Raw genomic sequence first — 217081 nt, 5'->3', positions numbered from 1 at the left:
GGGTAATTACTATTTCATATATTGTCGCATCCAAATTCAGATCTCTTTTTTCTTCATCAATGAAATAATTTGAATTTTTTTTTTATTATTTTCTTGTCTTCTGTTAGTGTAATAATAATCCTTAAAACAATTTGAAAGAAAAAAATGATTTGAAACAATTTGAAAAAATGATTCAACACAAATCTGTAAGCAAGTCAGAACTATAGAGAGTATATAGGTCAAAGACCAACAATATTGAGACATAATTTTTATTTCATAAGACCCTAACCAGTCAAATAGTTGTACTGCTATCAACCGTTATAGAGAAAAAAAGACATTAAAATACCCCTAAAAAAAAAAGAAAAGAAGGAACTTTAGAGTTTGTAATTAGGGCGAGGCTTTGTTCCTGCCCTTGAACCGGCTCTCGGATTCCCCGCAGCTTCTTGTGCTTCCAACTTCTTGTGCTACAACATTCGGTCTTAGTGCTGTCTCGTCGTGTTTTTCTTCCTCTTTTTGTAATTTCTTCATGTCTTGTTTTCGGCTCCATGTTCAAGTTCTCGGCCGTCACGGACCGTGGTAGTCGCGCACGCGTTCCGCAGCGCGCAGGCACAAGCGCGCGGGTGTAGCCCCTCGCCTGATTTGCACTGGCACGGGTCATTTCAGGTTAGAGCCTGGCGCTGTGTCCCGTTAAGCTTGGCCCACGGAGAGCAACACTGGATCCAGCTGAGGTGGAATGCACGGCCAGTAGGACACCGACTCGTTTCTGGATACAAGCTTCGTGGTGCATATGCGGTACGTTTCGCTTTTTAAGGTGGAGGGGGGCTTTTTATGACTATTTAGCCAATGACAGCTTCTTTTGAAAGGGACATTTTAAATATATATACCAGCCACATGGACTGAATGTTGTTTTCTAGGCTAAATGCTTTCAGTAAGGTTAAACATCTTTATGTCTTGTGGAATTACATTCAAAATGTCTGAAATTTAACCCTATCTTGCTTGTACTAAAAAGTGCATATCTGTAAACGTATGTTTATTTTCTTATAAGCAGCCATTAATCTTCTGTGACAGTTCGGAGCAGAAATTCTTTTTTAACTGCACGTTATAGGAGGATTATTTCAACATTAATGTATGTTAACGCTGCTAAGATGGCAAGTTGTTATCCCTGTGTTATACCCAGAGTAAAGGGAGATTTTGTAAAAAAAATTGTACGTTTTTGCAAGCTTTATGTTGTTTTAAGGGCGCCGAATTATATTGTTGCTCGTAAAAATTCTTTATTTTAACCAAAGTTGTTTGTAAAACTCGCTACAAGTCTATTGAAGAAAGAGAGTTAAAAACATATGGATTTAACACGGAGTTCCATAGGGGAACGAACCGGATTAGCTTTTTTCCTTTATACTTGATAGAGTTGGGGGTTTGGGCCCGTAAACGTTCACTTTGTAAACCTGCTAGTTCATACTCTAACACTTCCAGCATATCCTCACTCACTTATAATCGTGTTGCAGTTAGATATTGTGTGTATTTCCGCGTTCAGCAGCAGCTTTCGCTTTTTGGCACTTGAACTTCGCTGGATCCCTCCATTAACATCTGGTGTGCAGGAATAAGCAAACCCCGCTCCCAGTGCATTAGTGACTTTAAAGGTTGACCATGACGCTGCAGTCACTGTGTCACTAGCTTTGCACCACATCACTGAGGTGTTTGAACTTGAGGAACGACCTGCCTCTCAAGCGTGACGTTTGTTTAACACCACTTTACGTCCAGTCGTTAATTACTTGTTGTGTGATGGGTTACGGTTACATGGGTTAGGTTAACATGTGGCCATGTGAGCACAAAGTGATGCATTCAGGTCGGTCAACATTTTTATTATTTTTTTTACAGTTTTTTATTTTACTAGGAAAGGCATACAGGCAAATGATCAAATAGTCAAAATAATTATGTTGAGTAGCTTTGGTGGTCACATTTTTTACTTCAGTTCATTGGTGGAACTTCCTTCATGAATCATTTCTCTATTAAAAGGATAGTTGGAACTTTTGGAAGGCAAACTTTATGAAGTTATTATCTATAATAATTCCCTTATCTGTATTGGAAAGGTGTAATGTCACTGGCGTTTGTAGAAAAGCAGTTGGAGGCTAACTGGTAGCCAGACAGACCTGAGTTTGGCCATTTAAAATTGTTCAAACTGAAAATGCTCATATTGTTGACACACAATGTTATACTATAAATATGTTCACTGACTACAATTTCACAGCTTTCATATTACTGTACTATATGGTTACATTAGTGGGGAAGTGGGGAGAAGTTGGAGAGGGTGGGTGTTTATGTCATTCTGCTTTATTGGCTGATCAAGAGCCTGCAGGAATAATATCCAAACAGCCATACGATATGGTCTTCTATTCTATTGGAGAGCTGACAGTCTGTTGCTACGTCCAGAAGTCTACCAAACGTTTTGGTGGACTTAGCGCCCCCAACTGTTGAGGAAAATGTGGAGAGCCTCGACCATCTTTACTAACACAGAGAAAACAGAAACAAATTTAACAAAAGGTATGTTTATTGTCTGCTAATAACTTTGTATCCTATGGATATAATAAGACTGACCGATATGGCTGAAAATAAAAATTTCATATCAATGGCTATCAATAATTATAGATTATTTTCTTGCTTTAAATATCCAAATACTGCCAAAGTGGTGACGTGACCTCTCCTGTTTTATACACAATTTTCTCTTAAGCTGTTGTACTCATTTTCTCCTTTCACTCCACCCTGTTCTTTTTTATTTTAAGTAGTTATGGGCCATGGTGGCGAAACTTGAAACTGCTCCCACATGATGAGTTAGTTGGGCGCCTAGCCCCGTTTCTTCTCCACCAGTGCAGCCTGGTGTCAGTGCTGCATAGACAGAGCGGCAGGCAGACTGCGCGTCCTTGAGTCCGGCTGCCCTGACTCTCAACATTATCAGCTTAGTGTTGCATACTGAACAGTTTGATGTGATTGCGGTTTCCTGCACGCCATTTTCCTATGCAAGTCAGTACATCACTGAGTATCTGTATGCGGTTCTGAAAATATACCTTTGCAGGGATGTGTCCAACAGACGTCTGCATTGAATCTGCTTCAAGTACACACAGACTGCCAAGGATTGATGAGTACATTGGAGGCAACATGAAACTGCTGCTGCGCATGCTAGCAATCAATGTTTGCTAGCTAGCCATTGATTGCATGAGTCCGATTATCTCACAAATCTTTCTTAGGCTAAGCTCACACTGCAGGCCTTGATGCTCATTTCCAGTTTTTTTGTGAAATCCAATTATTTTTTTGCATGGTTGTTCTCAAACAACATCCATGCCTGTGATCTCCCATGTAAACTGCAAACAAGCTAAAAGTTTCCTTCATGTGTAGAAGAGGACGCAGTAACGAAACGTGTAGCGAGCTGCCATGTGTTTGGGGATGTAAGCATGTTTTGCTATTTTAAAGTTGTTCAACTGGAGCCAGCACATTGACAACTTAATCCTCTTCATGGTTGCTGTTTTTCTTCCTGCTTCTGCGTATCAGGACGCAGAACAGAGACTTTTGTTGAGTATCAGTGACATAAAGGCCGGATGAGTGCAACCTAGCCATACTGACACAGGTCACATTTGAAAAGATCAGATAGGAATCGGACTTAGGAATACATATCCAAGTGATAGTGGAGTCACATTTGTAAAAATCCGATCTGTGTTGTTCACACTGTCATGAAAAGATCAGATACAGACAAGGGGAAAAATTAAGATTTGGGTCTCTTCAGGTTGCAGTGTGAACGTAACCTTAGAGGTTGAGTGGCTAGAGTCTTTCCTCTGCCTATATCCCCCAGAATGCCATGTGATTCTGGATCAAAGTCCAGTGACATTATCAACATTGTATCAGATGTATTTTCTATTGATATTGATCACGTGTTTATCGCAATAGCTATCATTATTGTTTTATCGCCCAGACCTACAGTACAGACCAAAAGTTTGGACACAACTGTGTGTCCAAACTTTTGGTCTGTACTGTATATAAACATGTTAAGTTTGGTAAAATTAGCCAACTATTACCTTCAACTGGTGTGTGGATTTCTTTATTTTTCTGAAAGCTTTTTCTAAAGGCTTGATTGGCCACAGTTTCTTTAATTTTGGGTGATCGACAATTGGTCAGTACTTACATGTGAAAATCATCTTATCCACAGATCTTTCTACCACCACAAGGCTCAAAGAGAAGTCTGGATTGTTCTATAGTCAGCCTACTGTTGCCAATTTTGCAGCTTTTTTGCTATATTTACCATAGGAAGGCCAAAATCAGTCATGTTTTTAAAATATTGGTGAAAACCAGAAAACTACAATCAGTGTACCCCTGATTTAATTTCACTTGGGAAGTATTTTGAGTTTGAATTTTCTTTTATTAATAGAAATAGCAGTAACTCCTGATGATACTTGCAGGAGAGCAAACTGCTGCCACAAAAACAAATTTGGCACATTTAACCCTACTGTGGTCTGGTTGCTCCCCTGGCACCTCAGAAGAATGCGAGGGGAAACACTGGTTTCCTTTCTTCAAATCAAGGTACCTTTGAAGTTGTGCTCATGACTGAACACAGGCAGATTGTACAATTATTTCTAGTTTAATCAAATTATGTTTTGACAAGATTTTTAATAGACTAATTTTTTTGCATAGATAATAATAAAAATTATGACTAAATGTAATCTTCATTCTGCCATGTTGAAGGTGGCTACTTACATGTTTTATACATTACAAACCTTTGCTTACATTTTATTTTGTAGTTTGAGATTAATGCAAGTTTATTTTGTTTTTTTATGAAATTAGTTGTAGTTAGTGATAGTGGATTTTCTTTTTCATTTTTAACATGCATTTATGTCTCAGAAACAAAGCATAATTAATTAAACATTTACAAGAAAAGTAATTTTGGCAGAAACTCCAAACATAACTTCAGAGCTTGTCATTCCAAGCATTAGTATGTTTGCTAATGCTTGGATTAATTACTAGAATGGTAAAATTACTAGTGTGGAACACAGAAAGGAGCACTTATTACATTTTCTCAGTTAGATTTATTTGAGTAACATTTTGGGGGGAAATTGTACTTTAGGTGCTGTCATTTTTACAGCATCATACTTTTCAATTTTACTTGGTTAATGTTACTTTGAAGAAATGCTCTTTTCACTTGTGCACAATTTCTGGTTATCCAACCCACCTCTAGTTACTTCACTGAATGAAGAACAAGCATGTTTCAACTGAAAATGCACTAGAAGACTTGCGTGTCTGTTTCTGGTTTGTAAACAAGCTCCTGCTATTTTCTATCTACTGACTCTGCTATGTTGTTTGGAGGTTAGGTGAACATACAGTAACATAGTAGATATTGTCACTGGAATTACTTGGTACGTTCTAACATGTATGTAATTAAACAGCACTTATGTATATATATCCGCTGTTTAATTACATACCAGTGAGTGATTAAATGCTTCTGCCATTTCATGGGCCCAACATTAGTCAAATACTTGAGGGGGGAGCTGAGTGAGGCATTTACTGGCACTCAGAAATCTAATACATACTCATTTAAACCATTGTTTTGCCAATGTTAACTTTTGCAACGTTATTTTTTGTGTTAGTTTTAATAAAATATTAAAAGCCCAGTCTATTAATTACTTTTCATATAATTAATTTGAAGAATGAAAAGAAAACCCATTTTGAGACGTTATCCTAATTTTTCATTTAACTGGTAAGTTAGGAGTTTTAGTCATTTAGGGTTAGTGAGTTTATTAGCATGTTAGTTTTAGTATGTGTAGTAGTCAGGTTTAATGTGCAATCTGTGCACCCTTAAAAATACCTCTCCCCCCAGACCCTTAGTAAAAAATTGACAAAGTCCCTAGGGTAGGGCTGGGCAATCCTGGTCCCGGAGGGCCGGTGTCCTCCGGCTCTTAGATGTCTCTCTGGTCCAACACACTTCATTGAAACAGCTGAATCACCTCCTAAGTGCAGTCAAGTTTTCTAGAGTCCTGCTAATGACTTCATTATTTGACTCAGTTGTGTTGAAGTAGAGATGCATCTAACACTTGCGGGACGCCGGCCCTCAAGACCTGGAGTTGTCCACCCCTGCCCTGGGGAAAACAGTAGATAGGATCTCAGTTCTTTTCAGGTTTAGTTTTTATTTATTTCTTATTAATTTATTATTTTTATTCTGGTGTTGCTAACATAAAACCTTTCAGAGAGTTCAAAAACCCGTTCAGAGTCTCAAACTGTAGAACTATTTGACCTTTGAAAATTGTCAATGAAGTTGAGTCCTTACTCTATGATTATTTTGAAACTACAGCTCAGACCAATGACAAGAAGCAAACACAGCTGTAACACACAGCACAAACACACAGGTACTGCTGCAGACTGAGCTATGGGACTTCTTCACACACAGCACTTTGTAGAAACAAAGTGCTATCTTTGCTTAATAGCTGAAGAAGTATACATATATCAGTCCTGCACTTGAGCAGGTATCAGTTTCCTAAACCCAACTAGGAGCAGATTTCTTATTCCAGGACTCTGTTTATAAACTGTTTCTGTAATGTTCACACAGTTGACAGCAAACCTGTCAAAACTACTAAATAGATTTAGTTTGCTACATCAACTAAAACCCAATGCATCCTCTTTAGATGTTTAATATTCTGCGAACATTGATGAAAAATAAGTTGGCTAATGGAAATGAAAATGTACCTCCTCTTTTTAAAGCACTGTAAAAATGGATAGAATGTCACGTTAGTTGTGTGAAATCAGAATTTTATAATGTGGTAGTAACAATGTGACAACCAACTCCAGTCTACACAGTAATATATGGATGACTCATAGCAGCAGAAAATCAGAGTCTCTATTACAGTGGGCACCCTGGGAGCTCCTGAAGGCAGCATCAGTTGTCAGCTGAGGGTATTTAAAGTCTGCTTTGTTGCTCGTGTTTGTAGTGGCTGGTCTGGACAGCCACTGACTCACAGAGCAGTAATTGTGTCTGCAGTCTCCAGCATATCCTTCTGTATTGCTGCAGCTGAGCGCTTTGTGGCACCGGAGCAAATAGCTGGAAAAAATGACATTTCAGTTGTTCCCCCTTAAGAGTCTCTCCCTCTGCCACTGCAGCTGCCAGTTTTACATGCAGCAGCAAGCCTCAGCTCCTTATAGGGGTAAAGCAAGGAGTTATGCCGTAATTATGAGTGTTCAATGAGAATGGCTTTGATGGAGCTAAAAGGATACGATGAAGGTAAAATATACATCACACTGCAATTCAAAAATGCTATGTTAATCCCAAGGGGAAATTAAATGACCTAATTGATCAACTGATTAATAAAAAGCTCTTGTTAAAGCTACATTTCCATATGCTGATTAATAACTTCCAATTTGGAAATAGGAGCTAGAGAGATTTTTATTATCATTTTATAAAATAAGCAATATCCACTTGTAAAATATTTGCTCTGTTACTGAGGTTCATTGTGCAAATATGACATAAAATGTCTTAAGCATAAACTATGTTTTCTTAAACCAGTGTTGCTCAAACATTTTCAGGCTGAGGACCATATTTAACAAACACTTGTGCACCACCTAACTCAAAATTGCAATAACACAACATCTTATTATATATAGCCTAAAATATTAGTCTCTTAACTCACTTGTTGTCTTCTTTGGTCATTCTAAAGAAAAAGCTGTTCTGTAAATGTGACTGGCCACAACAAAACCATCAACTCATCAACTTGTGGCGTTTTGAGTTATTTACAGGTACTGAAAGTATGGATTCCAGGCTTTCAGTTGATGTCAAGCAAATCTATGAAAATCAAAAAGAGACATTCTTTACTACAGCTGTTGTATATTAATAACATTTTAGGGCTATTTTTGATTTGGAAGTGCAAAAAGGGAAAAACAGACTCAAATTGCTTTGGCAGAATCATAAAGCCTCTTCTGTGCTGTTAAAGTAAAAAATATGCACGCATTGTTATTAATTATATTCATCCTTTACATAATAGATGAATACAATCTATTCATCTATTTATTTAAATCATTTTTAAATAAATAAAAATAACAATAGCTGTTGAAGTGTGAGCCGAGCATTATAAACATAAACAGCTCTCATGAACTGAAACTTGTTCACAGCATACAGTCGTTCAAAAGAATCAATTTGCTCATGAATAACACATCATAACTCTCAGCAGGTATGACATGACTTTCTCCAGTCATAAGTAATCCTATTGTTTTCTTATCTTTAGCCTTTCTTTTGAGTGACCCGGTTTTAGGCCACTTATTCATTTTCATTTTTATGTATGAATCACACTTTGAGCTTATGTCACAGCAAATAAATGGTTGTTTACATGCAGTATCTTGCGGACCAGTACAGGGTTCTCGTGGATCATCAGTGGTCCTGGAGCACAGGTTGAGGAAGACTCCCTCAGACATTTGGTATTTTTAAAACAAATACCAATACAAGTATATTTTGCCCAAGAAAATGGAGAATCAGTTCTTAGTAGTTCAATTATTAGGAATGTTTACTCTGTTTGCCTAACGATTTTGCTTGGTGGTTCCAATAACGCGAGACATATTTGCATGATGACATATTGTGCAAACTTCATCTTTTTATTTGGGCTCACAGCAGAATCGCTTTGAAGGCTAAATATATTACAGCCAGTTGCATCTTCTGCAACATGATCCTTAAATACAATAGAAGGATGAAATACCTCCAATATCCTCAAACAGTTGACCTCACACAGCATGTAACTGATGATTGAATATATACTGGAGGTTTATACCTTTTAAAGGGGAGTTTTCCTCTACACAGTTGCTGCATGCATGCTCCAGATAAATGATAGCTCAGTGTACAATACAAGCAAATGTTTGCTGTTGCGACATGGAGTCCAGGAGGAGTGGACAGTGCAAACCAATGACTCAATGGAGTCCTCTGGGTTCCATTATATCAGTGTTTCTCAACCTTTTTTGGGCCACTGCCTCCCTGTCCATTATCCAGGTCCCCATCATAGAATTTGTAGGCTACTTTGCACTTAATATTATTGTATTAATATTACTATCACTATTGTTGATGTTTTGATATTTATGGTTGTTTCTGTATATATCATCAAAAATAATTTCCCAGAGAACAAAAAAGCCACGGGAATAGAAATTATTTTTACAGGCATCTACGAAAAATGCAATGAACATTCAACTTAACATCGGTAGGCCGAACAGTAGCCAATCAGAGTGGAAAAAAATATTGTTGTTCTGTGCCACTTTCTGATGTTAGTTGCTAAATCTTGCACAAAATGACCAGATGAAAGTTTAATACAAGTTTAAACTTTGATCTATTTGCAAAACAACAGTGCTCTGCAACATTAAAGCCTGGGTAGAACTCCAACTATATCAATCATCTTCTCTTCAGTGTTTCTGTGAGTTTCTGGCGGTGCAGCTCTGTGCTGCCTTCAGGAGAATGGGACATCAGAGTATCATTCATAAAATTTCACCCACATGGCATTTACTGTGCAAACCAGAGCTTTCATGGGAAAAGTAAAAATTCCAGATCCTTAATGCCATACAAATATGGGACAGAAACATGGATTATATCTTTATATAGACCTGTCTATTGATTTATAGATTAATAGTTTTACGGGACAGAAATTACAAAGAACAAAGCTGGTTCTTAATCAAATCCTAATGAGTCAGACTGAAAGTGTCATGGAGTCACTGAACAACCTCGTGAGATTAACACTGACATAAAAACTAATATTGAAAAAATAAATATGTCAAAACTAATTAAAAACATAAATAAATGATAAGTTTCTTACTGTTATGGTCTGTAAAGCAATTTTCTTCTTAGTACTAGATGTTGTCTCAACAAACCCATGGCACTTCAACAATATTATTTTTCAATGTCTGTTGTTCTTGCCATAAAGTCCTCTGTATTAATTATTGCTCGAAAGGTCTTGCCATAAAAGTCTATTCCTCTGTATTTACTTTAGTTTCTTAGTTTATTCTTGCATTTTGTGCTTCATTCTTTTCCATTTAGTTTTCTTTGATTAGTATTATCAATTGATTAGTATTAGTTCATTGTTATGCTCTCTTTAGGACATAACAATGAACAATAACAAAGTAAAACGAAAAAGTTTTATTTTATCATTTGTTTCGACGCTCAGTCGCTCACCACCAATCATCTTCACTCATCACCTGCTGCGCCGCCGCCGACTAATCATCATGTGTTTCACCTGATTTGCCTCTCATAGTGATTTTTCATTGTTAACTGCCAGATTCTCTGATCCTGATTCACATCTAGTTAGTTCGTTGCTCCGTTCTACATCTTGGTCCTCCTGTTTCACAGTTTGGTGCGACGGGTTTGTTGTTCATTTATTTATTTATTTATTTATTTTACCTCCTACGGTGCAGAGCAGTCGGGAAGCGTATCGAATGGAGAAAACCAGATTAACGTAAACCTTTTAAAACAACGGGGAAAATCCCGGTATTCTGATGATTCAAATTCGAAAGTGCTGTGGTACTACCGTTTTATACCGTATCACTTTCAGCACCGATATTAAATGTATAATATAAATGCTCTTTATTGTGGAATCACCCATGGAGGGATTCCTTTAATTTAAATTGATTCATTTTTCTGAGGGATACACAGTGAGTGATTTTACTAATCACAAAAGAGCGATATTCTGTCATCTACAATTGAAGCGCTTTCAAACACAGACTTATACAGGTGTAAACTGATGCAATATGTATGATGATGCAATATGGCAATCTGAGTTAGTGACAAGGAGGCTGTAGTCTTGACAAACTGTTGCATGTGGTGTGATGTTTGGCTGCCAGCACATATTGTACTCTGCAGCTGTCACAAGCAACTGCTAACATGAACCAGCAACAACAGCATGGCATCATAACTTACTGAATGCTAAAAGTCTTGCTGTTGTGTTTCAGTTTGATATTCACCATGTCAGATTTGTGACAAAAGATGAGATCAAACTTGTTTTGCCAGGAAGCTGAGGTCGCTGTGAACTGGTAGAGTACAGAAACCTCCCATTTGGTCACTCTACAGTCACAGAGTTAAATGTTTTCAGATCAGATTCTACATTACAATCACCAAGTAGTTTATAATTGTGAAGTGAAAGCAAAATGGTATCTGGTATCACACTTTGAGCTCATGTCTCATGTGTCAAAATGCAGTTACCGCTGAAAATCTTTGGGATATCCGTCAGGTTTGCACATCTGCAGATTGAAATAGTCACAAAATAGAAGTTCAAAATCTCTGTGAACAACGATTTTAAAATCTTGACACAGAGTCCAGCTGGATTTAAGTCTGGACTTTGATTGGACCAATCTAACACATGAATATTCTTTGATGTAAAGTTTTCCATTGGGTTGTTCCACCTTCTGGAAGTCTAACAGATTTTCTTCCATAGTTATCCTTACTCTGTCAAACTGTTCGGTCGCAATGACCAAAACATTTTGACAGCTGTTCTACATAAAGTTAGAGATCATGCTAAAAGCTGTTTTACAAAGTTGCCAAATTACTTGCCCTTCGTCAGTGACATTAATAATGACAAGGTCTATCATCTGACCCCTTTTGTCTCCTTATTTTATGATGGTCAGCCATATATTATGCAACTCTAAATAATATACATTTCATTGTTGAAAATAACAGCAAAAGTGTGCAAACTTCCTCCTGCATGATTTATCTAATATAGGTTTTTACAGCAGGGTGTTTGTGTTCCTTATTGTCTGAGCCAAATGAATGAAAGGTGTTTAACTCCCTGGTTTTTTGTAAACCTATTATAGATGGTACAGTAGTCATGTTTCTATTACAAATGTCAAAAAAACACAATTTTGCAATTGTTTCCTTTACATGGTAAATGTAATTGAAATCACCCGGGAATAAGATTGTTCATGTGATAAGTTACTAAAAAACATGGCGGCGACAAATGGGACTTTCTTGTATTTTTCGTCATTAGTGGTTGATCACATGACTCGTGGTGCAAAGAAAGTGTTTCCATTTCTGTTTAGTGAAATACACTAATTTTGGTATTGCTGAAAAATCACCTTTTATTGAAAAAAGTTTTCAATAAAAAGGTTTTTCCAAATTGGTGTGTTTTTATTAGGCACATTAATTTTCATAATTACAAATTGCACAATTTTAAAGTCAATGGAAATGTGGTTGCTTGTACAACTACTACTTTGACATGAAATGCATAGATAGGCGGTATTAATTACCGTCTCAGCTGTGGTCTGTTCACAGCCCAAAGGAAAGTAATCAGTTATGGTCAAGATGGTCAAGCTGAAATCTGGTTGAATCTGGTAACCTACTGAGCTATCAACAAATAGAACAATGTTTACCTGATCGTAGCTAAGATATTATGCTGTAATCGATTTAAAAAAAAAAGCCAACATCCATTCTGCTGGCAGAGGGTAAATAACATGAGCTTGTTTTACAACTAAGCTGAATCAACTACAAACACTTATAATGGAGACCATTAGTCTGAAGTATGGCTCAGGCTAGGTTTACAGGGCCATGATCTAAATTACACACACTAAGAAGGAAAAGAATCAAGATATTTTTACTTTCCAAAGTCCAAACTATAGTCAAGATGTGCAAAAGCCAAAACTGCTGCAAATGTCAATAAACTGTTACAGCATTGAGTGAGAGTCGGCCTATATTCTGATTATAATTAGGCCTGTGGCGCTAAACAATAAATCAATTAATCACACAATAAATGAAAACTATCTACCTCATTTTAATTATCGGCTTTATTGTATTGTATTGCATTTTTCTCTTTCTGTTGATGACACTGAATGAACGAAGGCTCAATTCCGCTGCTCTCCACTGACCCTCCCTTCCTCATTTCCTTAGTTTAATGCCCAGCGCACACTACACCATCTTAGAGCTGTTGCCAATTGTCGGCCCATTTTCAAAACCTGAGAGATCACACATTAGCCGACAGAAATCCTAGGTATAACGGTTCGATCAGTTTGATCGTGTCGTGTGGTGTCCAACAATGAGCACAAAATAATGGCTACAAGTCCAGTTAACTAATTTTAAAACCAGGCATTAATCAATGCTTTACTACAATCTACCTGCAGTGCATGTGGCTCTAGTGTCAGTGTAATGTCCTGACTGAATGAAAATCATTTAAACCTATTTATGTCACGTTAACGAAGAACAGCTGAAAAGTTACCGGGTTTATCAACTGCAGTAGTAATTTCTATCAAACGCCTCCCCTCGTCATTTCTATATTCTTTGCACGAAATGTTACCTGTCACATTCAACAGGCTGGGTTAACGGTCCCAGTCGGAAACCCCCAATGTAGATCGGAGCGGCCATGACGATCTACGGTAACAGACCACACACTACAGGATGATCGGTTACAAAATCACAAGCGACAATCTTAGAATGATCAACGTTCTAAGATTGCCGTTCTAAGATTGTCGTTCTAAGATTGTCTGAAGGGAAAATCGGGGCAAAAAAATTGTGTAGTGTGAACTATTGCATCAGGTAGTTGAATGTGCCCATCTTCTCTATTTAAGTCTAATGATTACTGAAGGGCAATTTGGTATACAGACTTCTTAATCTGCACTCTTTTGGTTGAAGTATTTATTTCCACTTTGGCTTTATGTTATGATAGACTTTCATGGGTAGCATGGGTTCTAATGAAATGTCAAAGAGGTCTATTATTCCCTCATGTCAAGTTGATCAGGATGTCCAAAATTAAATTGGTTTGTGAATACACCATTATGTTTTCTAAGTAACATAATGGTGTTACTTAGAAACACCATTTCTAAGTAATGGTGTTACTTAACAAGTTAAACATGTTTAACTTGTTTCTCTACAGAAACAAGTTAAACATGTTTCTGTAGAGAATAAATCTTTATTAATAAGGTGCCTGGTGGGAACCTGATTCCCTCCCAGTATGCTTCATGCAAAAGCAACATTATCTTGGTATTGTCTGCATTAGTTGTATTTTTGACATTGCTGTAAACTTTAATTTTAGTTCGAACATGCTTTGCAGTCTGATTGGACTGCGTGTGTTTCTTTCTTTCCTCTACTATGTATTCATACAGCTGGAGATGTGAAGTCAGCCCACATGTGCTTACGAATAATGGGTCTTGGCTTCTTAAGCTCATTAAGGACAAAATAACACCATCATAAAAGTGTAAGCCTGCATGTGCCTTTAGATTTTTTGGACTTTGCGTGACCTAATCTCAAATTGGCAGTGTCTTTTTTTTCCTCTTTTCAGCAAAGGGATTATATAAAACATCTACGCTGGTTTGGTTTAAAAGTGCGGTATTTCCAGCTTTAAATAGCTGTGTTGTAGTTTAACCTTCCTCAAAGTGTACTAAAACCCGAAAAATAAAATGCTCACAGAACTCAAAGTCTCTTATCCATTTTAAGCAAGATAATATTAGCTTTGAAAGCTATGAAAACAGAATAGTTTGAAGATAGTAGCTTTGTTGAAATAATATAGGTATTCATTTGTTTATCTCTTATGGGAACAATCTGTATTAGTAACTGCAGTAAAAGTCAGACTTTTCAAACGGGTTAGAAGAGAAGTTGCATTAAAGTTAAACATATTAGAAACTGGTGAGTATGTGAGCATGTTATGCAGCTAATTAAAATCACTGATATTAACTAACTCCATATTAACTCAAAACACTCATATTAATGGTTTTATACAAAAAGATTCTAAATAATAGAATGACAAACATGGTGTCAAAGATTAACATGCAGATAATAATTTAAGCATATTAACAATTTTTTGACTTAAAATTGATCATCAATAACATCAGTTAGCCATTTATTTAAGGATATTCAATATTTTATATTTGGAAGTGTGATCAACATGGACTGAACTGCTTCGTTCACTTCCTCCACTGCCATTGCTAAAAGTGGAGGCAGATTAAAATTCTTAAACAGAGCAGAAAATCAACGCCATTGTTCACAACTTCTTCTGTTTACCTACATTGCACACAGAGCAAATTGAGTTCAATGGGAGAAACCCCATTCAGAGTATGAAGAGAGATGAGAATCTAGCAGAAATGAGTAGGAATGCAACAGCCAGATTGCCAAGCAACTGATTACTTTCTCTGTAATCTTGTTCTTACTAAATTCTGTGCTACTCCCCTTGATATTTCTGGGTCTTCTGAATACAATGTTTATCTGGAGCTCTTTCATATTTTTGCCCACTTAGATATTGGTGTTGACAATATAGTGGAACTGACGTGAAGGATGGAGTCTGAAGTAGCACCCATACTGCTGAATCATGGCAAAGAGGTGTTGCTGTGTCGTTGCCCACCCAACACCCCTGCAAGTTCAGTTTGCATATTTTTCATATGCAGGTGTAGGGCTTTTGCATGTGTGTGTATTATTTATTATTTACGTTAAAGGCCTTGACATTGATTGCATGGGCTGGTTGATGCAGTGGTAAATTTTCCAGGGTGACCCCTCACAGTACCGGCAAAACAAGACAGTACAACAAATATTAAGAGATGTTTGAATTACATATATAATTACATTACATATATAAAAGTCAACTAAATCTGTACTATAAAATTAGATCTAATGTTGCCAAACAAATAAAAATATGTATATGTAAAACAAAGTGTAAAGGAGTTTGTGAGGGACTGACTGTAGCTTCAGGAGGCCATCAGAAGGCCTGCATTTTTGCATTTAAGGGTATTTTGAGGTTTTCCAACATAATTTTGTTTTATGTAAAAATGTATTGCCTATATTTCTAATGTTACTTCCTTAGATTAGAAAAACAACTTTTTTTTCACTGAAGCAGAAACAGCACAATCCTTATCACCTGTAAAGGATGCTTTTGTTAGAAATCGTTCGACCATCATCATGACCTCACAGGGCAGAGGGCATCCTGTAAACTTTTCAGCTTCTGCTCCAAAGATGAGCTTTTAGGGGTTATATTTCTGTAATTTATATGGATGACAGAATCTCTACAGCATTCTGTTTGTCTCTTCCGCTGTTTTAACCCTCCACCACAGCCACCCATGTCTCAATAATGTCATGTGGCTGCAAACATCCAGCTGAAGATTGGCTTCAAGCAATTCCGCACAGACAGAGGGAAGACTCAACTCCATACGTCAGGATCATTTGTACTTCCTGTGTGTGCTCCTGCCTGCACTGCATGTGTGTTTTCTGCATGCCTCCACTGCTCTTCATTTCTTTTCAGACAGTTTCCTTATCCCATATTTTAAAACTGGGTCCCACAACTTAGGTTTTAAAATTTTTTATACTTAAAAATCATCCACAGTGCAGTACCTCTGCTAAACAAACGGTGTTGCTGTAGAGGGCATTATAATGCTGCACAGCAAAAGAAAAATTTACAGGAAGTGCATAAAAATGTGACATGTTTAAGCATACTTCAGCTTACTAATGGTTTGTGCAGCTTAGTAAAGCAGGACATTTGAATTGGCTGTTTAATTGAAAAGTTTTAATAACAGATGTTGAACTGGATAATTCAGCTATGTCATGAGAAGTGCCTTAGTTCATGAGGAACAGATTGACACTGAGGTTCAGTAGACCTCAGTGTGTGTTATAGAGGGAGCTGTGAGTGTATCAGCTTTGCTTCTAGAAACAGAGGACTTGTAAAAGTTCTACTTTGACTGTAGGTTCTCGAACTTTTTTCCACCAGAACCTCATTTTGTGGAATGTTTTGAACTTGGCTGGATGGCTCTTGTGTGCATTTTTCCGCTGGGGACCAAAACAAGGCTGTACATGTAGATGAGGTGTCCTGACACCAGTGATCAGTTGAGTGTTATTCTGTGATATTTTGTAGTAGATATGATTAAGAGTTAAATGCTCTTACTCCAGACTTTCTGGAATAATGTAACTGAATGAAAGAGAGCGGAAGCCGACTCCCAGGCTTGTCCCAGGAAGAGGTGTTGAAACACCAAGGCCTGAACACCATCACCTTTTCCCTTCCTGGAGAAGGAAGAAGCCTCCGCGGTTCCTGAAAAAGGCAGAGGGAGTGCAAATGAGGCGAGAAGAAAACCATCCAGGTTCCTAGAAAGTTGAAAGGATTCCTTCAGTGGAAATGGAGCACATTGTATCTGCTCAAAAAATTATTTTCATAGATGAATAAAGGAGGTAAATAAAATATAGGGGGGGAACATCACTGCAACAGGTTTCCTCCATCGCCACAACCACACCCCAGAACCAGATTCCTCTGGGTCTGATCTCACTCACTGACCTGGGCCTTTAAACATCAAAGTGTGAGACTTTTTTATTCACAAAGGCTTTATGTGCTTACGAGCACTGTGCCATTTTATTACATATTTGTAGCTTTTATTTATCCAAATAAATAAATAAATTCTTTATTTATACAGGAAAATGTCTTGAGACTCATCCTCTCATTGAATACAGAAACTTGTTACATTCATCACAAAAAATAACTTAAAGGCAGCAATGCAATCTACTTAAGACTTTTTAAAATTGATATGATACATTGGCAACAGAAGAGTCTCAGTATGCACTGAAGGAACACTAAATGTGATAAAGTCCTGAAATTAAAGGTGGTGGTATTGTTTTTTGTGTGAAATCTAACATGACAAGTATCATGGAACTAACTGGAGGTTGGATACCAGTGTAAAAGTCTGTGAGTGTGTAGAGAGGGCCATTTAACTAAGGAATATAAAGTGAGTATAATAGTGAGTGAAGGCTTTGCTTTAAATCTAAGCGCCCCATGTTAGACAGCGTTTAACAGATGTAATGTTCATTTATTCTCTTTGGGGGGTTTTTGTTTAGTTCTTTTCTATTATCTTTGTAAAGCAACCTGGCTGTTTTTCAAAGGACTAAATAAATCAATAAATGACTGGATGAATTATTCATACCACCGGAGGAGTTGGATTTCAAATGATTTCCCTTGTATCAAGAAGTTGTTTGGAAATGGGGAGGGCATCTCTCCAAAACAAATTCAACAATGTAAAAGGAATTGCAGTTTTAGGGGATGGGGGGACTTTTTTAAATAGTATGTTGAGAATGACTTACCCCCGGCCCTCAGTAATCACCAGAAAAATCTTTATTAACATTAATGCAATCATACCCTTCTTCTAATAGCTAATCAGCTTTTTGCATGCTTGTCATTAAAAATGTAATACTTGGTGATGAGCTTTAATTGTTCGAAGTTGGACCTGGTCTTTGCCATTACCCTCATCTGTAGTTCCCTCGACAGGTTCTCGGTCGATTCATGTCAGGACTCTGACTGAGTCAGCCCAAACATTCCTACCAGTCAGAAGAAACATGTTGGTAACATGAGGTGCTTTTAGTGATGGCTGCCCCTCAGATCATACTCTTGATGGTGTCATAACCTCTTTGTTAGCTTATTAGTGAGTCAGCAATGATTCATCTTTCAGCAATTAAAGAGGCTTTGTTCATAGCAAGAAGTCAAAGAAATAAAAACAAAAAGTTTTTGAATTTGTGAAATACAAACAGGACTTAGAGGTGTGTTTTATGAGTGGAATTCAAGCGCTCTTGGTGGCCCCCTGCTGGTTTGGAGATGTCCTTACATGTTGCTTAGTTTGCTTTGCCTTGGGCTAGCTCTGTGGATGTGTTTATGTACTTAGGTGCAAATAAAATTGTTCTCACAAATAACAGTTTTGACAGCTATTAGTGCATGTTGGTGCATGCAGTACCACACTGAGCGATTGAATGGTGAATTGTGGTGTCTTTTTTTTATCATGTTTTTTCATTAAGGTACTTTTTTTTGACATTGGAGGTGCCAAATATTTTTGTTGGAATAAAATTCTTTTTACTAGATTTGACAGTTTGTTTTGGTGAGGTTTTGGTAGGTGATGTAAGAACATGATGGGACGTTTTGTTAGCTTTTTAATTGGCTGTGTGCCTCAGCCTCTCGTGCCCGTCTTTGGTTGTGCCCTGCAGCACAGTTTGCTGCTGAGATCTGTCTGTATTTAGCGTCATTTAAAGACCCTTCATTCCTACACAGACTCCTAGTTCCTGCTACAGATTAATGCCCAGAGCTGAAAGGTGTTGTCCAGATGCCGGCTGACGGGTACTGACTGGTATTCAGACCAAAGGGTTTTGTGCCATAAAAAGTTGAATCTGTTTACACATGGTGAGAAAGTGTCAGTTTGCTGCTCTTACTCTTAAAATGTTAATATCTGTTTCCCATAGACCAGTGGTGTCGAAACGTTTTGTGATCAGGGCCAAAATCATCAACATGAAAGCACTTGGGGGGCATAAAAAGTGTTTTTTTTTTAAGTGGACATATAAATTTATTGTACCTTTTTAATTTTATCACTACATGTGCAAGAAACCAACAAAATAGACTTTTATACAACAGGGATTTGTAAATCTTAGATCTAAGACCGCTGTTAGAACAGAGGTTTTGTTCTTTAATTTATTTGTCTTAACTTTTATTTATTATTTTTAGTCAACTAGAATGGGAGTTGGGATACTGCTTTAGCCTGAACTGCTTAATAGCTCTAATTATCAAGCTTTGCAAGCAAATCTAGCAAGAATTTCACAATATTTTGGTGTAAAACTGATCACTGTATTTTAGTAGTGAACTTTTCACAAATCAAAACTAAATAAAACAGTCGTAACTTTGATTGCTACTTCTTGAAAAAGGTGGCTTAGTGTTAGTAATTTTACACCAACACAATCACAAAAAAAACATGGCAACATGCTGTGGGGAGTGATTTATAGAAATTTTACCTTGACACACTTCCCCTACCTAATATTGCTGGCAATCAAATTGAGCCTTTAAAGGAGACAGCACCTGATGCAGGGACAATGCAATTGTTGTGCATCTCTAAGCCGGTGGTAGGGCAAGTAAACCTAGTGGCCCGCCAGGCTTATAATACACTGGGGAAACCCTGGAGACAGTATTTCCTGACTGTCTTTTTAAAATGACTGTTAATAGAGGTGGCGGAGGGTAGGTTTGTCAAAATAAATTTAAAAGATTGACCTCAAGTTTTCCATTTTCTAGTTCAATCATGTGTTAATAGGGAAAAACAAGTGCGACAGAAGGAAGTCTCATGTCAAAATTCTCAACATTTTAAACAATCTGGTTGTGCTAACTAGGAGAGCACATATTTATTGGTCAAGTTAGTCACGGCTCCACAGGAAGTGATGTAGTGAAAACAGGGAGCCTCCATGTTGTAAAGTGGGTGATCATAATGTTATCAGCATTGTTGTACTTTCATTCCCTTGTCTTTAAAGTGGTCTGATCTGGAGGATCAACCTCCTCCGACCCCAGTGTTGATGGTGTTTAGATAAAACTTAGTCTAAACAGCCCAGAGCTAAACTCTGCTGAAAAAGAAAGCTCTCTGACATTTCTCAAGGAGGAACTCCTGCTGACTGAAAACACTGCAGCTGACCACAGAGGATACAGTGCAGCATACAGATTTAAAGTTCAGTGGGGAGAGCAAACTGTGCAGCCTTTTCCAGAACACACATATAAAAGTGAGTCAAGGAGAATTTGTGTTTTTCCAATAAAGGGTGCTGCTGCACAGACGGGTAATAATAGGCTGTGGCTCTGTGCTGCACCAGCTGACTTTCTGTTTTTCCTTATCGGTTATTTGTTGTCCAGCTGGATGTAACGTTCTAAAACTATGCCCTGATGTGCTTCCCTATTGGAGTAAAACCTGCACTGAACTCTTCTTTTCTCTGTAGACCTCAGGGAGCAAAGCAATGATATATTTCTGAAAGCTTTGCTCCCTGTACCCTGATGACTAGACATCGATATTCACTTTGCCTAAAGATATATTGCAAAATATAATAATGAGAATATAATGCAAAAGATTATAGATTTTTGCATTAATTAGCCTAAACCATGCCTAATCTTCCTTCTGTGAGCTCACCCTCATCAAACCTTTCACTGTTATGCTGGTTTGTTCACATGCACAGAAATGAAATGTTGGCAAGTGTTTGAAGGATTTGAAATTCTTCTTATGTTTTGCTTTATGACAGCCTAAATTTGACTTTTTGCAAATGTGTTCTAAAAATGACTGAGTATCTATTGGATATTACTCACTGATTCCCACTCATATTCCTATTCCTTCTACTTGTCTTGATGTTCTTGTTCCAGCTTGTCTTAAATTATATTTGACTTTAGTTTATACTAAGGGTGTAATGTGATCTTCTAGACCTTGCAGTATTAGAACCCAACAATACTTCCCCTAAAAACAAAGTTTATGCACAATTGCTCGTGAATTATGGCGCTCATGGTGGCAGAATGTTGGAGCAGCTCCGTTATATTTTGGTTTTGTTCTTTTGGTTGACTTTTGTTCATAATTCATTTAGCCGTATCAGTAGCTACATTACCACTGACCATTATTTGATATTTCAAAACTGAATTTACTTGAGGGAATCCATGGTTACTTGTGAGAAATATTTATTTTAGATATAAAACAGTACAGTAATAATACTATATGTTGTTTAGTTTCTATAAGTTATAATAGAATATTGTGACATGTTTTTCTTACATCAAGAGAAAAGTCTATTTTTTGGAGCACTCTGCCAGCATCATGATTTTCCAAAATACTTCATCTGGTTAAGATGAAGTAATCCTTCTCTCCACTAAAACAAGTCACACAGCAAAGCAGTAAGCCGCTAATGCTGCTAACTGTGAAAACCAATAACAGACATTGCATTTTGTCAAATGCCATTTTTCTATAATGTATTGTGGTGCTAAACTGCTCAATGATTTATAAACTAACAACAGTATTTTCAAGTCTATTGTTTGAGATCCAGGGAGCCAGGGGAATGACTTTAGAACTAGGTGATGTGCTCTAGCTTCCTGATTTTAGTCAGAATGCCAGCAGCAGCGTTCTGGATCAGATACAGCTGGAGGATTGATTTTTTTAGTCAGACCTGTGAACACATCATGGATGAGTTTCTCTAGATCTTGATTAGACAGTCCTTAAATCCAAAGTTGGCCTTCTGGAAATGTTGAAGAACATTTCCAGAAGGCCAACTTTGTAACTGTCTTTCTGTGTCTTTGAATGTTCAGGTCAGAGTTCATCACTACACCCAGATTTCAACCTGATCTCTAGTTTCTATCTGTAGAATTGAAGCTGAATGTTGACGTTATCGTTCCTCTTTAGGTCCAAAGATAATACCTTCAATTTTGTTTCAGCTGGAGAAAGTTGTGGCACATCCACACATTGCCCAGAGATGTTCCCATTGTCTTCATGTAATCTGTCTGGGAAATGAGGCAGTAATATAAAAGCCATCAAATACAGTATTAAAAAAAGTTTTCATACACTCTCTTTCAGCATCGTATAACAAATTTTAGGCCCCTAAGGGTTGCAAGTTTTTTTTCCCAAGGTTGAATGATTATATAATAAAAACTCCAAGAAAGTATTGGTTTCACAAGTTTGAACTTAATGGCAATTTTCTCTTATGCACACAGAAGTTAGATTCGATCATTGTACTACTGGAACCCTAACTCTTATCCATTTACATCAACAACAGTGTATGTAAATATCTGGTGTCAACTGTATACCAAAGCCTTAAAGATCCAGTTTCTAAGTTGAAAAAGGCTGCTCAAATTATAAGATTTCTCTATTGATCCACTAAAGCTGTTTAAAATGTGTCTCAAAGCGTAAGAGAGAAAGAGTGGAAAAGGCAAACCACAATGGAGCTGTTGGTGTAGGAGGCGATCCAACAGTTCACTGTACATCTATAAATCTAACTGACAGTTTTATTCTCTCTCAGATTTGCTCCAATAAGTGGGGAGACTATTGGTAACAATGTGTGGATCTACCAGAATGAACCTTTTAAAATTAGACACAGTGTTTTCATGAGGAACGAGATCCCAAGAAAAGAAACACAACGCAGTGTTATTCCTGAGACAGAGACTTCCGTGTTTCGGAACTGTTAGAAGCGTAAAAGTTTTTTATTACCATCCTAAAGGCTTCTTTATTTTACGATCAATATTTAGGATCAATATGTTGTAAAAATTCATATTTGTTGTTATGATTGGAGATACTCTCATTACTTAAAGTGAAAAGTTACTAAATGTGATTATTTCTTCCCATGAGCGAGGTTAGCATAAAAACTAGAACAGATTGAAACAGCTGGCACAGATCGCCTAAGGGCATTTTCAGAAAGGTTTTGTGTTTTTGTTGACGTTGAAACTCTTGTATGCAGGGTTCAGTCACTCCTTGACAACGAGGAAGGGGGGTTATCCGGTGGAGTGGAACCACCCTACAGATGAAGCTCATTTCACCCCCTTGTACAAGGGTTCTGATGATCCATGTGACTGAACTCTCAAGTAGAGTCATGTCTTATGACTGTACATGACAGAACGTTGACAGAATGGTGGCTGGAGAGCTGTTAAATAAAAAGAATATTCCATCGCTAAGTGAAAAACATTATAGAGATGAACTAAACCCAGACGGATGTTTTCAAGACTTTAGTTCTATTACTCATAGTGATTTTCTGCACCGGCAAATGAAAACATGACATTTAGGATTAGAATATGACATAAGGCTAATAAAAAGCATTTTTAATACAGGAATCTGTGCTAGTAGATTTAATGCTGTTTGAACAGTTGTTATTTTTAAAAGGTACTTTGCATGTGCCAAACAGGTTTTAGTGGGACACATACTTTTAATTTATTGAATATATTAATACAGGGATATTAACAACTTGAATTTTGGGAAAAGTGGCTGTCTCTTCCTCTTCCTTCCCTAAAACACAGCGTGTTCATAAAGTTGAACACAGTAGCGTGTTCATAAAGTTGTATTTTTTTAAAGTTCCATTTGTAATTCTTTCACCGAAATTGCCTCCAAAATGCTCTAAGGTAATTCAGAGGTTAACTTGGAAAGACACAGAAATGGATTTTTTCAAGATATTTCAAGAGTCATGTTTGTGCATGCATGGCTGGCTACACAATTCTCCAGTCTTTCAAATCCTCGCACAGTTCTTTTGCAGTCAGACTGGCACTTAGATTAGTTTTTTTTAGAGCAGTTCATATATATATATATATATATATATATATATATATATATATATATATATATATATATATATATATATATATATATATATATATATATATATATATATACATTGTTTGTGCCAGCCAAGGCTTCTATTTGTAGTTAATATTAATTCCTGAAAAATTCTCCTAAATTTCAGAATTTAGGATAAATTCAGGAATTTACTATTCAGAATGATAGTGAGTGATCATTCTTCACTCACTTAATTAGTGAGTGAAAGCCTGTTATGAAAACACTTTGACTATTCCCTCAAGGTAATTACAAAGACAAACAGCTAAGTGACTCTTCCAGAACTGTTGTTGCTCTTGGCACCAACTGTTCTCTGGCTTGCCTATTGGAATTAACAAGAGGATGTGAAAATAAAGCTGCATTTGTTCAAAAAACGGGAGTAGATCTGTTTGCACTATTCACCCCCAAACCTCCTCTCTCCCTGCTTCAACTTTGAATGGTGTAAACATGAGCCTGTTTTAGCCCCAAGAGACTCAACCAATGATAAGAGCTGAACCTATTTTATTTTGTTGTAAACACTTACACCAAAATAAAAACTCTTTTACTTAGTTGAACTATAAAAGTCAAGCTTGTAAACACTTATTTGTAAATACAGTGACTTCTGTCACAGCATTGTGAGCCAGAGTTGGAATAAAATTAGTTGATCAGACATTCTTATGTCGTTTCCATACAAAGATTCCCCTGCAGTGCGTCCGAGTCACAAGCCAGTATGAGATTTGATATGATAACCTTGAGGAAAAAAATACACACTATCATATTTACAGAGCAATTTAAAAGAAAACAAATCTGCTACATAATTCTATTTTTAACATTTTCAACAACTATTTATACCTACTTCTGCTAAAATAATCTAAGATGTTGACTCTTTAATAATGATATTATATTATTATCAGATAACAATAATATTGTTATATAATAATAAGAGTATTATTATTGCTATAATAATACTCTAAAACTCTGTTCTTACCTCATTGATTAGTCAGCAGAATCTAATGCTGCAACTTTAATCCCACCGTGCTGTGCTGAGCCAGAGAGGACAGGACCAGTTGTTACATCTCTGGAGTCTGAGGCAGAGTCTGCAAGGGGGACAACATACAAGTCTGACATATTTCAGAAATGCATCTGACAAAAGGAGAGATGCACCAATCCGATATTAATATCTGTTTCTGTCCTAATATGAAAAAAATTGGATCGGGTATTGGTGATAATACTAAATCATAAGGCAGATCTGTTTAGTTTAACTCTATGCTTTGTGCTCTGAGCCACAAAGCATAGAGTGCCACAATTATTTATTTTACATTATATTTAGAATTCCTAAAAGCACTTTCTGAACCATTTGAAAGAACGTTTGTTGCAGTTTATTTTTACATGTCACACCAAGGTAGTCAACCTTTCGGTTTCTGGTAACACTTTATTTGAAGGGGCGTGCTTAAGACTGACATGTCATTGTCATAAACATGATATACCACCTGTCATGAATATGGCTGTCAATGACTGTTTTCATAAAGTGCTATTCTGTAAATGACACTTTTAATGCAAAGTTGCACTAAACCTTGCATTAATAACCCATTAAAAGCTTTGCATAAAAAGTGTCATTATTTAACAAATAACTCTTTATGACAACAGTCATAAACATTTATGAAGATTACTTCATAAAGATTAATAAGTCTTATGTCATGTTTTTAATAGTGTCATGTCAGTCTTATGCATGTCCCTTCAAATAAAGTGTTACCCAATTTCTTTATTATTATACAGTGGCTGTTGTCCTACGAATTCCACCTACTGAACAAATTAAAGATGTTGTTTTTACAAATTCGACCAAGCTTGTGAAGCTATTGGTGGATTTCAGTGTTCTGTAATCCACCAATAGATGGTTGTTGTGCATAATTATCAAATCAGTTAGTGATTCAGTACATTTATGTCTGTGTTTAAAAAAGAAACATTTTAAGTCAATTCATCAGTTTTTTTCTACATCGGATCAGTATCAGCTGATACTAGGTCTCCGATATCTGTATCAGTATCACAAGTGAAAAATGTGAATGGGTGAATCCCTAGAAAAGAGATGAATAGATAGAAGTAATACTGATAATACACCACATTAAGCTTTGTGAGCATCTGCCTGTGTGTGTGGACAGGAACAGTAATGACCTCAGTCAGAATGTGGAGCCAAACACACAGCAGGTTTAAGAAAATCAGGGGTCAGAAGAAGAACATCATCGATGCTTGTTTTAAAACAATCCAATGAGGAGGATCATGCAAAGATTGCATTAAGATCCAAGGGGACTGAACACACAGACATGAAGATGTATTTTAAGCTCTTAACAGACTTGCTGCTTGTAGCTTGTCAGTGCTACTTTGAAAACAGTGTTATCTTAATGAGAGTTAGACAACATGGTAAGCCATTAGTTTTCAGAAAACCTAATATTTCCAAAAAGGTGATATTTTTATTATTTTTCCTTAAACTTTATCTAATTTGTGTATGTGAGTGAGACAAAATTTAATAAGCCTTCTTTCGGCTGAAGAAAATTATGAAAAAGAATTTCAAACCATCAGAACTGTGCAATGGAAGAAACTTTGATACCAGTAACAGGCTCATGCCGTCTTGGGTCCTTGTCAAACAGTCCTGGCATTAAATTAAACCACTGTATCATTCAGGTAAACGTTTTGCCAAACCGTTTACATGAATATGGATTAATACATTCAGTAGAAACCGACCACAACGGCTAACATCCACGTTTATCTCCATGCTGATGGGTACAACTAATATAAGTGGCACTCACAGAATGACGGCAATGCATCTAGGTATGTTATCATTCCAAGCTGGATTTGCTTTTTGATGTTTTAGATATTAACTACTGAAAAATCTTCAAATAGACAAAGTTCTCTGTGAATAATTTGGAATCAGAAAATTCTGCAAACACTCAACTGGGATCCACTCTATATCTGTTTTATCTTTATTTTATTTCATTCCAGCTGACCTGATGGTGCACTGTTCCCATTGCAGGTCAAGTAAAAATGAAAACAGATGGATATGATGTTGTTGTAAATTACTATCCATTCCCTTCTTAAAGCCACCCTCCAAAAAAGGACATTGTTAAAAACGTCTGCCCAGCATGTGGAACTACTCCATTCCCGGAGTCGTTTTCAGGTTAGCGACTGGCAACAGTAACCGCTGCTTCCAGGTTCACTTCATCCCAGGAGGTTCTCCCCAGTCACTGATGGGGTCTGGACCAGAGTAGGGCAGGGGTGGGTGGCGGGGTAGGGGTTGGGGGGGTGGGAGGGGCACATGGACTCTTGTGTCTGTCATAATTTGTCTAAACTGGGCGAATAGAAAATGTTTTGAGCTTGATGAGGGAACTCATGGCATCTCTGCTGATTCACTCCCTTCACTATTCACACTCCTCAACGCTGAAGCAACATGTCTTGCATTTTTTAAGAACTGTGTTTGGTGAGGAGCTTAAATACAAAAGCGCTAATGATCTCACCAGTCTAATAATACCCTGTTTTTACAGAAATGTAAAAGTCCTGTCAAATGTAAACTGTTCTGATGTCTTAATAGCCATAAATTAATGATGTGCTTTTCTTTTTCTCTCCTATGTGATGGGATATTTACCCACTGACACCTTCACAGGTAAGCGACATTTTGTTAATTTTGCTATTATTTCCTGATAAAAAAATTGTGCTTACATTCAAAGTTGTCACACATTGTACAATAAGAGTTTGTTGTCGTCCCTGAAGCCTCTGGTTGCTATGGCAACCTGGGTACCATCTGAACATGAATTATTTGTTTGCCATCCGACTTGATGTTTTGCTCTGGCTCAGTACAGTTCTAATAGACTTTGAGTGAAATTGACACAGAATTGGCATCAAATGTAACTGGCTTAAATGGAGATGAATTTAATTATCAGGAACTTGTTTAATTGGATTGCTTTGCATTGTTGGTGGATTAAATCAGTTCTCAATTGGATTCATTTGAGCTGCAATTAAATGGATTTGAATTAAACATGTTTATTTGTGTGTGTGTGATGTTGAATGACTGCACTTCGCTGAGCTTTGCAGACGTTGTAAACACACTCGTCCAAACGCTGTAAACCCGTTGTCCTGTCCAGATTTAGTGATTCTTCTAATGAAAGCTTTGTTTTTAAAGCATTTGTGTCATCAGGCTAGGCAGCAGGCTCTAGGTCTTCAGGTCTTGAAGTTCATAGTGCACACGATGCTGAAGGGCGGTGCACTCCACCCAGTCTGGGGTTGACCACTTCATGAAAAAAATTCTCTTCTGTTCTTTATTGGATCGTTTTGGAGTTGGTGGTAGCAGTGAGAAACTGCTGGATAAATTATGACTGTGGAACATTCAAAGCCCGGTACGTTTACTCATCTACGACAAGTGTGTCAGTAGACGTTGAGGGTCAGAAAGGAAATAATAACTTTTTCTCCTCACTTGCACATGTTAAGCTGTTTCCGCTGAATGAGCCACTAATGTGGGCTTCATGCTGGGAAGCTCACATTAGTGACACAAACAAGTCACCTCCAGACCTGGCTGTCATGGCTGTTAGGAGGAGGAAGGACTTTTCCACTTCTTCTCGAGAAGTGAAAATGGACGCCACTGGTTGAGGCTTTTTCAGCTGTAAAATGAATATTTTTATGAGAGTACACCTTGCTTAGAAATTCATTTTCCTTACAGAATGAACAAATGCATAACGGGATTTAGTTACTTGTGTTTAATAAGTAAAACAACAGTATTTTTCCTATTGTCACCAAGATATTAGTACCGTTATAATAATTTTATATCTAACACCTTATTTTCAATTGGATATTTTTTCATTCAGTAGTAAAGGCATTAACTCCCACTTAATTAAAGGTGCATTCACACCAGTCTACTTTTATTAAACTCCAGTTTGTTTCCCGACATTTGTTTGGGGAGGTGTGAGTGCAGAAATTAACTCTGGTCCGCCTTTGCAACTTGGTCTTTGCTCATGAACTGTGGTGCGGTTTGAATTTTTTTGCAAATGTCAAGCGGACCATAGACCGCTCCAAAAGCAGGAAGCGGACTACGGCCCATGGCATTCTGGGTAAATGAAACTAAAACAAACCTGTGAGTCTAGATTATATCAGGGGTCCTCACATCTAGACCTGAGGGCCAGTTTCCTGCAGCTTTTAGATGTGTCCCTGGTCCAACACATCTGAAGCAAAAGACATAATGACCCCATCAGTGCAGAGTCCTGTTAATAACCTCATTATTTGACTCAGGTGTGTTGAAGCAGAGACAGATATAAAAGCTGCAGGGAAATGTAGAAGGTAAACACAAAAACTGTCATGAACTTTGGTCTGTTTTGCATTTTCTTTTCAGTTCCTTCTTAACTTTAAGATTTCTTGTAGTACTACACTGTTTCTGTTTTTATGTTTTAGTTCAGCCTTTAGTTATGGTTCTCTGTATATTGTTGATTTATTTTGCGAACCTGTAGCTTCCGTGTTCTCTTGTTGGTGTTTTTTGGTCTGAATCTTGATCATTTCTTCTGTTGGATTGTTAATCTGGTTTGTTTACATTTCTGTTTCGTTGTTTCCCACGTTCTCTGCACCTTCAAGTAGACATTTATCCCATTTGCAATACGACTTAAAAAGGAGAAAGGAGAGAAACTCTGGCGTTGCAGTCATTGCTTTATTGTCAGGGATGAACAGTGATTTGTGGGACTCTGCACCACCTGAGCGAGAAAATGGGGTTCCTTACCTGATCACATATTTTGGTTCAAATTCAACACATATTATAAATTCTGCCAATGGAGTCTTCATAATGCTATATGTATAGTTATGGAAATGTGGAAGCTATATTTCAATTTAATAAATCCTGCCCTTGAGCTCTTGTTTTGCCTGTTAACTAATATTTGTATATCTACTTGTTTAAAACTAAATAAAAATAAGTTATTACAGATTTTGTTAGAAATTCTGAAGGACACTGAGAATGTTATTAATTTAACAAAATCTAAATACTTGATTGATCTTGTAGCTTCAGAGTTGAGTCATTTTAAGTCGAGTCACTTTACCTGTAGAGTCGTTTAGTGTCCCAGATAGACTAGAAAATCCTTTGACTAAATCTGGTTCTTTAGCCTCTTTTGAAATTTGTGAGGCTTCTCTAAGTTTTTCACAGAGAAAATGATCCTCCTTAGAGGCTCAAATTTGTTAAATTTAGTTCCTCATAGAATGTCACAGTGTGTACCTGCTCTGAATCATTTGAGGCAGTTTCACTTGCAGAACTGACTTCTGTAATTAAACACCTGCAGCCATCAAATTATTCTTTAAGCTGTCTTTCTACCTGTTTGATAAAAAATATTTATGTCACTTTTGGTCCTTTTATCTTAATGGTGATAAATGTCTCACTTCACTCATGTTGTGTCCCATCAATTCTCAGACAGGCTGTGGTTAAACGCCTTCTTAAAAAAAACAATCTAGATTCAAGTCTATAACATTTTATCTAAACTTTCTCTTTTTGAGGTTGTCAACATGTTAGCTTTTATTCAGCTCAAATCTTTTGTAATGTATTATAACAAAACTGAGAAACTTAAGTGTGGGTTTAAAGGTGCTCAAAGTACTAATACACCTTTGCTTTGAGCATACTGCTCCTCTTTTTAAAGGCTGACTCAGGCAATTTTGCTGTTTTATTACATTTAGATCTGAGCAATCCGTTTGGAATGGTTCAAATCAAATTTAGAAAACAGAACTTTCTTATTCCATTTTGACCACTGATGTTCTGGGGCAACCCATTCTGACTCCCTACTTGTCATAGATTGATGCTTTTGCAGGTTCCCTCAGTGTCACATGTTGACGCGTCGGGTCAGCCCTAAGCCTAACCATCACCTTTACCCTAACCCTAACCAGATCGTCGGTTTTGGACGTTTAGGGAGCTTTCTCGTCAATTATTAACGCATAGTGGTTTCCCGACGCATCAACATGTGATGCTGAGGAAACCTTCCCAAATCGTCAATTATTGATGCAAAGGGAACCTTCCCAAATCATCCCAACTCGTCAATATATGACGAGTCAGGAGTGAGAAAGTGTTGTCTGGGGCCAAACCTATAAAGTACAAAGTCCCCCAAGACTCAATTTTAGGTCCTATTTGTTTTATTTCGTATTTACTGCCTTTTGGTCATATTTTTAGGAAATTCATCATTTTGTTTAGTTGCTTTGTCGATGACGTCCATATTTATATGCTAAAAAATAATCCATACAGGTGTTAAATCAGACTCAATTTGAGAATAAAGGCTTTCTCTGTTGTTGCTTCTATTCATTGAAATAAGTTACCTTTCCACATTAGATCTGTCCACAGTCTGGATCATTTTAAATCGCTTCTTAAAACTTATTTCTATCCATTCGCATTTAATTAAGGCCTGACACTGTACCTTTTCTGTTGTGGTGTTTTAGTTTTATTTTCTTTATGTCAATTTATTGTATTGCATTGTTTGTCGTCTTTCTGCAGCACTATTGTGCAGTTTTAATCTGTCTTTAAAAGTTCTAGATAAACTTAACTTGACATTTTCTTTGAATTTGATGAAATCAAAGAAAACAAGTAATGTAATAATATATAGTTGTGGCATGAAAATCATAAATAAAAATGACCACCTCAGAGAGGATTAGTAGGACATTTTGGAGCCGATTTATTTGGAAGGTTATGCCACAAAGCCCTGTGTGTTCCTGAGGTTTTTTCACAAATCACTGCTTTTATAAGAACCTTGTAGATATTTTTTGTCATTTCTTGTAATTTTCACAAACTATTTTTTTTCTATTTTCTATTACTAGCTAAATTAAGGTGAGCTGAATCAGCAAATACAGTGTGCCTAAAGCTGTATGTGGGCTTACCCCACTAGCTGTGTGGCCTAATGTGATCGTGTTATTTCAGACCGAGTTTGTGGTTGGGTATGAGCAGCTTATGGACCTTCTGGCAGTCAGAGTGGTACTTGCTCTGTTTTTCTCCTTCAGGTGAAGCTGAGAAAGGCTCTTAGGATTAGATGGGATTAAATTATTCATGGTGATGTAGAGAAAGAAGCAGTAAAAAGAACTCCATTTTCGCTTCTCTGCCTCTGGCTGGGCTGCTATGTGGGAGGGTAAAGGTCAGCTGAGGGGGAAAAGGATTTTATTTTCTCTGAAAGAGTTGATGCCACACAGATGTAAAGGGTATTTACAGGAATACAGTGCTAAAGAGGCTGATAAAATATTTATGTGGATGCGTTTGGTCTTATAGCCTGTGTATATTATTTTTCTTACATTCATAATGCTAGAAGTCATATCAACAGCCTGATACACTGCAAACTAAAGCTTTCAAATCCATCAGCATGCTAGTTATTCTGAAAATAACTAGCATGTCATGAAGACAAACTCTGAGAGCATATTTTCACACCTTAGGAAGATGGAATTAGTCGAAACATGTTGCTGCTTTGGTGCTCCAGTGAGGAGTGGAGGCTTTTCTCAAAGCCCCGTTGTCTCTGACAAGTGGAGAAAACTTGTTTACACTGGGGCAACGTAGGCCTGACCTAATAGCAAATTTTGCTGGACAATAAATTGGCCCAGAAATTATTGTGATAAACAATAATATTGTCATTTTCAACCAATTTTCAGCTAATAGTAATAATAATGAGAGTACGCCCACGGAAAGATCAAACAAACTAATTTCCAAAGAACATTTAACGCTGGAACCAAAAACCATTTTAAACATCCAAAGCAACACTAAAAACTACTTTGTACTGGGTGTCACATGTTGGCAGCGTCTCTCAAAATAGCGGCTTTTCAATGATATTAAAGAGGAGCATATCTTTGACAATTGTTGTCCAAATGGAAATTATTGCACTCATTTAAATTTTCCTGTAGTTAATTGATTTATTGCTTATTGTGACAGGCTTAGTGCTGTGTATCCTCCTTACTATATTTCAAAGAGGATGTAGCGGTCAGCGTGACTTTAAAGCCAGCACAGCTACCGAACCATGGTTGTTGTGTCAAGTATCAACGTGCTCATCCTGTTGCTCAGTCAGCTCACAACATTCTAGTTTATCACACGTAAGAGTACAGGGAGACAATTGCTCCTCAAATTGATCAAACCCAAACCTAAGAAACAGAAACATCACCTTGGGCTCAAATGACATGAACAAATCAAAGTAATTTTCTGTTTACCATTTGCTCCTGCTGCCACCAATGAGGTACCCACTGTATTATTTCAGAATAATGTATATCTTGGTGGTTTGATGAGTATTTTAGATACAACGTAGATCTGAGATACAATTTAGAAAGCAGAGTTCAGCTATGTTTTTCTTACAAGCTCTACAAGAATTAGAAAAATGAACAGGTGTAAAAACTTGAAATTAGACTTTCTGATGATATTCTAATGCAATGAGATTAGGCCTGTCCTAATACCAAATTTTTCTGGGCAATTAATTGTCCCATAACTTATTGCGATAAACGATAATATTGTCATTTTGAGACCATGTCAGTGATGGGAGACAGAGCTGCTTGCGCGGTGAGGCGACATTTGCTTTGCCTTGTCCAGCAGAAATGTGCGCAGCAAGCAAAACGACATAAGAAAGTTGGATATTGTTCAACTTTTGTCGCTGTTGTTGCTATGGCGTCCTGTGTATTCAGTTCAGCTACAAGGGAGAAAAACTGACACGTTTGGCTCCCTGTGTGTTGAGGTGTTACCAAAGAAACGAGAGGGGAGGAATAACTCGAGACACCAGGGTGTCATCCTCTTTACATAAGAGAAAACAAGCGATTATTATCGCCCTCCTTTTATTATCGAGCTCATTGACTTATTGTTTATTGCAACAGGTCTAAGATACAGTTGTATTTTGAAATTATCCCATTTTTTATTGGTTCATGTTAAAAAATTAGTGCTTTTAAAAACCAAAAAAGACCTTTAGAAATCTAGATCCAAACCTTTGTAAAAGATTCCGAGATACTCTGGCTACTTGGACACACATGCTGAGTCATTAACACATGACTCAAGACTTTTCCACAGCGATTTTATCCAAAGTTGTTTTGATTTTCAATCCTGACTGCATATTTTTGTTGCTGCGGTTTCTACAGCATCAACCTTAATCCATCTTCTGTAAATCTCTGCTACAATTGATCGCATCCATCCTGTTTGCCCTGGAAGTTTCCTCAAAGTAAATGTAGAGATATGTCAAGTTTCCGTCAACATTTTCCGTCCATTCCTGATGACGTCACTAGTTTCCATCAGTCTCTGCCCACCCTCCCGTTATGTTCTGGTTATATGGCACCAGTCAATCCACCCTCTGCTGCCCAACACAAGTGGAGCAGAATGCAGTTGCAGACACACCCAGGCCCTCATAAAGGGTTCGGTTAGCTGTCTCCTGAGGTCTACATACTTTCTGGAAAGTACCATGTGAGTTTGAAGCTGTTGTAAATCTGAATGTTAAAAAAGAGGCTTAACTGCTGCCAGTGTTTTTGACACAACATTCTGAAGTGAATTTTTTTACTTTTTTAAAGATGGTTGAGACAATCTCGAGATCATTGAGTTTCAGCTTGCATTGCTCTGCTCCCAGCCAGTACTGAGTGGTTCCTAAAACAACCTCTGTGCGCCTCTTGCAGCACAGTCCTGGGACCAAATGTTTTCCACTGCACAGAATTCCACAGGAAATCATGCTCCTTTTTCGTGGAATTTTGTTATAAAACTTCATGGCTCCCTGAAGAAAAATTAGATTTTTTTTCCTGTAGGTTTTTTTTTTTTTTTTTTTGCCAAAACAATAAAACTGCTTTCTGTTCAACTCATCTTGTGACAAAAAGCAAAGGACACAGAAACTGAATGATGGAAAAGTGCTCAACTTATTATAGAAATATTTTTTAATAGCGCCCGTGTAGACCCATCGTTTTTTTATGTTTTGCTCTGCTTATTCTCCAGCTGGTTTCTCTGCTTACTGTCCAACAGAGCATAGAGAGCAAAATGAAAGCTTCTCTCTCATCCAGACTGCAGTTAAAGCAACATCATTAGTAAGTTTTGTTCTAAGCAGGATCACAGAAACTATTTGGTGCTTGTAAAATCAGCAGCTCTATAACCACAGAGCTTGTTTTATTGTTGTCTAATTGTGGAATGAGCATGAGCATGTAACAGTTACATTGCAGCTAGTGAGCTCTTAAAGGGCTATGGAGCCACCCTGACTTGCGGTCGGTGTGCCTTTACCTTTAAGGGGAGCGGCATGGAGAGCGCTGAGCGATGTGGTCGGTTATGTAAGGCTTGGCTGTGCTGCTCAGAGCTGCTTGGCCCTTGCTCTGTCCCACTGCCAGGCGCTGGAGGTTTCATCACCCTGCTGTTTCAAAAGGCCCTCTGGACTCTACATAGTGTTTAGCTCCACTCTGTAGTTTGCCCAATTTATTTTCTCCTTTCCTCTCTGCTTTCCTGCACCATCTGTCATCCTCACTGATAGACTGTCTCTCTCCCGTCCCTCCCTCCCTCCTCTTTAGCTGACTTGCTCCATCTAGTAAAATTATTATGGACTGAAAAATCCAAAGCCATATGTCCTGGTGATGTTTCAGGATTTGGGTTTTATGTTAACTTTGTCATTTGCCTACTTTATCAGAATCATGTTCATAAATAAGTGAAGAGTCTTGAAAGATACAAATTGAGGAGACCTGTTTAAAACCTCTTAAAGGGGCAGAATGTAAAATATTATAATGTTATTCCTTGATTAAAAGCATACCTGGAGTTTTGCTTTGATTCTTTAATTCATGTTTGGAATCCCTTAATCTCCATGGCAACCATTCAGCTATGCAAAAACACCTTGTTTTTGTCCTTGGGGTTGGCAACCAGGGTTGTCTGTATTCTGAAGAGCAGTGAGAAAGACATGGTGAGTTTGAGGTTGTCGGAAAGTGGAAATTCAGGAAGAATTAGACTGATCTTACTTGAGATGAAGATAGACTTCCGCCAGGGGTGTAATACGGTGGTTTCCGGGGTATGGTCTCTTTGTGGGTGTCCTTGAAGTGATCTGGGTTCCACTTGTGAGACCTTGACAGAGTGAGTTCTTTGCAGGTAGATGTAGAGGAATTATGGAATTTTAGTTTGGATAAAATTCACCAAGTTTACTGTTTGATAAAATACTGCAGTCCTGTCATGTACAGCTCTGTGTTTGACCTCTTCCAGATTGACCTGGTTTATCTGCTTGAATGTTTCAGATCAGTCCCTCTAGGATGTTTCAATGTCGTTTTGCAAATGGTGCAGCCTAAAATTACTGATTTTGTAGTCTTGTTTTCAAAAACCTGCTGTCAATGTGATTTTTTTTAAGCTTTATTTTTGTCATAACATATGGAGCTCATAAAGGGACATTGAAGGAAAAAGTAAAAAATAAACTTTCTCATGTTCACCAGATGCTTTATCAGGATTTTGACATAGTTAATATTTAATGTGCAAGTACCTTTTTGAAAAGAATATCTCATTATATACTAAATCATATCCTGAGGAGAAGTCACAATGCAACAAAAGAATCCCATGTTGGTCGTTCAAGTAAACATGAACTGTTAACACAGTAGGAGCAAATCCTACAGAATATCTGTGAAAGGGTTATCCCCCCCCAAAAAAACCTGCATATGTTATTGTTCAGTTTCACACACACTTTCATCTTGGTTTATAAGGTGTCATGAAACAGGAAATTAAATTTAGAAAGGGAAAGTGGATTGGTCAATATTCAGCCAAGTTGCAGTGATTGGTCGGAAAAGAAGGAAACACAGAAAACATTAAGGTGATTGGTCAGATTTGCGAAATAGTTGCAATGACTGGACTATTGCAAGTCTGAGCAAAGTTTGGGAATGGTGAGTGAATTTGCATTAATAGTTGAGACATCGCAACTTTCCGGAAAGACTGATAAAAACAAACACTAAAAACCAGACAAAGAAAATACGAAACAGCCCTCTCAAATATATTTCCATTTATTAAAAGACAAAAGCCTCCCAAAATGTCTGGACCTATGTGAGAAAAGTAATCAACCCCATGTTAAATTCTGAATTTTTAAAATATGACCACATTTTATGTGCTTCCTTTTCATTAGCCACACTATATAGAACCTACCTGAGAACGTGAAATAGGCTGAGAGAGTTTAACACATCATCTAAATAAATCCAAGAAACAAAGTATAGATATTTAATTTCAAAAACTATATGATGAATACAAAGAGCTGAGAGATTGGGCTTATTGATTTAAAATAATCTGAACATTGTAAAAGCAGCTGGTCTAAGTGCTGAACTGAACTTCCTATTATCCAAAGTTGGTTGAAGAGAAACATCAAACCCCTGCTGTACAGTGTGTGTGTGAGCAGGTGGGTGGAGGCAGAGAAAGCCCTCCAGGACTCTTAAAAGTGATTTCTCATGGTGATTTGAAGCTTTGGACTAAGGTCAAGGTTTCACCTGTCAAAGTTCTTCTGATTCTGTCAGCTTCCAGTTGGTGCATTTGGAAGGAAACTTGCTCATGTGTCGTGATGTGTGTTAATAATGCTTGTCCAGTTTTAAATGCACCATCTGCTGTGTAAGCTTTACACAACACATGCTCTGGGTGTCTGTTTCTACTGAATAAATGGCTACGATAGCATCTATATGCTGTGATTTAATGCTGTAAATACTTTAAGGGGACACTTTGCATTGTTTGATTGCAAATACATCTCTTTAGTTGAGTTGTTTTTCAATACATTACACGAAAATAAATAGACTGGCGACCCCTGATTTCTGAGCAATTGATAATAAAAGCTTTGGTATTTCAGTTGTGAAAGTATTAACACACCTTAAAAGTTTTTATTAAGATTTTGTATCATTGGAGGCACAAACTGCAGCATATCTTACTGAGATTATGTCATAGACCACATATGTCAGAGTCAAGGCCCGCGGGCCACATCCGGCCCGCGAGAAGATTTTCCACGGCCCCTGGGATGATCTTGATTTATTATTAGAACCGGCCCGCAGACCGCAGCAAGCCGGCACCCCGTCTGAAAAAAAAATCTTCCTTATTTGACGATCCTCACAACGCGCATTCGCACCCCCGTTCGATCTTCACAAAGCGCACGCACCCCCCCCCCCTTCGATCTTCACAAAGCACGCGACGCACTCTTTCTAAGTTTAAGAATCATCCTGAAACATGTTTATTTGGCCCTCCGTCCATTTGACTTTGACACCCCTGTCATAGACCAACACAAAGTACCGTATAATTGTTAAGAGGAAGGTTAGTGACAAATGGCTTTAAAATTGTTTAACAAAAAAGTGTGGTAGACTTTTTAGATTTACTTTCACACCCATAAGGCCTCTTCTCTTTCTAAGTGTATATGTACATCTCTTTGTAGACGTTTTGTTATTTTAAAGTGGGATGGCATGGTATAACAAACACATCATAGCAACTGTCAAACATGGCGTTGGATGAGTGATGATTAGGATTTCTGGTCTTGTAGTCTGGCAACCGTAGGACCAGCACTGCTACAGTCTATTTGTAGTCTATTTGCTCAATTATTCCAACTGCCACTAAGAATATATTAGAATAAATGGCTGCAATTGAAAGTCTAAGCATTAAGAAAGAGATGGATACATGCCATTGCAGTGTAAAATGGACAGAACTTGCATAGCACTTTTCCAGTCATTTTGACCACTCAAAGCGCTTTACACTAGAGTCACATTCACCCAGTCACACTTACAAACACATGCACATGCACATTTAAACACTGATACACAGATCGGTAGGCAATTTGGGTTAACCCCAAAGAGTCTTGCCCAGAAGCACAACAACATGTGGCAGGAGGAAGCTGGAATTGAACTTACAGCCTTCCAATCGCAAGACAACTACTCTACTATAGAGCTACAGTCGCCCACAGTGTCCATGCTACGGTACAGCATCTTCTGTTTACTGGCTCAGTATGCTATTTTATCTGTTTCCGTTATTAAAGAAACATGCTCCACCATTCCTGGGCCAACTTCTATTGTTGATCCATAGGACAATGACACAGTGTGGAACTAAACCACACTGACCAGTGCCATACTACTCAGTGAAAATGAGGCAGTAGCTTCTTTTTTAAATGCTGATGCTGTGAAATTCCATGATTTGTTCTTGCCTAAGTTGAAGAAAGAAATTCTGTTCTAAATTTAAACCTTTTAATCTAAAAGAGGATATGCTTTCTATCAAGAACCTTCAAAGGTCTGCCAAGCTTTAGTATTCCTCTTTCTAAGATCAAGAGGTTTGTTCTAAACTAACCACCAAAAGACTGGATGCAAGAACTCATTTTGGGGGAGTGAGACGAATCCTGAGGAAAACCCTCTACCCAAATATCTGTGCTTCCTGAAAGATGGACCACTTTCAAGCAGTGGAAGAAGGTGGAGTGTGGAACTGGAACCAGACATGCCAAGGAAGGGATTGAGTACATCAGGACTCAAGAAAAGTGCCACATTATGAAAGCATCTTAGTGAATGCTAGGATCTCAGCGGATAAAGCTTCAGTCAAGTCAAGAATGCTTTCATTGTGCAGCGAGGATGTTATAGAGCCTGTCAGTCACTACACATGAAACTTTGGGCAGAGACATAGAGGAAGCATTCTAATAACATGTTAGAACCTATTGGTTTCAACACATCTTCTTCCATTGTGGTTTAATGGTTTCAATCTGTGACCACATGTTGCTGTGGTATAGTCCTCGCCCTGTCTTTTTCACTTCCATGTTGTTGAGGTTTTTGAGCAGGTCATAAATTTAAAAGGATGCCTGTTCAGTCTCAGCTTTGACAACATTTTAAAACCTGGAATGCTTTGATCAAAATTTGGAATCATGACCACGACACAAACGAGAAAAAAAAGTTGTAATTATTCTAATACTCGATTAATGTAAGAAGGATAATATTTAATGATGTTTTTCTAATGATGGTAATGATGGTGGGGTTTAGAGGTAGATATCTCTACTTCTACCTTACATTCTGAAATGTGTCGGCAGCCACTCAGAATGCAGGTAAACACCATGAAGACCAAGCTCGTTTAAAAAGAGAAAATTCCACAGCATAGGGTTATGGATAAGTGTATACTTTTAATTACTGCATGCAATTAAAAGTATTTTGAGTTTAATAGATTTTAATCACTACTTCCTATTTTAAAGACACAACAAATCTATTCAAATCTCATAATATTCAGCATAGGGGTGAGCGATATTGCCAGAAATGATATCACTATATATCTTTTTAAACATGTCCATAATAATATCAGATGGTTTTCCACATTTTTATTCTTTTTTTATTTGGGGAAAGGTTTTTTTTTCCTACTTTTCATCATAAACAGTTATTACATTAAAAAATACTCATACATAAGTATATACAAAATCACACAATGTGTACTATTTTGGCTAACAAAAGGAGTTTGAAATCAGCTACCAGATGGAAATACAAATACTTATATACACATAGAACATTAGTTTTATAAGATGTTAAGTGTTTCCCACTCATGCTTTTTTTAAAATGTAAACATTATGTGGAAGATTAAGACTCTTGTTTTAATATAAATGGAAATCTCAACACCAAAATATCACCAATAAGAAGTGGGTAAAAAGTCTGCACACTTCCTGAAAGTGAGGAATAGTTTTCATTTTCATTTATTCTATCTGTCACTGACACTTCCACTGAAGTAAGGGCTAACTGTTAGTGTTTTGATTTTTAACTTTCATGTTCCGGCAACATCAACTCCAACTGCAACGACACCCTGTCCCTGTCCGCAGTGCCTTTTTCTTTGCTTTACTAACGATGACTGAAGTTTGTTTCATATTTTTCCTAAAGAAATATCTGATTCGTGATACGGAACCATAAGCACCTTCAACTTTAGCTTCCACTGATTCATTTAGAGTTAGCAGACGTGACCAGCTGTAGCTAACTAGCTTCTTCTCTTTGGTTCTGAGTTGTAGTAGCATAGTAAAAGCCTGCTCCTTGTAGTTCACTTTGCTTCATCCAGAGGGTTTGGGCTCTCAGATGTTGAGAAATGATTTCTATCTGGAGGCTTGGACTCTGTTGAGGTTGTAAATTCATTCATTCACAACTTCTCTTTTTGTTTACAGATTGGCCCTGTCAAAAATTGGCTGGAGACAATCCGAGTCAGGGAGAGAAAGCATACATATTTTACACAATTTTTTTTTGGACGAAATTGCAGAGGAAGACAATGGCCAGGCTAGAATAGTAGTGTTATCATTACGTCTCCAGTCAAGCAGGTCAGGAAGTATTTATCCTAATTTATATGTCTTGCTGTTCAGTTCAGACTGTAAACCAGCTAACCAGCTTCTTTGTTTTACAGTGGTTGGCAAACAGCTACAGGAAGCCTTTCTATATAGCTCCTCTTCAGCAGTAATGCTTTCAGCCATATTTCCTTTCATCTTTACAATTTCAGTATCGGTGATCGGATGATGTATTTACACCATCCACATAACAATAAAAATGTACTTTCCTGGGCAAGTTTTTTTTTAGCGGTATTATCGTGAATTATATGACATGGTCCAGACCTTGTACAAACTAGTTTATGCAGGTAACAAACAGATAGCCAATCAAAAAAGTTTTATATTCCATGTTATAGAACCAACACATCACTTCTCAAGGTCATTTTGATGTAAATAACCCCCTTCTAATGAATACTTGAATGCCATCGAAAGTTGGGTAACAAAATATTAAGTTAGATGTATCATGTATCAGTAACATGTCTAGGCCTGATTCATTAGTTTGTTTGTTTTTAAGTGATTCTATTGGGCCACATTCAAATCCAGTGTCTGATTTTTATTGGTTAATTTTCAGTAAATATTTGTCTATTATTACTTTTGTCAGTTTCCAGTAATTTCAGTGGCCATTGTGGGTTTGATAGATAAACAGACAAACAAACAGATCCTTATTAGAGTATATTTGGATTTCACACTATTAAATTTGGCAGTAATAGTAGCAGAATAAGTATTTGTAGAGGGGGTTTCAAGTATTCATGGTTTTCAGCTTTTTGCAGATGGTTGTGGTCCCTAACCCCCTAATACCGGCGTTCCACTCTATGTTTTCTAGCCTTCCTGCCAAAAGCTGCAAATAACTGTATATGTTAGAAGGGCATACCAATGTGTGTGTGTGTGTGAGTGTGTGTGTGTGTGGGCGTGGGTGTGTGCGTGCGTGTGTGTGTGTGTGTGTGTGCGTGTGTGTGTGTGTGTGTGTGTGTGGGAGAGTTAAGCCGCTGTAAATCAGGGTTGAACTGTCATTTTAAAAGAAAAGCCAAATGATGAGATATTCTATATGTTTTATTAGCAGTAAGCGTCGCCTTACTAAAACAGCCGAGAATGTGGATCCTTACCCGAGAGATTTCTGAAGGACTGCCAGCATTTCCAGTTCTAGCACGTTCCATGAGGATCCAGTTATCAGAAAGTTCTCTGTGCTTGTTTATCCTGATGTTGTCGCTACATTTCTGTGGTGAATCATATTGTCCACATGCAGATGTATTAGCAGCAATGTGAGCACTCGGTACAGTTCTACTTTCTTATAACAAGGGTATTTCTAACTATCACTGCAAATAAAACATCCCTCTGCCACATAGCAGTGATATCACCATAAAGAGCAGAAGGACAGCATAAGCTACAGTGAGCTACTGCTCTCTCACTGGTCATTTTGTCTTGGGTTTTGTTATTTTCCTCTAAAACTAGGCAGAATAAAAATGGAGCTAACTCGTGAATGTGACATCACAATATTTTTTTGGCTGTTGTCCCTCAAAGGCTGCCTCCATGAGCTGATGGAAGTGGCTCTTTGCTCTGGACCAGCACAGAGCTGATGCTAACACGGCATTGATTTGTGTTTGCCAGCGTTGGTAACACAAATCAATGTGTTACCAACACATCCAGAAGAACTGGTCCAGAAGAACTGGACCTGAAGAAGCACCGGTACAAGAATGTGACCAGGTGGAAAGTCTGTTAGAAGGCTTTGCTCCATTTGGTTTTGAAATCCTATCTGTCAGGGTGTCAAAGTACAATGGTGTGTTTTAATCTCATGTAGCAGATGATGTTGGAAGGTTTTGCCTCTTTCTTCACTATTTACTTCTTTCCATTTTAGGGAATCCAAATAAATTATATTTTCATGTGAAAATATAATTGGGATCTTTTATTCACTCTTCAGTTCCACTATCTGATTGTTTCCACTTATTCTTACAAGATAATTTAATTTGCATAGGTATTGAGAGAAATACCTATGCAAAGGTAATAGTTTTAATCCGTTCATTTTTAATCTGAGACCCTAGTCTTGAACTGGTAAAGGATGGTGCCTTCTTCGGGTCAGGGAAGAGTTCCCAACTCCGGATCAGCAGAAGATTATTATATTAATCAATCGATGGGTGATCCATTATCTGTATCCATTGTCTTATGGGGCCCAAATCCCGGGCCTCCTAAGGAGCAGTTGCCCCCCCATAGTATAGAATTTCTTAGGAAAATGGTCTATGCACTGCATCAAATACAAGGCCACACATACATCCACATCCACACACACTCATACCTAAGGGTGATTTCAAAAGGCCAATGAACCAAACAGTCATGTAAACTCCATGCAGAAAGACCTCAGACTACCAACTGCACAAAAATAACACTTTTTGTCTTGTTAAATACAGTATTTCTAAAAACCATCAGTACTTTATGTCGGTTTTGGAAATATATGTGCTATGAATCAACATAGCACATTTAATCTTAGTTCTTGCATTGGTTTCTGTCTGTTGCCACTGAAGGACAGTATTTAGTTCACCAACTTTCTTTTTTACCACATTTCACTTGGACTTTATCCTTGGTACATATGCAGATGTCTGGTATCATTTCGGCTGAACTTTGCTTGCTCTGTCAGTGAGATAGACGTCTGTATCTAAATTTAGCAAACTAAAGAAATAAGCTTTTTTTTAAAAAATCTTCAATCCCACCACTTAGCTGAGATCCTCTCCCATTTAGATTTTGGTATTTTCCCTGCACAGTTTTCGGAAAAATGGCTGCAGGCCCAAAACTCACAGGACTGATGACTTGCTAACACTGACACAGAATATGTTTTTCAGTCTATTTCTGTCCCGAGTTAAATGCTCAGGAGCTGTGCGGCTGTTTTTGCCCAATGTGAATTAAGCTGTGACCTCAGCTTGATACTTTTTAAAGTTGCCTGCCTGAGATTTATTTATTTATTTGTATATTATGTGGATTAGAGGCCTCTGTAAGTATAATCCAGAATTGCACCAGTTCACTGCACACTAATTGTAAAAACACTGATTTGTGTTTCAGAGCTACGGTGTAAATGCAAACATGGCATTTAATTGAGAAAAGGAAGTTCACTCAAGTCGTTTTTCATCAAATTGCTACTCAGTTACTTGGAATTTGTTGTTGAAAAGTCTCTCCAACTTGAGCTGGATTAATTCAGAAAATGCAACTTTTTGATAGTTGTGCTTTATTTTTGTGTTAGAAAGTACTTTGACTTAATACTGCATGCATCCAAGGGCAAATGCTTTACTTTTTCTTTTCTGGAGCCAATAATTTATCTCATCTGACTCATGAATAGACACTAGTCCCAGTGCTTCAATGAAAAGGAGCGCATTCACATAGAACATCAGAACAAGTCTCAATGTATCATTTTATCTTAAGCTATGCTGTTAGCACTATGCTAACAAAGGCAGGACTACCACTGTGTGTCAACCTATGACTATGGACATCCCCACAGCCAACTAACTTAATGGTTTTTGGGGGATAGAGAGTGTGAGTAAGGACAAGGACCCATTCAAGAAAATTGGTTTGAACTTGAAAAATGAGTACCGTAAGTTTAAGTTGTAGATATTTAGCTATTCTAAGTAAGGTTAAATTTGTATCAAGCAGTCCACACAAATAAAAAAATAAGTTAACACAAATAAGCTACATAAACCTAATTTTTTTTTTGTTAATTGTACTACTTAAGTTATTACTTCTTACTTAAAATGAAATGAGTATTTCTTTTTACTCACTAATGTTAGGCTTATGTTGTGTAAAGTTTTTTGAGGCAATGAGTTTGCATAATTTTTTAAGTAAGGTGAACTAATTAGATTTTACAGTGTAGAGGAGCCAATGGTGCCGGGTGGAAGTGAGCCTAGTGTAGAACAGCAAAACTGGCCAACAGCCACATCTTTATGGTTCAGCAACATGGGAAATCCACACGTGTTTTACACTCATCTGACATCACCATGTTTACAGGCTCCTATGTTTAAGTGTGTTCAGATGCTGGAGGTCCTGAAGAACAGCCCAGTGGGGGGCATTTTGGCTGTCTGTTCTGCCCTTTTTCATTCATATAATGTTCTATAGTTATGGGTTTCCCATAGCTAATTAGCTCCATGCAACCAAAGGCTGCAGCACCGTGATATCTGGGTTTCTGCCCACCGTCCTGGATTCAGACGTGTTCAACACTCTGTGGTAACTCTGATCTGTGGAGCCTGTTAGTATACATGATAAAGACTTCTGAGGATAAAAATGTTATTGCACTTACTTGTTCTTCACTTGTTTGCTTTTGTTTACATATTTCTTCCACTGCCTGGGATACTGCCTCACACACCTCCTCACTCTCTGCCTCACTCACATTCTGCCTCACATTCCAAATATTTTGTTCAATAGTCTTTTTGTGCCATGGTTCTTGAGGCCTGACAAGCTTTTTATGTCTGATCACCAATGCCTGCTGTGCTATAAAAACGGATTTGCGTTTTTACAGAATTGTCTATTTTTTTTCTCACTTAAATGTTACAGATTATCTATCTAAAGGGAACTGTCCAAACCAAGCCTTTGAATAACCCCCTGATCCTAATAACTGGTTGTCCCACCCTTGGAGGATACAGCTGCCATTAAGTGTTTCTGACAGTTGCTAATGAGACTTTTAGCAGTCCCTCCAGGAGGTTGTATTTTTTTAAAAATTGTTGCCTAATATTACTTCATTTTGTGGTCAAAGTTCCACATGTTTTTATGTTTTATTTTTGCCATGATGTGGTCTTACGGAAAAGTTGAAAAAGTTGCTCATAATTTTCCCAAGAAAGTCAGAATTTTAGCATAGTTAATGTTTAAGTGCAAATAATATTTTCCAAGCACCTTCTTGAAATATAACCTTAATGCAAATAAAACCATGTCCTGAGGAGAGGTCAAAGTGCAAAAGAAGAATCCATATTGTTAACATGAACTGTTTACACAAGAGAAGCAAGTCATACAGAGCATCTAAATGTTTTTTTGAAGGAAAAAAAGGTGACTGTTACTCTTTAGTATCACACATGATTCATATTGCAGGTTCGGCTTTCAAAAGACTTTGGAAACAGGAAGTTAAATTAGAAGGGGCAACAGGATTGGTCAATATTCAGCCGAGTTGCATTGTTTGGTCAGAAAAGAAGGAAGTATAGAAAACGTTAAGGTGATTGCTCAGATTGGTGATAAAGTTCCACTGAAAACTGCAAGTCTGTGCAAAATTTGCAAATGTTAAGGGAATTTGCATCAATAGTTACAATCACTGCTTCCTGGAGGGAATGTTTTATGTCACTGTTATGGAATTTAAACTCACTCTTCTTTGAAAAATTGTTTTAATTCAAACACATTAGAGAGCTTTTCTGCATGAAAGGTCACTTAATGTCATGCTACTCCATCTCTGATGAAGTAGTTAGAGATTTAATGGCCAGCAGAAGCCATTCAAAGGTCGACAGGCTGCTGGGCTGTAGATCATTGTATTGCTGCATAGCCCAAGTGAGATAGAGCTGCAGGTCACCAAATGATAGCTGGACAATGTCCTTCCAACTTTTTTTTTTTAGCTGCTGTAAATCCATCCTAAACAACCTGACTCTATAAAAAGTCATCTTTGACAGCTGCTTGTGTTAACAGGCAAAGAGTCCAGAGAGTGAAACTTACCTAGATGGGACTTCACAGGAGCAGGACATCTTAGCCAAGGACGGCACGTGAACAAACATATTTTTCAAGCTTGCACACTAAACTTGCAGTGTATCTATGGAAACACTGGATCTGGCTGCGTTTCAGTTATCAGTTTAACAGTTTTACAATTTTTGTAAAAAAAATCCCCAGTGTATTGAGGGCAGAATCAATATTTCCAGGCTGGTAGAAATAGTGGCTGTAATGTAGGTGTGATAACATGCTCTGCTGTAACACCAAAACTCAGCAAGCGACAAACCAGATGAGGAAGCAGAAGTTGAGGATTAGGTAGGCTCAAACTCAGATCCTTCAGATTCTAAATTATGCAAAATATTGTAATTAGCAACAAATTATTTTTTCCAGAGAAACATCATCACTTTTCCACCAGTATTTTCTCATTGCTATTTTCTTTTTCCTCCCTTCCTCACTGCTGTTCCTTAAAGTCCCTCCTGATGTCGTGAGTTGTCCTGTGTTACCCAGAATTCATTGGATGGATGCATACTTTCAGAGGAAGTGAGAATGATTCCTTCAGCTGCTGTTCCTAAAACATAAAAGAAGTGAAGGAGAGGGTTGGATGTTATTGAAAATGCACCGTTGACCTCATCCTGATATCAGAGAAGCAGACAGATGCTGCAGCTGTCAGGTGTGTGTTCATACCAGTTGTCACTTCAGGAGTCATAGAAAGGCCATGAGCAAGCCCAGTTTGGCTTGGATCAGACTCCATATTCTCCTAGGTGGAGGTGCTGGTTGTCGTGGACCTTGTGGTTTCCCAACCATTCACTTGTACCAATGGATATACACAGACTTAATGATGGAAACCTCACCAACCCACTCTTTTTATTATTATTTTTACATGTTTGTCCATTAATTACTATTACTTTATGCTGCATTGAATTTTTGATTTAGTAAGACAAGAATATTTGATGGATGGATGGATGGATGGATGGATGGATGGATGGATGGATGGATGGATGGATGGATGGATGGATGGATGGATGGATGGATGGATGGATGGATGGATGGATGGATGGATGAATGGATGGATGGATGGATGGATGGTAGAGTTGAATATCGCAATGATTAAATACAATTTTCTTTGAGGAGCACTGTTATATAAAATCTATATTTTTATCTTTACATCACTTTATAATGTTTTCTCATTGAAACACACCTGGAGTGTTTCATTGATGTTTTCATGCATGTTCCTGATATGTTAATCTCATGGCAACCATTCAATGCAAACTGTATGATCCATCCTGAGTCATAAACTTTGGTAAGTGTATAGTCGATATTTCAAAAGCTGTGTGATTTATTGCTTAAAGGGGCAGTATTAGTTGTTTTTCAGGCACATAGTGCCATTTTATAGCACAATCAAGTATCACAAGTAGCACTATAATATACCAAATATGTCTAAAGAGAAATCTGACTTGATCATTTAAAACCTTGAAATTGGGTCTCTGTCTCTTTAAAACCTCCTGCACTTTCTGAAATTCCCCCTTCAGGTGGGCGTCGCTTCTTTATTAAGCCTTTAACAGCGTTTTTAACCAGCATTTCACTGAGAAGTAATTCCTATAATGAGCTCAGCAGATGCACAGTTCCACCGAGTGTTGCTAATTGCTGCTGGCTAGTCTGAAGGAGCTCAGTGAGGGAATCCTGGAGGAGGACTACTTTGTGAGACAGAAGCTCAGAAACTACAGCTCTGAGAAGGAGCTGAGTCTCAAAGGTGGCGATCGGTTCACCCACACGTTTTGCACAACTGACTGGTTTCCACAGACTACAGGATTTCTCAAACATGCACGGAGAACGAAGAACTCCATGTTTTTGATGAGAGAATAACATTATAACATGTGGTAAAAATGTTTAGAAAGGCTCAGAATAGTTGAGTTGACTTAATTCTACCCCTTTAACTTTGACGAGGGCTGCTGGAAATAGCTACAGAGCTAAACTTAAACTGCCAGCCATCTGAAATAATCAAATTTTGGCTACTTGGAATTTTTTTCACAGAGGTTTTATTTGCCTTTTGAAAGTCTTTTGTTACTGGCTGTAATCTCATGCCAGATTTAAAGTAATCAAATATCTTTGTTGGGGTTTTTATATATAAAGGGGAATGTAGCAATCTAGGGAGCATAAAATCTGTTGACTGAACTTTCCAGATGGTTTTCATTTTACTAGTAGAGAAATGTTGTAACACTATCCAGAATATGAACTGTGGTAAAAAGAAGTGGTGGGATTGGAAGATAAGCACATCGTTCAGATCAGAAGGAAACATCAAGTGGGGTGTTCACAAACAGGGATTACAGGCACAAGGACGCTTTGCATCCATGACGTTTTCCCACACACCAGTTGAAACACAGAGAAGTGGTGGGTAGGAACTCTGCCCCAACCACACAAAGACATTTTCTAATCACTGCAGCTCAGCCAAGCTGCAGCTGTCTGCTTGTCTGTTTTACTTCGTCTTCAGGCCCAGACACAAAGTGTGAATGTCATTTTGAATTTATATTGGTCTATTCAGAGGTTTAGCTCACTGTTTGAGAGATGGGGAAGATGAGGAACCTGTGTCACTCTGTTAAATATAACTCAAATCACCATGGAAACTGAAAGTATCATGGGGTGTCTTGTTGTATTTTTCTATCTTAGTTTGTGTCCTTGGAGTGAGGCATTCAAGGAAAGAGTAGTAGCTGAGCAAACAGGCAAATTCCAGTTGTATCCATGCCTCAAATGTATGTAACATGTTTTTCAGGGAAAAGTTATAAAACTTTTTTTTTTTTTCAAATAGAAGTGGATTAATGTGCATAATACCAAAATACCTTACAGTAATGCTGGGCGGTGTATCGAGTATACTCGATGTATCACGATATATTCTATTTACGATAGTTAAAATGTCTATATCGCAACCATTGAGTATAAATTATCTTTCAAATAATAAACTTTCGCCTTCAAATTCACTGCGAGTATGCTTTATCCGACATCCTATGAATGCATCACTAGTCCCTCCCGCCTCCCAACCTGAAAATGTTCTACCAGTAGCAAACAACATGGGGACAGCGAGCCGTGAATGAGACCATAACTGAAGAGGAATCAGATGAACTAGTCTAGTTCCGAAGAGAAACAGCGCTGGATCAATAATTTGGCAGTGGTTTGGATTTTATATGGAGGATGTCAAACAAAATGAGGTCATTTGCAAAACATGTTATCAAACTATTGCCACAAAAGTTTGTACCACAAATTTATTTCTGATTAGGCGGCGAAGTCCGTTAAAGTGAAACCTGGAGACATAGGTATGATTCATTTAGTGCAAATAACTCAAAAATACTCATTCTTTTTTGTTTTTCTCTCACGCTCTGTCAGCTTTACGCTACATGTAGACTCGTTGCCATAGCAACTGACAACAACGCACCTTTATGTATCAGGATTCAGAACCAAAAACACGTAAACAGCCACTGCTATTAGCCAAGCTAACACAGCGGTGATTGATTAGATAATTTAAACACCTTCTTTACTGATGATCTGTCAGTTTGTGTGTAGGTCGCCTTTTTTATTTTTAAGCTGAACCAAAACACACCTTATTCCACAGCACATCTATATGTTAAGTTTGTCAAAGTCAAGCATAACTGACCTACTTACCGCTCACTTGCGATTTTTTTTCTTAGTTAAAACTTATTTCTTACCTTTTTATCTGGGGTCTCAAACTCCAGTCCTCGAGGGACGGTGTCCTGCAACTTTTAGATGTTCACCACACCTGAATAGAATAATAATTATTAGCAAGGTTCTGAAGAACTGATCTACACAAGAAGGAGGTAATTAAGCCATTTAATTCCAGTTTTTGTACATCTAAAAACTGCAGGACAGAGGACTGAAGTTTGATAACCCTGGTATAGACAGTTCATAGCAAAACACTGCATCCCTTTTTATATGAGCTGACATTTAAGTTAGCAAGGAAATGGGGGCGGGACCTTGTGTGGGTGACATTATGCTGCAAAAATATATCAGGATATTAGATTTTCCTCATATCCCCCAGCCCTACCTCACAGACAGAATACAGAGGGAAAATCTTTGTATTAGAGCAACTACTGCAGTTTATTGCAAGTGTTTCCCATCCATCCTGTACCGCGACTTAATTAAAATGAAACATACATAAATATTCTCTCTTCTGATTTTAAAAGACTCCAGTACTAACTTCTGCTTCTTTTCACTCATTTTTATCACTGTTCTTTTGACATACATTGGTTGTTAATAGGCATGAGTCAGTTACTGGTATCAAAGTTTCTAAAGATTTTGAGAAGTTTTTGTTTGAAAATATAAAAAAAAAAATCCCTCCATCGAACCAGTCCTGTCATTTAAAGTCCTTCTAATGAGAAGCTGGGGTCTGTTTCAGTTTGAGTTGTTCTAAACTGAGTAAGTCTGACTGGTTGTTAGCTTCTCCCACTCCAATAATTTACTTACATTTTCAACAAGCCTGTGATGTTCTGACTACTCTCTACTGATGGTGGTACCCCGGGTTACTTGACAGAATCCAACTTTAGGAACTCCAAACTCACCCTTTAAAGCTACAGGACATAACTTATAAAAGCAGTTGTTTACATATTTGTTGAAACTATCACCATGTTGTGACAGATGATCTGTGAAAATGTGGAGCTCCCCTACCTTCTCCTAGTGCTAACTAGAAACAGCCAATCAGAGTCAAGAGGAGGGACTTATTGCTGTAAGTCACCCTCTGTGTGGCAATGCTCATCCTTGCTCTCTGCTAAGCTGGCGCTAGCACAGCCTGTTGTGAATGCTCAGGTGAGTTAGCATGGAGACTAATGATGGTGGATAAACTGTTTTCCTTCTTACAGTAAATTGTTTCTCCACCATTAGTACATTGCACAGCCAGTACATGAGAGTGATTGAAAGCACTAAGCCCCTCCTCCTGGCTCTGATTGGTTGGTTTTGGTCAGAAGCGGTGAGTTTCTTCAGTAGCTCAGGGAGGAGTTGGAGGAGATCGATTCTGTCACAGCATGGTGACAGTTTTAAACAAACATGTGAAAAACATATAGATCTTTTTATAAAAGTTACATGCTGTACCTTTAAGTCCATGTAATTAAATAATAATAATAATAATAATAATAATAATAATAATAATAAGTAACTAATGTTTTAATATTTCTGTCAAATCTCAACTACAAACCCATTCCTAGTTGAGAAAGCTGTTTCTAGTTTGATGTTGACATGTTTCTAGATAACTGATCTAAAAGAGACAAGAAATTCCTTGTGGTCTTACCACAGTGTTTGCAGTATTTTCATTACCGCCAGATGACGAGCATCTGATCTGAAGTTAACATTAAAGTCTATTTTTGTCAGAACTGGTGTCTGATGGCATCCTGTCGTGCAGTACTGAACTGTCCTCACACTGACATACTGCAGAACCACTGACAATAACATTTAAGCACCAGTTTAGGCAGGAATAGTAGGATTATTCACAGTAGCTGTAATTCCATTACAAATGCATGCAAATTTTCACAATATTCTGCTAATGTTGAAGAAACACAATTTTGTAATTGTGGTGTTTCCATTAAATAAGAGATGAATTTAAAATTACATGCAATGGACGTACACAGTTACATCAGATATATTCATAATTCATCATGGTGCTATTGTTCATCATCTATAGCCAATCAGAGGAGACGTCGATGTCTTATTTGGGCGTTGGAGCAACAATCCTCATATAGTTGGGACTGGCTATGTTTTGGGGAAATTGTAGTTGATTTTATAGGATTCAACATTTTCAAATCACACACAACTTTTTATGAACTGTGATGCTGTGAGTGCTCTGTTGGAGATTGTCCAAAAAAAAGGCAAAAACAAACCATCATCCTAATACTTTCTATCGCCGTTTCCATCAGTCATAGAGTTCAGCTGTTGATCATGTGATTCGTGGGATGTGAAAAAAGTGTTTCTATTGCAGTTTGGTGAAATACATTTATTTCGATACTGCTGACAAACCACCTCATCCTAGTGCAAAATCTACAAATCACATGTGAATAAGCTTGTTGAGCTTATTCACATGTTTTTTGAAGTTGCCATGTTTCCATTAAACAAATGTATTTTGTCATTTCAATTTGCACAGTTTTAAATTTAATGGAAACATAGCTACAGTGGGTGTGTGTGTGGGTGTGCATGTTTTTGTGTGTTGGGGAGTTTAGTCTCATATCCTGTCAGAGGTATTTAGCTCCAGAACCCTCCCAGAGCTATGCTAACAGCTTTATTCAGGGACTTTGTTCTTGCTGCAGGACCTGTTGGTTTGCAGTGCTGGACTACAAATGTGATCCTGTTCATACAATGGTCTAACCGGGTTTTGTTTATGTGTGTGTTTTCATAGGTGTACCTCTCGGGGAGCTCAGCTGCTCCTCAGCTCAGCTCACATTCAGCCCTCAGCCCTTCCTCTGGTAAGATCTACGTTTATGTCAGTTCCACACAGCCAGAGCCCTGCACTCTGCAGAATGCCTTTACACAGTGTCTGTTTAAACTAGGCCTCCCTGCTGTGACCACTTAAACACTCAATCACATGTCCTTGTGTCTTCTGGAGTTACAACAATGAAAAGTGCAGCTAAGCTAATATTTTATGAGCTATCTTACTTGATAACATGGAATAGGAAAAAAATTCCCAAACTATAAAATAATTGTTTTGGGCTCTGTGTGGCTTCTTTAAAACATGAAGTAAAAATAAATAAATAAATGAAGTATACTTCATTTAAAGATAAATGAAGTATTTTTTCATTTAAAATCTTTTTAGTCGATCAGTTCCCGTACACTTAATTAGCAATGGATGACTTCCTGGTTTCCTGGGATTTCCATATGTGGTGACACAGAGGACAGGTTTTTTAACCACTGCCCACTAGGTTGAACTAGCACTCACATTAGCCTTGCTACCACTAAAACTGAGCAGAATGAAAACGAAGGTTAAAAATATCCAACTGTCAGCATCAGACAGCAAAGAGCCACATCTTATATGCCCACCACAGTTGGACTGAAGTCAAACTGTCGACGCACAGTCATGTGGTTTTCGGATATTCATTTTCGCAAAGCGGTAAGGTCATGGTGTGATTTACTGCAGCATAGTAAGCACAGACATCATAGTCTGCCACCAGTTGACTGCCACACAATTTTTGCTTATTGGATATTTTCTTCTTTCTAAATCTTAAATTCACATCAGAATATTTGCCTAAGCCTTAATGGCTCTCTGTAATCAGCAGGAAAATGGCCAGAGGAGCTTTTAGTAAACTGCTCACATGTTCCCAAACGGAACAGTACAGTTCAGCTTTGTTCTCTGAACTCTACTTTGACTGTCACATGATTACCCTTGAAGCCAAATGTTGCTAGGCTGTAACCGCTGACAGGGACACATCACTTAATGAGGACACACTCATCACTTGACAGAATCCCACTTTCCTTTTTTACTACTACCATGCAATACATTAACTAACAGAGCAAACTGTGTCATCAGTATCAGATGTGATTGTGTACTGATTGTTTAAAAATGCAAACATCTTCACATGAAGTCAACGCCTTGGATCAGATCAGAACTTCTTTAGTTGATGAACCTTCTGCATAAATTTGCTTTAAGGGCTTCAGAGCTGCATTTCCATTGACCATATTATGGCTCAATTTATTTATTTATTGTATATTTATTTATTTATTACAAACATGATAGTAGTAGAAAATAATATACATGAAGGAGTACAATAGACACATCTTTTGTACTACAATAATCTTAGCATGCTCAAAAAGGAGTAGGAAGAAGTAAGAATCTTATGAACTCCTAACCCATGAACTCATACAATAGTTTCAGATGGACCATCATTACGAAGTCAAAAACCAAATTGATAGTTAGAAAATAAATTTGCTTAATGGATACATACCAGTTTCAAAAGACTCATTTATTGGTAAGTTTTGGCGCTAGGAAGAGGTGATTTTCTAGCCATATCAGAATTGGTTTACTTTGCAAAACTGCGATGGAAACACTTTTTTCACATCGTGAGTCACCAGCCGGATGTTACAACTGGCGGAAAAGACAGGAAGTAAGAGGAGGGTGACGGACTGGCATGATTTTTAATGACTCATTGCATGAACAAACTTATAACTTATAATTGTGTTTCTTATTTACTGGAAACACTGTAATATTGAAATTGTGTTTTTTCACATTAGCATAATATTAAAGTTTTCTGCACATTTGTTACGGAATCGCAGCCTATGTCACCACAAATGCAGAGACCAGTTGACTGGTTGTGTTGTCCAACATGTGCGTTGGTTCTATGAAAGAACCCTTTAGCATCAACAGCAACTCATGGATCAACCGTCTTTTTGTTATACATTATGCAGCTCATGTAAGCAGGCTGCAGCACTGCGTGAATTATTGGTTATAATAATTGGGAGTGCTCAGCTCTAAGTCTCCAGGTCAGGCTCATGACTGTGCACAGTGGAACAGGAACACCTAAACAAGCCGTGTATCTGACATCCCCTCAGAGATTTGCATGTTTTTCCATCGTCCACAGAACTTGATGTAATATGATAAGTGCAGCGGGTACAGAGTGACTCGGTTAATTCTTCCATCAGCCTGAATTCTTTAATGAAAACACCATCTGCTGTTCTTATTCTGTGGTACCAGTTGCCATGATGATAGACCTGTGTCATGTTTCACCTGGTCTGGTGTAGCCTCAGAAATAAAGCACCAAGTGTAGCGGTCAGAGATGAAGACTGAGTCGCAAATATGATGAACTCTTTTCAAAGTTGAGTCCTGCACCTACAGTCTGTTCTATGTGAAGTTATGATGCGTTTTACTGACATTGTCACTTCGATGTTCTCCTGATACTGCTCAAGAATCACACTGCATCTTTATTTCACTCTGACAGTACTCGTTTTTCATATCAGTAATCTATTTCAGTCAACAATTAGCAGAAGAGTTTATCCAAACATAGATGTGAGACGCAACACTTTAGTTGTCCAAGTTGTTTTTGGAGAGTGATTGATCTCGCACTTAAAGTCTCACAGTGGGATGGAACGCCAGCCCCATCCCAGCAATAGCAACAATATAACCTCTTGAAGGAATTAAAGATAGTATTTGGAGTAAATCATGTGGTAGAAATACTCCATTATTATTATTAGTAGTAGTGATAGTACTAACAAGGGGTGGGAATCTATCACTATTTTATGTTTTGGTTACAACCTTTGGGGCCATGATTCCAAATCGATTTTTGATTCAAAGCGATCTGTAGTTCAGTCTGCTGTTGTCCAAAGGATCTAAATGATCTACTCCAGTCTTCTTCACAAGGCAGAAAAACAAACTGAGATATTAAGGAGTCCTTTTTGTATTTATTAACTTTTAAATATTCAGTCATGCTTCGATGGAATTGGTGTAAGTTGCAGTACTTTAGTGCCATATTGTGCAGCTGGTTAAGAACTGGAGCGCTTTCTTTCTTGGTAAAGCTGTAGCTCAGCTGTCAGTGAAAAACTAAGGGACTCCGGTTCTTCGACCGGTTGACATGTTGGTCACTGGACGTTCAGATTCGCAGACCACCGGGGGGGGGTCACCCCTCATGGTTCAGCATAAGTCATGCCTCTATATCATATGGGCACATCTTTCTTCTTGCCAGAGTTCCCAATCCCTCCCTGCATTCTCTATTTTGCTCTTATGAAACGGTCGAAGAGAGAGGGCCACTTATTGAAGTACGCATCCTGAATGAGGATTGTCTCCCTCACCTTACATGCACTGTGAATTTGGTTCTTATTCAGAAAGTGTGAACACTCCATGTTGTAAAATTGTACATATTTGAAGCAACATTTACGATACTGTCGTCTGTGATATGTATCTCCCACCTCTATGAGGAAAATGCAACATCAGCTCTACCGGGTCAGTTTCCTGTTTCCTGGTTTAAGTCAGCTGAGCTCACACACAGACAGCTTCCTTCATTATCTGTTTTAGTCTTCTGTTCCAGAACTGAGCAAAAGTTCTGAAACTGAAGAAGCTGCTGAGGTCATCAGCCAGTGGGGAGGTGAGGGACTGGGCTCTTCCAAGCTGTTGTTGGGTCATCTGCTGAGAAGCTGCTCAAAAGCTCCTCACCGTAGCTTCTCTTACCTCCACTCAGTGTTTTTTAGTTTTATTTTGAAAAGATCAGCCATTGTATTTGTTATATTCATAAAGGAATATTAAACTACAATTGTCTCCAACCAAGTCAGGTTATATGGGTTTAGTCAAGATGTGCCCATGAAGTTCGTTGTCTGTGCCAAACTAGTTTGTTCTGTGTGCTGCAGAGCTACACGGTATGTACTGTTCTCATTCTTCTCGTCATACAGGATGTGGGAACAGTTGTGGTTGGGAAATGATGTCCCCGTGTAGAGAAGGAAGTCCTCACTCACAGTCTGCTGCTCTGTCTTCAGCCAGCAGCGTTAAAGGTGCCCACAATTCAGTGCAACCGCTGCTGGGAATCCCAGAGACCCAGAGAACATTTCAAAGCTCTAAAAGCTCAGACAGGAACAGGAGCAGTTCATGCCTGCTGATCAAGGGTTTCTGCTACCACTCAGATTTGATGGTTGCCGATAAAAACTGTGGTATCTGAAATCTGATGACTTTGGTGACCTCTTGAGTCGACTCTGTGGTAGTGTTTCATCATATCAGCAGCGAAGAGCAGGTGTTGCTCAGCATCTCTCTAAATGTGTGGATCCCACAGTCCAGGATTGTGTGGTTTTTCTTGCTCTGTGCTGAATTTGACCGGGAGCGATGCATTTCTTCAGAAGCCAGGACGAGCTCAGGGTGGAGGGGCTCCATCTGTTCACACATTATCTGTTTCATATTGAACTGTCAGGACATAGTTACAGTTTTAACAAGTATGAAAAAAGATAGATTTGTAAAAGTTACATCCTGCAGCTTTAAGGAGGGAATACTTTCCTTCAGTCGGAACACACAGCTGACTGACGACTTACATCTGTGGAGAAAGATGTTACTTCACATTCTTTATGTTTGAGGAAAAATCCTCCTTTTTTGCACCTTATTCATGTAAACAGCAGGAATGATTCTCTAGGAACTCCCTCCAGATAAACAGAAATATACTTCCTATTGAATCCCAAATATGAACCTTGGTGAACCTAAGTGTCCAAGTTTTAGGTAGAGCTTGGATCTGGATTTGCCTGCAGATGGAGATCAGTGGAGTCAGGATGGGTTACTACAGCGACTAGTGGTACAGCTCTAACCCTCAGGGTTTTCCCATCAAGCAATTATAACTGTGATCTAATATCCATGTGCTAACCTGGAAATATTGGTATTAGTTGGTAGTTTTATAGGCATACACCATTTGCTGAGAATTTCACATCAATCAATTCTATAAACTGTTGTCCTGAAATCTTTTTCAGGACAACACACAGGAACAACCCGGATGGGAGGAACAGCAGAAATCCAACAGTGACGGAAAGAAAAGATGGGGCGTTCAAGTTATCAGAAAGTTTCTCCCAGGGAGTCTGAGAACCATTGGTTCTGGTTCAGCATTGAGATGTTCACTAAGGCCTTTGAAATCTGGAAAATAGAGGAGCGCTCCATTCTTATCTTAATTCTCCTAAGTTCCAGTAGGATGAAAATACAATGAGCCTCACATGAATGTAACTATTACTGCAAAATGTTTTCCAGGCACATATTACAAAATCAAGTTACTATGTTAACTTCTGTTGTTATAAAAATCCTCTAAATATAAAATTTGTCTTAAAATAAATTTTACCTCAATAGTTAACGCTTTGAAATTGGGCCTGTGTATCTTTAAGAAACTCCTGCTCTTTCCAAAACTCTGCCTTCAGGTGTCATCACAGCTCGGTGTCTGTATTAACCTTTTACAAACATTTTTACCATTGTTACATCAAATACCAGTGAAATATCAAATTTTATTTGTGGCTGTTTATTTTCAATGTGATATTAATACTGATAAGATATCAGCATGAACTATATTTACTTTTATACATACAAACAATGCTGGATTGAAATCCAGGAGCAGAATACTGGAATGGAGTGCTTCTATCCGCCTGCTTATATCAGAGATTTTAGAGGCAGGGTGATGTAATCCAATACTCATTTTTTGATATCAGACCGACTTCCAATGTCAATATCAGATCATACATCATAGGTCATTTTTAAAGATAGAAGACCCATTCACAGCTTGGTGGATGCATTATATCAGGTTTCCACTATGAGATCCACATGTCTTCAGTCTCTGTATGTGTGTTACAGCCTGTTTTTAGGTTTTTTCATGTTGATTCCTCTCTGACACTGTGGGCTCCTGTCTTTCTGTGTCCTCTATCTGATGTATAGATGCAGCAGCTTCCGGGCCTTTCCCAGCTGTTGTCTGGATGTTAAATGCTCTCTGGGGTAAAGCCAGTAAACCCCAGCACTCTTTCCCATCTAGCTTTTCCAGCCAGCTGTTTTTCTTTTGCAGCAAAACTCTGAAAGCATGTTCTATTTTTTCATTTCTGAGAGTAAATATTTAAGCAGGAATTAGGTTTAGCAGCAGAAAAAAAACAGAAAAATCACTTTAATAATTATCCATTTGTGTAGACGTTTCACCACCTTCACAGATACAACTACCGCTTTGTTCTTTTACTCTTCTGAAGTATAAAAACATGTTTTAACAGATTATCATAGCCCACATAAAATGTCAGCATTTCCAGCGGACAGTAGACATCTGATAAATCATAGGATGACTTTTAGAGATCACTTCAACAAGTAGCTTTGTCCTTTTGGACCATCCAGGAACATATGGAGTGTGACGATCAGTCATGTTTAACCTGCCTCAGTGAAGTCAGAACGCCTGCATGCATACAGAGTAGTTTTTTCAGTGCCAACAATTACTCAGTTTCAGTAGAAACAAACGCTTCTCTGCTTCTCGCTCAGTAAAGTGGCTTAATGTGCCGCTACTTAAAATGTAAATCTTACCATGACTATAAAAAGTATTAAACCTTTTTATTGTGTTTACAAATAATCAGAATCAATCAAATTTGGCTTTTTAACACAAAAAAATTGGAGAAAAAAAAACAAAAACATAAAAAAAACTTTGATACCAAAGAGAAAACAGATTTCTATGAAATAATGGCAATTAATGGAACTGGATGCTGCAGTTTTCCTCCATTCTTCCTGTTAAAGTCTTCCAGGTCTGTCAGGTCACTTGATTGTGCTATAAAATGGCACTATGTGCCTGTAAAACACATACCATCATTCTGCACCTTTAACAAAACATACAATAAGGTGTACTCAACCCTTCAGACTTAAGAGTATTACATTTGTAACTTTCACTTTTCAAAAAGCCTTCTAATTTGAAGGTGAACAGTCATGTAGTGATGCCTTCAAGCCCCGTATCAAACTCAACAACTCTGACACGTCTGCTGCTGGATCTCAGTGAGAGGAGCTCAGCCCCGGCTTCCGTCACATGGACTCTTGTTTTGGCTTCGGATAGACAAAAGGGGTGTGTGTGTGTGTGTGTGTGTGTGTGTGTGTGTGTGTCCCAGAAAGAGTGGGTGTGTACCTGACGGGACAGCCAGTCAAGGACATTCAGCTTCCTGGTTTCTCATTTTACCCAGGTTCAGTTACAGACAGATGCACACAGTGACTGTAGAGATGCATAGTGCAGTCTGGCACACTGAGACGCTGGCTCGGTTTCCCACTGCTGCTCATTTCTCAGATGCATTATGGGGAACATGGACAAAAAAATATTGCACACTTGGCGACTAGCTTGAAAGGATGAGATTGAACATGACTGTAGTTACTAAAGTAATTACTTTAGTTCTGTTATTTAGGGCTTTATTGAGCCATTTGTAGGGGGTCCTGTTTATCATTCTGCTGTGTTCATAACCATATTGACTGGAAACAAAATACAAAATATCCCAATTTATTGTTGTGTTGGTCGTTCCCACAGAACATTCTGGATAGTAAAGTTAATCCTGCAGAGGGATGATAGGTATGAGCATTTCTATTATTGCTGCAGCAACTGTAAATTAGTATTTGGCAAGTAAGATGTTAAAATAAGATATACTAAACTGAATGTGAGAAACTACATTAAGTTTATTCTTTTGCTTTAGTGCAGGAGTGCCCAAAGTCGGTCTTGGAGGGCCGGCGTCCTGCATGTTTTAGTTCTCTCCCTGGTTTAACATCTGCATCAAATGATTGCTTGTTAGAAGGTCTAAGAAGAAAATTGACTTGCTGAAAAGGTTGTTACTACCATCAGATGCAGGATGCTTTCCTCCAAGGACTGACTTTGGGCACCATTGCTTTAGTGTGTCAATAATTTGAGAAAGAAGCCTTTTTCCATGTCACAGGTTCTTTGGGTGAGCCCACCACAACAATAAACGAGTAAATGAGGATTGTTTCCAGTCAATGGGGAAACAAGCACTGCATGGTTTATGACCCAAAGACCAGCATGTCCACCTCAAAGGGTTAGTGTTAGGGTTAACCCTGTATTCAAACAGAGATGAATTAGTTGCAAGTGTAGAAATGTGACTTCTGGTATATGTCTGTACACATTAGAACATTTCCAGATCAAATCAAATCAAATCAAACTTTATTTGCATAGCACATTTCAGCAGCAAGGCATTTCAAAGTTCTTTACATCAAATCAAACACAAAAACACAATGCAACATGGAATCAACAATAAAACACAACATCGAGTCAGATTCCGTCAATAAATTTGCAATTGATTACATTTCAAATACAACTCTAAACAAGTGGGTTTTTAGTTGAGATTTAAAGGAAGTCTGTGTCAGCTGTTTTACAGTTTTCTGGAAGTTTGTTCCAGATTTGTGGTGCATAGATGCTGAATGCTGCTTCTCCTCGTTTGGTTCTGGTTCTGGGGATGCAGAGCAGAGCCAGAACCAGAAGACCAGAGAGGTCTGGAAGGTTGATACAACAACAGCAAATCTTTAATGTATTGTGGTGCTAAACCATTCAGTGATTTATAAACTAACAACAGTATTTTAAAGTCTATTCTTTGAGCGGCAGGGAGCCAATGGAGGAACTTTAAAACTGGTGTTATGTGCTCTATCTTCCTGGTTTTAGTGAGTACGCGAGCAGCAGCATTCTGGATCAGCTGTAGCTGTTTGATTGATTTGTTGGACAGACCTGTGAAGACGCCGTTACAATAATCAATACGACTGAAGATAAATGCATGGATGAGTTTCTCTAGATCTGGCTGAGACATTAGTCCTTTAATCCTGGAAATGTTCTTCAGGTGATAGAAGGCCGACTTAGTATGTTAATTTAAAGAAAAAAAATCCTAATTCTAATTTACAATACTGTAATAGTTTATGTGGGAAATAAATGACAACAAAAAACAGAAGAGCTGAATCTCTGTAAGACATATTTTAGGATCAACCACCAGATGTCGCTGTGCACTGACAAAACCATGCAGAAAAAGTCCCAAGGCCTGTAAAACGTTCATTCTTTCTTAAGAAACTACTACAAATTACGCCTGAAATAAACACAGAAACAACAGTTATGCCTTGTACTAAGTTAAATAATGAGATTGCACTTTAGCTGCATTTTTTTTCCCACTTAGAATCCAGTGTTGTTCATAAAATGGCAGACATGGAGAAAACGTGGTGACATGGAAGTGAAGGAGGGTGAGTGGAGGACAGACTGACTCCTGGCTGTGTTCTGGTTGCTAGGTTCCCAGATGTCTGAGGAGGCTCTGAGGATGTCATCCTGGCCTTGAAGCCCACCAGTATGTCAGGTAAGATCCTGCAGCCCTCCCAGCAGCGCCCGGCCACAACCACACACAAAGAATTTATAATGTCAGAAAAACCTTTAAATCCATCCTAAACAGAAAACTAAGGATTCCATTCTATAAAGACACATTTTATTTTCATATGAAAACCCAGGAGTTGCTTTTAGAAGCTTTGCAGCAGCAGATCTATCTGGGTTTTCCAGGACCTCAGGTCCTGCATGTTGCAGCTGTGTCCCTGCTCCAGCTCACAGGACTCAATGACTGCATTCACACATCGCCATGCCAACAAGTGCTGCAGAAAAATGCCAGTGAGCTACTCATGTAAGTGGGAAACACTGAAAACATGCAGGACAGAGTCCTGGTTAAAATGGGGATAGCATCCAGCCCTACACGCGGTTCTGCTCCCATGTATCAGATTCACACCTGGATGAAGTTTAAATATTCAGACCCGTTAATATCCACCTGACAGCAGCTGATTTTCTGTCTGTCCAGGAAGTTGACTCCCTGAAGGCTGAGGCCTCGCTGCCTTCAGCATGCTGCCGCACAGCTCGTCTTCTGCTGCTGTGACCCTCTGGAAAAGTTTCCAGTTTGACCTTTAAATCCTCTAAGGAGAAGTTGAATGATTTGTTTCTGTTCACAGTGACTGAATTAGTAATTTTGGAGTTTTAAGCCCTGAATTAAGGCCTGAAAATCAGTCGGTCTGCCCCGGACTCAGGTCTGCTGTCAGAACTCGCTTTTTCTAAAGAGTCATGAGATTAAGTTCAGTTTGAACTCAACTTTATCTACGTTTTTGATGTCTTTACTTTAATGCAATCGCCATTTAATACATAATACTACATATATATTATTATGCACATCATAAAACGTTAATTATCATTTATAGTAGTAATAACACCTGCCGTAAACCTGTAAAAGGAAGTTTCCAGAATTATTTTTAAACTTTCAATTAATCTGAGCTTGAACAGCTACAAGCTTGAAAAACCTACTGAACATAAAAGTTTTGATATCTTTCCTCATTCCCCAGAAAAAATACCAGAAACTCCTGCAGCAGAATGCCCTTACAGACCCAGAAAGCAACCTGCCAGCGCTGCAGCTCGCTGCGTGCAGGACATATGGGCTGCAGCAGCGTGCTAACAGCTTGTCCATTTAAATTCAACAGGCAAGTACAGTATGTGCCGCTAGTTGCATTTAGTCAGTAGAGATAATGTACGAGGTAAATTGGTCGTCACGTGTGGATTTAGTCGTCCCACTAAACACCTCTGATCCGGCACATATGTTATCGAACCAAACAGACACAAGCTCACGTGTATCGCACGAGGAAATGAACCCAATCCCCTCGCTTGCTGTTACACCCTGAAAGCAACACCAACTCAGTCACTGAGGTAATGACTGGGATGCTGATAGGTTAGCAGGCTGCTGCAGCTCTTGCATTTTGACAGGCCTGCATCCTCTCTGCTTTTGATTGCATATGAAAGCAGAGCAGCTGCTCTGTCTGTCTCTAACCTGTTTTACTGAGCCTGCTTTGGTAAACTGCCTCTCCCCATTTGTTTTTAGAGCCTGCAGAGAAATGCTCCCCCCGCTGGAAGGATGAGGCTGTTCAAAACGGTAACATTTCACCGCCCTGTCTGTCTGAGTGAGCTCAGGAGCATTTGTGCTAAAAAAGAAAAATAAAAGAAAAAAATAGTCGACATGAAACCGAAGAAATGCTTTTGTTTTCAGTCTCTTTACTTTCCTGTAAATCTTGATTTTTGCTCTTGAAGTGGACTTCCTCACCTGTTCTAGAGCAATCTAGAAAGTGGTGTTTGATCTCATTGCACAACACACAGTTCCATTCATTCAACATTCATATCTGTAGGCTGAGTTTATGTAAACTTTGCATGTCGCAGTAATAGGAATTAAGACAGGAATTAAGAGCAGTTATTACCATGCAGCTCTCCATTGCCCAACACTTGTGTGGGTTCAGGCGCTCTGGGTGTAGGCGGCCCGACCTCCGTCACCCGAGCTGCCTCCTCTTTGCTATTCCAGGAGGACACTAAGGCGTTTCCAAGCCAATCGAGAGGCATTATCCTCCTGGCGTGTGCTGGGTGTCCCCGCAGCTTCCTCCTGCTCCAACCTGTCTCAAACACTTGGCCTGAATGATTTCCAGGAGACGAACTGCTCAGATGTCCCAGTCACCTTGACACTATCCCTTTTAGTGTGAAACGGTAATGTGCGCCCTGAGCCCCCTGAAAGAGTGAGCTCCTTACCGCATCCCCAGGGTAAACACAGACTGTCTTAAAAGCAAGCTGATTTGAGCCGCTTGGATCCATGACCTTGTTCTTTCAACTACCATCAGACTGGGGGAAAAAAGCCAGGCTGAAAAACAAGCCCAGACACACCGGTTGGCCTCAGTTGCTAATATCTGATTAAATCATTTCATCAAATACTTAAATAAATTTTTACTGTTTTGCTCCAGTCCAGAAACGTCTTACATCTCCTATGTGAGCTGATGGTTTCTGAAACTTTCCATTTTCCAAATGAAACCCAACATTTTATGATGCCTCAAGCATCTGTCTCTAAAATATTTTGCACCGTCGCATCATGACTACGCCTCCGCCGTGTCTGTCAGTGAAATTTGAGGTTCGTGGCAGACGAACCTGGGTCGTCTGCCACCACTGCAGACGACCCAGGTTCATTCTGAATCGCTGTGTTCCCCGAACTTTTTTATGCTTTCAGATCCATTCAGATAATCTATTTTCACTATGAGGTGCATAAAACTGTTTGTCTTGTTATTATATCCTCAGATGAATATGTTTTTCTGAAGAACTCAAATTGTGCAGGTGAACCTGGACAGAACTGGGATTCATTGCAATCCTTTCCTAACAGAATTCCTGTCTGCTGTCCATCTCATCCAGAGTTGGGTTGTGGCTGAGCCTCCTGCAGGCTTCCTGTCTCTGTGGCTCCTGCTTTCACTTCAAACCATTTCAAGCAGCAGGAAGTCACTCAGAGTGATTTTGCTTTAATTAGGAGTCATTAGATGAAAATAATAGTTAATATAAAGCCAGACTATTAAACTCTGTGAAGTGCTTATAAATGTTTTACCCTTTAATTGCTTTTACAAATCAATCAAAATGTGGCTATTTGTACAAAAGAAATTGGAAAACAAACCATTGATGTCTAGGTAAAACCTGATTTCCCAATAATGACAAATGAATACAAATATTTGGACATAAATAAGTGTTTTCCACCCCTTTAAAGTGACTGTTCTAGTTCAGCTGGTTGCTGAAATACATCAAATATATTTAGTAATTGACTTAAAGCCTCACAGTGAATGGAATGGCGCCCAGCTGACTGCAGCGACTGGAGTATAAAGACAGCTGGTTCTGGAAGGTCCATTCCTGGTTACCACGACAGCATGAACACTAAAGAACACTCCAAGCAAATCAGAGGACAGGTTAGTGAAAAGTATAAGTCAGGGGATGCAGACTAAAAAAAATCATGAACATCCCCCAGAGTTCATCAAGTCACGAGAGAACAGGTTGTCTTCACAATCTAGTCTACATGAAGAGACTAGTGAGACAGGTCACCAGGTTACCATGACTACGCTGAAGAAGCTCCAAGCTGTAGCAGCTGAGATGGAGAGACTCTGCAGACAACAGCTGGTTCTTCACCAATCAGAGTTTTATGGGAGAGAGGCGATGAGGAAAACTCACATCGAGGAAGGACTAGAGTTTGTTTGCCAAAAGGCACGTGGGAAGAGACTCCATGGTCAGGAGGAAGAAACTTCTTTTGTCTGATGAGATTTTTTTTTGTTAAGATGCAGCTTTTGAAATATGATGGTGGCAGCATCATGCTGTGGTGGTGTTTCTCTAGCAGCTCTTGGAAGGCCTGGAAAGGTCAAAGGTCAAATGAATGCTGGGAAATCAAACAGTTAGTTTCCATCTTCTGGAGAGTTTTGGCTTCAGAGAACATTTATCATCCAGCAGGTCAACGAACCGAAGCTTGCAGCTAAACGTACACAGAGACGATCTGAAAACGTCAAGGGGGAGGTTCTGGAGTGGCCCAGTCAAAGTCTAGACCTGTTCACAGCTGACCTGACAGAGCTGGAGGAGTTCAACAGGAAGAATGAAGGAAAAGTGCAGCGTCCAGATGAGCAGAATGACTGAGAGTGATCCACACAGACTCCCTGCTGGGACGGAGCCAGAGGGGCAAATACTAAACACTGACTGGAAGGAGAGAATATTTATGCTAATTTACACTTATTACATGGTCAATATTTTTAATTCATTATCATTTTTCTGTTAATCATGCTAGCATAGTCACTTTTTACACAGTACTGAAACTATGACTCCAAACTCCAGAATGTGTTGGATCAGTTCATTCTGTTCAGTCAGAACCAGGAGGATAGCAGGGAGGGGAAATGACCGAACTGGAAATAGCTTAACATCCAGCTCATCTGATTTATAACTAAGGATACATACACTGCTGAAATCAAAATGACTAAACTTCCCAAATCAGAACCTCAAGGACAAACTTACAGATTAGACAAGATGTCTGGTTCCTCTCTTTGAATTTTATCTGAACTACTAGGTTTCTGGCTGTAGCTGCATTTTTTTTTTTATTTGTTTTACTGGTATGTAATAAAAGTATTTCCATCAGAAATATTGGATTAGTTAGTGGAGAGGAAGCCATTTTGATTTAAATTTAACCAGTTAAATATGTTTGTTCTGATATTTGCAACAAAAGTTCTCTCAAAGCACTTCACAAGATAAACATGCAGTTTGTATGCAGAAATATATATATATAACCTTATATAATATATAATCAAACAATACATCAGATTCAGTTTACTATTCAAACCGGAGGAAAGGAAACCTGACAGGTTTCATCGAGTCACTGACTTTGCAGCAATCCCTCATACTGATCACGCATGTAGCGACAGCAGAGAGGAAAAACTCCCACTTAACAGGAAGAAACCACCTGCAGAACCAGAACCAGAACCTGGGTCATCTGCTGTAATCCAATATGAGCTTTGAGAAGCCAGAGCATCCACACACTGACGCTCTTTTTTCAAGTGCCTTTAGTTGATGTGTTGTGAATCACCAAACAAAACAATCAATTGAATTGAATTACATTCTTAGAATAAATAGCTATGTGTCTTTTATTTTTATTTTGTTTTGTTGACTTTTATTGTTTTTCATTAGATTTTTTTTTTCTTTGCTCTAAGTAAAGAATGTGTAAAAATAATACACATAAAAGAAAGAGGTCAAATAGGCTTACATGTTTGCCTGCTTCCTCTTCAAACAAATAGTTATCTAAATATATTATGGTATCTGAATTGTGAATGTAAATATGTTTGAAATAAACACATAAACTAAAAAACAAACTTAAGCTGAACTGAACTGAATTACAATCATAAATAAACAATGCATCTGTGTGGAAATCTAGTACAATAATTATATGTATCCATTCATAATATTCTCAGAATTTAGTTTAAACAGGAGGACGAAAATTTTAACTTCTGTTGTTTTGCTGTTAATTTTATTTTCTAATATTAACATTAAAGAGACACTTTAATTTCTCTTTAAGTTAACAAAAAACCACAGAGTTAACAAACTTGTTAACTGTAAGTTTAACAAAGTCAAACTTACATTGTTTGTCAGTGACATGACTTTCTTGTCAATTGACTGTTGCGTTAGGGTTCCAACAGGAATTTGACAACTTAGAAATGTTTGAATTTGATTATTATTTATGAAGCCTTAAGTTCATTTGCTGACCCAAACACATTTCTTCCTGTAAACCCCAGTTTGACTGTAGAGGACATTTTTAAATCTAGTCAATCAGCCGAAGAAGAGTTGGTGTCCTGGTTGTGCTGGGTTCAGTAAGATCAAAAAACCAATTGGAAAAACACACAATTAAACACAGGCATAGTTTTATAGGAGAAAATGTTTGCATGTGTGAAACAAAGGCTGGAGTTGAGATTTTAAAAATTAGGATAAACATATCTTTTAATTGCAGTTTGTATGTGAGATATAATGACTTTATGTTTGGTGACATGCTTAAAATTTTTCTCCACTCTGGTCTAAGAGTGACCAGTAGAACTCAGCATGTTGGAGATCCATCATGTATCAGCACTAACATCGGTTTTGGTCTGTATTAGTCATTTTTTAACATAATAAATAAAACTGATATTAACAATCGATATTTTTACCATCTTGTTGCCGTTTGTTTCTGGACGAGGAGGGGAGGAGGCTGACATGATGTGACAAATGTGGTGTTTGTTTGGTCATGTGACCATGATAGTGATGCAGCACAGGATTATGGGAAGTTTATCTGGTGAAGTTAGTGGTGTGGTAGTTTTAATCAAGGTGCCAAAAGAGTTGAGAAATATGTACATAATGTATACAGTAACAATAAATGGCTGTTATCTGGTAAAGCAGTGCTTCCTACTTTTGGTTTTTGTTGCAGTCACTGGGATGTTAAGAAAAGCTGCAGAGTTGCATAATGAGCCGGCATCACTTGTTTTTAAAACTTAAACCGATCAGCTTTTTAACAGTGTGTTTTCTGACTCTTTACCAAATGTTGGCTGTTTAGTGAAAGGAATAGAAAAAGGTCGTTGTGTAGCAGTTTCATATTTGGAGGTCAGTGGTATTTTTCTGTATGACACGCTGTCAGGCTCTCTGTGAAACAGAGCTGTGACGACGACTCTGAAACAAAAACACTAGAGTAGCAGGAAAGAGAGCCATGGGGACGTTGCGGATAATCCGCTCCAACTTCAACTTTCAACCTGGGTGCCTTCTGTTGCTCCCCTGAGCTTACCCTGAACTTCACTGGGAAAGGTTCATCTAATGTGGCCTCCTCAGGTAACACGGAGTAGCTGGGGACAACTGGCACAGGGCGCCGTGTTAATTGAGGGCCCCTGGGTGGAAGAGATGCCTTACATCCAAATATTGTTCATGACCGGCTTTGAACCCCTGAGTCGCAAAGTGATCAATCAGGGAGGGAATATATTTGTGTAAAAGCCCTTTGCTGAGCCACTGCAGCTAGACGCCTCTGACTGGGAAACTATGATCCCGTTGGCACGGCGGCGAAAAATGATGAGGAAACAGAGGCACGAAGGAGCGCGTGTTTTGTTAGCTGGAACAGAGAGGCCATGGCGCTTCATCCACCTGTGTGGCAGGAATACTCGGAGTCTGCCGCGAGACGGTTCTCCAGGTGTTTACTCTGCCAGGGTAACATGCATTCTGCCTGTGGAAACAGATTTCCAGCTTTTTTTCAATAGAGCATGTTCAGAAAAACGAAGTGATGCAGATTTCTCTGACCGGTAAGGTGAGTCCATCACATTTTACCTTCATTTGTTTAAAACTGACAGCTATGCTTCAGAAGGTGCCATTCATTTCTGAACATTTTTTTAATAACTTTTGTTATAATAAAATAGCATTTTAAAATTTATTTTAAAAAAATCAAAGACCTCCTTTCAATTAGAATCTGATGAAAAAAAATCTCATAATCTAATTAATTTAATTCTTTTATAACTCTGCAAGTATGTAAAAAACTACATTTATTTACATGCAGATGCTCTGAATAAATTCTGATTTTATGCACACATTACCAGTTGTACAACAGCTTTTAATGACTGAGGTACATAAAAGACAAGCTGAACCATATGTTAAAATTACTTGTTAGATTTTGTTTTTTCTGCAGCTATACAAAAGATATAATCATCAGTCTGACCAACATTCAGCTAAATAAAACCATACGGGGAATAGTTTGAGCATAGGCAGACCTGAAACCAGCCGTAAGGTGCAGCCAGATCAGACAACAGATTGTTTCAGTATTGACTTGCCCTAAACTGTCTGATGGATGCTTAACAGTTTGCCGACAGTTGTTAAGGAAACTGCAAACAAGATTAGGCCCAGTCAAGGACATCACCTCATCAAAAAGTTAAACTGGTATCAAGCCCTCTTTGCAAGCAGATTTGCCTCATAGGACCTGTCTCTGAAAAGCTGCTGCATGTTGATTGAATCCAAATGTGACACAGTGACACTTGTTGAATTAGCCCAGGCTTAACCCCATGCTAAGCCTCTCTAACATATTCATGTTGGCGCCTTACTTACATTAAAACATTCATTTTGCCATGAATGTCATTTAGGTTATTTTAATGCTTTGTCTAAACCTCCATAGGGCCGATGATACTGTGAGATTAACAAAGTAATGATATACAGCTACTCCAATTAACTCTAATTAATAATCTTTAATAAATTCAAGATTTTTCTCTTCTTAAGGGAGTTTGTAGTTAATATTGAAATTATAATATTTCAATACTGAATTCTGCTATGATTTCTGTAGAAGCTCTACTGTCTGTGTTTTAGTTTTTTTAGTTACATTTCTCTATGATTAGAATCTGGATCATCATATGTCAAACAGCTCAACATACATGACCGAAAACTGCAGCAACACTAATACATAACACGTTTTCAGAATGTTGGGTGTGCTTTCAACATAAAAAGATTAAATGTGTTAATTCAGCTGATCTTTTATGTCACTTTGTCATTAAATGACCGGCTTTGTTGAATTTAAACAAGTAGAACATTTTGAGACACACAAGTTATCTATTGGAAATGTATTGGAAATGTCCATATCAGATGGACATGGTGGACATGTCCTCTGGTTTTAATGTCCTTTGACTCCATGGAAGTATTTAGCCAGAGAACAACTACAGATTGTTGAGCTGCTAAAAGCACTAGAGCAGCTGTGATGCCAGTATGAATTATGATTTTCCTCACGCTGACCAGAAATGGTGTTGGTCACAAATTTCCACAGTACATCAGTTGTGGATGTAAAGGCCAGGAAGTCGTTCTGAACGTCCGAACCGGAACACAGAACATGAACACGTTGCATCTGAAACATAATTCCCTGTCAGATATTCTATTCAAGCGATGAGGACTGTGACTGAGTGCAGATTACTGCTCTGTGTTGTGTTGCAATACTTTTAATTCATTTTGATGTTAATATACAGGTAATAACATGAAAAATAAACTGATGTTAGTGAGGATGGGAGAGTTTGACATCAGAGTCCCAGCAGGCCGTCTAAAATCAAAACGATTGGGAACAGCATCATGGTGGAAGCATGTCAGTTAGTCGACTCCTTCACCATCTCATGCTTTTTCAGATTTATTTTTTTATAATCAGTCTTCCACTGCAGTGTGATCCACATTTTTTCTTTCCTATGAATGTGTCCATAATTCATCAAAATACTTGAATATCAGCCACAATAAATTGGTTTTCAAAGGGTACAAATAGTTTGTCTATGAGTATAAAGTGGAACACGGAGGGGATGGAATAGCAACGGGGGAGTTGCATTATCTGTCTGTGGCTTGTTGCTTTTGTGTGTCTTAGCATGATGTTGTATTAAAATATCCCGGAGCTCCTGCTCCAGTAGAAAAGAAGCAGCTGTTTCCCCACCGTGGGACTCAGAGGTTCTTTAAGCCGGGTTCAGTTTTTGGTTTACTGATCCAAACCATTCTGTTTGGAGACTGTGAGCTGTTCAGCTAAAAATAATCTTTTCAGACAAAAGGATCAATTATTGTCAAGAACAAAGAGATCAGATCATTTTTACCCAAACAAGGCTGCTACTCTTCCTCTGTTTCATACAGAATCATCCTGTTGGTCATTTTGTTTGTCCTGCATTAACGTTAACTGCAGTAACTAGAATTATGACTTAAAACTAACTAGCTAAGGTATTTTGGTTTTAAAATACAATTCATCTTAAAATGAACAACTTTATTTGATCCTGATAAACGTTCCTGTTTTACCTGAAAAAAACAAAAACATCTCAAAACATAAATTCATAAATAGTGCCAACACACAGTATTCAACCCAGCCATGTTTTACCCGTTTTATTGCTTTAGCAAATTAATCACAATCAACTAAAACTGCCTTTTTTGACCAAAAAAATTCTGTTACAGTGAAAACTGATTTCTATAAAAAATAAATGATATTAATATTTAAAAAAAGTGATTGCATGAATATTCGCAGTTTTTAAGGTGATTGACTTAACCTAGCAGAGGTCCAGTCAGTTGGTGCTACAACACAATGAATGGAATGGAGACCAACTGAGGGAAATGTAGAAACATCCTGGAGGACAGTTAGTTTCCATCTGCCAGAGAAATATGGCTTCAGAGAACATTCATCATCCAGCAAGACAAGGAACTGAAGCTTCCAGCTAAAGATACCGAGATGGACAACAAGTGGGAGGTTCTGGAGTGGCCCAGTCAAAGTCTAGACCTGTTCACAGCTGACCTGACAGAGCTGGAGGAGTTCGGCAGGAAGAATGGAGGAAAAGTGCAGCGTCCAGATGAGCAGAATGACTGAGAGCGATCCACACAGACTCCCTGCTGGGACGGAGCCAGAGGGGCAAATACTAAACACTGACTGGAAGGAGAGAATATTTATGCAATCACTTATTTTATTTTACACTTTTTTTTTTAATTGTTTCGTAGGATTTAGTTTACATCACAAGATTTGCATTTTTGTGTTGTTGCTCATGACTGACTTGTAAAAGCAATAAAACGGTTAAATTAATAACGTCTAATGTAGGATTTCAGTTCAGTAGTAGCATTGCTGCAAAGTACGTAACAGCTTGTGCTAAAACCTCCTAACCAGAGTTGTGTTTAACGTTGTTGTAGACACCGCTTGGTGAGGACTGAACATGAGTGGGATTGAATTATTAGCATCTTGCGTATTACTTTGTCAAAATTATACCTCTCATAATAACTGAAGAAATTTGAATCAATGAGTTACAACAACATTTCATTTTCTTTTGGGATCAATAAAGTATTTTTGAATGAAACAATCTGTATCCATGAATCCACTTAGCTGCTAGATTAGAATAGTTGTTGCTCATTTAACTACGTTCATTTACATTTTTCTGAGTCGACTAATTAAAGGACTCTCTGAGCTCGCTGCTTTAAGACAGCAGCTGCTTACTGTGTAAACTATTTAACAGCTCACAACGGTTTGAAGCTGGTAAACCATCACACATCGCTAACGTCAGGCTCCTGTGAGGCTTAATGATGCAGCATATGCGTAAACTGCCAAACAACAATTCATCCTAATAATGCAAGTACTTTTGCACTGTGCAGCTAATGAGATTAAAAAGCCACCACTCTGCACTGCTGCTTGTCGCTTCAACACAAGTCAACGTATTTAAGACACTTTAAGCGTTATATTATATCTGGACCCATAATCACTTTGTCAGGCTTTTTGTCTCAAGGTTTAAGCTGCATTACTGGATTATCAGCGCCTGTGCTGATCATGATCTAGCTGGGAATTAAAGTGTGTCTCAAAGTATAATAGTTAGGGTTTGTTTATTGGAGCAAGAATTATTAGTGCTTTTCTTGTTAGATGTGGCACCTTTACAGAGATCTGTGCTGTTCTATACATAAAACAGTTTTTAGGTCGTCCTGCCTCAGATTCCCAGGTTAACACTGAGTGGTTGTGTTAGTCAGCTTTTATTATTTTCTTCATTTGATCAGGTGAAGCCACAGTGAGATGTAGGTCTCGTTTTCAAGAGAGACGTGAGCAAGCATACAACAACCTGGTCTTAATATTAAACTTTAATCAATAATCAACCTGAATTTTAACTGAGTGGCACTATAAATGGCATTTATATTGTATTTCTCTAATGAATATTGTTTATTTTATTTCCCTTGATTCTCTAAGACACAAAATTACAGGAGGCTTGTTTCTTTAAACTAAACCGTCTTATCTCTAACCAGCAAAAAGAATTCAGGACTTTATTTAACTGGACTGAAATAAATAGTTTTCTGATCAGAGCTTTATCTTCAGGTTGCTTTAAAAAAATTATTGCTGGACAGCAGCTGAGGGGAGATTCTCTCAGCAGGAAAACCTGAAGGAAAATGTCATAATTGTCCAGTATTTTTGTGGGAAAGGAAACAAATGTTGCTATTATCGCTGCTGCAGAAATTCATTTACCATATTGGTAACAAAACTCCCAATAAAATTTTGTTTCATGTTGATTTTGACAAGTCTTCTTCAGCAAAGAAATATTAAAGAAATAGCACAATTGTTATTCTAACGATTGTGGTTGTTAGAATATTTGACCTTTCATTAGTAGGAGCACAACTAGCAGTTCCTGGTTAGTCAGGCTACCTGCTCAGGTACTCCGGATGCAACCAGCTGCTAACAGTCTCTCAACTGGAGTTTTCAAACAGTGTTAGCTTAATAAGAGTGGTAAGAAACTGAAAAACATAGAGAATCACTAGTTAAAGAGAGGAAGTTTTGTGTCGGTCTGTTAGAGGCAGAGGAAACACCAGCAGGTTTGGAACTGTAACTATTTCAAACTTTAGTAATCAGAACATTTTTTTTAACAAACTGGAGCAGGTTCATGTTTACTGTGCTATAACCTGTCTGAGTTAGGAACAGTTAAACAAGTCTCTATTGGCAGTGATCTAAAGATACATTTCATGAAGTTTGTCACATAATTGCTGCAATTAGAAACAGTCCAAACCTCACAGACTCATTGTGCTAAAAACCTCTTCACAGAACATTCTGTGATTTTTATGAGAAAATGTTTTTGCTACTGTGGTCATTTTAAAGCAGCAGCCCATATGGGAAACGCTTTCTGCCCATATACAGTCAGCTCACTCCATCTCTGTCTGATACAGAATGGTACTTGAACGCATCTCAACTGCTTCATCAGAACCAGCAGCTGCTGGAGGATCCAGACTGGGACTCCCAGTCTGGTTCTGGTTGTCATTCTTAGCTCAAATCTTTTCTTGTGCTCAGCTTTGGAATCACTGAGGTTATTTCAATCATCTGAATATCAGGTGCTGAAGTAGATGAAGTAAAGATGACAGATCAGTGTGTGTTGCTCAGTGTGTTCTGCTTCCAGCAAACTCAGAATATCAATAAAAAGACTTGATCGTATTAAAGCTCATCCCCTGATTATTGAACAGGGAGCCTGATCAATATGGCCAAGTTCACACTAAGCATATTATCTGAAATGGACCATGACCTCATCATGTTACTCATGTGCTCCTAATTAATAATAGATAGATAGATAGATAGATAGATAGATAGATAGATAGATAGATAGATAGATAGATAGATAGATAGATAGATAGATAGATAGATAGATAGATAGATAGATAGATAGATAGATAGATAGATAGATAGATAGATAGATAGATAGATAGATAGATAGATAGATAGATAGATAGATAGATAGATAGATAGATAGATATGAAAGTGATCAAAATTAGCTGCCTTATTTCAAATCTTTTAATGATTTTATTATAGTCATTTTGTCTCATAATTTGACCTTCTAAGTCTCTGTCAAGTGAAATGCTAAATATATTTTTTACTGTATGTATTGTTGTATGGACAGAGTGGGTGAGTTTATTTGTGTAGTTTGTTTCTCAGTCAAAAATGAAATGATATTGTACACTGATTGTACACTTTAATTGGTTGTGCTCTCTCAGTGAATATATCTAAGCTGTCAGAACCACATTGAGGGAGTTGGGGCGTCTTGGAGGTAACAGAAGTGAGAGGTCTGTAAAGTCCTGTTTGGGTGAAGATGCTTCTTCCTCTTCATCAGGTCGTCTTGTGTGTCTGGAGCTTCTTTCCACCCTGAATCTTCTGTCTCAGTGCTTATTGTAGGTGCAGCACACAAAGATCCTAATCTGTGACATTGCCAGTGGAAGTGGCACATCAAGGATTTGCGGAGTGTGAGATTAGTGCCCTACGTCGTCATAAATCTCTGCTTCCCAATTTGGCCGGGTGGTGGCGGGTGGGGCAGTTGCTAGGTGTAGTCTGCGCTCCGTGGATTTGCTGGATCAAACGTTTGTTCTTCTTTGGTGCAACTTGATGAGGTTGATTTTTTTTTCTTGTTTTTTTTTTTTTTTTTTTTTTTTTCGGGAGGTTGAGGATGGATATTTGATATATTTAGCCTGATTGGTTGATCCTTCCTGATTTGTAACTCCAGAGAACAGATAGTTTATGCTGCTCTGTGGCTCTTCATGATGAACTACTGCATACCGGACATGTATGAGATGCCCCACGCTGGGGTCGGGGGCTACGCCGTTCAGGGTGGCGGGGAGCACTGCATGTACCCCGGGGATGGGGCCGGATACGGACACTATGAGCCCCAGCCCCTGCATCACCCGCCCTGCATGGAGCAAGCCTGGCCCCCCGGTCAGCACTACTCCTGCTCCTACGCTGCCGGCCCTTCCTCCTTTAAGAACGAGTTCTGCAACGTGGAGGTCCCTCTCAGCCACTTCCATCATCAGCCTGAGTATTTTCCTGAGATTAAACCTGATTATTCACATCTGCAGTGGATGCAAGGGGCCCACAGAAAAGGTATGGCTTCTGGACCTCTGGGTCAAAATGCTTTGTATGAGTGGAGTCGACTGCTGCGTGTCCAAATCCATAGGTTGCATTGATTAATCCAGGCTCCAGGAGCTGGTTTGATTAGATCTATGTGATTATTAGTGATGACTCTGTAGTGATTTATGAATCGATGCTGTGCGGCTTTTTTAAATTAAGTGTGATTAGCATGAAGCCACAACTCCTGGCATCCCGCAGTGGAAGGCAGATCCAGAGGGTTTGACTGAGGCGAGTTTAGGTTCTGTATTGATTGATGCCGAGGCAACAGAAGGCTGATGTTCGATTAATTATTTCTTCTTTTTTTTCTTTTTTTTTGTCTTTTAATAAAGCCCTAAATAGATATTGATCAGTTTGTGCACCTCCGATCCTGAGGACTGACCGGCTCCAAGCTCTGATCTCATTAGGGCCAGAGCAAGATGTTAACGAAGTTAGCTGGAAGATTACTTTAGAAGAAAAAAGACTAATCAGGGCTGGGATTCTACATAACAACACATTTAACATGATATGTTACTCACACATAGTAGAAACTGACAATAGTGTGTGTGTGTGTGTGTGATTTAAAGTAGTTTCATCTTGATGTCTTTACATTTTTTCCATTTTTGTAATTATAAGTCAGACAACAGCAAATCAGTTAAAAAGTCAAACAAAATCCAGTTTTCTACACCAATCTGGATTCTGTTTAAGAATAGAGAAACTTTTGCATTTCACTGCCTTTATCAAATTATCAAGGCAGTAATAAAGGACTTGTTACTGCCTTAATCAAATTGTCTAAGCATTTCATTCTGCATTCCTGACAAAGATCTACTGTAAGTGAATAGATGTAGATGTTTAAACCATTCCTTGATTTCTTTAGCATCACTTGTTGTGCTCAGCAGCAGATCAGCTCTACTGGATCTGGAAAACAGGAGCTTCATGAGTGACTGTTAGATATTCCGTGCTTTAAATAGAACCAAAATAAAGTGTGTCCCTGTTCTGTGTTTCTGCCTGCAGGTTACATACCGAGCTACCTGGACAAGGATGAGCTGTGTGTAGTGTGCGGGGACAAAGCCACAGGCTACCACTACCGCTGCATCACATGCGAAGGCTGCAAGGTATGGTGACGGGCCTTCTGGTTGTGTCACGCATCCGTAGCTACTGCTGATCAGCCCTGATCATGCAGCCGCTTCCTCTGCAGGGGTTCTTCAGGAGAACCATTCAGAAGAACCTGAACCCGACCTACGCCTGCAAGTACGAGGGGAAGTGTGTCATCGACAAGGTGACGAGGAACCAGTGCCAAGAATGTCGCTTCAAGAAGTGCATAGCGGTAGGAATGGCAACAGACTGTGAGTACATTAACTCCTATTGTTTTTGTTTGTCTTAATGTGTGTGTGTGTGTGTGTGTGTTAATAGTTTCTTACCCTATTCATCTTAAATTCTTTTAAAACACGGGGGATGTCTGATAATCTGTACACTAAAACCTTTGTTTCAAATAATCTCCACAAACTGGATGTGTGACGTCATTTACACAGACTGGATGATTTTAATAAAAATAAATGTTTCACTGCATCATAATGTTATTATAAACCAAAACTGCAATCAACACTGGGTATTTGTGATCCATTTTCCATACAAATAAAACAAAGCTTTTCAGCATGGTGGATATTTTCCTCCTGAATGCAAAAAAAAACTTTTAAGAAACAACATTTAAATTAGTACGTTCACTTTATTCATACCAGCCATCCAAATATTTCTGTTAAATATTTAATAAAAAATAAAAAAAAATTAAAATTTTAAAATTTTATATTTAAATATTTAAGAAAAAAAAATTCACAATTCAAAGTAAAAAAAAAATTCAAAATTTAGGATTAGAATAAATTACAAAATAAAAACTTTTTAACAAAATATTAGCTCATTTAGAATTATTCTAAACTATTGATTATTTAATTTAAAAAAAAAAACCTAAGAATTACAGAGCTCTAATTCACAACACAATGTAACTAACAAACACAACCCTCAACATGAAACCTACTTATAATCTGTGCAGTAAGAAAAACTGAAAAAAATAAAATTATTAATTATTAGTAAAAGGAAATACATCTTTATGAAATTGTATTTCCAGTTCTCTGCTTTTCATTAGATTGAAAACAAACATAGAAAATTCGGCTTAAAATATGTCTGTCCATAATATTTATTCATTTCAGAGACAAACTAACAAGTCTCATAATACATCTGTAATAATAAAAGGTTTGCTGGTTGTGAATGCAGAGTGTGTGTCAGCTTTAGGCTGAGTCTCTCCCCTCTGACCCCTGGTTTGTGTTCCTGTCTGCTCTCATCATCCCCGCTCTCCGCCGCTGCTCTCTGCTCCAGTGGTTCTGGACGACAGCAAGAGGCTGGCCAAGCGGAAGCTGATCGAGGAGAACCGGGAGCGCCGGCGGAGGGAGGAGCTGCAGAAGACGGCGTGGGACCGACTGGAGCCCACCCAGGAGGAGTGGGAGCTCATCCGCCTGGTGACGGAGGCCCACATGTCCACCAACGCTCAGGGCAGCCACTGGAAGCAGAAGAGGAAATTCCTGGTGAGACGTCCCCCCCCCATCCCGCCCGCCCCCCTCCTCTTCCTCACCACAGCCGTCATTGCATTGATTTACTCTGCCTCATCCGAGCCCCCAGCCCATCACAGCCCTGTTCCCCCTCTGCCTCCACAGCCACTGTTCCACTGCTCCCTATGTTAATATGTCCATGTGTTGTTTTTGTATCTCCTTGTAGAGGAGGTGAGGAGAGTTAGCTGGACGAAGGAGAACAGTGTTCCTGAACGCAGCAGCACTTATTTAAAATGGAGCATCTTACTTTTGTCATGTTTTCTCTCTCTAAGCAACAACCTTTAACTGCTGCCACTAATCACTCAATTTTACTTTCAAAGTTCTCTTTTGTTGTCGTTTTTTTCCCTCTCTTCAGCGGCTTCTGATTTTATGCTTCAGAGCTGTTTTTTGTTGTTTTGTTTCTTTAACAAATTAGCTTTTTTTTCTGTTTAATCTAATAATTCTGTTCAGATTAAGTTTGTCTGCTGGGAATTTCATCTTGAGTTTCTGTGGCAGGATTCCAACTACATTTTTGTGGCATTTATATATTCGGCCCCGTTATGTTTTTGTTCTCGATTTGAGTATTCTTATCTGAATATTCTCATGTCTGTCATGGTTAAAACCATGTTTGTGTAAAATTATCGCAGTAACAGTCATATTAGTGACTCTTGTTAAAATTGGAAAGCTACTGTTTAAAGGAAACTTCCGTGTTTTAATCCCGCCACAGAAACTCAGCTGGATGTCCTTCATCTCTGCGCCTGTTTTCTGTCTGCTCACCTTTCACCTGTCCTCAGTTTAACTTGTTTTCTTCTTAGTTGACTTGACACGGGTTCTTCATTGAAACTTCACGATTCCTATTGATCATCCAACAGGTCGAGGAAGCAATGCTTCTTAATGAAATAACATGTAATTTATTCTATACTTCTGACCAGAGTGCAGCAGGGGTGAAGGACACTAAGGTAAGAACCTGCAGCTATAACCAGTAAAATCATAACAGGTCCCCAAACTAGTTTCCCAAGATCGACACATGAATGTTATTTTAATAAAACAAAAATCATAAAATATGTAAACTGGATACTTTTCCCTGTTCTCTGTCCTCCAGCCTGAGGATTGTGGTCAAGCCTCCATGGTTAATGCAGCTGAGGAAAACAAAGTGGATATTGAAGCCTTCAGTCAGTTTACAAAAATTATCACCCCTGCCATAACCCGAGTGGTGGACTTTGCCAAAAAACTGCCAATGTTCTGTGAGGTGAGTGTCAGAGGCGAGAGCTCTGCTGCCGGTCAACACGGCAAAAAACTGATCCAAGAGAGTTTGGACCCTTTTCTCAGTGTCAAAGTTGTGTAACTAAAGAGTATTATTTTAGGTTTACCTGCAAATCTGTTGTGTTTTTTCTAGTTAAGCATGAAAAGGTGTATTATTTATGTTTCTATAATTATGAAACAAAACTATACACAAATTCTGAAACGGTTTAACCAAATGGAATTAGACCAACAGTTTGAAAAAAATCTGTATAAATAAGGAAAATACATTTCTCTATTTGTTCAAGTTCATTTAAATTATTGAAATTATTCTGTTTGCATTGTTTATTAAAATAAGAAGAAATATTTTGTCTTGTCAAATAGGATTTTTTTTTACATAATTTTCTCTATAGATAATAAAATATATTTCAAAGTATATGAATAAACAAGGAATAAAAGGGATACTACAGATAATATGGCATAACAATAATAAGTAAATATTGTTGAAGTTATTGGAAAGAAGTCTTGTAACCTTGAAAGCTTAAATTAAATGTCATATTTAATATGACAGCAATTTTCGTTGTAATTTGCATTATGAATCAAATTATAAAACCTTCGACTTTGGCTGTTTTAAGTTATTCCACGCTTAGTAGATAACACTAATGCTAATGCTGTTAGCATCATGCCACCATTAGCATTGCTAGTGTTGAGTTTTCTTCCTCTGTGTGATTCCACTCTCTGACGGTCATCAACTGACGGTCATCAACTGACGGTCATCAACTGACGGTCATCTCTGTGTGTCCCGACGTTCCCAGCTGCCTTGTGAAGACCAGATCATCCTGCTGAAAGGTTGCTGCATGGAGATCATGTCGCTGCGAGCGGCCGTACGCTACGACCCGGACAGCGAAACCCTCACGCTCAACGGGGAAATGGCCGTGACTCGAGGTCAGCTGAAAAACGGAGGACTGGGCGTGGTGTCGGACGCCATCTTTGATCTGGGCGTGTCGTTGGCCTCCTTCAACCTGGATGACTCTGAGGTGGCTCTCCTGCAGGCTGTAATCCTTCTGTCATCCGGTAAGCCGGATGAAAACCCACCGCTCTGCTCCTCTCCTGTTTACTTTATATTTATAGATGTTTTTATATTAATCGTTAAACTTTAAACCAGCAGATTGTTTGGTGCGTGCTCCATCCACCAACACTGGCTTTACTCCATCTTCTGTTGCCGGCACAGATTGAGTGAATACTTGGCTTTGACATGAAATCCATATTAAACAATCAATTAATTAACATAATCAATGTGAGGAGCTTTGTCCAGCTAGCTTGGGTCTGTGTGCTCCTCAGTGAAGATCAATACTGCTCATGCAGAACGGAGGCGGGGCCAAGCTACCCTTCTGTTCTGCTCAGTGGGAACATTTCTAGTTTGCACATTTTCAATGCTATTTGAAAATGTGCAAATAACATTTTCAAGTACCTTCTCAAAACTCTTAATACAAATCAAATCATGTGCTGAGGAGAGGTCAAAGTGCAAAAGAAGAATTCCATGTTGGTCATTCAAGTTAACATGAACTGTTTACAGAATAGGACCAAATCATACAAAACATCTGTAAATAGTTTTGTAAAAATATAAATAAGAAAAGGCAATTGTTAGCTCTTAGCATCACACATCTTTCATCTCCGGTTCAGCTTATAAGAGACGTCGTGGAACAGGAAGTTAAGTTAGAAGCCTGGTTAGAGTGTGTGAGACAGAGAGACACAACCTGAAGAGAATAAATGAGTTCAGTTGAACAATTCACAACATCCAGACATCAGAACATGAACAAAACTCCTGCCAATGTTTATACCAGTTTAAAAGTTACTTTCTGCTGGGGGTGGCTGTTTATTGTGTTAAATGTGTTTACCTGATTAGATTTTGATTTATGGTCATAAGAAATTTTAATTAATCATATGTTGAGACCCATAAAATTAAAAATTTTAAAATGATCACAACATCACCAGAAAAATATTGGGAAAAACTTTCAGTGTGTATCGCCCACCCCTACTTTATGATCACCTTTTATTTTCATTTCTTCTTTTTTATTATTATTTTTTGCTTTATCCACTCAATAATAAATATAAACAGTTCATGTAACAACTAAAATAAATGATGACTGAAAAGGAGCAGAAAGAAGTATTAACTTATGATATCTGCCTCCGGTTCACATAAAAAGAAAATTAGCTTCTCCTTTAAATGCAGCAAACTCATTTAGGATTTTCTGCCGCCTCCTGGTTGTCATAGTAACTGTGGTTGTGTGCCCAGATCGTCCAGGCCTGACCAGCGTGGAGCGGATCGAGCGTTGCCAAGAAGAGTTCCTGCTGGCCTTTGAACATTACATCAACTACCGCAAGCACAAGGTGGCGCACTTCTGGCCCAAGCTGCTGATGAAGGTGACGGACCTGCGTATGATCGGCGCCTGCCACGCCAGCCGCTTCCTCCACATGAAAGTGGAGTGTCCCACTGAGCTGTTCCCTCCACTCTTCCTGGAGGTCTTCGAGGACTGACCAACGGACGGCAGTGTATGAGTGTGTTTGGACTGTGTGTACATGTGTCGCCCAAAGCCTGGGCGCCCTGGTGGTCTCGGGGGCGGTACCAGCCGGAGGCCCGTCTCCCCGAACTCTCTGATAGCACTACTGAGTGTCACTTCATTCCATAGTTTAGGACTAGCTCCCTGGTCTAGTTTTGGATGAAACCATTCCTCACATTGCGGGTACATGTGAATAGCCTTTATTTCTTTTCCTGGTTTGTCGTTATTTTTGTGCATATAACCTCTCACCTCCAATTTGACTCTAGTTTTGTTTTTGTTTTTCTTTCTTGACAATTGTACAGTTGGTATAACGGTGATTTTATTCACAGCTCTTTGAACGTTATTGTTTTGGGGGTTTTTTTCTTTATGTTTTACAGAAACTCAGTGAAAGTTGACCCGATGCAGAGAATCAGAGCAGCTCTGATGGTTCTGTCTTTGGTTTCTGGTTCATTCACTCTGTCCTGAGGAATCCCACTGTCTCCTGACTCACTCCCAAAGCCAGCTGCTCGTATCAAATAAAGCTGCGTTCAGAAGCTCTCGAAAAAAATCGGAATTTTGGAAGCAGGCGGCTGCTGCGTCACTGTGACTGAGCTGCACAACCCCCACTGTTCTGCTGCACACTGCTAGGCAGCTGGCTGAAAGAAGCCTGCTGCACTTTTCTCACTCTTACCAGAAAATACACAATAAAGTAGCTGTTATTCTATAGTAAGCAGAATCAAATGTTCTCTTCTACACAATTAGCAACTCGTACATTTCGTCTAGTTCTTATTTATTGTCACAATCTAAATAAAAAACAAACAACATCATCGTAATATACCAGATTACTTTTTTTAGAAAATATTTTTGCTACAATGTTTTAAATGAAAATAGCTTTTTTGTTCGTCTTAATAGCCTGAAATGTTTCTCCGGCCGATCTTACTGGAGGAACATCACACCTATCCTCAGATGACGCTCCATGCTGGGAGAAAAGCTAAACAATGTGCAGCATCATTTAGAACGGAATGTATAAAGCATGATTTGTTTTGTTTTTTATTTGGTTAGAGTTTTGCAGAGCTATATTTTCGTAACACAGAAATACTCTAACTAGATGCTTAAAACACTTTGTGGCAATCTATAACAGCTGGGAAAACGAATCAAACTAAGGTGCTAGCTCTCTGTTTCAGGGAAGATTCTGAATACTAATATCTTCTTAGCAGATCCCCACAGCAAGAAATGCAAAATTAGAATTTTAAAATTTTGTTGCAAAAATTTGAATCGCCACGGAAGTCCGACTAAACTGAAACAAGCTGATCAAATGGGAGATTCAGACTGAGCCGACAGCTGAGGGAACGCAGCTGTAGCTGCAGCAGTAGATGCTGCAGGAGTAGATGCTCCAGCAGAAGATGCTGCAGCAGCAGATGCTGCAGCAGCAGTAGCATCTAGATGCTGTGTTAAACTGCTCCTCATCCCCACAAACTGCTCAGGAATAACTAACACAACTTCACTGCTGGCCAGAACCTCAATCACTGCACATCATAAGAAATCTGATTTTGTGCCAAAATAAAGTGCGTGACCTCCACCCCCCTACCCTCATCACACCCATTGAAATCATTTCTTAGATGTTAAGATGGTGAATATTATCATATTTAATATCTTGTAAAACGTGACGCGGTCAGAGAGTGAGTCATGTTTCAGTGAAGATCTCAGCCATGGTGATCGGCGCTCTCATCCAATCATGTCAGTATTGTTTTCTCTCCGTTTCCAGCTCTCTGTAATCACAACACTGTAAGCTGAAGCAGTGATGTCATGGTGCTATGATGGTGAAATGAACTGAGTTCTCATTTACATGTCTGAATCGCAGCCTGGCATTCAGCGACACAAATGTAGACTATAACCCAAACATAATGTCATGTACAGTAGACCTGACAGCTCCACCAATCAGCCATAACATCATGACTGTGTCGGCACGCCGTTCCTTCCAAACCCGTTAACAGTGACGCCGCCGTCAGTGGCTCATCGTTTCGCTCTAGATGATCTCTAACATCATCAGATGTTCAGTTGGACTGGAACCGGGCCAGAACCTCTGAGAGGGAAAGGAAAACACAAAATCTTACCAAGAAGTTTTGTCTTGTTTTCAGTGCAAATATCTCCACAGCACACTTGAAGTAAGACAGAAGTTACTTTTAAGTTAGTTTTTAGCCAGATAAAGGAGTTTCTTACATATAGATTTAAAAAGTTATAGTTCCACTGGCAGATTTTCTTCACAACTAAGCAATGTTTGTTTATTTGTTTATTTATTTGGGTCCCTTCAGCCATCGCCATAACGATAGCTGCTCTTCCTGGGATCCACAATGAATCAATCAGTTGCATGAAAATTTAAAATGAGCTTGATCATTTCCATATTTTTGGAAGGCCAGTTTTGTTTACAGACACATAATAATTCATTTTTCTCATGGGTCGACTGTCTGTGGTTTCCATTTCTGTTTTATTTATTGTTTTTGGTTGATTTTACATATTTCAAATATCTTCCAGTTCCAGTATTAAGTGTTCTTTACGAAATTAAAGTTTATTGGTCTTTAGTGTTGTTATGCCATTATCAATGCATGACTTAAAAATGGTCTCATAAAACCAGTTGTATCATTTATCATAATCATTTCTGGGGCAACTTATCAGTTAGCAAAATGTGTTATCATGATAAAGACTTTATGTGTCCAGAACCACCTGAGACATTTTCCTGATTTAAGTGAAAAAATCCACTTGTGGAAATTATGCTTTAACAATTAATGACTCAAAACGAGCTGCTATGACTTGGAGAAAAGTCACTTGAAAGTTATTTTTGTCTAATTTCAAGTGTGCCAAGATATCAGTACTGGACTCTAAACCAAATACATGGTATTATTTTGTGTTTTTTCAGTGTTGGTCAGTTTATTATTATTATTACTAGTATTAGTATTAGTATGAAGGTCTGAACTCAACCATGACAGTTAGAGGTACATATGGAGGCTTCAGGTTCTGGTCCAGTTTAGCAGAACTCAGTCCCAGCCGTCCATGTAATGTAAAACCAGATCAGACCAACAGGCTCCTCCCATTCTGCTGAGCCACACAGAGGAGCATGACTGAGCTGAGTGCTCTGAGCGCAGACGGCGGCGAGCCCAGCGAACAGCACCGCACAGAGTTCTGACACCTTTCCACCTGAATCAGCACTTTGAGCTGCAGCTGAGCAACCAGGCCGGGTTTCTGCTAACAAAGAGATGAAAAAGGCAAAGGAGGGAGACCTTATGTGGTGTAATGTTTAAATTATGAATCTCCATGGTGATAGAGGAAGCAAATCCTTAAGTATGCAGTAATATGTTAGGGTTTCAAATTGTCTACATTATGAGTCAGAAACAATCACAGCCCTATCAGGATTCCCTTATGAGACACCTGGGAATGTCAGAAGCGTCCTCATGCTTTGGGGTCTTCACATGTCAACCAGGAGTCTGACTCCATGGAAAAAAACTAAAAGCAAATGAAATAGGCCAATTGTATTTCCTATAGGAAAGGAATGGTGTTGAATTTGCTGTATTATCAACAATACGGCAAAGTTATTGACAAAATACGTCTAGTTCTCGCATTGTTTGGGGCTTGATTGAACAAATTTATTCTCAGAATAAAAACACGTTTTGCATCACTTTCTTTCTAAATGTTTGCCACGTTCAGCCGAGTTCAATCAGTTTTGTGTCATCAGTTTGGGTGCAGCGAAGTTTTCAGTAAAAGTCTCTGGATAAACATGACATGGTGGGACTGAACAGGACGTCAGTGGTTCACCCCCACTAGCCAGTGGTCATAATGTTATGGCTGATTGAGTGACATGCTCAGGATCTGAAGGCTGAATGAATGTTAACTTGTCCAAAACAAACTTGATCTCATCAGCTGGCCGTCATCCAGCAAAGAAGCTGGTAAAATTGTGAAAAGAAAAAAAACAACATCTCACTTTCATGTCATTGTTTTAATCAGCATGTTGTGTTTTTGTTGATGTTTAGAGATTATCAGGGTTTTATTCCAGTGGAAAGAGTTTTATTCGTCTGTCTGGTTTTCACAAAGCTTCCCTCTCCACCTGAAAACAGCTTGTGGTTTTATTTTGTACTTTTTCTCTCATTTCTGTGAAGTGATGCCTTTTTATCAAAGCAATAGACTTGCTACAGTGTTAGGATGACCTGGACCTCACACCAACACACACACACACCTCGCAAACTGTACAGGTTGAAACAAAATGCACAGACAATCAGATGGAGGAGGACGCAAAGGTGCCCAAACTCAGGTAGCCCAACCTGAAATGCAGGGTCAGGCCATTTGGGGAAGCAGCACTGACCACCTTTACGTGCACACGCTTACTGTCACATAATGACTTTGTAGGTAGAGGGTCTATCTGTGGTCTGACCTCTTGTTACAAACAGATTCTATGTCGTGTGGCCCTCTTCAACCAAAAACGTCCAGGAAGTAAACTCAGGGAACTAAACAAGGCCCCATGTCTCCCCTCACTTTTATTATTTCTGATCCCTTTTCTATATTTATTTATTAAACAATAAAAGTTCACTAAAAAAAATAGACAGATAACACTAACATGTTCTACTGATGAATTGCCAGATCCAAAGTGGATTCAAAATTGTCTTATGAAAGAGAATAAACTTGATTTCAGAGTAAATACATATTATACTGTCTGGTTATAATGCAAAACCAATGGATGTAGCATTTGGTGTTAAATACTATTAGCAATACAAGTCCATAATATATGTCCCTTCATTTTAAGTGTTCAAACACAAAAGGAACATGTTTTTAAAATATATATTTTACAAATAAAAGAATATAACATTAACCATAAGAAGAGCTGATAATTAAATCAGCTGCAGTTTTCAATACTTCTGTTTGTATCCAATATGGCTGGTGAGCGGCCATATTGGATACAAAACTGGTCTGTTGGTGAGCTTTGTCTTTCCCGGTTTGAATTATGATGTTGGAGGCAGAAGGGAAGGGTGTATAAATGAGTAACCATAGAAACCAGGAGTTCATGTTTTTTCAAGTTACAAGAGATTATGAGACTCATGAAGCACTTTGAAACGTCTTGGGATGTTAGCTGTTAGCTTCCTCTGTGTCTTCCAGTCTGGTCTTATCTAGTTATTGTATCAATCAAATGGGAACAAAATACACACTTTTTATCAATCAATATCAATTAATATAGAAATAAGTCAGAGATCTGGTCTTCGTCATGTTAACACATGCTAAATGTCCAGATGTCAGATGGACACTAATATCACTGTAATGCATAAACATTATGTTTAAAAAAGTTTCTTCCTGGGTTTAAGCACATGAGCAGCAGCCATGATGCTATGATATAATGCTAATGGTTATCTGATCATCAGTGGGTGGGAACATCTAGGAAGCAGAACTTTACTCAGTTTGATACTCTGGTCCTTCGAGGTTTGTGTTAGCTCAATGCTAATAAAGAACACCATCAATGATCCTGAAGTAGCAACTGTGCCATAGATCAGAACATGTTCTTACGTGTTTAGAAAGTCATTTCCAAACTATGTCATCATTGTAGAGTAACAAGGAATTGTCACAAATTGATGTTAAAGTTGAAACCATTGGAACAGATTTTACCATGAGCGTTCAGGCAGAACCACCTCAGGATCTGCTTTGTTCTGTTGGACAAATCAGAAACTAACAACGTCTACAGGCAACAGTCAGCATGTTCTCTGTTAAAGTAGGACTTGTTTGGAATAGTTCTTTGCAGAAAGTCTTTTTTGAGACATACATGATGAAGTTACTAAGACCTAGTCAAAGTTCAGTCAAAGCTCAACCAAAATCAAATGTATAATGACCACATCTTAATTTAGCTGTGAAAAAACAAAAATGCCTTCAGATGTTAATATTCCATCTATCAACAGTAAGGTTTAAATGTTACTTCACTTCACCAAATATGTTAAGAGCAACGGAAGGCTGCTGGTGCAGTCCTGACTAAACACTCTTAAGGATGTGTGTAGTTAGTTCCTTCTCAGCCTGGTTTGGACATTTGCAGGTTCCTGAGGTCAAACTCAGTGTGGTTGAAGTTCAAATCAAACATAAATGTCACAGGAATCAACTGGACTTTTTTTTTTTTTTACACTTCTGCTGACTTTTGTCTTAAAGCAGAAGCCCTGCTGGACGGCCTCAATTTATTAAAATGTTCCTTAAGTGTTTAACTCTGTGGAAAGAGGAGGGGAAATATTTTTTGAGCTCATATTGCTAGCCGCATTTAGCTTTGTTATTGGTTTCCTGAACCAAAGCTGGAAAACACCTTGGATAATTCCCAGTTGGGATTCTGAGATAAATGACTCCAGGATGCTTTGGACCAACACTGAACCTGTGTTTTTGTTCAGTTCGCAAACTTTTTATTTCAGTAAATCTTAAGTAAAGTTGATTTTAACAGTTCAGTTAAAACCATGATGAGTCTCCTCTCTCTCTTTTGTTTTTGTCTATTGAGAATGATCAAAGGGTCCATAAACAACAAAACAGTTCAACTGATCTTCTCCTAATATCACACTCCTGCTCTGCTGTCTTGTCCTGTCAGGAGGACGGAAGCAGCTCAAAGTCCAGCTTTCTGTTTCCAAATGAATCTCTAGGAAAACTTCATGTTGTGTTTGTGAAGGCAGAACTCCAGATGAACAAACCAAAACTGACGATTTCCTCCAAACGCAAACTCAGTTCTGGTTTCAGACCCTGAGTCCGTTTTCCTTTTCATCATGTTCTCATTGTCGGTGCACAGAAACGTTGTCAGTGCTGACGGAACCGGCGCCTGTTCACTGTTCTCTCTCCCCACTTGTTCTTCTCAAGGTTACTCAGTCACAAACCAATCACAAGACTTGCACCATAGAAAAGCTTTTTTTTTCTTTTTTGCAGTAAAGTTGAAATAGGATGTATATTTTCAGAATGCAGATTTTTTTTTAATGTTGGCATAAGATGAACATGGTATTGTTTTTGCATAGTATTAATTGCTCTCGTGCTGACCCAACATCATGGCAGAGGAACCGAGCAAAGCAGCTAAAATCATAAAATGTTAGTGCAGCATCAGTTGTTCAGTAAAATCCATATTACAGGACTGTAGCTGGACTTCACTGTCAGTACAAAATGCAGCAGCTACACTTGCACACAAGTGTAGGAGAAATCTCTGGATGCTGGTGCAGCCACTGTCAGCCCAGACGTCCCTCCTTTGTACATTGAGTGCCGTTCCTTGTATGACCCGTTCTGACACTGACTGGAAGAGAAAGGCAGTGATAGTGCGAATGAATTGGTTTTACTGGAACCGTCCTCTGGTAATCGGCTCCCCAGCGGTCGTACATGAACACAGAGGACCTGGGGAAGGTTTTGAAATGCACACAATGGATGATGGTTGCAAGTAATGTGAACTGGCTCTTGAGAATAAACATGGTTTTAAGAGTTTTGTCTTTGCATGGGTTTTTTTTCATCTATTGTCTTTTTCTACATGAAACGAATAATCTTAATGTCAGACCTTCGGTATTAAATACATCCAGGTAATCCATATTTGATTCAAATTACATTTAACAATGTATAAAATCAGTTCATTGTTGTTGTCATGCCAAACTAGGTAATTAATAAGGATGTTTTTCAAACTGAGGGCTCAGAAAACATTCCTCTGTGCTCCATCCACCACTCAGCCAGCAACCTATTTAAAGCTGAAGTCCAGTGGAGGGTCCAGTCTGCTCCCAGCCTGATGTTGGCCTTGTAAGGGTAATAAAGTTTGATCATGTGGATAAGAGCCCTGGACCACATGCCAGAGTAGAGAAACAACAACTTAGGTTAATGAAATTTGTTAACATAAGAATAGTTAGACATCAGACATTTAGTTATTGAGCTCCTTCAAGTTACTTTTCACACTTCATTTAGTTCTTGAGCAGAACTGCATGTAGAAACTCTGAATTTAGTTCCTGATCCGCTTCAAAATCCATTTATACACACGTATATTAATATACACACATATAATAATGCATGTTTTGCAAAAGTTTTACTTCTTTTATGTATGTAATCAGTATTCAAGTTTTTGAAAATTATGAAGTAATAGTCCATTTCATTTGTAATAACAGCTACATTAATGGAGATATAATAAACCTGCCATGCATCACTTCACACCTGCTGATGCTTAGGACTAATGTTGACCTAATGTGTCATTCATATTAGGAAGATCTCTCTTTTTTGCCTCCATCTCCAGGGGCCACATCCTTCTGAATTGGCCCCTGGTCATAGGAACTTCTGGACCTGAACAACAATCTGACATCTGGTCGTGCTTTCAGAGCTCATCGACCCTGGACATGAACCCAGTGTGTTCTGGTTCTGGTTCTGGTGGACCTTAAGGTCAGTGACTCACCACTGGACGTTCTGGTCCTCCGGACGTGTTCAGGATCATCTGCTTGGCCCGATCCACTCCGAGATCCTGTGATGACACCATGTCACCAGATCTGACTCCTTCCTTCTTACAGTAGTCGTAGTGATGCCCAGGTGTCATCCTGCCAGCCTTAAACCAGAAGATGCAGCCGGTTCTGGAGAATCTCTTCAGAATCCCCTGGTCAGGTTTTGTGGACCTACAGACGGGTCAGTCCTCCTCAGAACGATCAGCTGGTGTTACAGAAGTAGTGAAGTTTTATAGTTTAGTTGTCTGTAATGTAGCGTATCAAACATCAGCTACAGTGTTTTGATCCTGCAGATTTGGGGAATAACTGTAAAATGAAAAATTAAATGATGCTTTGGTACACTTTTATTTTGTCTACAACAGTAACAGACTCTTGTTTTTCTCCTTCTCAGCGGCGCTGACAGCTGCTCACCACGGAGCAGGAGAGGGCAGATTCATCTCGCTCCTCCAGCAAATGTTACTTAGGTGCTTCTTATATTACCATGGTTTACATACCACTTTAAATTTTGATTACTAGAGTTATGATTTTTCATGAGAAGATTTGTTAGTGCAAGATTTGTTGCAGCTTGAGATGAGTTTTATTTTGCAGCACTGGCTAAAGAGGCTTGTTGAATGGAACAGGGTGATGACCCCTGCATGTGATGACGATGCTTTTGTATTTGTGCAACTGCCTCAGTGATATATTAACTTATGTTATTGAACATCATTTCATACTTTATTGAATATTTCCTGAATTTCTAGACTTGCTAATCGCTCTATCCTTTGATGTCGGCTCTTCCCATCATTGTGAAGCAGAATTCACCAAGTGTTGGATTGTTCACCCACTAATTGGGAACATGAGCTGGTTTAAACAGGTTAGTTTTACCCTACTGATAATGTGTTGATGCAATAGTAACAACACTATTTTCAAATGCACCATTGCATTAGAAAAAGCAGACATAAAAAGCCCAGATCATGTGGAATCTCTTCACATTCTTAGCTTTAAACATTTTTCGCAGAGATTTTCACAGGCTCTCTGCAGTCTGGTTCAATGTTTGGATTTTAGTTCCAAATTAACTTACTAAATTGCTTACAAGAAGGCTGTGAAAACCCAACTGCCCCTGGTTGGCTCTTTGACTTGGAGTCAGAGCAGCACTGACGCCCTCTGCTGGCAGATTAGAAAACTACCTCTGGCGGCACACAGTCTGATGTTCTTATATGAGAAAAAAGTCATTAGTTATTGATACTCGACACAGAAACACGTCACCTCACTTATAAAATTTATTTTTATAGATAGTCATCTATATGGTCATGTATAACAGTACATATTTAGATTCCACATATACTTTCTATAGAAATAGGTTTCCTGCGACTCGTTCCACACTCTGACAGAAGCTCTGGATATTAAAAACTAAACTAAATGATGTGAACACCAGCGGCTCTGACAACTCAGTCACTTCACTAATACTACAGTCAGGTTCTACCCAACTGGTCGGAGCCCAGTCAGCCACTGGGGAGCCACTGGTGTCTGCAGTAACTTCTCAGTAGCTGAGTCCAGAGAGTCAGTGTGCCATCCATCAGACATCAGATTAGTCACTTAGATCAGAACACAACAGAACATGAACAACAACAACAACACGAGGGTCAAATAAGACGTCATTCAGTTTTAGCTACAATCTCTCTTCTGCGATGGCCCCCTGGAAAGCGTCAGAGCCTCCATGACATTCAGAGTGGTGTAAGCCACTGGAAACCACTGCTACACTGCCCATGTCAAACAAAGCAGTCACATATTGCACTATGAATGCAGAAACCTCAGTCACAAGACAGGAAAGTGCTTCTAAGCGCTGTACAGCTGCTACACACAAACACAACACATGGAGGTGGCGCGGTGTGGCGGCGTCAGCCTACAGTACGGCATGGGGACGCACAGCTGCCGGGGCCGGGGCCAGACTCGGGGCCCGTTCAGGCTGTGCCAGAGTTCAGGAATGGACCTTGAAGGCCAGCAGCTGCTCAGAGTGCATGTTGTTGAGGGAGCGCAGGTCAGGCAGCTTCAGCAGCAGCTTGGTGAAGATGGCCGACTCATTGGGGTGGTTCCTGGTGATGAGGCTCCGCAGCGCGCGGATCAGCGTCTCCTGCAGCGCCTCCACAGAGTTGACATTCTCGATGCCGGAGCGGTCTGCAGGGAGACGGGGTGCAGAGACGTTCAGACACATCGACTGGCTGAAACACGACTAGTCACACCTGATCATTTCATCAGTTCAGCACAGAAACCTTTAAAATTCAAGGAGCCATTTCTGCTAAATCAAAAGAGTTTAGAGCCAGATATGCTGCCTGACCTTTAGAATAACAAAATAACTTAGACCTTTTACTTTACAAATAAAAACATTGTGTGAAATAATCTAAATATTATCAGACTATTCTGTCGCTTTGAACCTTTAAAATGCAACTAAAAGGAGCAGCAGAGTGAAGGGACCCACCGGCTGACACCAGGACCACGGCCATGAACAGGCTCATCTCCTCCTCACTCAGCCCCAGGTTCATCAGCTTCTCACAGAAGTCAAACATGGAGCTGAGCAGGTCCCCGGAGCCCATGGTCCTCAGAGCGTCCACGCTGTACTTCTGTCCCCCCAGGAAGGTGACTGAGCGCTCCTTCACATGGAACAGCGAGGCGAAGCGGACCACCAGCACCTGCAGGACAAGAAAGGCTGTTTCTATTGTGTTTCTAACCCTGAGGGACAGGAGGACAGGGGGTAAAGCGGACGGGGCGTACCTCGAAGGTGCCAGCCTTCAGCAGGCTGACCTGGTCATGCTGGGACAGCTCCCTGAAGCCGGGGATCTTCTTGGCGAACTCCACAACCTCCCTGACGGCGGGGGTGAAGCTGTGAGAGAACTCCTCCCACACATCCTGGCCTGACTTGTGTGGGTCCACTTGAGGGGACATGTTCATTGGACAGACCTGCAGACAGACAACCAATTAGGACTCAACAGGACTGGGACAACCAGAAACCCTAAGTGTCCTCCACTGTGTCTCCACACACCTAAATGAGCTGCAGTGAGACAAACACATGAGGGACAGCAGCGCTCTGTCCCAGCGCCGTGCTGCACCCGTCTTACCAGGTACATTCTGCTGCCTCCTCTCCAGGCGCCCCCGCTGTAGATGCCACCGGGGCAGGGCTCAGTGGGCGGAGCTCTGACGGCTCCATGTATGTAGGCGGGACTGTGGCTGGCGCCGACGCTGCGGGACGCTCTGATTGGACATTGGTTGTCCAGCTGGCTGTGAGGCTGTCCCAGGATGGACAGGAGGTTGTGTCCCGCCATGTTGACAGAGTTGTTGCGGCGGTTCCAGACATCCCGGCCCTGCTCTGAGAGCTGGACGGGGGAGGCTTGGTTAAAGTCCCCGCCAGGGGGCCGGGGGGGGCCCTCGGGGGCCCGGCTGCCTTGCTCCTGGTTGTACATGAACGTCTCCTGATGGGCCCTGGTCACCGAGCCGATCACCTCGTCCTCACCGCTGTCCGACACACTGGGGGACGGCGAGCTGGAGCCGGTATCCATGGGAACGGCAGAGTCGGAGCCGGAGTCCGACTGGCTGGACCCTGAAGGGGAAGGGGCGGGGCCGGCCTCCTCGGCGGCGGTGGTTAGCGGTGCGGCCTGGCCGGCGGCGTGCGGCTGACTCAGCTCGCTCTGCAGATGGTCGCCGCTCATCATGCTGTTCATGGCGCTCTGCATCTCCAGCAGCATGCGCTGCTTCTCCCGCTTGGGGATCCGACCGAAGCGCACAGCTGAACAGTGGGAAGAGGGTCATTTGCTTTGACGTTAGCATTCTGGACGTTAGAGCAATAAAACAAGGAAACAGACAAACTCACTGAACCACGCTAAAGTATTTACACCCTTCACACATTTTGTTACACAAACATCCAGTCAGACCAACCCCAAGGGATAAAACAATAATAACAATAATAATAATGTGCATTCTGAGTTTGCACTCAGAAGGCACACTGGAAGATAAGTTGATTTTATGAACTAATTGAACTTCATAAAATGTTTTTGAAGATTTCATTTTTGGAAATCTGGATGTTTGTTTTCCACCAATGTCCTCCTCGTGTTTCCATAGTCCAGAGTGATGTCAGCACATCCAGGGCCGCCATCTTGTTTGACAAGCGTGTTTTACAGCTTCTGATTACTTGGACTTTGAATTCAGGTCAGTTTTTTTGTTTGTTTTCTTTTTAACAACAAGAAGGTCATATCATTAGTCATCATAGAGTCAGAATAATAACAGAATAAAGATGTACTTTTATAAGAACTCCAACACCAAAGGTTTGTTGAACATCTTATGAAGTTCTACCTTGGTCTAAGTTTTACAGATAATTCTTTATAAAATATTTAATAGCCTGGTAAATGTTTGCAGGTGTAAATACGTTTGGTTGGACGTGATGAACAAGACCAACCAGTTTATGTCTATTATTTGCATCTTATCCAGTTTGCCACCTCAGGCTGAGCTGGTGTCCTCACACACTTACAGTCTCGGGACATCCCCACCATCAGGCATTTCTTGAAGCGGCACTGCTGGCAGCGGTTCCTGTTCATCCTCATGATGGGGCAGCTCTCGCTCTTAAGGCACTTCTTATACTGGATGTTCTGCTGGATGCTCCTCCTGAAGAAGCCCTGAACACACACACACACACACACATCCAAACAGCATGGTGAGTGCTCCATTTTCTGGGTTGTGGAAGAAAGCTCATGGTGGGACTCGGTGGGAATTCCACAGGAATCATTATTCAGTTGTTAAATCATGATAGACCTGACTCACTGTCTGCTTCACATGCTTCATGAAGAGTTTAAAGAGCTGCTTTATAAACGAGCTGCTCCTCACAATACCTCTGAGCATTTTTATCTTCTACAGAACTGAACATACAGCAGCTTTCTGACGGTGTGTGTGTCTACAGGTTTCAGCAAGTCAAATTTAAGACTTTTTAAAACCTTTTTAATGGCGCCTTCAACAAAATGTAAACAGACAGAACAGTCTTTTCCAGGTACATAGAGACAATTTTATAGCACAATCAAGGAACTAAGGTTGTATTACTTTTAGTTACAAAATGTTCTATATTATCAAAAACGAGATGGGGCGTGCCGTGGTGGCGTAGGGGACAGCGGCACCCATGTTTGGAGACCTTGTTCAACTCCCAGAACCCGGCGATGTTTGCTGCATGTCTTCCCCCCCCTTTCCTGTCAGCCTACTTTCATTTAAGGGACACTAGAGCCACACAAAAAATCCTGGAGGGGTTTAAAAAAAAAACAACTTAAAAATTTAACTTCGCACTTTGATGACTTGAAATTGGGCCTATGTGTCTTTAAGAAGCTCTCAGCACGTCATTACATGTTTATGATGAGGAAATAACATTAGAACATGATATAAAACTCAAAAAAGTAAAAAAAAAAAAATTTACATAAAACCCCAATCCTTCTCTGGTCCCCTCTACAAACTCTGCCTTAGCCAGAGTGTGGAGCTATGGCAGACTGGTAACATGAGTGAGACGGTGGAAAAACAAAATGTTGTCCAGCCAACTGCCAAGGAATTTGCACTTACTCATAATAGTTCCAAAAAAGCTAATTGGCCACCTAGCTAGCTAACACAAGTATATTAACAGCTAGTTAGCAGTAGCCTCAACCACCTTGAGTGATCAACCACACTGTATGAGTGCGGCTCAAACTTTTCCCTGACAGGAAAGTCAGAAGGAAAAAAAAGAGCTTCATATACGAGATTAAATAGTCCTGCCACCACAAGAACCTGTATCAACATATTCAAGGCCAGCTCACATCTTAGGGCCTTAAAATTTAAGACATTTTAAGGCTTTAATTTAGAATCATGAATTTAAGACTTTTTGATGCATGGACGTCCTGATCAGGCCTGGTGGTTGGCTCACATGAACTAGTTTCACAGAGTGTTTGCTCACAGCTGCAGAGGAAGCTGCGCCTGCAGTGACCCAGTTCAGCTGCAGCAGAGCCAGACTGAGGGGGGAGTGTAGGGGGGCGGGGCATCCTCACCTTGCAGCCCTCGCAGGCGTGGACGCCATAGTGGAAACCAGAGGCCACGTCGCCACACACCTTACACAGCAGCACCAGGCCGTTGATTTCTGATCGGCACAAAAACACACAGGAGTCACTCTGCTGCTTTCACACACACAAAGGCTCTGAGAGGCATGTCACCAGAACAGCCACACACACACACACACACACGTTTCATGACAATTTCACCAGAACATCTGGACTATAAAATCACTGGGAATACTGGGGCAGAAAATCTGCAGGAGGAGGTGGTTATCATTTAGATTATCATTTAGATGAGAACATAAATGAGGACATGAAGAAATAAATGATTTGTTTGTGAATTTATATGATCTACATTAAGTTTAACTAAGTGAATGAAATAAACTGAAAAGGGCAAAATAAATCAAATATTTTCTATAACCAGTTTAAAAGTAATTTTAAAAAAATACTTTGTTGCTACAATATAACAATATGGTTTAAAATTATATTTAAAGTGATATAACAATGTAATAAGAAAAATGTAACTGACTTAATATTAAATTTAAAAAATACCTACAATACTTTGCAAGTCGCTGCTTCAGGATATTTTTATGCTTCATTTTATTTCAAAAAACCTAAACTGCATCAAGCAGAACCGAGCCGTGGACCTCGCAGGGAACCCTGCAGCAGCTCCACACAGAGCATGGAGGAGTGGGCTGCTTACTTGTGATCCCACATTTTCCCGAGGATGAAGAGCGGCCGCCTCCCTGAGATCCCGAAAGGTTCTGGCGACCGACGGCGAGCGGCGGGTCCATCAGCTGGCCCGGCCGCCCTCGGCTGGGTGAGGAGCCACGCCGAGGCGAGGACGACTGGTAGCTGCCGTTGGAGGAGTCGCTGTGGCAGGAGTCTGGGCTGGAGGCGGAGCTGGAGGAGCTGATGTAGGCGATCACGCCTCCTGGTGATGCAGAGGGAAGAGGTGGGCGCTGTGAGATGACATGGACTGAAAACACGACAAACAGCAGCTCAAGGCCCCTTTAAAAGACCACCAGACAGAGTGGCTCCTTGGAAAGTAATAAACCCAAACCCTCTAATTTATCACCATGAGTCTCTGTGCCAGCATCCAGCTACGCTGAGGGATTAAAACTTTCCCTTGCTCCGCTGCTCAGGTTTAAAATCCTTTTTTAGCAGCCCTGATTCAGGCGCTGCGGTGGCGCAGGGGTAAAGCACGTCCATGTGTGGAGACCTTAGTCCTCGATGCGGCTGTCACGGGTTCGAGTCCCGGCCTGGTGATCTTTGTCACATGTCTTCCCCCACTCTCATTACCCACTTCCTGTCTGACCTCTCTCAAATAAATGCCTCTACAGCCAATAAAAACCTTAAAAAAAATATGAGAGTCCTGATAAAGAGGAGCGACCAGACATTGTTCCTCTCATTTGCTGCTCCACACTGCCAGTCAGCAGGCTGAAAGAATGTGACTGCTTTTGTCACTTTACTCCACACAAAAAAACAGTAATTTAACTGCCGGGAAAGATTCATTATGTGGAAACTAAAGAAGCAACAAGGCCAAGTCCTTTTCAATCCTATTAAGTTTCTTTAAGTTTCTATGGGACCAAATTACAAAGAAATCCATCTCAGCAAGTACATGTTGGTAGACACCAGGTGGCGCTACAGCACCCAGCCTTTGTCCTCTGGAACTAACCCACTTAAAGTAAAGAAGTCAGATCAGAGCTCACAAAAAGGTCACATTGTTGCTCGTCTCCCCACACCCCTTCACTCCCAACTCCAGGCAGTCATGACAGGCTGACCTAATTTCTTACCCTGCCCATCTTGATGATTAGATAACAACTGTTACATAATGTCAGCTTCACATGGGCGTGTGTGTGTGTGTGTGTGTGTGTGTGTGTGTGTGTGTGTGTGTGTGTGTGTGTGTGTGTGTGTGTGTGTGTGTGTATGCATGGGGCAGGCAGGCTGGACCTTCACTGCAACCAGCCCAACTGGAAAGCCTCAAAAGAGCAACAATAGTGCTCTGAGGAATTTAAGGGATTTATTTATGGTGGATTTCATTTTGAGTTACCACCGTTGCACAGCAATTAAGATGCAACAGGAGGCCGGATATAAATCCATTTGTTTCAGCAAATGTCTCGTATTAATGTCAGCTGGTCAAACTCACATAAAGAGGTTCACTGCTGACAAAGTGCCAGGAAAAGAAATGCACGTCCACGTTTATTCCACCAGGCAACGATCAGGCACATACATGAAAGAGCAAATGCAAAATGACAAAGTAAAAATTTTATGATGCATTCTAGGTAACTCCATCCAAAGAAAAACGACAAAGAAAACTGGAACACTGAATTCTGTAAAACGATGCTCCATTTAAAGTCTGCTCGGGAAAAAATGGTTTATGTAACGCTAGTGTGTAAAAATAGATTCTAAATGATCTAAAGTCTAAACAGAATGATTTAATGTTTTATAAAAATAAAAAATAAAACATTGTTCTAAATAAATTTGTCGTTAGCACAGTCTACTTCTTAAAGATGGATTTAAAAGTACAGTTTTAAAGTTCAATCAAATATAACGTTTAAAACTGTGCTGGTGTATAAAACTACAGAGAAAACCATTTTCACCACAGAATTTGAATAAATAGCACGTCAAAACAATATTTTCACTGGAAATCTTTGATTAAGATTCTGGAAATCTTTGATTAATATTTTCAATCTAGCATTTCCGATGTGCCCTGAATGCACCACTCAGAAGTCTCTCGCCGTACCCCACGTGGAGCAACAGCATGCTCTTCCACTGGAAAACTAGGTCACCTCGCGCCGCCTCACGTGTATCCGCAGCAAAAACCCACGCTTCACGGCGGGGTGAATTATGTAATGCCTTCGTCACCGCCCAGCTCGACCAATGAGCGGAGACGTAAGGGAAGCGTAAACACATGTGCACATGGCTAGACTGACGGGTCCATGTGAGAAGAGTAGACTGCAGTGCTGCCAAAGCAAAGTGGACGGCCAAGAAACAGCAACCCCCCACCCCACCCGGCAGTCCTAACCCAGTTTAATATTACCACACCGCATTAAGGTACGACCATTAACACGGACGTAAACACGGACCAAAATCTAAATTATTATTACACGACAGTGAATAAATTAGTGGCAAAACAAGACGGTTTTAGTCTGACAGAACTGACAGCAACAAGCTGCTATCTCTTGGCGTTTAAATGACACTCACCAGCTTTGCTCGAGTCTATGTCCATATCCTGCGAGTTGCCCCTCTGCTACCTCGTTGCTGAAGCCGTGTTTGATTTGGTTCTCAGCAACTACAAAGTCGCTGGTAGATAATGTTCGGGGGGCAAAAAACTGCGTGTTGGGCTAAAACATTCAAATCACGGACATTCAAACAGAATGGAAGCCCAGAGGAGACAGCCCAACCAAGTTAGAGTCTTACAGGAATAATAATAATTAAAAAAAAAAACAACCAAGTTTTAAAAAGCGACTTTCAATGACGCAACAAAAACACCCCAGCGAAATCCGGGTTTATCTCAGCCGGAAGGTTCCGTCCTGCTTTCACTCTGCTCCTGTAACCGAAACAGCGTCTTCTGTAGCGCTTCCTACACGGAAAACAGGTTCAATACATGCGCAGCTCCAGGTGAGGAGGACTGGCTCTGGAAGCGAGCAATGAGCAACCATGTGACCCAGTTCACCGGCTCCTCCCTCTGCAGCCTGCAATGGTGTCAATGTAACCCACTGACATACTTTCACTGGAGCGAACAAAGGCTCCTGGCAAGCGGGTTCGACGTCCGGAAAAAACAACGAAAAGTTGCTCATTTACAGAAAGTGGCGCATTTTTTTTCTCTCTTTTAACACTTCAAAAAGGGAACCACGTAATTTTACACAAAGATTTCACTGTTGATGCGTTTGTTTTTGACAGACTGTGGTGATAGATTGATGTGGCTTTCATTCCATGGACCAGTCTGGACCATCGGATCCAGACTGGTCTGAAACCTGTTCTGTTTGTCAGCTAACTTTCTAAAGCTTATTCTTACAAATACTCAGATTCAAGCTGTTGTGTTCATTCAGGTTTATTGTGATCATGAACTGTAATCATAACTCTGGTATGATTACAGTATGAGTACAGCTTTGGTGAAAACATTACTAGTCAGTTTGACTGGAAATATTTTGGCATTTTAACATCAAGCGTTCCCACATAAGCCTGAGCCTTTCTGTTGGATTCATACAAGTCCACAGGAGCTGTCCATTATGTGCATGTCTTGTCTTCTGCTGACAGAGGGATGCTATGCTACATTGAGCTCCATCATGCTAAAGGTGTTTCCCCTTTAAGAAATTTGACTGATGTAGTAACAAGTGCACAATTTCTAAGGTCCTTGTGTTAAGCCATGTGATGTCTGTGCCAGTTTTCCAACTCCCATTCTTTTTTCTAACTAACATCAGAGGAAAGGTATATTTACTAATCCACATCCCTACTATCTCTTGTTCAGTTATAGGAGATCCTTCCTGGCTACAACATGCATCAGCTGCAAAAACTTTGAAGAAACTTGGATAATAGGAGTTACAACAACATCAAATTTCCATTGGGGAAGTATTCTTGAATTTATTTGAATATAAACTGCCAAGGAAATTGTTCAGGTAAAGAAAAATGGAAGACAGAATTATTATCTAACTCCTGAAGATGTGTGTGTGGTAAAATAGAGGTAGGTTTTAGTCAGCTGTGTCCTCTCATCTCTAATTCATCATATTTAGGTCACAGAAAAAAATATTCCTGGGCTGGATGTGCTTCTCTGTAAAGAAAAACATGTCCTGTTTGGACAGACTGGAAACACTCAGAGTGGACTGTTTACATTGTTGCATGAGTGCATCAGAGTTTATGCTACGGGTGTGAAGAGCTGAGAGTGGACTTAAATGCATCATTATCATATCCAACACCAACACCAGGACTGATCCAGGCAGGAGAGTTTCCCTGGAATCTAGTTAAACCCCAGATTATTCACACTCCTGGCAGATTAACATTTAAAGTAATATTTTAATAATTCTTCTGACTTGAAACAGTATTCTTGTTTTAGAGTGGTCCAACCACAGTGAAAGTGACAAACACTATATGGAGGGAAATAAAGCTGACGGTCATGAGGTCTTCCAATAAGCCTTCCATCACCAAAGATCAGAGCAAGGCCAGATTTTTGCATATCCTGTATAAAATACACAAACACACCTGTTTACGTCGAACAATGCATTGACCTTTTTTTGTAAAGTGGCTCTAGATCAGCGGTCCCCTACCCGCAGGCCGTGGTCTGGTACCAGTCCATGGACCAGTTGGTACCGGGCAGCATAAGAAATAACTAAATATTTCCATTTTATGTATTATTTGAGTCTGCAGGATCTTTTATGTTGAAAATCCCTTAACCAGATTCTCTCGGTTAGGTCTTGAGTGCCAACACTGAGCCCACAAACAACAAAATGAGTAAGAAACAGATCAGATTGTCTTTGAAAAGTTTCTTTGTGAAGGGGAAAAGGGCCAGAGAAGAGACAGGAGAATGGATTTATCCCGGTAGGTGATTCACATCACACAAGTCACGTGATCAAAAACCGGATGTTACTACTGGCAGAAGCCACAAAGAAGACGAAAGGAGGTAGTAGTAGGATGATGGTGTTTGTTTTTGTTGGCTCCTCCAGAGCTCTCACAGCATCACAATACAGAAAAAGTTGTGTGTCATTCAAACGTTTTGAATCCATATCTCTACTGTAAAATCACCGACTACCCATTAAACTGTGGTGTATTTAGGACCTGATAAAGACCAGTTAGACGATTTTATGTCTTGATATTGTGCAGAAATGTTCCAACTCCCATCCAACTCAAATCATTTCTCCAGCGTCGCTAACTGTGAAAGAACTTATATTTCTTATGTGTTGCTATGGAAACCAATAGGATAAAGTGATGGTAAAAACTTTACTGTATTGTAAATTAATACAGTATACATTAAATTCATTTATTTGATGTATATTTACTTGATGGTTTTGATGTTGGTAATTGACTAAATGTATTGTCTATTCCTTGTTTCATAATCGGTTACTGTACGATGTTTTTATGGTGTAAAGCATTCTGAACTTCCTTGACGATGAAATGTGCTGCCATACAAATAAAACTTGACTTCTAATCTAATGCTCATGTTGTCGTATGGTCGTCTTCCAGATGGAAGCCTGTCTTCCTGTCATTCCTGTCGGGTCAGTGTGACATGCTGGGCTCGTCAGTTCAAGTTCAACGGCTTGGGCTTATACACAGGACAGAATAGCGGTCAGCGTGACCCAGGAGATCCGGTAAAGAGCAGACAATGAGGAGGGAGTTCCCATTATTTTCATCCTGTTTTTATTCCCAGCCATTCAGTCTGTTGGCCTCAAGGCTGCGCTGTTCTAGCTGTGACATGGAATGTCTTGTCATCATGACCTAAAACATTTCAGTTATTTGTGGTTAAAATAAAAATAGTGTGAAAAGTCCCCTCTGGAATGGGATCTGCAGGAGAGGAAATCCATGGAATGACTGGTGAACACACACACTCACACACACGCACACACACACATGCGTACACACACAAACTGGGATTTACCAAAACTGGTCAAAGTATTTAAACTCTTTCAACCTTTTCAAATTTAGTTGTGCTATAGCAGACATCCATGTTTTTTCTGGAATTTAAATTTAATAAAACATTTTTTAGGAATGATGTTTCACAGAACAACATGAAGTAGGGCATAATATTTAAGACAAAGAAAATGGTACCATGCCTGTTTTAATTTTTTTAAGTAAAATTCTAAAACAATGTGATGTGCACCCGGTCAGTCAGTACTTTGTAGAATCAACCTTCAGTGCTGATCCAGCTGCAGGTCTGTTCCTCCAGCTGCTTTGCATTTCTGCAGATCTTGTTGCTCATTCTTCTTCACTAAACAGCAGATTTGATGGAGAGCATCTGAACACATTCTCAACTGAATTCAAGCTTGGTCTTCTCATCTACTCCACTGCAGGTCCAACTTGTTCTAATAACACTATGAACCAGAACATCAATTTGTGATCAACTTTTTTTCTTTTGTGGTATTGAGAACTTTGTAATTTTCTTTTAAAGGAAAATAACAGGAAATGAGTAAGAAGCATGCTAAGTGTTTACTGTTCACATGGCAACAGTGGATTTACAGGCAGATGTAATGTCTGTTAATGTAAGCTTCATTACCTCAGCTGCTCCTCATGAGAATAAGGACAAATAACCTTTTTATTATACAGCAACTTCCATGTATCAGAGCTGAAAATTATCCATAAATTTGGAATGGAAGCAGTCCCACAGCATTACTGATCCTCCACCATACTTTTCCAGATTTCCTCAACTGTTTTGGTGTTAAATTTTTCTCTCCTCCTTCTGATCAAAGTTCAGTTTTAAACCAACTCCATGTTTACTATCACCACTCCTGAACAACCTGTTAGCATGCAGGTACACCTAATGGTTTCTATGAACACCTGATGATGTCACTCTTTGCTGTGACAATATAAATGAGAATCATCATATGGCCTAGCAACCAGTGGCTAAAATTCATAGGCATTTAACTTTCTACACATTTACTAGAAATATGTAGAATTTTTGCATATAGGTTATAGTTGTACATGTAAAATAATTTTACTGGTTGTTATCCAGTGCAAGAACCTCCTACCTGCAGTGGTGCCCCATAAAAACTTTAGTCTTGGCATATTTTAGGATGCCACAAAAGTTACAAATAATGTTTTATTAAATTAAAATTAGTTCCATTCATTTTACTAATAATGCCCACTTACACCTCAGTGGTTTTCAAATTATCTTTTTGTTTTATTCCATAATGTTGTTCCTCCCACCCACCGACCAGGCTGAATGTTTCAGAGTCAAGTCAAAGACGACAGTAGTGACCATAAAAAGGACTGTTTTTATTCGGGTTAATGTACAGACATGTGTCACATGGCCTAGCGGTAGCGGTGCAGCTGCAGGGTGTTGCGCCTCTTCCAGGCGGCACGGCGGGAGCCTCCGATGGTCTGATGGAACTTGTGGCCCTTGCCCAGGCCGCGGCTCTTCTTTCCTGCAGAGGTCAGGCCGCGCATCTCCCTGTGCTTGTGCACGGCCTTTGTGATCCACTGGGTGTCCGGGTTGCGTCTGACGGCCTTGTGGAAGGGGTCGATCAGAATCACCTCAAAGAACTTGTAGGTGGAGTCTTCGCCCACCCAGTAGGAGTTGAGAACTCGCAGCGCTCCACAGTGACGACCAGCACGCTCCTGAAGGGACAAGCACAGGAAACAGTTACCAACACAGGAAACTCAGATGCAGAAAGAGTATAGTTAAAGCCCAGACCCTGACATGCTCCTGCTTTGTGGCCGATAAACGACCAACCTGCTGCAGATTAACTTTATATTAAAAGGATGAAAGAATGCTTTAAATCAGTGGTCCCCAGAGTGGGTCTTAGAGGGACAGCATCCTGCATGTTTTAGTTCTCTCCCTGGTTTAATGCACCTGGATCCAATGATGGCTTGTTAGAAGATCTAAGAAGAACATTTACATGCTGAGAAGGTTGTTATAACCACCAGGGAGAGAATTAAAACATGCAGGATGCTGGCCCTTCAGGGCCCACTGCTTTAGAGATTCCAGAGAACATCCTACTGTTACGGACTCAAGTCAGTAACAGTTAACCTGACGATCATCTAATACTGTCAACACAAACTGAGAAGCTTGGAGAACCCAAAACATTTTGGGTCCAACATGTCAGAATCAAACTCTGCTTCTTCCAGCAGGGAGGAAATCTTTACACCAGAGTGAAGTTCTACAAGGACCATGACAGTTGTGCTGCTTTTAGTCACTGTATCAGGAATAAGTGTTTAGAGGTCATTACATGTCAACCTGCATCAGATACAAAAATAAAAAAAAATAAAAACATATTTTGCTCAGTTGTAGAAATGTGGCTCAACTTAACCTAAAATGTTTCCTCAGAGTAGTGGTTGATAAGTCACATTGTTTATCTTTTTTTGGGATGAATTTATTATAAGAACTCTGATTTTATTCTGTCACAATAAATTCTAATTAATGTTTAACAAGAAGAAAACTGCCAGCTTTACTGTTTTCTCCAATTGATCAGTAAAGTATCAATAAATCAAAATAGATTTCAAAAATGTAAATAAATGTAGTTACTGTTCAGCTTTAGTGACAAATCAGACTTCTTCATGTGACTGGTGTCCTAACGAAGAACATTACAGATGGGAATGTTTTTCAGCAGCAGTGTGTGTGTGTGTGTGGTTGCTGAAACTGAAGACACAGCGCCAAAGCAGTATCAAATAGTTCTTATTGTCACTTATCACAACAGTACCACAAAATACTGTAGTCTATATCACCCAGCCTAATCAGTTATGAAACGTGAAATCACTTAGGAAGATCTGCATAAAATTAAGAAAACAATCTGTGGGTCGTTGGTTCGATTCCCAGGCTGCTTCTGTCAGCCTGCCAGGGCAGCTGTAGCTACTATACCAGGGTTGTCAAAGTCCAGTCGCTGTCCTGCAGTTTTTAGATCTGTCACAGGCACAAAACACTGGAATGAAATGGCTTAATGACCTCCTCCTTGTGTAGATCAGTCCTCCAGAGTCTTAATGACCTAATTATTCTATTCAGGTGTGATGCAGCAGACACATCTAAAAGTTTCAGAGCAGTGGCCTCCAGGACCGGAGTCTGAGACCTGTGTTCTATACAGTATCTAGCCATCAGTGGCATGTGAATGTGGCCTTTGAGATCTCAGTTTGACATGAAGGAGCTTTATAAATACCATTATTGCTGTTGCCTACCCGTGACCGACCACACACACACACAAAATCATTCTACTAAAAAATGGTTTCCATTTCAGCAACAAGGTTTTATAGTAGAATTAGAAAGAGGCCTGTATCTGATTTTACAGTTGAAGTAATTCTATTAGTCTAAAGTCTTTTAAATGTGACTTGATGTTCATCTTATTGGTTCATTGAGTTTTAACAGTCTAATGTCCTTATCACATCTTTACCGTCTAAAATGTTGTTACATTAACAAGCTTCAAATAAATGTGAATACATGTAAGATGTAGAGAAACAGAGGCAGTGACACAGACATGGTGCATAGAATGAAACTACAACAACGCCAAATATACAAAGAGCCACTGCCGCTCTATTGTTGGATCTGTACATCAGTAACTAACCTGTGAATTTAGATCTAATTGTTATGGAGAATCTTTTTTTGCTGTTAAAAATTTCAGCTACACAAACCAACTGGAGATCTTCCAGGCCGAAGTGAGCAGGACGTCCAGTCAGGTTTTAAACCTACACAACTACTTCAGTCATCTTTTATAACCAGTAAATATCTTCATTGTTATATATTGAACTGTTTAAAAAACAGCAGATTTAACGTGTTTCTCCAGGACAGTTTAGATGATCAGTCATGTCTCTACTTCCCATCGGTTGTTCTTGTTGGATAAATTGAACAAATTCCATTCTGCAGCTTGTTTCAATGGTTAGGTCATGTGGTGTACATGGCCCACTATAAATACTTTGAACAACAATAGACTGCTTTGTAATACACCAACAGATGAGGTTTAATCCTGTAAGAACCACTGCTGCAATATTACAATATTCCCAATTCAAACTAAAGATGATTTATTTACAAAAGTTGACTTTTCTTCTGTTTTGTTTTTCTAACTGAAACTTAGACAACTTAACCCCCTACTGTTCAGTTTTCAATTATACAGATGGGGAATCTACAGATAAGTCCCACTGCCAGGTCACAGTATCCCACACCCTGAATCACATGGACTGAGCAGGATGTTCACTGAACCACAGGGGAGCTAAATGTATTCCCAGTTTATCATCGGAGGATCATTACAATGTTTTTCCAACATGTGCACCAATTCTGGTCGATGACAAATTATTAGAAAGCCTGACCTGCCGATTCAATTTTTTTTGGTCTCAAAAAGTTATTAAATATATTGAAAAAGTGATTAAGTTGGACCAGTGGGATAACTATTATTAACCGTTTATGAGCAGACATGTCCCAGTGAGTCCTCACAATATGTAGACAAGATTCATTTCACATGCAAGAATTGTCCAAAGTTAAGAAAATTAGGGCGAATTTATGTGTGTAGTTCTTATTTCTGAGCAATATTTGTACAAAATGCCCAAATAATTTTGTACTATATTTAATATTACCTTTTCAAAAGAAAAAAATATCTGAACACATTTTCACCTCTACTATTCAACAAAACCACCTAGCTTGCTGAAATATATTTTTTTGTCAGGGTCTTTCAGGGTTTAAGGTCAAATAGCTAGAAAGTGTTGAGCCTGGAGTAGTTGTGAAGAATAAGAGCTCTGTTTTTCTCTCTGGTTAACCCTGAGCTCTAAAACTTGTTTTATCAAATGGTAATTACAGAACTAGACATCTATTCCATGTCACTGTGTTGTTTCAACACGACGCTGGACTAACAGTTGGACCAGGTTGGTGAAATGCAGCTTATTCTCATACCTCAGCAGTGGACTGCAAACTGCGGGCAAATTTGAGCTGGTTCACACCATGATGCACCGGCTTGCCGTAGGTCGCTCCCTTTGGGACGGGGCGTTTGCGGCCACCACGGCGCACTCTGATGCGGTAAATGACGTAGCCTGAATGAAAACGGAGCATAATTAAAGCTAGCACCGATGACAAGCGGTCAACATTAAGTCCATGGAGAAGTACCCACCCTGCTTGGCTTTGTAGCCCAGCCTGCGAGCCTTGTCAGGCCTGGTGGGTCTGGGGGCCCGATGGAGGTTGGACAGCTGACGGTACTGCCAGCAGCGAACACGGAGCAGGAAGCGCATCACATCGGACTGCTTCTTGCGCCACAACTCCTGCATATACCTGTAGGCTCCCATGTTGACTTACCTGAAAGAGAGAAATATTTCAGACAATGTCAACTCAGAACTTTGCTGTGTTCCACATGGCAGGTTAATCAGTTCCAAAGGAGTCAGACTGGCTGTAATCTGAAGCCTGGGACTACACATGGCTTCATACAATCTGATGTCAGATTCCTCACAACATGGCTCACTGTTTTTACACATACCTTAATGCCCAAAGCTATACAAACATGGCTTTGTGCTCGTAAGGTACTTCAAATATGATGAAATACCTAACAAACATCAATCACTGAATCAATGTGTTCTACCACCGATGGATAACTTATCCACGTTCAACTACATGCTACAAATAAAACCGTAGTGTTAGCCGCTTAGCTTAGCGCCACTACCTATCTCGAAGTTAACATTTAGGGCACTGCGCCACAAACTATACCCCATAAAAAGACAACGGAGTCAGGGTACAACTCAAATGTTCTGTATTTAAATAAATCCTGCACCTAGCGCTTCAGCAACAAGAATGCTAATGGCTACCAGTGTGCATGTCCAACTAAGACTTTAATCACAGAATTCACAATATTTATCAAAAATATCCAAATTGTAAAGACAATAACGAACATCCGAATCCATCCCCTAAGTTGGACCAGCAGATGACTCTATATAAATAATAATTTTTGTGGATTGTGTTTGCTTCAGAAGTAAGGGATTTCTAGCTTACTTGATGGCGTACCAGCCGGAAAGAAAGAGGGGTTTTACCCAGCATGCTTTATGGCAGAACGTTTCCTTTCCGGTGTTCATGGGAAATGTGGTTTTTCAATTGTTCACTTTATGTATATATATTTTTTTAATTATTCTTTTTTTCTTTTCTACTTATGAACTACTTTTACTGTTTCGTTTTATTAAATCAAATTACGTCTTCATAATGTACGGGCAAAAATATCTACTTGACAGCACGCGCATGCGCTGTGCGCAAACAGCCAATGTAGCTGCAGAATGGATACACCGGCTTTTTATTGTGCTTTTACAGACAGTTTCCGGGTTCGTTCACCTTGACAAATTTATTTTATGTGTAGATATTGTGATCAAAAAGTTTTTTCGCAGCTCGACTTTTATTAGTGTGTTTATATCACGCAGCACGAGACGCTAATGCTAAGTTGCTAGCTGGAAACAGAATACTTGCTGCTAGATGGGAGCTTTTCTGCTTCTTTAAAAGGAAGTTTTTCTCGTGTGAATAAAAGTGGAACATGCCAACCAGCCGTGACCGTCAGTAAGGACCCGCTTTATCCTCCCCCAACCCAGGCTCGAAATGGGAAAAGGTTGTAAAGTGGTGGTGTGTGGCCAGGCAGCGGTTGGGAAAACAGCCATTCTGGAGCAGCTGCTGTATGGAAACCACTCTGTGGGTAAGCAGGGTTCTGACTCCCAGGCAACAAACACTAATTACAGCGACTGACCCTTTTTTCCACATGAAATATTGGGTTCAACTTCACTGACCTACTTGAGAATAAAGTAACTGACATTTTAACTGAGCACAGCCTGTGTTTATACAGGTTAAAAATCTCATACTGAATAAAATAGAAATATTCAGTATGACGCACCACCTGCGTCGCCCACCAGGTGCGACGCAGCTGGTGGGCAAGTATGACGGCGTATTAGGACCTTTGTAGATTTTTTTTTTATTATTATTATTTTTTTTTAATCCGCCAGAAACACGAAAATTTTGAGAATAATCTTAGAAATTTTCTATAAAACGTGAAAATTTCTATTTTGAAAAATTGAACATTAAAAAAAAAATTTTTAAACTCCGTTTCCATGTTTTTTTCAAGAAAATTTCAGCGATTACACACACGTATGTATATATATATATATATATATATATATATATATATATATATCTATATATATATATATATATATATATATATATATATATATATATATAACTTTTTTATCAGCAGTGGCCCTAATATGCCCTAATGTCACAGCATTGCTGTGGGACAGTGTTGTTATTGCTGATGAAACTGGCTGTGTCTTCTGTTGGTGTCCAGGCTCTGAGTCCAGTGAGACGCAGGAGGACGTGTACGTGGCCTCAGTGGAGACCGATCGAGGTGTGAAGGAGCAGCTGAGGCTTTACGACACCAAAGGACTTCAAGATACTCAAGACCTCCCGAAGCACTACTACTCTGTGGCCGATGGCTTCGTGCTGGTTTACAGTGTCGACAGCCTGGAGTCCTTCAAAAAAATTGACTTCCTGAAGAAGGAAATTGACAAGTCCAGAGACAAGAAAGAGGTGATGCTTGTTCGCTGCACTTGCACCTCACCTAAAAAATACTTCTGATACGGGGTCAAACCACAGCCAACAGGTCAGAAAGAAAAGTGTGTAGGAGTTTAAAGCAGGATTAGGTTCTACAACAACATCCCAAGCTTTGAACATTTCCCAGAGTTTTGATCAATCCATCATCTGACCAGAGAGAGGATGACCTGCAGAGATAACTCTGGAGGAGCTGCAGAAAGCTATTGCTCATTAGTTGTGTACGCCAGCAAGAGGAAAGGCATAACATTGCACATTACCCTGAGTGCACCATCTGAATAGTAGTGACAGCGTCATGCATGGGGATGCTTTTCTTCTGCAGGGAGAGGGAAGCTGCTTAGAATTAACAGAAACATGGATGGAGCTAAAAACAGTTACAATGGAATCATTTAGATTAAAGCGTATTTATTTGTTAGAATGGCCTACTTAAAGTTCAGACCTAAACCAGGGAATCTGTGGCAAGACTGTATCTGTTGTTGCTAACAGATACTCTTCATCCAGTGGAGTGGTGAGGAGAGCTGCTTTGTGAGGCAGAAGTTTGAAAACTGCTGTTCTGAGGAGGAGCTGCGTCTCAAAGGCGTGGCTAGGTCCACCCAGGCGTTTTTCACAGGAAACGTATGAAAGAATCAAGGCAACACACCAGGTGTGTTTTTGATGAGTGAAGAAAATTATAACATTGATGTAAAGGTTAAAAAAGTTGTTTCTATATAACAGTGAGTCTTTAATCGAATTATATTTTGACCAAATAAAATGCGTATTTGCATTATCTCTGGTTACACTTTGACTAAATGTTAAAATGGCCACAGAGAGTCCTACCCCGTGCTCTTGAAGCCATAGGAACATCACACATGTGCTATCCCACCTGATCAGAGAGTTGCATGTGCTGTTTGCTAAGCTGCTGAGCTTTCTGTGAGCAGTGTTCCACGTTAGCTTACTGAACATGTGTTGTGTTGCCAGGTGACCGTCATCGTCCTGGGGAACAAAAGCGACCTGAGTGAGCTCCGCCAGGTGGAGCAGGAGGCGGCGCAGCAGTGGGCGCGGGGGGAGAAGGTGAAGCTGTGGGAGGTGAGCGTGACGGAGCGCGGCTCGCTCATTGAGCCCTTCATCCAGCTAACCAGCCGGCTGACGCAGCCGCAGAGCAAGTCGGCCTTTCCTCTGCCTGGACGCAAAAGCAAAGGCACAGCCTCTAATGACATCTGAGAGGCCCCGCCCACCCGGACCCCCAACTCAAGCAGTTTACACTCCTCTGCAGTGTTAACCATCTTGCATACAGACTTGATTCTTTGATTCTTAAACATGGCAGCATGTGGTTGGTCAGCTGGAGCAGCTTCCTGTCCCACTCAGGTTGCTGTAATAGAAATCATAGTGCAATATGTGAACTGATATTAGTGAGTAGATTTCTGATTAATATTTATGTCTGCAGCTAATTAATTTCCTCCTGCTGTTGATGGCGTGAGGCTGAGGTTGAGACTGATCCAGTTTGAGCTTTGAGCATCCAAATCCCTAAAAGGGACTCTGCTGCCCCCTGCTGGATGATCCAGAGTTGCTGCTATCAGTAGAGCTGGTAACCGTGGAGATGGCTGGAGTCAGAGGCCTGACCCGGGTTTAGGCGTGTGAGCGGCTGCTTGCATGGCGGCGTGTTTGAAAGGTTTTGATCAGAATATTGATGAACCAGGCGACACACAACTGGAGGCCAATCCCAATCCAGCCTGGGCTGGTGTGATGACACTTCAATGACTTAAGGAGGGACAGGTACGACAGAGTATTAGTACCAGAGTAAAAAATTGTAATTTTTTAAAATTACAAAAATAAAGTCATTTTATGATGGATTATTGCCAGAAGAAAGTGGTAAAATAACTGGAAAAGGTTGTTTTTATAAGAGAAAGCTTTGATAAGATTATCAAGACCTCATGCTAGCAACTCGTCTAGTCTGAGGATTTTCTTCAAAATAGTCAGTTTGCACAAGTCCTGCTCCTGATGATATTTGGATACTGATGTGTTAAAAGATGAAGGATGTCCCATTTGGAAAACGGAGATCAAAGTATAACTTCACAAGATGCTTAGCATTCTTTAATTCATTTTTTGTGTTAGTGTTCTCATAAAATCACAACCGTCTCCGAATATTACAACTTTATTCTCGTATTAGATTTTTTTCCATATCTTTGACTTTATTCTCATGACTTTGTCGCACTTTATTCTTGCATTATTTAGACTTCGTTGATGTACAACTTTATTCTTGTAAACGTATTTATTTTTTCTTAGCCTGGCTCTAATCCTCTATGACAGGTTCTGCTATTTGCAAAACTTGTGTGTTTCTTTTTAGCTAGCTGCTGTTAGCTAACTAGTCAGCAACCTGCTGCCTCATGTGGGGTGAGCCGGTCCTGCTCTGCTCTGTTATTCTCTTAAATAAAGGAAATAATGAAGAAAAACTGGTTCAGGGACAGATGGAGGGCAGATTTTAGAGGTTTTATACCTTTGATACGGGGAACCAGACCCTACAAGAGCCCTGTTATCAGAGACATGTTTCATGGGAAGGCAAGGAGTTTAATAGACTCATCAGTGGAAGAAAGAATCTGATTTAGATTGAGTAGATGAGCTGCAGAAAGTTCAGCATTGATAACTAAAGCGGCATTCCTCCTGGTCCTCTGGTAGGACTCAGCTCAGTCCGGTTCATGTCCACCAATCACAGCCTTGCAGCAATAACCTTCCTGCTACTCCCTTTACTCTATGAATGGTTGCTGTGTGTGTGTGTTTTGACCAGGCTTCTTACTTCTGTTAGACTTCAATGTAGAAATAATCATTGTTTAGATGAAATATTTATTTTTTAACTAATTTATATTTGTCACTTTAATGAGCCACACTCCCTGATGTGAGGATGGCGTCGGGGTGAATGAGCCGTGTTAGCGTGTTAGCATTGAACGTGCTGCTAGAGCACAGAGTAAGCTAATGATGCTGTCTGTACCGGATCACAATAAAGAGACGATCGTACCGGACTTCTTGGTTTTGTTTAATTCTTTCAAAGGGAGAAACAGAAACAGTCCAAACACAAATCACAACCAACATCCGTCCACACCTAAACATGTCTACATGAGTGAATCAACTTCACGTTCTGGAGGAGAAGCAAACACCAAACATCTGACTTGTAGTCATGGCGACTCCAGGAAGCAGCCATCCTGGAGCTCAAGCTACAACATGGGGTTACAGTTGGGCTGCAGACAATTTAAAATACAATAAACAAATTAAGACTTCAGCTGCAAGGTAAAAATCCTCCTGCCCCAAACACACACACACACACACACATACACACACCCACACATACACACACACACTTTTGCTACAAATCAACCCCCCTCCCCATCAACCCCCCCAGTTGTCCCGGCAGCGGCTGGTCTGCTGATTATGTGGCGTAGCGTTTGGTCCACTGTTTGGCTATCCTGTCATGTTCTGGTCTGTTTGTGGTGTACTGTGTGGCGATGCTTCCCACCAGGGGGTCCGCTGTCAAAACACAAGCACAACATCAGCGTGGACCAGGGGTGGGGGGAACCACTGAATGTCATCAGAGAAAGTCTTGGGTGCTACAGATCTCTCACCAGGGTTGCAGTCGGTGAGCAGGGAGCAGATGGACAGCAGGACCTTGGAGATGGTGAGGGCAGGACTCCAGTTGTCCTTCAGGATGTCCAGACAGATCACCCCCTGGCTGTTGATGTTGCAGTGGTAGATCCTGGTGCGGAACGTCACCTGATGACACACACACACACAACGCCCCCGTGAGAATCTGTGAAACCCCACAGAAACAAACCACCTGCTTGGTTCCGTTCCATCTCAGAACCAGATCCGACAGACTGGACTGTCATGGCCAAGTCCTACAAGGCAACTGCCACAATTTCACACTTTGAAAGTTGTTTTTCTTTAAGTGTGCCCTCTGGTGGGAAACCCGAACATTACACATCTAAAATAAATGCATCTTATGGGCTCTATGAAATTCTTCTACCTACTATGGCATATTAGGGGCAATGTAAATAGAAAAAAAATAAAAATTCAGCCCAAAAAAATTAAAAGTTGAACATTTACAAGAATTTCTTTTTGGAGAATTTATTGTCCAGCAAAATATGTCAACATGACTTAGACTTAGACAGACTTTATTGTCATTTTGTATGCACAGGGGTGTATACATAACAAAATTTCGTTGCATACGGCTCAGGACAATGTTTTGACAGGCCTCCATTCATTTTTCTGGTTTTAAAAATAAGTTTTTAAAATTGGTCTGCTGTAATCTAGTAATTAAAAATTTTATGTTTTCACTAGCTATAAGGGCTAATCTTCATAACTAATAGAAATCAATTTGTAATCTTTATAATGTTTCCCTTTGTGAAATTTGTGAACTAAACAGGCCTTTCAATAATATTCTGATCTGGTGAATGTGTGTGTATTGTGTAGAATCCTTACCTTGGGGGGCTTGAAGGGGTAGTCTGGTGTGAAGGCGATGTCCAGGAAGAACACTCCTCCCTCATACACGGAGCCCGGGGGGCCCAGGATGGTGGATCTCCACTCATAGATGTTGTCTCCTTTAGGGCCGGCACTGTGGACACACACAAACACACACACACAAAACCGGTCCTGAGTGGGTTCAGTTCACACAAGGTCAGAGGCCAAACCTTCCATCAGAGTCCAGCAACCTGGAAATGTGACTGAAGCCATGTTTCTGTACTTCAACTGGGTTTATTGGAAGTTTCTGGAATGGAAGCTGCAGTATTGATCGATATCTGAACTGATTGTCATTCTGATATGATCTGTTGGCATTAGAATTTCCTAAAGCTTCCCTAAAGGCTAAATCAAATGTGTCTAGAGCCACAAACCTTTGGAAAAAAAAAAAAAAGAAACATCCTCTAATTTTTGACAAATATTTACTACAGGAAAGAAAATCTGTTGGAATTTTTAAACTACAACTTCAATTTTTCCATTTTAAGATTTTAAGATAAAGAAAAACTAAACTTTAAAAAAAATTACTACATTTTTGGATGATATTTGCATAGTTTCAAAGATAAATTAATTGAACCAGCCAAATCAAGTTGACAGAATCTTTGACCCAATCAGAGCTCAGTGTTATAATTTCCATCAGTCTGATCTGAGCTGCTCCGTTCAGCAGCACGTCGCTGTGAGGAAACACTGTCACTATCGCTGCCGTCAGAGGGACATTCTCCCACCGCCTCTTAGTGCACAGGCTGCTGCAGGATCAGTCACAAAAAACTGAATGCTTAAAGGAGAAGCAACTCTCCCTAGGGTTTAACCTTTGAACCTGTGAATGAACACACAGGAGGTCATTGTTTAAAGCTTAGTGCAGGTTTTGCATAACTTCATTCACTCATGTGCTCCCACACACACCCTGACATTTGGTTCCTGAGTGCCTCACACTGAGCGGACACACCTGAACACACTGCAGCAATCAGCTTCTTCATCTCCAGATCAGATCGAGTCATCAGCGCCCCCTGGCTACAGGTCAGAAACAGCCTGGGGCTCTGGCCCCCTGACCCCCTCCAACCCTGCAGCTTATTAGGAGGAAGATGACATGATGGAAGGACATTTGTCTCCTGAAGGAAATGCTGGCTGCAGTAGAAGGTCAGCAGAGTAACATTAGGAAGGAGCATGAAGTCTGTAATAGTTTTGGTCAGATTTGCAGCCACGTCAGCATAAACCAGGTTAAAGTTGCTGCATGTGCTCCAGCTCCTCTTCACACCCCAAACCTGCTGTTGTTACTGGGCCTGCAGGCAGGAACTACTTGCATGTCTGCAGCGTTCACTTCTCAAAATATTGATATCCAGTGTATGTTATCTCCTGTCAGTATGACTGATTTTGTGGATGCACAAGGAGAGTCCGTCTGACATACAGATATTTTAAAATATCTTTTTTTGAGCTTCACGTCATCTTATGATGTTACTCCTTCATCAAAACCAGACCTGGAGTGTTGCCTTGATTCTTTCATGCATGTTTGAGGACTCTTTAAGTCTCCATGGCAACCATTCAGCTGTACAAAACGCCTGGGTGGACCTAGCCCCGCCTTCATGACACAGCTCTTCTTCTGAGCTGCAGCTTCTAAGCTTCTAAACTTCTGAGCTTCTGCCTCACAGAGCAGTGTATCCACAGCCTGAACCTTAACCAGGTTAAAGGTCAGGATGGGCTGAAGTTTAGGGTTGGAGGAAACCCTGTCAGAGGCAACAGGAGTCCAAGGACTGGGGTCAAAGTTCACCTTCCAGGTGGGCAGATTTGAGACTGGACCGGTCTGTAGATTCACATTTCTCCACATCAGTTCTACACAAGCTGAAAGCGCTGAGCTTGATGTTAGGAGATTGTAGATGCAGTTGTGTTCTTCACTACCAATGATCAATCATTCACTAAAGAAATGCTGTTATTGCATTTTAGGAAATACTTCCTTATTTAAAAAAGGAATTGAATTATTTTTTATTTGCATTGTCTTATGCATTTCTAATATTGTATAATATAAGATTAGACGGTTCAACAAAATATCTTAAGAATGTGCCAATTTATTTTATACAAATATTTGATTGTCAGAATAACTGATACATTGATTACTAAAATAATCATTATCTGTAGCCCTACCCTGATGCTTTTTGACTGATTTCTACACGTTCAACTGAAAGCAGTTTGGCAGCCATGTTATATTATTATTATTATTAATTATTATTATTATTACAGTTGGTAGTTGTACACTCTGATCTATGATCTGCCTCCATGTGTTTTTGTTGGAGAATCAGCTGGAAACCTGTTTGGGGTTCTCAACATGTGGTTTTCTGCTGCTGTAGAGCTCAGCTACATCCTGCTGATGAACAATGAAATAAAAACACTGATCAAAACTCAAACAGATGAGCTTTGAACTGGAAGTGGGCGATATGAACTTAAATTTTGTTATGATATTGTGTGCAACTAGTCTGTAACAATTGGAATTGCAACTTATTGTGACAAGTTTAAATCAAAATCTTTTAAGAAATGCATTGCAATAAATGATACATGATATGATAAATGCCCAGCCCTGCTTTGAAGCCAACCAGCTGTGCTGAACAGAACCTGGTTCTACACTGAGTGTAATGTTGGCCACACTGAAGTCACTTTTGCAGATTTTTATTGTGAAAAATGAAGTTTCAACTATTCTTTTCCTCCAAACTCCAAATAAAAAAAAACTACATAAGTTGTGAAAAATGTTCAGGTCTATGATTAGATTTGTAAGGAAGTGTAACAACTAGAATCCTCCTGTAAATACACTCACATATTCATGTTTTCAACAGCCATCAGTTCAACACACCAACCACACACCTGTAACATGTTCCCTTCATGTCTGACCCAGCTGCTGCTGCTGCTGCTACACTGACTCAGTCTTTCAACAGGCAGCTGCCAACGTGCTGAGCCAGCTGGGCCGAGTGGCGCAGGTTCTGCTGCAGCAGGTGTCTCCAGAACCACGTTACCCCACCAAGACACAGACACACAGCAGACACTAGCAGCGCTGCTGCAGCACTAGATACACCTCAACCTAGTGACGGGAACTTTCACCTTTTAAATGGTGAGAAGGCGCATGTGTACGTGTGTGTGTGTGCGTGTGTGTGTGCAGCAGCTCAGAGCTCAGCTGCTTGTTGAGGTAACAGGGCCAGCCACTTCCTCTACAGAGAGGAAGCTTTTCAGAAGTCTCAGGGCTCCGACTACACAGCCTGTAGCACACCACCATGCTCATCAGCTACTGGCCTGCTGCACTGTGCAATGATGATGTCAAACTGTTATATATGCCAGTTCTGGCTTTATTGATTTAGGGGTTAATTCATGTTTTCCACAGTTTAAGACCAAATTCAGGCAGATCCCAGGATGTTTGGGGGACAGTAAGGAGAATGGTAAAAAAGGGGAGACTGCATTAGAACAACATGGGAAAACTAGAAGGATCAGGGCCGAGTGTTCACACCAGCCCGGTTCAGTCTGCTGTAATCCAGTTTGTTTGCCTAGAAAGTCCAGTTGGTTTGGGGAGCTGTGAATGTGTAATTGAACTCTGACACAGACTAAAAAAGTCCAGTCCAGTCCAGTCCAGTCCATCTACAAACCTCGGTCTGGGTTTGGTGGAAGTGAACTCTGGTGCGGTCTGAATGCAAAGGTGAACACCAAGTGGACCGGAGACCGCTCCAAAAGCAGGAAGCGGACTGCAGCGCAGGGTATTCTGGGTAATTACAGCCAAAAGATACGCGAGTCTAGCATTAGCGGCAGAAATGAGCCTTAGTCTTTATCAAAAACAAAAATGAAATCCTAAAACCTGACTCTATTTTTGTTTACGCTGCATGAAGGAAGTTGGAGTCTTCTTCAGAGGTTTTTGTGTCGTTTCCTTCAGTGGTTCTTGGTGCAGGAGGTTTATAGTTGTTAAGTGTACATTCAGCTGTCTATACGTCAGGATGTGAGTCAGGGTTGTTACAGTGATACCTAAATCCACTCAGTGTCTTCTAAAAGCATCTGAAGGCTCTCAGAGAGCTAACTGCTGGTGTTTAAGCTGTCAGGGACAACCTCAAGTTCACACACCGGTTATTTAGAGCCGACAGTCACCGACAGACCTGTCATTACATCCGACCGGGAAATAAAAGGCATGAACAGAACATGACCCATCTCTGTGCCCTAGACCTGGAGATGAACAGATCGTAGAGAGGAGCAGATTCATGAGTAGAACAGACTGATTACTGCTTTTATTTTCAGGTGTGAAAAGCTGTTTGGGAGGAACTGGTCTTTGCAGGATGAGACTCTGCCCTCACCACCTGACATCCACTCTCCGTCTGCTGGTTGTGTGTGCTGAAGCAATGGGTCAGCCTCAAAGAGAATACACACTGAAGCATGCAGAACCTATCTAGATCCACGCTGTTCCTATGAAGGCGGTTAGTGATCGAATGCTGGTTCTTTAACGAATTCATGGTCTTCAGACCTTTGCAGAGGTCGAGAACATCAGTTTCACATGCTAGCATCACCCAAAGTTCAGGAAATCAGGATCCGTTTATCAGTGGACCCCTAATCCAGATTATTCATACAGCACCATGTCACAACACACAGATCCAGTTCTGATCCAATCATATACTGTAGATTTGGTCAATTCAAATCAACTGACAATCTGCAAAACTAACAAAACCAGTTGATGGTATAAAGCTAGTAGGAAGGAAGAGCTTCAGAGAGCTTCCTATCTCACACCTTTAATATTTAACACCTTCTTATTACACATGTAGAGGTGATTCCTGTTAACAATGTTTACCAACTCCAAACAGATGAGACTGAAATACTCTCTCTCTCACCTGCAGTTCGGAGGAGGATCCAGTGTAATGTCAGCCAGTTCCTTTTGAATTCTGCAAAGAACAATAAAGAAAAAAAAAATCAAACCGTCACTCTGAATTAAAACTAATGGAGCCAGAGTACAAAGTCTAATCATCTAAAGCTGGAGGAAAACCGCTGCCTTGTTCTGTGACGAGACAAGGCAGGACTGAAGGAGAGGGTTCACCTTTTAGCGCTGGTAGACAGAAGCTTGGAGGTCTTGCTCATGCTGACTTTGCTATCTCGCTTCTTTGAGGGGTTTACTTCCTGCTGCTGCTGATGATGATGAATGGAAGATGAAGAGGAGGAAGAGCTTGTGCTGGCACGGGAATCTTCATCCGACATACCGAGCCTTGGGGGCCAGCAGGAACACAGAGTAAAGCTTTCATGTTTCCAGACGGTTTATACCATCTGAACACAAATCAAAGGAACAAACGGACTGGAGCCCCGTTTATACATTTAGAGCTCCCTTCTGTAATAGTTCACACAACAAATATACCTCAATATGTATCAGTACAGACAGTGGTAATTGTATTAGCACCTACTGAAGAGGCCATGAGCCACATTCCGAAGAGTATGGCCAATCATAACTGAGAAAAATAAACGCTACCAGGTTGGCTGCTTTGCCAACACCGGCCAATAAGTAGAATTACACAGAGGTAGCTTAGCTTCCCAAGCTTTTTTTTTCTTTAAATATTTCAGATTGCTTTATGATACAGATACACAGGTTTCCATGAATAATTTGGAGTTGCATTCCAAAAATCTGAGAACTGGAAAAATGCAGGGAGTTGGGTTCCAAATTTCACAGGTTGCTTGGCTGGAGGAGGGCAGATGACTGTCGCCTCACTGCACAAGTTCTACAGGAAAGGAATGAAAGAGGGCGGCGACGTCACCTCCGTGTGTTGGGCCCTTAGAACTGCAGTATGTAACTTTATTAGCAATATGATTTTTGCATGTTATTTAAAACTGTCACAAAGTTGTGACAGTGATAAGATAGAAAATATGTGAAATGATTGAGCTCCTCTGCCTTCTCTTTGTGCCGTCATCTGCAGAAATACAAAATCAACCAATTACAGCCAGGAGGAGGGTCTTAGCAATGTCAATCACCCCAGTGTACACGTTGCTCACACCCTCCTCCTTGCTCTGCTACACTACAGCTAGTTCCCCACAGCATGGTCACCAAGGATGGCAGATGAACAGTTTGCCTGGAACGGTAAGTTGTTTCTCCACCATTAGCACATTTTTCCATTTAGCAGTGTGTACAGCAGCTTAATTGACAGCGCTAAGACCCTCCTCCTGTCTCTGATTGGCTGCTCTGACTGAATGCCATATTTGTGCAGACGGCAGTAGGACCACAGGGAGGAACTCAATCTCTTCTCATATTATATTGTCACAACATAGTGACAGTTTTAACAAAAATGCAAACTCATGTTTTTTCTAAAAGTTACATACTGCAGCTTTTAAATGCTAAACACGGATATTCCCACATTTAAATCCTTATTTTCACTCAGACTTAGAGAGCCAGCCAGAAGCGATGTGCACAATTCATGCAAAGCATCATGGGTTGTAGGAATAAGGTGGATATCAACAGGTTGTACAGTACGGAGTGTGTGACAGTAAGTAAATTGAAGTTAAGTCTCATCATCACTGTGGCCATCAGTAGACTTATAAGCTCGGCAGCCATGTTGGATTTCAAGGTCTGGGTTGTTGAGAAACCTCACACTTCACGTCGTCCTTCAGTTGGGTTTTGGTCATTGAATGCACCATAAGGTCTCTGTGGGGGCTTTAAGTTCCCAGTCAGTTCTGGCTCCGCTGCGCAGACCAGCTGCTCTGGTTTGAGTGTAGCCGGTCCAGCCTGGTTCTCCTGCACAGGCGGTTTATATTATTGTTGCGGGAGGTCAGCTGGGAACCTGACTGGGCCGCTTCCACAGCCAGGAACGGACCGGACGGGAACAGCCAACTGGACCCACCGGTTCCCACGTCCTGAACGCCTTCTCGCACGTTCTCCTTCCACATGAACCCCAGCTAACGCTCGCAGCCCGGCGCTGGTATTTTCAGCCTTGACGGGTTGCGACAAAGGGGACCATTCGGTGGAGCGGTTCGGTGTTTGGGCCTGGTGGTTCTGGTCGACACCACGGAGGGATACACGGCCGCACATCAGCCCTCCGCTGCCTGCTGAGAGGAGCAGGTCGAGGCGGAGGAAAGGAGAGCCCGACAGGGCGACGTCGCCTTTAAACTCTCACCTGTGGTGGTTCGAGAAGTCGTTCCGGTCCAATTAGACAGCCTTTAACATATCCGACTCTCACTACGACACACAAACCAAACAAACCGTGCGAAAATAAATACGTTTGAACGGCTACAGCCGTCGACTTGCAGCTGATCTGAGTGCAGGCAACCAGCCACAGGATGGACCGGTTCCGAACCGTCCGCCGCCGCGAACACGGACATGTTTACAGTCTGAACATGGTCAAAAGGTCCAGCATCTCACAACACCAGCAATATTAATATATGGCTTTAGATACCTTTCTTTGTGTGTGCCTCCGCCGCCTGGACGCACCACTGTCAGAATACTTTAATGAGAAGACGGGAAACTTCCGGTCAACTTCTGACAAATAAAAGCATGACCCATGAGCCAATCTTCTGTGGATCTGATTCAGAATCACAGTGAGGGTCCAGAAACAACACCGAATATCTGCGGCACTTTGCATAGAACAGCAACAGAAAGGAAAAGAGTTTTCTTAAAAACTAAAAGATGGATGGTTCTGCCTACTTTCCCTCAGTAACAGAAGCGCGGTGTGCTACAGTGTTTTCTCTACGGAAGGCCAAAAGGGCCACAATCCAAGAAATAAGTCACAATTAAACACTTACTAAACACTGCTGATAATTTACATAAAACTGGAAATAAATACATCAAGAGCATTTTATCTTTACATATTTTTAAATGCTTCTACTCTGTTACAGCTACTATGAAAAAAATCTTCAGGATTTATTTATGTATTATTGTACACTGAGTAGTGTACAATAATACATTATAATACACAGAGCTTTTTTTGCTGTGAAAAAGCTCTGTGTTGTGTGAAGTCTGGCTGCCCAAAGCTCCATGGGTTGCTGCCCTTGCCAAGGTCAAAGTTCAACCAAACTGCTGAGCATTGGAGCTGTGACAGATTCAGTCAAAGAGACAGGATATCTATCAAATCACTCCAGGCTGAGCAGAAACACCACACTGCTCTCTGAATCACTGGATCTTCATCATTTTCTGCTCCGCTCTTTTTCTCAGCACACAGTTTATTTCTAATGTTGGTATATTGAATAAAATACTTACAGATTAAACTTGTTCTGTAAACTCCTTATTTGTGCTGTACTCTGCTGCGCCTTCAGTTTAGCTCCACAGTGTGGAAGCCCCACTAGCCCATGTAAAATCCTGGAGGAAGGATGCGGATGTGCACTGCACACACTGATCTGCAGATACATTAGTTACAGTCCTCCAAACTACATGAGACTTCAAGCAAGGCTGTCTTGTCCAACATCACTATCTGACCTCACTGTTACATTGTTGAATGGGTTGTTAGTTTTTTTTGTATTTTTTTTTAAATAAAGAACCTCCTAAACTTTGTGGAGAACCTTCTCAGAGGAGCTGAAGCTGTTAGAACTGCAAAGGGGGTTGACTGGCATCAAATTAAAGCCTATAGATGAAGATTAGGATGAAACTCAAGTTGATATATATGTGAAGATTAATAAGCAAAAGTGTTTGGCATTAGTGAAGCTTTCAAACAATAAATTAATTTGTCAGCCTATCCATTTGGCCCTTAGTTGTGCTGAGACCCAAGTCAGCAGGATCTGCAACTTTGGTCATCGCCATAGTTTACTTATGCCTCTGTCCGGCTCTGGACTGAAAGACGTAAGGTAATAAAGATATGAAATCTGAAAACCTATATATTTAGTTTCTCTGCTATAGAAATATTTTTTTCTAGAAGAAAACACTTCACTTATCTGCAGAATTCACACATAATCGAATAAAAAATATTGTGACTTTGGCGGTATTGAAAAATGCCTGCAATTTATTTATTTATTTTCTAAAACGATTAAAATCGTTTCCTGTTTGTGGTTGATAACTGAACCGAGTGCTAGTTGTCTGCTTTTATTTTGTTGAGTGGGGTGCGTATTGTTTCCGGTGTTTTGGTTTAACAATGCTGGAGAGAGAACTTAACGCCACCGCTGGATGGCAGCGTGCCCGCTCTCACCGGAAGTGCCGGTCCAGCAGCACTGAGTCCTAATCACAGGATGTCATTAGGACTCGGTGATGAGATTCTGTGATGAGAACGAGATCTGAGCAGAGACTCAGCCTGCAGGCAGGAGCTGCTTTCACCTTTAACCCCACACATTCTACTGCAACGTCATCTCACTGTGAGATTCTAAATAACAGAAGAATCCAATATCAGCAAAACATATTCTTATGTTAGGATGGCCCAGTAAAAATTCAGACCTAATTTTAACTGAGAATGTGTGGCTAGAACTGAAAACTGATGTCGACTGATGTTCTCTATCCAATCAGATTGAGCCGCTTCATGAAGAGGAATGGAGGGAAAATGTTCATCTGTAGACAAGCAGATCATGGACTCAGAGGAGCTGAGTGTAATTACAGCTTCATACTCACAACTCTTTAAAGTTTATCACATCAAATCTCAACAAAATAACTAAAAGACCATCAAAGCCTGACAAATGCCATCATTAACAAGAGCAATATAAATAATAACCCAAAGTGGTGAAGAGATGAAATTGCATTTTGACTGAAACTCCTGACATGTAGTTCTGACAGCAGTGTGTTAGCAGCAGGGCTGTCTAATAAAAGAGAAGAACAGAAAGTCTCGTCACGGTCTGGACGTAAACAACCTGAGATGCCTGAACTGAAACAATTCTATAAAGCATAGCTAGTATTCATTCAGGTTTTCTTTGTTTGATGACCTAAAACACTTGTGTTTGATGAGCAAAACCCAAAGAAATCTGGAAAAGGCAGGGGATGGAAATACTTTTTTTACAGCACCGCCAAAAAACTTCCTTTGTGGAAACTTGAGTGAGTGACTCGTTCATGTGGAACACATCATGGCTCCTCATGCAGACGTGTCTCCAGTTCATTCTCTGGCCTTTCCACAAGCATCGGTCTGCAACCTCTCTGCAAATGTTACGCTATCATCCAAGCATGACTGACTTCTCCTTTCTGCTTCAGTCTTTCTGCTGCAGCACAGGGAGGATGAGGAGGGGGCAGGGAGGTTCACTCTGCCCCCCTCCTCCTGATGTGTCAACCATAATTAACTCTGCCACTGTTGCTCCACTCTGCTGATTCTGCAAGGCGGTTAGAGAGTGAAACCACAGCAAAGCGGCGCCTCTTGCTCACAACAAGGTGAGTGTGGCTGCTGTGAAGAGGGTCAACAGCAAGTGTGAGTTTGCTTAGTGCAACACACACACACGGTCCGCATTAAACCCCAGTGTGTAAATCCTTGCTCAACAGTTGCTTTATTCAATTCAATTCAATTCTTTTCAACACTTTCTTTCTTGCTGCCTTACGGGAAAATTTTGACATTTTGAATAAAGAAACAGCAGATAAAATCTTCTAGATGACTTTTTCTGTTTATTACAGACGACAAATGAAAGGGTCAACAGTAGCTCTCTCTTAACTAGAGATAAGTAAATACTCGTCTACAGCTTCACTGGCGCTGTCAATCATGCTTATCTATGCTGCTCAGCGTGCTAACGGCAGAAAACTAACTTACCAAGGAGGAAGCAGAGGAACTAAATTTTTTCCAAGTTATCTGTCTCACTCATTCTATACAGTCAGGATATAAACAGTTTTCATAACTGCAAAAATACAACAACTTTGTTTTAATAACAGTCACATACTGCAGTTTTAAAAGGGTTTCTTTCAATTCTGGCAATCGTCTCACTGTTGCAATTATTGTTACTTGTGCAAGTTTTTTTAAACTCAACTTTCCATAGAAATTTTTAGCTAAAGAACTCTGAACAGTCAGATTGTAACCCATAATGCCATCTGTCAGGTCTCCCATGGTGCTTTAGGTGACAGCAATGTATTTCTATATTAAGTTAGTATAAAATTGGTCATATGTAATTCTCACAGTAACTGAATTTCAGCTTTAAGCCATAATCCTCAGCAGAAGCGAATTAAACAAAGTCACAGTGTATTAAAAAACCTCTACATGGGTTTGACTTTTTGAATGGAATGAGAGAAATCGGTTTTTCCTGAGGCGCACCAGACGGAGCGGACAGGACGTGGGAAAACCCGTTACGTAACCGTGGGACTGAAGTCCAGGACAGCTTCAGCTGCTGCGAGACTCGGCAGCACCAAGTCGATTCAGCAGAACATAAATATGAAGCAGTGGCAAATAATCCAAGTAAAGTGAAAGGTTTCGCCACTAAATCAGTCTCTCCTCTGAGATGAGCTGGCGAAGGCTCATCTCAGACAGGAAGTGGGCTCGGAGACGAGCCAATCGGAAGAAAAACAGCAGACGGAGACAAACTGTCACATTACAGCCAGTGTTTAATTCACTATGTATTCCCACAAGGCAATAAATGTACAGCAAACTAACACCTAATGTCATACATGATGATGAGCTCAGTCCATGCCACAAGTCTGCAGGAACACAACGGATACCATGACGACACTGTATGAACACACATCCAGACGCCATGCACTATTACTGACCGGAAACAGAAAACCACTCTCACACACACACACGCGCACACACACACTCTCACTCAGTATGAACATTTTTACATCACATGACCCATGGATAGTACTCACGCGCACACACACACAATAAAGGACATGGCCAGAGTGGCAACCATGGTATAAACAATGCATTAAGAACAGCAACATCAACAAGAACAATAACGGTATTAAAGCTTTTCATGACCATATCAACATTCAGTGTATTGGAAAATACAATCCCAATAGACTCTTTGTATAAAAAGAAGCTTTTCAAGTCAGCATGGAACAAAGAACAGTTCATATGTCAGCGGGGTGGGGGTGTAGGTGGGGTGTAGGGGTGGATGATTCCGTAGAGAATTGTTGGACATGACGTTGGGTGAGCGTGGCTCTATGTGGCGTAGCGTTTGGTCCACTGTTTGGCTATCCTGTCGTGCTCTGCTCTGTTGGTCAGGTACTGTGTGGCGATGCTTCCCACCAGGGGGTCCGCTGCAAAACAAACACCAGGGTCACCATGGCAACAGCTGCTTTCACAGTTTATCACCTGAATCTGCTTTCTCCACGTGTCAAACTCGAGGCTCGGGGGTTAAGTCCGGCCCGCCGTAGCTTTCTGTGTGGCCCACTAGACTCTGGAACAGCAGTGTACATAAATATAATTTTATCAGTCACATTAAAGCAGATTATATCTATATAGTACATCAATCAGTCCCTCCACTTTTTTGTGTTAATGCATAATTGTGACTTTATTCCAAATTTTCAGCAAAAATGGTCAAAAACATTGGGTTTAAGTGATGCTAACTCCAACCTACAGGTGGCAGTAGCTCTCACTGCTGACTCAACCTTACTTGATAAAGTTATAATCTGTGATCAAGTAACAAAAGTCACATTTCTTGTCATACATGAGCGTAACTATCTGAAAATACAGAATATTTTGTTAGAAATAGAGCATCTTTTCACACTGATCATGTTTAATATTTAATTTTAATTAGTATTGCAGTTCATTACAATATTTAATGTGTAAATTATTTGTCAGCAGCTAAACAGAAAGTTATTTACTAAGTTGTTTTATGCTTTTAGTAAAAAAAAATAATTCCTTCAAGTTTAAAAACAGCACAGTTCTTGTTGTTTCCACTGGTTAGAGGCCTTCAGTTTATTGAGTGTTAGGAAATGATCCAAGTGGATATGAACAGGATCTGAACTCATTAAGGAGGAGAGAAAACCCAGTTCTCATTTAGCTGCCTAGTTTGTCACAGAGAGGACAAAAAGAACTCAGAGTTCCCGTTCCAATCAGGCATCACTTCAGGTCGCCCCCCTGCCTCAGCTCTTACCTCCCCTTCCACTCAGTGCATGACTTTAGAGCAGCAGACAGAAGGTGGATGGGCAGCTCAGCACCAGGCTAGCGGTGATGCTACCTGCTCCATAATAACGTCCAACTCTTCCAGAAGCCAGCCATAACTTTCTAAATGTTAATGTGTGCCCAGTGAACGCTGCTAGCCTCTTACTGGAGTGTGTTTATCCAGTAGGTCCCAGTTAAATACTGATTCAGGTGCAGGGACACAAAGTTAACGCTTTATAGAACGTTACTGGACCGTCGGCTTCTTCCTAGAGGAAAATAAGTTAAGATGCAAAGAGAAGTTGTGCATCTGGACTTATCTGTACACAACTGAACTCATCATGTTCATTGGTTCTGACCAGTCCTGCTGAGGCAGGCTGGTAACAGTCCTCTGGGTGGTGTTCAGGAAGCCCAGCCAGCTCTGGGTGGATCAAACTTAGTTAAGCTCAATATCAGGAGCTGTTTAAACCGAGGGAACACAGGGAAGAAAACTGTTCCCCATGACAACAAGGCTGAACAGAGCACCAACATTACAGCTGATAAGCAAGGTAAGAACCAACATTCTGCAGCGAAACACATGCTAACCCTGATATGATAAACTAATTAACTAATCATATGAAAAATTAAATGAGGTTGATCATTTTCATTTGGACAATTCACTAAAGAGATGCTCCCATTTAACACCACTTGATATTTATAATGTTTTGCAGTTCCAGTGTTAAATGTTCTTTAGAAATTCAAGTCTTTTGGACTTTGACAGGGTGTACTTTAATTATTATTATTACTAATACTAATAATGCTATATGAAAATTATCTCAAAATTACAATAATATTGTAATTTAGGACATTTTATCATCCAGCAAAATTGGCCTACTGACAATAAGTCAGTTTGAAACATGGGAAGGGAGACAGTAAAATAAAGAAAGGACACAAGGAATTAAGGAAAGACACAAGGAAGAAAAGACAGAAGGATGGATGGACATCAGGAAATCAAGAAAGCCATAAGGAAGGAAAGAACATAAGAACAAACTAGAAGTAAAAGGAGGAAGAAAGGAATACACAAAGGAAGCACATAACAGAGAAGAGAATGGAAAAAAATTTTCAGATACTAAGCAGGGCATTGTGGAAGTCTGTTGTCCAGATTTTTAAACTTTATTTTTGTTTAGTCCTAGAAAATCTAGAAATCATACCCAAAGTGTTTCCAGACTGAGAACCCCTGAGCAGCTCTGGGTGATTTTTAATCAAGTCCTCTCCTCACTGCAGGCTGCTGCTGCTGCTGCTGCTTGGACCTGAGGCCTTCATGGCTCTGGTCAGGATCTCAGGCCTTCATGGCTCTGGTCAGGATCTCAGGCCTGTTGGTGTATCATTTCACTGCCTCTCATGCAGGCTCATTAAACAGACGGCCGTTTCCAGTTCAGCTGCTTAGAACTCACTGGGAGGGGTCAGAGGTCACATTGTCAGAAGATCAATGTGTAAATGGAGGTAAGGGAGTCAAAGAGGCCAACAGGAGGTTTACCGTCTCCTCTGATGCCAGGTTACAGTTACAGTTACAGTGCAGCGGAGCTCCGTCTGGACAGAGCCAGACTGAAGAGAAAATATCAGTCACTACAGGAAGTTGTGATCACAACTACTAATGCAAACACACTCAACATTCACAAATTTTCCACAGACTGGTTATTATCAAGTCATTACAACATTTCCACAAATCATGTTTTCAGTTTACTCCCTGTCTGACCAATCACTGCTACTCTGCTAAACTCTGACCAATCCTCTCAGCCTCCTTCTAATTTAACTTCCTGTTTTACAATGTGCTCACAACTGAACCTGCAAGATGAAATCATGTGTGACACTAAACACTAACATTTGCCTTTTCTTTTTTTCAAAAATGTTTAGTTCATGTTAACTTGAATGACCAATAAGGATTTTTTCTTTTGCACTTTGACCTCACAGGACATGATCTGATTTGCCTTAAGGTCATAAAGCACCTTACAAAAAATGTTATTTGCACTTTAAATATTAGCTATGTTAAAATGTATGTTTTGGGAAGATTGTGTGCAGAAATTTAAATTTCTTTTGTGCAAAGAATACAGCTTAAAAAAATAGCACCTTTTTTTCAAAAAATAAAAAATAAATAAATAAAACGGTGCTGAAAAATGAGTACTTTTAAGCTGCAGCATCAGTAAAAACATAATCAACACAGAAAACATGTGAGTCAGGCTGGTCAGAGGGAGCTGAGGATCTCACCAGGGTTGCAGTCGGTGAGCAGGGAGCAGATGGACAGCAGGACCTTGGAGATGGTGAGGGCAGGACTCCAGTTGTCCTTCAGGATGTCCAGGCAGATCACCCCCTGGCTGTTGATGTTGCAGTGGTAGATCCTGGTGCGGAACGTCACCTGATGACACACAGAGTCCATGATTAGAGGAAGGAGTCTTCTTAGTGCAAAACCTGCAGCACGTTACTTTAGATGGAAACAGGAAGAAGACACTTGGTCACAAAAGGTCCAATCTGTCCAAATAACTCAAGACTACATGTTTCCGAGAAAAACCTGCACAGTTAAAGCCAGATGAAGTAAAGGCCCCCTGTGGACAGGAAAGGCTGCTGCCTCCGAGTCAATGACACACACCTCGCACTCCGCAGTGTGAAGGTGAAGCTAATGGTCCCTGGGGATCTGTTGTAATCAGCGCTGAAGTAAACAGAGCACAGCAGATCCTGACATCAGCATGCAGAGCACCGCATCGTTAAAGAGTCACCTTTGACCTCTGCTAATTTGGACAGGCTAGCTCCTCCTCCATTCCTTCCTTCACATCTTCTCCTCAGAAGAAGCTAATCAACCTGCTGTTCAAAACCCTCCCTGGTAGGAAACTGATGATAGGCAGCTGGGAGAGAGTACAGGACAGAGTACAGGACAGAGTACAGGACAGTGAACAGGACAGAGTACAGGACAGTGAACAGGACAGAGTACAGGACAGAGTACAGGACAGTGAACAGGACAGAGTACAGGACAGAGTACAGGACAGTGAACAGGACAGAGTACAGGACAGTGAACAGGACAGAGTACAGGACAGTGAACAGGACAGAGTACAGGACAGTGAACAGGACAGAGTACAGGACAGTGAACAGGACAGAGTACAGGACAGTGAACAGGACAGAGTACAGGACAGTGAACAGGACAGAGTACAGGACAGTGAACAGGACAGAGTACAGGACAGTGAACAGGACAGAGTACAGGACAGTGAACAGGACAGAGTACAGGACAGAGTACAGGACAGTGAACAGGACAGAGTACAGGACAGTGAACAGGACAGAGTACAGGACAGTGAACAGGACAGAGTACAGGACAGTGAACAGGACAGAGTACAGGACAGTGAACAGGACAGTGAACAGGACAGAGTACAGGACAGTGAACAGGACAGTGAACAGGTCAGAGTACAGGACAGTGAACAGGACAGTGAACAGGACAGAGTACAGGACAGTGAACAGGACAGTGAACAGGACAGAGTACAGGACAGTGAACAGGACACAGTACAGGACAGAGTACAGGACAGTGAACAGGACAGAGTACAGGACAGTGAACAGGACAGAGTACAGGACAGAGTACAGGACAGTGAACAGGACAGTGAACAGGACAGAGTACAGGACAGTGAACAGGACAGTGTACAGGACAGAGTACAGGACAGTGAACAGGACAGTGAATAGGGGTTGAACCAATTAGTGGACTAGTCGACTAGTCGACTCTCGGACGTCTCGCGAGTTTTTACATTTCATGTCGACTAGTCGCAGTCATGTGATTGCCGGTGGTGACAGCCTGTGCTGATCTGACAGCACAGTATACGTCACAAGACACAAGAAAAATAAGTTAATACATTAGTTTAAATGATATGTAGATGGATGCATATTTGTGGTTTTACAGTGTTTTTAAAAGGAGATGGAGTTGCAGCTGCAGTCAACTACAAAACACGAGCCGTCTAAAACTCGCCCCCTTCCCGCTAAGGATGTCACTTAGCCACGAGTGTCTTTGTCACGACGATCTAACTAATACATTATGATGTTATGTTGCTGATTAAATAAAGATCTGTGGTAATGCCATCTAAAAGATGTGCGTTTCCTTTTGAATGTTGGTTTCCAGCTTATTTATCATAAACTATCCCGATGTTTTGTTGTTTCACTTGTTGCTGTTCTGTGTAAATGCCGTATTTTTCCGTGAAAGTAATAAAGCCTGTCGTTACTCCAAAGCTTTGCGTCTTGCGTTGCTATGGCGTCACAAAGACTAGTCACCTCGACATCGTCTTTGGCGTTGACTAGAAAATATCTTAAATCGTTCAATCTGCTGAGTCAGTAGTAGTGTCTAGTGGAACGACCAGACGTTTGATTTCAACATGAGTTTGTTGGTGTTAACCATGGCGGTGCTGCGCCATCCTGAGATCTACGCCGTGTTCCTGGAGGAACCACACAGTAAACCAAAGAGATCATCACAGTGACGTCATCAATACATTTCATTGGAAGGACTTGGAACTACTGGAGCTACACCAGAAAAATACCCTAGTCACTTTAAAACTGAGACTTTTAAGAACAGTGGTAAACATTTCATAATAGTGACTGTTCTATAGTCAGGGTGTTTTCACACTTCACAGTCTGCTAGACTCGGTTGCAACATTTTTTTTTTTCATTTCCACCCACAGCAGTGCACTTTTACTGCTCTGTGTCAAACAAACCAGACCAAGCGGACTTTCTACCAAACCAACTGGGGTTTGACTAAACAGGGCTGCAGCAAATACACCCTTAATTTCAACCAAGTGCTTGTTTAAGTAAAGAGTGATTCTGCAAATCTATACACTGTGCAGCTCTAAGAAAATAAAATCACAGTAAAATGTATTAAAACTAGCTTTTTATTCCAACTATCATTTACAATTTTTTCTATCACATTTTCATCAAACAAATAAAATGAACAGCTGTGTAAAATATGAGTTTAGATTAAGATAATTATGTCAGAAACATATTTAATAATCTTTTCACGTGTCTGGTTTCAGCTCAGGGATCAACCACAAATCTACGTTAGGCGCTCTCTCAGTCCTCTTCCTACCCGATACACACACTCCGCAGTCATCTGGACAAATAATAAAAATGAACCAAACAGAATCACAGCTGATAACTGTAACAATAAAACAGATGAAAACAGTTTAGTTTAAACGGAGGTAACAGATTGAGCCACGCTTGCTTCATTGCATTCCATGAAGTGTTAAACAACCTCATTTGAAAACAAAATGCATCTCTCACAGAAGGAAACCATGTGAAAACTGTGCTTTAGGTCAAAGGCGTGACAAATGAAATTAGCGGAGGGATGTAATGTTAGAGGAGGATAATCCCTCAGCCACTGAGGGTCTGAAGGAAACCTGTGTAGGTAATGTCCTGTTTGTCCTCAGCCTCCACCTAAGTGTATTGGTGTCAATCTTAACCGTTTCCTTCAGTGAGTGAGCCAATGAAGGGAGCAGCTGCTTCTGTCTGATTGGCCCCCAAGTTGCTGGACGGCAGATCTCACAGCCTCACTGGAAAAACAAGACAGCAGGAGGCCAAAAGCTTCGATGAGCTCAGCTTCCCCTCTGCACAGGCAGCCAGGAAAGTGGCTTCTGGAGCAGAAGACAGGCTCCTCTGGGTGGGCTTACGACTGCAGGTCAAATCCACTGGGCTACAGACAGGAATATAACACACATCAAACTTTCTCTTAATACACCTGTGTAAGGATGCATTCACCTCAGCCTTGTTTAGTCTACTTTAATCCAACTCCATTTCGTTTGCCTAGATAGTCCGGTTGGTTTGGGGAGGTATGAATTAGTCGAACACTCATGCAGACCAAAGAAGACAACTCAGTCTGACTTTGGTTTAAGTGAACTCTGGTGTGGTTTGAAAGGATATATGAATGCCAAGTGAACTGGAGGCTGCTCCAAAAACAGGAAGTGGACTACATCCTGGGTAAATAAAACCAAAACAAACTCACGAGTCTAGAGAAAGGACTTAGGTTTTTCTTTATATACCAAAAGCTTGGGTTACTTGGCTTGTTAACACTGATCCTAGTTTACACTGTCCAACTGTGCTGCTGAGACACAGCAAGGCAAAGCAGTAATACATGACAGCATACATAGCAGAGAAGGGCTCAAAAGAAAGTGAATGAGTCATCTTACTGATTGGTCAGAAACCAACATTAACCACAAACAGGAATGACTGCAATTAAGGTATAGTGATTTCAAAAAGGAGACCATAATGGCTGATTTGTGCTAACCACCTACATGTGGGTTTACACCATCAGCGACAGGAGGTCCAGTGTGACAGAGAGTTCACCACAGCCTCCACAAGTTAAAGCTGTCAGAAGTTCCCTCCATTGCACAATACGGTACAATTAGCTCCTGGTGAATCATCAGGTTGCGCTCTCGCAAGAAATAATACTTTCCCTCAACACATTTTTCCCTCAAATATGCCCCGTTGTTCATCTCTTAACTTCCCAGGTCTAAGGTCACTGTAAACTAGTAGTTCTCAATTATTTTATACTATTCTTCACCTAAGAAGCTCCTCTTACCCCCACACAAGGAATTTAATGTATTATTGAGTCCCAGATAAATGTTATTATTCATCTGTACAAACTTTTGTATGAGTTTCTAGCACCAGAATTCTGCATCCCTTCACCTGATTATCAAAAAATGAGCTACTAATTTTTTCAACTTATTTCCAAGTTCTGTTTATTAACTTGGTTTTTAATATTGAATCAAGACTCTTCATTTTGTGGGCAAATGATTCACAGGGATGTACATCGTTTTAGACCAAAACTCAGTAAAAGTGTTTTAACTGTAAACTTTGGTTAGCAGAGTCCTGAAGACCTGTGCAGACTGTCTCACAGTCTCACAAACTGAAGTTGACAAACAGACTACAGTTTGTGAGACTGAAGGACTGTGTGTCTAACCAGGTGGTTAGAAGTACAGGAGCACCACAGGGCACTGTACCCTCACCATTCCTTTTCACTCTGTTCACTTCAGACTTCCAGTACACGTACAACTCCTGTGACCTACAGAACTACTCTGATGTCTCTACAGTTGTTGGAGTTGTGTATCAGACATGGTGAATTCCAGTTTGGCTTTTTGGGGTTTCTTTGGGGTATTTTTCCATAGAATCAAAAGAAAGTGAATGAGTGAATGAAACCAGAATCTATTATGGTTTATAACGTGATGGACGGTGCTATCAGAAAGTTACATAACTTGCTCTTGGAGTTCACTCTGTATAATTTTGGATGGTTTTCTTGATTCCATTTCACCATCCACACCGTCTGTCTTAGGTTATATTTCTTCTTGTTTCCACTTCCTTGCTGGTCGGCTGCAGAACTAGAAACCTTAGCCTTTCCAATGGTATTAGCAACAGTAAACACAGGACCATGAGGCTGCTTGGAGAGGATCTTGAAGTCTTCACTTTGAACATAAACATGTATGAATTTCATTCTGAGTTCCTGGGCTTTCCTTTTAAGTATGATAGATCTCTGATCAAAAGCTTGAATTTATCTGTGATACTAATTAAGGTTAAATATGACAATGATGCAAGGATCCGTTTTAGGGGAACCAATAATAAATCTGTTTACTCCATATTAGTATGTTTATAAGGTAAAATCACTTTCTTAATTTTGTTCACATCTTAAACACAGGCAGGGTTGGTTTATAAAGCTGCTTTTAACTGACTTCAAAAGAAATGAATCATTTCAAAAGGATGTAAGAAACCAAGCACATTTGTCTGCATCTGTACATGTTGATTTATAAAAGAAAAAAAAAATTAAGCATTACATGGATCCGTCAGTTCATATGGGGTCAATATGAGAAGACCCCTATCTGAAGAGATCTACAGGAAAAATATTCCTGCTTCTCAGTTTGCTCGCCATTTCAAGCATAAAAACAGAAATGAACAGCAGTTTGAAAAAGCTAAATACCCTAAACCCCCAAGGACACCGCCCTGGTCTGCTGCATGGCCAGATGTCCCTAGTCCTTTATTTTAAAATGTCTCAGTTTAACCGACAGATGTAATTAAGAATGTCTGATAGCATAAAACCAAAACTTTGAACAACAAAAGAAGCAGAACTTGAAAAAAGGGGATGTGGCAACCGCTGTCAGACAGCCCAGTGTGTAAATACTAACACACAATTGCATCAGCAAAAGACAGACATGAAACCCACAGGCTGACTGGAAGGAAATCAAAGGCTGCTGAATGCTGCAGCCAGTGGAACAGGGGGAGGCAACCCAACAAGAAGTGTCAGTAATGTCTTTGACTGGCCCAAAAACTCCAGCTCATGTGAGGAATTGGTTTACCAAGAAGAAAAACTGTCCGGAATCCACTCTTCAGGCAACATGCAGTACTCCTGAAAATTATTCACCCCTGTGAATGTTTTCCCTTTTTATTGTTTTTACAAATCATTTATGATCAACAATTGGTTTTATTTGACAAATAAATTTACAACAACAAAAAAAAAATCTTTTCATGTCAAAGTGAAAACTGAGATTCTGTGAGATCTCTGGTGGAGCCAGCTGCACATTTTCTGAAAAAGAAAACAACTTCAGCCTCCTACTATTTCCTGTTGTCATTTAGTAGTAGTAGCAGTTGTAGTAGAATCTGACTGCTGATCACCTGACTGTGATGGAAGAGAGAGTGTGTCCATTTCAGTGTTGAAATACATCTATTTCCATACGGCTGGAAAACCATCTCATCCTGGTGCAAAAACGTTTGATCAAAAAACATTAGGCTTTTTTTTTATTGTTAGTTTTTTAAAAATTTGGGGTGTTTCCATTAATCAAATAGATTTTTTCAGTTTCAATTTACGCAATTACATGGTGAGTGGAAACACAGCTATTGAGGGGAATAGAGATCCTCTGAGTGCAGTGAGTGTCTCCAGTGATTGTAGTGTAAACACAGCTGGTTCTGGTTCTGGAAGGTCCATTCACTGGTTCATTACTATTCCTGGCTAAATCCTAAAACCAGCCTGTCAGGCACCAACAACCATGCTGCGTTCAAAGTCCCTTACATCCTCTTCGATTCCTATCCTGATGCTCAGTAGAAAGTCGTTCCTAGATTTCTAAAAATAAAAAGCTACCATGTGATTGGCCAGTGTGTTTCTTGTGTTTTACAAACAAGTGAAAGCGTGTACCTAATAAAGAGGCCAATGGGTGTATTTTGTAGATACTTTAATCTTGAACAGAAGCTAGCAGAAACTTTACTGTTACTGTTTCATACTTGCTGTACAAGAATGAAATCACTTCCTTTCCTTTCACTGGTTCATTACTATTCCTGGCTAAATCCTAAAACCAGCCTGTCAGGCACCAACAACCATGCTGCGTTCAAAGTCCCTTACATCCTCTTCGATTCCTATCCTGATGCTCAGTAGAAAGTCGTTTCCACCACGCCTAGATTTCTAAAAATGAAAAGCTGCCATGTGATTGGCCAGTGTGTTTCTTGTGTTTACAAACAAGTGAAAGCGTGTACCTAATAAAGAGGCCAATGGGTGTATTTTGTAGATACTTTAATCTTGAACGAAGCTAGCAGAAACTTTACTGTTACTGTTTCATACTTGCTGTACAAGAATGTGAAATCACTTCCTTTCCTTTCAGGAAGTGAAGCGTAAACATTGCAGAAATGCTCTGTGGTGTTCTGGAATGGTTCGCCTGTAAAAGCCACTGCTGCCAATTCAGCAGCATTAATGCTAAATTAATCTTTTTTTAGATACCCACATAAGGCTCCCAGGAAAATGTCTTCAAATTTTTATGAAATCAGTTGCCAGCTTTTCCCTGCATGAGCAGAAGGAAAATTCTTTCCGGATGTCACTTCTCCATGGCAGCGCCAGTGGGAACTGGCAGCAAAAGCTCCGAAAATCTGAACTAGAGCAGCAAGTGTTGTGGTACATCATGAAGCTGAGCAGTTTTAGAGGTCTAGAGAGACTAGAGGTGTAATGATGTGATTAGGTCAAAAGACAAGACAATATATTAGATCAGAATAATCATTCCCCTTCCCCTATAAAGGTTTTCTAAAACAAGGCTGAGTTTTGAAGACACAGTAATCAGTGCAGAGTTATTTAGTTACGGTTTCATTCAAGCAGGACAATATCTGAGCTGCCTGATACTGAAAAAGATGGCCTTTTTGTGTTTTCTGAAATTGAAGTAAACATTTCACAAATCACAGGGTGCTTTAAAGTATCTCTGTTTAGTTTGGATATGCTCAGCTCAGGTTTGATCAATCCGAATATGGAAAAGTACAGAACTAGAGGTGATCATATATAGTCTTTGATAAACGGTGAAAGAGCCCTTAAATGAGGCCAACATTCTCAAGGTCAGTAACACATTCAAACTGACCTGGTTTGTATATTCTACAAAATATAATAGAGACTCTGCAATTAGTTGGCAATAACTTAGTTCTTCTTTGGCCAATAATTTCAATGATTTGAACAGCAAACAGGAATCAGTAAATTATATACCAACTTCATGATCATTAGTCAGCCGAGGTGTGTGCCATATTTTCCTACAGTACTTAAAAACTGCATTATTAAAATAGCAAAAAACAATCACTTCAAATATTTTACTTCATGTGTAATACATCTCTGCAAATGGATCGTTTTACTTACTGAAATGACGTGTAAGAAATATTGCACTTTTATGCAAAATTATAACTTTTCGAGATGTATAAGTGTATATATATGTGAGCCTGTTGCATTAACCAATGAATCAATGAATCACAAGTTAAAATGTTAATTTCCATTGTGATGATTAATATTTTTTTGAAGGCCAATTTTGTTTACAGGGACATCATAATCCATTTTATTCATGTTTTGGCTGTAAAAGGTTTCTGAGGTTTTAGATATTTAACATATCTTCCAGTGTTCTTTTCAAAATTAAACTTTATTGCTCTTTAAGAGTGCAAACAAACATTGTTTTGAAATGGTCAAGATATTACTTAAAATGGTTTCAAGAAAACAATATTATTATTTATTGTAATGATTTACTTTGACAGTTTATAGTCCAGTAAAGTTTGACCCAGGTATGTGGTAAAAAACCAAAGGTGTCTTTGTTCAAAGCAGCAGCTTAAACACAGGGGGCGCTCTGCTGAGCAGCAGGGAACCACCTACCTTGGGGGGCTTGAAGGGGTAGTCTGGTGTGAAGGCGATGTCCAGGAAGAACACTCCTCCCTCATACACGGAGCCCGGGGGCCCCAGGATGGTGGACCTCCACTCATAGATGTTGTCTCCTTTAGGGCCGGCACTGTGGACACACACAGAAAACAACGGGTTGTTAAAGACAGAGAAAGAGCATCAGGAGGAGAACAACAACTGTCTCTGAATGTGAGACACACACAGACACACACATACCTGTACACATGAACAGACAGACAGGTGTTGAGCAGCAGCTACTCTGTGTCCTCACTATTGGTCAGCATTTAACTGCCGGACAGCTAGAGGTTACCAAGCTTCACTGTTAGTCCTCCTTCCCCTCTACACACACACACACACACTCACGTACACACACTGAGATGCAGACATGCACACATGAACGAACACACAGCTGGAAGAAGAGAGGAACTAATCAAATCCCATTCTGCACTGGAATTAGGCCAGATGCCCCCGTTGGTTCCAAGTATTACTTTAACTTTCATCATTTACACAATCTGAGAGAATCAGAGAGGAAGAAGAGCTTGTGTGTGTGTGTGCGTGTGTGTGCGTGCGTGTGTGTGTGCGTGGGGGTGTGTGTGTGTGTGTGTGTGTGCTTGTGTGTCCTTGTACTTGATACAGGAACCATTTTCCTAACACATATTACGTTGAGGGGACCAACTGTTCTTTGTGGAGACCAACACCTGGTCCCCACCAGAGCAAATGCTGTTTTTGGGTTATGGGTTAGGTTTAGGACTAAGGTGTGAACTGAGTTTACGTTAGGTATGTCCTGGTAATGGTAAAGGTAAGGCTGTAGAAATTAATAGAAATCAATGAAAGTCCTTGTAAAGATACAAAAACAAAATGTGTGTATGTGTGAGTGTGTGTGCATGAGACACGATACAGTGAGATAAGAGCCTGAGTGTGGTTGCTCATGTTGAACAGCGGTAGTAAAGCATGGGGCCGCTGCAGAGCTGGCCCCTCTCAGTGTGTGTTTGGCCCTAGAGGAATTACTGTAGAAACAACAGCCATGTTCCTCTGATAGCCTACAAGGGCCAGGTGCCGGGGCTGGGGCCGGGGCCGGTGCCGGGGCCCGGGGGTTGGTCAAAAACTCACTGGTGTGATTTCAAAGTGTACCAGTGGTTTTATTAAAGCGCTGCTGGCTTCAGTTCAGATGACGTCTGATGATATGTGGCTGACTAACAGCTTTACTTCACACAGCAGACAGATGGAACCAGCTTTGTTGAAGTTCAACCCTCACAAGATCCAGACTTGATTCAGTTAACACTCAGTGATTCAGCTTCATGCTTCACAGCAGGAACACCTTCCTGATCATTTTTATTTTTGTATATATTAGTAAGACTATATTGCGTTCATTGTGAGATCATGTTACCTATAAACATTGTCAGATTATTTGAAGACATTCATTTTCTTTCCTTTTAATCTATACGTCATCATATGGATGACATATAGAAATATTCGTGTTTGTTTCCATGCTCTACTCCTTTTCAGTTTTTCGTTTCTCCTACTTCTCACCTACATTTCCCTTCATAGTAACTACTGTCTAAAAATAAAATCAGAAAGAGACTGAACAAGTTCTACTTTAATGGAAGGAGTGAAAGGAGGAAAAGAAGCATGAAGATCAGAGTAAAGTTTTTCAGAAGGACAAAGACCGGGACTTCTGAAAAAATGTTCTTTGGACAGATGAGTCTAAAACTGATCTGACACCAGAACAGAGGACATGTTGGACAGGAACCAGATCCAGTATTCCAGAGAAAGAACTGGCGTCTGTGAAGCACAGAGCTGGCAGTGTCATGGTTTGGGGATGATTTGCTGCAGCAGGACCTGGTCAGCTCAAAGTCTACCATTTATCAGAGAGCGGCAGCCTGAAGAAAATCTGAGAGCTTTCTTAAGGAAATAAAAGCTGAAGCAGAATCAGACCCTGCTACATGACAATGATCCAAAACAAACCAGAAAATACATCAAAGACTGGCTGAGAGGTCAATGGAAGGCTGTGGGCCGGTTTAAAGTCCAGACCTGAGATTCACTGAGATGCTGTGGGGCGACTTGAAACTGGCATGAGATGTAAAAAAAACTCTTTAAATATCTTCCAGCTGAAAGTAAGGACTGGGACTAATGAGAGCGACAACCTGACAGAGTCTCTCTCAGGTTGTTTTAGCCTGAGGGGGGCAAAGTAGTTATGAGTGGCAGGGTGTTCTAACTTTTCCTTGAGAATCATGTTCCTTGTGTACTTGGAATGAATTAGTTTATTTTCGTGAGGATAAATATGAATAAAACTAGACATCAATGAGTGAACCTATACTTTGAAAGAACTGAACATTTAGTGTGTGTCTATATCTAAGGTTTGCTGCATGATTTTAACTTAATACCTGTCCATCAGTTCATATTTATGACTGAATGACACTAGTTCTTCCAGTGACCCACAAAAACTACAGAGAGCATAAATTATTTGATGAAATACATAACCTGAAAATACCAACTTCCTGTTATTTTTCTGCAAAACCTTCATAAAAACTGACACTAAAGAACCACTGTTTGCAGGCCCAGCTCAGAAATTACAATTACTGCCCTAAAAGCATTAATTATTCAAGCGGTATAGCAAAGTAGACTTTAAAAATAGTCTTTTAGGGGTCCCACGGCTAGCTCAACGCTCATTTTTCTCTCAACTATGTTCCCACAGTTTGCCTTCTAGCATCTGGAAATATTTAGAGCTCTGACAGACTGCCTCATTTCACCCAGTGTAGCTTGTTCCTCCTACCTTTGACAGGAAGATCTGGGATCAAGTGCTGGCAGAGAGACATTTTTATCAGCCACCAGGTCTGTCAGGCTGATGGACGAACCAGATCTTACAACTCACCCAGGGGTGTCTGCCATTATTCCTCCAAGGAAACCTGTCTGCTACGTTCAAATGTGGGCAAGTAGTCTTTAGAATTTCACTTCTGCTCCACAGCAAACCAAAACAACCACTTCAAATGGTGTCTCAGGAAAAGGTGGGAAAAATGGGAGTGTTAACCGGTAGCTCACCGGTTACAGAACAACCTGCTCCTCAATTGCAAAGGAAGGCCAACATTAATTAATTCTTGCCCAACATTTTTCTACTTTTTAAAGGTGTTGAACTCTTTCCCTATTAGTCACTGTTGGTGTACATTACTGGGATTTAAAGTGATGAAGCAGCGTATAGGTTCAAAGGGGTGATAAATAAAAAGGGGAAATCATACAAGGTTTTCAAAGTCTTTCTTCAAATAAAAATCTGAAAAGTACTCTGATGTGAACCTCAAAAGGTTTGAATCAGCTTTGCACATCTACTGACTGAAATGATGTTTATATATAATTGACTCAGATTCTCTATTTGATTGGACTGAATTGACTTCCTTAAGTTCCTTTAGTCCAGTGTTTCCCAATTCCAGTCCTCGGGGCTCCCTGCTCTGCATGTTTTAGATGTGCCTCTATACCAGAACAGCTGATTCAACTGATTGCATGATGTCTTCTGCAGCCACCAAGTACTGCAGGAGCCAGTTAATCACCCAAAGATTCAATCCAGGTGTGTGGCAGAAGGGAAACACCTAAAACATGCAGGCAGGGGGCCCCCCAAGGACTGGAATTGGGAAACACTGCTTTAGACAAGTGTTGCAACTTCTTATGTTCACCTGCTATCTCTTCATTTGCTTCAGTTTTGGTCCAACACCTTTCAAACTTCCATTCAGCACTAAACCTACTGCATCTCTCTCCTCGTCTTGAGCATGACGCCTAGCGACACTGCATCCCTGTGCACATCTATGTACAACATTTCCCTGGAGTTGACAGCGCAACAAGTCAACATCAGCAACACTCGGATATGAATCTTTATGGTTCATAATGTCTGTACTGCTCCTTTAGCAACTGATTAATAAACATAGAGCAATGAACTTAGTCAACAAGATCCCGCAAAAGGACTCATGGCACACATAACTTGTAAACTGTTAATGACAGCTCATAGGCAGGCATCAAGTCTAAAAGCTTCCTGGATGCTTGTTGTCATGGTGCCTACAGGACCGTAGACATCTATTAACATGGAGCCAATGAAATGAAATGGACTGTTCAGGTTTTGTGGTTGATCTCCTCTGATGGTTACAGTGCAGTCAGCAGCCAGCAGCTCTGGCTCCATGATATCACAATGTATGACACGATGGCCTGCTGACGTCTCTATCATATAGGGTTTGGCTGATAGTGTGTAAAGCTTTTTTTGTGTTTTTTTTTCTGGCTGTCGTGGCCTTTATTTGACAGTGGTCAGACAGGAAAGAGAGCTCTGAGAGAGGGGGCAGGCATGTGGCAAAGGTCAGTGGACTGGTGACGGCTGCATCGAGGTCTGAAGCCTCCGTATATGGGTTGCATGCTCTATGGTCCTGCTCCACTGCCGCGTCCAGGACCTGATATGTTTAAGAAAGCTAAGTAATAATTAGCCGATTCTGCAGTAAACACTCAAGCAGGAAGATCCTTGATGTTGGACTGCTTAAAGCCAGAAGCAAACCTACACACCCCTTAAACACCTTTTTTTGGGGTTTACAATCATGGAATCAGGCTTAGAGGAGAAGGATTCTGATTGTGGTCACTTCACACTCAGCTGTAAAATGTTCTAGTGTGTGCTAAAAGTTACATCTTGAAGACACCAAAAGAACCACATCATCTGCAAAGACAAGACCCTGAGGTACCAAATCCAGATAAAGTGCATGCACACCATAAACAGAGAGACAAGGGACAGCCCTGGTAAAACCCAGCCTTTTACTGGGAACATGCCAGACTTGAAAAAAATAGACATCACTCTGGCTTTGGTTGGACAAAGACCAACATTCCTTAAAACCATTCCCATTGGGCTTCACACAAAATGCCTTACAAAGTCATAAGCTTTCTCCAGATCCATAAAACACATGTAGAGCCAAGAGATCCAACTCAGCATGACCTTGTGAATGTGACAAAGATTTGCTTAGGTACAATGTATTCTGTGTATGGCAACTTGGCTTTCCACAACACACTGAATGTAACTTTCAATGTTTTTTTATATATTTGTTAAAATTATCATTATGTTGTCACAGAATGATGTAAGACAGACAATCTGTGAAAAAATTTAACTCTATTGCCTTCTCCCAGTGCAAACTACAGAAATACACCATTCAGTCAGAAACAACCAATCAGAGCCAGGAGGAGGATCCTAGTGCTGTCAATCATTCTTATCCTAAAGCTCTCTCTTCTCCACTACAATACAACTGGTTCACCACAACATAGCCCTAAACATATCTTAAGACTAGTTAACATAGGAACCAACGTGGGTGGATAAATAGTTTTCTTGAACCGGTAAGTTGTTTTTCCACCATTAGCACATTTAATAGTATACACAAGGTTGACTGACAGTGCTAAGACCCGCCTCCTGGCTTTGATTGGCTGTTGATCGGGAGCAGCATATTTTTGTAGATCGCAATAGTAGCACATGGAGGTGGTGGGTGAGATCAATTTTTTCACAGATTATCTGTCTCATAACATACTGTCCTGACATGGTTACAGTTTTAATATGGAAAATACTTTTTTGTAAAAGTTATATATTGAAGCTTCAACAGTTAAACTACAGGAGACAACACAAGCATTGAGCCAGTCTAATCCAGTGTTGCCAGAACTAGAAAATAGAATTTAATGTCGCTCTTCTAAGCAAAAGAGAGCCAACAACATCCTTCATATCTGAACGTTTAGACTTTGTCTCCTGGTTGTGTCTAAATTAGATGGGTCATCATGAGATCGGAAGGTTGTAGGTTCAATTTCAGGTTCCTGTCATGTTGATGTGCCTCTGACATTTAACCCCAAGTTGCCTACCGATCACTGTATAAATGTGTGAGCGTTTATGAGTGTGAATGGGTGAACGTGTCTATAGTGTAAGGCATTTTGAGTGGTCAAAAATGATTGAAAAAGTGCTATATAAGTTCAGTCTTTAACGTTTTCTAAAGCTTCACATCGACTTCAATGTGTAGTAGCTTTGCTTTGCAAGGTGAGACCTCCTGACTGAGATCAGACACTGATACTTTGTCCCAACTGAACAGCGCTGACATGAGGACTCAGCCTCCTCATGTTACAGCTATACAGAAATGACTGATCACACTCACTGCTAATCCAACAAGCTAGTGACTTTCTTTATTATTTATTTCACATTGGTTGTTATCGTCCTAATTTAATTGAATGAACAAATTAAAGATCCCAAATCCCAAATAACATGTTTGACCAAGCTTGTGAAGCTATTGGTGGATTTAAAATTGCATTCAGACCGGATAGTCTGGTAGACTCGGTTCGACTGGGGGACTAAAACTGCAACATTTGTTAAATTTTAAGAACTCTACTTCGCATTCACACTGCACTGTGTCAAACGACTAAAACTAACTGAAAAACTGGTACCACTGTGGGAGCTTTTCTCACATAATGGGACGTCCCCGCCCTTCAAATTCTAATGATAGGCCGTCTCTTGTAAAAGCAGGTGACATAAGTACCTAAATCAAAAATTTAAGCTTTATGCATCATTGTGCTGCAAACAGTAGGAACCAGATTCTAGATTCTAAGACCAGATTCTACAAAAATCCTGAAGTTGCTCTAAAGGAAATACCAATTAAACAAGAAATACTGGTGATTGCAGTACACAATACTGCGGATTAGACAGAACTAAAATAATCCTTAGATTTTCCTTTAATCACATTTATCTATTATTAGGTTTCTCAATAACTGTATCACATACAGGGTATCATCTCTGCAGCCCAAAGCACTTCATTCATCTCCTGGGATAAATCCTGCAGATAATAGTCAGAGGTGACTCACTGCCCTTTGCTTCTGAAGAAAGAACATTTCCAACAGTGCTGCTGCTATCAAACAGAAAGAGTTTTTCCTGAACTGTCACCTACTTGATAGCAAGAGGTCCAAGCAGTAAAGCCTTAGAGCAGAAAGCACAAAGGAATGAAAGAAATATGAATGAGAAGCAGAAACAATCTGATGTTTCAGTTGCAGAAGTCCTAGCTTTGAAGTGACATTAGCTCAAACATCATTTTTTAAAACCAATAAAAACAAACCAAATCTCATCGGCTATTTACAACCCAATCTGTAGATATGAATGGTAAAATTTAACTTGAGTGGTCATGTCCATATTGAATACCAACTCTGCATGAAGGTGTTTAAATGAGCATATTCAAGATTTTCCATTACATTTAGGAACTAATGAGAATCAAGAACAAATCTTTGATTCTTAAACCAGAAAAACAGTCAAGACTATTTTCCTAGAGTTAAGATGTTGGTGTCGGGTGTTTATGCACCCGACACCAACACCAACGTCCCCACAGTGCAGGTGTGGATTAAAGACCTGCCTTTCCCACTCAATTTTAAAGGGGCAGTATTATGTATGCACCTTACTGTTTACTGGTGCTAATAAAAAAACACCATCAAAAGTAATCGCTTAAAATATTTCCACATTACATTATAGAAGGCCCCGGGGTGAACAAGCAGTGCTGAGTAGACAGCTTAGCCATTTATGTGACATTTAGCAGAGCTGCAGGATAGTGAAACCTGGATGGTGCAAAGGCTGTCGTTTGGAGTGTTGGGGCCAAAAAATACTATCAAATCAGCAGGGTCGACTCAGAGCTGTCACAACATCCTGGAGGCCAGTACTAACAAACAAAAAAGGCTTTTTCTCTACTAAGCGATTTACATAGGCTGAATGTAGAAATTACCCCACAGAATATTCATCTTAAACCTTCTCACATTTCTTATAAAGACAAACCTACAATCAGAAATATTTTTTGATCTTAAATGCAAAATGCTGATTTTTTTTTTTTTTGTACAGTTTTGGCTTCATTATTGATCTCAGTGTGTTGCTTTTTCAGCTAAAGCAGGGCTGGGCACTCCTGGTCCTGGAGGGCCGGTCTCCTGCAACTCTTAGATGTTTCTCTACTTCAACACACCTGAGTCAAATAATGAGGTCATTAGCAGGACTCTGGAGAACCTGACTGCACTTGGGAGGTGAATCAGCTGTTGGATTCAGGTGTATTGGACCAGGGAGACGTCTAAGAGTTACAGAACACTGAACCATCCAGGACCAGCAGTGCCCACCCCTGAATAAAGGTTTACCTTAAAATCTGCATCCCATTACTAATTTAGTTGACGATTACATCAATAATCAAGTCATCATGATTAATCCAAAGTCATTTGGCAGGATTAGCTCTTTGCATTAGGAGTGCATTATATATCGGTACTAATATCGGTATTGGCCATTATTAGTCATTTTTAATAAATCTGTCTGATAAATCAAACTGGGGAAATATTAGTAACAATATTCATTTCCATTTTGTTGCCATTTGTTTCTAGAGTCGGAACAGAGGAAGATGGTCAGTTGGTTAGTAACTTAATCAGAGAAGCAGTGGTGAAGTTAGCAGTGTGATGGATTCTATCAAGGTGTTGAAAAGGTTGAGAAATATGTATAATATATACAATATCTGTAAATATTAGTTATCGGCCATAACAGCAATATTAATATTGGATATCAATATCAGTATAAATTTTGAGATTAGTACATCCCTACTTTACACATTTCTGATATAACCTAACGTGAACTGAAATCTTCAAAAGTAGAAGGTTGATAGGAAATCTGTTTTATTTCAGCTTTAATAATGTCAGATGTTTTGTTCTAAAGAGGAATTTAGATCCTATGCCAGTATGGTGTCTCTTCCCCAGAGAAATGCTCTCATCTACAGCTTGTCTTTCATCTTTAGCTTCATAAAAACACAGTATCTTCACTAAGATCTGATTTACTGTTTGATGTGCATTTAGAAGCCTCTCCAGAGCTTTTCTCTATGCCCAGTCAAGGAGAAAGATGGCTTTTCTTAAACGAAACAAACATGTCCGATCTCAGCAGCAATGAACCTCCAAATACAGCTATACGTACAGCCTCCATTATGAAATGATTTTTTTAATGACAACCACAGTAGATATAAAGGACTGAGCTCATTTCATTAGTCCTAACTGTTAATTCAACCTAAGAAATGTTTTATATACGCTTTCACAAATTATGATTTAAAGTTGATTCTAATTGATTGTATTTTACAGTTGGACCTGTAAAATGTCTAGGATCTGAACCACAGTCAAAGAAAATAGAGTAATATTATTAAATATTGCTAATATAAATATGATCACTTATCTCCATAATTCATTAAAACACACTAAAAATACACAAATAACCAATTGCTAATTACATGTGAATATCTTTCTGACACTGCAGAGCCCTAAAACAGACTCAGTGATTCTATAAAGCTTTACCAATAATCATACTGCTGGTGATTTTATGAAAAGCAGCTTCAAAACAACAGATGAATAACAAACTCTGATTATATGATGGTTTATCATGATTACTAACTGATGTCTGCAAAAAGGGCTTTAGCCTTGACATTACATGGTGATCAGGATGTCCACAGAAAACAAATGCAGACCCATGCATTCCTGAAGGTCACAGAAACATGCTCATTCAGCTGGCTGGTACCCTCCAGACACACAGGCATGATGGCAGAGCGCTTTCACGACCTCAGCTGTTTACAGCTCAATGATTGGAGGAAAAGCATCAAAAGAAACATTTGGTCAGAGGCAGAGCACAAAGACCTCAGTTCCACCGGGTCATGTTGTAGAAAGGGTGTTGGCAAATCAAAGGAAACACGGTGTGACCTTCCAGACGATCACATAATGATCTATCTCGGCTGTCCCCACAGTCATCACAGCACCATTGATTAGGTTGAGCATTGATTTAATGTCACTCTTCTATCCAGATGGGCTCCAATAAACAACAATCAGTCAGAGCCAGAAACATTCTGTGTGTGTGTGTGTGTGTGTGTGTGTGTGTGTGTGTGTGTGTGTGTGTGTGTGTGTGTGTGTGTGCGGGTGTGCGTGTGTGTGTGTGTGTGTAATTTACTCTACCTTCATGTTTGTGACCAGACTCCAAGCTGCACAGACCATTCTTTGATTTTTATTTGACTTTTATTTAACCAGGTCAAGCTTAATTTAGAGTGTCCAGGCCAAGATTACAGCATGATATTTAAATATTACTAACACAACACAAACATTCAAACTAAAATATATGAAATTTAGTTTTGAAAATCTGGTAAAACCAGGAGTGGACCGATTGCAGATTTCTGCCTGATCACTGATCTTTATAAACCCTGACCTGCTGATTCTGACTCACCGTTTTTTTTGTCTGAAAAGTTTCTAAATATAGCAACAAAGTCACTGAGTTGGCAATGGTGGGGTGACTGTCGTTAACTGCAGGCATGAGGTCGTGACCTGGAGGGGGTCCGCTGGTTGGTCAGTCCTCTCTCCTGGCAGACGAAAAGGGGACAGTGGATGACTTTCAGACCTGAATGGAGGTAGATAAGGTCTGTTTCATCCATCCATGAATGAATGGATGAATGGGTCCTAGTATTGATCCCTGACACTCCTTTATTGGCTCATAAGGTGTATTTAGAGATATTACCTTACAATAACAATTTTCTGCCATTCATTTTTGAAGCAGCAGAGGGTTTTATGGGACAGATCTGCTCAGGATTAACGATGCAATAGAAATGAAACAAACTTATTTTAGGATTAGTGTCAACACAATTAATAAAAATGTTAATGACTTTAAATCCTGCGATTAAATTCTTGTGTAATGTTTATTTCTAAAACCAGATTGTAAATCTGACATAAACGTGGTCATAATTAAAATCTCATTTAATTGACAGTCAGCCAGGACACACATTTGGCAGCAGGCGACTACTTAGAGTAGAGGAGTCGTCTCCTTTCAAGAGGTGAAACACACAGGCAGATCTCCACAGGGCTGATATCTGTTTCCAGATAAAGATAAAACATGTTTGTGGTTGGCTAATAAAGGAGCTGCAAGTTTTAAAAATAATTACTATTTTTTTAGAGCGATGAATTATGGAGTGAACTAGATATTCTTTCAACCTGTTCACTATTGTTTGTGAACAATTATGGATGATTAATGGATGAATGCATTCATTTTAGGTTAAATTAATGCTACTCTAATTCTTACCCTTCAGCCAACATAACATCATTTAAGACCTGAACCTCGTCAGAAATAGTTTCTGAATATAGTAGAAGAGAACTCCAAATGAGCCGTGTCTAACAAGATGATAATGTTTAGCTTGCTTTGAGTGTTCGCAAGATGGCACATTTTCATCCTTCCATTTCTTTTAATAAAAACACCAATCTCTGTAGGAGTAACATTTAGGTCAAAAGGACTCTTCTGATACTTTTCCTACATTTTGAAACATTTATCTGACTGAGACGCATCACTTTATAAAACTCAAGTAAACCTTTTTATAAGCTGTCGATAAAATATTTGTAAGTAGGACTGGTTCTAACTCAATAGAAATCAAATTGGCCAAGACGACTTCTCGATCTGGACAAGTCATTATTACTGAATCACAGGCCAGTTCCAACCTTTCATTCAAAGTTATTGAAAAAGTTGTTTCCAACCGCTCTGATGTAGAATCTTCACAGACGCCTCCTGCAAGGATGGCTCTTGTAAATGTGCGGGCCTTACGAAACAAAAGGTTCATTCCACATAATTTCTTATGTTCCATGTGATTGGAGTTCCTCTAAGTGGCCGGGACGTGGATGAGAGTTGGCAAGTCTAAGGTTTTTCCTGAACTCTTGCTCTCCTACTCATCATTTCAAGGTGTAGAGGAGGATTAACTGTTTATGAGAACCACTTTATTACAAACCTGGAGATGTTTTGAACTGAGGTATATCCTACCAGTACTGTCAGAGGAAATTTGCTGACCAACAATGTTTTCAGAGTTTTTTAAGTGCCTAAATATGATCATGTTTTAGTAAAGGCTGACTGTGACATTTATGTGTGTTGAGCTGTTGGGCTGTTGGCTCAGGAGGTTTAAAATCTTACTCAGTCTTTCAGCCATATTTAGTCAGTAATGGGTTGGAAATTAAACACCTCGGCTTTTATTAATAATCGTGTCAGTGATTCTGGGAGAGCTTTTCGTCTCACCACAAATAAATTGCTTTTGCAGTTTCAGGAAACCTGTGTTGAGAAAAAGACCCAAGACATTGTGGTCCGGTTGAAAACCAGCCACCCTGAGCAATCTATTCTTAGAAACCATCGCATCTCCTTCCAGTGTGAATCATCTTTGTTTGACACCTAATAGGCCACCCAATGATTACATTGTCTTTATGGCCTCGAGGCTTCATGGCTCTGAGTTTCAGACAAAGGAAAACTCAGTACAGTGTCTGATAATCTGGTTAATGCTGGTTGCCTGGAGCCATGCATCAAACAGCATATTTGAAATAGGAAGGGACTATTCAGAACCTGTTCCCACAAAGACAGCAGAATAAATTTGTCCAAAATGTCTTAGAATGCTGCAGCCTGAAGAGTTCCTTTAACTGGAACTAAAGGGCCGAGCCAAACACCTGAAAAACAGCTCCACATCACAATCCTTTGTGGACATTTATATAATCCTATAATTTCAAAGTACAAATAAAATGAAGACAACAGTGGGAACACATCATGAAGATGTACATGTGTTCAACTTCAAATAAGTGAGAAAAAGTGAAGCAAATACTTGTACAAACAGCAATGAAGAACACTTGTACCAACAGGGAGCCATGCAAAGACAAAGGAACAACAAAGACGGTACCAGAGCCCTAGAGAGAGCAAATGGATGAACTAAAGACACGTGGCAGAAGACACAACACTTCCAGAGGTCCAACAGCCAATGCCTCAGTAGACATGGGTCAAAACAACAAGCAGGAGACCTCATTTGGTATTTTATTACTTCACTTCTTTCTCCAAGCTAAACCCTGCCTAGCTTCTGTTTCAGCTGCTGCTAGTCATTCATCACCTGAGTGAAATCAAAGCCTTGCCATGAGGGTGTAATCCTCTCTGTGTGAAGCGGCTGCAGAGGGAGGAGAGGAGCAGAGGGATGGGGGGGCTGTGAAAATCTTCCTGCCAAAACTGAAATGGAAACTTCAAGAAACCCAATCCAAGCTTTGGACCCATTAGACCTGGTGCCAACATTTTCACTGTACGTGTGTGTTTGGGCAGTTCCTTAACCCCATCTTCCCTCCTTCCAACTCTGCAGACACTCTATCAAAGCATCCATCTAGGGATGATTTCCGGGGGTCCATTAGTCCTTTCAACAGCCTCCGTCCCTTCAGAACTCCCACGACCCCCCGCCCCCACCAGGGACCCAAGCTTGAAGGTGATGGCTGCTGAAAGCAGACCACAAAAGGAAACATTAAGAATTTAACAGCCGTGGCAGCTACATCAGATGGAAAATCTACTGACGCATGCAGACAATTAAGCAGAGCTGAACAGCGGTCCAGACAATCCTGAGGGAATCTGTCACTTTCCCTTATTGGGTCTTATGAAGCACCCCGTTTAATAAATGGGAGCTCAGGGTCCTACCAGCAGACAAAGCAATGTCAGGGTAGGGGCGCCAGGTGAGTGAATGGATCCTTCAAGCTCCATATGGGGAACAGGTGACCTACAGCTGGCTGACCACAGAGTAGCTGCTTCTAAACTGTCACTGCACCAAACGGGTAATTCATCTGATCAAGATGAGGAAAACCAAGGAGACTAAATGGACAAAGTTACTCTGGTCAATCAGCCTTCAGACTGCTTCAAAACAGGCAGCAGTAAAACATCAGAGTCCAGGATGTAAATAGGAGGAGTGAGTGGGAACACAATCCTTCCGTGGATAAAAACAAGGCATGAGCTGCAAGGCCTGCTGGATCAAACGTATCCTGCTTTGATTTTATGATGGGCTGCTCAGTTCCGGCATCTCACTGCACTATCGATTCGGTAGCACTGTAGTTTGGAGAGACACTGGCCGGATGAGAGGTACGGAGAGATAAACAGAGAAGGCATAGTGGGAAAACACTCTGAATCAGCCCCAGAATACAGACTCCCAGGTTTAGTCTGCTTTATGAACAGGAGAACCACTGAACAGTTTGGACAGTCTGATACTTTTTCACTGGAGGTTCTTGATCAAACGACATCTATCCACTGGATCTGACCAACAGAATCAAGTCTCTCCAGTTTCTGTACTCATTCATTTACTCCCTGCTACCAGTGTGATGTACTTTGACCTCTGCACCTTAAGAGTGTGTTTGATCAATTCTGAGAAAATCATCTAAATGACATCATTTAACTCATTTCTCTTTATTTGAGGAAAAGAGTTTGAGCCAACTTGTCTATGTGTGAAATACTTTTTGCCCCATAAAATTAATGACTGGTTGTTTCACCCTTTGCAGGAACATCTGCCATCGAGTGTCTGATAACTAGTCAGTGAGATGTTAAATTGTAAAATTGAGATCTTTTGAAACGTTGAAGTGACAAGAAACAAAATTCTAATTTAACTGGACAAATACCTTTTCACAGCACTGTAAGAACATCATTCCCTCGTGGATAAGATTCCTTCCACACTTAAGTTCCACTTGTCTGGTTTTTCTGGTTCCATTTGGAAAATCTAACTGATACTGGAAATAAATGAAGTTCTCTTCTCTTAGTAACAACACCTACCCTGAAGGCAGTAGTTATTGTGATTTGGAAAGCTTTCATTTATCCGCCGTTATCAGTGGCTGTGCTAACTAGGCCTGAGCATGGTCAGTTAGTTCCAGAACTGATTATCTGAGGCTCCTCTTTTCTAACCCATAATCTGAGGTACGCTTGATCTACACAATCACATAATCAGGAGTATTTTGTCTCTGCACTGTAAACCAACAACGTCTTTCAGCCTCTCCTTCAGAGACGAGTGGACAGAGCGCATCCAGATTTGGTTCTGGTTAGCCACACAGATATGCTTCACTTCTTTATCAATGAAAGGATTTATACTGCGGATATTCATTTGACATTTTCTTCTCAGCATCATTTTTCTATTCTGATTGAAATATTACACAGTCTATTGCCAAAGATGACAAGTTTTCCATGGTGTGTGAGGCTGAGGCTGCTGGCCCAGTTCATACATCTGCCTTAGTTCAGATGTATGAACTAAGCCAGCACACATCTGACTTCCATCATGCTGCAGGACAGAAATCTTTTCTCCCGGATGCCGTGCAGGAGAAAAAGCAGCTGTTAACGGGCGTGTACAGCTGTGTACGGCTCTCAGCAGCAGACAGGTTTACCAGTCCAGATGATATTTCTCTCAGGATGTCTCTAGCCGTTTAGCAGGAGGTTGCAGGGTCACATGTTTTACATTTTTACTGTCTGTATTTCATATGGTATCAGCACTTTATTTACTCAATATTTTAAAAAAAGATAAAACAAGATTTATTGTCATGTTTCTTCATATTTTCAAAATGGCTGCCATATTGTTTTGCGACAAAGACGATTTATACTCCACTTTATCATTTTATGTAAGTTTTTTGTATTGTGTTTAATTATTTGCTGATGCCGTCAGTTGCATTTGTTCCCCACAGCTCTATCCACTGGATCTGACCAACAGAGCTACACTATATAAAAGTTTTATATAGTGTAGCTTCTGATTTCCCATCTGTCACCTTTCAGAATATACTCAGATCATCCTGAATTGGTTCGTCACAATTTCATAGTTCAAGATAACCCACAAAGCACAGTGGTCACCTCTATACTACACCAAGGGCTGGTCCTAAATATCGCAGGTGTAGCTGCACCTTTTAACACCTCAATAACAGTATTTGTCTGCATGTAATCTAATGGTAGCTGCAGTAGCTCTGCTTCCTCAGGGATATGGTGCTGTTTACACGGTAACGTTTCCAACAGTGTTTCCCATTGTGCATCCAGAAAAAGCTTACACAACAGTGGAATGACGGTGGAAATAGCAGTAGAAACGATGTAGTGTAAATGCCAGAAGGTGGAGAAACTTGGTGAACTTTCTAAATCGGTGTATTTTATAACCCTTTGCTTGTAGATGTGCACCTTCAAGAACACATCATCTGATGCCTCTAATCCCTGTGGCATCCCTAATGGCATAAATGTTCCACAGCGAGCAGATTGTACTTTAACACCCCAAATAACCTGAAGAGGTGCAGCAGCACAGACAGGACATGGAGGTCCTCCATTGTGCTGTGCGCAGGTGAAAATCGGGTCTGAGAGCACAAGAGCAAAATGGCATGACTGACAATTTCTAAATCTTTTTGGTTTGCATTTACATGTCGTCAAAGCTTTGCTGTTTTTGTCCAACCACAACAATGTTTCTGTGTAAACAAAAAGCCAAGACTTCATCACACTTCATAAACAGGTCAAACAGGTCATTTTAGTGGCACTAAAAATACCACAAACTAAACTTTGAGGTTTATAACTCTATAAACCCTGGCTGGTTTAGTTTACCACAACAGTCCCAGGGTTAAATAAATTACTGTCTTGTTGTTTCACTAACATCATTAGGTAACACTGAAACGCTTCAGCATGGATAACTATCAAGTCTGGAAGTTAGACATGTGCCTTCCAGTGTGTGTTCAACCTGAATGAATCTCTACGTATAAGTGCAGGAGGAAGTGATACTCACACTGGAAGGAAGTGAGAGTGGTTGTGTTTAAACAGCATCCTTGCATGACCTCCGGCAGGTAAACCTGTTTCTACAGTCGGTGTCATAACCTTACCTTACCCCAATAGTTTAACTTTAAGATAAAGTTATTTGACTCAAATGAAACTCTTTGGCTTATGGACAGAAGACATGACTGGCTGGGAGTTCTGAGCAGCAGCCTCTCTGCAGGGGAAACGTGTGTTAAGAGCCTAATTATTCATCCTACACAGACAGTGTGCAGAGATAATTAATGCACACTAATGACTTTATTCACACATCCGGGCTCCATGGCAGAAACACCCCAGTAAGCTGCGGCTAACTGCAGATGAGAGAGGACAGAGGAGGAAAACGTGCAGAAACTGGAATCACATGATTCTTATAATAATGCATCAAACATCTTTACTTTGATTCCTTAAAACTAGTCTGAAGCTGAGCTTAGGGAACACAAATGCTACAGGACACACTTATAATCTTTATCTACCTGAATGCTACACATCAGCAGGGTCCATTTTGGAAAAAAATACATACTGAACCAGCATTGCTCTGCTCTGTAACATCACTGAACCCACTCTCAGGGGGATTCTCCATTAAATGAACCAAGTTTCATTGTCAGAGGGAAACAAGCTGCTCCTTACAGCGTGGCAATGATCTTCCCAGATCCACAGCAGTGTGTGCTTATCTGAGCGAAAACCTGAAGGATCTCAGGAGAGATTAGCAACGCCCATTGACCAGTACAACTGTTAGTTACCACAGCAACTGATCACAGCTGTTGGACAGACATAGTTGATAAAGGAGTCAAGCTTTCTTTTTAAAGTCTTTCTGCCATTTAGCTATCAAACAGTGTGACAGGTGTTCTCCAGATAAGAGAAAACAATTTCACTTCATGATAGAACAAAATGACAAATAAAGACTCTGCCTGTTCCTAACCTAGAAAGAAGATGTTTAATGTGTCAGGTCGGTGAGAATTTGGGCTCGTTTTTCAGCCATGTCCCTTACATCTGTTAGTTGATCTGTTAAACAGAAAACCACCAAACAACTGACTGGTATTTTAACAGCATATGAGCATTCACAATTTTAAATACATAATGCTCCGGCGTCAGCCTTCTACACTCCAGATACTGTGATATCCAGCTAAACTAAGCTGCTATAGATTGTTGGACATGCTAAAACATTCAGAGGCATAAGCTTTGTATACATCACACATGATCCAAGCCCCATTAAAATGGAATTTACAGAAATGGAGTAATGTTCCTGCAAGGAAAGCTGTAGCGCCTTCCTTGTTCTCTCCTAGTCTAAATTGTTGCCCTCCTTTTCTTCTCCATCCTCTGTCACTTTGGCAAGAAAGACTTGCCAAAGTAAAAGCCCTTCAAACTGAGAAAAGTGCTGCTGGGGATGAGATCAGACTAAATGGGTGAGATTGTATGTGCAGACATAAAATAATGTGTTGGGAAGATGACTCAGGTTAAAAAAATAGCTTTTAAAACTGAAATGATTGAATATTTTTAATTGATAAACCTGAATCTTCTTTGACAACTAAATTGATAGGGTTAAAATATTTCTTTTAAAAAAAAATGTCAATCTAAATGTTTCTGGTAATGTGTTGTCTTGGTCCTAAATTTGATTAACGACAGTCTTAAAAGATCTTAAATTGAACTTTCTGAAAAGAGAGAAGAGTAGAGCGCTAGAAGGGCTCTGTTTTAGCTTAAGGCTCTGATAAAAAGTAATTTCACAGTAAAAAAACAAAAAAAACTGTAATTGTATGTGGAAACTTCCCATAATCCGACAAACCAAGAATCTGTTTTTTTTAATGTGCAGTACCTGCAGTAAATTTCAGATAAATATTTAAAATTAAACATAAAAGTTCTAAAGTCCCATTTGTTCTGACAGATTTGAAAATGAGTGAAAGCTGATTTCAACATGTAGAAGAAGCAGAAACCGCAACACACTTCCCAGCAGCATGCCTGGGTAAAGGCATGGTGAATAATTAGCTGCTCCACGGCGTTTTCTCCCTGCAGGGGGGCTGCAGAAATCTTTAACTCCCTCCACTCAGATCCCTTATGCAGCAGATGGGCACGCCTGTTTCTGCCACTCTCAGCTTAATTTCTCACTCCATTTCTGTTCTCTTCTCCCCTCAAGTACCAGGCTTTCAAGGCCAGACCCATAAAAATAAAAAAAAACAGGCTTTATGGATCACATTTACTGAAAATATGGCCGGAGGAAATGTGTGGAAAACTTTGAGAAAAAAAATATACATGGATAGGAAGATAACTCAGAAAAGGTAGATGTAAAAATAAGGATTTTGTGTAAATGTTTGAACTTACTCCCTGCAATTCCAAGGGCCATGAGAGATGGAAGGCATTAGATGTAACCCGAGTGAGACATGTGTGTAAAGTGTCATCACTCTATCCTGCTACAGTCGTCCAGGATCCCCCTGCAGCTCCACCTTATTCACAGGGAACTGTTGAGATGAACGCCCTCAGCAGCTGACCCCTAACACTGATCCAGACTCAATCCACCACTTCACTTTCTTTGACTATCCCTTATAGAGCGAATACTGTCTCAAGATAAAATGCATTTCTAACATGGGATGGGATGTTGCAGTTGAACAGCTAGTCCACCCACATGCCAGCTGTTTCACTGCAGAATGTTTGCAGATAAAAAAAAAAAAAACTAGCCATCCTCTAGCCTGAATGCTCAAAAGCATGAATGCAGATACAACACGTTCCAGGGAGAAACAGTACCAAAACATCAGAGCAGAACACACCTCTTCACAGCCTCGTGTACACGCTGCTCAATGTGCTGATGGCAGAGAAACAACTCACCATTAAAGAAAAATTATTTACCCGCCGTCATCTGAGGCCATGCTAACTAGCTTTAGCATTCACGACAGGTTCTGCTATCAAAAGGAAGATGAAGTGTAGAAAAGGAGCTAAACAGTGGAAGGGAACGGAGTATAAGCAGCAGGCTTACAAGTGTAATTGACAGCATCAAGACCCTCCTCCTGGTTTCTAGTTGGCAGTGGTAGAAGGCAAATGAGGTACATTTTTTATATGTCATCTGTCTAATTATCCTACTGTCAAAACATGGTGACAGTTTCAACAAATACATAAAAAATATTATTTAGAAAAGTTACATCCTGTGGCTTTAATGCTACCAAAATACAAAAACATAACTACTATAGACAGAGTTTTTTGACCCATATCACTGGAGAAACTCCTGCATTCTGTTCATCTCCAGTTCCATTCTTTCTACATCATGGCATTAATAGCTTATGCTAATTTGCCATGTCTGGTCCTATTCCACAACTGGAATATTACACTGTACACTGCAATGTAAACTGCTGTTTGCTTTTATAATGATTGGAACTAGAAAATGTTTTTAGGAACCAATGAGCCGGCAAAGCCGCTGCTGTCCATTTAAACTAAATCCCAATAGCTAACAAATTGCAGAGTGCTAGACTGTTTAAATCTAAACGTTCTCACTTTAGCAGCCCCTCATGTTGCCTTAAGGATTTACCAGCTGTCTTTATTAGTTTACAGTAGTAGACAAGCATTGTAAATCCATAAAATAAAGTTTATAAATTCCTACACTAACTTCTACTTCACCAATCTCTGAGAAACTACTGCAGATTAAGTGCTACCACATTTTACCACTGTCCTTAAATCTTGTTTGGTGGAAACATTCAAACACTGAGCAGAACTGTATGCTTTGATGATGCTGATAAAGGGCTATTTGAAGTGAGGGATCTACTAAGAGCCTTGTAACTCTCACAAAGCACAGACTTATGGGAGATATGTCCTGAGGGGAGCCACTGCCTGGAATACAAACACAGCCTGTTAGGCTCCATTCTGAACAGAAAGAAATGCAGCAGCAGAGCAGATACAAGGATCAAACTGTGTTATTATCTACTCGTGGTTTTTTGTTTTGTTTTGTTTTGTTGCATCAAAGTAAAAAAAAAAAAAAAAAAAAAAAGCCAGTTCTAAACCTTCATCTCCTCAGGTCCTGTATATGGAAGCTGAAGTGGATTTAGTAGAAATGTACCAATAAGCTTTATACTTATTCTGAGGCCTGACCTGCTGGTTCCAATTTATTTTCTAAGGACTCTAGCAAATAAAAGAAGAAATGTGTGCTGCTTTGAATCCAACAAAAAGGAAGAAATTATAAAAATGATTCCTACATGTGTATTAAATCAGAACAGCTGTAGATGTAAAGTAAATTTAAGTACATGGCTGCTTAAATACCAAACGTAGGGATAGAAATGGCTTATGACAGGGTCTCGCGGTACTTAGGCTAGTAAAATTAACAACATTGACTGTGAACACCATTAACTACATGCCACAATCTTTCTTGGGAAGGTGAGGCATTCCCTTGGATAAAGGAAATATAACAATGAATTAAGTTCACAGTGCCGCGGTAGAGTAATTCCTTTAACTAAATGAAACATGGAGATGTTTTAGTGCAATGTGCCAAAGCAAGGGGGGAAATAGCGCAGAAAAACCGTTAAAGAATAACTCAAAAAACACTTTTTTCTCGCTCTCTGTCAGCTATATTACAAGCAGACTTGTTGCCATAGCAACTGACAACACCATCACAATATGCATCAGGATTCAACACCAAAAAAAGCAATCAAACATTTCCCACACAAAGGACAGAACATTTTTATACTTGATGTTTATTTTGCTATTATTAAGAAGTCATCGGTGTGGTAGATTAGCAAACACTGGGGTGTTTGATTAGGTCATTTAAACACTACTCTACTGATGATCTGTCAGAGTTGGTGTGAGGGTCGCTTTTTTTTAACTGAACCCAAACTCCAATGTTAAGGTTGTCAAAGGCAAACTAGCATAACTACTTCCCTCTCTTTCAATGTTTTTCTTAAATTAAATTTTTTTCTGACCTTGTCATCTAGTTGTCAGAGTGTTGACATTTAGTGCATTATGTTGACAACTTAACAGCTAAAACCAATGATAGTCATCAAGCAGCTTTTTGCATGTCGTCATGCTACAGTTGGTCCATGTAAACAAACCAATTTCCCTCTCTTCCAATAACACCCCGTCTTCCCTGCAGAGACTCACCTGAGACTTCGTGGCTGAGAAGAAAACGGTGAGCTGCTGTTTGAAGTTTAAAACTCTGCTAACATTTAAACTACAGCCAGAGAAATCTCTTCAGCTGAAGAGCCAAACAGCAGAATTTGTTAGGAGGTTTGACCCATGAGAGAAAAACTGATGTAAAAAAGTAGACTTAGATGTTCGTAGAGTTACTGCTAATGACCTAAACTCTGCTGTTTGAGAACTACTAAATAAAAAGTCAATAAAGCTCCTGACCTTCATGTTGTGAGTCGCTGGCTTTTATAGTTTATTACAGCCCTGCTACCTGCCTGGGATTTTATTCAGATGTGACACCACAAGATCAACATGGGCCCCCATTTAGAGTTCTTAAAGAACCTCCTGGACCTGCCCCTGCTCAGCAGTCTTATGGAGGTACTTCATTTAAATTTTAATATTCAAGCATTGTCACATTCATCTTTTAAAAATGACTAAATTAAAACTTAACGGTTAAACACAGTACATGAATAAATAGTAATTCAAACTTATGCTTTTGTGGTTCAGTATTCATGTATTTTTCTGTAAAACGCAGCTAAAATAATTTGCTTAAAATTTGTCTATTTTTTTCACACAAATTCCTCATAAATGCAGTTTAGGGATGCTGACATATCTACTGCTACTTGACACCTATTGGCTGTTATTTCATTTTCCTTGCTGCCAATTGGCTGAAGCCATAAGAGTGGATATATGGAAAACCCTTGACCTCAGCTTCTGTGCTAATATGGTGTCCATTATGAATTACAGTGCCGTTTACAGCATATTTTGAGCTGGAACTACTAAAATAGGCAGTTTTTAGAGGAGGTCTCAAGTATTTGCAGATTTCAGGTATTCACAGGAGGTAGTGGACCCTGATCTCTGAAAATACCAGGGATTCCACTGTATGATGACAAATAGAGCACTTCCACTTGTGATCATAGTAAATTTACTATGTGGTAGATTGTCATTGGCTCTTAGAATCAGTCAGCAGGGGTCAGCAACACAAAATGTTGAAAGAGCCATATTGAACCAAAAAAACAAAAAAAACAAATCTATCTGGAGCCACAAAAAAATTAAAAGCCTTAAATAAGGCTTATATTACTAAATATAAGCCTTAAGTGTTTGTATTAGCTAGTTTAGCCTATTGTCAAAACGACTAAGTGTGTACATTCATGAGCATCCATGATAGCCGGGTGCGGCCACACACCGGTCAGTTTGTTGACAGCCACCAGCCTGGCACCGCGCCCAGCTGAAAGAAACGTGTCACTGGCTATGACGCAAATCTTTGTTGTCAGAAAAGTTGAAATTTTATATTTATTCTACACATTTTTATAGCATTTGCAAATGTTAAGAATGTTTGTGTCATTTTTGTCTGCCTACAGAAACCATATTAAAGCAAAAAATAGATTTCCCACCCCCATCTTTTTCCATTTTCAAACATTTTTGATAAAGCTCCAGGGAGCCGCTAAGGCAGCACTAAAGAGAGCTGCGGGTTGCCGACCTCCGCGTTAGGTAAATAGACTAAGTGATGTGATGATAATTCCAGACTGCGCTCTCTCCTGTAGCTCTGAAATATTTTGTTTTATACGCCAAAGACTGCTAGCTTTCATTACAGAGCTGTGCATCAGTTGATCTGGCTCTTCTTTCAGGAATCCTACTGGAAAGACGTTAACTTTTCATAGAGGTGACCTTTTAAATGAAAAAAACAAAAAAAAACAACAACTGATAATTCCTTTACCTATATATTGATATGAGAGTGTAAAAACAAACAATCTCCAATCTCCAATGTTTATGTACTCGGGTTATATTTTGTGATACCAGCATTTATTTGATAATCTAAAGCATTTAAGTTTGATAGAAAGCAAAAACAACAGATCTGTGAGGGGGTATACATCTCTCTCATATCTTTCTTCCTCCTTTTGCTTTCATTTCTAAAGATCTTGGCTCACATTCAAAAGGTTTTCAATTGAAAAGCATATCGCCTTGTTGGAGTCAAACAGGAGATGGGTGGAGAAGCGTCTCCCTGTTTCAATCCACACATTGTTTCCCCTTCACTGATGGGGGTTGGATTTTTATTTTTATTTTACACAGAATATCATGAAAGAATATGATAATTACCCTGAAAAAAACGCCACACACCCAAACAGAACAAGGAAGGCCAACCAAGCAGTACGCTAATACAGAGTGTCGGGTGTGGGGCTATTTACATACCCTTCCAGAGCGCCTGTCACATTCAATTAATTACTCTGTGGAGGGGTGACAAAAATGATTAAAAATATTTCCACACACTTTCTGAGGAGGCAGCAGATGATCCATGAAACAGGCGTGCTGCATGGGTGGAAGTTAAATATGAGATTTTTCTCTTGCTCCCACAGGGGATCGGCTCCCTTCTCAGCCAGACAAGAGATACGATGAAGATGGTGTCAATAGAAACAGCACTAGTGTCAATAGAAACTAGTGGTCCAGAGCTGTGAGAGCTCAGGACAGTGTCCTCCAGAGCATCACAGCGTCACAGTCCATAAAAAGTTGTCGAATCCATAGTTCTTCTGTAAAATCACCAACTACAATTTACCCAAGTAGATGGATCTTGTTGCTCCCACGCCTGAATACAATGCTGACATCTCCTCTGATTGGCTAATAGATGACGAGCGCTAGCACCATGACTGAATTATGAATATATCTCATTTAACTGTTTATATCTGTTGCTGCCACGGTTTTAATGACTAATTGCATGAACAAGCTTATTCACATGTGATTTTCATTTCATTTCTTATTTAAAGGAAACACAGCAATTGCAAAATTGTGTTTTTTCCAACATTAGCAGAATATAAACAAAGATTTGCAGACATCTGTAATGGAAACTCAGCTCTTGAGGCGGACAGGACGTCTGTGACAAAGCTTTGTTCTAGAGGAAGAAGAAGTAGCAGTAATGAAACCTGCAGGCCTGTGTCCCATCATCTGTCCGTAGCACTTTTACACGGTATGTTTTATATGGAGAGCAGCTGATTTAACAGCGTCAGATTGATTAGTGCGTGAAGGAGGACACCATGTGGGAGGATGAACAGGAATTCATCTCAGTGGAATGGGTTAAACGTTCACATTGTGAGACTGTCCATCTCTTGTAGCACAAAGGGACGAGATAATATTGGGGTGGAACCAGTTATGGAAATCAAACAATTGGGGATTCTGCGACCTTGTATGGAACAGGGAGCTGGTAAAAGCGAGTCAGACACCCCGGGGGCCTGATGAACGCTGAAATCTACGTTTGAAGAAGTGCCACGCCTCAGCCGGATTACATCCGACTGCCATTGACATGCCCAGCTCAGTCCATTCGTCACAAGTGCTGCTCTCAGCATTGACGTTCTTCAAATGGTTTCCCCTCTCCTCTCCTTTCAAAGCCTTGTCAGATTTTGATACCAATGTTTGTCTGTGAAATTTCGTTTTCCTGCTCTGCTGATTGCTCATCTGACAGGAGACAGAATAGGAGACTTCAGTCAATATAACCTGTGAGTCAACACACACACTGTGGCAGTGACTGACAGGACAGCCGAGGTGTGTTCACTGGAAAGCTTGATAACAAAGAAAAACAATAAAGAAGTGGAACTGATAAATGGCCAGCCAGCCAGACATTTTGAAAACCACAATAAGTTTCAAACATTTTGGCAGATTTGATTTGGTTCCAAAAACTACTAATCCAGTATCAAACAAAAAATGTACTGCTTCGGAAACAAAGGGACGCATGTTTTTTTGGGATTATTTTTGACAAAGCAGACCCATACATACTGTGAACCCCGAGTATCTGCAGGATCTAGAGACCACAGCTGTCCACTACAGGAGCCCAAGGCCTCTAAAACCGTTTAAACATCAAATACCGTAACACGCATTCCTATCCACAGTGAACACATCTTGCCACAACATCAGCAGGCATTCATCCTCAGCCCAGGGTAAACTAAATAGTCCAAGAGCTTCATGGCCTGCTCCTGACCTGCAGCAGAGATCAATCACCACAAGTTCAAAGGTTTTCACCTGGCTTGGCTGTTGGAGGGGAAATACTCCCCCTGGTTCTGAGCTTGACCGATATTGAAAGGTGCAGAGAGATAGAAACACTTAGAAAATGAGGTAGAGAGAGCCAAAAATAGAGACTGATACAAAGATAGGCATGGAAATAAAGGAAGAGGCAGAGATACAGTGCACAGGAGATGAATAATGAACATTTTCAAGTTTTTTCTTGAGCTGCTCAGTGTGGAGGAGTGTAATTATGAGCTTAGGCTTGAACAGAACCAGGAACACAAGAATCAACTGTTGAAGCGGAATGGCTGGGATTTCAACCGAAACCAAACCCAGACCTGGGTTTTAGACAGACCACAGTTCACTCTTTTGGTCCACATCAGAGTTCTATTAGCATTCACACCTCCACAAACAACCAGACTCTCTAGGGAAACCAACTGGAGTTGGATTAAAGTGGACTAAACTGGATTGGTGTGAATGCAGCCTTGAAATGATAAATAACCAAATCAAGCATGTCCACCTTTCCCCTCACCGCAGCCCTCAACTTCACCAGCAACATGAAGGCTGGTGTTCAGGTCTTCAGAGTGACTCATTATGCAGACCTATCAAGCTGCAGCGGGTTGCACTGCTGTCACTACAGCAGGGACAGACAGACAACAACGTAAACCTCCTTATTATTCCCATTTTTACCTCATGTCAGGTTAAACCTTCAGTTCCACTCAGTTTCATCCAGAACAAACAGAATCAAACTCCACTCTGGATTAACCATCTCAATCATTCAAACACACACACACACACCCACACAAGCACAGAAACACATCTCCCAGCAAGACGAGGCTTGTCACAATAAGCAATAACTCCATTAATCGCATGATAAATTAAGACGAACTCGATAATGTCCACTGAGATCTATGATTTATGGTTTTCCTCTTTTTCTACCAAAAACTAGATGATAAAAGTCTTCAGTCTGCTGCTTTGGCCTCTGCAAGCTCTCTTCTTGAAGCATAATGTTGTTTACAGAGACTTCATGATTCATTTTTTTGTTCTTTTGTTTATTTTGGATATTTAAAACGTCTTCTGGTTTTAGTGTTAAATGTTTATTAGAATTTAAGGTTTATTGGTCTTTAAGAATATGTTCTTGCATTATTATACCACTGCCGTTCAATTATTTGAAAGTGGTCTCAAAACGAAAATATGATCCTTTATTGTAAAAACTTCAAGGACAATGCATCACCCAGAGAAATGAGTTATTGTGACAGGCGAAGATGAGCCTTGACAAAAAAACTAAACAAAAAAAACTAAACAACCATCAACAGCCTCCTACCTGCAGTTTGGTGGCGGGTCCAGAGTAATCTCTGCCAACTCCTTCTGGATCCTGAAACGAGACGAGGATCTGGGTTATGATAACACTCCTACAGACAAACACACACACACGCAAACAAACAAACAGACAAAGGCAGTCTGTGAAATCAAGCTGGAAGTGAGCACAATAAACACTTCATCGATTTTCCAATGAGCTCCTGAGCACAGGAATAAGTCATGTCATGCAAGATCAACACAGGCGTGCACAGCTGCACGTTAGTCACCTTGTAAAGCATGTGTGTGGTAACTGATCCTGGTCTCATAACGCTGAAACAACGCTGATGAATACAGTCACGTCTGTACAGCATGAACACATGAAGAAAGTTTAACGGATGCACATTTCTCCCTGATTAAGTTTTCATTCCATGCCAGTGATTTGTCTGCATGCATGGAGAAGAAAGGAGCTGTTCTACAATCACTCCATCAGCTAGAACAGCTACTCCTCTCTCTTGTAAAAGCAGTCAATTCCAAACATACTAATTCAAAACCACTTCATTCATTTTATCCAACATTTTTCTAAGAATTTTTAAGACGGCAGAAAGAATTTTCTGTAACCGTTTGTCTTACAGCGAAGGTTAAGAAGCATTCAGATTCTGCACCAAACTTCCAGAAAACTGCAGAACTGTTGAAATGTTGATCGCTGTTGGAAATGTTCTTTCAAATCAAGGCTAACAAACCACCTATTGAGCAGTCTTTGATTTGTAATAAATGAAACACTAATCAATATATTTGATGTGTATTAATGATTTAGAAGATGACATTTGACAAAATGTAACGTTTATTTGTTGGTTCACAAATGGTGACAATTTTATGACGTAAAGCACTTTGAACTGGGTTGCTGCTGAAATGTACTGTACAAATGAACTTGAACTGAATTACATGCTCATTTGCATTTAAGAGGTTAAATAAAAATAATTTAGAATAGACTTTTTTTAAATCCGTTTCCCGATTTGATCATCATAATAATTACCATAATAATAATTAGCTGCAGAGCTACAAGAGATAAAATTTCATTTACATCTTCTCCCTAAACTTCACCATCTGATATTTGATCTGTAGCTGATGAGGCCAACGTCTCCACATCTCGACTCCGAGTGAGGAGGAGAAACACATCGACGCACGTCAAGCACAAGAGAAAAAGCTGAGTACTTCATTTGTATCAGTTTTCTTCTTTGTTGAAAACATTATAAACAGCATACAAGCAGGTCAACATTCTTGGAAACAAGAGGAATTTCAGACCAACCAAACTAAGAAAGCAGCTAATCAGAGAGAAGGGAAGAGCAGACTTTCACCTTGACCGTGAGGCAGTTTGATGTTCTTTTCTTCATGCTGTGAAAACTCACCAGCTTCACACATTCAGTCAAAGTTCTTCCCTGAAGCACTTTAAGACTGTTTGGTTTTCTTTTTTACACATTAAACCAAGGAACAACCAAATTCAGGAAAGATCCATCAACCCTAAAGGGAAATACAATTGTTGCTTTGGAAATAAAACACACAAGAAATGTGCCATTCGCATGGCAGCAACTTAAAATGTGTAGATAGACTGTATGAAGTTTTAACTGGGCATCAGAATAGGAATAAAATGACAATTTAAGTGTCTTTGAACACAGCACTGTTGGTGCCAGACAGGATGGTCTGAGTATTTCAGCACCTACTGATCTTCTGGGATTTTAACCCACAACCATCTCTCAAGTTTACAAAGAGTGGTCTGAGAGCACTTAGCTGTGTGGACAAAAATGGGACGCAAATGTCAGGACAATGGGTTGTCCAATATCCACTGGTTCCAACCAACGGCTGCAGAACAGCGTCTGAACCCGTAACATGTGGAACCTTGAAGCAGCAGCAGAACACCTCACCGGGCACCAGTCCTGTCAGCTCAGAACAGGAAACTGAGACTAGAATGAACAAAAAACTACAGAAATAAATAAATAAATAAATAAATAAATAAATAAGAGAAATAATGGGAACAAAGAGGTCAGCTAGAGTCTCATAAACATGTAACATAGACCAGAGAAGTCACAGCACATAGAGATGAAAAGTAGACATATTTGAAAGCAGTGTGTAACACTATCTCCACAGCTGGTGTGAATACCAACACATTTCAGCTCTATTTCCTGATCATTTACATAACGGAAACAAAGGGATCATTAGGGAAACAGTGAGCCAAAGAGGTGAAAGTGAGATCCTCCAGCTTTAACACAGCCTCCTTTAACAAACACCGTATTTTTCTGATGTTCTACATGATAATCTAGGCAAACAGCACACGCTACAGCACTGCAAGCTGCAGGTCTCTGCATGCAGACGCTTTATAACGTGAAACACAAGCTGCTGCGAGTGGATGCCGCAGCTGATGATTTATTACTGCAAGTGGCTCCAAAATGCAACTAAATATCACTGAGCTGGTTAACCTTCCAATAAAGCAGGAACCTTCCAGGTTCTCTTTTTATTATGCAGCCATTACTGGTGATAAGGAGGATTTACTGCCTGCTGCTGGAGACGCCATGACAACATCTGGGCTTTTACGCCAGAGGCTTTTTGTCAATGGAAACAGTTTGGCAAAGAACAGATCAGAGAAAAATGCTTTGTGTAAAGCAATCCACCAGGATATTCTGTGCATTGCTAAAGTATCCACACACCTCAAAGGACAACTTTGAGGGTTTGTATTAGGATGAGAGACAAACCAAAGCAGTTCAAAATTAGTCACTGGAATTAAAATGATTCCTTGTCTTTAATATTTTGAACAAAAGTGATTAAGTATCTGTATTAAGTATCCGAGTTAGATTTAATACATTGCGTCACAGTTTTTAAATTTTTGTTTAAATGTGTACCTTATTACAGAAAGAACTGGTTGGATGCAAAATGTCATATGCCAGGCCTTGAAACTCTGGTTGTTAATAATATAAGAGTCTAATAATAATAAAAATAATGAGTCTAACTGGGTGGACTTTTATTGTGGTTATTAAGCATTGAGCTTAATGACCACAAAGCTCAGGGTGAATGATGGGATAACTGTGACAATGTCAACAAGTAAGAAGAGAGAGAAAGATTAGGTTTATGTCATTATAATATGTCATTATTAGAATATTCAGCTTTAACACCACCCATCTTCCAAGCATGATGCTGCCACCGCCATGCTTCAGTTCAACTTTGGTTTCGTCACATCCCTCCATGTTTGCTGTGGCTTGTGGCAAACTGCAAATGAACTTTCCACACTCCAAGGACGGCCAGATTTGTGGTGTGATCAGTTGTTGTGCTGCCCTCCACGCCTCCCCGGGTGAGTTACTGTTCCTGTTGATAACAGTTGGTTCCTCACACCGTTTCTGTTGGCCTTCGCCTCTCTGAACACAAAGACAATCATTTCCATGAGCATGTAATGAGCCTAATGGCCCCTCTGAGACCTGCACTTCCAGCAGCACGCTCTTCTTTATCCTGACGCAGCTCCTGTGTGTTAAACAAAGCACACTGGATGGTTGCAGCTGGGTCACCTACGCAGGACGCCCGGCTCATCACAAGATGGAAGTTCTACTTCCAAATCTGAGAACTATACTGTCACAAAGTGCAGGCAACCTGCGTGTTTCTAAAAAGGCTGGCAAACTGCAGCGAGCTGGAAGAGCAGATATGAATTCCTTCTGAGTTAGGAATCCCAGAACATCCTTGAAGTCAGTTCTGCTGCTCAAAGTGGCAGCATGTTGTCTGTTACATTAATTCTGAGTTGTTCTTTTTAAATATATGTATATATAATTCCTGCATTTATGACTCAAAGATAGCTTTGGGTATTACAATGAGACGCTTTTTTTTCTTTTTTACAACCCACTTCACGCTCTACCACAGTTCCAAAGTATCAACAGTTTCTCAGTTGCTCTACTAGAGAAAACAAAATGTTGAATTTACTTTTACCAAAATGTCAAGGACTCATACATCACCAAGGCAAGTCCTGCTCTTGGCCAATCAGATCGCAGCCTTGTTTAATATAAAGCTTTTGTTCAGAGGCACCTTGAGACAAAAAGAAGTGAACAGATAGTAACGGGAAGCTGAAGAAGTCCTTCAGCGTTCTTTTGGGTGTACAGACTGGGATGCTCTGTTCCAGCCACATGGAGAAGACATCAAAGCTCAGACTGAGTGAGAAACTGACTGTGCAGCTTCTGTGTGGAAAATACCAGCCCCTCTAAAACACTGCGATGCTTCATCAACAACAAAGCCTGATAAACCAGTGACCTGGAGGACCTGCTGAACAAGAAAAAGAGCCTGAAGGAATGGAGACAGAGAATTCTTGAGGAGTGTAAGGACGCCACTGAAGAGCAAGTAACAGCAGAACAATATCAAAAATGTGTGATCAGGGTGAAGAAGATCACATGCTTAGAGCAGCAGAAGGATCAGATTCAAGGTCGGAACAGAGTCAGTTCAGGAACAAGCTCATCATCCTCTTTTCAAGGCAAAGGAAAACCTGCCCATCAGTGCTCAGTAAACACACTCTGATGAGTAAGTGCTTACAGCTGTGGATCTGGAGACATCAACTGGAATGAACCCTCAAACTCCACAAGAGAAAGGAGGAGCAATCACTTGGATCAATGATTACCCAGGTGATCAGAAGCACCACAGGACACTGTACTCTCACTATTCGTTTTCACTCTGTACACCACAGACAAGCACAAGTCGGATTGGCCGGCCCGACTGGAACCATAGTCCTCAGGTTTCCAGGGAGCGTGGTGTGACCGGGCTGGAGGTACCGATGCAAGACCGCCAGAGTCGGGTCTGAAGCCATGCAGGACGGGTCAGCACGAGTCGGGCTGTCCAGTGCTAAAGAGGCTGTTGATTCGCTCTTTATTTTGATGATGGTGCTTAGAGTAGATCTTTACAGAAAACACCAAAAGGCACAGCTGCTGTCTGCGAATGGAGCACAGTGTGGAAAATGATAACACGTCTTTGAGCAGCTCCCAATCAACACGTGGGCTCTGCCTTGTGGCCTGCTTATTGCCTGGTCACATAACGGCAGCTGCTGCTCTGTGTCATCACAGAGAAATGCTTCCAATCTCCCATGAAGTCATCTAAAGAGGCAGTTCTTTGTTACATAAGGGAAACAGGGCACTTGGGCTGAGCTAACAGGGTCAACTATTTTTCCCCCTCTCTGGATTGTGTGGTGAAGATTTTACAGCAATCTTTCAGATCTAACTAGTTGTGTGAGATACAGAGGAGTAAGAAAAGCATTGGAGGCTTAAGGCAATGTGCAGGGATCATTTTTCTATCCATCTCACAGCGTGTTTAGGGCTGGGACTGCTCCCAAATCCAAACTGCAGCAGAACAAGCCTCCAGATAGAGGCTGAAATAGGTGAGACTGAGGTCAGAGAAAGGTTTATCTAGACACATTTTATGCAATACATGTGCAGCCCACTTTCAGATTCCTATTTGTCATTGAAGTTTGTGGCTGCAACAGCACAAAATATGGAAAACCTTAAGGGGTGTGATTACTTTTGCAGTAAACCGTATGTCAAAAGATGATGTTTCCACTGCCAGGCTGTATCTGAAATGTTCTCTGAATTGCTTTGCAATTTAAAGCTCTGTGAAGATTTGACAGATGACTCGGCTGATGTTTCACAATAATGTCTTTTCAATCAGCCTCTTATCGACTCTCTCCCTGTTGGAACGGCAGCAGCTTGGACAGCACTTCCCTTCCCTTCTCTTCTGTCAGGCAGCATCTTTAAAAGGCTTCAAGCCCCAGCGGCTCTTTCAGCTGAAGTCTTCAGGCGTTTTTCAGCAGCGGCTTGGAGAAAACTGCACAACAAGTGGGTGACAGCTGACCGGCGCAGAGGCTGAACGCAACCGCCGGGGCAGAGCCGGCCAGCAGCCAGCAGAGGACACAAAGCACAGCGGAGAGCGGCGGATCTACCTCTTGGCGCTGGTGGAGAGCTTGGCAGCGGTCTTGCTGGAGATTTTGGCCTCCTTCTTCTTGGGCTGGGACTGGTCCCTCTGCTCGGGGCCGGGCTGCTCCGGAGGGGCCGCCTCCCTCTGCTCGGCGTCGGAGCTGCCCCCGCTGGTGTTGGGGCTGTCGTCCGGCCTCGGCTGCACCTCGCTGGACATGCTGACTCTGCGGAGCGCACACAGTGAGGAGGAAACACAACAGATCTGTGAACATTGAAAGACTGACGCTGAAAACAAAACACACAACTTTCTAGGTCGGAGTCCCTCGACTCCTAAAATATAGTCTACAATAATTGGGGGGGGGGGAGGAGGAGTGCACTGCTGTCCATGCCTTGCTTTGACTCCCGCTGAGGACCATTACGTCTCTCTCTCTCTCCCGCCTCATTTCCTGTTATTTGTTCAGAGTCAACTATCAGGAAAAGAACCACGACGCAGCGCTCAGATTGTTCTCCAGCACCGCTCACTGATCCATCGACCCTCAGCGATCAGAACCGTCCTGCAGGATCCACGGTGGACGGAGCGGTTTGGAATCTAGTAGAAAGTATCAGGATTGTAGGATTATTCTGATCACAGCACGTCAAGGGAAAGCTGGATGATTCCAGAATGACTGACTGATCTATAATTAGATCAGAAGGACGGCACCACTATTGATTTTGCAGATATTTAATCAAACCGGTTTAAGATTTTACTGTAGCTATAGAATCCAATAAACTCATTCAATAGTACTTTACACTAATTTCAGATCTCACGTTGTGTTTTATTTTTTATTGCAATTAGGGCTGCAAACAATGTTGCTTGTTATTATTATTATGACGACTAATCAGATAAAAACAATTGGCTCATTCTGCAGATTTTTCATTTATTCATTTAAGCTTATTTTAAGCAAAATTAGAAATCCATAAGAAAATCCAAATAGTAAACTTGATTCATGTTTTTCCCAATAAGAAGACAATAACAATAACAGCATTCCTTTAGAGAACACTTGATCATTTGTAGCAAAGGATAAAACAATCCTAACATCAACATGTGAAAAACCCAGGCCTTTCTGCTGGACTGATCTGGTGATTCATGTTTTTTTTTCATTTATTAATAGTTGGACTGCAAAAGGTGCTAAACAGAAGATTCCCTTGACAGAATTTGAAAGAGGTGAAGCTGAAACTGTGACTAGAGGAGTTCTGGTAGAACAGAGTTCCAGGTTGTTTTCTCCCCATCTTAAAAGCAAATTGTAGATATATTTAACACAGTTTTGGCTTTATTACTGCACTGACTGTGTTGCTCCTTCAGCAAATAGCCCTTATAGGAGTCTGTATGCTCCAGTTAACAACAATCAATAACGAAATTAGTTGACGATTATTTTAGTAATTGATTAATCGTTTCAGCCCTAAATTGCAATTATCCAACACAGTAGAAATAAACCCTGTAAGTACTCATTCTGTCGCTCTGCTCTTATTTAAACGTTATTCCAGCTGATTGTCAACAGAAATCCTGCTGTTAATTACACCTCCAATACAGTCATATGACAACCATCGTTTCCATAAGACAACTGAGTTTATTACTGTGTTGTTGGCCAGCTCAAGCCTTTCTGGTCCTGCTGGAGATTCTCAGCTGAATTTTAATCTGAACCCTAACAAAAGTAAAATGAGATTTAGAGAGATTTGCCTTTCCTAGCTGAAAGGAAAGACTTTCCTTTCCGGAATTTTTTTCTTCTTTTCAGCCTAATTCTCTACTAGCTGATGGCAGCATTTAGCCAGACGTTGGCTTTAAAGGGACTTTTTTCAGAGGCTATAGGAGAGAGCAGAGCTGTTTTCAGCGTGGCTTCGACCTCACCTGGCATCTTTTTAATAATCACTGACCTGCTACCTCTGCCACTTCTTTAGTTCAACAGTACATGTGTTAAAACTCAAATCAAAGGAAGTTGATTTGAAGCCAAAACTATGAAAATTTCCATTCAGGTGCGCAGAGCTAGTCAAGCTGAAACTCTAGTATGTAAAACACGTACAAGGTGACATTCACTAAATTCAATGAGCTCATATAATAGTAAGTCAAGGTGAATGCCTCTATTTACATTCTCAGATCCTGTGTGATAAATGTAGGAGGCAGTCAGGTGGAGGAGAGAAGAGGTTCTGCCAACTTTGCTGCTGCCTGAAATAATTGACCCGCATGGACAAAGCCTCCAACCTGACCTCTGCCAAGCAGCCACACCAACCTTAGCTGCAGTAGGCTGTGGGGGATTATCGGGGTTAAAGTGACACTAAACTGAATTTCTTCATCTGAAACTTTTTCTTCTCTGACAACAACCTTCTCGGGGAAGGATGTTCAAGGTGTGGAAGTGTATCCAGCTGCCAGCTGAGGTCCAAGCCACACTGAAAACAGTCCTGCTCTCTCCTAACGTCTCGGGGGAAAAGTCCCTTTAAAGCCAACTTCTAGCTAAATGCTGCCACCAGCAAGGAGTTGTTTAATGTAGCTCCGTGTCAGAACCAGTGAAGCTTGAACACTGCTCGGTGCGGTAAGTTCAATTGTGATTGAAATTGTTGACTCTGAAAAGAAGCTAGCCGCGTATCAACAAAGCAGTTTAAGTGCAGGATGTTTAAAATGCATCACATTGTTCTGTTGAATGGTCTGGTGTAGTTACAGCAAACAGGTCGCGTGGTGGTGGGGTACGAGCCCCACGAGCTCCTGCAGCCCCGAGTCCTCAGCTCTGCTTTTGTTAGCCGCAGATCAAGAGTTGGCCGCGAGGCAGCCTTGCAATTAAATTTCAAAGGATTAAGTTCCAGAATGCACGCGCACAATAAGCGAGCACTTCCAGAAGCGGGGCTCGCGCTGACCTCTGCCAGATAGATGCCCCAACACAAAAGACCCCCCTCCCGAATACCTCATCCCACCCCACCCTCCGTGTTCTCCACAACGACAACCGCCAACACCGCCGCCGCCGCCCCCTTCCACAATAATACACCCCCAATATTCTGAAGAGAGGGCTCATGCCAGAGAGGAAACGAACTCCTCACCTTTTCAAGCAGGCTGGAAGCACAGCGGCCGTGAAAACGGTTCCCAGTGCCCACTTTATCTTCCGTAAATCCAAAACACTCACCGTCCGCTGCTCCGCGTCACTTTGCTTTGACTGACTGCTGCTGGAGAATGTGCTAAAATGCGTCTGTCATGGCGGAGAGCCTTAGAGAGAAGGGTTCCTCTTTGACCCACTAAAATAAAAGCCCGGGTTTCCTTCCGCTTTGTTGTTTTTTTCCTCTCTATTATTAGGTTCAACATCTGAAAGGAATGCGACAGACTGGCGACCTGTCCAGGGTGTACTTCCCCTCTCGCCCGGAAGGTTAGCTGGAATAGGCACCAGCACTCCTCCCGACCCTTCTAAGGGACAAGGGTGTACAGAAAATGAATGAATGAATGAATGAATGGATGGATGGATGGATGGATGGATGGATGGATGGATGGATGGATGGATGGATGGATGGATGGATGGATGGATGGATGGATGGATGGATGGATGGATGGATGGATGGATGGATGGATGGATGGATGGATGGATGGATGGATGGATGGATGGATGGATGGATGGATGGATGGATGGATGGATGGATGAGGAATAGGTACAAACAATAATTATAGAGCTCAATCAATCAGCGTAAGTATTAAATATAGTTTTCTTAATGTACCTGTTTGGAGCAGTTTCATTTTTTCCAGGGACAGCCCAAGGCTGCATTAAGATTAGGCCCTTGACTGAATTTCATTTGCATGTTTTGGTAATTGAAAATGGACGTTGGTCTGTTTCCATGTTCCTAGAGAAGCTCCTCATCCTGCAGCCATTGTTTGTTGTGACTGAAAGAGGTGTTTATTCTGTTTAATAGCATTAGTGTTTGCTGGCTGAAGTGGACCTATGTTTCCTGCAGATGCTGTGATTCTGTTGGATTCATTAGATGGAGTGGTTCAGAGTTGACTGCAAGTGGACAGGATGAAAATCAGTGCCTCCAAATCCAAGACCGGGGTCTTGAGCTAGAAAAAGATAGATCACCTTCTCTGGGTTTGGGAAGAGGTCCTGTCCCAAGTGAAAGAGCTTAAATATTTTAGGGTCTTGTGTACAAATTAGGAAAAAATTGAGCAGGAGGGCAATAGACAGATTGGTGCTGCGTCTGCAGTGCTGCAGGTGTTGTACCAGTTTACTGTGGTGAAGAGAGAGCTGAGCCAAAAGGCAAAGCTCACAATTTAAAAGTCTATCTATTTTCCTACCCTCAACTATGGTCACCAGCTCTGGATAGTGACTTTAGGAACAAGATCGCAGATACAAGTATGTCTCATAAACTAATTTCTTGGTAGGATCAAAATAATTTGTGTGTAATATGTGTACAAGTAAATTTTGGACTTAACTGTTAATGTGTTTCATTGTCGTTTAGTTTTTTTATTTTCAGCGGAAAACAATCAACACTTCCGGTCTATTTCTTGACAGAAAAACTTGACAAACAGAGCGATTCCCCACGAGCACGCGCGCGTGCACACCTGTGATGTAGCAGGCTGTAATGTTTTTGCAGACTACAAAGAAAGAGGAGAACCCACTGGGTTCTAAGCCCATCTTGCCTGATTAAATATTCTTGCAGTATACTACATGTACTGGCTGATGTCTATTAAAGTCTTCTAATTCTAGATTCACTGAAACACAGCAGCAGAACAGAACAATAACTCTTAAGTATTCAGGAGAAAAAAGCTGACAGTAAATTAAAAATAGAAAAATCTTTAGTGTTTTGACTAATATAGCGTAATGGTGACGTTATCTTTTTTGTTGTTGTTGTTTTTATTATTTATGTTGACTACGTCATTACAGCGGAACTCTCCGTCGGTTGGTGTTTCTCACCTAACGATAAAAGCGACGGATGGCAGGTCCGTAACATGCGCCATTGAAAACAAACGCAGCGGCTACGGTGGCTCGCGCTTTCTGCTAACTCGGAGCTCCCTGACCCAGCCTTTAATAGACACACTCTGTGTTTGCGAACCATGGAAACGATTTTAGAACAACAGCGTCGCTACCACGAAGAGGAAGAGCGACTGATGGACGCCAAAACGAAGGAAATGTTGCACAAAAAGTCAACGGTAAGCTCTGGCGCTATAAGCTAGCGTTAGCATGAGGCTAATCCTTACTGGATAGAAACCAGAACAACACTCAAGAATAAGTCACTGTTTTCCTTCTTGTTTCAGCTTCGAGAACAAATTAACTCCGATCATCGCATAAGAGCTATGCTGGATGTAAGTATAAAGTTTGTTTTGGATGGATGGATGACCCATATGAGTGTTTCTTGATTGTCTAGTGGAACGGAAAAGTTCCGATTTTAATTTAGTGTGTTCTCAGAGAAACGGAGTGCGACCTTTTAATGGGTAAATAGACTGAATCTGTGTAAGCCGTAAGGAGTCTATATGGACGATGTTGATCTTTCATAATGTCTTTACTTCTCTCTGACATGTTGTACAACAGCTTCTGCCTCACATCTTCACTGATGGTTCAGTTCAAATTCAGAAATTCTTAATTTATTATAAAATGAAACATTGTAACTGATATAACGCCGGTCCTCTTGGCTTGGATTTGAGGGCTTCTGTTCCACAGTGACATGTCCTGGATGACACCACCCGTTGTTGGCAGCTCTGCTAATCCACCCCATTTGCTTTTGCTGCTCTAATCAGAAAGCCGGGCAGAGAGGCAATGGAATACTTAATTGATGCTGGGTCTTGAAATTGGGATCCTTCTCACTTTTGCCTAATGACATCCACTGTGAGGAAAAATACACAAAAATCCTCATCAAGTTGTCTCTGGGTTGTTTGCTGTAGCTGCTCTTCACTGATGGCAGTGATCATGGAGATTTCTCTGAGTGAACCCAGTTATGAAGGCGATCTAGCCGATATCTGATTCTGGTTGCGTTTTGAGCCCGTGGTTCTCCAAAGGGAACAGATGCTGCTGGGGTGCATGATGCCCATGGTTTTCCTCCTGCAGCTCAGGTAAGTGGAAGATTGACGGATCAGGAGGATTTACTGTGAGGGCTCATTCCCACCGGCTCCGTTTAATCAGCTTTAACTGAACCCCAGTTCGCCTACCCAGTATGCCTGGTTGGTTTGGGGGAGGTGTGAACACGTAATGGGACTGATGTGAAGCCTGACTGCTGCGTGTCTCCTGACAGAGGTACATGGACGTGAGCGCAAACCTGAGAGACTCCTACGAAGACAAAGACGGGTACGTTTACTTAAAATCTTTTTAGCACTATGTTTATATCTGAGGTTGTTTCTTTTGATGACATAAAAAACCCTGAAATTAAACATTTATTTGAGGGATTTGTGTCACATTTAGCCTTTTTAGCTTGTTAGATTTACAGTAATTTACATACTTTTACTACTTTACGTGTTTGATTAAAGTACTGTGGCTTAGTTTATTGCTGAGAAGGTAAATAAACACATTGTTGGCTCATGCGTTTTGACTACATGACTTTGGAATATGTGACCAAATGTTTGGACTCCCCCTACCTGGATGATGTTCTAGAGGAGGAAAAGCAGGCCTGATTCCAGGCAGCTGGTTCTGCTGGCGGACGTTTAAACACTTTGAAACCATTCTGTTTGGCAGGATGAGGAGAGACGAGCTCGCTGCCATCTCTGGACCAAACGAGTTTGCTGAGTTCTACAACAGACTGAAACACATAAAGGAGTTCCACCGAAAGCATCCCAACGAGGTAGGAGAGCTGCCGCCACGCCGTCGGGTCACGTTGTGTCAACGGCAGCAGTAACGCAGAGTCTCTGGGCTGCTTTGTGCCTTCCTTCCTCTGTAGATTTCCATTCCCATGTCGGCAGAGTTTGAAGAGCTGATGAAGGCCAGAGACAACCCCAGTGAAGAGGCTCAGAGTAAGACTCATTATTTAGGTTTTCTGAACTGAATAGTCAGGGAACTCTACAGGGCTGGATGAGACAGTGTTTACTGATGATGAATTAAATAGTTAATCTAGTGATTTGAGTCTTAAAGGTCCACTATTATGCTTCCTTGAACAAGCTGTGTCCTATACAAAACACGTCTATTACATTTAATTAGCTGCTCTCTGCTCAGGGAGACGCATGAGGCTGGAGCAGCCGGTGGATTCCTGAGCTGTGCTTCTGCTGATTCTGCTTGTTTAAATGAGCCATCTTAAGTCAGAGTGGTTGTTTAGCTCAGCAGCATTAGCCTGTAAACACTCAGCCTAACAGCTGCTCTCCCTCCAGACATGGTGGACTTCACTGATGAGGAGGGATACGGCCGCTATCTGGATCTCCACGACTGCTACCTGAAGTACATCAACTTGAAGGGAGCTGAGGTAACGGCGCTCTGTTTCTGCCGTAATCATCAGCTTCCAGACAAAAAGGAGCCATGTTCTCAAACTGCTTCCTGCATCCCTACAGAAACTGGACTACATCACCTACCTGTCCTCATTCGACCAACTGTTCGACATCCCCAAAGACAGGAAGAACGCCGAATACAAAAAGTAGGTCCACGATCCTGTTTGTGTTGCGTCTGACCCGGTGGGCCTGAACTGCGTGACCTGGGGAAACCATGTGGCTTGTGCAGGTACCTGGAGATGCTGCTGGAGTACCTGCAGGACTACACGGACCGGGTCAAGCCTCTGCTGGACCAGAACGAGCTCTACGGGAAAGTCCTGATCGACTTTGAGAAAAAGTGGGAGAACGGGACGTTTCCGGGCTGGCCTGTGAGTGCTGCCTTTGGCCCACGGAGAACACGGTGATTCACTGAGGCGTCGTAGCTCACGTTTCTCCTCCATGTTTCTGATCTGACTGCAGAAAGAGACGAGTAGTGCTCTGACGCACGCCGGAGCTCATCTGGACCTCTCTGCGTTTTCCTCCTGGGAGGTAAAATCGAACTTTAACCAGAAGGGCTGCTGTTGGCTAACTGAACTCATGGGTCTGCTTCATCCTGCAGGAGCTGGCCTCTCTGGGTCTGGACAGGCTGAAGTCTGCTCTCATGGCTTTGGGCCTGAAGTGTGGAGGGTAAGAAGGAGAGGAAGCTCAGATTCATTTCACTTTTCTGCACTTTGTCCCATTACATCTTCAAATCTTTTTTCCTCGTATGATTAATCAATTTACACATACACCATGGTGTCTGTGCACCCTGAAATGTAAAATTAAGGCCTTAAAATGTTACAGTTATATTTTACTGTAAGTTGGCTCTAATTACAGTAATCACAAATCTTACATTTTGTTGTGGCAGCACTATTTGATCTTGTACCTGTAGGTTTTTGATGATGGGACAGTTAGTCATGCCTGACATCTTTAGTAAGTTTTGACTCGATCCGTTTAAGGCTAACAGTAACCAGCTGCTAATATACTCTTGCTTACTAGCTAGTTAGATTTTTGTGTCTAACTTGGGACTTAGACACAAGTTAGACACAAAACTAACTTATGTCTAACTTCTCTTAAATTTGCACTTTAAATTTGGGAAAGTGCAAATTTAAGAGAAGAACCTGGCTGCAGAAAATGAGTGGCATTGGGTCAGGTGTCAGACCCATAACATGTTGCACCCTGGAACTGAAGGGGGCGCCATTTTCTGTCTCCGCCTCACTGCAGAAAATAGAAAGGTGTTGAAATTTGTCTCCAGTTTGCAGGATGACCTTTGCTTTCGCCACAACACAATAAATTCAGGAGCAGCTTCTTCTGATAATGTGACATTTTCTCAGTGGTATAATATGAAAAAAAAAATGTTTCATTTAAAAAAAAATGAAACAAAATTTTATCTCCCTAAAGCAAAAAGGTTTCTTGGTTTTTAACATGTTTTCTATCTTGTTACAACTGAAAGGTTTCTCAAGATAATTCTCCCAAATTTATTTCCTTAAATGTTTTAAATTTGACTGGCAGAACCTTTAGAGATGCTGCACATAAATAGTTTCACTGGATTTTATTCTGAAGCACCAGAGAACAGATGCACAGCATACTTGTCAGATTTAAATTAGTTCAGAATCTTGAAGGTGATCCCTCCTTGTCCTATCACTATGACACTGTGTGTGTGTTTGTGTGTGTGTGTGTGTGTGTGTGTGATCAGGACTCTGGAGGAGAGAGCTCAGAGGCTGTTCAGCACCAAAGGCAAATCCCTAGAATCTCTGGACCCGTCTCTGTTCGCCAAGAACCCCAAAGCCAAAGGGCCTAAGAAGTACGTGAGCATATTAAAATGACTGTCGATCCTGTTGTGTGACGGGGCAGAATGTAACCGTCTCCATGCATCACGCCTTCAGAGACACGGAGCGGAACAGGGAATCGGCCTTCCTGGAAGCTCAGGTCTACGAGTACGTGGAGATCCTGGGGGTGAGTCTTCCTCATCAGCTTCAGGGCCGGTCTGAGGCCCGCCCTGACCCGCTGGGCTCTCTGGGTTCTGTGCAGGAGCAGAGGCAGCTCACCCATGAGAACGTGCAGCGGAAGCAGGCGAGGACAGGAGAGGAGCGCGAAGAGGAAGAGGAAGAGCAGCTGAGCGAGAGCGAGAGCGAAGATGAAGACAACGAGATCATCTACAACCCCAAAAACCTGCCGCTGGGCTGGGACGGCAAGGTGAGGCCCAAACACTCTGAGTCAGACCGCTTCAGCACCTGGGAATGGTTCAGAGTCCTGGTTTGAGTCTTTCTGTGATCAATTCTCAGTTGGATTTACGTCTGAACTTTGACTAGGCCATTCTAACGCATGAATATGCTTGAATATAAACCATTCCAGCTCTGGGTGGAGGTTCAGGGTGAAGGAGAACCTCCACTCAGCTCTCAGGTCCAACTGGTTTTCTTCCAAGATTGTCCTTCATCTCCACAGCATGATGCTGCCACCACTATGTTCAATAACAGTCTTCCCTACCACACTCAAGTTTACTAGAATAACACATTTCAGCTTTAATGCAGTTGATAGTTCTTTACATGATAAAAATCTAAACATGCATTACATTTTGTAATGAACAAAAACATTTTTTCTCAGGAGCAAAATAAAGAAATAACAGACTATAAAGAATCAGACTATATTTAATCAATGTTGCTATGTCTCTCTGATTTAAAGGAACTCAGTGTTTCAGCTGTTTTGCAGTTATCTGGAAGTTTATTCCAGATTTAGGGTACATAGAAACTAAATGCTGCTTCTTTATGTCTGTGTTGTTGGGATGGAAAGACACTTTATTTGCCACTGTCAGAATACAAACGGCATTTTCAGATTTCTAGTTGTAGAAATATTAGAAAGTCGTGTATGGTTTACCTTCCACATCAGTTATTTGATTCTCTTTTCTCATGTAGCGTGTCTACATGTAAACTAGTTTAAGGGTTGTGTTTTGTGGCCCAGACTGAAGTCAGTGTGTGTGTTTTTTGTTTTTTTGTTTTTTACAGCCGATCCCTTACTGGCTCTACAAATTGCACGGTCTGAACATCAACTACAACTGTGAGATCTGTGGAAACTACACCTATAGAGGACCCAAGGCCTTCCAGAGGCACTTTGCAGTACGCGCTTCCTTCTGTGAAAAGAACTCTTATAAATGATTACAATAAGATCAAGGTTTTACTTTTTCAGTAATATTTGTTTGCCTGTGTAGGAGTGGCGGCATGCACATGGAATGCGCTGTCTAGGAATCCCCAACACGGCTCATTTCGCCAACGTCACACAGATAGAGGACGCCGTCTCCTGTAAGTCCGTTCCTTCAGTCGGTGTCGTGTCCGTCTGTCTGAGGCCGGCGTTAACTGGTGATGTGTTTGTGTTCAGTGTGGGCGAAGCTAAAGTCGCAGAAGGCGTCGGAGCGATGGCAGCCGGACACAGAGGTAAGCACAAAGCCTCCTGGACAGAATGTGATGGAGTCTGACTCCTTCACTCGTCTCCTCCGTTGTGTCCCCCTCAGGAGGAGTACGAGGACTCCATTGGAAATGTGGTCAACAAGAAAACGTACGAGGACCTGAAGAGACAGGGTCTGCTGTAGACGGACAGCGTGACTCTGAGCTGCTTCCCTTTTCTTTTTTTTCTTTTTTTTAATCTCATATTTACTCTTGTTGTTTTATGTCTTAAGTAGTGCTGTTATTTCCCAGATAACGTATCTCCAGTTTGTAACATGTCAACCTCTGATGATTTCAATAAACCGAGGACTTTGAGTCCCTGTCATTCCTAAATGTCGTTTTATCCTGGGTTCAACCCCAGGATTCTGATTATGTGTCTCAAAAACAGGCAAAATTTGAGTCAACTGTTTTTCACTTATGTCTTTCTTGCGTAACCAAATATAAGCTAAGATTAGAAACATTTAAACAGCTTTTAATGTTTCATTGGCTCTAAATGAACAATGTCTCTGAAGACATCAACGCAACCAAAGGAGCAAAACGTTCCTCTGCTGTTTCCATGTGGCCTCCACAAGGTGGGGCTCTTGCATTACTGTTACTGCAGACAACAAGAGAAGCTATCATGTGATGCTGTTCTACAGTTTAAGGCAGTTTACAGACACGGCATGGAAAGAGGCATCTTGTGTTTTATTGTCTGAAATTAAATTAAATCAGTTATTTCAGTTTGGTTAGACTGACCAGAATTATTTCTATTTGCAAACACCAAAGAAAAATGTCCGATTTATTTATAGATGTCTTCAAGATCAGAGGTTTACATACAGAATGATTACTGTCTTTTTAAGTGATGAGGGAAAGCCCTGATGATGATGATGATGTCCTGGTTTTGGAAACCTCTGATACGTTGAAGGACACATTAGAATTAATAGGAGGCATACCTGTGGAAGTATTTAGAAGGTCTCACCTGGAGCTCATTTCCTTCTGGTTTGATATGATGGGGAAGTCAGCAGATATCAGCCCAGATACCAGGAAGAGAAACAGGAGCTGATCCAGTCTGGTTCTTCCTTTGGAGTGACCTCCGGGTGCTTGACAGCATCATGTTCATCTGTTCAACTGACATGATGGGGATGTCTAACCATCATGGCGCTCAGGAAGGAGACGGGTTCTGTTCCGAAATGTCCAAGTCAACCCAAGAACAAAAGCCAAAGACCTTAAGAAGATGTTGGTGAAACTAGTTAAGACAGATTCACTACCCAGAGTGAACCGTGAGTGAGGAGGAAGCCACTGTGTCGTTCTACGATAGTGGAATGATCTAGCGAGTGTTACCAGAACAGAGGCTTCCCTGTCTATTTTCAAGAACAGAGAACATCTCCAACTCATAGCATCTACCTTTGGTGTTAGCTTTAACACCAAAGGTAATTATAAACTAGATTCTTCTTTCATCCTCTACCTTGTCTGTACTTCCCTCTTTGCCTGTCCTCTATTTCTACATTGTCTCCTCTGACAGAAACAGTAGCAGTCCTCCTCCTAAGTATCTGATGGTTAGGATGGATAATAACTGCATGAACTGAAGTTCAATATTTTTGACAGATACCTCACTCACTTTACATCCAAAGAAGTGGGAAGGCAGATTTAGGTACTTGGAGAACCATTAGTGAAGCAGCTGCTGCTCACATAGGAGACTGATTGGGGAGCCGTGTGCATTGCCATGATGCACAGCCTTTGAGGTGCAGCCAGAAGTGTAAGGAAAGTTAAGATGAGCTTTGAGTGTGTGATAGTAGCCAATCCTCATCCATGTACTAAAGAAGACAGCTGAGGAGGTGTGTGTGTGTGTGTGAGACCTCTGTCAGAGTAATGCTGGTTCTGTCTGGAAGAATGGCTCGAAACCAAAATGTCTGTATACTTTAAGATATGTTATAGTTCTACTGAACCCGGAGGAAATGGATCGGAACTTCTGGCTTTGAAGAAACTATTCTGACATTTAGCAAACAGGAAAAATGTGGATAATCCTCACTGAGGTAAAAGAGAAAAGTTTGCTCTGATTTAATGAGAAGTAAAAGTTAAGTTATTTTATACAGTGTATGTATCTGTTTTCAATCAGCTGTATTGTGTGGTCATGAGTGATGAGTAAACTAAGCAAAGTTACATGGTTCTTTAAATGCGTCGCTGTGTTTAGGGTTGATCTCTATCAGTTGGAAGACAGAAGGAACTGAAGCAGAAGCAGAATTTAACCTGCATACCTCTGACTCTCTCAAACTGTGGCTTTCTAACCTCCAACACTTGACTCTTTCAGGTGACAATAAATACAAGTCCTCCAACAGTAAACAGACATTTTAATTGGTCATAAAGAAAGTACAAGAAATAACAGTCTTTATTTTAGTAAAATAGGGAAGGAAAAAAACAGCTTGTCTTTGTAACTGTACTTTTTTTTACGTTTACAAAGAAATACTGAGCAGAAAATGTTGGCGAGATAAATCACTAGGGTCAACAGTCAGAAGGAGCTCATATACTGAGACTCACAGTGATCCTCAAAGCCTCCACCAGGCAGCTGAAGCCTTGTTCACATCAGCCACTTGTCTTTCTCCTTGTTGAAGGTCTCGGCCCACTGACGAGTAAGCTGTAAGTAATAGTCTGCTTGGTTTGGTAAGTAGTCCAAATATAAACGCGCCATTGTCTTCTTGGGTACAGCCCTCTCTATCTGAGTACCTTCATGCCATTGGTTGAAGGAGGTGATGGTGACGATTTCTGGTCTGACGGACAGAGCCGCCTGCAGGGACGTCTCATAGTAACGCCCGTTGACCCGGTTTCTGGTGTTGTGGTTGTTCCACGGTCGCACGGCGGTATCCACGTAGCCTGGACCGACGCTGGGGATAAACAGCAGGTTGTTTGCATCACAGAACTCCTTGATGGCTTTCCAGTTCTGGTGAGAGGAGCCGAAGGAGAAACCGTTAGAGGCAAAGTAAGTGTACATGCCGTCAAAGCCGCTGGCCAGGATGTCATGTTTGTGGCGCTCCTCCACAACCAGGGCAACGAAAACGCCATCGTAAGGCGTCCCTCTGATACTCTGGGAGCCTTTGGCTGTCAGGAGCTCCGTCCAGGATTCGGGTGGGGTAAGGTAGGAGTCATAGACATAGAACAGTGGCAGGACTTGCCCTGTGCTAGTCCTGAATCTGTAGAAGGCGCCATGGTTTCCATATCTGAGAAAAACAGAGCGAGACAAATGGATAATCCTAAGAATTTCATATCAATGTAGCTTGAAGTTAAATGGTACATTTTCCAATCATTTTGACCATTCAAAGCGCATTACATTACCATTCACACTCACATTTATATGCCTATATACAAGCCAGTTGGGGTTAAGTACCTTGCAGTGCCCAGGGGAACATCAGCATGAGGCAGGAGGAAGCAGGAATTGAACCTACAACCTTTTGATCACAAGACAACTACTCTGGTAGTACTACCTCTCCTACTACACAGATAATGATAATAATGATAGTACTAATAATAATAATGTAACTTTTCACCAACTCTTCTATTGTGGCATCCTTTAACACCTTGGTAAGTAGTCCAAATATAAACGCGCCATTGTCTTCTTGGGTACAGCCCTCTCTATCTGAGTACCTTCCTGCCATTGGTTGAAGGAGGTGATGGTGACGATTTCTGGTCTGACGGACAGACCAGAAATCTGGTCAGCAATGCTGTGGCGATATCTGTTATGTGTTTTCGTACCTCTGAGGTTGGAATGAAATAAGAACCTAATGGATGAATAACTGTCGGCTCTTCTTTCTGCGGTACAAATGTACTTCCCTCTAGAACCTGCTCTGACTCCTCGGTAGTTCTTAGTCGTGGTTTACGACACAAAACATCTACCATAGTCATGACGTCCTACCAGAGTCACACTTCCAAAAACCTCCATTATTACTCTGTCAACTCAGTGATAGAAAAGAGGAACCATCAATATTCAACCAGCTACTCCTCATCATCAACCCTCTGGCCTTCACCTTCACTCCTTTAATGCAGAACTACATTAAAGGACTGATGTGCTAGTCCTGAATCTAGGACTAGCATTCAGGACTACCCAAACCCCACTGGGAAGGAGCTTACTTGTCAATAATGTATTTGATGTTGTCATGCATGCTCTGGTCCGTCCGTCCCTTGTACGGCTGAATGTGAAAGGCCACCTGTGCACAGAGACAGGAGGAGGGATTTTCAGTAAAAGCACCAAGTGAAAACAAAAGAACCTGCAGAAGATGGAATGTTTCAAATTTGGAAATTGATTATCTTGGTGAAATCTTTTTAAAATTGTTGTTATCAGAGCACCTTTTAGTTAGCAAAAAGCTAGCTAAAAGCTGCTATACACTATTTTCTGTACTGATATACTGTATTGTTTTTTTGTTGTTGTTGTTGTTTCCCCACCAGGGGGTCTTTTGTGGGCTCTAGTGTCCCTTATATGACAGTAGGATGACAGGAAAGGGGGGAAGACATGCAGCAAATGTCAGCCGGGTCCGGGAATCGAATCTGCGACGGCCGCGTCGAGGACTAATGGCCTCCAAGTGTGGGTTGCGCTATCCCCTACGCCACCACAGCACGCCCCAACTGTATTGTAAATAATCTTTCTAACTCCAACAGAAATGAACATTAAGTACATTTTTGAAAAAGTAATCCAGCTAAGATGCACATTCCTGACCATGAGTCAAAAATTCCTCTAATAGCTGCACAGTATTTTTATTATTCTGGTTGTTGTTTATCTTCTTTTGTACATATAGTTTTAACAATTTAAGGCCCTTTTGTCTGAACTGGAATATCTGATGCTGCTGTTACACCCGAATTTCTCTTTGTGGGAAAAGAAAAACTATTTCTATTCTACTGCAATATGAAAAACAATAAAAATATGCTGCCTTGATTGTTTGATTGTTTTTTAAGATCTCTGCAGAGGAAAAAATACACACCAGTGTGTAAGCAAAACTCAGAATTCCTCATTTTTTTTCCAAGGAATAACAGAACATACGTACCAAATGACCCCCATCCTGGGGTCAGTTTACTGTATTCACAACATACTGTAGCAAACTGTTATACACATCTGGAGTCTTCTCTATGGACATCAGTTCATTCTTCTTTTGTTCATCACGTCTCACAACAAGAGATAAAAAGGCAACAAGAATGAAACAAAACCTTTTCTAAAATTCCACCACCTTGTTCTTTTTGATTCTAAATCGATGTTGATTTAAGTGTAACCAACGCTGGAGGCCAGATGTTCCGAACCACTGGTTGAAAGTCCGAGGCTCTCGCTCTGAACAACTGGACCTGCTGGTATCACAGCCAACCGGACCATCCAACTCCCACAAGGTCAATAGTGAGGGAACAAACACACCAGCAGCAATAGAAGATACACAGTAAAAATAAAAGAAATGCACATAAAAAATTTTATGTTTTAAGGCAGAAGTGAATGTGACAAGGATGAATGGAGACATTAAGCAGCCAACCTGCAGCTATAAATGGTTCTACAAAGTGGAGTTGTACATTTCTTTCTTTGCACTTCACAGGTCTGGTCTACTGTGTGTTGGTTTATTACATAAAACCCTAATAAAATACAAACATCTGGTCTCATTAAGTGTTAATGAGACCAGATGTTAGAAAAGTGTAAGGGGTGTGAATACTTTTACAGGACTCCATGTATTATATTCAGCATCAGTCACAAGCTGAACAGAACCAGAGTTTAGCTGAGGATGAACATTTCTGAGGAACAGAACAGAGAGCCTCCATCCCACAGACATCCCATCATTCAGGTGGTACAGGGTCAGCCGCACACACACACACGCCCACACACACACACACACACACACGTTTGCCTCGCAGTCTTTGCGGAGACTTTCCATTGACTTACATTCTTTTCTACTGTCGAATCCCAACCAAAACTCAATTCACACCTTGGTCCTAAACCTTACTACTAATACTAAAACAGCATATTTTATTCTTTGAGAGCAGTGAGTCCCCACAATGTAATATATGCCAAGAAAATGGTCTCATGCTATATGACATCACTGATGACTGTGATCCATCTCCCTTTAATCCCATTTGTTCTGAATGTCAGACTGCATTGAGACACAAGAACAAAACTGCATTTCATATCCCAACACTCTTGGACTGTCCAGCAACACAAGTACGGATAAGTACAATTAATTTTATTCAGGCACTTCAAAGGTACTGTTAATTGAATTTTTAAAATGCCTGAAGACAGCAGTGGACGCCATGTGCCCGATGAGCTTGCCAGCATTGTGGAAAAGCTTTGTGATGACAGGATGCGCGACAGACTGGAGAAAGAAAATCTAGAACTCCGCCAGATTATTGAAAGTCTCCATAGAAAGTTTGAGCGCTCCAAGTCTTGTGGAAGCGCTTGCAGGTGACCAGACCTGCAAGCACGATGTGACATGCTGGCAAGTGAGAACAATGCACAGCAGGCACAGCTCGATTCTCTACGTGCAGCGTAGGAGGAGACAGAGCATGAGTACACGGAGATGAGAGCTGCAGTGCATAGTTTGGAGATGGTCCGACAGTCTCTGAGAAGAAGAAGACTGCGGGAGTTTCTCATGGACTTGAAAAAGGCACAGCTGACAATGGATGAGCAATCTGGAGAGCTGGACAGTCTTTGCAATGAACTGGACAATCTATGTAGCAAGTATGAGGCAGATTGTCTAGAGATCTAAGACATGAGCAGGCACAACTTGGTTTTGAGGACTGAAAAAGATCTGGTTAGGCAAAGGCTGGGGGAACCAGAACAGGAGGACCAGAAACCAAGATCAGTGCTGAGAAGATTCAGCAAGAGGGTAGGTACAGTTTTCAATACAATGTACCAGACAGGAACACTCAGATACTGGATACCATCATGGATTTTTTTACTTCCTCTGGTTGGTCTGGTAAAACTGGTGCCTTGCTCAACTGGTTCTTCTGGAATTACCGGTTGTTCTTGAATTACTAGTCGTGTATACACACACACACACATACACACACATTTGCAACACTGCACTTTGTATTGCCTTGTTGCTGAAAATGTGCTATATAAATAAAATTACCTTTACATATATAAAATATGAGTAATAATGATTGTGTTACCTCAGCCTGTTGGCTTCAGATGCCAGGAGCCACTAAGTTCTGCTGCAGCTGCAAACAGAGAGCATTCAACGCCCACCTCGGAGGTTGCAAGGTCCTCATAAACAGTTTCTATGGTAACGCAGCAGTGTTTAGAGCTGGTGCCCAGGCCTGGCAGCTGCTTTACCTGGTGTGAGATCATGAGATCATGAGATCATGATCCTGCTCCTGTTTGGTTGGACGAACAGGTCCAGCTCTCAGGGACGTCCATCTGGATCCTGTAGCCGTCCAGTCACTTTATTACGTCACTGGTCAATGTTAGAGCCGTAGAAACGCTGCAGGCTGGCCTGGTTGAGCTCTACTCTGTGTCTTCAGAGGTTTTCATGCACTATTTTACACACTCTTAGGAGTGGAAGTTGTTACTGGAGGAAAAAAAACTTTTTGTCTTTATTTTCCTGTTGTCCTCGGGTCAAAATGACCCGCCACTGTGTTAAAACTCCCCAAAGATCCACTAAATGTTATTTTAGGACAACAGGAGGGTTAAATGAGTTAAACGCTGGATCGCAGTGACAGCTGTTTCACACACATTATGAGCAGGAGGGGAATTCCAACAGTAGTGTTGCTATGCAGTCCCATACAGAACTCACTGTGATACGCTTTGTGTTCTGACATGTTTCTTCCTAACTGAATTGCATTCAACAATGCATGATATTATTGAACGTACCATACTGCTACAAGTACACCAGAGTAAGCAAAATGCTAATTTCCATCCCTTGGTCCATAAAACAAACAGCACACTAAAACAACATTAATGCATTATCAGAAGAAAACTAATTTTAGACGCATATGTCAAATTGCTGCTGTGTTTTAAATGACAAAAACTGTTTGTCATAAAAATAGCAACTGTAACAGGGAGCTTTTAAAAATGTAGCAATGATGAATTAATTTCAGTTCAGTTTATTTATATAGCACCAATTCAAAAACAAATGTTGTCTCTAGGCCTGTCATAATAACAAATTTTGCAGGGCGATAAATTGTTCCAGAAGTTATTGCGATAAACGATAATATTGTTGTTTTGAGACCATTCATAAGTAACATAATGGTAATGGCAAAATAATAAAGCAAGAGCACATTGTAAAAGATCAGAAAACTTTAAATTCCAAAGAACGTTTAACACTGGAAGACATTTGAAATATCCAAAATAAATAAACAAAACAAGAAATAAAATTAATTTTGAAGTCTTAGTAAACAAAATGTTCCTTCAAATAAAGTCTAGTTGAAGCACCAAACTGAAGACTTTTATCATACAGTTTTTGGTAGAAAGAGGGGAAAAAAGAGATAAACGATAAATCATGCCAATGCAAATTATTGAGTTTGTTTTAATTTATTATGCAATTAATTTGATTTATTGATTATTGTGACAGGCCTACTTGTCTTTACAAAAAATACATTTCAAAGTGCTGATTATTGACCTACCACGCTTTAAGCTGCCACTTAACCCTTTGAGGCCCTGCTCTGATTTGGAGTGCAAATCAGAGCACTCCAAATCAGTGGGAACCCGACGGACCCACCAGTGGGTCCGTCGGGTTCTAGAGGTTAAAAGGGCGATAGGTGGCGCTCTCTCTACTGGTAACAATCAACGTATTTCATCTCCTATGACCAATAAAAGGTTTTCTCCAAAAAGGAAGATTTTCTAAATTGAACCTCACGGTTCCAAATCTGGAAACTGCTGACATTTGGATGAACAAATAATGGGCCTCATTTATTTTAGTGAAATTGAGGCCAAATGATTACAGGGAAGGAAACCATCACAGAGTTTCATTCATTCAGTAAGTAGTCATAAGGTTAAAAAACATACCGGTTGTCTCACCAGTTACCTTGATGCTGTGTCTTTGGGCAGCATCCATGACAGCAGGAACCAGGTCCTCAGTGGGCTCCCCATGGTCATCTGCCACCCCAGGTGGGTACCATGACAACACCAGCACTCCTACAAACCCACAGCGTGGAGACAAGAGGACTGTCAGAACCGCACCAGAGTGGAATAAATATGAAGAACATCAGCGCAAACCTCAGTAATGTGCAGTAAAATCAGCTGGAAAGTTTTCTCTCTCTGTCATATGAGCATCACAAGGCCTTCGTCCTCACCAGCCACCCAGTTTAAATAGCACACCATATTCCTCCTGCGGACGCTGTATCGCACCACACTCACTGGCTTCCTGCTGTTGGTCGGAGCGGTCTCCGGTCCGCTTGGCGTTCACATATGCATTTGAACCGCATCAGAGTTCACTGCAACCGAACCCAGACCGACGTTTGTAGACGGACCAGAGTTGACTTAAAACCAGCTAAACCAGGCTGTCTACTCTACGAGGACACTTTCAGCAAAAGTTGATGACTGATTTTGTAATCCTGCCATCAGCAGCCTCCATATTGAAAACTCAGGTGACAAGAGGGAGCTCAGCTGTCAGCTAATCACCCTGCGCCACTTGTGGACGTGGTTTCCAGCTGTGTGAAGGTTACGAGAGTCCATTGCTGCTGCAGCAAGAGGACCCACCGGTGGACACCAGAGTAGACGGAACCCCTCAGGATTTGCTTAACTCTGGAGACTCCTGAGGCAGCTGAGGGGCTCCGGGGCCCAGAAGGCCTGCAAGTTCACTGGCTGCAGACCTAAAAACTCAAGAATGGGAGAAACTTGTTGAGGCAGTGGTGGTTGGGATAAAGGAAGTTCTAGAAGTCCAATCAATGAGTAAGAAAGGGTGGAGTGGTGGCCCAAATCATTAGGAAAGTGAACCAAAAAGCGTTAGAAACATCAAAAGCCTCTCTGGGAAAATCTCTTCCAGGATTCTGGAATGATGGAGCAGAAGGAGCTGCTCAAAGGATCACAGGAGTTTGGATGTAGAGAGGAATTATGACCAGGTGTCTAAGGTATTTTGTCGTGCGTTACTAGGTAGTACCTTGGTAGCTTTTCAGCTGGTCCTTTATGGCTAAAGCATGAGCTGTTCCCAGTGCAGTGGGCACCTGGAACTCACTGGAGGGACGTTTAAATCCCTGCAGTCCTGGGAATGCCCTGAGATTCCAGAAATACCTGGAGACTGTTCCAATGGAGGGGAACATTATGGTTTCCATAGTGACCTGACCTCAAAAAAAAAAAAAAAAAAAAAAAATAGGGGGAATATAAGTAAGATATAACTCATATCTGACATCTGGCTACCTTAGCTATCTGGAAAATGTTGCTTTATAGCCAGTAATTGAATGATGGTTCTGAGTTTCCAGACTGCAGGATTCTGGTCCTGGACCAGCTCAGTCTGGACAAATGGGGCGTTTAGTTGAAATGTTTTCCAGATCTGAATAGATATGAAATATATTTTATCTTAAAACTTTATTTTTAAGATTAAATTGTTGAAAAAAAAATCCCACCTCCATCCATCCGTAGAAATATTTGCTATAAATCCAAAGGGAATTTTAATATTTGTATTGGTAGAATATAGCAAAGAACTGGGAGCTCTAGAAAATAAAATCCATGGAACAAATGAATTGTCCCTGTTAACTTGTTCAGTGGATGGTAGAACATATATATATATTTATATATATATATATATATATATATATATATATATATATATATATATATATATATATTTATATTGCTTACATATTCAACTGCTGATGAATTTAGCAGAACTGTGGGTTCAGCCAGAAACCGAACCGAACCTCTCAAGAACCCATGCAGTGTTTACCTGATGCAGCCGCTTCGATCTGCGCCATGTGGGACTCCAGCACCTTTGGGTCCCTGGAGCTGTAGGGCCCCAGCTCAGGGTAGAAACTGGAAGCGATGTCCTCCGGAGGTGTGTGTCTGCCCTGAGCGTGGCTGGCGGCGATCTTCGGGTCCCAGTGGGGCACCAGCGGGTGATCCCAGTGGATGTACTGGTTGTCCATGCTGGGGGAGCCGTACCACAGGTAGTAGAAGATGTGGACGTCGTAGAAGATGCTGGAGTCTCGGTCGGATTTGGTGAACACCACCTTGGTGTCGCTGCCGCCGGAGCGGAACTGGCCCGGCGACGCCAACGCGTCTCTCCCGTCCGGCCGCTTCCTGTCGGACCTCTCCCCGGCGAAGTCCATCCCGGGCGCCAGGTCCGAGAAGCCGTCGCTGGGTTTCAGCGTCCTGAGCCCCATCATGGTCCCGAAGATGAAGAGTGTGAAGAGGAAGAGGGCGACGATGGCCTTCCTGCGCATTCGCGTCATGGCCGCTGTCCGTGGTGCTGCCGCAGGAGAACACAGCGCAGTCCGCCGCTTCGCCTCGCGCTGCCCTCACCGTTCCCCCCACATCAGCGGCGCGAGCCTCAGCAGATCGCCTCCCGTGTCCGTCCCGGAAACAGCGACCAGCCGAGCCCCCGCTGGCCAGTCCCCCATCGAGCTGCTGCGGTCCGTCTTTCTGTCAGGGAGGCTGCATTTGTTTGTGTGACGGAAGCGGCAGGGCGGATTAAGGCCGACCGGAAACAGTCAGCCTGTTAGGGTCGGTTAATGGAGGAAGAGGAGGAGCTTCATGGCATCTATCTCTGAGACAGTGTGTTAGAGCAGTGGTCTCCAACCTTTTTAGTACAGCGGACCGGGCCAAGCCTTCGTAAATTTCCTGCGGACCGGTGGGGGGGGTGTTCGTGCGTGCGTTGTGAAGATCGAACGCGCGTTGTGAGCTGGCGCATGACTCAAACCTCGGCATCCGGTGTACGATTTTCAAAATAAAAGCTCCTCCATACTCAATACATAGAACGGACATATTTAATTATTTCTTGCGCGGCCCGGTACCAATTGGTCCACGGACCGGTACCGGTCCGCGGCCCGGTGGTTGGGGACCACTGTGTTAGAGGAGGACGGGGCTGGTGGTCCCACTTTATACGTTCATATACATTCCAAAGAAACCCGCTGCAGGTCGCTCCCATTTCAATGTAATGGAACCACAAACAGTCCTGATAGATAAATAAATAAAAATAGAGTCAGAGTTTAAATAGAGTCAGAGTTTTTTTTGTTCAATAGATTCGACATGACCGCCAGCTCCACTGTGGGGTCGGTTGTCTCAGTTACATTTCAATGAGAACTAATTTAGAAAGGAGGCCTTTGAAAAACAACAAAACGTTCAACCCAACCTTGATAATTTAATAAGCTGACAGAACATACAGGCTATCCAGCTTGTAAAAAACCCTTAAATAAACAGAACAAAATCCCTGTTATTTTATTTTCTCTCTGACAGACATACTGAGGTTGTTCTGGTGTCCAGTTCTTCCATGTCTGGTTTGGACGGCTGTTTGAAAAAGCTTCACACACACCAAGCGTAGACATTATGTACATGGAACCATGACTCCATTGCCTCTCACTTTCTCCTCATGATTCAGTTTTTTTTTTGTTTGTTTTTAAAAAAAATGTTTTTCTTCTTTTTAACTGCAATAAAATATTTTTTTTCATTATCATCTGAGTAGCTGTCTTTTGTTTTCCATTGTCAGATGTAACAACCATCCACATCCTGTCCTGTATTTCTGCTCGCAAATAACCTAGCAAAGGAAGAATTATTCCAAATTCTCTGCAAATAAATAAATAGATAAATAAATCTTCCCAAGTATTTTTGCTCTAGTTTCTCGTAATTCCTTAATATTGATGAAAACTATTTGCTCCATTGGCAGATAAATTCACTTATAACAAGAAATGTTCCCATAATTGAAATGATCCTATATCTTGCTGAAAGTTAGTTTTGTCTTATATCTTATAAGATATTTGCACTAAAAACTAGACCGAAAATACCTGGTAAGAGTTTGTGTTTCTGTAATCTATACTTCCACCTTTGTTCTTTTAAAGTGTTGTTTTCTAAATCCAGCATTAAAATCAACTGAAAGGGAAGACAGCATCAAAAGGTACGTTATAATGTGAAAAATCACATTAAGCCTCTTTCACCTCGCTGTCAGAACTCCTAAATCTAGTCTCTGGTGAGTATTTTGGAAATTCATACACAAGCATTTTGTAACAGCCCTCTATCAAAGGGTGAAATTTAACCTGCCCTGGTCTCCCCTACCATCACAACAACTGTTAAACAGAGAATGTGGACTAGAAATCATTTTTCTGCCATTGTTTTGTTGCCCCTGTTTAGCGCCCACTAAGCTGCTCCAAGTCTTTAAGCTTGGATGACATCTTTGCCATCACCCTAATTTTGAATTACTTTAGAAGCTTCAAACCTTCCTTTTCTCTATCCTGGGCTCTAACTCGTCCATTTTATTGAGAAACTGGATTGTTAAACACTCATTTTAAAGAAACAAGTCCTGTAAAAAATCAGCAACAAAATCAAACCTGAATCTGGAGATTTCTTGTGTTTTAAAACTGAGCACTGTCTTATAACTTGAAATAATCAACTAGCAATATAACTGAACTTGTCAGAGCTGAAGGAATGTGGACAGAATGGGATTTGATTTCATTGAATGTACAAACTGACCACATTTTTCCTTCAGGTAACTGAAGAACTGCGAGAACATATGACTTTCTCTCACCAGAAGGAGGGACTGAAGCCAAATGTTCACCATTTTGTACATGATGTCATTAAAATAAATAAATAAACAAACTGAGTTTTCACACTAATAAAAATATTCCTGCAAGAGTGGCTCTAATCACCTCTCACACAGCCTGTTTGCATCTAAATGTGTTTGAGGGATTCATTTTCTTCATTTGAGGAAAAAAGAAGCAGCTTTTTACTTTGAAATCTCTTGGTAATCTTTTCTGAATTACAACAACACACGTGTTGAATTGATTTATTCCCTGATGTGACTGTGATTCAATACAGTCAGCTTATAGATTTTAGGGTTATCAGTGCTGAAGTTGATAGAACTCTTACAAAGTCGACCAAACGCAGAGCTGAGATTTGATGATATTTTAATGGGAAGTTTCCTTAAATAGCTGTATTTTTTGCTCTCGTGTAATTTAAAGATGTTCTTAATGTATGGGGAAGCTGCCAACCTAAATTTCCCCCCTCGGCCTTGGAGAACTGACGTTTAAAAAAACCTACCACTGTCAGCATCCAGGCTGGCAGAATTGTGGAAAACAAAAACGGAACTTTTTCGCCTCCTGGTGGTAGGATGCAGCAACTTCACCTTACGGTCTGATTAAAATAACCAAAGCTCATCAAATTTAATGGGCTTTACATATAATTATTGTATTGTGATAACTGGTGACTGGCTTTATCAATCGGAGGAGGACATTATAATGATTCCTTAGACTATTGGTAGGAAAATGTCTGGCAGCAAAGAGAAAGAAACACATCAGGACAAACAAATTATTAAAGAAATTAATTAAACCACGCAGTAAAAGACATTCAGTTGGATGAAACATTTTAGCCATTCCTCAGTGGTTTGCAGGGATTCTGGCTCATTCCCCAAAACAGAGCTGGAGTAGGAGAAATTATGCATTTAGGAACATTTGGAAAAATTAAACACAAACACTTTTTAATAGATCTGGCTGTTTCAGTGTTAAGCTTCTGGTTTTTAACATTGTTCCTTGCTGGGTTCGCTACAAACCCCGCCAATGACTAAAACGATGAGCCGCTGCTTGAAAGTTTAAAACTGCTAACATGGGAACACTTCAAGAGAAAAGTCTTAAGTCGACGACGCAAAGGGAAAAGTGTCGTTGAGGTATTTTGGACCCGAGAGGCAGAGAACCAGAACATTCTGAAATGCCCTGGGATGCTAGCAGTGCTAATGCTAACAACCCAAACTACTGTTTGGGAGCAACTTAAAAAGATCAGTAAAAATGAAGTGATGCCAGTATAAAAAAACGTTCTTTAATAGAATAATCCATTGTTTATCCATCTTGGGAAAATGTATTAGCAGCTTGGTACCAAGCTAACAGAAGTAGGCCTACACACATTATACATAAAACTAAATACAAAATAATTACACGATTGAATTGTTGAAACCATAAACTTGTTTTCAATGAGATTGATAAATAAATCGTTGAACTCTTTCTTTCTTTTTTTTTTTATTGTTGTGGCATTTAGAAGTAATTTAGATAAATCTGATTAAAAAGAAGAGAAAGTTTACTTCACTTCAAACAGTGAGAAAAAGTTCAATGCCTTTTTATTTAATGCGTATGTAATCTTCTATTTACAAACTGTATTAGTTCCTTATTTTCTTTTCTTTTGTGATCAATAAAGTATTTTGGAATCTAATTCCTACGGAGGCGTGTCAGCTGAATGCATCACACACCGACAGATCTGGTTCATTCCTGATAGGGAATCTGCTGGAAATCTTCCAGTTAAACATCAACTGGGATCACACAAAGACACAGATGTATCACTAAATAAGACATCAACTGCAGTTCAGAGGTAATGTGGGGATTTTGTTTAACTTCAGAGCTGTGTAGCATTTACTGCTCTCTTTATACTCATCGATTCTAAAAAAACAAAACAGAAATCACAACTGGAAGGTTCCTGTAGTTACAATAAAACAATGACTGATTTAACAATCTAACCATATTTTAAGCTAGGATTACCTGTTCTGAAATCTTATAGCAAAAAAATAAAAAAAATGGAGCAACTTGTGTTCTGGTGCAACTTCTTGCTTTAAGTTAGTGAAACAAAGCTATGTGAGCAATAATGGAATTTTGGAAGGTCTTGATTGGCTGATGCTTAGATGTGAAGCTGATCTTATTTATCTTGGTAGCCACTGTCCCATATCACGTCATGTCTGCATATTTAGTTTAACAATAATTACCCAACTCAGCGACTTTCTTGATATATTCAGCAACATTAGACAAAAAAATAAATAAATAAATAAATTAGTATCGGCCAAAATCAGAATGGACTGGTCAGACTTTTTTCAGATCAGTAATCGGCCAGAAAACCAAATTTTGCACCCGTTCTTTAGTTCTTCGTGAATTCAGACAGCAGTACTGGACAACAGTGTGTCCATGGCTGCACAGACATCTCACCAAGAGTCACACACATTTGTAAAGGGTCCACAGTAACAGGTTTATTTGATTCAAACTTAAACCGTGAATCTGAACACCATTTGGTGTCTACAATGTCCAGCAGGTGGGTGGGGAGCGGAGGGGCAGAGCCAGTATGGTTTATGGTGATCCTGGGTCAGCGCTCTCTGGAATAGGAACATTGAATGATGGTTTAAAAATAAATAAATAAAAACAAACTCCCATTTTATTTCCAGAATGCCCCAATCGCACACAGAGGACAGGAGACATCATCCATGTTGTACATTTGTTTTTTCCCACAAGACCACAAACCGGCCAATGAAACACTTTTCACCATCCTCACGTCCCAACTGAAGTCATTGTAACAATTTACAGACAATCAGGCTCTAAAAACAGAGCACATCACCTCATATATACAGTCTCATCAGTCTCGTTGATCCTTTACAGTATTTACACATGTGCAAAACAACAAAATACAGCAAGTCATAAGGAAAGGGGCGTCTAATAACCCAGACCTGACAGGAAGTCATGTCTTCTCCAGAAGGGTAGCAGCAGAAACATCTCTACCCATCATCCTCTGCTCTGTGTGGAGCTGAGGATGATGGGTGGTCTGCTTTACTTCAATCTGTGCTGCTTGTACTGAAAGCCGAAGTAAACTTTGCATTGTCCGAAGCACCAGATGTCCTGCATGGAAACGTGTAGCTGAATGAGGGGAGAAGGAATAAAAGGCCAACTTGGAGATGAATGGAAGGAAATTCATTTTTCTAACACAGCAAAGGAACTGCCAACACTGGCTGACCTTTCTGGCTTCCTGTAGAAACATGTTGAAGTATTACATTTAATAGAACAATAAAAAAAAGAGCCTCCAGCATGATCCTCCGCCAAGTTCTGCAACAACCCAACAGGCTTTGGATTAGCTGCTAAAGAGCATGACCAAATGGATTACTGGAAAATTCAGAGCCAAAGGAGGGTCTGCACGGTGACAGGGAGACGAGATCGAGTCAAACAGCAGCTTTTTGGAAGGAGAGTTCCTCTGGCTCATGGAGGAGCCCCCACCCCTCATGGTTAGGGCTGCTGCAGCAATACAAACTCCATCAGCCCATCCTGCCTCGCAGTCCTCCACATCACGCAGCAAGGACAAATACAGACAGCTAAATAAAAGTGCTTTCACTGCGTCACGGCATGTTGAACACACTCGGTCTGGAACGGGCTCAGACGGGACTATTGATGTCGCTGCCGCGACAGTACAGGCAGCTTCTACTTCACATTATCAAGCAGCTTCTGAAGAAACACTGGAGTTGGAGAGTCACTTTCTTTTTAACCTTCATGGATCATTCAGACCTACTGCAGCTACTTACAGGCTCCAACGTTGTGCTCAGCAAAGCAACTTGGACTCTTCAACCTGAGGCTAAAAGAACCAGCAGCTTAAACCTCTTCACTAGGAGAGGAAACTCTCTTCTAGAGATGCACCAAGAAACTGGCTGGTGACTGTTTCTCACAATTGTTTTGTCCTGATCATTGAACTCAGCATCAGATACCCAGGCGGTGAGGATTATGTTAGTTATTACCACAAGATGACTCAAACTCTTCTGGGTCAGTTTTAAAATCTGTTGCTCACATTGACCTTGGGGGAGATTCGTCAAACTGATGAGGTAACAAACTGACACAGAAGACACTTGGTGATGGCAAGAGGTCAGGAGGTCATAGGAAGACTGAAATTAGCCGTTTTACCCTCTGGAGCCTTTAGCCTTGTTCTGGTGTGGCAGAAGATGCATTTGGGAATGTTGGGCTTAGGACTGTAATGATTCAAGTCTCGAAGGCTCCTAAAATTATGTTTCATTATTTAGCGCACCGTGTTCCGGCAGGATCAATATTTGTGTTGGGCAGTGCGTTCACTTCTGTCTACGAGTTGTTGCCGTGTGCTGGCAGCATAATGTCAAAGTCTCTGGGTTTTTGTCGTTTTTTGGGGGGACAAATAAGCATTTTTAAATTGACTGCCACGATGCTTGGAGTACGACAGAGGGAAAGAAAGAGAGAGATCCAATTACTCCAAAAAAAAAAAAATATTTTTTTTTTTTAAAAATCGATAAACTACTTGATTACTAAAATATTCTTTGACAACAGTTCTAGTTGGGCTTTTGGAAATCTCTTAGGAAAGTCAGACTACTTAGTCTACAAGGACTGCTTACACTTGCTAATGCTAACCATGCTCATTTAAATCCAAATCATTTGGTCTCCGTTTCTAATATTAATGATTGACTAATCACAGCAGGAAGGTTTTGAAAATGTAATAATTCTTAGAGACATGGGAGTTGAAATAAGTCAAATCTTTGGTTGGTGGAACACTAGCCCTTTCATTTCAAATAAAATCAGGAAGAGGTAGATTTATCCTCAGAACCAAGTAGCTTATGAGCAAAGAGACTGAACTTTTTCATGATTGGATGGCCAACATATCAGTAGGTAGGTTGTGCAGTAAAGAAATGTGCCTTGTCCGATTACATACCAGGATAACCAACATGTCAAGGTTCTTTCCATTCATCCCAGATGTAATGACTTTATGGTGAGGACCTTAAAGGTTCAACACTCAGGAATGCTATATTCCATGTAAACTAATGATGTATTCTGCCGCTAACTTAGGGTGCACAGCAGATGTAACTGCTGAATATGGAAAGTTTTAAGTCAATTTTATAACACCCAAGACTACAAAGCGCCAAAATCATATTGAAGTACAAAAACATTCTAAACTCTTATGAGGTTGTCAGAAAATCTTTTCATACTAAACCTTCATGAGAATCAAAAGGTTTAGTATTTCCTGAACCTTCACCTCTGCGACAGACTGGTGACCTGTCCAGAGTGACCCCTCCTCTCGCCCGGAATGTAGCTGGAGATAGACACCAGCAAAACTCCCGACCCCATTAGGGACAAGGGTGAACAGAAAATGGATGGATGGATGGATAAACCTTCACCTTCACTTGATGATCCATCTGCATTTCTAAAGCTCTTCACACCAAAGCAAACCCAAATGCCTGGCAAAGCAGATCTATGGGGAATCAATGGTTGGTTGGCTTGTTCTTAACCATCAGAATGAAAAGGTTTGAGGTACCCTGTGATCTATGTTCTCCTTTCTACAGGGTGCTAGAGCACGGTTCAATATTTTATGGTCTGCTGTATTTAGGAGTTTTGACCAGTAATTGGACTCAGTGGGCCGACGGGGTTAAACCCAAACGTAGCGTCGTACTGCTATGACAAACGTCACAAGTGTGTCTAGCGCTCTTGGTGACGTTTTCTGTCCTCCAATCAAAAGGTTGTGTGAACCAGTAGCTCCATCCTGACATTGGATGTCAGGATGGATACATCCAATTGTATGTGTCAGCTGTATTGGTTGCTTTTACAATGGAAATGGACAAAATAGCATACCAAACTACATCAATCTGTGCCATACCACTCCATGGAAACAAGGCATAAGGAACAAGTGAAAGGTAGGTATACAGAAAGCCAAACAGTTTTACTCGTGTGTTCTGAAAAAACTATAAAAACACGAGCTTCAGTGAGCACAACGTTTAGGCTACATGACCGCAATAAACCTGAATGATCTGGTTTAATCTGACAGGTTGAGTGATGTTTTTAAGGCTGGGTGGAAAGAAAACTGACTGTTCAGGAGCTTTATACATTCTGGTCAACTGGTTATGGGTGCATCTGGAGCCAGTCAACTTATCTTCAAGTTTGCAGTTCAGAAGCAAAGAAAGAATCATACCAAAGATGAGCTCTTTGTGGCTGGATGTCAGCTGATAAAAATGATCTCCACCCACTCAGGCAAACCAAGCAGCTAACAGAGGAAAAACAAGTCATGTTCAAGCACCAGCATTTGGTTTTCTCCCTGCTTCTAAGAGCACAGAAAAACCCTGATATCAACACCGGATATCTGTCCACAAATACCACCATGATGAATGTTATTACCTGAGCTTTCGAAGCAGAACTGAATCTGACACCAAAACTGACTCAAATCTTGATTTGAATGAAACAAGCTGAGGCAGAACCTACAGAGTAAAAATCACAGGACACCGTCTCATATTGCATTTTGTAGTAATCAGCACCGGGGTCATGGTGGTATTTGAAGACAAGTTGTGAAGTCTTGGCCGTTCTCTTCTGACATTCTGGGTGATTGTGTACTAGTGGTGTGTGAGAGGAAGCAGTGGCTGTAGTGTTCTGGATGGCCTGAGACGAAGCTGCGTTCTGGAGCAGCAGCAGCAGCTGTGGGTGTCGCACCTCTCTCTTTCAATATAAAGACACAGCTAGTAGAAGACTGGATGCACTTGGACACAGACTGAAGGTCTGACCAAGCTGCAGCCCATGCGTATTCTCATCATTCCCTTGTTACAGTCATTTATTTTCATGGAAAGAAGGATGGGTTAAGAGCGAATGAAGAGATGTGTACATGTGCTCGATGGAAGGAGTTTATAACGCCATACACACATACACACGTTTATCACGTGTCCCAGTCCAGCTCTCTGCAGGCAATCCGGACCAGTCTGAGCTCCAGTTCAAAGGCGTCGGGCCGCTCCTGGGGGTTGGCTGACAGCATCTCCCGGATCAACTGCTTCATGTGGCTGTTCATGCTTTTCTTCCTGGCCGGGATCAGCAGCTCCATCTTTGGGTTCTCCAGCAGGGCCTCGCCCAGCGGTACGATCTCTGAGCCCTGCTGCACGTAGCTTCCCAGCAGCTCCTTCTGGGTCTCCACATCCACAAACGTGATGCGCTCTACCATGGCCCAGAAGATTACTCCTAGAGCAAAGATGTCAGCCTTGGCTGTGTAGTGGCCTTCCCAGACCTCCGGGGCCATGTAGAAGTCCGTCCCGCACGCCGTGGACAGGAAGCATTTGTTGACGCTGGCCGGCTCCTCAGGGTTGAGCCCTGAGGCGGAGCAGACTTTGCTGAGGCCGAAGTCTGCCACTTTGAGGGTGGGCTCAGAGGAGCCGGTGGGTGTGCACGCCTGCGAGATGAGGATGTTGTCTGGTTTGAGGTCGCGGTGTATGATCTGGTTGCGGTGCAGGAAGGCCAAAGCGCTGCCCAGCTGCAGCATAAAGCTGGTGTTGGTCTTGCGGCTGGGCTTACGGGACAGCAGGTAGGCATTCATGTCCCCTCCATCGCAGAAGTCCATGACGAACCACAGGTAGTAGGCACAGCATGGGTCAAAGGTGATCTCCCCCTTCAGAGATGTCTCCACCAGCTACAGTACAAGACGACAAGAAAACAGCAGGTTACATGCAGCAAACTGAACAAAGAGGAGGAAGCACCCGAGTCAGGCCCCCGTTACAGGTGGTCTAGATGGAGCAGAACTCCATCTGCACATGGGTTCAATATCCTCCAAGTTCACTGTGACCATACAATAACTAGTAGAAGGTTCAAATCATGTGGGTAATCATCCTAGTTCTTACTGAACAGACGATGGCAGGACAGAGCACATACCTAGAAAGAGCAAACTTTGTATATCCTGCTTGCTGTGTTTTTGTTGTGCATATTTGTGCTGTTAGTCGATTTTAGTCCAATCAGTACATACAGCAGTAGTATTAGCAACAATAAACGGCTCATTATTACACAGCGCCCTGCAACAGTGGCTCGTAAAGTCTAAAAAGACATCTACACCCGAGGTAACTGTACCAGAGTTCATTTAGAAGCTGATGGAGACCACCTCAAAAAGTGGGCGTGGGTCTGGATGTTTGGTCTACTCCAGGGTTTGCTTGAGTCTATTCACAACTGCACAATGTACAGACCAACAGGGGAAATGAACTCTGGTCCATTTAAAACTGAGCAAATGTGTCAGGAGGATACACCCTTTGACTCTAGTAGTTTACCTGGTTAGTAAAGTACGAGTTCAGCTAAAAACTATTCACGCCCCCTTCATTGTTAAACCTTTTACCAAGTTAGAATCATAAGTTTTATGGTAAAATGGTAAATGACCTGTACTTGTAACAAGTCCACAGGATCCCAAAGCGCTTCAAACTACTTTCAGTCATTCACACACTGACTGTGGCAAGTTACTGGACAGTAGCCACAGCTGCCCTCCCCTGGGGCAGTCTGACAGAGGCATGGCTGCTATGCACCAACACCACCAGGCACTCTGACCACCGTGATCCGTATTGCCCAAGAGCACAACAACAGAGGTGAATGGAGCAGGGATCAAACCAGCAACCCATCGATTGGGGAACAAACTCCTACCACAGTCACCACCTTTGTCCAAATTACAGGAGCATTAAAACATGTTGGCTAACTTTGGAGGGAGAGGGTCTGTGAACTTCAATATTCCAGACCTGCTACTAATGCCCAGTTTAATGTATGTCAGGACTTTGATTAGTCCTATGTAAGGTATACACACGCTTTGATCTAAACCACTCTAGTGTATCTCTAGTCCTGGTTCTCTTGGCTTCTTTGATTAATGTTCTCCTTGTCCAGCCAGTCTGTTTTGCTGGATCTCCACGGGGCTGTCATAAATACAAATAATTTTTATCAATCTTGATGGCTCATTGGTTGATTTTCTTGCAAGACAGTAGCTAATACAATGAAATCTCTTAATCTTCCTTGGCCCATCTTTCCCCTCTCCTCTGACAGAGGTCTGGGAGGTTTGTTGTTGTTGAATCTAACTCTGGTTTACACTTCTCCACAGGTTTCTCCCTGACATGTTGCTGGCTTCCTTAGTCTTCATGATGCTGCTTATTCTACAAAGAACCTCTGAGGCCAGAAACAGAATTGCTGCATTTATACCGAGATTCTGTGACACACTTGTGTGCAGCTGATTTACACTGGACATCTTTAGGGATATCAGAATAAAAGGGGGTAGAAACTAAATGCATAAGCCACAAAAATCTGGAAAACTGCCATTCAGCTTCCATCTCAGGTATGCATTGCTTTGTGTTACTTTTATTACATAAAATCCAGATAAAATGCACTAAAGTTTATAGCTGTAACATAATGAAATAAAATAAAAACTCCCAAGGGAATGAATACAGTGTAATTTATTGTTGTCAATGATGTGCACTACAAAACTAATCTGCTCAATGTATGTAAGAGGCTGCTCATGGTGGAAAACAAATGGCTGCCAGTTGTTGCCATAATCCATGAGTGTCCAAAGAGAATAGATGGCTGTTATCCCACGATTATAGCAGTCGCAGAACTCCACTCCTTTATCATTTGCTCTTCTGAATGCAAGTCCTGGAACATCACAGTGTGGTAAACGAGAGGGAATAAAGGAATTCTGGGAAAACATCCAATGCTGGCACTGCAGAAAACTAAATGACTGCTCTGACAATAGACCACTGAGCTGCTGAAAGGCTGGAATCAGGCGATTGAGGCTGCTGTCACGCAGCGGGGAGCCACGGCAACATGACAGGCTGCAGACAAGTCGACCAGACAGAGAAGCACCCCCAGCCCTCAACAGCCCATTGATCTGAGGCAACAAACTACACATATAATAAAGTGATACTGGTACATTAAAGCTGTGCAGCAAACCAATCATCTGAAAAACACACACTAGCAGCTGCACCTTGCAGACTGGTCCATGAAATGTTGCAACCTACAGCACAAACTAGTTTAAAACCAGCTCAACCAGCTTAGTGAATACTGTATGACACTACGGTAAGTATAATGTTGGAAATAAGATTTTTTTTTTTTATTCAAGGGTACATTCACACCAGCCCTGTTTAGTTCGCTTAATCAAACTCCAGTTTGTTTTCCTAGAATGTCTGGTTTGTTGGGGGTTGTGTGAATGTGTAAAATAACTGATATGGACACAAAAAGCATATATGAACACAACATTCTGGACAAATACAACCAAAATAAACAAACAATCCTTGCGCAAGAAATGGCTCATTGTCTTTTACTAAAAACAATTTAGAAATCCTACAATTGCTACAATTTGACACAAATGAAACATTTTGTGAAGGAGAAAGTTGGGATTAGTGTCTTTTTCAAAGATTTTCATATTGTTTCATTCAGTGGTTCTTGATGCAGCTCTCACAACCCTACTAGGGATCAACATGTTGGATAATGGATGGATAACTGGCAAACAACATCGTATAAGTTTCAATGTTATACTTGAAACCTGGACAGCTGCATTAGTCCAGTCGGGTGAACTCTGTATTCTTACTTCAAGGTAGAGTGGCGAGCTGGAGCCGTGGTTCATCCTCTGGGCCAGCTGGTCCCGCTGCAGGATACACTCCTCCAGGTGGATGACGTTGGGGTGCTGGCTCTGAATGCTGCTCAGCGCCCAGAACTCCCTCAGGGCCAGTTCCACATTCTCCGGAGAGTGGCAGCGGATCTTCTTCACTGCCACCCGGGCCCCCGAGCGCTTCACTACTGCTTCATAGACCACACCGTAACTGCCGCGCCCCACCTCCTGGATTAGGTCGTACTTGGGCTGGCTGCTTACCATCCTTCCATCCTCACTGTGGAGAAACAAGACAGGTCTTCATCTCATTACGAGAACACTTAGCAAGACTCAGATACAGTGTGATACAATATTGGAAAAACTGTCCAGCTGATTTACATGGTTTGACATGAAGGAAAGGCCAACCATGGTATGTAAAATCAGCAGAATAAAGAAGATGGTGAGGAAAACTCAAAAGATCTTCAAAACACAAATCTTTACTTGGAAGGTAAAGTGAACTTTGGGAATTTGTTCCTTAGTTTGGTCTCAATGTCACTAAATCTCTGGAAGCAATCTGATTCACAGATCAGAAGACAAACTGAAGTCAGACACAAAGTGAAAGGTCTGAAAGGAAACAGGACTTCCTATGGCAGTGGGGGGTGTTAGCTGCTCTCTATGGGCTTTTAGTAATGAGGTGATCTCACACTGAAGCACCAGGAGCCAGCTCACTAATTTACATTTATAAATTGTAAACAAAGTATGCATCCATACAAATATTCATTACTTTAGTTACAACCGAGAGCTAAACTTTGATGTATACTTAGATTAAAATGAATATAGAATTCCACATTCAAATCCATAATTGAAACAGCTGTTTTATTTTTGCAATGATATAAATTTTCCATACACTTTTTTATTTTTATTTTTTTACATCTCTTAAGGTTAAGAGCTGTCACTCTTAACCCAACCAAGTTTGGGTTGGTGTCTTTCCATACTTTTATTTAGTTTCTTTTTTCTTGTTTAAAATTTGAATTCATTTAAAAAACATTTACTAAATTTGCCTTACAAATTGCTATGTGGCTCCTGTTAGTTCTATGGAGTAAAAAAATTGCTCCCAGGATTGGAGACCAAAGGAAGAACATTGGGCAGCTACATGCATCAGAAAAACCCAAATACAGTTATGAAAGGTGAAGAAAGTGTGAAGATGATACATTTAAGTTGGGTGTTCAATGTGTTTTAATCGTCTGGGTTGCTTGCTGACTAATCCCGTCTCACAGTGGCAGCACACAGTAAAACAAGCCATCATCTCTTGTACAGAATGACGGAGAGATTATGCAAACTGAAACTAGCTTCACTGCCGGAGTTAAACTGAAACATTTGGAGGGTAAGAGAACCTATCTAATGAACATGGCTTGATGGAGTTGGACGTTTGACTTAGCCATGATCCACAGCAGGGAGTTCTTGAGATTTTACATGAATATATGAAAAATGTGTTCGCAAAAGAAAAAAAAAAATCTATATGCAAACAGAACTATGTTTGCTTACAGACAGCAGCTCATGCTTGGGTTCTGAAAGCTACAGTTTGTCTGATAATGATACCAAAGGACAAAGAGAAGCTTTAACCCATGAGAATGTGGCAGCTGTACAGGTGAAACTCATTACAGCCGCCCACAGAGTAAACTGTAAATGAGCAGTCAATAAATGAGAAGCAGAGCTGGTCTTCAGTTTCATAAGGAACAAAATATTACCAGACAAACTGGTTGAATGCCTGATTATTTATGATGTTGACAAAGGGCAAAGCAAGTCATTTCACTTTGCTGTTTTGCATTGTAGAAGAGTTTATATCCTGACCTCTGCCTTTATCACAGTCTTATTATGTTAAACACTGGCTGACAAATCCAGCCAGTGGAAACTGAAAACAGTAACCAGTAATATGTTTCCTGTAAGGAAATGTGACGTATTTTAAAGGTAGTATTGCTAATCAGCGCTGGTTGAACACTGGTCTGATGCTTGTGAGTGTACTTTCTATCACCCGGTTTTCTTTTTAGTTCTCTGGTCAGCAGCCAGAATTTTGAGTATTTTTTCCCAAACAATTGATCATCAGTTGGTTTATTAACAGATAGTGTAGCTGATTATAAATTACCTCTACTGTTGGATTGTGTGGGAGATAACTGAAGCTTTGTTTTCATCAAGCTGCTGGAAGGAAGCACAGAGTCTGAATCTCAACTACACACATTATTCCAGTGATAAAGAACTCATCTTACACATCATAGTAAATTATAAAGCAGCCTGCTACACTGCTCTCCACCAAACCACAAGTACTAGGGGTGCACTGATTGAAGTTTTTTTAGCCGATCTCCAATCACCGATCTTTAAAAATCCTGACCTGCCAGTTCCGATTTTGGCTGACAGAAATTTTTTATTGTCTGAAATGTTGCTAATTATAGCTAAACAGTCACCGAGTTGGCAACAGTACAGTGATTATTGTTAACTGCAAACGTGCAGGCATGGCCTGGTGAGCCGGCCTGTCAGTCAAACCTCTATGACAGGAAAAGCAGAAGAAGACACTGGTTGATTTGTAGACCTTTGCTAAAAGGAAAAAAAAGGAAATTATCAAGCTCAATTTAATTAACATGCACTTAATTGATTAAGTGCTTGTTGTGACTTAGCTGGACCTTATGCTTTCTGCGGCATTGGCTAATTAACCAAAGCCTGAAGAAAACACCCAGAAACCAGAAATCATCAACAGCCAAGTTTTCCCTAATAGGCTAACAGGTTTTACAGAGCTTTGGAGTCTCTGCAGTTTGCTGCGGCCATATTTGACTACACACACACAAAGCCAACAATCACTAGCAGTAACTTCCAACACAGAACCATGACAGCTCTACAGCATGGCTGTTGGAATTAATGCCTACTTGACCCGCTAATATACGATTCAAACATGGCTGTCCTCCCATTTTCTGATGTGTTGATCCCATGGTGGATCCCAGCTTTGGGATCCACCATGTACTGAATACCATAGAACAGACTGCAGACAGACATGCTCCACCATGAGGGTTAAAATGATTCTTTGTAGATAAAACTGCATGGTGTCGGTTTAATAAGGCCCATTTCAATTGGTTGTAAACTGTCCAGTTCCATGAGCTTGCATTAGACCCCACCATGTGATTTCAACTAGTGGCGCTGCAGGTGAGAAGTCTTTTAGTGATTGGAGCAGCTTGAACAAGCAGTGCCACATTTATATTGGTCTTTATTGTAATTGTGAAGAACATTACATTCTGTTGTATAGAAAAAAATTTTCTTTGATTTCTGATTGAAAATTTGGAACTTTATAGGACTAATTTCTTGAGTGCCTCACCTTTATTTTGCTTGGCAAGTTCCTGTTTACACCAGGTGGTACCAGAACTAGACATAACATTATATGAGAATGTTCTACCATAATTTAGGTGACCTTTTAAACAACTGTTTATTTCTGCTAGCTCACTTTACCCTTTAATCACACCCCGCATGTAGCTAATCAGCATAGCCTGGTTCACATGGCAAGATTCTAAAATCGTCGGCCGATTTTCCAAACCTGAGACCACACACAGACAACAATAAAAAATCTTAGGGATAAAAGGTTTGGTTGCACTGTGTGTGGTGTCCAGCTGCATAGAAAGACCAACACACTACAGAAATATTTCTGAAGATTATCTCAAGAGCCATCATGATAACTGGGACATCCTTAAGTTTGTCCGAAGGGGAAATTTGGGACAAAAATCTTGCCGGGTGAGCTAGACACAAGCAAGATGCTTAAAACATGGCAGCCATTCACGTCCAGTGCAGCCATTTCCTAAAAGTTATGATTGCTAGTATTTTAAAACCAGTATGTTTATTTTTGCTTCTATTGTTTTTTGTCAGTCATTTTTTCCTCATCTCGGATTAATCCAGAAACTTAAATGCAAGTCAAAAGCTAATGCTAACTAAACTACAGCTAGCTAGCAAGAGTATTCCTACAAAGCTAAAAATAAGATAGAATTTAACCTTTCTATGCGTTTGAAGTGTGAAGTTGTGATCCCATGAAGGAAATTGAAAATGGGACATCTTGTATCAATTTAGATATAAATAAGTAATGAGAGGGTGAGGGGGCAATATAAACATAAAATAAACAACTTTGTGATAAATTGAAATCTGGATAATATGGTGACTATCACATGCAAAGAGAAAATGACACCCATGATATGTTACATTTAAAAGAAATCTTTTGAAATAGAAGAAACAACAGGTCTGTTGGATAGAATGAAGCAACACTGTGGACCCTCAGCACATCCAGCTAGTGGTGCTGAATATTAGACATTAATTCAAAAAACACTAAGCTAGTTACAAAGTTCTCTCCAGTTACAACTGCAAAGAATCTGCAACTATTGAGAGTCAACAATCATCAACAGTATTTCCATCTAATCGTCATGGGAATTTTTAGCAAACTTTTGAAATGTTGCAAAAAAACCAAAACAAAACAAAAACAAAAGGAAATTGAAAATTGGACATGCCATTCCAGGTTGACAGTCCTCCAATCTGTGCTTGAAGTTTGGAACTAAGTCAGTAAATGTGTTTCCATTCCCTCCTTAGCACATTATCACTTCCAGAAAAGCCAAAAAACACCTCCAGAGAGGTGTTTTTTGACACTGTGATATTGAGGAGATTATTTCAAATTGTGCCATTTCTATCAACCTTTTCTAACATTTTAAAATGCTCATAAAAACCCCATTGATGGAAACGTGGCTATTGAGATGTAATAGACTGCACTGACCCACTACTAGTGAGAGCCAAGCAAAATGAGAGGTTAAACTACCACCTACGTTAGTCTGAAGAACTGCTTCTTAATCTGAGCTTTCAACAAATTATAATGAAGTTCAGTTGAAAAACATTCCTTTTCCCACCAGGCACTAAATCAGAATGTGGCTAATTGACTTTGCATGTGGCTAACTGAACCAGAATGAACCAGGGTGGCTCTTTGTTCTTCTGCTCTCTCCTGCATTTTCTACAGAGTCTACCTTGGTGAATGGCTCAAGAGTAAAGGCTCCGCTTAAGATAATATGTATAACAAAGCGACCAAGGAACAAGATCTTGAACACAGTGACACAATGTTTACATGTGCAGGTTAAAAGCCCTGCAGGCAGACAGAGTGCCTGGTCAGTCACTGTGGCCATCAATACCAATCCTCAGCAGAACAATGTGACCGTTACATGATAGCACACACAAACAGTGCAGCAATCACCACACTGTTATAAAGACACCGTTAATCACAACAGGTTTATCTCTGTGTGCTCTGTATGCACAACCATCACAATGTCAAAGAGGAGAACCTGTCAAAACCTCGTTCTCACAATGAAAAGAAGCCGAGGGGGCGGATGGAGGGGTGAGCAGGAGCAGGAACATGACAGCCAAACAACAAACTGCTGACAGTCGTGTACTTTAATAGAGACGTGTGGGACAGACCAAAGAAAGAAAAAAGAACCAACGTCCTGATCGAAGTGTGCACCAGATTGCTTGCAGGTTTTTAGGATACAAATCTAGGCCTGTCACAATAAACGATAAATCAATTCATTGCCTGATGAATTAAAAGAAACTCAAAAATGTTCATTCGCTTGATTTATCGCTTTCCTTTCTCGTTACCAAAAACCGAGTGATAAAAGTCGTCAGTCTGATGCTTCGGTCTCAATTACCGTTTTTTGAAAGATAATTTTGCTTACAGAAACTTCATATTTCAGTTTTTTTGTTGTTTCTGTTTATTAATTTTGGTTGCGATGTTCAAATGTATTCCAATTTTAAACATTTCTTTCTATCTATCTATCTATCTATCTATCTGTTCCTTGGAATTTAAAGTTTATTGATCTTTGAGAATGTGTTCTTGCCATTATGCCATTTTCATTATTACTTGAAAATGGTTTCAAAACAATAAGTTTTTTTTTAAATAATTACATTGCTTGTAATGATAAGGATTTATCAAATTGTGTTCTTTCACTCCACAATTACACCGTTTTTAGGCTATATAATTTATTTACTGTATTTTATTGACCTTTCTGGAACACTGTGGAAAACAAATCAAAACAAGCTTTGGTGCATGGGAATAAAAATAATCTTTCAGGTTCTAACTTCCCTAATCAAAGGTCACACACTCAAAGGAAAAGTCACTCTTTTTAATCCAAGGCTACTGATTTGAACGTCATCATTTACACTTTCTGTATTAGTTATACGTTTTATATGAGATGGGGGAGATTGCTCAATAATGTTATTTTAATACAACATAAATGTTACATTACTAATTCATAAAATATTGGTCTTGCAATGAAAAAAAAATACATTTTTACCAAGTATAACCAACATTTCCACCACTGCTTAGGACTGTTAAATCTGTAAAAGAGATTAAAAGTGCCAAAATTTAAAATACAAATTTCAGTTTGAAACAAAACATAAAAGTTAGCTAACTGTGTTTCCTCCTTAACTGAAAAACACAGAACAAGGAGAGTGTATTCACACCTTTCGCTGATAGATATGAACAACATTTAACCAGAAGATGATGTAGTGCTGCAGGCAGTTGTTCCCCTGACAGACAGCTAAGTGAACGGGCTAATGAGACACTCACCTCGGTGATTGGCTATCAGGCTAACAGCTATGTGGCCTGGCCCCTGGCTGCTAACGCGAGCTAATCATGTTAACAGCAGCTAACAAAGGGTCCAGCTTGCTCCAGTTCGTTCACAAATCTGGCTCTGCGTTGGCGTCGCCTCATTTAAACCCAAACATGCTCATTCCCCTTACACTGACCCAACAGTGGGGAACAGAGGAGCTATCCATGCTAACCACAAGGTGTTGACAGTTTATTGTCCTGTGTACGTGCGCTTGCTATCAAGCAGCGAACACACCTGCAAGCTGGTTTGCCAGGTACGCACAGCAGACAAGACAATGGTGGATGTACAGCGGGGACAGAAGAGGTTAAAATTTGACCGCATGATATCAGGTTATGAGGCTCACCTTAGAGTCGCTTCTCGGGGGTTCATTGGTGGTCTTCCTCACTCCCTCTGGCAGCCATTACAGCTGCACACACTCCGCTCGCTCAGTCAAGCCGACGAGGTTGTGTCAAACACTGGACGTCAGAGCGTGCAGCTGCTGTGCTGCTAGGTGCCGTACAGCTCACCGTGTGAGCAGCTTGAACAGCTTCCTGTTCCTTTCAAAGTAAAACAAATTCACAGTTCTATGTTTAATTTTAATCTTACGTTGCTCACGCTGTATGGCATTCAAATGTATGTATTTATAGATATTTTGTTAAAATGTATTTTGATAAAAGGATGTATTTCTCAATTGCAATTCAACAACTCAGTGTTATGGTGGTGCGAAAGTTTTATTTTCTGCAGCTTGACTTTTGGTCAGTGCAGTTAGCTTTATTTAGCACCTTCCTCCCTACAGACTCCTCCCCAGACCTAACTGTCACTCAGATAGAATACAACATGCACACCTGCATAATATAATCCAGGTGCTATCATATTGTTTATTTGTTATTTCGTTTTGGATGCTGTGCACCTGCACAACATCCAAAACGACGGATGCTCTTACTTTATTTTTAATTTCGAACTTTTGTTATGATGCATAACCGTGGCAACAAGGTATTTTTTATTTTTATTTATTTACAGCTGGGAGTTATTGATTAGAATCTCACAAGCTAAAAAACAAACAAACAAACAATAAATAGATAAATAAATAAATAACTGATCTTTGACCACAAATCCTGGTAATTTCACTGTCTCTTCAGAATTTATGTTTTTTTTTTTTATGTGTCAAATTTAGATCTCAAAGGGCTCATTCACACAGTGGTGATGGCTAGCTGCTGGGTCAGAGCCACAGCTGTCCTGTCAGCATGTTTCTCCCGCACTCTTGACAGAGGTGCAGTGGCACAGACTTATGACATCACTAGTGATAACGTGGGCTCTCTTAAAGAGACACCACAAGTATGATTGTTACAGGTACTTCTGACCAGGGAAAGGAGACAAACAACAAAAGTGAGTGGAGCGGGAATCCAACTGGCAGTCCACCGATTGAAGAGCCACCGACACTGTGTTGTTGCCCCAGCAACACATGACATTAACAAGATTATAATACAGCAACAGTCTTCAGTCAGAGGCCCCTTCAGATTTGCTGCAAGACTGACCGCTACAGGAAATCCTTCCTGCCCAATATTTAATTTCTCTTTGAGATACATAATGCATTTTTTAACTGAATTGAAATTCAAAAGCCAGAAACTGAGTCCAAAAACAGTGACAATAAAGCTAATTCTTTATTGCATTAGAAATAATGCAATAAATTGATTAGTTGTGCTAGCATAACTAGTCTTATTAGTTATTAGTTAAACATAACTAACTTATTAGTTAATTATGCTAATAACTGCTAATCATAACTGATTAGCAGTTATGAATGAAACATAGATAAAGGATGTTTTGTTTAACTTCTAATTTTCAAACCATTTTCACTTTCTCACAAGTTCTTGGAACCTTGGGTGTCAGTAAATTATTGTAAAGAAAGAAAAATGTAAGCAGACAAAATGTGACCTTCTTGCCTTTATTAAAAGGTACCAGCCGCATCACTGTGCAGCCCATCTGTAATCCCACTTGGAGTTTTAAAAAGCAAATACCAAATG

At 40.5% G+C, this 217081-nt stretch overlaps 9 protein-coding genes and 1 long non-coding RNA gene across 20 annotated transcripts; 3 read left to right on the top strand and 7 right to left on the bottom strand.

Annotated features, from left to right (window-relative positions):
• Positions 1–380: 380 nt before the first annotated feature.
• thrb (thyroid hormone receptor beta) lies at positions 381–90757 on the top strand. 5 transcript variants are annotated; one of them, XM_044137669.1, is made up of 11 exons: positions 381–771; positions 53212–53278; positions 62521–62585; positions 64134–64184; positions 77958–78058; positions 78142–78289; positions 79314–79519; positions 80455–80481; positions 80625–80771; positions 81577–81835; positions 83058–90757. In XM_044137669.1, exons 3-11 carry the CDS (start codon positions 62579–62581, stop codon positions 83297–83299), a joined length of 1188 nt encoding a protein of 395 aa, XP_043993604.1. In that variant the 5' UTR covers positions 381–771; positions 53212–53278; positions 62521–62578; the 3' UTR covers positions 83300–90757. The 5 variants fall into 5 exon arrangements, with proteins under 5 accessions (XP_043993604.1, XP_043993602.1, XP_043993603.1 ...); XM_044137667.1 differs by having other exon boundaries at positions 80395–80481; XM_044137668.1 differs by lacking the exon at positions 53212–53278 and having other exon boundaries at positions 80395–80481.
• Positions 16484–35968, bottom strand: LOC122843135. Of its 2 annotated transcripts, none has more exons than XR_006372672.1 (4): positions 35878–35968; positions 35676–35798; positions 24950–25058; positions 16484–16955 (listed from the first exon to the last, which is right to left on the bottom strand). It is a non-coding gene; the product is annotated as an uncharacterized LOC122843135 (long non-coding RNA). The 2 variants fall into 2 exon arrangements; XR_006372671.1 differs by lacking the exon at positions 16484–16955 and adding an exon at positions 24636–24711.
• Positions 90758–92991: 2234 nt separating the features above from the next.
• On the bottom strand, positions 92992–101463 carry nr1d2b (nuclear receptor subfamily 1, group D, member 2b). Its single transcript, XM_044137666.1, has 8 exons — positions 100976–101463; positions 98472–98702; positions 97766–97854; positions 96241–96385; positions 94838–95502; positions 94494–94679; positions 94201–94411; positions 92992–93899 (listed from the first exon to the last, which is right to left on the bottom strand). Exons 1-8 carry the CDS (start codon positions 100998–101000, stop codon positions 93703–93705), a joined length of 1749 nt encoding a protein of 582 aa, XP_043993601.1. The 5' UTR covers positions 101001–101463; the 3' UTR covers positions 92992–93702.
• Positions 101464–105673: 4210 nt separating this feature from the next.
• Positions 105674–109721, bottom strand: rpl15 (ribosomal protein L15). Its single transcript, XM_044138465.1, has 3 exons — positions 109501–109721; positions 109287–109423; positions 105674–106036 (listed from the first exon to the last, which is right to left on the bottom strand). The coding sequence occupies exons 1-3, from the start codon at positions 109670–109672 to the stop codon at positions 105731–105733; spliced, it is 615 nt and encodes a 204-aa protein (XP_043994400.1). The 5' UTR covers positions 109673–109721; the 3' UTR covers positions 105674–105730.
• Positions 109722–110584: 863 nt separating this feature from the next.
• On the top strand, positions 110585–114952 carry nkiras1 (NFKB inhibitor interacting Ras-like 1). Its single transcript, XM_044138471.1, has 3 exons — positions 110585–111051; positions 111697–111938; positions 112917–114952. Exons 1-3 carry the CDS (start codon positions 110958–110960, stop codon positions 113157–113159), a joined length of 579 nt encoding a protein of 192 aa, XP_043994406.1. The 5' UTR covers positions 110585–110957; the 3' UTR covers positions 113160–114952.
• On the bottom strand, positions 114946–124098 carry ube2e1 (ubiquitin-conjugating enzyme E2E 1). Of its 4 annotated transcripts, none has more exons than XM_044138468.1 (6): positions 123815–124098; positions 121480–121653; positions 121277–121327; positions 116406–116538; positions 115550–115697; positions 114946–115454 (listed from the first exon to the last, which is right to left on the bottom strand). In XM_044138468.1, the coding sequence occupies exons 2-6, from the start codon at positions 121635–121637 to the stop codon at positions 115357–115359; spliced, it is 588 nt and encodes a 195-aa protein (XP_043994403.1). In that variant the 5' UTR covers positions 121638–121653; positions 123815–124098; the 3' UTR covers positions 114946–115356. The 4 variants fall into 4 exon arrangements, with proteins under 4 accessions (XP_043994403.1, XP_043994402.1, XP_043994405.1 ...); XM_044138467.1 differs by having other exon boundaries at positions 121480–121644; XM_044138470.1 differs by having other exon boundaries at positions 121480–121644; positions 123536–123828.
• Positions 124099–127824: 3726 nt separating this feature from the next.
• Positions 127825–176718, bottom strand: LOC122843607 (ubiquitin-conjugating enzyme E2 E2-like). Of its 2 annotated transcripts, none has more exons than XM_044138463.1 (6): positions 176528–176718; positions 173408–173605; positions 167486–167536; positions 140478–140610; positions 131588–131735; positions 127825–128499 (listed from the first exon to the last, which is right to left on the bottom strand). In XM_044138463.1, exons 1-6 carry the CDS (start codon positions 176701–176703, stop codon positions 128402–128404), a joined length of 804 nt encoding a protein of 267 aa, XP_043994398.1. In that variant the 5' UTR covers positions 176704–176718; the 3' UTR covers positions 127825–128401. The 2 variants fall into 2 exon arrangements, with proteins under 2 accessions (XP_043994398.1, XP_043994399.1); XM_044138464.1 differs by having other exon boundaries at positions 176445–176575.
• Positions 176719–176752: 34 nt separating this feature from the next.
• On the top strand, positions 176753–184574 carry sf3a3 (splicing factor 3a, subunit 3). Its single transcript, XM_044138462.1, has 17 exons — positions 176753–178533; positions 178639–178686; positions 179610–179662; positions 180047–180152; positions 180249–180321; positions 180673–180764; positions 180850–180932; positions 181016–181154; positions 181246–181314; positions 181385–181452; positions 182501–182608; positions 182691–182760; positions 182836–183000; positions 183807–183917; positions 184010–184100; positions 184177–184232; positions 184310–184574. Exons 1-17 carry the CDS (start codon positions 178438–178440, stop codon positions 184385–184387), a joined length of 1506 nt encoding a protein of 501 aa, XP_043994397.1. The 5' UTR covers positions 176753–178437; the 3' UTR covers positions 184388–184574.
• A 1977-nt stretch (positions 184575–186551) lies between these two features.
• On the bottom strand, positions 186552–195882 carry maneal (mannosidase endo-alpha like). The gene is made up of 4 exons (XM_044138288.1): positions 195056–195882; positions 193199–193308; positions 188340–188416; positions 186552–187432 (listed from the first exon to the last, which is right to left on the bottom strand). Exons 1-4 carry the CDS (start codon positions 195558–195560, stop codon positions 186796–186798), a joined length of 1329 nt encoding a protein of 442 aa, XP_043994223.1. The 5' UTR covers positions 195561–195882; the 3' UTR covers positions 186552–186795.
• An 8832-nt stretch (positions 195883–204714) lies between these two features.
• Positions 204715–215617, bottom strand: pdik1l (PDLIM1 interacting kinase 1 like). 2 transcript variants are annotated; one of them, XM_044138034.1, is made up of 3 exons: positions 215425–215617; positions 208414–208711; positions 204715–205500 (listed from the first exon to the last, which is right to left on the bottom strand). In XM_044138034.1, the coding sequence occupies exons 1-3, from the start codon at positions 215448–215450 to the stop codon at positions 204760–204762; spliced, it is 1065 nt and encodes a 354-aa protein (XP_043993969.1). In that variant the 5' UTR covers positions 215451–215617; the 3' UTR covers positions 204715–204759. The 2 variants fall into 2 exon arrangements, with proteins under 2 accessions (XP_043993969.1, XP_043993970.1); XM_044138035.1 differs by lacking the exon at positions 215425–215617 and adding an exon at positions 215039–215261.
• Between the last annotated feature and the right edge of the window lie 1464 nt (positions 215618–217081).

Source organism: Gambusia affinis, linkage group LG14, assembly GCF_019740435.1.
Source record: "Gambusia affinis linkage group LG14, SWU_Gaff_1.0, whole genome shotgun sequence".
NCBI classification, from domain to species: domain Eukaryota; kingdom Metazoa; phylum Chordata; class Actinopteri; order Cyprinodontiformes; family Poeciliidae; genus Gambusia; species Gambusia affinis.
The sequence above is the reverse complement of the archived record's forward strand: the minus strand, read 5'-3'. Positions and strand labels throughout refer to the sequence as shown.

Excerpts from the sequence above, each read along its gene's own strand:
- rpl15 (XM_044138465.1), bottom strand. The coding sequence starts at position 109,672 with ATGGGAGCCTACAGGTATATGCAGGAGTTGTGGCGCAAGAAGCAGTCC. Across the intron at positions 109,424-109,500 it reads GGGCTACAAAGCCAAGCAGG|GCTACGTCATTTACCGCATC; the intron begins GTGGGTACTTCT and ends GTTTTCATTCAG. Across the intron at positions 106,037-109,286 it reads GTTTGCAGTCCACTGCTGAG|GAGCGTGCTGGTCGTCACTG; the intron begins GTATGAGAATAA and ends TTGTCCCTTCAG.
- ube2e1 (XM_044138468.1), bottom strand. The coding sequence starts at position 121,637 with ATGTCGGATGAAGATTCCCGTGCCAGCACAAGCTCTTCCTCCTCTTCA. Across the intron at positions 116,539-121,276 it reads GATCCTCCTCCGAACTGCAG|TGCCGGCCCTAAAGGAGACA; the intron begins GTGAGAGAGAGA and ends GTGTGTCCACAG. Across the intron at positions 115,455-115,549 it reads GCTCACCGACTGCAACCCTG|CGGACCCCCTGGTGGGAAGC; the intron begins GTGAGAGATCTG and ends GTGTTTTGACAG.
- LOC122843607 (XM_044138463.1), bottom strand. The coding sequence starts at position 176,703 with ATGTTGAACCTAATAATAGAGAGGAAAAAAACAACAAAGCGGAAGGAA. Across the intron at positions 167,537-173,407 it reads CTCTCCACCAGCGCCAAGAG|GATCCAGAAGGAGTTGGCAG; the intron begins GTAGATCCGCCG and ends GTCTCGTTTCAG. Across the intron at positions 131,736-140,477 it reads ACCCCTTCAAGCCCCCCAAG|GTGACGTTCCGCACCAGGAT; the intron begins GTAGGTGGTTCC and ends GTGTGTCATCAG.
- sf3a3 (XM_044138462.1), top strand. The coding sequence starts at position 178,438 with ATGGAAACGATTTTAGAACAACAGCGTCGCTACCACGAAGAGGAAGAG. Across the intron at positions 181,453-182,500 it reads TTGGGCCTGAAGTGTGGAGG|GACTCTGGAGGAGAGAGCTC; the intron begins GTAAGAAGGAGA and ends GTGTGTGATCAG. Across the intron at positions 184,233-184,309 it reads GATGGCAGCCGGACACAGAG|GAGGAGTACGAGGACTCCAT; the intron begins GTAAGCACAAAG and ends TGTCCCCCTCAG.
- pdik1l (XM_044138034.1), bottom strand. The coding sequence starts at position 215,450 with ATGAACCCCCGAGAAGCGACTCTAAG. Across the intron at positions 208,712-215,424 it reads CCCCGAGAAGCGACTCTAAG|TGAGGATGGAAGGATGGTAA; the intron begins GTGAGCCTCATA and ends GTTTCTCCACAG. Across the intron at positions 205,501-208,413 it reads GCTCGCCACTCTACCTTGAA|CTGGTGGAGACATCTCTGAA; the intron begins GTAAGAATACAG and ends CTTGTACTGTAG.
- nr1d2b (XM_044137666.1), bottom strand. The coding sequence starts at position 101,000 with ATGGACATAGACTCGAGCAAAGCTG. Across the intron at positions 98,703-100,975 it reads CATAGACTCGAGCAAAGCTG|GAGGCGTGATCGCCTACATC; the intron begins GTGAGTGTCATT and ends CTGCATCACCAG. Across the intron at positions 94,412-94,493 it reads TGAAGGCTGGCACCTTCGAG|GTGCTGGTGGTCCGCTTCGC; the intron begins GTACGCCCCGTC and ends CTTGTCCTGCAG.
- thrb (XM_044137670.1), top strand. The coding sequence starts at position 76,601 with ATGATGAACTACTGCATACCGGACATGTATGAGATGCCCCACGCTGGG. Across the intron at positions 78,290-79,313 it reads GGTAGGAATGGCAACAGACT|TGGTTCTGGACGACAGCAAG; the intron begins GTGAGTACATTA and ends TCTCTGCTCCAG. Across the intron at positions 80,772-81,576 it reads AACTGCCAATGTTCTGTGAG|CTGCCTTGTGAAGACCAGAT; the intron begins GTGAGTGTCAGA and ends CGACGTTCCCAG.
- maneal (XM_044138288.1), bottom strand. The coding sequence starts at position 195,560 with ATGACGCGAATGCGCAGGAAGGCCATCGTCGCCCTCTTCCTCTTCACA. Across the intron at positions 193,309-195,055 it reads GATCGAAGCGGCTGCATCAG|GAGTGCTGGTGTTGTCATGG; the intron begins GTAAACACTGCA and ends GTGGGTTTGTAG. Across the intron at positions 188,417-193,198 it reads CCCAAAGACACAGCATCAAG|GTGGCCTTTCACATTCAGCC; the intron begins GTAACTGGTGAG and ends CTCTGTGCACAG.
- nkiras1 (XM_044138471.1), top strand. The coding sequence starts at position 110,958 with ATGGGAAAAGGTTGTAAAGTGGTGGTGTGTGGCCAGGCAGCGGTTGGG. Across the intron at positions 111,052-111,696 it reads GTATGGAAACCACTCTGTGG|GCTCTGAGTCCAGTGAGACG; the intron begins GTAAGCAGGGTT and ends GTTGGTGTCCAG. Across the intron at positions 111,939-112,916 it reads AGTCCAGAGACAAGAAAGAG|GTGACCGTCATCGTCCTGGG; the intron begins GTGATGCTTGTT and ends TTGTGTTGCCAG.